This window comes from Pelmatolapia mariae, linkage group LG1 (genome assembly GCF_036321145.2).
Source record: "Pelmatolapia mariae isolate MD_Pm_ZW linkage group LG1, Pm_UMD_F_2, whole genome shotgun sequence".
Taxonomy (NCBI): Eukaryota; Metazoa; Chordata; class Actinopteri; order Cichliformes; family Cichlidae; genus Pelmatolapia; species Pelmatolapia mariae.
In genome coordinates this window covers 31012294-31300651 of record NC_086227.1, presented here as the reverse complement: position 1 = coordinate 31300651, position 288358 = coordinate 31012294, and the positions used below count along the sequence as shown (strand labels likewise).

General features: G+C 38.9%; 5 protein-coding genes across 21 annotated transcripts; 1 reads left to right on the top strand and 4 right to left on the bottom strand.

Moving 5' to 3' along the window:
• Window positions 1-2112: 2112 nt before the first annotated feature.
• Window positions 2113-20599, top strand: slc12a4 (solute carrier family 12 member 4). Of its 2 annotated transcripts, none has more exons than XM_063478816.1 (24): window positions 2113-2335; window positions 10057-10154; window positions 10244-10375; window positions 10725-10871; window positions 11247-11301; window positions 11632-11762; window positions 11923-12164; window positions 12427-12641; window positions 12907-13071; window positions 13432-13530; window positions 13653-13710; window positions 13843-14017; window positions 14343-14461; window positions 14675-14773; window positions 14923-15042; window positions 15231-15335; window positions 16293-16461; window positions 17094-17289; window positions 17562-17731; window positions 18000-18131; window positions 18468-18575; window positions 18700-18887; window positions 19063-19196; window positions 19302-20599. In XM_063478816.1, the coding sequence occupies exons 1-24, from the start codon at window positions 2200-2202 to the stop codon at window positions 19391-19393; spliced, it is 3285 nt and encodes a 1094-aa protein (XP_063334886.1). In that variant the 5' UTR covers window positions 2113-2199; the 3' UTR covers window positions 19394-20599. The 2 variants fall into 2 exon arrangements, with proteins under 2 accessions (XP_063334886.1, XP_063334897.1); XM_063478827.1 differs by lacking the exon at window positions 2113-2335 and adding an exon at window positions 8909-9012.
• Window positions 13976-28212, bottom strand: dpep2 (dipeptidase 2). 2 transcript variants are annotated; one of them, XM_063478850.1, is made up of 12 exons: window positions 28115-28212; window positions 27495-27642; window positions 27274-27400; window positions 27034-27163; window positions 25514-25664; window positions 24967-25036; window positions 24141-24317; window positions 23060-23144; window positions 22901-22976; window positions 21736-21871; window positions 21492-21627; window positions 13976-14037 (listed from the first exon to the last, which is right to left on the bottom strand). In XM_063478850.1, exons 2-12 carry the CDS (start codon window positions 27638-27640, stop codon window positions 13976-13978), a joined length of 1296 nt encoding a protein of 431 aa, XP_063334920.1. In that variant the 5' UTR covers window positions 27641-27642; window positions 28115-28212. The 2 variants fall into 2 exon arrangements, with proteins under 2 accessions (XP_063334920.1, XP_063334910.1); XM_063478840.1 differs by lacking the exon at window positions 13976-14037 and having other exon boundaries at window positions 20870-21627.
• Window positions 28213-37243: 9031 nt separating this feature from the next.
• Window positions 37244-38884, bottom strand: LOC134620178 (ribonuclease P protein subunit p25-like). Its single transcript, XM_063466240.1, has one exon. It carries the CDS (start codon window positions 38652-38654, stop codon window positions 37824-37826), a length of 831 nt encoding a protein of 276 aa, XP_063322310.1. The 5' UTR covers window positions 38655-38884; the 3' UTR covers window positions 37244-37823.
• Window positions 38885-83973: 45089 nt separating this feature from the next.
• celf6 (CUGBP Elav-like family member 6) lies at window positions 83974-233517 on the bottom strand. Of its 12 annotated transcripts, none has more exons than XR_010094323.1 (14): window positions 233224-233517; window positions 223272-223354; window positions 140916-140964; window positions 126400-126528; window positions 122520-122599; window positions 113349-113522; window positions 112302-112449; window positions 107530-107679; window positions 105983-106045; window positions 105335-105415; window positions 101393-101536; window positions 93798-93947; window positions 89579-89658; window positions 83974-87276 (listed from the first exon to the last, which is right to left on the bottom strand). XR_010094323.1 is itself a non-coding variant. In XM_063478766.1 (13 exons), exons 1-12 carry the CDS (start codon window positions 233471-233473, stop codon window positions 93820-93822), a joined length of 1479 nt encoding a protein of 492 aa, XP_063334836.1. In that variant the 5' UTR covers window positions 233474-233517; the 3' UTR covers window positions 83974-87276; window positions 93798-93819. The 12 variants fall into 12 exon arrangements, 1 of the variants encoding a protein (XP_063334836.1); XR_010094331.1 differs by having other exon boundaries at window positions 105335-105412; XR_010094332.1 differs by having other exon boundaries at window positions 112302-112446.
• A 35692-nt stretch (window positions 233518-269209) lies between these two features.
• LOC134630921 (protein mono-ADP-ribosyltransferase PARP6) lies at window positions 269210-287354 on the bottom strand. 4 transcript variants are annotated; one of them, XM_063478730.1, is made up of 23 exons: window positions 287063-287354; window positions 285659-285731; window positions 285123-285200; window positions 283367-283476; window positions 283063-283123; window positions 282806-282896; window positions 282557-282623; window positions 282205-282354; window positions 280926-281076; window positions 280341-280472; window positions 279850-279945; window positions 279475-279567; window positions 279110-279235; window positions 278776-278841; window positions 278306-278373; window positions 278019-278067; window positions 277769-277881; window positions 276154-276226; window positions 274398-274467; window positions 273500-273579; window positions 273147-273210; window positions 272583-272667; window positions 269210-271547 (listed from the first exon to the last, which is right to left on the bottom strand). In XM_063478730.1, exons 2-23 carry the CDS (start codon window positions 285659-285661, stop codon window positions 271445-271447), a joined length of 1929 nt encoding a protein of 642 aa, XP_063334800.1. In that variant the 5' UTR covers window positions 285662-285731; window positions 287063-287354; the 3' UTR covers window positions 269210-271444. The 4 variants fall into 4 exon arrangements, with proteins under 4 accessions (XP_063334800.1, XP_063334809.1, XP_063334816.1 ...); XM_063478739.1 differs by having other exon boundaries at window positions 278776-278838; XM_063478746.1 differs by having other exon boundaries at window positions 283367-283461.
• Window positions 287355-288358: the final 1004 nt, after the last annotated feature.

The following is a 288358-nucleotide window of genomic DNA, read 5'->3' as shown; positions in this document are numbered from 1 at the left end:
AGTTTTATCACTGTACTTTCAGTTGCAGTACCTCACAGTACCAATTCCCAAGTTATCTTCTATGCTGTAAACAAGCTGGCTCTCACGTTTCATGGAACCTAGCAATCCTGCTAAGACATCTTTCCACAAGAATGAGTAATCATTCTTGTGTCAGTGCCCATTGCTCACTGGCCTTTACTTGTACACAGCACTGCATGAGTTAGGAAATAACCTTATATGGACAAAATCTTATGTGTATTACTTTTTCAAGTCAGAAAACTGGTCAGGAAGAAGAAGAAGAAGAAGAAGAAGAAGAAGAAGAAGCTATAAATAATTTTTTTTTATAATTTCTACTATGGGCTGAGGAGAAATTTGATCTGTATTTGTCTGTATTTTTTAAATAATAATTTGGCTATACATGTGTGCAGGTTACAATTAACAGATTTACACATGCTTCAATGCATTTCTAGCTGCTTATCATTTTTAGAAGTAATGCCTGCATATATTTTGGGGGTTGATGATGTGCATAAGCTGACTAACAAACCTTCCTATAGGAGTATGATATTGATTGTAAAGTATTGCTTGCAAGATGAAGCACTATGTGTTCCCAGGGTGATTTTAATGTAAATCAGATATATTGAAAACATCTTTAAAGGAGGCCACCTTCAGTATTCTTATAATCATGACAGTTCCGTCATATGAGCTAAGAGGTAAAGATTCAGATTAGATTGTTTTTAATACACTTTTAAATTTTAAACCTTTATATTAATTGATTTGGAGTTACATTAATTGAGAAACAATGTAAGCCATTTGGGAACTGACTGCTCCTAATTAAACTCTAAACCTTTTTTAAAAAAGATTTTTTTGCAGTATACCATAAAGCATTATATTTACTGTATGCTTTATTTTTAGTTTCAAAAAATAGACAATATAGTCTTGACAAGGGTTAAGTAATGTACATTTTTTTGCACTGGATCAGATTTCTGTGATGTCAGAGCTCTCAGTTTGCCTTTTACGTCATATAAACAATGCCATTGAACAAAAACTTGTGTCTAACTGTACAGTACACAAATCCATAGATGCAATAAACATTTTCCCCTTTTGTATGAGGTATGTGATTGTCATTCCTGGTCATCAAAACTTTAGCTCATTTGCATAAAACTGTCTTATAATCTTTCATAGTTTTTATAACAAAGAAAACGAAAAGTATGAGAGAAAACAAATAACAAAGCTTCAGCAATCAAAGCCTGTGCTGCAGTAGCAGCAAGATGTGAAAAAAAAAGTCATCTTAAAAAGGAACTCTAATAACAGCCTTTCTAGAGTGTCTTTGATCTCTCGGTTTTTATGGTTTTATAGTTGCAGACTAGCTTCTATTCCTGGAAAGAGGAGGGTAAACTTTACTTCTCCTTCTGATGTTACTGCAGTTCACTGCAGGGGCTACTCTCGCAGCTTCAACAGCTGCAGACCATCATACTCCATTAACATACAATTAATTTTACTCAGTTAATAATTATTTCACTCAGTTAATTGGTTATTTTACAAATGTTAATTTTAAAAACATCTCCCTTAAAGGTTAAAAAAGCTCTAGCTTCAAATCCTAAAATGTCATCTAACTGTCCCCCTGTTTACCATGGGGCCCTAGAGTAAGTTTTTTTTTTCTTCCATCTTACACTGATAAATGCTTTTTCCCTCTCCTTCGTCTTTTTAGGCCTGTGGTTCCACTTCACCAACATTGATTATTTTCCAGACTGCCACGTTGCTGTCTGTGTGTTTTAGGAAAAGCTTGCTTACACAGAGGATTGCCTGTGTGAACCTTGAACAGACAAGGACCACTCTGTTAGATGTCATTATGATAGCTACACGGAGACCAGAAGGGGGGGACCCTGCACTCTCTCACCCTTTGTATGACTCGGTAACTCTTTCACAACAGCTGTGCCCAACAGATTATTACTTTTATTTGGAGTTTGGGCATAGGGGTGAGTGTCCCACCCCTTACAGTTGAACCTTACAGTTCACACCAAAACCAAAAAAGAAGAAGAAGAAGAAGAAAAAAATCAGGGAAGGCCGGCCTGTGGGCGGAGAGTATGATAATACCCTTCAGAGGAAGTGAGCGCAGTGTAGTGGAATGTAGCTGCCATTAGTGGGAGTTGAGCTGAAGCTGCCCAACTGCTAGCCCTCTAAGTTGTTTGAGCTAGAGACACCGAAAAGAGTGATGAAAACATGCCTCACTTCACAGTCGTACCAGTGAAAGATCAAGTTCAGGCCAGCTACGACAGCTTAGAGGGGATTAACTGGGTTGATTACAGGGATACTGGACAGGACTACCCTGATCATCAAGATACTGTCAGCTCTGATGGTAAGTCTAATAACTTTTACGCACTTCTCAACTTTTGAACAAAGGGACTTTTTAAGTTTTATAGTTCAAAGAAGTGTGTCCCTAAAGTGATAATTAATTAGCTGGACATATATTTGTTGAGATTTGTTTCCTCCCGAGAGAGCCTTCTGAACAGCTGGTTGAATGGTTACCATGGCAATTCTCCATTGCCAGGAAGCAGTAGTCTGTTTTTAATATTAGAGTATAATTAGAGAAACATTTATCAAATTGGAGCTGCTTTTTCCCTCCATGAGCAAGTCTTTTAACATAAACTCAGGGACAGATGAGTAACAAAGGGAAACAATGAAAGGGGTGAGAACTGCGGTGGGAAGAAACAAAGGGGATGGTGGTGTGTGAGTGGGGCCTGTACTCCGGCAACAAGAAAGGCCTCAAGTGCTTCCTCGCACAAAAGATGGAGCTCTTTTTGTACCACAGGAGTATTTTCTTTCATAGATCAGCTGCTAAACAAAACACAAGCAGATTCCTCCCTCCCCACTTTTCTGTCTAAGCTGTTTACTGCACTGGATCAGGGTAGAAAGAGTGGAACCATACTCTGAAAGAAAAGACAGAGAGAAGCTCTGAGTTTGTAGCCTTTGGGTAGGATTATGTGAGAGCATTGCCAGTTAAGAGCAGGAACTTATTTGTTTTAAATAAAAGAGACACATGGGGTGTGGCCTTCAAAGGGGCACCCTGCCTTTATTAAAGGCCCAGAAGGCTGCACAAACCACAAGCAGCACTGTACATTTCTTACCATGTGACTGTGTTAGTTTATTTATTCTAGTGCAGCCACTGTTTAGTTTTTAAAAATATGTTCTGCTGTGTTTGTCCAAAAATGTGGGAGTGCATGTGTGAGTAAAACATTTTCCATGATGCAGATGAGATTACACATGCTTCAGTGAGCCAAAGTCTCCAGTTGACTGATATTTGAAGCAAAACAAGAAGAAATTTCAGCACATGTTGATGCAGCTCCTGGCTTGTATACTTCTAGAACATATGGAAGCCACTTATTAGAGTTGAAAAAATGGCACAAGTTGTCTTGAAATAACTCTGAGGTTTTCTTGTGTTTCCCACAAGGCTTTTGCTGTTTAACCTTGTCTTCCTGCTGTCATAATTCTCTCTAACCCACAAAAGAAGCTTCCTGAAGTGCGAAAAAAAAAGCAACAACCATTAAAAATTTCAGAAGGCAGCATGGATGACTATGCCAAACATGATGAGAAGAAGGAGAAGGATGTGAAACTACTAAATGATTAGAACAGCAAAATGTCCTATTGTTTTTCAGTTAATCAGATGTAGAAATTAAACTCTCTTTAGCTACTCAAGTTGACTGAGGTTTTATAGCATTTCCTTTCTTTAACATGTATGTTTTTTAAAGCATCATACCATACTTAAGTATTTATGAAAATGGTAATCAAAAGAAATGTGTTTTAGTAATTAAGATTGGAATATGTATAATATGAAGTAATTCTAGCTACATACATATTCATTTCTTCTTCATATTATCTTTCCATTCATCCATATTTAGACAGAAGAAAAAACTGGAAAGTAGTCTGTGGTAAACAGTTTAAAAAATGGGTGCATGATCTGGATGATTTCATCCTGGGAGTGGTGTGCCTGGCAGTGTTACATGCTGTATATGTCTGCTACAGTATGACGAATGCAGCATGGAGGAAGTGACACAGTGCGAAGTCTGTTTAAGGCTCTGAATTCAGCTCTGTTCAGCTTACAGGACAGGACAAACTGTGCAGTCATTATGTTGCTGTAGTTGAGACCCTGAAATAGCAGAATTCTTCTGCTGTGGGTTTTACATTCTATGATTCTTTGCCCATTGTGCTTTAAAATATTGCTTTAGGTCATTGTAGTTTGTGTAAGTTTGTTTACGTACACCTCTCTTAAGGCCCAGTCACAGTATTGTAATCAAGCTGAAGTCTGGACTTTGACTGGGGGGCATTGCAACACCTAAATGCTTTTGTTTTTTCTAACAATTCTGTTGTCAATATGCTGATGTGCTTGAGATAATTGTCCTGCTGCATGATCTAATATGGACCAAAGTACTATACAAATACAGGCCATTTACCAAGCATTAGTCACTGGACTGTCCAAAGGAAAGTCTTATAGTTTTATTCAGATGAAGAAGAGCACCAAAACTGTGCTAACATGTACTTTTTTTGTTTTTGGAAACTATTCCAAACAAGTCTTTCAGTTCAGTCTTTTTCTGATTGCACTGCCTTGAACTGCCTTGAGCATGACAACTGAGGCCTGTAGCCTCTGAGATGTAGTCCCTGGATTTTTGGGGAATTGAGTATTCCATGGTTTGAACTTTGAGTGAGTTTAATAGGATACCCACTCCTGGGAAGATTGTGGTATTGTTAAGCCACACCTGAATGCTTCAGGTCAGCATACTGTCAAAATGTTGCTTTTTAAAGAGGTGCTCATGCTTGCTAATGATCATTTAATTAAGAACACCTGGCTGCTACTTACTCTCTATTTATGTCTGTCCTGTCTATGGAATCATTGAGGGTGTTAATGTTTCATAGAGAAATTGCATAGAATTCTCTGAAAGGTTTTCTTTTTCACGTGACTATATGTGGCACTCTGATACAAAAGATAAACATACTTGGATGGAGTGGAAATATAGAGCTAGTGACAGAGTTAAAACACAATATCACACACACACACACACACACACACACACCTTTCCAAGTATGCCATTATTCACAACCTTTAACATGTCTGAGTTCAAGTACTTGTAATACATTTTGTCACTGGTGACATAGACGATCATACCCTGATTAATGGATAATTTCATGCAATGCAGCTATCTTGCCATACAGTCGTCAGCCATCTTTGTTCTGTCTGCTGGTTTGCATGAAAGTGACAACAGTGCTGTCTAGCTTGAACCCCCACCTCCGAATGTTCCACCTCCCTAGCTTATGTTGAGGATCTCATAGGACTGAATGCAACTGTGTCCTGGGTTTACTAGTAGCTGTGTTGGGGTGGTTCATGAGGGTCCAAATGGCACGTCAGTACAGCACTGTTCAGATTAAAAACAAAAACAAAACCTTTTGTACTTGTTGTGCAAGTACTGAAGGTACTAAGAAATATATATTTTGTAGTTTGATCTTTTACCCCATTGCAGCATACTGTTTAGCATTCTAGGGAGATTGTGTGACCTTTCACACAAAACAAGCATTCACAAGTATTCACTCTACTTACAGAAAACACAACTTTAAACCACTTCGTAAAGACACAGCAGATGTTTTCCCTGTGCTGACTACATTTTACAGTTAATTTGTTTATCAAATACTTCAGACACACTGGCATACCCATTTATTTTATTGGTGTGTTTTTGGAAATCCATTGTATGATAAACCTTTTACGACCCCCTGAGGTAATCAGACTGAGCAACCACCCTTTTCTCATCATTAGCACACATCAGAGCTAATATGTTTGGCTGTAAGTCTCAGCAGGTTAACATTCCTCTGCTCTGGTCAGATTGTACTGGCCATGAAATACTGTCATTACAACAAATCTTGCTGTAATAGCATTGCTTGCTTACATGATTTCTTGCCAAAGGCTAAGACAATGAGGAGAGTGGAATTTTTGACACCGTGCAGTAGGGTCCTTGATACCAGAGGCTCAGTGATGCGCAAAAGGCTGGCCTGTGTCATTTGATTGCATAGAAGAACTACCGTTGCATAAATAAAAATGGTCTAGCTCTAGCTATTTGATCACAACCTGGTCAGAGTGCCTGTACCAGTTTAAAAACGACCTACAATGGGCACATTTGGACCAGAACTGGTTGGCTGAGTTGCCATATCTTTCAGACTCTCAGGGGAGCTTGCATTGCTTATTTTGGAAAATGATGGTAGCAAGACACTATAGCAAGAAGAGAGCTGACTAAAAATGTTCTGCTGAAAAGTCTTGTGTCCTTGAGTTTATGGTTGATATTACTTTGAGTTTAAGCATTTATGCAGGTTGTCAGGGAATCTCTAAAACTCTGCCAATTCAAACATGTGAATCTACCTGCTATGGGGACCTCTTGTGGCAAGGGAGCAGCCAAAAGTGACTTCTTGCACCAGTGTGGAAGACTTGTGCAGTACACATGCCATACGTGCCATCATGTGTAGTGAGAGCACATACTGAGTGCACAAGATAGAACAAGTTTGCCTTTTAACTATTTGTATTGCTGCCACGCAGCATTTGTATCCTCTTTGCCCAACCCTGTAGAAAAGACACATCAATATTTGCTTTGTATAAATTTGTTATATAAAAGCAAACACACACACACACGCACACACAGAGGGGGAAAGAGTGAGCTGTTTGCAGATGGTGTGTTCAGTTGTCATTAGTACAATATCATTGCCAACTTACTTCATGGACTAAGCTAGGACTTAAGTCTCCCGCCCAGTGTTAAGTCTTAAATATTTATTAAAGAGGGAGTTTAGCAAAGAGGCTTTTTCAAATCCTAAGAAGCTAATAGACCACAATATTGTTTTCCATGTCTAATCAGCTTTACAAAAGTAGATAAACGTTGCTAGACACACACACTCTCGCTCTCTCTCAACCCTCTTAACCCTTCACCCTGTATTTTAACTTGTCAATGTAAAACTAACCCTGAGGAATATTAGTAATGCCATACTCGTGTTTATTATTATTTATTTTGTTTTATAACAATATTTAATGGAATAAGTTCATTTTGTATATCACTATCACTATATCATAATAATAGTGTTAGTAAAAATAATAATAATAATAATATCATAATAACACTGATGGATTTCAATATTTTGTGAGATATCTCAAACATGTTTTGTGAGATTTGATGAGTGTATATTATACACTGTATAACATCATAAATAAACTTGAACTTTGGTTTTGTTTAGAACTTTGAAATGCTAATACACAATAGACAAATTTTATTGCATGTTGTGTTTGACGTGAGCTAAATTGTTAAAGTGGAAGTAGCCAGATAGTCTCTGTTGTTTTGGAAATCTCTACATGGATATTACCATTGTCAGTCATATAACATAGTATGATTTTCAAATGAATACAATTATACATTAGTCAAATGCTCCTAACTGGATGTTCTTAACATGCAAAACAAAATGATAAAGTAACACACCTTATGCTGACTTTTTCAAACATTAGAGCCACCATCCCTTTTAGTCGCCACAATTTTCATACAAAACTTGACCTGTTATCACTGAAATTATGAGTTAAAGTACTTAAGATTGTTTAAAACAATTTTGCAATGGGATCATATCAGCTGTGAAGCCTATAGCTAGTAGTATACTAATATCATACTGTACCAATGAGATGCACTACATCTATCTTGGAACTCAGCCTTCATTGTTGTCTGAACTACAGATGTCTAAAATTTTTGGAGTGGTTGTAACAGTGTTGTACTGACTGCCCCGTGATGGTTTTTCTATAGTGGAACTCAGAACGTCAAAACTGTATCAGCTTTGCTATCACTGCTGGTAAATAGATTTGTTGTTGTTTTTTTGTTTTTTATCTATTTACACATTTTTTCGTAGATGGATAGATAGATAGATAGATGGTTGACTTTTATAAATAGGTCTTTTCGTAGAGACACTCTTCTATAAACTGTGTTATTCCTGCAGTGAAGTTTTAAATCTTCTAGCTGTAGCTGTGAGCTGTTTTGCAGGGAACACAGATGACAAGTTAGCACATGCAGTAAAGCCTCTGCTGTTCTGTGCTCACAGCAGGACTACAGTTTGCCTTCATAACAGGCCAGTTAATCTTTAATCTTTTAGATTAGACATTTAATGTGAGGTTATTAACAAGAAACCCCTACTGTCTCCTTGGCTCATTGTTAAAGTCAGATTTATGTTGCCTGCCGAAAAAGGAAAGAGTTGCATGCTGAACTATTTGAAGTTTTAGCTCTTTGGTTATTATGTAGAGCATTCAGCATGACCGAGTCACAGTTCTTGCAAGGAAGCAACTGAACATCTCATGGCAAACCAAACATCAAGACAACACTAGATGGCAGTATTGAGATAGTTTTTTTTTTCCTCTTATTGCCCCCTAGTCATCCTTGCATTCCAGCTGTAGATATGGGTTTGACATGAATTTGGCCTTAAACTTTCACAGATCAAGGTTTCGTTTGTAAAGAGAAAGTTCACGTTTCATATTATATCTTGTTACTGATAATTTGCAATGGATGGTTTTGAATAACAGGTTTTTGCATGTATGCTTATCTTTTATATTGTGTTGCTGCAGCCCTGGAGCACTGACTTGGAGAAACAAATTCCCACCGAAATGTGATTTTTGCATACAGGTATATCCAAAATGATCATGAGCACAATTTAGAAATGCAGAAAATATAAGACTGCTCTTTAGGGTGATACCTTGAATCCAACCCAGCCTTTATATTCCTGTGAGAAGGCTTGTGTCTTACATATGTGTGTATGTGGTTTGTGTGAGTCAGTAAATTATCCCTGTTTTCTCCACTCCCCACCTCTTACCCCTCCTCACTGTACACCATGTGTTAGATTAGGCCCCTGAATGAGTATTCACCCTGGGTGACCGAGTGTCCTGGATAGCAGAACATAGCATACGCTGCTGCACACTGCACAAACAGTGCATAAGTATGCTCGCTGATAGCGCTGTTAGCAGCAGTGGGACGCAGAACACAGGTGAGTAAGGACCAGCATGGAAGTTCAGCCAACTCACTTGCAGGTATTTTCTGCACAGTTGAGAATACTTTTCTATTTCATGTCCACTTGGTACGTTGGCTGGGTTTTTGTTGCAGGATTCATTTGGGTTTTAAGATGCCGCTGTTAAAGTTTACATGCTCCAATAATCCAAGATTAGGTAATTTCTAGGTAATGAGATGTGTTTATGCCTATGGGTGTGAATGTGTGTGTGTGTGTGTGATAAAGTTAGCAGAGCTGCTTTGCGTGCAGTAATTGCCCCAGGCGCTGTGCTTGTCTCTGTTTGATTCTCTTCCTCAAACGCAAAAATTAATGAGAGTGAAATCTAATTATAATCCTATTTATCACCTGGACTTTGTCATTTTGTGCTGCTTTTGGCCTTTCATTGCAATTTTGCTGCATGAATTGTCTTTCTAAAGATTACTGCTACGTGAAGGTTGTTAAGATGTTTCAATTAAAATTAGCAGTGACAGTTAAATGCGAAGAAGAATTGCTATGGAATAAAAAATTTAATTACTATTTGTTTCTTTTTGTTTTCATTTTTTGCTCCTGTACAAGCAATAGTGTTGATAATGTTTTTCCTCTGTAATAATGTCACATATTTTATATAGTTCAGATAATTATTAATTTAAAAAAATCCATCAGTTGTTCTTTCTTTGAAGTGTTGATGTCTGTTTTGGTGTAAATCCATCAATGACTTTTTATGGTATTTGAGACTCACTGGGCCATTGTGTTTTGTCCATTTTATATATAGCTTTCATTTATTTTTTGTTAAAGAAGTGCTCGACTTTACCATCACAAGATGCTGTAATGATGCTACAATATTGTTTCAGCCTTTACAAACATTTTGGGAATCATACCTCATATTAGTGAATCAGTCATTAGCTTTGCTTATGTAAATGAGAATAATGTTTGCCATATTTACTGTCAAGAAAAACATTTGGTAGGCCTAAACTAAACTGCTGGTTTTCCACATCTTTGTTTTCATTCTATTTTTATTTACTTTTCTATCCCTTTCTCTAACAGGACATGGCAACCATAAAGAAGACAGTCCGTTCCTCAACAGTTCTGATGCTGCTAGCAAGAAGAATGACTTCTATGACAGGAACCTGGCATTGTTTGAGGTTTATTATTTTTACTTTGCAAAATTTCTGTCAGATTATATATTAAAATCAATCTGATGAGATTAACTTCATGTCCTATCTTCTTTCAGGAAGAGCTGGACATCCGGCCGAAGGTTTCCTCTCTGCTCAGTCGCTTGGTCAACTACACCAACATCACCCAGGGCGCCAAAGAGCATGAAGAGGAGGAGAGTGCTGAGGCGTCACGTAGGAAGACCCCCAAGGTCAGTAGTCGGGGCAGAGCAAGGGAACACTGTGCTTCACTGTTTTAAAAATCTGTACACTCTGTCTTTTGAGGTTTGGAAACATTATACTCCACTGGTGGCTCTCTCCCTGCCACTTTGTCCATGTTATTAAGGCTTGCTGATTGATTGCTAATGCCTTTCTACACTCTGCATTTAGACTGTGGCTGTGTAAGACCTGGATACATGCAACGAGCTGATAACATGATTGAATGACCTTTAAAAAGTACATCAATCAATACTAATGATCAATACACTTGTTTCCTGAAATGTCATGCTCAATACTCTTCTCTCTCTCTCTCTCTCTCTCTCTTTCTCCCCCCCCTCTCAGTCTCCCAACATGGGCACTCTGATGGGAGTCTACTTACCGTGTCTCCAGAACATCTTTGGCGTTATTCTCTTTCTCCGACTGACATGGATTGTCGGGATGGCTGGCATCGTACAGTCCCTCTTGATTGTCCTTATGTGCTGTTCATGTGTTAGTATGCACAAGCACACTATACCCAGATATACACACAAAATAAAACCTGCTTAGTTCTCCGACCGATGTGGGACATTAGCCAATGTTTTGTTGCTAAACCAGTCAATCAAATTCAAATGTTGGATTACGTAAAACTGCAGCAATTATTCAAAACTAAACTGTTTTTTTCTGCTCACCATGCCCCCACTGTCTTGTCTCAACAAATACTGTGCATGTTCTAAGTTACATATTCTGATCTTTGTAGGACTAGATGAATACCAAGACTTTTCTTTAGCTATCAGTTTGATCTGCAGATGTTAACATTATACCCAAGAAAGAGAAGTTGCCGTGGTGTCTGCATATGTTTATTTTCTTTTCTCTTTTGTTTTTTAGACTATGCTGACAGCCATATCTATGAGTGCCATTGCTACTAATGGAGTTGTTCCAGGTAACACTTAGAACTTCTTTATTCTCTTCAGTTCAGTGTAAAGGTTTCTTTAATTTTATTCTATATTATTTTTTTTATCCGTTTTAAATATGTGTAGACTATTTTGCCAGTTAATTAAAATTGCACATTGGCATTTGCTATATAATCTGCTGGGTGCTCTGAAGTGGCGAAGAGGAATTTTTCAGTGCGTATTCTTCCATTTGTGGCAGGAAGAAATGTCATGTGGTCTTGTGTAGTCTTCCCCCCCCCCCCCCCCCCCCCAAAAAAAAAAGAAAAAGAAAATGAGAGAAATTTCCAGTGAATTTTTGTGTTGATGTCTTTTGTGTATAGCTGGGGGAGCTTACTTCATGATCTCACGCTCACTTGGTCCTGAATTTGGAGGAGCTGTGGGGCTGTGTTTCTACTTGGGCACTACCTTTGCTTCTGCCATGTACATACTGGGGGCCATCGAAATCTTCTTGGTCAGTTTGCCAAAATGATATTCTCCTTTTGCATTCAAGCTCACATTTGTGTAATAAAATATAGTTCTAGATATGGTTTATTAGTTGCATAGCATGGGTTTTAAACTGTATAGGGTTTATATCCTGCTATGATTTTTATTGTATTTGTTTTCCTTTCTAGAAATATCTGGTTCCCCAGGCAGCCATCTTTCATGACACGGAGCCCCATAGGAGTGACAGTGCCATGCTGAACAACATGAGAGTTTATGGCTCTTTATGCCTCAGCCTGATGGCTGTGGTCGTTTTTGTAGGAGTCAAATATGTCAACAAGTTGGCCTCTCTTTTTCTGGCCTGTGTGATTATCTCAATTGTCGCGATTTATGCTGGGGCAATCAAATCTGTGACTCATCCACCCGAATTCCCGTAAGTCATAGTAAAATAAACATGTCTTAACAAAACATGGTGAGAAATATGGGGTTTTTTTTATGTTTTTTTTTTCTAAAATAGTAAAATTAGTTAAATGCCTAAACAGGCTTAGTGAAGTTAATTTGAGGTGATCATTCCTAAAAAAAAATAGTGACAAAATTAGTTTAATAGATGGTTATACTAATGCAGCTGATATGTTTTATGTTATACTGATGTATAACGTTGATATTTTCATCTTTTGTCCATGTTATTGTTGTAGTATCTGCATGTTGGGCAACAGGACTTTGGTCAGAGATCGCTTCGACGTCTGTGCTAAAACTATAATAAAGGGCAACATCACAGTGCCCAGTCAGCTGTGGGATAAGTTTTGCCTACCAGGGAACATGAGCAGTGCTCATTGTGATGACTACTTTATCCAGAACAATGTGACAGAGATACAGGGCATCCCTGGACTTGGCAGCGGAATTATTAGAGGTAAAAACTGACATGGTATTAGTATTTGGTATGCTGCGTTTTAAGAGTAGGCTGCCCTTGAGGTGGCATGAACTATACAAGTTAGTAGAAAATAAGCTGCCCTACTGTTTTCTTAATGTAATCTCATGTAGTCTTACGTTACAAAGAGATAAATGTGATATCAGGAAGTTTTCTTTTCAATGGCACTGAGGCGTTGAAGTTCATGAAAATCCAATTTTAAGTTCTGTCTAAACATCAAATCTATCTTTTTTTTTTCATGCTATAGACAACATGTGGGGAAACTACCTAGAGAAGGGAGAGCTCTTGGAGAAGGTGGGGCTACAGTCTGTGAATGCCCATGGGGCTCTGGAGAACTTTGGCATGTATGTGTCAGCAGATATTGCTACATCATTCACACTTCTGGTGGGGATCTTCTTTCCATCTGCCACAGGTAGGACAGTATGATAAAGCTGACAATCTAACTTTAAGAATAAGATGTACAGCTTTTATGACACTAACGTCAGCCTACTGGAAAAGTAAAAACCCATTTTTAAACATTACATTCATCAAACATGACATGGTTGTGACAATAGCTTGAGTGTGCGATTATATGAAAGTTCTTTAGAGTTTAAAGCATTAATATGCATTTAGTAATTTTATGCTACCTTTCATGTTCTCATTTCTAAAGTAAAAACACATGCATAGTCAAATTGTGTGGAGACGGTACAATGCTCCGTACAGACAGTAGGGGGCATTGTTTAACAGTTTTTAAATATGTGTTGTTTTTATCTGTGGTCCATTCTTATTGCAGGTATCATGGCAGGCTCCAACAGATCTGGTGATCTCAAAGATGCTCAGAAGTCTATCCCTGTGGGAACTATCTTAGCCATTACCACCACTTCACTTGTTTGTATCCTCACTTCTGGCGAATACGAACTCACAGTGTTTATTTTTGCAATTTAAAGATGACTGAAAAGCGGGTATGCAATGCACATTGGTTTTACTTTGAGATCCTTAACTTATGGTAATCAGATTTTAGTTCTGTGGTCCTGTTTGGCTCATGCATTGAAGGAGTAGTCCTTAGGGACAAGTACGTTTATTTTTGCAATTATAATCACTTTACTATTACAACGCTTACTGTAAATGGTAAGGTTTCACAATTGAAAATAAATAAATATACATATAATAGTTAGATATTTATTCAATCAGCTTGTACTTGCAGGTTTGGGGATGCAGTTAAAAAAAATTTGGTGGTGGGAACTCTTGCCTGGCCATCTCCATGGGTCATTGTTATTGGCTCCTTCTTCTCTACTGTTGGAGCAGGCCTGCAGTCTCTCACAGGAGCTCCACGACTTCTACAAGCCATTGCAAAGGACAACATCATTCCCTTCCTGAGGGTAGGACAGCACAGCTATTTCTGTAGGGGAAAAACATTAAAGTAACATTAAACATTAAAGTAACATTAAAGTAAAACAGAAATAGCTTCTGTACACATACAGTATAATAAGAAAATAGGTTAATCCAATTTTCATTTTTTTCCTTCTTTTGGCGTTTTTGTTTTGTTTTCCCCCTCAAATATTTGAATAATTGCGGTAACTTCCCAATACTTATTTGCATCAGGTAATATCTTATTTACAGGATTGTTTGAATATAAAACAGTATGAAGCAAGAAGACATTTGCATTGCTTTATGCGAATGATTTGAATTTTTTTTTTTTTTTAGGTGTTTGGTCATGGTAAGACAAATGGGGAGCCTACGTGGGCACTGCTGCTGACTGGGCTTATCGCTGAGCTGGGGATCCTTATTGCCTCTCTGGACATGGTGGCTCCTATTCTTTCCATGTAAGCTCACATATATGATTTTATGCTATTGTAAAATATTGAGCATATATTCCACAAACAGGCCTTTCTCTTTCATCAGAACCATCAAATATATCTTTTATCTTTTTGTTAAAATCTTTTATCACTTTACTTATCACAGGCATCAAATTTCCTCTCTGTGGTGCTCTACTATATTATCTACTTTACATGTTTTATTTTGTGTCCTTTTAACAGGTTCTTCTTGATGTGCTATCTCTTTGTGAACTTAGCCTGTGCAGTGCAAACTCTTTTACGCACACCAAACTGGAGGCCAAGGTTCAAATATTACCACTGGTAAGTAAATGTGTTGTATATTTATGTTTTATGATGACTTTTACTAGTTTTGCACCCTTTATAGTTTTATTGGTGACACATGAGAACCAGTGGCACCTACGTTATCATGCAAAAAAAATAATTTCAGCTTTTATGTATCGTACTAACAGGGCTCTGTCATTCTTGGGCATGAGTATGTGTCTTGCTCTGATGTTCATCTCCTCCTGGTACTATGCCATTGTGGCCATGGGCATTGCTGGGATGATCTATAAGTACATTGAGTACCAGGGGTACGTCTGGAATCCACTTTACACTGCTTTGATGTTGCTATCCTACAACTATAAATTCTCATGTGGTTTGTTGTGGTGGTTGTTTTTCCATGTGACCTTTGCATATAAGTAGTGAATATTGTTTGACAACTAATTATTTCATCTGTCTCGCATTACTATGACTTTTTTCCTCTCATAAACAAAAACAGAGCAGAGAAGGAGTGGGGAGATGGCATAAGAGGACTCTCTCTTAGCGCTGCACGCTATGCCCTACTAAGACTAGAGGCTGGACCACCACACACAAAGAACTGGAGGTATAGCTACACCTCAACACCAGCGTTGACTGTTTCTCTTTAGATACTAACATTTGGATCCCATTTTCGGGGAACATGCTGCATGCTGGGACATAAAAGTTTCCACATGTGTGTTTACTCATGAGAAGAATGTACACACAATAAACAAAGCAGCATCAAACATCCTGCAATCCACTGACCACAAACAAATAGCTGACATTGGTACTGGTTCCTCGTAACAGCACAACATATTCTGAATACAGCAACAACATAAAAAGTACGAGGTGAAATTTACTGCCAGATGTTCTACATGTTGAACACACTGTTATGTTTAAAATATATGCACAACCAATGTTATAGAAGTTTTAGTCAGAGTTTTTTTTTTTCCTTGTTTTTAGTTGATAGCGTGACTGCTTGGCAGTTTCAGTAAGTTAGCTTGCCACACTGATATTACCACACTAAGTCTGAACTTCCTGTCACACTGAAAGAAAAAAAAAAGTCACTATCTGCAGAAAACAATTCAATCAAGGCAATAGTTAGATTAAATGTAAAGATGATAGCCTAATAAGCAAAGTCAAAAATATCTAGGTAACTGGGCTAACTTTTGGTATTTACGTAATATTTCGAATAATTCTGGTCAATATGGAAATCAGTCCTAAGACTACAGTATTTCGATAGGACCTAATTCATACTGAAACAAATATGATATCGGTCTAAATATCTGGAACACTGGTGGTTCAGTAGTTAAACAACAATCCTACAGTTTGTAATTAACAAGTGCAAAGTCACAGCCCACTCTTTCATCATTCCTTGTTTATGGTGAGTCATAGTTCATAGTCATGAGCGTATTCGTGATGTCCTTATTTTGGTCAGAGTTGCAGCACTGAATTAGAATTTCTCCATTTGCTATTTACTACTTTGTACATTGCAAATGGAGAGGATGCATTCTCATATAATCTATGACTTTCCGCATTGCAGACCTCAACTGTTGGTGCTGTTGAAACTAGATGAGGACCTCCATGTAAAATATCCCCGACTGCTCACCTTTGCCTCGCAACTGAAAGCAGGAAAAGGCTTGACCATTGTGGGCTCTGTTATCCACGGTAACTTCCTGGACAGCTATGGAGAAATGCAGGCAGCTGAGCAGGTAGACGCGTGAAAGGGATGCATGGAGCACTCTATTGTTTTCTATTATGCTGTGCTGCTGAGAAAGCGGTTGATTGTTACAAATGAACACCCTTTGTAATTTGAAAAACACAATGAAGCATAGAAATGCTTCAGCGTGAATTGTGAAATTTATGTCACATTTCTTCTGCGGTGATTGCTTTATTATTATTTTTAATGCCTTTGTGATGTTATTCAAAGGGTATGGCAGCAAACTGCTTGTTGTTAGCGGTCTAACGACCAATGAGCCATTTCAGACAAAATAAGGGACAGTGCTGTAAGATTTTTCCTAATGTGATATGACTGGTATGACTCCCCCAGAGAATATAACAACAGAAACAAGTTTTCTGTTGGCTATGTTGCAAGAAAATACTGAAACAACTCATCTTCTGTTCACTAAATGCTGAGGTTATTCATATGTTTTTCATTAGGATGGATACTGTGGATACTGAGCAGGGAGGCAAACACATGCATTTAATTTATCTGATGAATAGCTTCATTATCATTCTCTGTGATTCCATTTCTATAACTAATTATCTATTTTCTTCAGTGATTATTATGTAGGTCTACTATGTGTAGTTTACCAATGTAAAACCTATATATAACCCCCCCCAGGCTATCAAGAATATGATGGAAATTGAGCGGGTCAAAGGCTTCTGCCAGGTTGTGGTTGCATCTAAGGTACGGGAGGGCATTGTCCATTTGATCCAGTCATGTGGTCTAGGTGGTATGAAGCACAACACTGTGGTGATGGGATGGCCATATGGCTGGAGACAGAGTGAGGACCCTCGAGCCTGGAAGACTTTTATAAGTAAGAATCTTAAGAAAATAAAACCTCACAAATTCAGTGGGGTCCCCAGTGATGGCTGCTTGCCCAGATTATGTTTTAGACAATCTACAAACCTCTATAATAAAGCTAGTCTAACTTGTAAATATACATTGTGGATGCTTAACCATGGGTTTCAGTTGGATCGATATATCTAGTTAGCCATTCATTTGTTTGCATTATCTGTATCCATTATACTTTTTACACTATGTGATTTGTGTAAATATCTTAGCCTGCACATTTTCATCCAAACCCAGACACGGTTCGCTGCACGACAGCTGCTCAGCTGGCCCTGATGGTGCCCAAAAATGTGTCCTTCTATCCAAGCAACCATGAACGTTTCACAGATGGCAACATTGATGTGTGGTGGATTGTCCATGATGGGGGGATGTTAATGCTGCTGCCTTTCTTGCTTAAACAGCATAAGGTGAGATAAAAGTATTACATATATGTGAGTTTGTTTGTTTTTTTAAATTCATGTTAATTCTGAGCTTAAATGTTTTACTTTTCATCAAAAACACGATTAAATAATAATCTGTTTAAATAATTCCTTTTTTTAACCCGCCTTTGTTAAGTTTGACTTTATATGCTGTTCTAGGAATTGCCTTTAAAACTGAGGTTTCTTTTTGTTAATGATTTATTTATTACACAGTGTATTATCGTTGTGATATCTCAAGACTTTATTTGTAATTTAGGTCTGGAGGAAGTGCAAGATGCGCATCTTTACTGTAGCCCAGATGGATGACAATAGCATCCAGATGAAGAAAGATCTGGCCACTTTTCTTTATCAGCTGAGAATAGAAGCTGAGGTGGAAGTGGTGGAGATGGTGAGTCCCACTTATACAACTAATTTTGAAAAAAAAAAGAAAAGGAATACTTATGCTTTGGATTAAAAAAAAACTGTTAGTGACTTGGTCATTTAACAAAAAATCTCAAACCAGTTGTGTATGACATCAGGTTAAACTGAAAACATCAAGTTCGTTGCTTACTATAAGGCTCCACCAACCTGTACGTGAAGAAAAATGAAAAGCTGGAACAAACTAGTGCTTAACTTAATATTTCAGATAACAGAACACCATGAATGAATTCATTTGCACTTCCAAACTCCCTATGTTTCATTTACTATATCCATTAACATTACTCCCCCCCAAATGTCATTTCAGCATGATAGTGACATTTCAGCATACACCTATGAACGAACATTAATGATGGAGCAGAGGTCCCAAATGCTGAGGCAAATGAGGCTTTCCAGTGCAGAAAGACAGAGAGAGGTAGGGTTGTTTTGAACCTTGTTAAACTCCGGAAAGTTATATTTGTGAAATATATGCATTTTTCAAGTTTAAGCTTAATAGAGTGACAAAATAAAACCTCATTTGACTCCTATGGAATCCCCAGGCTCAGCTTGTTAAGGACAGACACTCCTTGGTGCGTATGGGGAGTCTGTACTCAGATGAGGAAGAGGAGATTGTGGAAACTCCTCCAGAGAAGCTTCAGATGACATGGACTCGAGAGAAGTGTGAGGCTGAGAGGAGGAACAAAAACAATGCACCTGAGAACTTTAGAGAGCTCATAAGCCTTAAACCGTGAGTCCAGCTAAGTCAGATTAAGTTACCTTCAGCTTCTTCTAGAATGATTAAACCATTTTAGTTTTAACCAGTAAAAGCACGTACATTGAAACTTTATCTATTACTTCTCTGTGTGTCTGAGTGAAAACCTTTTAGAGGCACAAATCAAACTGTCTCCATTACTACATTCCAGGGATCAGTCCAATGTGCGGAGAATGCATACAGCTGTGAAGCTGAACGAAGTAATAGTAAACAGATCCCATGATGCTCGATTAGTACTGCTCAACATGCCAGGACCACCTCGAAACACAGACGGAGATGAGAACTGTATCCTTTGCCACTGAAATTAAAACTGCTGTTTTGGGTTGTAGTCTGCATACAGAATGTATAGGTTTTTGTCTAATTGGTCTAGTTTCTTTAACGGTACCTCAGACATGGAGTTTCTGGAGGTGCTGACTGAAGGTTTGGAAAGGGTGCTTCTGGTGAGAGGTGGAGGGCGGGAAGTTATTACTATCTACTCATGACTAAATAAGAGCTGCTATACGAGGGCATTGACCTCATCAGAATAAATTCCACCTCTGTTCAAAAGGTGGCAACCAATTTGCCTGCAGACAATTATGCGTAGATGCATAAATTTGATAATTTTTTTATGGACTTTTGATTATAAAAAGAGGTTCATTCTATTCTTGTAGAATATTGGGACACTTTTGAATACATATCATCCTGTTTGTTCATTCTTTTATAAATGAAAGCTGTCATTGATGTTCTTTTATTTCAAAACCTGTCAGAAACAAACTTTTGGGAATTTGTTATTATTTTTTAAGGTACTGATTCTGTACCTCTTGTACATGATATTAAAGCTATATTTGGCAATTTGATAGGCAGGAATGTACCGAGTATTACACATTTTGTTAGAACAGTATTAATAGGATGCCAGATTATTATTCTGAAACAGTTCTCTGATTATTTTAGGGGAACACAAATATTTATTTATTTATTTTCTAAACATTTCCCCGATGAGAATAAAGAAAATGTTACTGTGGGTATCGAACAAAGCGATGGATCTTTTGTGTATTGTACAGGTGGCTTACAATCTAGATTGTAAATCTGGATGATGGACGTTATAAAGCAAGATTTTAAAAAGAGTAAGAATTTGTATTTTTTTAAGATATGAGTCAAAGTGTTCATGAACATGACCTTTAAACTGTTGCATGTATACTGATCAGCTTACATGTTTATAAAAAAGATGCTTTAATTTAAAGTTGGAATCCTTATGGTTTATTTTTTTTTTTTAAATCTACTCATATTATTTACAGTTGACCTTTCTGTAATTGCCACTCTAAATCCATTCTATAAAATAATGGCTATATGTATGAAATCTATACCTATTAGTGTGGAACTTTTTTTGCAGACTACATATACACACACTATTTTGTAGCTTCTAATAGTTTATATTACCACAGGCATCACTAATTCAACTAGGACTGAAACTCTACAAGGATTACATCTTTAAATTAATCTAATCTAGAATCTGAATATGTTTTTAGACTTTGTTTTGTGTATGTTTTTCCTGAGAAACTGAAGATAATCAGTATTTTAGATCAGGGTGTAGTGTCTGGAACGACTATATTTTTTTGTGTTGACTAAATAGTTTTTTTTAAAGGCAAGGGTGTGTCTTATGGAAAGTATGACAAGTGTGCAATTATTAAACACTCAATGTCAGAACAGCATTCCTGGTTCAAATTTATTTATGCTATTTAAACCATTGTTAATTGCAGCAAACTAAATATGTATTTTTTGTTTTTGTTTCTCTTTTTTTTTTTGGTTACTGTATTTTTGGCATAGTCCACTACTTCAATAGGAACTTTAATAGAGTCGTATTTTATTTCATTCATAACTATAGGTTTTTAAGAAGCAATAAAACTACCAAGTCAAATCCTATGATTACACGAAGATCAACATCACCACCTCAAGTGAGCACACCAAAGCAGATACTTATCAAATTTATTGCCATTGGGTTGTAAGCAACAAGGCTACATGAATGACGTAAAACCATAATATTGTCTTATGGTGTAAGAGTAAATAGAACAAATATTTGCTTTGAAACTGATATTCTGTACAACTTTATTAAAGTGCTTGAAACATTATAAACTTAAGTAGACAACCTCAGCTTCTAAGCTGTTTCCTAGTCAATCCTAGATACAAAGTATAATCTCTAAAGTTATATTTATTAGTTTTATCATTCTATTATATTTTGTAATCTTCTATGGACATCATGAAAAAAATGTTCTGCAAACTAAATAACAAAATAAATAGTGAATTTAAAAAAAAAAGATAAAACCATGAGGTCTCTTTCAGACATCTTCTGAAATTTTAATTAATCGATTAACGTATGTACAGGAGTTTGCATTTTAATTATAGCAAAAATGAGGTTAGACATTAAAGTCATTAAATTCCTCCTAATCTCCTCTGACGTGCAGCACTGTGACAACGTACTCCTTCCTATACAACTTCAAAAGAATGATACGGCTGAACTGAGATTAATTGTTAATATTCATTCAATCAAAAATATTCTGGAAAGCACCAGAACTGTGGCAAGGATTAACAGACCAGGTAATCCACCTTCTGCTCCAGAGGACTGATCTGAGGGCAGGCTTCTTGGGTCTGGACGTCTAAGGACTAGCCTGCATGGGTTGTGTGCCTCTTCAAATGGAATCTGGACCTCACTTGGTAGGATTGAACTCAACTGATCACGGACCTTGGTGAAAATAAAGGAAGGAAAGGGAGTATGCCAACATATAAAATACTTAAACTCATGAATCTTTCACCACCTATTCTCATTATATAAATGTATTCTCTAGCTCACCCTCTCAACCTGTTCAAACACACGCAAGAAGTTATATCGAAGGACACCAGCCAGCTCATTCTCAGTCCAATTTCTTCTCAGCAGTTCCTGGATTAGGGCTGGGTATTTTGAGACATCCTCTAACCCATGAGGGAAGCTTTTGACCAAAATGAAAACAAAATTACTCTCAAATTATTATTTTTAGGTGAACCGTTGTAGAAACAAATACCTCATTCTGAAATTTATGGAGTTGCTAAATACATTTAGTTTCATACATTTGACACACATGGAATTACAAAAGTAAACACAGAAACATGATTTGTTTTATGCTCAGTTCTAATAAGATTTTGGGCTGAAGAATTCTGCAAGAAGACCCTTGGCATCGACTCTGCAAGTCAATGGGTCAGGAAGAATTTTAACCTTTATTATATTCCTTTATTTAAAGTTTGCTGTAACAGGCTGGAACAAAAGCTCCAAAAGGCAACGAAGAAATTTGGTCAATGTTAAAGACATGGGGTATGATTCATGGCATTTTTATATTAATTGCAGTATTCAATAATGAGGTTTGTTTTCTTTTTTCTTTTGTTTCATCACAAAACAACCTGATACTGACTGTTTAAGACAATTCCGTTTAAGAGGACAAGTGAAGCCAAACGTGTTAGCACTTTGCACCCAGCAGCACAACAGAGTCACTGCATCCTCTCACTGTAGGGGTTAAAAGTTCTGATTCGGATTTTCCTTAAATTTATCACCCCTCTGTATGCATAGCAATAACCTAATATCCACCATCTTGCAGAAAATCTACCGCAGCATAGCAGCCTTCCATTTATGCCTATTAGAGGTATAAAGTTATTGATTTTCAACCCACTTCAGTCTGTTGACAACTGGACAGCTAAATTGCTGATATCATGACAAGCAAACAAAAACCACACAATTGATTTGGCTCAACAACAGCCTTTGAAATAATCTGTCTGGAGAGTGCCTCAGACAAGCGTGTTGCCTATTAGTATTAGCTTTGTTTTGTCTCAAAAGCTTTTCATTCATCATGACTATAGAATATAAAGAAGATTTAAGGTAACTTGCATGGATTTTCTGTTTGCAACATTTACCACAACAATTACAAACAAACAATTACCTGTTTAGCTAATAATTTGTGTTATCTGGTTATTGCAAATTGATTTCTTACCTTGTAGCACCTTCATAATCCCCTCCAATTCCTATTGATTCAGCTCCAATCAATTTCCTAATGTAATCAAAATGGTCTGTAAAAATAAGTGGAATAATGTATAAACTGAGATATAAGAAATACAAACTCAAACACATCCATTCCAGATGGACAGCTCACCAGCCACATGAGAGATGTTAGCCTCATCTCTGCAGGAAACAAATGTGTTGTGGAGATTCACCATGATCAACCCTTGGTTCTTTTTCTGAAACAAAAACACACAGGGTCATTACCAGGAGTGGAGAAAAGGGTTAAATGCCACCAAACAGACTAAAATAATCTATGCATGTGTACACTCTACAGAAAAGTTATTGTTTAATCATTTCATCTGAATATAGTGTAAATTATTATGTCTGGCATATCAAGATGCCACTCAGATCCCAAAAAGAAAAACAATAAGACTAGAAGTCAAGAGGGTTTTAGAACTGTTTCATCTAGTTGTTCCTGTTCAAATGATGATTTACTGAGCTTATGTGTATGAGTAATCACACAGAAAAAAACGTGGAAATATCAAATTCGTGGCTATGATAAAATGTAAGTATTGATACTATTTATTTTTCAACTTGATTAATAAATAGAAAGAAGAAAAGAATATTCTCAGTTTAAAAAAAGAGCCTGAAATTACCCCGACACTGTTGACAGTAGGCTTACACACAGCTTGAATTCTTGATTATCAGCCTGTCATTAACCAGTATAAGCATTTTTTTGAAAGTAGAGGGGGGAAAATGACTATCATTGTTAGGGTAAACAATTTGATATTCTCATTAATAGGTCCTCACTATAGTACTTTTATTTCATCCTGTGAGATCACGTTCTGGTGCCTGTCTGTGTACGCAAGTAAAGGGGAAATGGCAAGAGCTAAAGATGGCTGAAGAAATCATGGAGAACACAGAACGACATAAAGACAGAAAAAATGCATTAAGTTGATTGTGCAAATAAAGCCTTAGGATTTAAATCAATAACTCTTAGTGGGTGAAAACTGAATAATTTCTAATGGTGGAAATCTGTTCATAAATGTTTTATGCTGTTGATACACAAAAAGCCTAACAATTACAAAAATTGTCTGACAGTTTTTCTTCTTTAGATATACACATAAAGAGACACAATTAAAATGAGCCAATCATCAATATGACTGATCAGACAGTTGTTTAATCAAGCGGTTAAGAAGGCAAGGAATTACTTTTAAGGTTGTATTTCTCACCAGTTCAAGTAGCAGATTGTCAGGAACATTGCGGCTGTGGTTACATATGGAGTATGAAGAGGAATGGCTAAAAATAACTGGAGCCTTAGAGTGACTCAGAACAGCAAAGGATGTGTTCCACGAGGTGTGGGAGAGGTCCACTATCATTCCAAGTCTGTTCATCTCCTCGACCACGGCCTCAAAAGCACAATTAAGAACATTTCGGTAGCATCAGGAAGGAAGTCATTTATTCAGAGGAGAGGATGTTGTTACATGTAAACTATTAGAAAACACTCATGCAGATAACAATCAAGAGTGTCCCTGCACTTTGCTGTTGAGAGGGACATCTGAATGGGAAAGGAGTAATAAAGATGTTTTCTATGTTTAAATAAGATGCCTATAATATATTACCATATTCCAGTAATACACAAGGAGTTATTAAATGAGAAAAGTCCAGTTTGGGTTAACAGAGATTCTCTTTCCACAGCCTCCTATCAGGAGAAGATTTAGTATGCACAGTATTCCCAAATTCTAATAGTAATGAGGTTCATTTTATTTAGAAGGTTCTCAAGTTACAATAACTATACAATCTCTATTAATGCAAACATAACAACAGCAATAATGCGTAGTAGTTTTATAATAGTTATAATAGTTACTTAGTTAATACAATTTTATGTCAACAACTGAATTCCTCTTATTTCTTCAACACAGTATGGAAGGACTGATATGTTTTTATGCTTTCTGAAAAAGGGTCAGGCAAAACTGGCATGCATACTGACATACTACTCCGTGGAATGTGAGATAATGAAACACGGCTGTGGCTAATGTTACTGAAACTAAGAATTACCTTCCCAAAGGATGTCAGGCTGTTATTCTCTCTCTTGTATACAGGGTAAAAAGTTGAGGATGATTCAGCCCTGCATATAAACAATATATGTATTTTAATGTCACAAGTGCTGCAAATTATTCTTCTCCTGTTTGTAATTACTTGAAATTACTTTGGGTATCTGAAGGGAACTGCTTCAGATACCCACAGCTATAGTCAATGTGAGATATCTGAGAGAGGACATATATAGGTTATTTGCATAAAAGAAAAGGATGTTGCAGTGAAAATGTAAATATGTTTCACCTTTCTATCTTTCCTATTCTATAAACAAATACTTCTTAGATTAAATGTATCTTAGTAGTTCCTGCTTTAAAGTTGCTATGTAGCAATAGACCATCACAGAGCCAATGCTACATATTTGATAAAATAGAATTTCTATTCAAAACCTAATTTATTGCCTAAATGATCATTTAAGAAAAGATCGAGATATGACTTTTTAAATACAAAGTACTAGATATACCGTAAAATATATGCTGTATAAAGTAATTCAAAAGTCTTTTCCTATTACCAGGGTGTATTACAAGAATGCGTGAGACCCATGGAGCGGACTCCAAGCTGGTAAAACATCCGCAGGGCAGGAAGGCTGCTGTCAATAGAGTGGCCTCCTTCGATACTTATTAAACAGGCTATCTTACCCTTGTCCTTAGACTCTTTTAGCTCTGCAATGACAGGCACACATACAAAGCACATAAACACATAATTGGACATCATTACCTTCAGTTATCAGTTCTACTTTTCATCTGATTAAAGAAATGGCTATGCAAGCTAACGTATCCATCATATTTTAGAAAAACAAACAAACAAACAAGATACATTTCAAAACAGTAATCTAGTAATCTAAAAACATTAAGGAAATGACTATCTCCAAATTACCTCTAGTTTCAAAATTTCTTGAGAAAGTAGTTAGTAGGAAGTTCTTATCTGATTTATTCCAATCTGGCTTTAGAAAAACATCACATTACAGAATTAACTTCACGACATTTTAATGAGTGTGGACCCTGGAAATTTTACAGTTCATATTACCTCATCCTTCTCTTCAACAGACTCAGAAATGAGCTTGGGCTAGGTGGAACTGCACCCAAATAGTTCTAATCCAATCAAACAGAGTATTTAGAATCACTGTGGTTAATTTTAGCTCATCGAGTTTCTCCCACGACTCAGTCCTAGGGCCTATTTTGTTTAGTTTACATTTGTTACCACTTGGCTATGTAATTTGTAATTATACACAAGCATCTGACCATTGTTATGGCAATGGCTGCCAGTTAGAATGAGTCATTTCATCCTGGAGAACACAAAAATTTAGACTTCATTCATTCCTATCTCACAGGCATTAAGGATGGGATAAAATTTAATTTCTTGTTCTTCTTATTGGTCCTGATCATTATTCTTATAGTCGCCCTGCTGACCTTGAACAATGAATCACTGACCTAAAATCATCTGCTGGAGGTTTAGGGGATTATTTCTGATCAACAACTTAATTTCAAACAGCATATCAAAAGTCCAGACTAGTCTTGTGTTGTGAAATATTTGTTGCATAATTCAGACCACTATGTATGAATAATATAACAGCATACCTTATATCCGCACCCTCATTTCCTCCTGATTAGATTACTGCAACTCACTATTTACATACCTAAAAGTTTGGAGGAGTGAACCATCTATAAAACACAGCAGCAGTACTGCTCACCAACACTTGGTGAGATGAACATGCCATTCCAGTCCTTGCAGATTTACACTAGCTTCCCATTCACTACAGAGTCCAATTTAAGATTTCCACTGATTATTTTTAAATCACTTCACGGTGAAGCTGCACTTTCTATTTTAGAAGTCCTAACGTCTAATAGATCAGAGAATCGATTACTTCTACATGTTCCACAGTCCAAGCTTAAAACCAAGGGGTTTTCATGCATTTTGAATAGTTTTTAAACCAATGTTTTGTGTAAATACTGCGAAACACCTTATAACTTTGGTTTAGAAATGTGCCATAGAAATATAGTTAATTATTATTATTAAGAAAGTGTACAATACCCTGGACAGATGTGACCAGTTCAAACTCCTGGTACTCAGTGCACATACGTCTCACCACATCTATTTGTTCCAGAGTAAGCCTCACAGCATCCTTCTGCTGAGCACCACACAGTACGTAGACAGCAAACATCTGATACAACATATCACAAAACATTAGACACATTTTACTAACCAATACATCTCAGATGTAGATGGATTTTTTTCCAAATTGCGCTGTGAACACTTGTGAAATTGTAATACCTGTGCCTGCACATGGCCTGCTTTGAAACGGGATATGTCTGTGGATACTTTGGAGAGGTTACGAAGGTCAACTTGGCTTAGGCAGTTGTTGTGACGAATCCTCAACTGGAGAGCAAGGTCATTGTGACTGACAGAGAGACGGGATAGTGGGTGATACAAAATGGAGGGGCATTTTAATTTATGATAATTTACGTATCTTGTATGTATGAAGCACACTTTACCCATCAATCAGTGGATATGTGGACATCAATTCATCTACGTCAGAGCATCCAGATATTTTGGCACACAGAGAGAAAACCACCAGAGCTTCGATAAACTGCATCCAGAAGCTGTGTGAAGCATGTTTTTCACTTTTCCAAGAAGGCATATCTGAACACAGAACACGCATCAACGCGTTACAGTTATCTGATAAGGCAAAGAAGAATAAAATGTGAATGATCAACACGTGCACACACAGAATATTTTGGATCTGTAATTTATTTTGAAAGGATCACAGCGCAGCTTGGAGTGTTACAGAAATATTATAGCGGCACCTTTAAATATCATCGTAATGAACTTCCTGCTTTTTATCGAATGCATGAGTTCTGGAATACATTAAACTGCAACTCTGATAACACTAATATAATAAGTATTTTGGGATCGTCTGTTTTGGCTTTTTTTTTTTTTTATTGAAACTTAAGTCTACATTAAAATAGCCAATAAAAACAACGTACCATTTAAGCGTGCTTGAAAGTGGAATAATGAAAAAGGTAATTGCTCGGGATAATTAGTGTATGCTCACAATGAAACATTTGTAACTATAGACAGCGCGGAACAGCAAAATTTTAAACAATATACTTACCAGCCAGGTCGCTGAAAAATGAGCTGTACGGCCACTTTGTTTAGCAACTGTACATACACTGTACCAACTTTCCAGCTCTCCGCCCCACACAAATGTAGAGCAAACCTTTACAAAACTGGTGGAGAGCTGCCTGTGTGTTGCATTCATGTGCTATCGGAAAATTGCTAATTGATATAAATTATTTATCGCTTGACGATGTAGAAGAACTGCATTTTGCAGGACTGGGTTCTACAAGGACCTTAATCATGCTTTTCTTCGTTCTGTCGCTCTTCTTTTGACTTATAGCAGCTTCCAAGTTTGGTAGTGGTATAGCCTGCTATCAAGGGGTAAGCAAAACAAACAAATAACTGAAGATGTGAGGAAAAACTACAAAAACTGTATTTCTCCTTTTTTAAGTATTCTATACTGTTGTATTTGTAGGTTCCATAACTAGTATGTGCGGTTTTAAGTATACATTTATTTGCTAAACTGCGTCGCCTTATTTGGAAATACAAATTTACGAATGCGAATTGAAAGCATAATAAAACCTGAAAATTTGAAGTTGCCATCTACTGGCCAGATAGTAAATCACATTGTTAATGACCCATGTGTTTGATTTGGCAAAGAATTTACGTTGGTTGGAGAGGGTAGTCGACTTTTTGACCAGATTGTTTAACACAATCCAGATCACTAAGAAACTTAAGGAAGGCAAAAGAAGTGTACAGTGTATGTGCAGAGCTGTAGTAACTACAGAGGGATAAAGTTGAATTAAGCTGCATTAAGAAGAGAGGTGACAATCAGCGAACAGTTTAGTTTCATGCCGAGAGACTGCCAGTTGCGATGATTGCTTTGAAGGTGTTGATGGAGAAGTATTGAGAAGGTCAGAAGGAGCTGCACTGTGTATTTTGAGGATGTGACGAAACAGATCATAGAGTGCCAAGAAACTAACGTGAGGGTGGTACAAGACATGCATGAGGACAGCGAGACAGTGGTGAGGTGTGCGCTAGGAGACTGATGGATTACAACGGGGATCGGCTCTGAATCCGTTGTTCTTTGCAATGGTGATAAGCAGGATGACAGATGATGAGGTCAGGCAGGAGTCTCTGTGGACTATGATGTTTGATCACAACATTGTGATCTGTAGTGAGATTAGGCAGCAGATGAAAGAGAACCTGGAGAGGTGGAGGTATACTCTTTAGAAAAGAAGAAAACAGTCAGTACAAGTAAAGCAACATACCACGTGTGCAAATGAAAGGGGAACAGGTGTAACAGTGAAGATACAAAGTGTAGAGATAGTGAATGTGGACAAGTTTAAATACCTGGGATCAACCAGCCAAAGCGATGGACAGTACACATGAGTGATGAAGAAGAGAGTGCACGCAGGTTGGAGCAGGTGAGTATCAGGGGTGAAAAGAATAGCACATAGTGGGGCCTGCTGTTATGTATGGTTTGGAGATGGTGGAACTGACGAAAAGAGTTGGAGGTTTGGAGAAGTTGAAGTTTAGGTTTTTGTTGGGGGTGACCAGGACGGACAGAATTAGAAATTAGTTTATCAGATGGACAACTCAGGCTGTTTAAGATGGTTTGAACATGTGCAGAGGAGGGATAGCAGATATACTGGACTAGAATATGTAGATGTCAGGCAAGAGGAAATGAGGAAGATCGCAGAGAAGATTCGTGGATATAGTGAAAGAGGACATGCAGACAGAGGAGGATGCTAGAGATGGGATGAGATGGAGACAAATGTGCTAAACCCTAATGGAAGCAGCCAGAAGAAGATCTGTTGGTGAGACAAGCCTGTTGCTAGGAGAGGGGAAAAGAACAAAAACCTGACTCCATGGTCACCATCGAGTTTAGCTAAGTTAAGGCAGTAGTGGTTAAAAGTTACATCGTTTCTGATCAGCCGATTTTAGTAAGTGAATTTAAAAGATTTGTAAAAAAGGGGGAAAGAAAGGTATATGTTTTGTTGAATAATTTTTCATCTGGATTTTTTTTGTGGTAAAAAAACCTAAAAGTACTTCCTTTGGTGACAAGAGGATATTAGTAACAGGCCTATTTCATAACAGACATCCTCAAGATTGTAGAAGGAAAATGACAACGTCTTTAATCACATTACCTGTGGTGAGTGAGGCATCATCAAGACTGAAAACTAAAACTTAAAACGCCAAGACTGAAATGAGTGATTATTCATTTTATTATTTGGGCCTACAGACGCTCACATTTTCTACTCTGGCTTGTGATCATAGGCTGTATCATATTTGTGAAGATGTATGTGCGTGATGTTTGGAAATTTGTAAGAAGTTTCAGGCTTTGTAGTGTTACGACAACTGATACCAATTTGTGCTTTCAGGAAGCTGGATGATTTTTCACGCTCAGAGAGTGACAGTGACTATTTGCAACACAAATTTGCAGTTTTGCATTAAAGCACCACCACAAAAACTCAAGGTAAGAACCCATTTATATAAAACAGTAATCATATATTTACTATTAATAAAATAATGAGGGTCCTGGGATGATATTCAGGGCCTGAACCGATTGTAGAAGTTTGGCTCTTTACTTTTGAGAGGAAAACTATTTTTAGAGTAGTCTAGTGGAGAAATTGTGATAGATTTTTTAGTTTGCTTTTTTTGCGTTAGCTGGGTTTACTCTGGAGATATGAAACCTCTTCCTGTTTTGTACCAGTGGTGTGCATACTTTGTGTGTTACTGATGATGCACCTAGAGAGCTATTAATGTAGATTGTGAGTTATGTGGCATAAGTATGTGTCACACACAGATAAATAGATAATGCTTGACATTTAATCTGTTTCTATGCAGTTGTTTTATTAAAATGGTCATTTCTGAATTGGTTCAACCAGAAATGAAAACACTAAAGTTAACTTTAAAGTTGCTCAAATTTGTGCAGTTGCAGTGAACTTACGACCTGAACTCAGTGGATGGCCTACTCTTCTTCACATTCGAATACGAAGATATCCAGGGGACATTTCTGTTTTGCTTTCATTATTATTATTACTATTATTATTGTTATTTTTTTATTCCTTCACTTATTTAACATATCCCAACATATATCTAATTGAAAAGCTCTCTGAGCTCTGCTTCATTATTGTTAACAGGAGCTAGAAGAAGGAAAAGGAAGGCAATGACACAAGGTGTGTGTGTGTGTGTGTGTGTGTGTTTGAAAACTTACATTATAATATCATCGTAACATGAAAAAACACTGGCCGCTTTTTTTGCATTTAGTGAAAATTTTAATGAAGCTGTTATGAAACCTCTTCCTGTTTTGTACCAGTGGTGTGCATACTTTGTGTGTGCATACTTTGTGTGCATTGTACCTTCATTTTCAGTAAGGTACAATGTCTCCTTTTGAAACTGTTCTACATACATGTACTTACATGTTTCTGTATGAAATGTCTGATTACTGAAGAAAGAAAAAGTAAAAACAGCCTGATCATCAAAACCAGCTGGCTGGGGACCACCAAACATTTGTGCCCAGGTCTGTCTTCATGGTATAAAAGGTGAGGTTCAGATTACAAGCCCTGCTTTGTAATGCTTTTTTACTTGGAATGTGCTTGCACTTAATGAACCTGAGTTGAATTGTGCAAATGTGAATTAGTCTGGTGTTGATGGGGAGCATCAGGGCGCCACAAATGAATTTCAATTAATTTCAGTGGGAACATGCAAAGCCTGATTTTGTGGTCCACCCACTGATATTTGGCCTTGTAGTCTGTAATGAGTAGAGTGATTCGGCTCTGATTGGAGCACCCCACTGTTGCAATGGAGTAATCACAACCGTGTTGATATTACTCTACCAATCCTCCCACTGCGCAGAGTGGACCCCCAACTGACACTGTTTGAATTCAAATAACCAAATCATTTAGTCATATTGTCAACCTTGCTGTGGAATGTGATTGGCAAAATAACTGATGAAATCCTGTTAAAACCTTATAGTGTGTGTTCACAGTTTGATGACGGAGCTTAAGCCAAATCCTTTTAATTAGCATGTCGGATTCCTGCATGTGTTTTAGTTTATGACATTGAAAGCATGAGTGCAAGGGTTGGGCTACATTTAGGTTAGTCATGTCAGAAAATAGATTTTCTGAATAATTATACTCATCTTCTGTGGAGATGGAGTCACAGAAAAACATTTTGATCTTGAGGGAAAAAATGAAGTATAGTGACAAAATGACAGTTAAGTAATTTGTCATTTGTATATTTATATATCTCTGATCACCACAAATATATTTTGTGAACCCTCTTTTGCTATTGATTTCTGACGTTTCTGAAAGGCAATTCTGTGTGTCAAATGCAATCTCAAAAAAAAAAAAGATTCAGAAAGTCATGTAACAAGGTGATCACTCTTTTAATTTATGTAGCAATGTATTGAAAATCATTATTGTGGCATTTAAAATGTTTTATTCCTGCATTATTCATTTGACTGGTTAGACATGAGTGTTATAGCAGGCATGTTAAATGTTTTTCTGGGTAACGGCAATTCACTTTAATTTAATTTAGGTTTATTTATATAGATCCAAATTACAACAACAGTTGCTTTTTTTATACAGTAAGGTAAAGGCCCTACTGTAATGTGGAGAAAATTCGTTAACCTCAATAATCAAATTATTTCCTATGAGAAAGACTTGACAAAGGTAGGAAAGAAGAAACCTTAGGCTGCCCCTCCCTGAACCATTCTCTGGGAATAACAGCCATCCGCCATGATGAGTAGAGGGTGATAGGAGCAGTTTCCATCAATTCCCAAGCAAAAATAAACTAAATAAAACAGAAAAATACAAAACAAAGAATACTAACTAAAATTGTGTGAAATGCAACGTATTATGTACTCAATAAGCTGTGCAGTCACTGTAATATCAATGCATGTTGTGATATTAGAAATCAATGGCAGTGCAAGTTAAATTGGTGTCAAACAGCGATACTAACAACCAAAGAAAATATTTTCAGCCAAACACAGAGGGAAAAAGCCATGTAAGGATTTGTGTTGAATTTCATTGTTCCTCTGTGAATTAAAAAAAAACATAAGATGGTGAAAAAGACACTGTAACAGTCTAATTATAGTTCATTTTCACTATATTTTGCGCCCGCATTATCCTGGTCTTTTCTTTTTCTTTTTTGGTCTTTTAAGAAAACCACCATGATTTCATTTTAGTACTTCTTTTCTCACACAGGAAATCAGGACTTAGTTTCACAGTTAAATGCAGTCAGAGAGTGCTAAGAATTATGAATTGTATGTTTTCGTCTCTAAACATAGTCAGTATTTTTGAGCAGTTCACTCACAATATTAACTGCAGTACTGCATCTTCAACAGATTGTACATGTGCACAGTCTAGGTCAAAAGGTGAAGCCTGGAAAAATTTAAAGGGTCTTACTGTTTCCAGCTTACCATTAGGGTTTATTTCCTTCTTCTATCTTCTTCTGAGCATTACTGGAAAAGTACAAAACTAATGTTGTTTGTTTTTTTCCCCCTGTAATTCACAGATATCGGTCCCTGAGCCTAGCCTCTTTGTTCCTCATCAAGGCCTTTCAGAAAAGATACGGGGCATAATGTGTTACCATGAAACCTCATTTATTCAAATTCTTTAATCTAATTGAGTCCTCTCATTATCGCATAGAGGAGGAAATGAGGATAAAAGGGTGAAATGTTGTTGTCTCTGAGAAAAGGCAAGACTTTAGCATACCAGCCTTGAGATTGCCATTAAATGATCCAAAAAATAGCATAGCCCAGAGCTCCCATTTGCTTGTTGTAAATGCTTTGTTATATTCTTAAAACTGTATTATAGATAATAAGCTCATCAGATAATGGTGTTGTATTCTGTGGACATTTAGCTTTGTTGTGGAAATCATCTAGTGCACTGGGCCATTTATGTCTGTCAGATACATCAATAATGGTGCTCTTGAGCAAGTTGTTTTTCTGCGGTTGACTTGAAACTTAATTCTCCACTAGAGGGCAGCAGCCATTAGTTGATTTTTTTTTTCATATTTCTAAACCTATCTCTCATATAGGAAAATTATTTGAATACCAGTGTAATGTATATCACTTACAGCTGCATGTTAGTTATGGAATACAGCAAAAAGAGCTCCAGAAAATCCTAAATTTTCCCAGATTTTCAAACTTAAAATCTTAGACTTTGTCAAATTTTCCTGTAACAAAGTCTAAAAGCAAACCCTGAGTGATTGTTTTAGTTTTCATGTATTTAAAAAAAAAATCAGTTTAAACACATTTAAATGCACCAAGCCTTCATCTTCAGTCGCAGCTTTTGAAAAAATGTTGAAGACGTTTTGGTCTTCAAACTTCTCATTTCTTTTGCCCTGGATTCTGGCAGCCCTGTAGTCAGTGTTCATTATCTGCTCTTACAGCTTTGACTTCAGCACAGCAATTACATCCTCAGCTGCACTGATTAATCCAACATGGAGGCATTTCACAAAATGGTTTTGAAAAGACATTTCCAGACACTTACCAGGGAGTAGCTGTGGCACAGCTTGTTTATGCAGATAGACCACAGCCAGTCAATTGGCAATAAGATGTTTTCAATGACTGCTTAAGTGTTCTCTTAACCTCTAGTGTACACTGTGCAGAAAACAATAGACTGTCTGGAAAATGATTAATTTAATCTACTTTAGCCCTGACATATAGTTGTGGTGCCTGATGTCATGTTTGGGTAATGTATGTTTCTCTATTGTTCAACATATTCCCTCTATGGCCATTCATTAATATGTCTCCAGCGCTCTCTGCTTAACTGCTTAACCTTCCATTCTTTCCTAGCAATCACATAATCAATCACTGGCCCATTACTTGACAAGGCAGACAAAGAGAGTGTATGAGTGAGAAAAACCTTTTGGCCTGTCTCAACAAGCAAGAGGAATGTCGACTTCAGAGGGCTAACACAAGCAGAAAACATAGGCCCAGTAAATATTCAATTTAAAGGATTCCCAGATAAGGCGAGTTGAAAAATTGAGGCAGCACCCATTCTTCTAGATAAGAGAAGACGGAGCCATCTGGAGGCTGGGAGATAGCGAACTCCCACGCCATCCCAGAGACCTCACTCTCATCTGCTGCAGCGGCAGAGAAGGGGAAAAAAATGGAGTGCCAACACTTTCATTATGTTAACTTCAAAATGAATTTATTCACATTCAGTGCATGTAGTCATTGGCTTTGGCAAAAAGGAGGTTACTGTTGTGTCCACCACAACAGAAAACTGTAATCAGCCTTAAAATAATGCTTTCCTTTGTCATTTATGATTGAAGTATGTAGTGAGTATTTAATGAATTGTTCACAGAAAAACATTCTGACCTTCAGAAAAAATGAGAATGCAATATATATAACAATATATATGTATGCGGTGCGTGTGCATCCGTGTATGATGTGTGTGTGGGGCGCATTAACTATACGAACAGAATTTAAGCCTAGGCCTGTATTTCCTCCAAATTCACCTTGACTGCATGCTTGAAAACCACCAGCTAAACATTACTGGCAAAACAGACTCTCAGCTTGTGAATAACCTTGTCTACATTCCTGTAATGCACTTTGTTGACTCCTTCACCATACTATTTCATGCCAGCCTCATTGGATTTAGCGCTGGGATGATGCTTTTGTCAGGATGTTTTATCTGTTCTCTCAGTCAGGTACGCTTTGCCATTATCCCTAATTACCCCCACTGCATTTCACACTTGGCCCAGAATTCTTAGTGCTTAATAACAGATGCGGGTCGATTTGAAATGTACTTATAGTGGCATTATCTGTTCAACCTGGATCGTAGACTGACTGTCCCATAGGCTCTTGGATGAAAGCAGTTAACTCTGTGATAACAATGACCTGGAATGATAACCTTCCTGCAGTCTTGAGGACACACAGTTTGCTACATATGTCCTGTATTGCAGTCACAGCATTTTGTATTCAACCTTGGGTGCTCTGCTGTGCTCTGATTCATTTAATGGGATCGAGAGGGAGGTTAATCACTATGTCCGTCATAGACTGTTAAAGTGCTGTATGACTGCTATATGAAATACTAGCATTTTTCTTTCTTTTTCCAGTGGGTTTGAAAGCAAATGCCATAGACCTGACTTTCCTTTTTTTCTCCTCTTTTAAAATCCACTAACAATGCCCCCCTCCAATTAGGAGTCACTTTGATTAATCTACTTTAGGGGGTCGACATTTGCATTTGCAGATTTTCATTAAGATCGGCATTAAGACAAGGTTCCACTTATCTAAGTTATTATGCGTGGAACATATGGGTGATTAAATGGAAAAGGTCTTAAGTATTTGGATTGATTAATTCACCGGAAGGTTTATTTTGTTTGTGTTGCTCAGAACAACTTTTAAAGAAATTTTTAATCCATAAAATTCATTACATATGCCCTCAGTTGTTGTTTTTTCCTACTGCTGTGGAGTCTGCAGAGGGTAGAATTTTGATCCAAGCACCAAAAGCGTCTGCAGCATCCAGTTAAGCTTCTGCAATTACTTAGAGGTACTGCTTTTGCAACTAAAATGGTATCTAAATGGCGTGAAAATGCAGGGAGGCAATGCATAAAAAAATGGAAAAAGTATACAGCCATTTTATTTGCTATGTCTGTCAACTCCAAGTGCATAGCGTTACTTTGAAAGCTTAGCTCCTTTTATACCATATTTTATAGCATATTATTTTGCTTATGAAATGTAAGAATATACCCAAAGAGCTAGACTACAATTGATATAGTGGGTGGCTAGGCCTATAGGCTGAAACAGGAAGGAGAGCAGCTAGTTGGTTTGATTTAATATTTTGCAGGAACAGTGTAGTGTGAAGCTCTGTCAAACCTAGTTTTAATCCTTTTCTCCACTGTGCTGTGTGATGTTATATTGCTATCTTAATGATAATCTGTGCCTGTATTTCTGCCCTAGGCATTTCTGTCAGGCTGGGTTGGTTTAGGACTGCGCCTTATCAACAGCTTTGTCATTAAATCAGCTTTTTCTACAGACAAATTTCACTGCTGTTATTCTTATCAAAAGAACAGCGCACTGTGATTTTCTGTTCAATCGCAGCTTTGCAAATTCAATGATGTTTGAGTAAGAAAGATGAAATACAAATGAAAAATCCCACTGAAAAAAAGCATTTATTTAATTTTGTTTTCATGAGAGTTAATACTCAGACAAATAAAATGTGTATGCTGTGCATTTGTCATGTCACCAGTGGCTTTGGTTGTGTGTGTGCGTGTATGTGTGTGTGCACATGTGCGTTTGCGTACGTGTGTGTGTGTCTACTCGGATCTACGTTTTATATTCCGAAAGGTTAAATTTAAAAGCATGGGGAAAATGGTTGCCGAGATGACTGTAGCATAAGGCAAACAAATGATTTTGTCCACAGGTTGTTAATAGTTTACTGAAAGCAGTAACCTAGAACCTATGAAATTCATGGCTTTTGTTAGTGTGAAATAGGATGTAATATTTTTTTCTAGATGTCATATATTAGCATGGTAGCACACATCATCAAAGTTTTCTGGATGTGAGAGACCATGTTGGACGTACCACAAAAGACGTCCTGTAAATGCTGTATGTCCAGAGGCAGCTTGTTAGGTCCCAGTCAAACTGACCTCTGGAGGATGGAATTGGTAGTCAGTTCTTCTGAAAAAGCACTGTTCTGTCTGAGTGGATGTTCTGATTGTCTCAGCATTGTGCTTGAGTGGAGTGCAGTGCCAAATGAACGCCTCTGATTCAATCCTCTCCACTGTGACACCAGTTGGGCCAGTCAGTGAGGAGGAAGGACTGAGGCTCCTTCCCCTAAACACACTCTCTTACAGTCAGGGAAACTGGTGTATGGCAAAGGTCCAAGGGATCTCTTGGATGCTGTTGCAGGTTCGGTACCCTCTCTTTCTTCCCACAATGCACCGAGAGTCTCTGGAGGCTGGTAGCCTGGTTCCTGGGGATCCAGAGGATCTTTGGAAAGAAGGATGCTGATGGAGGGCACAGTCCTGTGCACTGTCATCTCGGATGTCCCTCCTTCAGTACTCTCCCACACTTCTTTTACAACCTTATACCGGAGTTTGGTCAGCTGGTGCAAACAGCCCACTTTCCGTTTCATGATCTCGGCACAGGTGATGGTCTTTGTGACGGCACGACCTGACCCGGTAAAAACCACTTGTCTGAGCCCACCACCACTCACATTTACCCCACTTACTCCCTTCTCTCCTTGCATCCGTGCCATGGCAAATCCCATTAAATTGCGAATCTTGCTTCCTTCCTTAACGCGCATCTCCAACACCCCAGAAGCTAGCCCTGGGAAGGGACAGGGACTGTCCTCCTCAGTTCGGCACACTTTTTTGAATCCTTCTTGCCCTAATTTGAGTGCAGGAGGAGGGACTGGGAGTGGTGCTGGTTTCACTGGCCTAGAAACATTATTAACCCCACCTGGCTGTCCAGCATTGTTACAGGCTTGGCTTTGATAAACAGGGCACATGCTTGAAGTTACCCCATTCTCCATTTGGATTGGTCTGTTCAACTCCAGTCCTGGGTGGGGCTTCACGCCATCTCTGCTCAGGTACTGGTTCTGGCCACTGACCACTCCAAACGCTGTGAACATTTGTGCAGTCCTCAGTGATCCACCGTAATGTTAGTCCAGGCACACACTTTTCCCACAGCTTAACATAATTTTCTTATGCATGTGGCACTTCTCTTTCTCTCTCCAGTGAACAGCTGTAAAGTTTCAAGACTTCATATTACCTCCTCCTCAAAAGCGCTATCAAAAAATGATTTAATGCTCTCCAAGAAAGAGCTGCAGAAACAAGATAAATGTGTTGCTGGTAAATTAAGAGCAGTGCTGGGACCTTTAAAGATGTTCTTTAAAGAGCATCTAAATTTCATACCACAGACTGTTTGGAAAGTGTTCTGAAGATGAATAAAAAATCAATATATAAAGCTAAGTTATCCACTTTCTTTAATTTGTAAGTATTTTATACGGTGGGTTATTTTCTTCTTGAATAGCAGTAAAAAATAAAATAGAGTTCTCTGTTGATTCTTCAGCAAAACTTTTCTAAAGAGAACCTGAAAGCTCAAATTAGGACTCCACCTTTTCTTTAGCGATCCAATCCAGCGCTGTTGATTTTGATGTGCTGGTCGTGTCACGTTCAACTCAAAATTGACATCTGGGGATGTCCACCTCTTAAGTTCCACGTCCTGTTTTGGACCTCTGGATGTTTTACTCCAGCTTGAGTAGGTCTGTGTCTCCTCTCCGTGTTCTCATTTTGACATCCACTGTAGATGAGGCCAGGGTTACACAGATGTCTGCAACTGGGGTGTCGTCCCTAGAGTTCTGTCTTGTCTTCAGTGATGCTCTGGGAAGTGTGTTCTGTTCCCCACAAAGAGACATAAGGGACAGAAGCTGCCTCACAAATGCTCACAGGAGGAGTGTCTGTGTGGCTGAGGGGGAGCATGAGGGAAAGGGGAGACAGCCCTCTTAAAGGCACAGGTCTTTTCATCTTTTAGACGAACACCCTCCCCTCCACAACTGAAGCCTGCCATCTGAGGAAAAAGAGAAGGGAGACGGCTACTGTGTCCCTTTAAAACCTAGAATGCAGATCCCCGGCAACTTTGTCAATCTCTTTAGAGGACGTTCCAGTGTTCAATGTACATGACTGATTAAACCTGAGTTCTGAAATAGAGACTCAGTCAACCTTTAAAAATGCATTTTCAGCTTCGAAACAATGAATTAAATTAGCTCTGTAATAATTGAAAACATCCTTCAAAGAGCTACTGAAAGTCAGCAGCATTAAATTGCACTGTACTTAGCCTTTATCCTATTAGATGTTTGTGACCATTACTATTTACATAATGCACCATTAATGGCTTCATTGCCGAGGCAATCAGGTCGTGCGGTAAGAATGCCTGTCTCTTAACGCATGGATTGTTATATTGTCGCAACCCTGGATAATCCTTGCGATCAAGGACACAAAGATCGCAAAATGCATAGAAGCATGACTTTTATCTTCAGAGTGCTGTATTAATGATAACTGTCTTCATTACTCTCTACTATATGTAGAGGTGAGGTGATGGACCCGACAGGTGAGGAAATAAGCATCTTAATGGGCTTTTTATCACCAGTGGAGGGCGCTGGCCTGCTCGCTTCCACTAAGTCAAGCCCAGACATCTGTAGTATAGCCCTGTTCAGCCCAGTCTACCGGTCGACAGGTGGATTTGTTTTTGTGTGTGACTGACAGATGAAAAAATAGGTGAAGACAGCCCACTGAGGCTGAACCTATGAGGCAGAGAGAGAGCCAGACAAGTCCTAACTACTTTCAGCTCAGTGTATTCCATGGTGCACAGTAGTACACAGGCAGTATAAACTCACTGCGACTCACACAGGCTTTATGGTGAGGCTAATTCACAATGGCATGTGTATTATATTAGATCCCTATGGTAATCAAGGAAAAAATAAGGAACACCCAACCCCCACCCCCTCACCACCACCACCACCTCCACTACCACCACCACACCCCCCAATCCAACTTCAAAGTATCTTCTATTACATGGATATGAATCGTCACTGAAGTATCAATAGTTTGATTGTATCCATGGAATTAGATTATTGACTTAAAAAAAAATCCCATAAGGTGGTAGAGCTGTTTATCTTTGTAACCATTCCAGACAATGCAGGAGGCACGGTAGCAAATATCTTTCTTGCCTTTTTTGTAACCTAAAAAAAAAAAAGATGGGAGAGAGGGAAGACAGAGGGAGGAGGGTGGGTCTGTAGCGCTCACCACCAAAGTGATCATTCTGTTGTTTGGGAGAAATTACCCTCATCAGTCATACAGAGATGCACAGCTGCCTAAGGGGATCTGGTAATGTTACTGCATAATAAACTGTGTTTGTGTGTGTGCGCACATGTCCATGTTCAGTGAAAATGAGATGAGGCACGAAAGAAATGCAAGAGGGCATGGGGTAAAAGAAGTCTGATTTAACCACAGAGAGGTTAAAATTGATGATAAAAGCAGCTCTATAATCATCCCTCCTTACTACACGTTGTTGGCATATCATTTATTGCTTCTCAGTTTAGCTATAGGAACCCATTTTATGGTGGGAATGTGATAGATTAAGCAACTCAGCTTCTGAGTAAAAAGGCAGGGTTCTGAGTAGTGTCTTCAGACACATATTAAAAACATTTTCGTCTCCATCGAAGAAAAAAAAACCCTCTTCTCTGAATGCCTAAATAAAACCATCAGAGCTTTGCAAAAGAGTTGTGTATTGACCTTTTTGAGCAGAGCATTTTTCCTTTAAGTGGCTTCATTTAATGATGGGTAGAGGCGATGTTCATGCTTGGTCACTCACTCCTTCACACCTCCTCCACAGAGCTGGCCTCTGCCCCTGTAGCTCTCCAAGCACTTACTCCTCACTTTATGTGACCTTGGCTGGCATCTGTGACAGTCCAGGAATTCTCCCCTGCACTCTAGCCTCCCTGTCTTCGTTTGAACAACCACCCTCAGCTTCTTCTCCTGCCCAACTGAATTTAAGTAAAGATAAACAAAGACTGTGACAAATGGTAGCGATTCTCCCACTTTCTATGTACTTCAGGTGTCGAAGTCGGTTGCTGTTACAAATTGTAGGGCTGTCTCTTTGTTGTTTGTTACAGCACTGCAGAGTCTAGTTGTAGGGAAGCTTGTTGTGCTGTTGTCAGGGCTGCACATAAGCGCAGTGTCTCGCTGTGACAGCCGGTCGCTCACTTTACGTTAACCGCAAGTGTTTTCACGGTCATCAACCAATGGTGGCCTGGAGGCTGTCATTTCACTCTGTGTGGAGCTCGCCCGCGGCTTGGTTCTGCCCCACAAACTCACAGCCAGCCCTGGTGGGGGGACAGAGCAACACACACTCATGCATATGTACACACTTACAGACAGACACACACACACACACACACACATACACACATACAAAAACTATATGCTCAGCATAAGGCAGGCTGCTGGAGCAATTACAGAAACATGGCAGAACACGATGAAGCAGGCCCCACTATCAGAAGGGAAATAGAGTGAGTAGAGGAAAAATGATGATGCCATTAATAATAGGGAGGCACAGAGGCTCACAGGGAGGTGGGGGTGGATGACCCCGTCTGTGATTTCCCTATGACAGCACTTTGAGATGCAAATGGTTGTGTTTGTATTAGATTTTGGACGTTTAAATGGGCATGTTTTTGTGTCAAAGAAAAAAAAAGAAGAGAAAAAAGTAAACTGGGATACTAAATGATGTGTGAAGTGATATTTTCCTTTCACTCATGCATCCATTATTTTTGTAAATGACAGATCACACTTCCTTATTCTCTCTTTTTTCCTCTTCACACCTTGGTCTAAAGCTATTCATATGTACATTTCTTCTACTCCAGCCACCGCTTTCCCCTTGGTACTGCAATGCAGATGTGTCTCACACAGTGGCAGAAAACTTCCACTGAAGACAGTTATGAAAGAGGAACATGAGAGACTGGAGGGAAGACCATGAAAAAGATAGAAACAGCGGTGGAAGGAACAGAAGTTTACATATATATATATACTTATTGTCAAGTTTAGAAGCAAAGCATTAAAATATGAACAAACATATAACATATGTTAGGGAAAAAGCAGGCATGGCAACATTTGATTTATGAGGCCTGTCGACAAAAAAGGGGTGTCTTCAGCTTCATCAACTAAACAGCATTGCAAAGCTATCATGTCACCAAATAAATGTAATTTAGATGCTTTTGAAATACCACCATGATATAAACAGCTGCTTTTTTCCCAACATTTAATGGAACTGGGTGGAGCTGAACCCTATTGCTCTATGCTTTTAGGTGTACTGTTTCCCACAGTTTGATTAACAGCACTGTCTCCAATTTAAATTGGCAACAGCAGTTGAAAATAGCATTTGTGTTTGGTACTTCTGTTTTGTGTGGCCTCCGGGTAAAAGTTAATGGATTTCATGGAAAAAAAGATCAATTACATCAAGAATTAATTGGCCATGTTGAAACAAATGCAAAACCCAAATAGATGCCTCAGAGGAAGTAGATTTTAATTTAGGATTCTTGTGCTGCTTACTGTATATATGTATACAAAACATTTGGAATGGACGATGTATGAAGAATGGCACCTGAGTCGTCAACATCAGTACCAAAGATTGCCTGGGTTGATGATGAGTGGTGGTGTTTCTTTTTTGTCTAAAAATATGAACCAAAATGTTTCAACATGTGTACAAATTGTAATGTTTTCAGATTCATATAACCCCATATTAGTATCTATAGAATGTACAACAGTACAGCTGTAACTCAAGGTAAGTGAAAGATGCCTGTCCATGCCTGTATAACTCCTGTGCACGTATGTTAAAGTTTGTCTTTGAAAAGTAAAGTGAACATTTTCTAATCCTGATGGATTCAGTGAAAGAGCAGCCCAAAGAATTTAAGCCGACTGATGATAATTAATGGCCTGCTATAAGACCAAATGCTGCTTATCCATTAAAATCAAGACTCGCCAAATTTTATTTAATCAGTCGTATGTAGTATATTTATTGAAACTGCACTAGGATCTGTAAATGTAATTTATTTTATTAATTTACTCATTTTTATTATACAATTTTTTTGTGTTTCATGTTTTTTTAGTGGTTTAGTGTTGAAGATATATTAAAGTTGAAGAGGACAGGAATGAGTTGTTGAAATTATAATGGCAGTAGAAAGTGTCTGTGTGTCTTGCTAAAATGCAACCCCTATTATTTTTGAAAAGACCAAATTCCAGTGTTGGCTATCAAAAGCATCATATTTCAAACTGTTGTTGAAGGACACAATAGCTGCTGAAATTTAAATCTGCTGGCTAGTTTCATTTATTATCCATTTTGAATTTCTCTTAGTGTCTCTGGCTTCTTTTAGTTAAATACAACTCCAAAAAAAGAAACTATAATTCTAACCAATACATAACAGCACAGTGGTCTGTACAACAGTGTCATTGACAATCAAAGAACTGCAAAGTTCGGACATAACCTTGATTAAACAGTGTTACTGAATGGTATAAAAGATCTCCATGGGATGAATGTGTTGTGTTATTACCATTGATGACCAAGGTAGCCAAATTAAAATTACTTTTAAAGAGGACTTCATATTCTCATTTCTAGCTCTGTACCAGAATAGCGTTGTGAGATTCACAGAAAAAAGAAAAAAATAAACAGGCAAACAACAAAGCATGTTTTTCTTAAACTGGTCCTTAAGGCCCCCTCTCTAAAAACTTGCTTCCTTCTGACTGGCTGCCCCTCAGTTGGCTCAGTTGGGTTTTAAATAAGCACACCTAGCTTCTCTGTCAGAAGAGTCAAGCCAATGCCAAGTGCCTGAAAACCTACATTCTGCCTGAAGGCCACCAGATGGCAATGGCTATGGTTGCAAAAAATACTTGTATTTATGGTGTTATAGAAGTCTATAAGAGAAACGCTTACTGTCTTGGCCTGTGTAAACATTTTCCTGCTGAGTTTATGGGCTCCGTCATTCAGTTCTGGTCATATTGAATGAAAACTGAAGTTTAGTTTTTAAATGTTGGTCATACCAAGTTTCAAAATGGAGGTATAAAACTGTGCACTCATTGGCTAATAAGTTATCAGTAACTGGCCATGGAGTCACTGGCTAATAAGTGTGCAGTTGCACATTCAAACCCGCCCTTCCTCATCGCATTAAGGTTTTGCAACCAAGATGGCAATGGCAGAAAAGCACAACTGCCTTCAGAAATTTGACTTTAGGAACCACTGGGTGAGTTCACGATAGCACTGTCCAAGTTTTAAACATATTGGAAATAAGAATGTACATTTTATTCATTATTTCTGAATATTCACCCAGTCGTCTTTGGAAATCAGTTTTATTTGTTGTAAAAACTCCCTGAAAGGCCTTCAGTTGATCCAAAATGGTGCAGCACGAGTACTGACCGGGCCTAGAAAGAGAGAGCATATTTCTCCTATACTGGCTGCTCTTCATTGGTTCCCTGTTAAATCCTGTTTCTCACATACAATTTCTTGAATAATCAGGCTAATCTTAAAGACCTTATAGTACCATATCACCCCATTAGGGCTCTTTGCTGTCACGCTGCAGGCTTACTTGTTGTTCCTAGAGTATTTAAAAGTAGAATGGGAGGGCGAGCCTTCAGTTTTCAGGCCACTCTTCTGTGGAACCAGCTTCCAGTTTGGATTCGGGAGACAGACACTGTCTCTACTTTTAAGATTAGGCTTAAAACTGGGCTGGATCACATGACCCTGAATCCTCCCTTAGTTACGATGCAATACGTCTTGGCTGCTGTGGGAATCCTGTGATGCATTGAGTGCTTCTTCTCCAGTCACCTTTTTCACTCATTATGTGTTTGTACACCTCTCTGCATTTAATTATTTGTTGTTATTAATATCTGTCTCTTCCACATTATGTCTTTGTCCTGTCTTCATCCACTCACCCCCAACTGGTCACAGTAGATGGGCAAGCCTCCCTGAGACTTGTTCTTTCGGAGATTTCTTCCTGTTAAAAGGGAAGTTTTCCTTCCCACTGTTGGCGAAGTTCTTGCTCATAAGGGGTCATATGATTGTTAGGGTTTTCTCTGTTTTCTTTGTATTATAGTAAGGTCTTTACCTGACAATATAAAGCACTTTGAGGCAACTGTTGTTGTGATTTGGCACCACATAAATAAGACTGAATTGAATTGACTATAATTTTGTGCTGTCTTGCATGTAGATCACATTTACGATCTCCCGGAGATTTTTAAAGCTGTTCAATTTAGGGAAGCGTTGAACTTATTATTTGTAATTCTTGAAGTATTTCATGATGTGTTATTGCCAGTAGCAACAGTAATCATGTTTTCATGTATTCCTGGACACATCTAATGTGGTTGGAAATACCACAAAGGCAGATTTAAGTACCTTGGCAGGTGTGCATATGTCTACTTGTCTATGGCAACACTGTACTAGTGAACTAGCATAATAACAAAATGCACTCAGTAGACATCAAAATGAAGGTAGTGTTTGATTTTGGTTGCGGTCTGAAGTGTCTTTAGTGTTGAGGCTGGTGTGAGATATGCTCCACCATGGTTGAGTAGGTGTTCTTTCCTTATTCCTGCTTCTCATATTTGGTAATTATGACAAATATTAATTTAAAAAAATCAAGACTTTTATCATTTGCAGTCTGTAGATAATGATTTTTGTGATGAAGTTCTGAAAGGGAATCACTTTTTCAGCTGCTTTGGAATCATATGGATTTTCAATTTTTGCAGAAGACTGAGTGAAATGGGAGAAATAAGACAAAATGTTTGGGTTTTAATGTGCATGTTAAAATTTGATGTATCAAAAGGGGTATGCATCAGATTAAATGGAATGGTTTCCCCACTATTATGGGACTTGAGTACAGTCCTTAAGATGATTTTCAAATCTCATGAGAAAAATAAATGATGATAAGCTATGATAAAGTTTAAAGATAAAGATAAAACTCTACAGATAATTTTAATGACAACTTCTTATGGAAGTTGAAAACTATGCTTATTACTTTAAGTGCAGCCAAACCCTTTTGAAGCAAAAATCTCATAAAAGTCCTATAACAAATGATCAACAAGTCATTTCTTCAGCTACTCCTAACCACCACTGGTATGATTTATAGAACCACAAATAGGCTACTGCCACAGTTCTTAAGCATATAAATTAAGAATGGGCTGAAATGAAAGCTGTCTGTATGTCATGCTAGCTTAACATGCGTTCTGTCTTCAGACTTGCATGACTCTTGTAAACTTAGCACTTGTAATCTACCTGAGATTGAAACCACCCACTCTCTCTCTGGCAGCAATACCTTAGCAAAACTGAGCTGTAAATCCACATCAGCAGCAGAGGTAGTGGAGTGTAGGATGAGATAGCTGATAGCGAGTGATGTCTGTGTTCATCGTTCTTCTTAAACTTCACTCAGTTGTTTCATGCCAGCACAAAATCCTGGATTCAGATATATTGTTAATATTTAAACTTCAGATTTGTTTCATCATTAAGATCATATTATTATTACTTAAACAGTGTTTTTGCACATTGCAGACTTTTGTCATTTCACACACATTCAATTTTAACTAAAAAATTTTCTTGGTGATGCAGATCTTCTGTTAATTTTCTAGAATTGTTTTTAACTGCCATCACCAAAAGACATTTTAGATTACAGAAACTGTAATCAGGTTTCTATTATACGTGTATTTTCTTCTTTTCTTTTTCAAAACTTTTTGATTTAATCAGATGTACAAAATAACCTAATGTGCCACAGGTTTTTATGTTTAAATTAATTTTCTGTTTACATGTAATCTGAGAAGTGCTGCTTGGAAACTGTTTAGAAAATTGCAGGAAAACAAAAAGTCAGCTTATCAAATCAAACAAATCATCTGTCTGTTGCAGCTCAACTTTAAGTACTCATATCATAGTACAGCAACATTTTAAGTGCCGAAGAGGGAAAACAAGCTCTGAAAGTGCACAACCAATGTAGCTAGCTAGGTACATGGAATTTCAATAGATGATTATTATACTTTTTAAAAGTTGCCTGTAGTCACTTTCAAACAATACTTGGCAGCAACTGGATGAGTCAATCATAGTATTTGGTATTGATTTTAACTTACCTGTACACTCTCTTGGTCATTGCATTAAAAACGAGGAATTAAAACTATGGGAGGGATTTGAATTCTGGGATCATAATAGTATGAAGGTTTAAAAAAATGATTTGAAGTGAGGTGAGAATCTTTTTTGACAGATTTTTGTGGACAAACCAGCTATGACTTTATAACTGAATGGCCCAAACTGAAAGTGACACAGCTTCAAGCCTGGCAAGATGGATTTTTTCATGATCACAATCGTGTAAATACTGTTTCACAAGAATCCAGAGGCCTTGTGAGTGTTTGATAATTATCAAACACTTGTATATAAATGTAGCTCCGTGAAGGTTATAATGGTCTGTGTTCTAGAGGAAAACCGTACATAAATCACTTAAAGAGAATTAGTCTTCAGTGGTGTTGATGTGTTGTATGGAGGGCTGCTTTTGTTTTTTCCTGCGCTGACATCCTAGTATTTACAGCTTTGCCTATTTCTTAAATGACACTAACCATTTTATTGAAGAGTTTTATATTGTCTTCTTTAGAGTCCCAAGCCAGCCTTTAAACAACCCTCCAGTGGCTCAGTGGCATCTGTACAACAAAATGAGACAAAGTAGACTGTGGATCCTTGTTCCCCCTAGTCTCTCATAAACACCTTCCTGTCACTGAGTTTCCAGATGGCCACGCTTTTTTGTATCTCACAGTTCATAGCGCTAAACTTCCTAGTGCAGACATTTGCATCGGGTCACTGCTCACTCCGACACACTAGAGGAAGAAAAGCACTATTCCTACCAGCATGCCTCCCTGGAAATGCCTTCATAGCACATGGTTGTTTTTTGTTATTTTTATTTTTAATGTGACATTGGCTTGTTGCAACCATGTGCATTCCTTAAGGGTATTATTACACATATGGGGTTGCTGATCAAGAGGTATAGCTTTTTGGACAAGTGACCTCCTTAACAGACTTGGTTTAGATTTCGTGGCTGGTGGCTGGCTGTTAGGAAACAGAGCAGTGAACTTTAAAAAATCTGTTCACAGGTCCACACCAGCTTTATTCTGTATTTAATTGCGTCGCAGAGCAATCACTCTCTGCCCTACAAATCCTTGGTAAAGCTGTGCTTTACAATAGAGCCATAATTGCAGGAGTTTAATTGCCTGCCAATGTTCTGCTCCCACTGCCTGCTTACATTGAAGAGCCCAATAATTAGAAACAGGGAGAAATTAGGTGGCAATTTTGTCTTGGCAATTATCATAATGCAAAAGAAGTGCCATTAGTATTGTTAGCCCCACAGTACATAATCCTTTGACACTGTCAAGTCCCTCTCTTAGCTGCTGGGTACAACAACTCTTGATTTCCCTGTAGCCTTTGCACTCCCTCAGTCACTACTTTAGTCATCAGCTATCCAGGCCAGGCAGTCAGTCTAGCAGACTGAACACATCCACGCCTGGAGTGCTGGGGGGATTAGAAGCTACGGCATTAGCAGTCTGTTTCCTTTAAAGGTATATAAATTGGATGTTAATCCTCTTCCACCATGTCAACCATAAAATTGTGTTTTATGTAACAGAAAAATTAACACAGTTGACATTTGTACCAAACTGACATTTCGTTTTGTTTCACTTGATTTTTTTCTAGTATGACATACAATATGCTGAAGTTCTGCACCTGATAGTTTTAGCAAACGGGCAATAGCAAGGGAATATAAGATGTGAATAATAGCTCCTCTAAAATCAAAACTCAGATTATTTTTTAAGATTTGCATAAGAACTATGATTTTATGTTTCTTTGAAATTTATTTGAACAACTGACTATAATATAGTAAAATAGAACACATTTCAAAATAAAGGTGGACTAATAACATTTAGTTTAGTTTAGTCCCCCCATGAATTTTCAAAAGTCATTTTGAAAATTTTACTTGATATTGTAATGCCAAAGAAGTAAAAAAAGAAAAGAAAAAGAACTTACTCTAATGCAATTACTTTCTTTTCTTAATTGTGTGGCATGCACTAGAATTTGATTAAGACATTGGCCCGAAGCCCCAAGTATGTTGTACTAAATGAAAGAGGGGTTTATTAGTGTCATGGAAAGGACAGTACACCTGCACAGATGAAGGAAGAATGGAGGTACTGATCTCTTTGCCAGCAATTATATATAAAAGCAAATGCAGCTTTGGAACACCCTTGTACTACTTCTACATGTCTGGTACTGAAAGAACTTTGTTTCAAAAGTTATTCCTTGTTTGTTGTTGTAATGATGGTGGTAGAGAGCATTATCCAACACATGGGTCCAAATTCTGTTGGTGTTTTCACACTCACTTCAAGTGATCTTTCCAACTAAAGAGCAAGTCAGTTGAATTATTGTTTATTTTATTTACTTTGCACATTTAATGAGTCAATTTCGTTACATCAAGGCTTACTTTTCCACATCATGAGTTTTATTTTTTCTACTATGGAAGTAACAAATTAAAATCATCCTCAAAATCATTCTTAAATTATATTTGCTTAATTGGATCCTTGTTGGTGTTGAATATATATTTGGCGTCACAAAGAAGCAAGCAGCAAGGCAAGGTGGAGAGGATCGTCACAACAGTGGAGAAAGACGTGAGCCAAATCTACAGTGACTCTAGTAAAATAGTACTTTAAATACCACTTGACGTGTATTGGAGTCAGTGGAGGTATAAATAAATAAATAAATAAAAATAGTGTCTCATGATTTCTTTTAAAAATCATGATAGCTCTCTATAAACTGGATCGGGTAAAACACACAAGAAGCCTTTGGCTCATTTACAGTAACCACTATGTTTGTAATTGAGTAGGCAACACACTGAAACATGTAATAATTAGAATCAGTGTTCATAATGCAATAGCAGCAATAAAATGTGCCAGAGATGCAAAATTAGGGCTTTTAAGGCAAACTGTTTCCCTGTGGTGACTGGATATATTTGGCTAGCTTCTCCTGTCTAGCAATAGCATCTGTGTACTAAGATGTACAGTCTTATTGAAACTTTTTTTTTTTAAATCTATCCTTTCCCTAGGCCAGAAAATGATTTTCGGAAATCAAATAAAATAATGTCAAATATTGACAAAGTGAATAATTAAACTTCATCTTTTGTTATATAAAAAATATGTGATAACAACAAGAACCTTCCATTAAATTTTGACATAAAAATTCAGCCTAAATTTGAACCCAACATTATATTTGTGTCGTTGGGTGTCTTCTGCGATAACTGTGTTGTATGAGGCAGTTTAGTAGCAGGGTGTTATCGCTGCGTGGAAAACAAGAGGTACTAATACACGCCTGAATAATGAAGAGAAAATTACTTTGGGAATCAGGAAGTCCTTCACCATTAATGTTGAACAACTCTCAGTGGCTCTCAAGCAATCAAGCAATGGGATTTACAAAAGATTTTAATTTGGATGCATTATCCAAACTCCTTACAGACCAAAAGGCAGGCAATTGCTTTGACAAAAGATATGCATTGATAAGTTTGAAGGTCAACAAGCTGCTGCAGTTGAGATATCAGCAGCTGGTCTGTACAACTCGCAGTCAGTTGCTGTAAAATGCAATACACACTTAACGTATATGCACACATTAGAGGGTGACCAGGTGGTTAAACACCACTAAAGAGTATACAATTAGCCTTCTTCAGTTCTCATCAAAGTTTATGATGAGTGAAATGCTGCTTTTTCATCACATATCTGAAACTCACATGAAGCACAGCTTACAATATCCAAATGCTGGAAAGGAGAGCAGCTAATGAGTCCCCATGTAGAGAATAAAAGGGGGATTAATGAACAACGCAGTTTGGTTTGAAGAGACTAGGCACCCCTCACCCAAACCCTTTACAGTGTATGCATATACTAGGTGAGAATATTCCGAGGCTTTCACACGTTGCTTCAGTATTGAATGGTCTGTGCCTCGCTTGGAGGAGCATTCTGCTGATGGAATCAAAACCCCTTTCACAGATTCAAATGAGGTGCACTCAGCTGTGATTGGTATTGGAAAAGCATTTGTCGGAACAGAGGCTCACAGAAGGCTTCTTAAATACAAGGCAATCACAGTGTCTAACGCAGAGACGAGGCGAGAGGTGTGCCCGGACTGCAGAGTGGAAAACAGGACAAAGGATTATGATGGTAATAAGCAGTAAACCAAAACAAAGTCATCCCCTGATCCCTAATTCTCTCTCTCCCTCTCTCTCCCTGTCTGTCTATCTCCCTCACACCTAAATCCGCTAACATACTCTCTCCCTTCTTCTTTCCCTGCCTCGCACTCACCACATATTGACAAGGCCCATTTTTTTCACTGTGTCTGAGCTACAATTTAAAACTCATTTCTCATTATTTGCGATGAATCCCTACACACACACAATTTCTAATCTGTCGAGGCCGTGATGGCTGTGCGCAGAAGCAGAGGCTCTTTTGCAGATGCCTGACTGTACACCTATACGCAATGTCAACTCTTGCACACCCGGCTGGCCTTATTTCATTACAGGCGTCAGCAAATCTGCATGCTGTCAACTGTGAACTTTTGTGCTAATGTCTTTTTTTGCCCTGCTTTAGCTGAGCTCGTGGTGTACACATTGAAGGCATCTTTAAATCCCAGTGACAATGTGCAAGTGCAAATTAGAAACTATTTCTTGCTCGTAAGTTTTAAAAGATGTGACAAAGCAGTGATCTAGAATCTGAAAGCCTGGGACACAAAGGATAAAAAAGAGGTGGATGAGTTCGGGTAGCTGGGTTGGGAGAGGTTTTACAAACCTCTAATTTGGCCTTGTTAATGAAAGGTTGTCAGGGCTATACTGTATCCCAAAGTGGCTCCCCTCCTACTTTTCTTCATACCTTTGACGGACATTGGAAGGTTGTGTGTGTGTGTGTGTGTGTGTGTACGTGCATGAAGACGAAACTGAGAGAGGCAGGGGATAGAAGGAGCCATTATTATGCCTGCAACAACAGGGGTTGGCAGCAGAGAAAAGAGAAGAAAAGAGAGGAGAAGATTGTGTTTGGAATTGTCCAAGTGTGGCAGTAGTGGTCCTCAGTCACTTTATCAGTGCCACAGCAGCACGTTTTCCTCCCATCTCTCTGCTCAGCGACTACTCTTCCACCCTCTTAGAGCAGGAAAAACACTCGCTCTCTCACCACGGATAGTGCAGCACAATAACCAACCTTTTCTTCCCCCACCTACCCTGCTCACGCTATCTCTTCACTCAACATCGCTCTTTGTCTAAATGCTTTTTTTTCTTTTTCCATTGCTCAGCCCCATCATATTTGTAGAAGTGCAGAGTACTGAAAAATTGCCACACTTCACTTCGTCTGCACATTCTATTTCTATCTGTTCACTTAACATCAGGGTTAGGGTGTAAATACCGCACCATGTCTGGTTACTTGGAGGATTTCTTAGAAAGGGTTTAGGGATTTTACACACAATATAAAATTCTAGAATTTTATCTGGAAAACAGATTACGGTTTTGGGATGCTGCATTTGTCAAAAACTAAATTGTCTGACCAGCAGCGTTCTTCATCGTAACACGTCTTGATGCATGCTCAATCATCCAGGTAAGTAAATCTCCAAAAGTTGATTCTGTTCATCTGGACGCAGCATTTTCAGTGGGAGAAACGTTTTGTCACTCATCCAAGTGACTTCTTCAGTCTCAGCTGACTGCAGGTTTCCCCAATCTTATAAACAGTACATTTGCATAAAGACTGAAACCAGCCCACTGAAGGAACTGGCCTGGGAGGTTCATCGTAACACGTTTGACTAATTGCTTTGTTTAAGAAGTTGTTGTTTTCTGTCAGTCTTTTCCTATCTGGACCTACTTGCCAACAAACAAGACAGCAACTGCAAACCAACTTCCTTCAGCACGGTGCCTTTTCTGTATTAGTTCTATATTTATTGAATTCGTTTAGTTGTTAATGATCATTTAAGTCACCACTGGCATGTGCTAATGTTTTTGATAAATTCAGAAAACCGCAATATCAACACCAGCTTTGTAGGGCAAAGTCAGTAAAGAATGAAATCCTAGTTTCTAATGTGTAGAAAATATGCTTAGCTTATCCACAAAAGAACAGAAGTGTAATGCTTGGGAATGCACATCAAATTATTAGAAAAAAGAAAATTCTAAAGGGGCTCACTTTTGATGTTCGCTCTTCAATTAAGTGTTTTACTGTTAGATCAAATGAACCTTATAATCATATCAACACTGCATGTCTTAGGCATCTTTTAATTCAGACACCTCATTGTCACTTCAAGTTTCTATGCTGTAGCAGTGCTTGCATTATTATATACTGTGAGTAAATACTACTTACAGATATCAACATGCATATATAAATAAATGAATAAAGACCTCTGTATACACAGAACTTAAGAAGCTAAAGAGATTTTCAGTGCCAATCAGCATTCAACAGTTCAGTCATAAATTATTGAATTTGTAGTACTATTTTTTTTAGTACTATTAAGACTAAATACTAAATATCAAACAATTTTAACCAAGAAGCAGCCTGGTGGAGTCCATAATCACTATGATGCACCAATCCCACACTTAAATAGGATTTTAGTCCTGTGATTCTTCATTGCTTTGAAATTCTTTTATAATATTACAGCCTTTGTGCTGGAATAAAACAGCAGAACAATCTGCAGTTTTTGAGGGTTAAAGTTATACATCTTGCAGGGGATGCGAATGTAACGGTTCAAATATCTTGGATATTTGTGCTGACGTGTGGGTACGTGTAAGGTTTATAAGGTTGTGACTGTTTCCACAATCAAGTCTTCATTTTCCTGGGAGGTTTCATAACCCCAGGAAAATGAAGACTTGATTGAATGGTGTTGATGGTGTCATTATTCTATAGCCACTACACTGTGAAGTCAGCGTTTTCTTCATCATAAATTCAAGTGAGAAAAAAAATGCATGTTGGCAGAAACAAGTGAGAAATATTATTTTTAAAACTTGTATTTATGATTAAATTGCAGTTATTGGCATAATGATTATGTTTAGAGGTGTACTTTGCCTAGTCAAAGACCTATTTTGGCAAGATAAGAAACAAACAACCTGGTATGAGGAAAAAAAAAAGGAAGTGACAGGTTTTTTTTCCCAACATGCCATAGATGTTTGGACAAACACAAAAAAATTATTCTCTAATCTCTGGATCACACATGAAAAGATGGGTGCTCTTTCTTTGTACTTTCTGAACACTGAAATACTCAAGAAACTTCAGAGTCTGAAGAATGATTTTATGGCTGTCATCAAAAGGTCACTTTAGAAAAAGAGAGACCAGCATACAGAACAGATAGGTGTGCTCATGTTATGGGAAAACGAGACCAAAGTCATTGCTGGCCAGAGAAAATATTCATCTTTGTTGGTTAGTATTGTGGTGCTGCTACTGCAGACATCTGCTAGTTTAGGTCATATAGAAATGTATAGGTAGTGTATTTGTTAGCTTCAGATTTTTCTCCAAACAGTTTCCAATGATATTTGCTCATTAGCCAATCACCAATTCATATGAATTCACAAAGCAGAATGACTTTGAAAAGTGTGCAGTTTGACACATTATCCCAAATTTGACCCCAGAGATGTGTTGTTGGCCTAAAAGTGAGATTTGATCCCACCATATCTATTTGTTTAGTATGAAGTAGCAGCTATAGGAGTAGGCGATAGCAGCTGATTTGTATTGATAGTGCGATAAGCTATGTACCTTTTGGTATGGAATGAAATTTCTTTGTATATTTGTTTTTGTATGAAACAATTAAATCTAAAATAGCTGTTATCCTCTGTTTCCAGTGTCCCTGCTAAGCTAACCTGCTAGTCACTGTAGCTTTGTATTGAAACAACAGCAATGAGAATGTAGTCAATTATATTAAAAGACCAGTTTAGTTAAAAATTTTCACAATAGGTATCCTTCGGGTTGTTTCTGCAAACATGTAGCACTTTTAACACTGCAAACGCTTAAATGCAAATGCAGGTAAGTTGCGGGTTTTAAAGTGTAAACATGCAGAACTGTTTGTAAAAATCTACCAAGCCACAGTAACTAGTTTGTCATTATTGCACACAGAGGCACACCAAAACAAACTAAACTGAGAGTGTGATAAGCTTCAGTGGATAATTGATCAGGTTGAAATTACTAATGGATTTCTGCAGAACTTTCTCCAGAAAATCTATTGTGCTTCAGGTCATCTATTGGGAATCATAGAGGTATGTAATACAGTGAAATGGCCACAGAACACAGCGCTAATAATTTGTTTACACTTCAACCCCATTCTTTCGATTTTCATTCACGGCACGGACCACCTGACAAGTACCACCTCCCTGAAGGACTTTAGTTAGTTTAAAAAGCAGCACAGACACTACAAACGAAACAATAAAACAAAACTTGTTATACTATTATATATTATACTTTATGTTAATGTGTACTGCATTTATTGTTGGTTGGTTGTCTTATTGTTAGTATATAGTTTAAATGTAAATCTGAAATTTACTGTGCATGCACATACATATACCTTTACATCTGTTTTAGGGTCTACATATATCCACGATTTCATGTTTTTTGCATGAGTATCAGTAGTTGCAGTAGTAATGGAATGCTAATAATAAAAGTAGCAAGATAAAATAAGTATTCTTTATTTATCCCAGCCTGGCAAGGAAGGGTTAGCAGGAGTGTGTGCGTGTTTGGATGCATAACTATCATATAATGATGTCACAAAAAAATGCTATTTTTCAAATTAATACTTTGATTTAAATTTCATTTTTGTCATCTAATTAAATAACAGGTCTGCATACATATAGTTTTCTTAGCACTGAGCAATGTATATTTGTAACATAGCACTGGTTATGAAAAGTATATCCTCTTTATAACAGAAAATAATGATTTGTGTATTTGTATTTGTTTTTAAACCAGTGAGGTGCACAAAAAATGTTTTAGTAAGAAACAAACAAAGCATTAGTTTTGAAAGCAGCAAAATACACACACACACACACACATATATATATGTGTGTATATATATATATATATATATATGTATTTTATAAAAACATGAAGATACAGTCATCTGCTAATTTTTCAAATTATACACAGTAGTCAATCTTTTTTTTTTTTGTTGATAAAACCATCCCACCAATCAAAATTAATTCACGATAAACTTGAAGTTGAACTGTGTGTGTGTTTGTGTCTGTCACAGGCAAATTTTATATCTCTGCACACTTTACCTTCTTAGGTTCACCTGCACCTTCTTTCATCCACGAGCAAGCCGGTGTGTATTTGTGTGCTTGTGCGTGTGTGTGTGTATCTCAATGCAGCTCTGTCTGTCTGCCTTTAAAGAGGCTGTGAATGATCTTATTTAGTGTGTGCTGATTGCTGCTTTAACCTGGCGGCCACGCTGGCTGCTGCTGCATTAATAATCACGGGGAGCCAGGAGAGCTGGCGAGGCCCGCACCTTGTTCACCGCTCGCTCTCTTGCTATCTCCACGGTACCAAGGAAAAAGCCAGCAAACAGCAGGGGAAGTGTGGCGGAAAATTACAGTCTTCACATGCCAGCCAGGAAGGCTGCTGCTACTGCTCGGTGGGGGCCAGTGCTGTGTGAAGAAGACAGAGGAATTGGGAGGACGTTTTAGTCTATAATGCCTGTGTGGAGGCAGAGGGTTGGTTTGTGTGTCTGTGTGTGTGATTGTGTGTTCTTCTACTTTTGTCTGCGCTTGAAGAACTTTTAGCATCTCATCTTGAGGGGACTGGTTTAGAATCATGTCTTTTCTTTCTGGTTTGAATTAAAATATGGATTCAAAATTTAGCAAGTGCATATGAGCATATGCATTTTCCAGCATATTATCATGTCTCTTCCATATTTATAAATTGATTTTATATGCTCTACTTTCTTCCAGCAATACAGAGATGTGCATGTTAGATGAACTGAAAACTGAAAGTTGGCTGATGAATGTGAGCATTTCTCAAAGACAGGTCCAGGGTTGCTTATTCATGTACTGGGACGAGCTCCAAATGACACAACCCTGTCCAGGGTAAACTCGGGAAAAGCACAGGTGAATGTTTTAATTGTTGGTTTGTGTTTGTGCTATTTAATATGTGGTGTTTGAAAGTGAGCAAGCAGGAAAGAAACACAGAAAAGCAGAGCATGGGAACACAAGGGTCGACCAACAGATCTCCTTTATGTCAATATTAACTGAATGGGTTGAAACTGCTGCCCTTTTTATGTGTGGCCAACAAATTTCTCTTTCAGTCCAGTCCAGACGACATTTTGATTGGTTGTGTGAAGATTAAAGCTTCGCACTCTCTGCCAGGGAGAACAGTATAATTGATATTTCAGCTCTGGGCAAACTTGCTCTCGCAGGCCAGTGGCTGTTTCAGCAGAAAATTAATGTTAGCACAGCTCGGCGGCAGAACCGTCGGCATGTTTCAGGAAATATACTCTGAGTTGGGTCTCTCTGGTCCACTGGTTTCTGCTGCAAGTCTCAGTGCAAGTGTGTAAAATGAACATCCTGTGCTAGGAAAGTGGGTGTTGGCTTTGCACACACCGACACATACACTCGCACACATAGACACACACAAGATTATTGCAAACTAAAGATTTGTGCTAATGATAACACTATGGGGGTTGGATACTATATTTCTTGTAGTGTGCAAGTAATTTTTTTATAATGACAGTTAAACATGTAGAAATGCTTCTTTCATGAGACTCACTTTTGCCCTTGATATTATGATGCCAAAATGTTGCCATAAATTTCAAGAAGTCAAGCACACTTCAGAAAAAAATGCTGCCAGAGCGTGAGTACAGTTTGATCGGTCCTAGTGCTTCTCAATGCTATCAACATGCTCAACAATGAGGAGAATCTCTTGTCTACTTCATTAGCACATGTATCATTCCGCTGGTGTGAAGAACATAAAAATTGACCTAGCATGAAACAACGCTGGAGTCATTGTACCGATAGCACCCGCATGGTGCACTTGTCCTGAATGGGCCATTTAAGTGGACACAGGGGATTAGGCAGATGATGGCAGCCAAGGTCCTCATACTGGTGCAGTGTGACTCGGACCACATTAGCACAACATTAGTCTCATTTCCATTCTGATGGCGTGTGCTTCCACACAACAGTGGAGAGTGCGACCAAAATCATTGTGACCCTCACGCTCCAGCCTTTCATTTCCTGTCGCCATTCAAACCATCCTTATCTCTCTCTCTCTCTCTCTGTTCTCTCGCTTTCATTTTTGCCCTTTCTTTGCTGTTTCCTTTTTTTCTGTCCTTGCCCCTGCACACCCCAGTCTCTCCCCTCCATTTCCTCTTTTTCTTTCTTTCCTTCTTGTTCCACATCAGCGCCTGGGTGAAGCTTCTCCTCGTCACGCTTGGCCGCACTCCCCTTAATTACCATGTATTCTTCTTTAGCTAATAAAAAACGCTGATGAAACTGATTACATGGCAGCAGGGCTTTGTATGGTGTTGGATTTAGTCACGAATGGAGAGTGAGAGGAAGAATAGAGCAGGAAAAATATATTAAAGGACAGAAACACAAGGGTAAAGAAAATTCTAGACAAAGGAGTTTAGTGAGATGGGGAGAGAAGGATGACTAAAGAAGGAGAAATAGGACTGGCGGATGAAAACAAGAAAAAAAAATAGCAACGGTTTGGGCAGTAACCCGTTTGTTGTCTTTGTTGTTGTTTGGGTCAGAGATGCTTTAAGCCCTAAGGGAACTTCCTCATCTTATCACAGAGAGCAGACGGCTGGCACATCTTTCTCATTACTAGCCTCTCAGTTATAGATTACTCCTGCCTTACTCCTCTCCCCAGCCACAGGCAGTCTCTGTTACAGTCTACAGAGCCACGCTTGCACCAAGCGTAGTTTGAACTCCTGAATATAGACTTTGCCTTTTTCATTTCCCTTTCATGAGAATTAAGTCACTCTCTCTGTCCATGTAATTGTAGTTTGAACTGAAACCAACTGTGGCATGGAGAAGAAAATGAATTAGGGATTCTTGTTTGATTGAAAAGCCTTCTAAGAGGAGTTGAGTAGCTGGGATGCGATACACTCTTTCTGTTTGCTTTATATTGCATTCCTGCTCAGCTGGATGGAGTAGTGCTTGTTGAGTTTCACACTCAGTGTGTTAACACTTGATTGTAAGACTTTTAGTTATAGAAGTAAAACTGATGTGAACACTTTGTTTGCCATGTCACTTAAGATACCGAGAATTTGGTAGATATAATTTATGAGCATGAAAACCTTTGTTTTACACATTTAAAGAGTTGTGTTTCAATATTGTGAGGCTGACTGTTACAGTAAAATTATCTCTTATGTTAAAAATGAATGCAAACATATAGACACTTCCTGGGAAACTTCTGGAAAGTACATTATTCTGAGTGAATGGTAATAGGTGACTTTTTGTAATTATCCTTGTGAGAGAGAAAAACTCAGATTTTCCTAGTCAACAAGTTAGAACGTAAACTAAGACCTTTGTGCCTACCAAAAGTGCAATTTTCTGTATTACTATCTAGGCCCATTAGCAGCAGAATAGTGCTACACAACAGCCGTTGATGCACACAGATGCTTCGGAACAAGCTGTGCCATTACTGGTTTGTTGTCCTATTTCATGACCCCTTTTCAATAAATACGGAAGCCTGGTGAGCCATTCTCCACATTTACATGTTAATGTTTGCAATTTGTAAACATAAATTGAAAATGTCAGAAGCTCAATAGCTAAATGGAGATAAGTAAACACATTATTTAAACACTGTGGCCACTTAAAGTCGGACACCCATTCCATACAAAAGGCAAAAAAATTATCGGGAGGAGAGGGATGAAGAGGAGGAGGTGGAAGAAGACAAAGAGGAATAAGAAAGCGAAAAAGAGGGCAGGGGTGCTTTAATTCGCACAGCACGTACTTGCCGAGGGGGTGAGACGATTAGGTTTGTGATGAGAGGCAGCAGTGTGACGGAGAGGGCATGGGGGGTGTCAGGATGAGCGAGGATGAGGGAGATGAGAAAGAGAGAACTACTATCTCGCCGTGCTTTTAAAATCCCACACACACATGTACACAAGTACACATTTATATGTAATAAGTGATACGTACACCGGCAGTTACATCTACTTCTGCACTTATAATGTACCCATATGCACATAATGTCAGCCCTGTTTATCAGTTTCTGTGTCTCCCTTTCACAAACACACATACATGCACAAAGACAGTGGAGTGAGAGAGTCAGTGCAGTCAGCCCTGGTTCTCCTCACTGCACACACATTCATCACTCAGTCGCAGTCCTGACAGAACCCTCTGCCCCACAGGCCACGGGTCCACACATACACACAAGCATACACACACCTTTACACCTACATACAATCACAGACAAAAGAGGTAGAATGAAGAGACACTAGTGGTACCATGAAGACCTAAAACTGCCCACAGGCTTGACTTGCTTATAAACATGCTTACTGTGTTCTGCTCCTTTGGTACAGTGCAGTAGTGTTGTCACCTCGGTGAATGTACGGTATGGCAAACTTTTGTAACTATCAAATAGAAGTGCTGAAAAGTTTGTGCTTATTGACATTTTGCTGAAAGTTAGGTTAGGCACATAATTACACTAAGGTATAGTGGGTGCAGTATAGTATTTAGAGGTATGGTTCTGTTCATTTGATTAGTGTGATTGCTCTGGGTGGGACTGAGCGAACTGTGCCCAGACTCACTTTCCTCATTTGGAATTTTACTTTTAATGACATCCACAATTTCCCAAACAAAATGTGCAAAAAGAGCACCTGTTTTCCAGTTTGTCTACAGCTGCCCATTCATAACTGTATCACCTTGAGGGGGTGTCATTTTTAGTAATAAAGCTTATGGATGTGAAATATGGTCTATTAAAAGGGGCTGATCTGTGTTTGTTATTGTATGTTCCGATAATAGTTGTGTTCTGTTAACCTTAATCTTTAGTGAAGCTGTGATGTGAGAAATATGGATTGCTATCTCTCATACAATTCTGAATGGATTAAAAAATGTGAATAATATATATATATATATATATATATATATATATATATATATTTTTTTTTTTTTTTTTTTTTTTTTTTGTAAATTTTGTTGTTATGTTACGCAAACAAAAAACACGCAAAAAATTAACATTAACAGCATTAACAGCAATAACTGGCTGACAAAAAAAGGACACTTTGCAAAACCGCTAGTGCATTCCATTTGTTGAAGAAAATAACTACGTCCACAATCTACTTCATTACAGTGGCTTTCATTGGTAACATTAAAGAAGAGAGACTGTTCTCTGCTACAACATTAGTAATAACACAGGAGTGTCATTTCCATATAGACAATGGACTGTAACATGATTTTGACTTAATGCTTTCGCAATTTTCCTTTTTGGTTAGAGTCACTAGGAAACTTTGTGGCCTTTGGTTTATTCAACTGAGAATAGATTCTGATTTAATAATTAGTTTTCTCATCTCCTCTTAGCAAGGAAAGGAGAAAAGGTAATTTCTAAATTTTTAAATTACTCTTTTAGCTAGGATGTAAAGACTCGGATATAAAGGCAGAATACATGAATGCTCTAAACTAAGCAATTAGCAATAAAACAAAAAAGAAGAGTCTCAGCATTGTAGCAATGCACAAAAGTTTGGTTTTCAATATACGTGAAAATGGCAGTGACCAGAGAATAACCATGACAGCAGATGTAATGTCTTTATTGTGCTGCACCAAACAACTAGGCACAGAGGTTTTTTGTGTGAAAGTGGCTGCAGACACTCAGCAGTCATCACAGGAGGCAAATGTCATTTCACAACAGAGAAAAGACAAGTTGTTATTACTCTGAAGACTGGAAGATTGTCTTATAGAGAAAAACTGTCAAAAAACAATATCGCTGTGCCTTGCACCATCAAAGGCCATACAGAAAAAGGCAAGAAGTTTTACTTGAAAACATATTTTTCGTTAAAGATATTATTATCTAATATTAATAATATTAATATAAATATATGACAAAGTGCATATTTTGAGTAATTGCAAAAACTAAATTGCAGTCATGGTAAAAAAAAGTGCACCATGTTTTCAATACTCAGGTTTTACATAGACATAATTAAATCCTTGCTAGGTCTTCAACTTGGCAAATATAACCTTAAATTAACAGATGACCTATTACGCTATGTCAGTGTGGAGTAATTTTGGCCCATTCTTATTTACAGTGTTACAGTTGAGGACTCGATTGAAAGACTTTGATTGTGCCATTTCAGCATCTTGATTCCCTTCTCTTTTTCACTTATTCTGTTACAAATTTGCTGGTGTGCAGATGGCTTCACATTTAACTCTAGAATATCTTTGTAAACAGAGAATTTCATGGTCAATTCAGTCCAAGGTGCAAGGTGTCAAGCTTTCATGGCTGCAAAACAAGCCCTAAACAAGGCATATTTGTTCAGTCTTTTTTTCTATTTGTACTATCACCCCTAGTGGGGGACTATAGCAAAACATACAGAAATATCTGATATCTGAAGAGGTGGAATGCATTCATGAACCTAAAGAAGAAGTTCAGCTGCTTTCAACTCAAGTGCTAAAGACAGCCATGACTGAGACATGACTGCATGACTGAGAAGCTGCACAGACGTTAGCAAACCTGGAGGGGCATAAGTAAGAGGAATGGCTTATCTAATTTGAATTCAAGTGGTGATTGCTTATTGGACTTCTGTTTGAGTGTGTATGTCACCTGGGTGAAAAGATGATCTTACCTGTCCACAACTTCATCAGCTCACAGAAGAGGATGCTGGTTAGCTCTGGTGCACCCCAAACTCATGGAGAATCTTGAGGAGGTACAACACATCTTCAGCTATCTGACAGAACTTGAGGGAAGCTAGGCAAATTGAGTTCCATCAGTCCTTGTCCCATACCACTATTGCAGAAGTGGCTCTATTCTGGAAGTCTACAGCTGCTGCCATAAGGTTGTTGGTGAAACATCCAACTGTGGCTTGGAGGAAAAATGTGGTTTTCATTCTAGTTTTGATCCTAGTTCTCGGACAGCTGATCTTGTCCTTTACACTCTTGATGACACTTGAGGGAGCGTAGGAGTCTACATTTGCTGTGGGTTATGAACTATTCCAACACAACCCTATCTATCTATCTATCTATCTATCTATCTATCTATCTATCTATCTATCTATCTATCTATCTATCTATCTATCTATCTATCTATCTATCTATCTATCTATCTATCTATCTATCTATCTATCTATCTATTTATTAATATTTACAGATTCATCAGTCAGTCTTTCTTGATTTATTGTTTTACAAGTGTAATTGATTTTCACTGATCAATCATTGTGGTTCTGGGGAAAAATTAAAGTCCGCAGTAAACTGTAAATTATTCATAGTGTGATAGGTGCAGTGTACAAGCAAATTCCTATTATTACACACTGCATTAGAATTGTTTACTATAAGGACATTTCTATGTAGAACAAATTCAAACTGTGTCACACTCTTATTATGCAGTATGTGCTAAAAGAAAATGAGTCTCCTTTTCATCATATTTTAGACCTTTTCTCAAAGAGCAACTTCAGAAAATTGGAAAATATATGTACAGAAAGCTTCGCCTAGAGAAATGCATACGCGTGTCTTTGAATGGGCCCATTTGAACGTGAGCTTGTGTGTGTGGATTGCAGTATTAATGGACGTTCCAGTACATTTGGTCTGACGCCAATGGGCCCAATTGCTTAGCATGCCTGCAGGACATTAATTGATGGCCGGGTTACGCTTCCTAATAAGTGTCATAAATAACGGTTTAGCAGGACGAGGGGAAAATCTCAAAAACATTAAACACTGCGTTGACATCTTAATGGAGATTCAACTGAGATGTGATCAAGTAGAATCCGTCAAGTAGGAATCCATTAATGTGGGGCCAAACCCTCCACTCTGGCAAACTTGTGACAGCAATGACAGGGATGGAACAGACCAGCTTTACTGCTGCTCATGTGTCACTTGCAGCTTTAATGGACAGTCTTGTCAACATCCTCATCCCCACTCACACATGGCCCTCCACCAACACAGCTGTTGAAGATCTGTCAAACCTCCGTGTCAGAGAGCCACACACACACACAAGCACACTTTCCAAAGTCACTGATGGAGCCAGTAAAAACCACAGGCCGTTCAATGGCAGCATCATTGATTTTATCCTCGAATTATTGTTGAGGACGCACCATGCCTTGCATACCAATGGCAGGCCTTTCACAGGCAGACAGGCAGGAGGGTCAAATTAGCCCCAGATTGTCACAATTTTTGTTGAAGGAAGGAAGGTTGGAGAAAAGTACTGGCAGCTCTTTTTGGCGATTTGTTCTTGAGCTCATGTGCACACACACATACATAGATGCACATACAGAAAATATATTCATAAAAATTCACCCAGATGCATTTTGCCAGGTTTACCCCCATTTTCGGTATGTAGCCAGGAAGCTCATCAGTGGAATTGCAGGTTTAGCCAAGTGAAGGTTTTTCTGTGTAACTAAGCCTCAAATGAATGGGATGAAATCCCTCTGAGCTCTCACAATATACTGTAAGTGAAACTGTAGAGGTAAAAGTATTAGTCCATTGCTAGGGCTATGTTAGGAAGCAGTGTGTTTATTCGAGTGCATGTGTGGGAGAGAGAATGTGCATATACACTGGGGAATGCTCTTTTGTGGGGGTGTTTAAACATGTGTGAATGAGATTCTAAATGTATGCAAATACAAGCTTATTTGAAAATACAAGGTTAGCATGTGTGTATGCCTGTCGACAAAAGCTCCATAGGCGTCTTTTCCAAAAATGTCAAATTTATATATTTATTCTTTTTTTCAGTTTTCAGTGCAAAAGAGGACTAGCACTCAAACCAGTTGTACCTTAACAGAGAGTGTTTTAAATTAGATATCTGAGAAAATTAGGTACTTTATTTAAAAAGGATTTTTACATTATACCTAATTACCATGTATAAGATTACTCAAAGTGACAATGAGTTTACCTTAGTAAAATATTTTATTATCCTTGCTGTCAATCTGATTGACTAGAAACAAATGTACAATAGTACTGCATATGAAGTGCCATGCTCAGCTCTTCCAACAGAGTAGTGGATGTGGTCTATCATTAGCCTACATACTGTCTTGACAGTTGCTTTTGTTAAAGGAATCCCCTCAAGTGTATCAACTAGGTTCTCTGAAGTTTCTATTGTGAATGTGCCAGTTTTTCTGAGGTAAGTAGAACTGCTGCAGTGACAGCCACTGTGTGTAAATGTGTGCCTGATGGTGTGCATGTTTCTGTATGTGTGCTCGCATGTGCATGGAAATGTCTGTTGGGGCCTGTGGGGTGACAGTTCTGCTCTCGGCAAGTAGGTAATTAGCATGCATTATTCAAATGAAAGACGGAGGGAATGAGGGTGGGGACCTGTCCACCTGGTTGTCAGCATTGGAGCCTGTCTCGTTCAGCGCCACTTACTCCACACATTTAGAACATCAGAATGTCTCTTGTCAATATATTACCCTCTTCCCTAGCTTGGATATAATACACTTTTACAAGGTCCCATTAAGAGTGAAGATGTGATAGAAGTAAAGCCAAAATTAAACAACATTTAATCTTTCGACTAAAGCAGAAATGCCCATGTTAGACATTTGTATTTAAATCATATTACATCTATTACATTAGTACAGAAATGTCAGCAATTGTCAGCAAATTTCAGCAAAAAAAGACAATGTGACCCACTGTAGTTCCATTCAAAAGTGTAGCATATGAAAAGGTCATAATTGCCTGAAATCAAGCAATTATGATCAATCCATCAAAAATAATATTTATGTTGTTTATATATAATGACCTTGAAATCAGTTACTTTGACTTTAATATACAAAGTCAGCTATTGAATTTTTTCCCTCTTGCCCCGGGCTACTGTGGTGGTCTCACAAGGTATGCTACTTCACTTTCTTCAGGCCTGTCTGAACCTGCAGACATCCTATATCAATCCTATATATATGTATATATATATATATACTGATCTTAAGAAGATGGAAGGAAATATTTAATCACATGAAGTAAGTCAATATGAAGATAGACACAGTGTAACAAATGCTTTAACTGTGAGGTTTAGATTGTGTCTGTCAGTTCAGCTGCATGAGGTGCTCCTGGCTGTTTCACTCTGTGTCATGAGTGATTATTAAAGTTGCAGCTATTTTTGCCACATACTTAATTTTATCTAACATGACTTTAAAGCTTATGTTAAGTGTCTGTGGGAGCATTACACTTACATTACACAGCATTACATTACAGCATTACACAACATTACTAGCTATGTTTTCCTTTTTTTGTTTTTTGTTTTGTTTTTTTTAAGGGAGACATAGTGGAAAAAATATGAATAGGCTTGAAAGCAACATACACATTTTTAGTGATACGTTTGAAGGCATGTTATAATAAGCTACTCTATCATCTTGCTATTGCAATGTTAATTTTGTTGTTAGAATATAATGGAAAAGATTTGAAGACTTATTGGACCGAGCCATCAAAATTATGACACCAGTGTGTCAATATTGTATTCTAGTTGTTGACTGATGAAGGAGGATGCCATCCTTTGGACTGACATTTCGTATATTCCTGGCTAAATACAGGTCAGAATTAATTAACAAACAAACAAATAAACAGAAGTGGTTTAAATTTATATAGGAGTTTCCACTGCAGTTCAGTCTTTTGTAAAGGATAAAGCATTTGTATCAAAAAAAAAAAATGTTTCTCTTTGTTAGCATGAATGAGCCAAATTACATTTCTGCAGGAAGTAAACTGGCAGTAATACAAGTTGAAACGATATGCCTTTGTGAAAACATAAGATGTAAAAACAAATCTATGGAATAAAAATCATAAAGCATCTCATATCTGCACCTAAGTCATGGACCAGTGCAGCATTTATACTCACATATGCAACATATCATGACTTTCAGCTTTGTTTCCTACATATTATACCAGTCACCAGGTGTTTCTGTCTTACCACCGCTGTTTCTGTTGCATTATCATCTTCAAGCTGATATTTTAGGCACAGATGAGTCATTAGCACCTTATCATGCACCTATTCTCCAACCCTACCACACCACCCCTCCAGGAGTGGACTGTGTTTACTTAATTGATCAATTAGCTGCTTGAGAAGGCTTCTACTCCTCCACACGTCCCATTTAGCCAGCATTTACATGTGCCAGTTTAATTGTGTCCCTATCTCCTCTCCCAAATTATTTACCTACTCACTCACCCACACTGCAAAACTCCCATTGTCCCCTGGTGACTGATAGTCTGACTGGAATGGCAATGTGCTTCCTTCATCATAATTTTACCCTCTCACTGGAAAATGATAAACAAGGCAAGAAGTTAACTAGATACAAGTTTAACCTACACTACAACAATAGGTTTTGTGCTAAGTACACAGCACACAATTTTTATCTGTAAATGGCAGTGTGTTGTACAGTTGAAATGTTTAACACAATACTGCAGTAAAATGAAAAGTCAGTAATAACCATCAGCAGACATAGAGCAAGAGTCCAATGAGACACTAAAATGAAACCTGAAGTGACAAAACATTTTGCAGGAACAGTGACTTTGTGTTGGTGGTTGACTTTTTACAAAGGATTTGCCCCCCATAACAGTTCAGACATGGGGTCTGCTGGCCTGAGAACCATTTCCAGTGGGTTGACTGGGCATGAAATCAAACTGGCATAACCCTCCTCTTCCATAGTGGATTTGCACGATTTACATACGGCAGTCTTTTGATTGTGCTGGACCACCAACTAATCCTTTGTTCCCAGGAGGGCTTCAACCTAACATCGCCCAATTTGGGTCTGTTATAGACTTGTACTGTCCTCCAGTGGCGGAAAGGCAAATTACATCTTGGTATAGAAAGTACACTATTCGTTGTGGCTGATTCACATTTATGTCAACTGTGCAAATCATTTTTATTGCAGACTACATAAAACAGCATACAGGACAGACAAATTATTATTATTATTAAGATAATAATCATGCATGTATGCTATGTATGATACAAAAACATGTGAATTGCAAGATTTTTTTCTTGTCCTATGGAATGCCCTCTATTTCTATGAAACATGCATGGCAACATTTAGTTAGCATATTATCACTTTGAAACAGCATATTTGTTTAATAGGTATATGCATCTTTAGGTGTTTTTATGACAGTAAAATATATCTTAAGTTCTACCTCCAGTAACCACAAGGTGGTGATAAATCACTGACACCGATGTGCCTATTTCTTCTTTACAAAATAAGAATTCTGAAACATGTATTTTTTTATTGAAATTGATTTTTTTTTAAAGCAACATTAAAATTTTCAGTCCACATGCACTATTTTATTTTTAGTGCTTCATCCTAATTTTAACTTGTCATTTGGGCTCTGTCTTCTCGATCAGCTTAACAGACGGGGGAGAAAAGATGAGTTACTGTTATATTTTCTGGTAAAACAAAAAGCAAGCAAGTAAGAAAGAAACATTTAAAGAATTATTTTAAAAGCAAAATAAACAAAATGGTAAATACCATTTTTATTGTATTTATATCCAATGAACAACAAAAACCAATAAGACTATATATTTAGGCTTCAGTGTTAGGCATTGTGCACTAACACTAACAGCTTAAACAAAAACACTTCTTTTCAATTTGTGCTATGCTAAGAACAGTTTATCCTTTAAAATTGAGGAAATATGAATCTCTTGAATTGCACTGGCAAATAAAAAATAATGAAGAGCTATGAAATTTACTTTTTTATAAGCTTCGAAATCAAAAGAGTAAAGTGAACAACCAGTAAAACAGACCACTAAAATAAATTAAAACTAATTAAAGGAAAGTGTATTATAAATAAATAAATAAATAAAAGATTAATAACAGTGTTAAAATAGTATGCATTTTTCTTTTTACTATACAATGTGATTGAAATTTATATAGTTATAGAAAGTCATATAGTGAAAAGTTTATTTTCACTCTGTATTGTTAACATATATACAGTTCATCATTAATAATAGACGGTGTACAAAATAAGTACAACGAATAGTATGATTTGTATATGGGTTAGAATTTACTATGTGTCTGATGTGTGTAGATCTCTGTGTGCGTAAACAATTTACATAACATTCCCTCATATAGCTTTGGGAGATCAGTAATGACTATGACTAAGAAAAGGGCATAAAACTTTACCTGCTTGGTATGCACTCAAGGCAGCAGTATGGCAAAATTTAGTGTGTGTGTGTGTGTGTGTGTGTGTGTGTGTGTGTGTGTGTGTGTGTGTGTGTGTGTGCATACATGCTCATACATGTGTTCATCAGTACTCTCTCTATCGAGAACACTGGTGAGCTAATGGTACAGACCTCTGTCAGATTCAGGACCCCATCACAAGCATCCAGCCATCAGGGTTCAACCTATCTGCCCATTAACACAGAGGCCTGAGGATGCTGACTAACCACACCAAAAGAGAGAGTGAGCCTGACATAGATCAGGCCTCTCTCCCACAGCGTGCTCACCAGCTTGCACTTTCCAAGGACATTACTGCTCCATTCCACCGGCTCTCCGGTGGCAGGCTATCATTAGTGCACTTGCGAGTGCCCAGAGAGGTGATAGCAGGGGAATTGTGGGCTTTCATATCCACAAGCTGGTCCACGGGATGCCAAGGAGAGTGTGGTAATTTAGCTCAGAGGTGATGGAAAATAGTGGGTTAGTTTAATGACAAGTTTGTGTGGCCATGTAAAAGCACTCATCAGAGAGTGGGTGATGGAGAGAATGGTTGAGAAGCACCAAAATGAAGAGGGAAAAGCGAAACTTTTCACAGAGTCACTGTGTTTGTGTGCTCATTTCTTATTAGAGCATTGGTTTCTTTTTTCTTTACTAATAATGTGTCAACTTACATTTGCATGCAAACATTGGGGCAAACCTGGGAAAATGGTATATTTTGACATTTTAGGTGATAAGAACCAAATTATGTCCTAAATTGTCAATACATTGCTGTGCTAATATGGGACAAAACACTTTAACATTGCACAATGTACATTTATTTAATTTACTTGTTGTCTATGTCTTGCACAGTCAAAGGAGCAGTTCAGGACACATTTCACTGTGTGTTGTACTCGTATGACTATGCATGTGACAAATAAAAAATCTTAATTCTTGAATCTTGAAACAAATAGACATTAAAAACAGCCTGTCTTTGTGTTAATACACCGTAACTTTAAAAGTAGAAAAAACTAAAACTTGAATTGTAGCATAATTGAAAGAACCTTTCATCTTGTTCAGTCATGTAAATGCATTTTGCTTTACTGACCTGCTAAATTTCTATGGCAAATTCTATGGTTTTTACTCTAATATTTTATTAGTTTGCAGATTCATCTAAACCTAAATCGCATGTATTCATTATAAAAACGGTTGACTAATAGTTTAATTTATGCCTGTATTTAATTCTAGTCAAATTATCTTAAATACATGTATTGCCACCTTTAAATATACACAGTACATTAAATTGTCATTTGATGATTAAATAATTTTATGGTCAACAAAGCTCCATAATTTATCTATATTGTTATAAAATGAATAAATGAATGATGTTAATAGATAGTACTGACAGCATAGTCCATAAACAATTAGTGCAAGAGATCTGCCAAAAAGAATTTTACATGATAAAAATGTATTTGTTGCTCATCTGTAACTAATCTTTATTGATCTATATCAAGGTAAAGCTCAAGGATTAAACTGTAAATGAATAATGTCACCATTCATAAATGTTAGTGTGCCTTGTCTGATGCATTTTTTATTCATGTATCTAATTCACTTTGAATTTTATCCCTTAAAAAAAGAAAAAAGGAAAACAAAATCAATCCTCCATCTCTGTCTCCCTTGGCAACAGGTTATAATCCATAGTTACGAGGAGCTGTTGCTAGGTGCGTTGCTGAGATACAGACCCTTCTCTCCACTGGCACTACGTAGGAGGCCACCGGGTCCTTGATGATGGCGGATAGATGAGGGACGGGTGAAAGGATGACAAGAGACAGGACAATGAGGATAGGAAATAGACGTACACACCTGACAGAGCCACAAAGAGAGCACAGAAGAAAGGCTGAAAATGGGAGCAGAGAATAGAAAGTAAACACAAAAAAGATAATATAACAGTCTAAGTGGGCAATCTGCACACCTCCATTTGCCGCAGCTGCATTTTTGTCTCCATGTGTGTCTCTGTCTCCATGTGTGTGTTTGCATCTGCTTCAGAGTGATCCGGGAAAAAAAGGGAATTTGAGGAATGTATTTATATACATATACGGAACAAAAAAAAGAAAAAAAAGGAAGACAGAAAAACCCCCGAAACTTAAATATAAAACCTGATAGACGTGTTACACATCCTCTCATTTTCCCACAGATGTTGCATATGGATATGGAAACAGTTCTGTTTATTAGCGCTCACGGCCATATAACAACCTAAGTTAGCCAAGCTGTCATTTTTTCCTAAGGCTGATTCGATTAGTGTGGTGATGATAGAAACCCAGGGGAGTACTTCCTCCTCATGAGTTTCCTTGTTGGTGGATAGAAAGAGTGCTCTTTGGTGCTGAAGCTGCATGAGCCATCTGCCGCTCCCAGCTCTGATTATCCCTAGCTTCTCCCCCAGGGGGCAGTAGCACCGTGCACACAAACACTTGGTAGACTTAACGCTGCTCTTTCCCCGAGATCAAAGGCACAGCGCTTCTGCAAGCCAGAAGCAGCCACCACCATCCCGTCTGCTTTCTATTGTTTCGGAACAAGTTTTGATATACATATTTAAATTTATTTATTTATTTTTAAGGATTTTAACATGATGTAATGGTATTAGAAAGCAACCTCAAATTCTAGGCTTCTTTTGAATAGGTATTGAGTGTTTACAAGTCTGCCAAGCGAAAAAACACATTGCTTAACACTCCTGACTTTTGGTTTCAGGTTGGGTTACTTGGTGTGTTTTATTAATATTGTCTCATCTCCTGAGGGAGCAAATATCGGGGTTAGCTGGTTGTTAGGTCTTTGGTATATTTTGTGAATATTACAGAAACTTTATATATATATGTATACTACTATATCACTAGTTGAAACATCAACAGTCTTCAGTTATTGACTCATAGTGCTTTGCAAGAAACAAAACACCCCCCCCCAAACTATTATATTTTTACTTCACAATGACCTAACAAACATCTTTTTTTATAGTTTGTGAATTTCCTATCTGCACCCTCACGTCTGTGTTTTACCTAATTTTTTCCATGGCTTAAGTTCTTGGAAATCATAATAAAAGACTTGTAAGAAGTCCTTAAAATGCTCGGCAATTTATAATTAATGAAAATTAATAAATTTGAAATCTCAGTAGTTGGCTGCCTTGTGCGATTACTTTGATGTCTTAATGTACCCAAACAAAATCCAAACAAAAGAAAAATAAAAAGGAAAAATTAATTAAGTGCCTATTAGTTTTTATTTGTACCAAAATGATGAAGAAAATGTATACAAAAATACAAAGGTGTCAGAAGACTGTGTCAATAAACTGATTTTACTTTATATTCCTGTGTTACAATGCATCATATTGGTTTGGATTGGATTAAACAATAGATGGGCCTCTGGCACAGTGGCTGTCCTTCAGTTTAGCAGCCTCTTCAGGCTTTGCGTTGAGGAGGGACTCCTGTTTGTTGATTGGAATGACTTTCCTAATTGGATTCAATTCCTAATTGAAATGTAATAAAAATGCATCAGTAGACGTGGCGCCAACAATTACCTCATGCAAATCTCTTGATGAATTGACGTGAGGGGCGTAATTGCAGCTGTAAAAAAAAAAACACCAAGAAAAAAACGCATTGATTTCTCCTGGAATAACATCAATTCAAATCAGTTCACACATGCTTCAACCTGTGTGAGGAAAACATTTGTCATCGCTCAGTGCTCCTCTTTGCAGGTATACAGGAAAAATGGAAACATCTGTATCCCTTCACAAAGGTATGTCAGTTTGATTGGGCTTGCGAGACATATCCTGTGGAATACATCTATGCATATTCAATTAAGTATTCTCCACACTTCAAGGAGGAAAACAAAAGAAAAATAACTTTGCTATTGTTTTCATGGAGGTGGTGCATTGATTATTTGACTTCTTTTGGTTTGTAGAGCAAAAATATTCTGCTAGGGATATAGCAAAGAAAAACACAAGATCTCTTCTCCACACACATGCGCATGCAAAAGTGTATACTTAGAAAAGCAATATGAATCCTCTGATTCTTAAATTCACCAAATGTTCTGAATATTATCTGCCTGTTGATTTGGCGTAGCAGTGTAGAGTGAAAGGGTTAAGGCATCTTCTGAGTTATTGCCTACTGCTGTAGTCATAGCAACAGGTTAATAAGTAGCTTCTGGATCGTCCTCTGTTGCTGCACAGGTTGCTAAGATACAAATAGCATTCTGGACTCAGTGGGCTGAACTACAAACATCTTTGATAAGAAAGAACTTTAAACATTTAAACGTAATATGTACGGTAAATAGTCATATATGCGCTCAGGGTTGTAAGAAAAGGTGTAAGACTCCAGGATTTCACCTACAACCCCAGTGATTGCATCTACTTGATTTGACCTACCCATGCCAAAAAAAAGGAACACAGCAAAACAAAATTGAACACTTGCTAAATCCAGCTACCTCATACCTTGGAGGCGAGTGGTTGGCCCATGTCTAAAGGTAAACGGGCCAATCAGCTTTGGAACAGAGTGGCTGTTCCTAGACGCGTGTGCGAAACCAAGGGCAAATTAAAGCATTGCCTCCGAGTTGCATCATTCTCCCCTCACAGCTCTATTAGTAGGCTAGCCACAGTGTCTCTTTACGAGAGCTACTCTCAGAACAGAATTAGGCACACTTCCCTGCAGTGATATGTCTTTTTATGAACCACATTGGCATCATGTGTAACAGTCCTTACAGGAACAAACCAGTGTTGAATTAATGGGAGAAATACATGTCTGGATGCCTTTATTTCCAGAGAAGATGACATAACATGACATGACATTTTCTGACTTCTTTAGATTTAATTAATGTTTTGGATATTTTGGCCATCTGAATAGTGATTTAAAAAAATGACAAATAGGCAGTGTCCTCACCTCCTATTATTATCTTAACTTTTCCATCCTTGGCTCATCTCGTCTCCTTTTAATGGAAGCTGAAATAGCATTGATTGAAGAAGATGGACTATCCACACAAACACAATAAACAAACAACAACTTGACTGGAGGAAGCTGTGAGGCCACAGTAGGGAGTAGTGGAGTCATTTTTGATAATAATGCTTGATCCTTCTGATCTCTCTGTCACCAGGCTTCATTCTTTCACTTTAGCTCAGCTATCATTCAGCAATAGCTACTCACTCAAGTGGTTTAGCACACATGTACCCTAGTACACACACACACACACACACACACACACACACACACACACACACACACACACACACACACACACACACACACACACACACACACACTATACAAAGTTGCAGGCTTGTGTGCAGGCTTTGCATAATTATTCAAAAGACTAAGTGATAATTGTGTATCTGTGTGATTAAAATAATTATCAGAAAGTAATAATATATGTGTTATTTATGAGAAATTATGAAATTTCATATACTGAAAGGTGGCAGGTTGACCAACACTGAACTGTGAAAAACCAAGTAAGATTTAAACAAGTTCCAAAGTTAATGCTATGCAGAAACAAAGAGGCTGTATGTTGCACACCCACAGGGTTTTTTGGATAGCATAAGAGACCTGGGGGTCATAAAACTTTAACAAAGGGAAATTCACTTACTGTTAATAGGTAGGAAAAAAAAGTACCCATCACAAGAACCTCTTGGTTTATTAAGATTTTACACTAGATTTTTTCACAGATTTTGACCTCACAAGGCTCATGAATAAATTTTCATTTCAAAGTGAGAAAAGCATCATCAAGTTTTCCATTGCGTGGTTTCAGCCACAGCAGTTTTATTCTGTGTACATCTACAGATGAAAGCAACACTCACTCCAATACTGATTAAAGGCTGATCTCTCCCACTGGGCTCCATGCTGGTTTTGGTTCATTCAATCTAGGCCTTGATTACTCGATTGGACTCATTGATTGAAGGGGAACTTTAATGACCTATTATCTCAAGTGTTAATCAGATGTTGACGGACAGCTCTCTGTGGGACTGGGCATAGCTGAGGACGAGAATGGACGGAACTTGCTGGACTGCTGCTGCTCAGACAAGTTAAGGGTCGAGCAGTAGACATGGTGCAGGCACAGCGCTTGACAAGCTTTCCTCTGGAGCACAAGCTGTGCAGTGCAGTGACATCATCTTCACTTTGCCCGGGTCAGCCATGACTCAGATGTTTTGATGCCTTCTTTAGGCGTACTTTTTTCTTCCCTTAGAGTTACAGTTACAGTTTTACCACCCTATGAACCACGATGAAATGAGAGAGAAAGGGATATGGTATATAAAAGTGAAGGCCTAAGACTGTAATGGTGGTGTTCTGATTTCATTTTGTATTTACAGAATATGCAGTTAGTAAAGTTCCATGAATTCAAGAACTGTTAACCTGAAATGATGGAAAAGCCTGATGTTTGAACAAGATTTAGGTCTTTACTGAGTTACTGATTTAGCTTAGTTTGAAGCTACTTTCCAAATGTGCATAATCCAGGAACGCCTCCAGAATTTTTTCATGGGGGTGGCCAGCAGGTTTTGGGGGATGTGTTTCTCTACAGTGGCTTTATTAAGAAATACAATTAGATTTTAATTAATAATGAGGAATCTTGTGAAAAAAGCATTGATGAACCTTTAGGTGCTCTATTGAGCAAGCGAGGTGTGTTCATTTGTCTCCCTTACTTCCTCACATTACTTACATTTATCTCCCAAACATAAATTTTGAACTTTGTATGTTAACTAGTATTTTCCAGGACTTTTTCTGGACATTTAACAAACAGACTTAGCTGTTGTTGTTGGCCTTCTCAGGCTGCTCTCGGAAAATAAACTGAGAAAAATTGAACTGTTAAAATAATCAATGTAACCAATGTTACTACCAACCTATTAATATAAAAGAAAACTGCAAAAGTATAGATACGAATACATTACTCTTGGTTTAAAAGCTTCCTTTGATTCAGGAGAGATCACATGGACATGTGAGTAAATTATTTTAATGCTGTTTTGGTGGAAAGCATTGTAGACAGAAGACTACATACCCAAGTTTCCACCTTATATCTCCAACTTAAATCTCTTTTGTCTCCACCTTCGCCATGTCTCCCACTGCAGCTCTCTCTTTAATTATCTCCCTTTTCAATCCCAGCATCTTCAAGTCTCATCAATGCTTCTTAATTTCCATCAATAACGCTGCAGCCTTAGCTCTTCACACCTGTCCAGTCGCCATGGCAACCTCACCTCTAACAACAAAGAGCTCTGTAAGACATGGCATGCTGTATTCCCCTTGATTAGATATTGATTACGCTTTTGTAATACATAATAGGATCAAAGGGATTGTGCAGCTTTGCTTGCCCAGGTCTTCTTCACACTTTCAGTTAGTTATAATCTTTTGTTATTTAAGAATCTGCATGTTAAGAGGGATGCAGCTGAAACTTGCCACACTTAGTCATAGCCAATGAGAGCCTCATTCAGAGACTTGTAGATGCATGAAGAAAAAGAGGGAGAACAAATGTAAAACTACAATTTAAAAAGTGTTGACAACAGATTCAGCTTTCTGGGTGGCATAACTTGTGCTTAGTGTTTGCAGCATGTCTCCCATTAAGGGACATGCTAATAGGCCCATTGGAGTGTGCAGAGGCTCCCGGATGGTTGAGTGTCCCTAATGGATGCATTGATAGATTAATGGACGATAAAAGTCAGATGCTAAATGCATGGTAAGTGACAAGAGATAAGTCAATATGGTAAATATTTGTGTAGGGCATAGTTAAGACGTTGAAAGGCTGTTATTCACAATTACCTGCATATAAGCCTTTCCTTGGTATAATGTGGCACATGACATAGATTTAAAAGCTTTTGAAAGTAATGGTCTGGAGTGCTTTTCTGTAAATTACATATTAGTGTCAGCTGCAAAATACACATGATGAAATTGGTTCAATTTATCATAAATCCATTAAAATTGTGTTTTAATGACATGTCCCACATGAGGAAAAAAGGCAGTCTTTTTTTATCTTAAGCTTTAACCGTAGTTTAAGGTGCATTTTGAAAAAAATTAATAAAAAGAAAAACACAAACAAAAAATAAGCTTTATATATGCAATAGAATTTTGACTGTAATATCTGAAGCTTTGTTGTCATTCTTTGGTAAACTGCAAGAAAAAAAAATACCAAACTGCATGTGCTGTCTGAAATAGCCAATTCAGTTCACAAACTGCACTTCTCACTTATAGTGCATTTATTGATGTGAATGATGTGATACTCAAATCCTGAAGACACTTGCTTGAGGACACTAGAAGGATCGAGGCTAATCTTTTTAGCACCAGTTTTTTTCTTATCTGTGCTTTTGCTGTCAGCTACGATATTTGAGCTTCATAAGACCACCCCATCTCAATCAGAATCACCAATAAAGTAAATACACAGAAGAAACACTCCAGCCAGACAGGAGGAGGTTGTGTGTTTGTCAAATTTACACTGAAGATTTAGAAGGATACAAGGCTGAGAGAAGTGCAAAAAACGATTTTTCTCTTTCCGTACTGAGAGAGAAGGGCAGTCAGAATTGAGGATAAACCAAGGAACTGCAAAGAGCCATGTTTGGAACAATCTGACCTTTTTTTTTTACAACTCAAACAAGGATAAAGACAACAAAACGTAATAACTTTCCCCTATCCAATCCATACTTCATGATTATCCCTCACTCCAAAACATTGGGGAAAAAAATGGAACTGTCAAAAGAGTCTTGTTGTTCCATTTTCTTTCCCTTGGCCCCCCTCCTGGAGACAAACAAACAAACCCCTGTTAGCACATTTCATCAGCTTTAGGGGTTACAGAACAGATTGAGTATCGACAACGGTGGCTGTCGAGGCTTATGGCTCAAAGGCAACAGTGGAGGAAAATCTCAGGGGTAGGAGATGCAATCGAAAGGACCAAAATAATTCAGCAGGACTCACTCAAGGAACAATCCAGTTTGTCATGTGGAATCATGGAGTGTCTGCTGCACAATGAGTGCGAGTCCCTGGAGAATCAGCACGGGAGTCAGCATGTGAAAAGCCAAGAGTTAGTGCCCCAACTGGCCACTCTTTGCCTTTTTATCACCTACAAATTTAGCAACCATAAATCTGTTTCCACATGAATGCTACTGCACAGACACAGCAAAGAGACCTATAAACAAGAAATGATGTTCGGTGTCATGGGATGGTTTGGTCATTGATGGCCCCTTGGGTGTCGTACTCTTTTCTAGGAACAATTACTGTCACAGAGTTTTGACGTTTTCCTTCTGCTGTGATGGACAGTTGTGGCTGCTGGAAATTGCTGAACCATGTTGATCTGCAAAGATCTATAGTCCACTGGGGGGTTCAAGTTAGTTGCAATATTGTGTGGTATTTTCATTTCATTGTTATAGGTTCTGAGGCACCTGGTGACTGCTGGGTAACTCTGACAGAGGAGGGGCCTCTGAGCCATAGAATGGACCCTGGCCATATTCTTTGTCAATAAAAAAAATAGCATGAGAAAACTCTCTGATTAATGGAATGACCACCTGCTTCTTATTCACAGATGATAACTGGTACCACAAATTGCACCTGATTTTGTTTCTACTGTAACACCTCCATAAGACAAGGACTGAATATCCATTTCCTTTTAATCAATTCACAATTTATTCCTCTCCCTATTCCAATCTCCCTTTCATTTATTATGCATTATTCGCCCTTTTTAAAACGATTTTCTACTAACCGTCTCATCTAATTTGGTATTCGGATATGGTTAGTGCTGTTAGCTCAATTAATACAATGACATGTCCTAAATGCATTCTCTCCACAATCCAAGTGACAAGACGACACCGAACACTTCACATCTTTGCAAACGGGGTCATGCATTCACATCATGCTAGATCCAAACATTTAGGAGTTATTTAATCGGGCTATGTATATGGATAAAAAAGACAAAGGAGCCTCAGTCTTCTACAGGACTGTGCTTTATTTTAGTCTAAGCAGAATATAATGAACTAGAGAACTACAGAGTTCAGGAGCACTATGGGAAATATCATCCTGAATCAGGGAAACGGACCAGAGCCAATGCTAATTCAAATTACATCTCTGTTTCAAACGAAAAGAAAGAAAACAGTAACTCAGATTGTTCAAGACAAAAAACAAAACAAAATAAATGAGTTTTTTTTTCATTCACTGTAAATTTAAATACCTAAATAGATTGTGAGTTTTATGGCAATGAATAACAACAGTGAAATTAGACTGTGAAGCTGGGAATGCAATGATTCATGGTAAAAATCTTCATGGTGCAAAATTGCCTATGACTAAATACGAACACTTTAAAGGCTCTCATTTGAATGCTTGATTGGAGCAAACTTCTCAGTTATCTGAGTTTGTTTACATTTTGGTCCTTGTAACCAATGGAAATGGTAGTGGATGACCGCATCCTTATTTGTGTCAGAATGAGCTTGAGGCAAAACTGATTCTGGCAGAGTGTTTGTTTCGAAGAACATTTGGCATCCCCAGAATACAGCGTGTCTGACCACTGTTCACAGGTAGTACTGTCAGAGAGAACAGGCTGGGTTTAAGGCAGAATTTCCTCCTCACATAACAAACCAACAAACTGGAGAAAAGCAGTGTGATCTACTTTTGGCACAATGTCTTCAGTGGATGGTGTCACATCAGATAACAACCTGTGGAAGAACTGTCCCATGAACAAAAAAAGATATGAAAATCAGGTCAATAAATACAATTAACCCTTCAAAAGATAAGGCAAAAAAAGGACATAGAGAGAACTTCATTACAGGAAAGCAACAATGGCTTAAACATAATGATATATGGCAGCATAGGTCCCCAAAACAATCTGATGGCAAAGTTTGATTTTTTTTTTCTTAAAACAACAAAAGGCCCCAAAAATAAAATTGCGTTTGAACATGCAATTCTGATCCTTTTAACCTCAGTTGTGCAAAGGACCCTTTTTTCTGAATCCACAAAACCAGTACCATCAATCATCCTTTTACAGTGCAGTTTGCTAATTCTTGTATTGATGTAAGAGCTTTCATTGAGCAAAATCTCTTTGAACTTTCCAATCCACAAGGGATTTTACACAGGGATTGTGCAGCCAAAAAAATTTAATGAAAAAAAAGAACAATGATCAAAGCACATCTGAATAAACCTCATGACAATGGGTCTATCCCAGCTTCAACCGATAATAACAAAACAAAAGAGAGAAAATAAAGACGTATTTTCGAACATGAGTATAAAATCCCATTTCTGAACATCCGTGCTTCACTCTACAAGAAATAAAATCATTTTATCTTCTGTTTTTGATAAATTATTTCATAGGTTCCTTTTCTTAGTTTCACTGAAATATATTAACTATTCTTTATTTTTTTCTGTTTGAACATGATCTATTGTACGGCCTATAAAGAATGTTTAACAGAATTGAAAAATAAGCTATATTGTATGTACAGGTGTAATGCAGCTGTGTGGTCAGGAGAGCAGTGTCAGACTGGGTCAAGCAAGCAGGGGGTTCTGCTGGGATCAACATAGTTCTCTTGTTTGTCCCCTTCCTCTAAACTCAACCTAACCGTGTTCGTATATTTTAAACCATGTGTATTAAATGTTTGATTCCAAAATGGTTTATGTACATGTTGAACACACTGTAACCTGGAGTTTTATTTTCTAAAACTAGCGTCTTAAATGCTGTAAAGCCTCAACTTTTACTTCCAAAGAATTTAAAAAAGAGTGGTGCTGGCTGATGGTTTTTTTCACACTGTCAAGCGGAAAGCATGCAGATGGATGAACTCTACTGTCAGTGTCATATCTGTTCATCAGCCCCAACTGGACTAATCCAATTACGGCACAGGCGATCTTTCTTCTGTCAGAAAAATCATGACATGTCGGTGTACACAGAATCTTAATTACCGGATCACTTCAGGGCCATGGCTTAGGTTTGACACTAAGTCAAATACTCTCTAAGCCTTGGCCAGACACTTAGAGTTGTAGGATGCATGTTCACAGCCCAAACCGAAGGGGCTTATAAGGACTAAAACTCTCCTAAATCCCTGCACTGCTGTGGATACATTTTATATTGACATCATTGTCCCACAGAGTTGGGCTTCTCAACACAAGTTGCTGTACAACCTTCCTCTGTTTTTTTTGTATTTTATAGTCTATTTACATTAAGAAATTAAAAAAGTCTTTGTCTTCATTTCTTTCAGACATGTTTCTGAACATAATTTCATACTTTCAGCAAATCACTGTGCAGTGTTGGGTTGATAATGGCATCTTTTGTGTTTCTTTGTTTCTCTTTGAATGGGATGGTAATACTATAAATCCAAAGCACAATATTAGGTGGTTCATCAGCCCTTCTGCTGGCTCAGGACACCCCACAGTGACATGTGATCGTACAGCTTCTGCTGTCCTCATATTTATCTACTCAAATGCCTTCAGGATAAGGGGTAAGGCAAGGCTCTGAACCTCTCCACTAATCATGACATCATAGTCCCTGATGCCCTGAGTATTGGGAGTGATTTTGTGGAGTTTCAGTTAAGCACACAGCACCCCCACCACCCAGTGCCTGCTTCCACTATTTCCATTGCTACCTTTTTCAATACAAAATCTCATTTCCACAGCAAACCCTCGCTGCGTTAAACCAAGATGCTGAAAAAGCTTTCTCCCAAAGCAGCTATTAAATGAGAAGCATTAATTTCTTCCCTCCTGTCCAACAGGTTCCTTTAATTATCGCTCCACTTTCAGTCAATTACATTTCACTTCCTTTCCTTGACAATCACTGCTATTTTAGGGTGAGTGTTATGCACCCAGGGGTGGGAGATTCATTCTCAAACAGACTTGTGCTCTGCCCTGCCATTGGCTGGGAACCTCTAAGGATACATGCTCCTTAAGCAGACAGATCTTGTGAAAAGTGGTGTAGTGGCAACTGAGGAAAGGGGCATACTTCATACTATAGAACCTCCAAATTTCTAGGTGCATAAGCCAGAGGCAAATGGTTTAAATGCTCACAAAGAACTGACTATACCTAAGTATTACTTTTGCTCATCACTGATTGAAAAATGGCAAATAAAGGCAGTACAGTATGAGAAGATAGAGAAGATAAGCTTTACCTCTTTGGGGATATTTATACTTTTTCATGTTCACATATATATTTTTTCTTTTGCCTAGCATGCTAAATATTATATTCTAAGAACTTATTCAAATCCTATGTATTTCTTTTGGCAAAAATGCTTAGTTACATTTTCTGTTTGTAAGCTGGACGGCAAATATCAAATCACAGTTTGGCAACAGCTTGGTAGTGTGCCTGCTGGGTTGACATTTGTCTGTGATTTTAGAGGTGAAACATAGCCTCAGTCTGCTCTTGTCTCCAGTCCAGGCTAAGGGCAAATCAGGCAAGAGCCTCTTTAATAAATGGGTAATGAGAAGATCTATTTTCTTTCTATTTTTTTCCTCATTTTGGTAGTTTCAGTGCAGTTCTAGTGTTTCACAGCTATTTCTGCTTTTAATGCACAACACTTCAGCAACATTCTCCCTGGAGTGTAAATGTAATAGGAGCACCCGTTTTAAAAATGTTGAAGTACTGATTTCACATTGCCTAATTTAGCCCTGGCATAGCAGATATGCTACATGATCGCTGCACTGTTAGCCAAGCAGACAGCAGGATACTAGGCTAGGCTGAGTTTTGGCTCACTGGGGACTCAACCTGCCATTAGTAGTGGGAACTAGTACAGCATCTGGTATAAGACAGAAAAGATTACAGGATCAACCATGCAAGGTTCGTGTTGGAAATGTATTCTAGAGATGGCCAAGACAAGCAGAGGATATTGCATTGCTCATGGAACATTAGATTTCCCATTGATTAGTTCAGCTTCACTTAAATAATGAGCATAAATGGTTTGTAGAACATGGCTTTGTTTTTACCTACTTCACATTAATTCACGAAGCTCCTTCTATCAGTAACACATGTCAAATGAAATGACAGAGGGAGGGCTGGGTTTTACCTTACAGTATTTAAAGGCAATCCTTAAGAAGTCCTTAAGAGCTGATATATATTCAACCATACTCATTCAACCATATATGTATGTATGTATGTATATATATATATATATATATATATATATATATATATATATATATATATATATATATATATATATATATATATATATATATATGGTTGAATGAGGTATGGTTGAATATATATCAGCTCTTAAGGACTTCTTAAGATATATATATATATATGAATGAGGCTATAACTTGCAGGCATCATCTTCTGAGATGCAGTGTTGCTGCTGAAAGAAAATTCACATCAACAGGCCTCACAGCAGCTAAACAGTAACAGAATTGAGGATTTCTAGTAAAAAATGTTGGATTTGACCCAGTTTTAAGCAACTATTGCTGCAATGTTTGTGATAGAAAACAAAAACTAAATCAATTTTGCTACCTGCCCTTCTCTTTTAGTTTTTGGTCAAATTACTCTGCAACATTAAAACCTTGCTATGATATGGAAGGTTTTATCCCTCATCCTGCATTGCCTCTTCGGTAAATTCGGCTACATTATTGGTGCCAGGTCAGCTGTCACCAGCCTTGCCAGGGAGTAGGCGCAAACATAATTCTCCCTAATCTTCCTTCTGTCATCCATGTGCATGCAGGGGACCATCTCTCCCGTCATTTGGTCCAAGTGATTATCCCAGTGATTTTTCACTTGGTTGCTGCTAATGTATAGAGGCTGATGATTACAGTGTGATTAGGGAGAAAGGTGAAATAGCATGTCTAATGTGGTGCGAGAGATAATTGAAGGGTAGTGAGCACAGGCATTAGGTAGGTTCGAAAATGCTGCTCCAACGGGAGAGCCGCTAAACAATTGTGCCGTGATTTAGAAAGGCATGGCTGCTCTTAGGGCGGGAGAAAAGGAAGTGCTACGTGGAATGTTAATATCAAGGGCTGAAATTAGTACCTTCAGCTTTTTCTTTAAGTGGCAAAGGCAGTATATTAAAAACTATGAAATCTGCTGGCACATTTAATCAGTCCCTTCTTTAGTGATTTGGACCAATTCTGGTCTGATTTTCTATTTCAACAAAAAAGAGGGAGAAGAAGACTCTCATTACTTAACATGAACTCGTTGGACTGGTGCCTAAAGTATTAACTTGAGGTCCTACTTGACTGTTTAATCTGTTTTTGAAAGCATATAACACAGATTATGATTAGATTATGTATATTGTTTGCCACCAGAGCTTGATTAGGGTTTCTAATTGTTTTGGTTAAATCATCTTAAATCACCTACCAGCATCAGCTTAAAGGATCTCGGTGTGATGAGTTCTTGACTTCCCCTCTTCTCCCCACTCTCTCCCTGCTCTTGTCTAGCCTTGCCAGCTGTCAGTGCTTAGAGGGCTGGTATATGGATTTGAGCTGGTGTTCGGCGGAGAAAATTGGGAAGTGCTCGTGGTGACTGAAACAGCATCGCTCCTCCCCCTAGACTCACTCGAAACATATTGATCTGGTTTTAGAGAGGAGCCTGCTTCCAGAGCTGTAAATTGGTAAAAAACAGAGGCTACAGGACTCTGAATCAAGACACGACACTACTGGAGTGCCTGGCATCAGTGTCAGTGTAGCTAAAGATGAGTTGAATGATTTTAAGAGTGACTGTTAGAATTATCTTAGATCGAGGCCATTAAGCCCTCCTTTTTACCATGGACTTTATGAATAATGTGTACATTACGCAGGTCAGGGAGCATGTTAACAGTGGAATTAACATTACACAGGTAAATGTGCTCTAAAAACCGGCACTCCTTTCCTGCAATACAGAAGTAAATTGAATTCATCTTTAGAGAAATTTGCCAACAGACAAGAATTAATTTTTCTCAGTCTAGAGTTTTGCAGCAGCTTCAGTGGACACACACATATCCTTGACATGTCACTCAAAATTTGTGGCTGCTTATGATGGGCATACTTTGTTTTTTTGAGAGAATGCTGATACCACAAGAGCCAATTCATTACTAAACCAAGTACATTCTGCTGGCAGTTACAATAGCTATCACTTTTTTCTCCTTCCCTCTTTACTCTTTCGGTCATGACCATCCATTTGTCCATCTCACTTTTAATCATCTCCTTTTAGAAGTTTGTGGCTTCATATTTCACACTTCATGTAGCAATACAAAAAGGCCAACAACAAAAAAAAAGACACCCCATGTCCATTTTACTTGGTCTTTACAGTGGATTGTCGCTTGAACACAAAGGCCAGTGAAGCCTTAAACATCTGCACCCTGTCCAGCACAGACATCAGTAAAGTCAGTCTTTTTTTTCTTCTTATTCTTTTGTTTTCTTCCAGAAGATCATCTCCATATCTGTCAGAGAGTGCGGTGACTTGTACATCATGATGAGCGCGATATCCAGTGGCTGATACGTTAACATCCAAGAGAAAGAGAGTTGTTGCGTACAGGGGCAGATGAATGTTTCCCCCCACACCATCCCACGCCTCTTTTGCCCCATTTTCATTACAACTTCAAGTATTTTTTTAAACAACAGCAAAAGTTAGCAAATCTACACTTTTTTTTTCTAGTCTACTCTACTATTCTACAACCTGGTGCTAAAGCAGCATCCAGAGCAAAAGATCAGCCCCTATACTACGTTTCCATGTCTTTTTTATACATTATTTCCATGTTCTTTTATTCATACTTACAGTAGGCCACTGGATATTGATTTAATGTTTTTTTTTTTTTTTTTACTACGAGTAAATTGTAATACTTGCAGCTACAAGGTATGAGTTTTTAAATATATATTTATATATTTATATATTTATATTCTTTTAAAAAGCGTTTAGTCCTTTGGTCCCTATTTCCTAAGGAATGATGCATGTAAATTATCCTGGATTCTCCACTTTTCTCCTTTTCTTCTTGTTTTCTTCTTCGATCCAGAGCTTGCCCTGTCACAGAGCACAACACCTGTGTAGGCACAAAAACCAAAATGGCAGCAGGCTGGTGTGTGTGTTTGTGTGTTATTTGTGTGTGTGTGCGCACACGCATGAGTTTGCTTCAGTTCTTGTGTTGGCATTTGCACTTATTTATACATGTACAAAGTTTTTTTTTCCTTTTTTTTTCTTTAAGTGTAGCATTTTTGAAATGTGTATGTTTGGTTTGTTTTCTGTGTGTTTATCTATATCCTGTGTCAGTATGCATGCTTTGAGCATAATGAGTCTATAAAGGTTTTTTTTTTCTCCATCATGTCTAAAAAACAGCAGCAAAAAGTTGGTCTCTGCAAAAAATCTTCTTCCACAGACGCCAAAGCAAAAGAGGAAAAAAAGAGGCATTTGCGAAGAAAAACTAAAATAAATAAACAAACAAAAAAACCCGACAACTCTGGGATCCTTCTCTCAGTCACCCAATCTTTCAGCGGCTTTCCAGGAGGATCAAGGGACCACCCTTCCTTCATGATATGTAGCAGAGCAAGAAGTCTTTGTACTTTTACTGCACTTGTGGAAATAAGGTGTTGTGGCCCTTCATCCTATGACACACAGAGAGAGAAAGGAAGAGAAAAAGACAGGAGAGAATAAGGAGAGTGGATTCAGTGGGGCTGTGGCAAACATGCTCAGGGTTGCTGGCTCCTGGTTATCACACAGACTGACAGGCACAGCCAACAGCATGAGAAACAGACGGGGAAGAGAAAAAAAAAGAGGAGCGTGTCAATCACAACCAGAAATAAGTGGGCTAGAGGTGGGGTGGGAAATTTGTGTTTTAACCATATGGAACAGACATCTACACTGTGACAGCACTAATCCAGCGAAGGCCTAATTTAAACTGACTGCATCTCCCTGATTGGAAAAAAAAAAGTTGCCCGAGATGTTGCTGCCATTCATCTTTTTGTTAATTCATTACAAACAGGCTACAAAGGAACAAGAAGGAAACATAAAGAAAACGAGACAAGTGTGTGTGCAAGTTCTAATATTGCAATAATTAGAATCACGTAATAACTGACAGTTGTCCATTATGAAAAAGATACATATTTCAAGAACTAACCTCTAATTAGGATAGCATGAAAAACAACTCCCTTGCCTTTGTGCTGGATTGATATGCTGCACTGTTACTAAATGTGTCTGTGCTGTCGAGCTTTGGGTTGATAAAAGATCTAGTTTACAGCCTATCATCCCTAATATGTTGTGAGCTATGATGTGGGTGAAGAAAGGCTATGAAATCACAGCAAATCACTCTCTGAGAGTGAACATGAAAGGGTCTGACTTTGTGACGAGAACATGCGCCCAGACGCTCTTTGTTCTACCTTTCCATTCCTGTAAATGAGCTTGTTACCATTTCATAATAGATCTGCTTTTTAGATGGGGGAGCAGCGATTCAAACTTATTTCTTATGTGTGCCAAAGCGAGCCCGGCCATTAGCAACATAAAGCACTAACAGTCCCAATTACAGATGCCCTATTTTATAAGCCATTCGCAATTCTCCCTATACATGTAGCTGAGTAGAAACACACAGTGGCTTTCAAATTGATCATTTTTCCCCCAAGTAAACAGCTTCTTTGAAAACATCACAACTGTTTCATGCAGTAACTTTGTCCAGTAACAAAGAATTTCTTTCTTTCTTTTTCCTTCACAAGCTTTTAGTCCTAATATTATGCCTCCGCACAACACCACCTACTTGGATGGCTCCATAAATGACACCTGGCAGTTAGGAGGCATAGCTGATGCCAGAAAAACCTTATGCCCCCTGGCGTGCCTGGCTAGACACCCCCTGAGTTCACTGGATAGACTAAGGTTGGGAGAGTCGCCTGCAGGGCTTCTGAAATAATAGGGTAGAATGTGCTCAATGAAAACTACTAACGCTTATCAGTCTTGGCCTTGAAGGTTGGAAACAAACTCACTTGCAAAGAAAGGACCTTTTCACTATTAATTTGTATGCTGCTTTTTTGTACACATAGAGCAAAAATTGTACTACATACAAGCAGCAAAACCGAATACCTAAATTATGCGACGCTAGAATCACACTAAAAATATAACAAGCAACAGGCAGCCACAAATAATCATTCCAGGTATTTGTATTTCATTCTATCTTTTGTACCCTACTTACACCTCTCTGTACAGTATGGTGTATGGTGGACGGATTTTGGGTACGCGGGTCTGTAGTGCCGCCAGCAGCTTTTCTATCACTGTGTAATTGGTTTGCACCCTCATAAATAAATAAATGGGAAGTGATTCTCGTGTTAGGCAAACAAAACAATCTTGCTGAAGTACTCCCTGTGCAGATGGAAGTAGACTGTCAACATTTGCCTGTGCTCTCTGTGTGAACGTTAGAGATTTAATTGGCTTCACAAACATAGGGTCATCTTGGCCATCTCTCAACTAAACAGCTGTCGAACAGAGAGAGAAATAGGTCCTTTTTGAAAATAAGTAGACTTAAAGAATAAAAGTTTTCTGGAAGAAAAAACGCTTCGTGATGTGAATGTGAAGAGATAGAGAAATCGAAAATACAGTACATCCATACACATGAACCCCACAAGAGAAAGTAAAACATCACAAGGGCACACATTACAATAGCACATAGGGTTAAAGGCCACTTCCAATTATAATCAACCAACAAGTCAGCACGTCAGTTACAGGTACCAGCCATGAAAGGCATCGATTACTGCACTCCACAAACTGCCAATATACAATATACAGTATATATAAATATATATAAAAGTAGGGCAGAATATAAAGAGAGAGTTTAGAGATATCAATCAACGCCACGTCATGCAACGCAGTCACAGGCCCACCACATGACGTCATCCAAAAGAAAATGACACCATGGGTTCAACTTACAGCTGAGGGAACTTGGCCCCATGACAGGTGTGGGGGTGTGTGGCTATAGCGGAGAAAGGCCACCTCACACTGTGATTGGCCTTGTCAGGTTGCCAGGTTGGTAAGGGTGCAAAAGAAGGAAAGAAACAATGGGATTTTCTTTTCCTCAAGTCAGAATTCAAAGCACCCCATCTATTTGTTCCATACTCACTTATTCTGCCTGACAAATCAAATGAGGTCATTATAGTTATTACCATAAAACTGAAAAAAAAGACAAGTAAAACAGAAATAACAGAGCAAATAATCTTCAGTGCAGCACAGAAAAAAGCCTCTTTGTACTTTAGTGTGGTGGTGAAATATTATTGGGTTGACAACATCTGCAGGTTAAAGGTTTGAATTGATGTTTTTATATTCACAAAGATAACCCTTACGGCAGAAATGCATATTTCAGAAACTTGTCCTGTCTACAGTAATTGGATTTGCCTTGCATTGTTTGCTATGAGGGTGGCTGTACAGTGAGTGCTTCAGGTTTTTTGCATTAAGTTTATCTTTAAGACACAGAACGCAATTTCAGAGTAGCAGGGCTCCTGAGACCAGAAAAGGAGAATGCTGTCTGATCGTGTTTTTAATTCAACTTCAAAGCAAAAATTTTCAGTGTTACAGAAAAAAGGCCTTCTGAAGTTATCTACATATTGAAGTTTTTACCTATAAGGAACACACACATGCACACACAGAAAATCATCATTCAAGTTTCATCAAAGTTTTTCATCATAATAATGCATTAGGGTTGGAATTTAGAAAATTAAACAGTTGAACTTTACTTACTTTAAGCCCAACAAGCCAATGTACTCTCTCCTGCTATAAATAAATGCCTGTGCAATAATTTAAAAGAAAATACCTAGAAAATATACACTTTGTTTTTATCGGCCATGATTTTTAGGAATCTATTAACCTAATAGCTCAAATTGACTTCAAAAAGCTAATGCATTTATTTCTTTAATATTTCAATGGATCACTTATTATTGGTCTGTCTATTAGTTTAAAACAACCAAAGTGGTGTAATTACATAAGCAAAACACAAAGATGGCACAATGACAGAGGGATACATTGAAAAAACACGTACGCACACATACTGAGTAAGTGACAGAATGTCATTATGGGAAACGTGTTTGCTTGGAGCCATTCTGAAAATATTTCAATGACTGTCATGTCATTCAGTGCTGTTGTATTTTCCATTTGCTCCTAAATCAAATTCACTCACTCCTTTTCTCTTCTTATGGTATCTTCTTAATTAGCGAGGATAGCTCTATTCAAATTATATCAGAGAACTGATAAAGGGAGCTGTATCAGTATAGGATACCACCTTCTATGAATGCTTTTTAGTAGAACAGAATAGAATACCAGAATAGAATACATGCCTGTGTAATTGTAATACAAAAGTTTCCAGGCAATTGGTTTACGATGTATTTATATTGTCTTTTCACTGACAACTGTAGTTTGTATTAGATAGGCAATAATTAAATGAATTATTTGAGACTAGATGCACCAATCTAACTTTTTCCAGGTACAATAGGCATCACCCAATACAGCACTCCTATCTGATAGCAGTGTTAAAATAAAGAACTTTATTCCACCTAATTTTTTTTAATTAAAATGTAACAAATAAATGCATGTCATTTTACTGACTTTATGACCATGGATTAATTTGCACTAGTCTAGTTTCAGCTCAATATAAGAGTTATTAGACTGTTGCACGCTAGTTTCTCCTAATCTCAGGACAGTACATTACACCTCTGTAAATGCAATAAAAGTTTTCCAATAAGTGTAAAATCAAATATAATGAGACAGAGAGAGACTGAAAAGCTTAAAGCATTGTTATTAAGGATTGGCAGTCATTTAAACACATTTGACTACAGTTTACATTGAAGTAAAAGCCAACCTTCAAACTTCAAACCTTTGGTTGTTAGGTTCCTCAATGTTATATAAGCTCCCATGTTAGTAACTATTGCCATTCTGCTGAAAAGGGGAATAATGAACACAGGCTAATAGAGGACTGAACTGAATAGATGAGCCTCACAGATCTGCTTGTTGTGACTAATACCTGATCCAGACTTTCAGTCAGGATTGGCCCAGTACCCAATTTAAATATCAGATCGATGCATCCCTATATGTTACAATGGAGAATTATTCTATTGAGGCCTTAAGCAATCTGTATTTTTATTGATTTTTTTTGAAGCTCTCACATTTTAAGGTACCTAATAGGGAGCTGTTGACAGAAGATTTCTTGCAGCAGATACACTAAGGTCCATAAGTGTGAAGACAGTGGCACAATTTTTTTTTTTAAAATTTTGCCTCTATACACAAACACAGTGGACCTAAAATCAAACAATGAGGTGTGTTTTCAAAACAAACTAACATATACTTTAATAAAAGTGTTGTTTGTAATACTTGGATGACTGGCTGAATTCTAAAACCTGGACATTATCAAATTCTGTGTTTCCTTCCTTGAGATGCTCTGCAGGCCTTTATTAATTTTAATGGCCTCTTTCACTTCCAGTGACAATGACGCTCTAGACCTTTTATTGGGAGTTCAAGTTACCAAGTGGAATTTCAGTACTTATAATCACCTACACAAATACTTAATTTTTCATGCAATAGCAGGAGAATAGGCCTCATCTGGCCAAGTGTTTGTCAATCAGCTGTCTTTTGGGCCTTTGAAATTGGGGGACTATGTAAAAGAATGTCATAACAGTGTTACTATGCATGCCACTATGCATCCGTGTTGTTGTGGAAGCATTAAAAATGACATTTCCATGTATGTTAATTTCATAATAAAATATACAACACTATTTTCACTTCATAAAACATCTCTATAACCCTTGGTTACAACTAAATAGTTACAATAGAGCAGGATTAAGCTAAAAACACAAAAACAATATCTTAGATTAATAATTGTTTATAAGTACAAGTCTTTGAGTGAACAAAGGCTTTTACATTATGGTTGTCCCATACATGCTGATTGTATGAATCACTGATATCTATGGATATATAGAAAGGCCAGTTTTCTGTATCCTTTAACACTGAACACAGTGTTGCATTCTAGTGCACCAAATGCAGAATGCCAGAGGAAGCCACAATGGGACTGACAAATACTGATAAATATAGAGCACAAACATTTAAACATGCTGCACTTACTCTTAATACTCATTAGATGTCTGAATTGACTGTATAATTGGTGATCTTCTAATTTTTTTTCTTTGATAAAGGATCAGCTTGTATATTGCCAAACAGCTGACATAAGTCTAATGCTATTTGAGATAAATTATTGCTTTTGGAAATTTGTTGCTAAACAACTTGTATCGATTTCCAGTGGAGTATCCAGTAGACAGGTAATTATGCACAGCTAGGTATTGATGATGTCATTTACTTGCCCTAAAGCATCCTGCAGGTCCAAGTTAGACTAGACTAGACTAGACTCCCAGAAGTAGACATAAAATAAATCTGTGCAGCAGGGAAACCTGGCAGAAATCACCAGAGGTTTTTGTGAAAAGGTCGTGTAAAATCTAGAAACATTGACACTTCTTGATTATCTTGATTATAGAACTATGTTTTTCTGACTGTAAGTAGTTGACACATTTTGTGGACTAATTTCTCTGGCATATAGATGACTCTGTAAATTTCAGTATTTTATTCAATGATGGGATTTTATTTGGTGGAATAACGGAAGGTTGAGAGTTTATTTTCTTTTTGTGCATCTCAGTACAATAACCCCCCTGTAAAAAGCATCCCACACTTTCACATTTTTTAAAATTTGAAATGAGCAGAGAAATTCATAAAAGCAAGCTTGGGAAATGTTATTGTGTAGCTCATTTCATTACATTCTCAGTTAATACTCAAATGCAGTTCTTTATTTACACAATTTTTTTAAATTCATTTCTGCATTTCTGCATTGAAAGTATACAGTATTACTTTATAGTTGCTCAGATAATAAGTTTGAATTTTGGGAGCAATCAACATTTTCATTAGAAGTTACAATGACATTTGCGGGAGTAAGTTCACAAACATTCTAGTCTTCTGTATTGTGTCCTATGTACTGCACTGATAATATTGTAAATTCAATTCAATTTTGTATAGCGCCAAATCACAACAGGAGTTACCTCAAGGCGCATCCATACCTTTTTCAAGTGAAGTAAAACGCTTTAGAATGGGATGGGGCATTATAGCATGGGTGTTACTGTACCTGGGTATGGATAGCAGACGAGTCAGTAAGGTCGGTTGGCATCTTTTGGCCGCTTTAGCTGCACCTTCAGCCTCTTCATGCCTATCTGAAAGCCATTCATGGCCTGGATAGCGGCTTGAGCACTGGATGGGTTATCAAAACTCACAAAGCCTGGGACAAGTACACAGAACAGGAGAGAGACGGGGGCAGAAAATGGGAAAATGAAAAAAGAAGGAAGGAAGAAAGAAGAATAGGGAATATGAGAGAGACATGAAAAAGAGAAAGGGATCGGTTAAGGAACAAAGAGGAAGACAGGTGAGATGAAAGAAGCAAGAGAAGGAAAAAATACCCTTTTTAACTCCCAACAATGGCAAAACAATAGGTCTTTGTTTTCGCTTTTCAGGCGATTAATTGAAAATCTCCGAATTAAAAAAAAGATTAAACAAAATACCAGAAAGGCTAATAACATAATAACACAGATATAAAAAAAAAGCAAAGGAGTACTATTAGAAACTGGGTGTTCAACCTGAACAGAGAACAAAAAAAGAAAAAAAAAGGTGTTCAGAGATATGAAAGAGAGAAAAGGAGTCTAGTATTATGTGTAGCGCAAATGTTGCGCCTGTAAAAGTAAACTGTGTGTTGAGCCATACAACTACACCAGTGGTGTGTGTGTCTCTGTGTGCGTGTGTATACATATTTTCATGTATGTGACTGCATCTAAGTAAGGAGCAAAGGGCATCGGGGACGTGACGAGATGCTAGGAGCAAGGTGTATAGGACGGAGGTGCCTGCTGCTCTGAGTTATCACCTGGGTGTCGAGGCGGAATGAGCCCACAGCTTTCCACACTGGGACTCCTTGCCTGGTCTTATCAGACACCTATGTGATTGACGGCCGGAATTTTCCGCCTGCCAACTGATTTGATCACACCGCTATGGGTCCAATTTAATTTGGGGGGAGAGGGCAGGCTTTTGTCAGTACGGGTGAGATAAGGCTGCTGCTTTTACAAACCCTTTAAACAAACTGAGCAGGGAAGGGCCTGTCAGTTGGTAGTGATCCCCCCTCCCAATCCTACAAACACATCCATGCCTACACTATCCCTGGCTTTAATGAATCTCCATACCTCACATTTACATCCACATGCCAAATAGGTGATAGGATTCTAGGGGTCAAAGTAAAGTATAAAAGGACAAAGACTACCCTGCAAACTCTTGAATTCAGGCACATAAAATAAACAAGGAGAATACAATATTTGAGTGTGCTCCTGATTTAAACTGTTTTCTTGAGGTTGATGTTTCATTCCTGTGATGTGGCATGGAGTGTGTGTTGCTGTACAACTCAATACCCCAAACACTTCTACCGCTTGAAGTACAGCTCTTCCCACAACCATCCATATAAGCAGAATGCTGCAAGCTTTGTATTGTTATACATTTCTAATAAAAACACACACTGAGGAGCAACAGGGAAAATCTAAGTCGAGGGGCCAGGTTGAACAGATTAGATTACTGCAGGAGTGATTACCCCCCTAACCCCCACCCACTCACCCAAAATACTGAGATGACCAGAAGACTCACACACAGTAGTGGCGTGCAGTATGCAGTAATGATTTTTTGTACAATGACTTTATTTGCTTATTTGCTGTGATGATTAGTTTATGTTCTTAAGTACTGACAAACTATCTATATGTCCTTTTGTTGAACATATAACATAGCTGTTTATGGATGTAAATGTACTATATGTGCACTTTCGAAGCAAACAACAAACATGCAGAGGCAACTCGTCTTGATTTAAAAATAGAAAAGAGGTACTAAAAGGCAAAATAAAATGGCAAAAAACAAACATGTAGAAAGGGTAAGACGTTTCAGGTGTTCCCTAGGTTAGCTGCATCTTCTTGTTTTCATTTTTGCACCGTATTTAACGTGCTTCCTGTGCGTATGTGTTACGCCATTCTGAGAAGACCTTTTGAAATGTATTTTTGAGCTAATTCCACCTAATTCCACTTAACAAGGTAAGCTTTGATCACTTTTTAAATGTCAATAGCAAGTGACTGAATGCAGAGGATTAAGACTAATTTTGTATCAGAGCCCAGGGTTAAACCAAACATAATAATAACCATAATAATAATATAGCTCTTCATCAGTGAATATCTATGGAGTTTACAGATTAACCTTAATATATGTTTTATTAATTTCTGAGACTCAATAATTCATTAATGATTAAAAAAAAGCTTTGTAAAATTATGTATTTTATAGTTTACAATTATACCAAAGTACATTACAAAAGACTGCACATGCAACTGTAGCATGCATCTTTTGCGATTTCTTGCCATCTTATTTTTTTAATTGTTTTGAGGTGAAATATTCCATCTCACCTGCACAAGTGTTTAATATCACTCCACATCACATATTGATATCCATTTTTCATACTGCAAATAAATGCACTAAACTAAATAGACTAAATTTACAGTTATAAATCCCTTACGAGTATACTGTTCAAGGTTACATCCTTTAGAAGTAAGCATATTCTTTGAGTGTGCCTCCAGTGACCTCCTTTTTTATCACATTCAAATTCTCAAGCTTCTCTGTAAACACTTGGGTAAGAGAACGATCTGTGATTATCTTCTCACAATATGCCAAAACAAAAAAATGAGGTAACACATGCATACATATGGTATTTCTGTTCATTTGCTTACAAATAGCCTTCTGCCCTGACGAGCACTTGGAGAGAAAAAAAAAAAACAGAAAAAAATCTTGGCTAACTAAATGTCATCTTACAGACTGCTTTATTTAAATGTTACATATATAAATAATTAGCCTGCCAAAATTTGAATACACACCACAGTGCTTTGGACATTTTCTGTTTAATTAACAGTAAGGTCACCTAGTTTAGATGAGCGCTTCTTATTTGGTAGCCACTGTAATTGTGCTTTGCATAATTAGATAGCTAAGTATATTTTCTTCTTCATTCAATAGACACTTTATCAGACAATCCACCTATTCACTGTGATACAGCTGTGTACAGTGCGTAGATGCACATATAATGTATTTACACATGTCTGCATTTCCAACCATTAACCACACTATCGAGACTAAACTCACACATTTTTAAGATGAAGTGTTCCAAGTTCTTAGATGCATAATAACTTATCTCCCCTAATGCACAGCATTCTGCCTAATTTGTTAATGTCCTACGAAAGAGCCTTGGGGCTCCTGCTATAAAAAGGAGGGAGAAATTACTTTTTTTAAAAAGCCACAAAAGAATCATGGGTTGAATTGATATTTTTCAGCTAAAATCTTAATTACTTGCTATGAAAAATAAGCTGGGGAGGCTGATGAAGTTGCCGCCCCTTTGTCCTTCTCCCTTGTTGACTGACAGATAGTGATAGTGAGAGGCATATGTTTATAGGAGAAGACACACAGGGAGCTAGCCTAACAAAGAGGGAGAGATGAGAGAAGAGAGGAAAGAGGAGGAAGCCTCACAGACATGCCATGGTGAAGTGAAACTGAAAGAAAGCCAATGCTGGAAATCTCTCTCTCTCTGTCTCTCTTGCTCTCTTTCTCTCTCTCTCTTTCCCTGTCTCCTGAGTGCTGCTGTCCAACTGAATCAACAGCAAGGCCCACACCAGTCTATTATTATCTCTTTAAGCCCATGGATTCCACCTGCACCGCCTCCACCCTGATGAACTGGTTTGCTGTGTGGGAGGCGAGAGAGGCAAGGGAGGGGTGGCGTGATGCTGCTGGGTTGCCCGGCTGGAGGATTGTGGGAGTCTGGGAAAATGCTTTTCTCTTGGGTAAAGGAGGCTTGGAATTGTAGAAAGGGGAAATAGATACTAATTGTCTCAGTAATGGTGTGATAGAGAGGGTGATGAGCAATGTTGGGCAAGTTACTTTGAAAAAGTAATTAATTATAGTTACTAGTTACTTCTTCCAAAAAGTAACTGAGTTAGTAACTGAGTTACAAGATTCTAAAAGTAATTAGTTACTTGAAAAGTAACTATTGCGTTACTTAAAAAAAATGTTTAACCCTCTGGGGTCCAGGGTATAATTGGCCATTTTTAACTACTTTTGATGTTTCCTCTACATTTCACCTTTAAAAACTATTTACTTTGCCTTGTTTGGTATCATCAGCACAACCTCATGTGTCTGAATTTACAGCTATGTTTTCATTTTTACATACTGTATTAACACAATTGATCTAAAACATAAAATCAGTGTAGAAAAAATTAAAATTTTACTGTAACAACCACAAACATGTTTAATGAATCATATTTCACAACTTTAAATGCAAATATAAATTGACAATTTTAAAATCATATGCACAAGTTTTGCAAACAATACAGTTATTTGCAGCCATTTACCTTTTACCCCTTTTTTTAATAACCATTTCAAGCTATTTACATAACAATCAGGTGTTCTGCAATAAATAAGATGCCACACAAATTATTTGTGCCACTCCAAAAATATCTGTCCACTATAAAGGAAAACATCACAGCCTGACCTGCACAGCCTGCAGGTCTGACAGCAGCAGGTGTATCACTCCTGTTTCTACCTGGAGACAGTCGCCTCATTGTTCTGACACACAACACAAAACTATCCACAACACTACACACTAACTACCAGTGTTGGGACTAACACGTTATTAAGTAACGCGTTATTAAGTAACGCGTTACAGTAACTACGTTATTATTGTGGTAACGAGCACGGTAACTAGTTATTATGCCAAAATCAGGAACTTAATAATCGTTACTGGGATTTAGATAGAGTCGTTACTCGTTACTTCGTGTGGTGGCTATTGCGGAGCTTCCACAGATTCAGTAACATTAGCAAGTGGTGGAGGCCAGCAGGTGGATGAGAGAAAGCCTTCTCGGCCGCTGGTCCGAGTGTGAACTGAACTTCAGGTAAGAAGTTATGACCTGCAGTCTATCTGGGTCAGATATAAACCAAGTTTAGATGGAGTTTATTTTCGTTGTGCTGACTTTTTCTGTACTGCGTACTAGCTAGCATGACGGAGTTTCTATACAGCTGGGTGGGTGCTATGATGTTACTGATGAACTGTTGAACTTTATTTTGTTCATAAGGTTAATTATTAGAGTTGCCAACCGTCCTGTAAAAAACAGAATCGTCTCCTATTCAGAGAAAATATCACGCCTTTCGTATTGAGGTGAAAAGGAACACAGTTTGTCCGGTACTTCAGCTACAATGAAAAAGACACAAAGCTGGAGCTGCACAGCTGCCTCTTCTTCTCTCATTCTCTCCCCTCCCTCTCCTGTTTCTACTTCAATCATGAAAACTGATCAATGATCAGCTGATCGGCTTTTCTCTCTTGTTTGTTTATCGCCCACTTTGCGCCAGAAAGAGGAAACCAGCGGATGTTGTGCTAAACAACAGCAGCACGTTTAAGCTTGATCAGCTGTTGTTAGAATTTATTTAATATTAATTTCTAATATCAGCTGATGTTTGCTGGAGCCACAGCTGTAAAAGCTGCTGGTCATGATATCGGTTTGGTTATCTGGTGAGAGGGAAACATGAAGATGAAACCAGGAGATGTCCTTACTAAATCATCAGAGCTGAACAGGTGATGGAGAAACAGGTTGAAGGGAAGTTATGAACTGTTTCTGAGAGACAAATAACACCAGGATCCTTTTTTAAGTAGCTGACAGCTGGTAACTGTGCAGGGGCGGATCTAGCAAAGTTTTGCCAGGGGGGCCAGGTAGGGCATTAACAGGGAGAGGGGGGCACAAGGAAATACTTTTCTTTCTTGTTCTCATTTAAAATGTCTAGCTTTTAAAAAAATATTATCTGAATCTTACAACAAACGATTGATAGATTGATACATATATACCATCAAAACAGTGTACATCACTGTCACAACAGCGTTTGTTTTCATTCAAAGGCTTTATGATTTTTCCTATAATGGTCAAACTGCCCGGGCCGATTTTTTGTCCCAGTCCAGCCCTGTATGCAGCTCATCTGCAGTCTGGTGTTGCCTACATCTTCCTATTCGGAAGGCAGAATTTCCGAGTTCTGAGTACAATCGAAAGCACCACGACTGCAGTTTTTGTGTTGGATGTAAAAAGCGCACATGACGCTGTGACGTAGGCTAGAATCATGGCAGCGGTCAATGACGGTCCAGGCGTGGGATTTCTCTCGTGGAAATATGCACATTATTTTTTTCTTTCTATTGGTAGGTGGGACAGTGCACTTGTGGCAAGTAAGCAAGCTAGAAGACTGGCAAAGTTATGGAAGCAACACATTAACAAGAGAATTCTGAGTAAAACCAAAGTTACTTTCCCTAGTAACTAGTTACTTTGAAAGTAACGAGTAACTTGAAGTAACTGAGTTACTTTTGATAGAAGTAACTAGTAATGTAACTAAGTTACTAATTTAAAGTAACTTACCCAACACTGCTAACTACACAAGACAACACATTAACTACACACTCCAAACACGCTAAACATCACAAATCTCTCACATCTCAAAACTCTCTCTCTCTCTCTCTGTTGTCTTTCTTTCTCTCTCTCTCTCTCTCTCTCTCTCGCCATCACTCCTAAAACTTCCCCCTCTTCCTAAACAACCAAATGTCATGTTGCCATATTATTTTTTGATTGGACGACATGGTGCATTTTTCCACCAACACTAACGGGCTGTGTTTTGTTTTGGTTTTTTTTTTTGTTTTTTTGGTCATAAGCAGAGAGTGCTTGCTAGCGCTATCCTTAGACAATAAACGTGATGAAAGTATTCAGGAAAAAACACCGCGTATATATTTTATCATGACTCTGGTTTTAGTTGCCCTCTTAGCACAATTTAAAAACTGGTATATATCACCTTATTACTTTGTCATCTTGAAGTGGTCATGTGATTGGCTTACCACAACTACTATATTCTTCCTCAGCCAAACAGCAGCACTCATGCGATTGTTTTTCCCCCTTAGCTCCAGGTGTTGTGCCAAAAAGTCATTGTTTGCCAGAAAGTGATTGCCGTCCGCGGGAGCGCGTGCAGCTGCTTAAAGCTGTAGCGCCCAGATTACTTACAGCTACTTCCGTGCAACTGATATAAGATGCGGTAAGCTGAACACAGCTTCAACCATCTGTTTGTTGAAAAAAAGTAACGCGACTGCACCGCATTTTCTTGTTAGTAACGGCGTTGTAACGATAGAAATAGTAATTAGTTAGATTACTCGTTACTCGTTAGTAACGCCGTTATTCCCATCACTGGTGATGCGTAATGTTGTGATCAACAGTGTGATGGATGCATGTGTGAATGACATGCCAGCTGTGGAGAGACACTTGGGTCAGTGGCTAGCTCACCAATTCTAGTGAGCTTTTGGCTTTTCCATTACTAAGACCACTATCTTTTTGTGTGTGTGGTAGACTCAGGGAGCACTGTTCCTTGATCTCCCTCTCTGCTCCCCTGTGCAGTGGCATGTAACGACACTTTTAAAAAATGTTAATTGCAGCTTGATTAGTTCAGACAGTGGGAATAAAAGCAAAAGCAAACACTAATTGCAGGGAAGCAACAAGAGAAATGAGAATATTACCAAACACAGCCACCTTGCAACATTCATTTCATTAGATCATTGGATTTCTTTTTCCTTCTCTTCATAGATGATTTTTGACTCACCGAAACATTTGCTCTGATTAGTCGCTCGGTCCACAAACACTTTGGCGGAGATGACGTTGCCAAAAGGTAGGAACATTTGCATGAGCTCAGCGTCTCCAAACTCCTGGGGCAGGTGATAAATAAACAGGTTGCAACCTTCTGGCCCTGGTGATGAGAGAAAGACAACAGAAGGGTTATGTGGGAGTGTAATGTGCCCGGTGAGAGAAAGACTGACCATAATAACATGGGTGGAAAAAAATAACTATAAGGCAGTCTTGACAATAATCCAGTAATGCAGGAACCTTGGAAGCACTGCACTCTGTTTATTTTATCGGTGGCACAAATATTGGCTTTGTTAAACCTGGTTATTGTGGCATTTGCGGCGTACACAAAGCCTAATCCCATTTTTTCTAGTGTTATAAGGTCAGACTGTATGTTCAGGTTGTTTTTGTGGTTTCCATTTGAATCTTTCTAAGAGCCCCATTTCATACAATAACTGCATAAAGAGGGGACACTTCACTAAATCAGATTATAACGGTTAAATCTGACTTTTGTGTGAGTACATGTGCTGACAATAGCAACACACAGACAGGTAGAAGCAGAAATAGGAGAATGAAAAGAAAAGAAAATAGCCAGATTTAACAACATAACCCAAAAAGAAGTTGAATGAAAGTAAAAGACTGAGACAGCTATACTGGGAAAAGTGAAGCACTGAGACACAGAAAAACAGAGAAGAGACAGAGCACACATTAAGACATAAGCCAAGTTTTTGCCCCAATTACTGTGTGACAGTAGGACTGTCTTCCAATCTCTCTCCATCCTTCACACTCATCCAACCAGCTGCCACATATTGTACAGGCCAATCTGGATAAAGGAAGGAATGAACTGGAAAGAGAGTGAGCCATGGACACATAGAAAGAAAGAGAAATGTGATGGACTCAGGGACAGTAAGCTTGCAGCTGGCTGCCTGGCTAGGTTTCTTCCCTGTCTCATTGCTCAGGGTGATAGCATGACGAGATGAGACTTGGTCTGGTGAGAAGGCTGATAAGAGGGCTGCAGTGGTGGCTGGCTGCAGTGCTACTATGCCTCGTTGAGATAGAGAACACACACACACATATTGGTTGACAGAGTGAATTTTTTTAAGCAGTTATACACTGTATCTCAGTTCTCTCTGTACAGATTTAGGTGCTTCACATAATGTTCACATTAAATTCTTGCTTGCTTGAAAAGCTTTTTGTTTGAAAGAATAAAATACTGGTGCATGAGGACTTTTTTCACATTTGCCTTACAAATATAATCCCCCGTTGTTTTTTGTTATAATCAACTTCAGTATGCATGAGCATGTAACTAATGAATCTTTATGTTATAAAGAATACACTTCAACATTAAGGACTTTTTTTATGCTTTAGCACTACGAAGTGAAGATTAATTGCACAATGCACCGACTAGAGAATAATGGCACCATCAGGATTTACACTTGTTTCATACGAGCCTGGCTCTTACTCTGCCATTCTTTCTAGCACTAGGTACAAAATCTCCTCTGAAAGTAAAGGTTAACTGTGCACAAAACAGGAAGGTGATAGCACATTTATTTTACCCAGAACAATTGAAGTACCTCTACCTGGCAACAGAAAAACAGCCAAGTTGTCTGGAGGTGGCAAAGTAGGTATATAGAGAGGGATATAGGAAGCGTAAACTTCACATTCACTTCATAGAGAGAGCTATGGGACTTCATTTGGTAATATTTCGGCTAGATCAGTGGGTAACAAAACATGCCAGATTATTAGCTTAAGAAAAATGAGTGTTTTAAAATAGAGAGCAAATATTTGTGACAGCAGCACACGGTGTAGGAGAACTTCAGTAGGTGGCGGTGTGTCTGTGCCTTGGTGTCTATGTTGTTCTTCATGTCCAAAGTATAAGATGATGATAAAAAGGAACATGCCAGTCTCCTGTGGTGATCTAATACTCCTTAGTACTGTCTCATACACAGTTTCTAAAGGTTCACATTCCAAGGATGCCTAATAAAGTACTCCATGATCCAAGACACCAGAGTAACATTAGAATGTGTGGCAATCACCTAGGTGTTTGAATGGTGGATTAGGTATATGATGGAGAAGTTGGGGGTGTCCAGTAAAGACCTAACTAGTACCTACATGATGCTATATAAATAAAATGCTATGACCTGTAGCCACTGACATCCAAGGGCCCTAAATTTGAGGTGTGGTTGCTTCTGGGTTACTGGCCATCAGTGTTTTCATTTTGAAACTATTGGGAAAACAACTGGGACATGGAGTCATGGACATGTTGATGTTCCCATCTACTGTTTGATGGCTAGGCATGTAACCAGTCACTTTCCTCATGCCTCTCCAGACCTCCCTGGTGTCAGTCTGCTTGTCCCTCTTCAGGTTCAGGGGAGTAGTGTTGTAAAATAAGCAACGGCTTCAATTGACGTTACTTAAAGCATTATTGTTTAGGCTGAACAATAGGAGTTAGTCGTCATTTCACACAGATGTTTTGCACACCATTGGTAGTTAAAGATGCATTAAGTGTTATGTAGGTACCGGGTGTTTGGATAAATATGTGGAACTAATCAATATCATGTTGGTAATACTGAAAATCAATGATATTTCCAGAGAAACATATACCAGAAAAATAAACAACTTTAACATTCTAATTTTGTCAGATTGATGCACCAAACTCTGGAAAATAAAACAAACCAACAACAACAACAAATCTCTTTTTTGACATAATAGAGAATTAGTTGTATAATGTGGTTAAAATTTGAGGCATTTTTATTTATCCTTGTGGTTGATTTAACAGCAGTGTAACAGTGTATTGACATGACATATATTACTGTCAGTGTGTTTTGCAATACTGAATTAAAATACAATACTGGGGTGCCTAACAGGCTAGTGTTGATATTGCTGGATAAAATTATAATTTTGAATTTTGAAGGACTATTACTGTTGACATACCACACACAGCTAGACTGAAGCCAAATTGCTAGCCTTCAGTGGAAGGTTGAAGCTGAAGTTTGAGTGTGCCTGTGTATTCAGGTTTAAATGTATCTTGTTAAATGGAAGGGCTGCAGACTGTGGCAGTGGCCTGAGACAGGCTGGGACACCAGCCAAAACCCACAGGAGACCAGAACTCAGACAGGCCACTGGCTAAACCAAGAAGAGCTGTGTGATAGTGTGCCTATGAGTCTGGCTGTCTGTATTTGCATTAATGTGACTTCTATGATTCTTGCTAATTATTAAAATGTTCAAATGCATCACTGGGAGATGTTAAGTAATTGCCTTAACGATTCTATGTTTCTTCTATACTGTGGAATTATGCCAGCATGCAACTTGTGTGGATAAGTATGCGTGCATTCATTTTCATTTGTACAGTTCTCCACAGTGACCCTGTCATGCGCACACACTAGTGACAAAATATGAACATAAACTAACTTTTCCTCCAGGCAATGCTGGAAACACTCAGTTTCACGTCCATATATTGATTATTCATACCACTCTACGCTGTCTCATATAATCATATAGATGAATAATTGAGACTGACAAATGGTGCCAAAAAGAGTGATTTACCGCCACAGTATATCCTATACTTTATTATATCTGATGCTGTGCCATAAGAACGAACACTACACTAGGAATGGTAATAAATGATTATGCATGCAGCTAATTAATCTGATGAATATTTATAACCACTTAAACACATTGTAATGGACTGATTAAGCAGTCCAGCACTGCGAGTTTGAATTAGTGCAGTTTTTGAATAATGACAGAGTAACTTTCCATCTCACTGCTAATGTTCTTCTCTTTAAATGGGGAGCCTTTTTCTCATATTTTCCCCAGCCAGCTTTTTCCCTCCCTCGCTAATTCAAAGCAGCGCAGCTACATTAGAATGGAACATGGCAATTATCACCTTTTATCTTGGGTGGGCGCGCTTGCTCGCTCTTACCTTCCCTCTGTTGCTGGGGAATGATGGTTGGTTGCTGGGGGAACGCTTGGCTGATTGGCGCATAGGCGGCAGGGTAGGCTGCTGTTGCAAAGGGAGAACCAGAGTGGAGTTTTTCACATCTCCATTTTCATATTTGACACAACAAAACTCAAATCATTATTCCATTGTTCATTTGTGTCCTCTAGACATTGCATAAATAAATTGCATGATGACTGGGAGCCTGGGCTCATTTGGCTGGCAGATCACTTCACAAAGAGAATGGTAAAAGGGGAAGTTCAACTAAGCAGACGCATAAAGAAAGGGAGTAAGACTAACACCATGTTAATGAGAGCTGATGTCATGCACAAAGCAGTGCTCACGACAGGTCTGTGTCATCTCTCATCCAGGAGGCTTATGGTAGGTTAAAAATCTCAGCTCTTGGTGTACTTTTAGAATTAGGGTTTTTTGTGTGGGTGTATATCAAGTCAATTAAAAATCTTTTTGCAGTTCTAATGTAATGTAGCCTAATCCAAGAGGAAACTGGCAAGTCATCTGGCAATCGCTACCTGTCATGTGCCTGCTGATGTGACAAACCGAATGGGAGAGGGAAGAGGCAAAGGGACAGATGGAGGAAGTGAGGGAGTAGTGAAGGTAGGAGAGACAGCTCACCTGCGTAGTGCTGGACGCCAGCATAAGCCTGTTGGAGAGGGTCGGTCACTGTTGGACTCTGTGCTGCACAGAGACGAAAAGAAAGACAGACAACAAAGAGCAAAATTAAAGTAAATGAGACAAAGAGAGGATAGATAGCGGTCAAGACGGACACACAGGCAAAGAGAAATAGAGAGAATGTTAAACAGCACGACAGAAATTGTGGTTAGTTGTAGAGAAACATCGGGGGGTAAGATCACACAGGGAGTGAGAGAAATTTGGGTTGTCATGTCTTTCAGTTCTTCAAAATGCCTGTTCGTCCCAGATGTTTGCATCAAATATTAACTACATGCCAAACAAACCACTTTGTAGTTCATTACAATTGCAGCTGCCTTTGCATAATGCAAAAGTGGAGAGTGAATGTCTGTCAATTTTTCAGGAATCAGTCCAAGGCAACATTAAGAAGCTGAGAACAGACTGAGACATATCAAATTAGCCATAATTGACTGATGGATGAACTGATGGATTCATCATGATACTGGGCTGGCTTCTCAGAAATCTGTCAAAGCTACTGTTGATTGACCCTCAAGCCTTAAATGCTTCAATTCAGTTGAAAAAAATATGATCAGAAAGTGAAGTTTAAAAGAGCCTTTTGAACTTTTAGTTTTACATGAACTAATATAAGTTGTTACAACTGACAACTTGCATTGTAGCTCTAGTATCCACCAACATGAATATTGTTTTCTGTGGTAAATCTGGTGAGCTGGCCAAGGACTTTAAGAAAATTCCAAAATTGTGGCTAACCACAATTTTGAGCAAAATTGAATGCTCAAAACTTATAACAAAATTTGGTTGATGAGTGAAAGGTAGAGAATTTCAGGACATTGGCAAGGCTAAAGAAGACAACATCTGGTTAAAAAGAGTATATATAAGTGGATATATCTATTAATAGATATCTGTTTAAGAGATATTTCTGTTTATTTCAAAAATGCAAATACACACACAGAAGGTGCTTGGTTTGAATTTTATCTGAGGTGTGTCCTTTTACTTTTCAACCAATCTTCAACCAGTAATTGTGTACATTGTTTAGATGTCTTGATGCATTCTCAATCATCCAGGAAAGTAAATCTCCAAAAGTTGATTCTGTTCATCTGGACGTGGTCTTTGATCAGTGGGTTTTGGTCAGTGGTTGTTGATCAATGGTCATGAGAATTTGCATAATTATGATTAAGGAACTGACCTCCCAGCCCATTGTTCCTTCAGTGGACTGGTTTCAGTCATTATGCAAATATACTGTTTATAAGATTGGGGAAACCTGCAGTCAGCTGAGACTGAAGAAGTCACTTGGATGAGTGACGAAACGTTTCTCCCACAAAACGCTACGTCCAGCTGAACAGAATCAACTTTTGGAGACATTGTTTAGATGTTTAGGCAAATTTTTTTACAGCTGTTGCTGGGTGAATGTACAACAGAAGCATAATAAAAAATAACACACTGTCAGTGCTAACAGCTAACAGTGTCCAGGCCCAGAACAGACTCAAGACTCAGCTAAACCTAGATATTCTCACCTGGGTAAGGGTGAATACCATTGGTGTAAATGGGCTCGGATGTGGGCTGCCCATTGCTTTGAGGTGGGAGGGCACTGAATCCATTGACCCCAATAGGAGTAGCTATGCTGGGCACGGCTGTGGCAGAGATGCCTGGGGGTGTGCTGGTGCCTGCAAATAGATACAGAGTCATTATGAAAACTGCAGGGTGTAGGCTTCACATGCTACAAGCTGAAAATTTGGTTCAAGAAAAGTATATTCTTGTAGTGAAAAATACATGTTCTCACCTGTACTACAATATAACATGCATCTAATGGGCACAGATGTGTACATTTTGACTAGGGCTGGGTATCGTCACTGACTTCTAGAATCGACTCGATTTCGATTCACAAGGTCCCGAATCGATTTGATCCACCATTCGCTTCAATCCGATTCGATTCAATTTGAATCGGGTAAATTTTGCCTCAGACAGTCAGAAATATTATAATTCTGATCACGTATCAGTACATTTCCATATTTTTATTTCTATAAAAAGAAAGCTGACACTTGCGAGACTTTATCAAAGGTCTAAGCATCACAGCAGATGCCTTTGTGTCAAAGTAACTGAGGATAAAACACAGAAAAACATGAAGGCGACTTTCCTGGCCTGGGATTTTATAGCAGATGACCTTAAAAATATTCTGCAGTAGATCAAAAACGAAAGAAAACCATTAATCAACACATGAACATTACCTAATGCTGCTGAAGTGAAGCAGAGCAAAGTTACAGAGGTTTTATTAGAGACACAGCTAAGCCTTTTGCAATTTTGCATAATTTTAAAAACTTTAAATTTGTTCAGTAGCCTATTGAACAGCAGAAATGAGGCTTTCTTTTCGGAAGTAAGTAAAAGGAAAAAAACAGCGGCCGACAGCGCTGTAAACAACGGTAGACTTGTGCTTAATAAGCAAGTGAATAATGCAGAAAACAGATTTTTAGACGGGAAACTGTTCTTGAAGTACACTGAGAGAGAGAGAGAGAGACAGCGAGCTCTGCATGAAGTGTGATTTTATCGTGGTGGAAGCAAAACAGGAAAAGTAAGAGGGAATTCATGACGATGTCTATGTGAAGCGAAGTTTGGATCTTCTTTTGCATCTGGTTCAGTCAATATTGTTTGGAGAGAGATAAAAACCCGCAGCTTCAGAATCTAGCACAAAAAGGGCGTAAGCACAAAGCGTGGACCCGCCGAAACATCAGAATCAGCGAGCTGTCGGCTTTCAGCCCCGACCGTGTCCGTGCCGTCGGGTGAGAAAGGCGACATCTCACTGATTCTAATGCGTCGGCGGGTCCACGCTTTGTGTTTACGTCTTTGTGCAGAATCCGTGTACCTGCTCTCATTTACTGTTTTAGCTGTTTGGTGGTTGTTGAAATTTTGTGAGGTTTAACCTGAGATTCTGGCATTTCGGGCAAAGTACATTTATATTTAAAAATCGATTCAGGATTTGAATGAATCGATATCACGTTATCCAAGCCAGAATTGATTTTAATCGACAAATTGATAATCAAAACCCACCCCTAATTTTGACCCATCATACAGGTGTACTTTAATGTTGTATAAATGGCTACTTATTTAGCATGAACTAAAGACATAGCTACCAAAGTCAGTCAAAGTAGCAAATTAATTAAAGCTGGTTCTTTCACTTACCACTGCAATACAATAAAAATAACATAAAAACATTTAGATTGTAGAATGTTAAATGTTGTTCTTCTGTTTCTGAAACTGATTCACTCACAAAACAAGGTACAGTAATGTGCAGTTTAGTCCACAAGTATTTGGAGAATTAAACAATTTTTGCCCTTTGGCCTCAGTGGAGGAACAAGCAAGATATGATTGAAGATATTATTGCACACTTTCACCTTTTGGTAAAGCAAGGGTTTAACAAAAGTACTGAATTTACAGTTTGGGAATTAAAGATTTATTTATCTTTTTATAAATTACATTTCTTCTTTTAAGGTGTTCTGCCAGACCTTTACTACCACTGCCTTCAGCTACTGCTTGTTTTGTGTCTCTCTGCCTTCAGTGTTTTTCAGTTTTGTCTTCAATAACTGAAAACATTCCCTTACTCAGTTTACTCAGGTGAGTGTCTTTACTAGTAAAGAATATGCAATTTTTTTGTTGCCTTGAGAAACTCTTTTCTTATTCCTACAAGAATGCTCAAAGACATCATACCTTAATTAATGCTTCAGTTTTAAATATGATCAATCTATCTCTATTAACAGGCTATGTACCACAGATCATTAATGTGGTGGTGATTAAACCGCTACTTCAAAAGTCGTGACTTGACTTAGATGTCTTAGCAAATTATAGAAACTTCCTTTTATTTCAAAAAATCTTGAAAGCTGTAAAACAGCTAACTGATCACATGCCAAGAAATTGTTTATTTGAAGCGAGCACTAGTGAAGGCGACAAATAATCTTTCCATGGTCTCTGACAGTGAACTCATCTCTATACTTTTCCTACTAGACCTGAGTGAAGTTTTGATACCATGGAACACAATATTTTACAACAAAGATTAGAACATGCTGAAGGTATTAAAGGTAGTAGTTTGGTGGTTTGAATCATAGAGGAGTCTTCCTTAAACACTAAGGTTAATATAGAGTTCCACAGGGTTCTGTGTTGGGACCAGTTCTATTTATACTATACATGATTCCTGTTGGGAATTTTATTTGAAGGTATAGCATATGTTTTTGCTGCTCTGCAGATGATACTCAACTTTGCCATTCGATGAAGCCGCATAAGTCCTGGATGACCTCTAATTTGCTGCTTCAAATTCAGATAAATCTGAAGTTGTTGTACTTGGCCCTAAAAGAAAAATGGTGTCTAACCAGGTATTTACTCTGAATGGCATTATCTTGGTCTACAATAACACTGTGAGGACTCTTGGAGTCTTTATGTCCTTCAAACAACATATTAAAAAATATATATGACTGCTTTCTTGCATTTGTACAGTATATCTAAAATTAGAACCATCCTGGGATCAGATGCTTGTTCTCTTCACACACAAGCCCTGTACAGTTCAGAATTCATTCTGCTACTTGTGTCAGCCAGTACCATAACATGACTCCGCCATGCTCAACAGATGATGTAGTATGATTTAGCTGTAATTTCCTTCCTGGCACTTTTCTCTTTCCATCATTCTGGAAAGTGGTTGATAAAGGTGTCTCTTTATTGTAGACTTAATTATATGGCTCCTTCTTTAAGAGTGTTCCTGACTTTACAAGATGTTGTGAGTGTTTTCCTTCATCAAGGAAGGTTTGGCTTGGTTTGAGTGAACATTCAGTTTTTAATTTTAAAAAAGCAGTTATGTCTAGATGCACGCTCAATCATCCAGGTAAGGAAATCCCAGAAAGCTGTTTCTGTTTATGTGGACTTTGTGTTTCAGTGGGAGAAAATGCATCATTTGCCACTGAAAAAACAATGTCCAGATGAATCACCCTTCTGGGAATGACTGTTGATTTGGCCACTCCTAAAGTTTTGCTGTCTCTATCAGTTGGTTTTGCGAGTTTTTCAGATTAGTGAGTTTTCCTTCGATTGCAATGTCCCTTTGGACCTTATTTTTGGATTTCTAGTAAACAGTTGCCAAAGGCAACTTTAAAACTTGGACTCAATCACAGATCTTTCATCTGTGTAATTTGTCATAGAAAAACAAGGAAATATTCTCACCTGGCCACAAAACTGCTTGTTAGTCAATTATCCACTTACATTTGAGCCTTTGGAAATGGGGGGCTTTGTATACAGAATGGCTGTAATTCATAAACAGTCATTTAACAATATTTTAATACAAATTCAAATTTGTATCAAAGCTGAAATTCTGTATTTCACTCACATCTTGTTTTTTTTTATTTGTGTACAGATGCAAAATGACAAAAACTGTTATTGTCCAGATACATATAAACCTGACAGTCTACTGGATGTAGAGACCTGTGTCTTTTTTTCATACCAACTTTCCTTCTTGCGATGATATTCCAAGTTTGTCACCTTGTCGGTGCATTTTTATGCTGATGGATTTTTATTATTTTTCTTATCTAGGTGAAGGGCATTTAAGTCATGTAGGATTATGTTTTATAGGCATTACCTGGAATATGTAGGCCTTGTGGATTACAAATGCCAGGTACAGTGTCAAGCCACTTTATTTAATACATTTGCAATGACCCTGTCTTCAGGCGGCCTGCCTACTTAGTGTCGAGCCATCAAAGCTCCTCATGACAAGGGCCAAAATGATAGTTCAGACTGGGGTCCAGGATTATCTCACACAAATCTTTGCTCTTATATTGTATAAGCCAAGGACTCTGCATCCAAAGTCATCGGATTGGCTGAGTTCCCAGAAAACACTGTCATAGAGACACAGAAGGAAGGAGTGACAGACAGAAAGAGAATGAAAGAGAGATAATGTGAGAGAAGAGGAGAGAGAGACTCTATAATGTGGCTGCCAATGAGTGTAAAGGAATGCTGTACATCTTCTCCCATCATGCCTCACTCAGTACAAGGCTCTTCTTCCTTTAATTCAACAATGACAGTGTCTGCCTTAACCCAGAAAATGGGACCTACATCTTAAAAAATGTAACAAGGGCAAAACTAGAAAGGCCTTGAATGAATATATTACTACTGCTTCTATAATTCTTGCTAATGATGAAAATGTTCCAGGGCAGGAGTGAAAAATGAAAAGAGAAGTCCTGAATGGCTGTATACGTGTGCTTTTGCACATGCCTCTGCTCTTGTACCCTTACCAGCTAATAGTGTGTGTGTTAATGTATACCTGAGGAAGGTGTCATGGGAGTAGCCACCAGGCCGTTGACATTGAAAGCTGCCATTTGCTGCATTTGTGCGGCAGCGATGGCTGCCATAGGGTTCAGGTAGGACCCTTGTGTTGCTGCCATCAGGGCTGCTTGCTGTTGCATCATCTGCTGTAGGATTAAAGAGCAGTGGGGAGAGGGCGAATGGTGGGAGGGATGGAAGGAAGGACAGAAAAGGAAAGTAGGGTGAAATAGCCGCAGGATCAGAGCATGTTTACTCTCACATCTCTGTTTGCTTGGCCAATGCCTTGTTCTTGAACAGAGTGGTTTGTGTTGCCCTGCAGCTTTGCTTCCCAGCTCCTGTAAAACTGCATTGGCCTTGTGCTTATTATACAGAAACAAAAGGGTATGTGGTGAAATGAGTTTGAGAATATGTATTTGTATATGTACTGTATATGTATAAGTGTGTGAGAGGAAAAGAGGGACAACAGTGGCAGAGTTAGAGGAAAGATAGTGAGTGGGCGATTCTCACCTGTCAGGGTGAGCTGTTAGCTACTGTGTGAGTGTAAAATCTCACAGACTCCTAACTCAGGCTGTGACTTTCATGTGTGAATATGAAATGGGGATGGGAAGGGCTGACAGAGAAAGGGGTGGGTGGGGGGAATCGATGTGGGATGTTAGTAATAACGTGCACCTCTGTCTGGGTAAAAAGAAATGTGTAAGAAGATGAAAATGTTAAAAAGGCAGGCTTGCATTTGCAGTCTAGATTCACAGGCCGAGTCAGGAAATGCGGGAATGAAAAATGAATATGTATGCAAGTAAAACAGAGTAGTGCTGGGCATATGTGATTAACAGCTTCCCTGGACAAATAAAGGGATAAAAAGACACAATTTAAAAAGCAGCGCTGGATTTTTTCTTAAGCCATTTTAATTTGGGATTCTTAACAGCTATTTGATAGTGTAAATCACTTAAGGAACCATTCACTGGGAGTGCCACATGCCTAGTGGGAGAGAGTGTGAGTTCAAACCTCAAATCACAACAGTTTTTGTTTTCTTTTTTTTAAAGCTCACCGTCTCCTCCCCCGCCGGGCTGAGACTTACAGCATGAGAGTAGGCGCCATAGGCCCCAAACTGGATGGTCATGGGACTGAAGATGCCGAGCTGGCCTGCCATCTGGTGCATTCTGCGCAGGGTTCTCTCCTTATCAGTGTCAGCAAATTTGACCACCAGGCTCGACGAGGCACCCTAAAGGGGAAATTTACAAGGTTGATTAAATAGTCAACTTTGAAATTAAAAATACTTTTGTAGCTATGCTTTGATTTTTTTTACATTTTATTTTGGTATGCACCCTATTGTTAGCCAAAACTCGCTGTATAGATGTTATAAATTCATGATAAACTTGAAAAGACAAAAAGAACTGCATATTTTATATAACTACAGCAGTTCAAGAAGTCGTTGAACTGCTGTTGTTTTTAACCTGGAACAGTTTAAATATGATCTGGGAACATCTGGCAACCCTTAAAAACAAAGTTTTCAATCCCATATATTGCATTTTCATATTTCATGATACTTTTTTAACAGTATTTGTTTCCCATGGGGAAATACCTAAAAATAAAAAGTACATTTTAATGAATGTCCAAACCTTTTTTTAATTAAAACACGAGTGTGGATTCCCTGTGTGAAACAAGAGAACCGGTGTTAATCGTTAATGTCCAGTGCACATCATACTCAAGCCTTTAAGAACTCATATCTCTCAACCAAGGAGGCCACTGGAATTAAAAATTCCCGTCCTATGACTGCAGTCATTTAGCTGTCAGCATTAAATGGAAAAGAATAGTGAGTGATATTTGCTTTTGTGAACTTTCTAACTCTGCTGTATACACTGAAAGTGAACTGTGATCCTAACCAGATCCCACAGGAGTCCCAGTCCCACACTGGTGAAGCTCCACTGAATACAGCACCGGGTAATTAGGTCTGACAAAAGCCTTCGGCGTGTGGAGGGCGAAGTATTGACTAATGGCTCTGCCTTATGGCAGATATAGTTCTGTATTGATGTCCGCGCTCCTGAGTTTGCATCCAATTAAATCATTTGAGAAACAGAGACCAGAGTCAGTTCCTCATGCGACACTCAGGCAAGAAGAGAGAGAGAGAGAGACTGGGGAGGGGGGGTATGTCAGGCAAAGAAAACAGCCACACACACTGTCAAGAGGACTAGTCTCCTATTTAATTACAGGCAGTGCATGCTGGGAAAGAGCACGGAGCACCACCAGGACAGAAGGACAGAGACAGCCAGGGGGCAGTCAGGATATGATTAGTAAGATCATAAAAGCAAAGACACGGCGAGAAAAGGACTCCATAATCACAACTTGGATTCATCTTTCACAAAATGTCTCATCCTGACAGGGTCAGTACAAATTCGGGCTTTGATTTAAATTTCCATATTTTCTTGAGTTATAGAAATCAAAAATGTGAGCTGCATAGGACACACAAAGATAAGGGTGATCAGGGTGAGTGATGCTGCATACACCCGTTTCTTGTAAATGATTTTATGGGACTTTTTGTATCATATACTGAAGTTGACAAAGGTAGACCAAACTGTTCTAAAGATTCAAATTTAAGCTTAAGGTACCATTTACAAAAGGAATGTTTCCAAAGCAGAGCTATACCAACAGATAATCATAGAAATAAGCAAAATTCCATCTCGTGTAGGTGAATTTTGCAACTATATAGTACAAAAGTGTTTATCTTGCTGTAGTTGAGCTTTACTCCATGCTATCTCAAAGCAATTCATACAAAAAGTGTGTCCTATTTTTGTAAGTGCCTCATGAAATTTTAAACAGTAACAGATAAGCGATAGTGCCATTGAGAGGGCAGTTTGCCAGGGTTTTCACATGCTTTCTTTGGTCAGTTATGACTGCTGAAATAAATCTTGCATAATGCGAAGTTCATATATTTATTCAGCCTACACGCAACATTTATTATTGATTTTGTGCAATTCCCTAAAGTCAGTCACCGTTTTCTTAAACGCTATCCTCCCTTCGGCACTATTTCTTGCCTTTGTAAGTCTATAATTTTCTGTATAAAATATAACTAATATGTACTGTAAATATCTATTTAGGAAATGCAAAATGAAATAAGTTCTTTTTTTGTTTGTTTTCTTTGCAAACTATTTGAGGATGTTAACATTTTCCTATAAACATTGTACAAACACATCCAGGAGAAAATGTTGGCTCCTGCTAACTGTGAGAAAGAGGCTGGAATGGTGGAAGGAATCAGCATGGACCCCAGGGACAGTACATCTCAGATGGGATCCTATCAGAGCCAGCCAGCACCCTACCTCAGGCCAGAGGAGACCCATCTGGTGTTTCTCCCTCGATGCCATTTCAATTAGTTAAATCAATACGCCGACATGGCGGCGTTAACGGCACAGTTTTTCCCTTTCTAATTGCATTTCATTCCACCTTCTGACCTTTTTCTGTTCTTTCTCAACTTTGTGGGCCAATTGAAGGGACTGGGCTGTTGGATTTAATGAGGCTGGCACTAAGCAAACATCTTCCTCGAGCGTTGTTGCTCAAGTTTGCCTACAGCACAGGGGCTTGGCATTTAGATTACATTCATTTTCTGCTTTGTGTAGCTGTGTATTCTTATATTCATTTAATACCTCATGAAGAATGCATTGTGATCATCGGGACTGTGAAAGCCCGAGGCTCCCTGTACTCACTGCGCCGTGACTCGAGATGAGGCGAGTTTGGCCTGGTCTCGTTTCACCCAGCACAGTGTTTTGTTATAGACGACAGCACGGGAGGAGAACCACTCTGCAACGTCTGCATAGTCTTGGCACTGGCGTTAAAGCAGTACAACAGCCTCTGCAGGTGTTTTCATTTCTGCCTCTCATGTCAGAGCCAAGCATTTCCGACTTTCATAATATAAAAGCCAAGGAAAAAAAAAAAATCTTACCCTCACCTCTGAACAGGAGAATTACATATCCTCACATCTCAAGGAGACTAGATCCAAGATCTAATCAGAAAGGCAGATTTCAGTGTGATCCCTCTAACAGATTAAGAGTGTCTGTCTACATGAAGAAAGAATAGTATCTGGCCAGGTAATGAAGGAACAGGTGGTGGCAAGCAACAAGCACTGGATGCAAAGCAGCTACTCCTCACTGGTTGCAGAAAATCACAAGCTGACAAACAAACAGAATAATAACCTCGACCAGCATGACTCCTTTACCTGGAGAGAAAATGAATTTTCCGAATTTGATAAGGGCCAACAGGGAGCCTTCACTTTTGACAGGTACAACTAAGGAATTTGTCACAGGTTCAAAAACTAATCTAATTTCTTGAACAATGCACTTGACTTCTGAAAATCTCCTATATTGGATTTTGTATAGGCCACAAAATGTGTAGATGGAAAAATACACAATGGTAATTGAGGGATTAGAATACAACTACACCGGTGAAATCGCATTATGCTTTTATCTCTGCATTATTGTGATACAAAGACACCAGTGTTAAGTGTCTACAAAAAGGGGAAAAGACACATATCGTCAATCCTTTACAGACACTTGAAAACAACAATAATAACATTTATAACATGAAATTATACTGTTTTTATAACAGTATAAAAACATTTTCAATAAAGGGAAAACTGGAATTGTAATGATTGGCCACTAACTCACTAAGAACCATTTTTTCTTCACGTTATTCACTAATTTTGAATAATAAGTAAGACTTTCACAGTTGTCTCAGCTTTCTAAACTTGTAACTGACTCAAAATTATGAATTGTGTAAAAAAATAAGAATAAAAATAAGTAAAAACGCTAAAAGAAGTTTGTTTGGTAATTGGATGAACCTCTGTGGGCTTTATTTTCCACTCTCTGAACCCTACTGCATATGATGGGAAGACTGTCACTTATCTCCAGTGGATGATGGTGTGTTGGTCTTCCCTACATTTCTACTGTATATGGCTGGATCAGTATGCACATTTTGTCCATAAATAACAAGTTTTACCTTTCATTTGTAAGGAGCACAAAATAAAACTGCACCAAATGTGGTACAGTATGTCAGTTACAAGGGTTTTTGCCATGGATTTATGTTTCAAGCTTTCTGTGTTGCAGTGACAGTGTTTTCTGGCTTGGTCTTATCTCTCATTAATCCAGAACTACATTATATTATCATACACATGCACACTCTTGTTTCTGCCAAAAGCACCGAGCTCCACAGGTTCTGTCAGCCACACTGTGATACCAAACATGACAATGTCTGCAATTTGCTGGGTGTTGTTTGCCTGCCCCTGGCTTTGCCATTTGAAGTTTTGCCACCTGTGTCTCTGCAGCCTTATAGTAATTCAACAGCTGAACCGACGAGAATGCCAGTTCTGTGCTCAGTCATATTTTAACTTAATTTTGAAAGCACCTGCAATCTGCAATGAACATCAATTAAAGCTATGATCCGATCTATCGGCAGATGCCCTTAGGTGACATCCCTTACCCTTAAGCTTCATTAAAGCCATTTGTTTTGGGCCAGTGTTTTTTGGTATTATTTATAGCACGTGTGTGTGTGCCAGGTAACACAGATGCTGTAGTGAGAACATTAAGAGGAAAAGAGAGACAGAGTGAGAGAAAAATCTTTGTTCAAGGTTCATCCAGACCTCACAGCTGGCAGGAGGCAGTGAGCAGAGCAACCCACTCTCTGAATCCTACCTCCTGTTAGTTAGTTGTTGACGACATGTGGCAGTAATATTATCCAAATTAACTGCATCCCCTATTGGTACCAAAGCCTTAGTTGGATACTAATGGCCACCTTGCCTATTAATCTGAGAGGAAGCTGGATTTGGGCAGAGGCGGACAACAGGTGCAGGGATAGAGGGAGAAAGATATGGATAATATAGATTATTAATGAACAATTGGATCTCTTGATCTGCCCCAGGTTTATTTGGGGCTCCATATGTTGCCTTGGACAGTTCATCTGCAACAGAGCTCAGGTAAGTTATTGACATGGTCTAATGCGACTGCATTTGTGAAACAAAGTAGACAACATACACAAACTGTGCAAAGGTAGCCAGCATGAGTTAAACTTGTTGAAAAAGAAAGAAAAAAAAACATCCTTGTGCCTCAGTCAATTATGTAAACTTTCTAGTTTCTCTACAAGATATTTTAAGTAAAGACAAACATTTTGATTATAATCAAATTTCAAAAACAGTCCCAATATAAGTGCACATGATCAATGCACAACATGACTTTTTTTTGGCTCTCAGCCCGCTACCCAGTGAATTTTGACACTCGATATATATATGCCACAATGTTGGTTGCACACTATATTCTCACGCAAAGTTAAAACATCTCGTCCACTTATTTCCCTTTTTCACTACTTCAATGTAATGCAAAATGAGGATGCATCAAAAAGATGTGTAAATTAAATCTGGCTTCCAAGACACTATCTGGCTGCCAGGAAGCATCCGTAAATATTTATGGCGGAACATCAGTGAAGTGTGTGAAGGTGCGGATGTCTGCCAGAAAGTGTGTGCATGCTCATGTGTGTGTCCAGCTGTGTAGTACCCAACACACACAGCACTGGCATGGAGGTGCTTCGTAATTCATCATTTCTTTTACTTAAGCGCTTTTTGGTAACGTTGTTCAACCCTAACAGAAGCGTATCCAATTCATAATGAACTGCTGTTTGACAAGAGTTACAGGTTTAGTGGTCTCATTCTTCAGCTAAAGAAATAAACACCAACTAATGCTATTTCAGACATTCATCAAACCAGTCTCCCACATTTTACCCAGTATTTACAATTCCTTGCATAGTTACATACGTGGTAATCTATATTCCAGATTACTTTCTATCCGAAGGATGCAAGGTCTTGCATTTGATGTCAGCAACTGTTGTTCTTTGTAATGAGTCAACGGGCGTATTGAGTGTTATACTTATGTAGTTTTCCTATTTCTGTATAATTTTCAACATCAAGGTTTTTTTTGATGGTTTGATATAAATGAGCTTTTATAAACCTACACAAAAAATAATCTCTCTCTATCCTCATTTGTGACCCACAAGACGTTTAGGCAGTTTAGTCTGAAACTGTAGTTAGCCAGCAGTGCATAAAGTGTGATTGCAGGAGTCTATAAAAGCATAGACACCAGTTATAATGCTGTCTCTTATTATATGTCATGTTAAGCCAATGCAATTCAGTTTTGTTTTTATAGCAGTACCTCACAACAACAGTTGCCTCAAGGCACTTCATACTGCAAGGTAAAGACCCTACAATATTAGACAGAAAATCCCAGCAATGAGGTGTTCCTCTATGAGCACTGAGCAACAGTGGGAAGGAAAAACTCCCTTTTAAAAGGAAAAAGGCATCCCTTAAAAAAAAAATTAATTCTAAGAACCACAAGACTGCACCCTGAGAGCAAAATGCTCTGTTAGTATAATATAATACTGTGAGGTCTTTAAGATATGATGGGGCCTGATTATACAAGACTTTGGATGTGAGGATTAACTTCTGGATTTAACAGGGAGACAGTGAATATGAGAGAAATATGATGCCTCTTTCTAGTCCCTGTTAGTACTCTAGCTCCAATATTTTGGATCAACTCAAGCCTTTTCAGGGATAAGGAATTACAAAAGTTTAACAAATGCATGGGCTAGTTTTTTGGAATCACTCTGACACATAGTGTTTAGAATTCTAATAATAATGTCTAGATGAAAGAAAGCAGTGCCACATATTTGTTTAATGTGCATGTTGAATGGTTGATGGTCAAAAGTTACTCTAAGATGACTTACAGTGAAACTTACAGTTTCTTGGTATATTTGGTGATTTGTGCCATGTGACTTTATATATAAATATAAATGGATATCATCTGTATAGCTAAGGAAATGTATACAAAGTTTTCTAGTACTATTACCATAGGGAAGCATATATAACATAAAAAGGTTTCAGTCCCAGCACAAAACCCTGTGGAACTCCATGTCATTTTATGTGTGAGAAAACACTCCTCATAGCACATTTCTTTTAATGCCAACAGTGTATTGTAGTCAATGTAGAAAAATAATGCGAACACCAGTACTGAATACTGCACTGAGATCTAGCAGGACAAGCACAGAGACAAACTCTAAATCCTTACTGAAGCTCTTCAGATAAACTGTTACTCTGCAAATGATCACTTAGTTAATTTAAAACAAATCTTTTGAGAGCTTTCAAAATGAAAGAAAGACTGGAAATCAGCCCATAATTAGCTAATTCAGCAGGATCAAGTAAGTTAAAAAAAAAAAATTTATTAAATTACAGCAACCTCAAAAGCCTGTGATGCATAGCCTGTTAATAAAGATAAATTGATCATATGTAAAATCAAAGTACTAATTAATAGCCAGCAATTGTCAGCTGAGGATTGGACCGCCAGGGCTCCGTCCCAATCACTACTGGGATCATCTGGACATATAAACCCCTCCACAATGATAAGGTGGTGATTTAGAGAGATTGGGTGAAGGGCTTAGCCATTTCAGAGGGCTCATCCAAATCGAACGGAGCCATTTAAGGTGGTTTAGGAATCTGACTGAAACTATTAATACTAAGAACTAAAGGAATACAAGGCTCAACATGAAAAGACACTAAAAAGACACAGTACAGAAAAGCAGAATGGCTCCTGCTTTCTTGAATGACAAATAGAAAGATTTCCTGCCTTTATGGAAGTAGCAGTCTATTTTTGCAGGCAATATAAATTAGTGGAATGTCATTTCCTCTTTAACATATGTGTTGTCTCCTTTAAGGAACAGGTTTTCTAAATAATAATAATAATAATAATAATAATATTAACTTTATATATTTATTAACAATATGTTTTATTTATTTTAGCTTTTGCAGATAAGCATGGCTACATAATTGTACCTTAAAATGTAATGCTGCTTCCGTTACTCTCTAGATCTCACAGCCACTGCTGCTCCTCTTTGTCTCATGCTGGTTGAGAGAGGAGGGACCAAATTTGAGTATTATTTTACAAAAAGTAACCAAATATATTTCTGCTTTTTACATCTTTAGGCAATTTGATCTATAAATAAGCTTGGAAGGTGTATTATTATTGACAATGTAACGTGTCCGCAACCCTTGTACTTTGATAGATAATACCCGGGGTTTGATGAGGAAATGTAAAGCCAAAAGTTAATGGAGGGGTGATAAACTGTAAGTGTCTCACAATATTATAAAGGACTTAATGCTGAAATGTCAGGAAGCAGTTAAGGAAGCAAAAGCAGCTTATTAATCTGACCTCATTTTGAAGATCCATCCTAACTCTAGGGTGCTTTTCAATATTATTGACTTACTTGTTAACCTCCCTTCTAGTCTCTGTAATGAGGCTTTCCATGATAAGTGTTTTCAAGTGTTTTAAATATTTAATATTCTTTAACAAAAAGTAGTCCCATGACAGGGACCAAGCTATCACTGTTAATAATTTGAGTTTGATGAGATGTTTTCAAGACATTTCTCCAACACCGCTTAAAGAAACTGACTTTCATCTATCCTCTTCATATTACAAATGATTCAGTAATCGGTGCATGCGTTACATTTTTGCGGGCAGTTTAACTTGTGTAGTTTTTTTCCCCTTTGACTACAAAATGTTCACCTTGTCGTTTGTAGGAATATGATTGTGGATTCAGTTTTCAGTCCAGCATATTTTTTCCTGCTATATAATACTAAAGAAAAGATTAATTTCAATGTAGATACTAACTATGGGAATCATTTGTCTGTCAATTAGATTTCCAGAGACTTGCAGAATCATTGTGAAAAGTGCATTAAACGTACTCTGCACTGCACATGGTGGCCTTACTTACTAGCACCTTAATAAGGCAATTCATGTAGGTGGTGCGTGTTTTTTGAATGCATGATATAGTTTACTACGATATAAAAAAAGAAAAAAGAAATATGCTCAGAATTGAGTTTCAAAAGAGGTGCACATTATGCAGTGGGAGTAGTCATGTGGAAAAGAAAAAAAAAGACAGTGGCTGCCTCTTGGCAGGGTAGAAGGTGTCAACAAGTTTACCAATGTTGTTGTTTTAGACTAGTCTGCCTCAGTGATTTTATAGAACTCAGACCATAGGCAAAACAGAAAACAGTAAATATGAGCAACCTTTGGAAAACTTTCACAGAAAACTGCTCACATCAAGTGTAAAACACAATTGCTTGCAACTGTAGTAAATGAACATGACAACTCATGGCAGCAATTATGACAGTACTTGTTATGAGCTTGTTACTCACAGGCATAGTCTGACCACCATGCAAGCTGTTGATGGCGGCCTGTGCTTCTGCATGGCTGGAGAACTTGACAAAGGCACAGCCTGCACAGATAGAAAGAGAGAAAGAGAGGAGAGGCGGGGAGATCAGCAGGATGGCCTTGAATACCATTGTTTTCATGTTATCTGGTTTGTAAATATATTCTGCCACTTGTGTGTTGAGTGCATAACTGAATAAATCAAGCTAATTGTACTAAAGGCATTAGCTGCTTGGAACACCCTGTCTCTTGCCCATTTCTAATTTGACCCCCACCACTTTAGAGCATGGAGCCAAGGCATTTACTATCATGACTTGTTTGTGATTATTAATCTGTTTAATATTTACACATTGTGATTTGTGTGCAGTCACTCATAAAAGAGATTATGATGACAAAGGCATAGCATTATAATCTGCCTATCTAACCGAATCTTTCCTCGAATATAATTTCAGATGAGGGGGTGCTTTGCTCAAGGGACATTCAAATCATCTTAAATCTATTTTGTAGTTAATACACAAAAGAAAAGTCAACAAAAAAGCTGGCCAGAAGACAAGGAAGCAGGCTTTGGTAGCATTACTCTGGAGCCACATTGCATTAAAAATTCAAATAATATTAAAAATAATTTAAGTAGATAATATTGCAATAGTATTACAACGTGAGTTTTGGAATGCTGCACGACTAAAGCGTATCTGTTAGTATAGTCTCAGTAAGGACAAGCATTATATTAATATCATAAAGGGAAAGCTGGTGAACTGAAATGCAGTGGAACTGAAATGTGGTAATTTTGCAGAAAGCCATTAAATGAAACAAGAGCTATTTCTCTAAGCTTTATGGTTGTCATAGACTGCACAGGGTATTCTGTTATGTCCTATTCTTATCCTTGCCTTCAGGTAGCTCATGTGTTAAGTCAAGAGATACCTAATTAACAAACTCATGGATTAATTCTCCCCATTTTTTATTAATTGAGTAGCAGCAGTGTCAAAGAACCAGACAGGCTTTTCCTGGGTTCAATCCCTGGTTTCTTGCGAACTGCAGATATCGGTTTTAAAATAGTTACACACATTCATTCTACATGACCAAAGGAGTGATGATTCTTTTAAACTACAAACACTAATAGGTAGGCTCAGGAGCTTTTTTGTGTCTGGCAGCAATCCATTCACTTCTACCTCTCAGGAGTCAGCTTTGCTTTCCCAACAAACAAATTAATAATTTACTGACAAAATCAAATAGATAGAACTGTGGCAGGACAATTTCCACGTTTACCTCAGGCTTTGCACACACTTTCAAGCCATACAATAAATTGTTAGCAAGTGAAACTGTTATGTGTGAAAATGTGGTGAGTAGTAAAGGCCATGCGTTCTGTACTGTCAGTGTCCTCAAAGCTGTATAGATCTACAGAGGCAAAGTGATAAGTCAAACAAGCCCTTGATTCTGTCATAGCATTCTAGCACCCTTTTATTTCACTTGAACCCCCCTCCGGGAAGTGGCAGGCAAGGTCTTCATTTGTCCAGCTGAAATACATCAACTTACTGTGTACCATTTGACTGTAGCTCTGTCTTTTGGAAGAATAAACACATTTAACCTTTGTAGCTTAAATAAAAAGGGATCCGTTTTTTCTCGAAAAAGCCTTCTAGTTTTCTAAGGCAAGATAACTCGCTGCTTGTTCCCTAACAAGGCCATCATATATTGTGCCAGGGTCACCGTGATCCCAGCAACGTAGCCCAGACAGACCAGACTCTTAACTGCGGGGCTTGCATACACCATCACCAAAGTCATGCTGAACATACAATGTTGTCAAAATTTCTCATCAAAAAATAGTCTGTAGCTTTGCTTTTGCTGACCTAAAAAAAAGTAAAGGGACACGGAGCACAACAACTCGAAAGAACTGGGAAGTGCTACAGCCTCATAAATTATAGTGCACTGTTGGGTTTTTGAATTTGATGGCTCAGAATGAGTTGGAGAAAAAGGAAAAAGAGAGATTGTATTGCTTTCAAGCGAGAGGATCTGCACTGCCTTTTGAATTCCCGGGGTAATAATATGTATGCATGAATTCCATCCCTCTGGATGGGTGACATTTATAACACAACTTAATTATAGACCTAAAAGCCATCTCTCTATTATTCCTGACAATTCGGGGCTCTATTCAACTCTGGCAGCAAGTGTTGCACTTTGAAAGTACTTTGAGGAGCAGCGCCATAGAGAGATGGATGTTAAACTTCTCGGCCTTTTTATTGGGTGAAGAGGGGTGCTGAAAAGCCTCTGAGTAGCATAAATTTACATCAACAGGGGACAAAGCCTCTACCATGGAACAGATAGCACTGTCAATTTCAAGGTCTGTCTCATTCAAATTATGGGAACCTCATCCCGAGCGAGGCGGCTGGCAAAATAATTTGCCGTAACATCCCGTAATGATTGCATAGGACTGTTGCACGGTGACTGATAGGCCCAGATACCTATATATGAGACCTTTGTCTGGTGGTGGCATTCATAGTTAACATTACTTTACAGTTTCCATTTCATAGCAGTGAAACTTGAAGAGAAATGAATGATCAAGTCTGTGATAATAGAGACAAATAACAAAGCGGGAAAGTATGGCATGTGAAGAGAGACAAAGAAAGAGTTGAGGTGTGGGGTGCAGGAGGGTGAAAAGAAGTGAAAGCACGAATGAGGGAGAAAACTAGCTCCTGTCTGACACAGCAGCACCGGCCTTATTTCATTTTATGTGCTGTCAATCAGCTTGAGGCATCTGAGCAGACAGAAAGAGAGGGAGTCAGATAAGAAGGAAGAGACAGCAAAAGAGGAAACAAGGCAGGGAGAAGGAAAGGTACTGGGCTGCTGGGGCAATGCAGAGCAATAGACCCGGGATTAACAGTGAGGGGAACAGATGTAGACACAGATAGGTGTGTGGTTCAGTATAGCCAGGCTTTCTCTTTGATATACTCAGAAGGCTTTGCAAGATTATCATCCTCTCTCTTTTGCCTTCCCACACATCTCTCACACACATTCAGAAGCTTCATGTAGAAGAATAAATCACAGTCAACAAAAAGAAAAGATGGTAGAGGTTCAGCGCAATATCGTGGGCTTTATTGCTCCAAATTTGGCTGTGAGAGCGAGAGAGACCCATCAAAATTTGATTAGGAGCCTTTTGCACTCTGTGAACAATCACACCTTCATCACATATTTTACATCCATCTTTAATTTGAACATGCTCTGCTAACCAAATATCATATAAGCAACGGACAAGAATGCATAAGCTGTTCCCGAATACAGGCAAATCTGCCGCACAGTGAGTGACGGCAGCAAAACCCAGAGCCTGGCTGCTTTATTTACAGTAGGGCATTATTGTCCAATGGTGTCTCTGGGGAGGGATGATGGGAATGTGGGAAACAAACATGATTACACCCCTCTGCTTTTCAGATAACAGGAAGAAGGGGAGAAGGAGAGGGGTGAGCAGAAAGACGAGGTGTTGTGTGATGTATTTGTTGAGTACAAGCACAGGGTGGAGGGGAGCTGCCGTGATGAAGAGACAACATGAGAAGAAGTTCGGGGAGGAAAGAAAAAAGAAGCGAAAGGTGGCATGAGGACAAAAGAAAACAAAATACAAAACGTAGTGAGAAAAAGAACGTGGGAGGAAGGATGTGTTGAGGCACAGTGACAATGATGTATGAAAGGTACGCTTGCGCGACATATAAGAGAGTGAAAAAAAACAAAAAGGGAGGATTACAGACAATGTCAATGAGTGCACCATGGGTGAAGCATGGTGCTAAAAATGTAAAGAGTAGAAAGTGAAATAGAACACAAAGACAGAAGGACTAAGAAAAACGGAAGAAGGGGGTAAAAAAGAGTTGGAGGTGTGTGGGCTCTGACCCTTACTGGCCCCATCAGGCCCTCGGAGGACGGTGCACTCCTCAATCTGGCCGAAGGTCTCGAACAGCCGCCGGACATCATCCTCACTTTGCTGCTTGCCGAGCATCCCAACAAACAGCTTCCTGTCTTCTAGATAGGAAGAGAGAAAAGGGAAGGAAGAGGGTCGAGGGAGGGTGGAGTAGAGGAGAGAAGAGAGAAATGGTACAGCTGATGGCACCGTTCTGCAGAGCTGAAAGGAACTTGTGCAACTCAAACCCCCCTTTTATCAGCAGTCTGCTGTGTTGTTGTGGCTGCTGCTGCTGTTGTTATTGTTGTTGATCTTATTGTTCTGTGGTGTGCCACCCCACCCTGGTATGAGGGAGATATATTCTTGTTTCCAGTGAGCTATTCAAGTCTGCCACAGTGATGCTTGATACAGATGCCGCTTGGAGCGGTGTGGGTTTCAGGTAGAGGTAGAAAGAGAGCAGGAATGTTTTGCTCAGCTAGAGAAACTGTCAGATCGCCTGGTTGCAAACTTGAAAGGGAACACGGAGCAAGAACATGTTACTACATTTTCTCATCACCAAAGCCATAAGAATTATGTTACACATGAGTAAACTCTATGTCAAGGGTCAAGGTATGAAAAATAATTTTTTATTTTAAAGGTCTTTCTTGAAATCCAGTGTATTAAAAAAGAGTGTTTTTCATTGTGCACTATTCATTGTTTTCTCTACCAGTTCCTGTTTATTTGTACTATACTTAAAAGAAAAAAAATGACAATTCAGCTCATGATATTTTTTCACCATGAACGATTCTTAAGTTTGGGAAGCTAAAGCTATGAGACATTAAGAATTAAAAAGAATTATAAATAATAAATAATATCACATTCAGTGATAGCGCCCATTAAAACAATGGCAGATGTGATTTAGTATGATTTTATTGTGAATAATTTGAATCATAGGTTCCTATATTTGCCATTTTTTAATTTAATTTAATTTCCCACAAATAAGAACTGGTACAAGATAAATTAATATAGCACAATATATAGACAGAATTGGTCTCCTTAAAATGAATGAACACAGTACTAAACACAGCAGAAAGTACTGAAAAATATTTCTGTTGGTGCTGTTGTGGTGCAATTAGATAGTCTCTTTCATATTACTGCCCAGAGTCAGCTGGGATAGACTCCAGCCCCCCACGATCCTGAACTGGATAAATGGTTGAGAAAATGGATGGATGAATGGAAAATTAGGAAATTCAAAAGACCTATGCCAACTGCAGAAAAAAATGAAGCTATCATATCAGCACTAGACATGAATCATGGAAAGATCAGGGCATCAGATCTATCAAACTGTTTGTACAAAGTAAGAAAAAAGTCCTGTGTGAATGATAATAATAATAATAATGTGAAACAATCCTGACTGTACAGTCAAAACCTTAAATCAAGCACGATTTAACATCTTTATCATCAAGCATTTCCTCAGCAAATTTATTGGATTCTCCTTATTACATTTGAAGGGCAACTTCACCTAGCAGTCTCACACTGCCCTAGCTGATATCCAGAAGGAGGCACTCACATTCACATGTATAGGCTCTATACCACTAAACTTTAGCCAGTCAGAAAGCTGGATTTTTATAATTAATCTTCCTGGTGCCCTGGCATTAGACAGAGCATTCATCTTCTTTACATCTTTTACATTATGCATCTCCTATTCCACCGTGTTGTGGAATGAAATGGCTACTAGCAAGAACCTATCGCCAGAACTGATGGAAAGTGGCAGGAAGAGGAAAACGAGTTTATTGGAAATGACACTGTTGATCTTCAACGTGAGTCATTTGACTGGTAGGGGGTGGGTGAGGAGCGAGGAGGAGTGGAGGGTGGGAGCATCACCTGGGCCTCAACAGATGTGACGCCTCCTGTACCTGCCAGGCCCCATTAGACGCAGCTGTTCTAAAAATAAAGCACCAGGGCTTCCTTTTTGCAGCGGGGAAATCGGATCCTGTTCCATTCCTGTAAAGTTCAAATGAGACACATGCCTGCTAGCCGCTTGGCCACACAAATGAGCACCTGCATAATCAATAAGGCCACGGTAGCTGGTCTCCACTGCTGGTGTTGTAGCAGTGGTGCCAGTTCATGTTCCTATAGTCACGCCTTGCACAGTAGGATTTCTTAAACCCACCAGCTGAGTCTGATTTTTTTACTGCTTATTAATGTCTCTCCCCTGTTGGACCTCTAGGATTGGAAATGAGAGACAGCCCTGAGGAGATCACCACAACGACTTACATCAACTGAAATTTAGCAATGACCAAAAGGCGTAAAGACGTCTAGGATGGTTCTGGGAATCAGTCAGTCATTGTTGAACAGGTGGTAGAGAGTGAAATAGGGTCGACCCCTGTCAATGGCACCAAAGGTGAAAGTGGTACACGTCCAAGAGACTTTGCCATGTGTGTCCCCTCCATCTTTCAGGTTTTTACTGAGGTGTCACTGTTACAACTTAAATGGGCAGAGTGCAGTTTTACAGGCCTCCTGCAGTGTGTTAATGTTTTGGGACAAAAGTCTCATCTCGGCCCTGGCCCGAGGAGATCTAATGGCGGCTTTACAAGGCTAATTAACAAGCCATGAGCGAGGTAATGAACTTTCCAAATGTGCTGGCAAACGCAAAAATAAATTACACCCCAGTGAAGGCATTAAAGGAAGTGTGAGTGTACTTCTGAGCCTTCCTTTGGGAGAGCCACAGTGAGAAAATGAATTTGGAGCTGCTATCTTTTCATTGCCTGACCTAAGTGTGTCTCAGTCGGCCCACTGCATGCCCTGGCCAGTGTATAGATTGCTATTAATTAGTCCACTTTGCACCTGTCTCCAAAGCAGCTCTTATTGGATTTTGCAAGTTCCCACTCATCTCCTATGGCCACTCGCAAGCCTTAAATTGGCATTTTATGAATATGAATAAATATCCCGTAATGCACCCTCTGCACAAGGAGATGATTCCATGACTCTAAATGAGTCCAATGAGTTATCTGTTAAAAGTGGCAAGCGGAGGAAAAAAAAATACTCCTGTCTAGTAGTCATGTATTTGCATTAACAGGGTCAAGGACTTTCCTATGGAATTGACTGAGATGACAAAAGTAGGGGGAAAAAAATCATTACACTGACTGACCTCTTTGTACTTATCTCTCATTGAGAGTGGCTCATCTTATCCTTCTAACGGAGATGAGCCACACAGCTGGAGAACATTTGTGCTCTACAACACTTCTCTGCTCTTCTATGAAGAGACCTTTGTAATCTGTTCTTTAAACAACTACTTTAATATCTTGTACAAATGCATGCATTGTTATTAAGACATGTATTTACATAATTTAAATCACATTTAAATAATATTAAAACACGTCTTAAATGGAAGAAAACTAGATTCACAGATACATATTTAGCACTTTTCCACATGCTTGTTAGCATTCGTGCCCTTTTGGCGTATGTGTATACTTGTTGTCATGTGATCAGAGATAAATTGAGGTCCTCTAACACACACTGTCATTCCATACATTTTTGTTTTCCTTTTTCACCCCAACACTTGACTGGAAGTGGGAGCAATTGTGTGGAAAATGGCTCCATGTCAGTCTCCAGCCATGTCCACAGTAAGGTGGCATGTGGACAGCTCCATTTCATGAATGCAAATAAAAAGGGAGATCAAAAAAAGTTATCAAAACACTACTGACATCTGACAATTGCTTGTCTCAGGAAGCCTTTTCATTTCAGCACCCGGTATATTAAAAATTAATGGATTTTGCACAGATGCCATATGCTGTCAGGACTGATGCTTCTCTCTCAGGAATAAAGTGCTACTTGTGTTGTAGGCTGCAGTATATGCATATAGATTTTGTCTTTTCCCCCTTTGTCTCTGTTGCTCTCCGTATATATTTCTCTTTACCCTTTATTGTCATCCCTCACCCTTGCCTGTCTCCCCAGGCAAAGAATCAGTTGCTCTGAAGTCTACTTTTCAAAAGTTTCTGCTTTTGTTTGCCAATAACGTGAATATTCTCTTTAAAGAATTACTCTCTTGCTCCTGTGTAGTGGTAAATATTTTTTTTTTCCACAGTTCTATCACTTATTGCCTGTTGGCAGTATAGTCAGGGAAGCTTGCTAGTTGTAAGTGTTCAGAAAGCACGGACAGCTGCATCCAACGATAAAAGATGCATGCTAGTCCGCTGGGTGCATTTCAAATGCAGAGTAATGTTCCAGGCAGCACAACAAAGAAGTTGTGCTTCTTATGGACTCATTAGAAAAGCCTGATGCTGGTACGCTGCTGCCTGGGAGGCCTGCCACCAGACATGCTCGCATATGTAGGCGTGCAGACTGGGTGCACAAAATGTTGGGAACTGCTGCTTAATATAGAGTTAGACTTGGTTTGTAATCATCTGTGTATTTCCCTGTTGTGTAAATGCTACAGGGGCATGCCTGAAATCAAAAGTGGCCATTTGCTTTCAGAATAAGCATTTTAGATTATTAACATTAAATATTTATAGAACATGGAGGGAAAAAAATCCTAAATAGTGACTTGTTAGATACATTCACTGTTGTTAAAGGTACCATTTTCTCATGTAGCGGTGTTTTAACTCTCTAATAATACTTTTACACCCTTAAAAGACTGAATTTCCCTTATGAAGTTACATAAGGGACTAATTCAAATTCACCTTCTACAACTTTTCTAGTTACTTTCTCAGTGCTACTTTTTAGAAGTTAATTAAGTACATAGTAGACCTGTTATTAAAGAAAAATGTATTACTTGCAATCTTATAGAAATAAATCAACGTAAGTAAATAGGCATGAATTAAAAAAAAATACAGGCGAAGTTGCTACACATCTTAGAGATACATCTAGATCTTCCTATACCATGGTGCCAGGCGATATAAGGCAATGTAACTCCCCCACCCAAGATTACAATTACTAGTCTTGCTGACATTCCAAATGTATTTCAGTGTTATGGATATACTTGCATTTTAATAACTTCCTATTTTTTAGATGTCACATACTTTGCCTTGCCCTCTTCTGGATTTCTTTGTTTTTTTACACACTTGTTACATTTAAATATTTCAGATCAAATACAAATCCAGAAATGACATTTTATTTATTTATTTTTCTTTAGCCATTTAGAGTTGAACTTGCTGGGGTGTTTCAGATCATTGTCCTGCTGTGCTTCAGAGTGTGAGTGTGCTTCAGCTTTGGGGCAAGAACCGATGATCAGGTATTCTCCCTCAGGATTTTCGGGTGTAGAGAATTAATGATTCCTTCAATTATGGCCGATCATCCAGGTCCCGAAGCAGCAAAGAAGCCCCAGACCATCTTATTACCGCCACAATGTTTGAGTTGGTTTGGTGTTCTTTTTATGAAACCCTGGGTTAGTTTTATGCCAGACGTACTGTAACCAGACACAAACCTTACAAAAAGTTCAGCTTTTGTTTCATTAGTCGTCAGAAGATTTTTCCAAAACTCTTCAAGCTCATGAAGATCATGACGTGTTTTGGCAATTGTGACAAACTTTTGTGTTTTTTGTCAATTTTTTAGATGTTGTTATGGGTTCTTTTGTGACCTCCTAGGTGGGCCGTCAGTGCAGTCTTGGAGTAATTCCTGGGAAGGTTCACCACTGTTCTGAGTTTTCTCTATTTGTTCATAATGGCTCTCACCATGGTTCACTGGAGCCCCAAAGCCTTAGAAATGGCTTTGTGACCCCAGATATCAATGACTTTCTTTCTCAGCTTTTTGTTTTAGATTGTGGCTTGATGTGTTTTTTGGGGTTTTTTTTTAGATCTTTTAACCTACTTCAATTTGTCAGACGGGTTTTATTTAAGTGCCTTTTTGATTCAAGAGATCTGGCAGTAAATGGGCCTAAGAGTAACTGGGGAAAATGAACTCAGCCATGATTAAAATATGGTTAATTGCAGTTAATTCATGATTTAACAAGGGGGGCAATTACTTTTTCACATAGGTCACTTAGCGATGGTGGTGACTCTCAATGTGGACCCAGTGAAAACCTAGTGAGAATCAATAAGTAATCAAATCAATAAGTGAAATCAATGATAGAATCAGAATTGCTAAATTCTGATCAGTTCTCATCCCTATTGTATATATTACATTGTCGCTGTTCAAAGTGCCACATAATATCATTAAGGAATTACATAAGGTACTTTGCATTTAGAGGAACAAATTCAATTAGTTAAAAAAATTATATACAAAATTAAAATTAATTTAGAAAAAAAGAATGTTTTGTAATACCATAAAACATGGAGGTCTGGAAATTTTAGATTTTAGCTGCTAAATAACTTATTTTAAATTAAAAGGATTAATGAGTACCCAAAAAACAAGCAAAGTATTGAGTATTTTCTCCTGTTTAATGTGGTTGAAGGTATTAGATACTTCTAAAATGTTATTTCTCTGTTGTTAAGAGTCAAACTAGGTTGGCAAGGTTGCATAAACAAACACTAAAAACTTGGTTATTTTGCTTACAAGCATAACTTCTCCCTACACAGGTACTTAATATGTAGTTATGACAAAACAGAAAACTACATGCTGTATATCATAAAATCTAATATGTGTTAAAGTTGACTTTTTAACTCCTGCAGGTACCTGATTTATCTCTGTAGATAGGAAAACTTTAGGCTAGTAATTGATTTTCTCTAATAATGTTGCTTTTGTTAAAACAGGTTTCTGATGTCAATACCTGGGTTTTTTCAGACTGTTCCACAAAATCACCTAGTAGTGCTTTGTATTCCTCCAAATGTCACTTATATGTCCAGTCATTGCAGAAGAATCAGATTATTTATGTAGGTGGCATAACCCAGAGTTGCACTGAAAGTCTGAGGTGTATAACAGGAACAGCACAGTCCCTTGTGGAGCTGCTGTACTACACATCACTAAATCAGACAAAACACTGGCCAGTCTCACATACTGGGGCCTGTCTGTCAGGTAGTCAGTAATCCACAAGATGTTGGGAAGGTTGCTTGACATTTCATGTAGCTTCTCCCTCAGTAGCTGCTACTGTAGGAGAAGATACATAAGCTACATAAAATGTGATAGTGTTGAACACACTTGAGAAATCAGAGAAGATAATTCTATTTTATTCTATCATATATATATATGCACATATACACATACACATATATCTATATATACATATATCTATATATATCTATATATATATATCTATATATATCTATATCTATATATATATATATATATATATATATCTATATATATATATATATATATATATATATATATATATATATATATATATATATATATTAGTGCTGTCCGTTAATCTCGTTAAGATGACGTTAACGCTATAACCGCATTAACGCGGCAAACCTCCATTAGCGAGTTAGCGCAGATCACCCCGTGCGTGGGGCTGCACGGCGCTAAACCGTTAATGAGCTAACCGTGCTAACACGTTGACGCCATGCAGCCCCATGCATGGGGTGATCCGCGCTAACTCGCTAATGGAGGTTTGCCGCGTTAATGTGGTTATGGCGTTAACGTCATTTTAACGAGATTAACGCGGACAGCACTAATATATATATATATATATATATATATATATATATATATATATACATATACATATATATATATATATATATATATATATATATATATATATATATATATATATATATAAAAATAATGTGTGTGTGTGTGTGTGTATGTGTGTGTGTATTACCTTGCCTGTGACATAGATCCAGTAATGTTGCTACCCAAGCCTTCCTCTTAATGTGAGTGAGAGATACATAACTGAAGCCCATGTTGACGTGGATGTTTGGGCCATTAAGGAACCAAGATATACTGATAAAAAGTAGACTACTGGAAGAACGCAAACATGTACAAGGACTGTCAATATGGACTTGATAGAATGCTAGCATGCCAGGTGATCCAATGAAACAGGTTATAAGGAACACATGTGGGAACAACGAATGAGCAGAGAATAAACACTGACACTTAAAATACCAAGAAACACTTGGAAGCTCAGTGTAACAATATCATTCGATGAATGTTAATATCAGAGCTGGAGATCCAGAGGCTACAATGCAGTGGGAACAACAGACAGCTTAGTAGAAGAGAGCAGTGGAAGTGAACTAGATGATGCCCAGCCCCTTGCAATGACAGATGCATCTACTGAGCTGAGGATGAAGATCATTGCAGAATTCAAAGCTATCAACTCAACCTCAAATTATCCACCCAACTAAGAGTACAACACCCCTGTCTCACTAACAAAGTCCCATCAGAGGAGATGCTTGCAGATGTGAATACTGCCCTATGTACCATCTCCACTACCAGTATCAATGAAACCAATGGAGCTCATATATTCCTCTCCCACGGTAATCCTAGGAGCACTTGGAGCACTTACATCAAGGATGTATGTAGGAGAAAGCAACCATAGAGAAATAAAAAAAAGGCTGCATGCCAAAATCAGGAAAGGCTGGAAGAATGTTAGAGGGTTAACTGAGGTGCAGAAAGCCACCATGAGTGACAGATCCTTAATGAAAAAAGAGGTACCACACGATTCTATAACGGAGGCTCTAGAAACTACCAAACAAAGGCTCAAAGTCCACTAGACGGAAGAGATTCACCAGAAAAGAAGAGGCCAAGAGAATAAATGACCTGTTCTCCAAAGAGCCATCCAGGGTGTATTCTCAGCTATAAGGGAATAACATAACAAGTGTAGACCCACCCACCAGTACTGTTGAAACTGTATAAGCAATACAGAAAGAAAATCTGTGTGAAAGAGATGGCACACAACACTAACACCAAGTGGCTGGTGGATCTAAGAGCAGACTTAAGAGCACACCACAACAACCTGCCAGAACAAGAGCCAGTCCACATAACAAAGAATCCTGATCCAAATGATCCCAACAAGGGCATGATACCATCAAACTGGCCATTTAATTGTCTCTGTACAATTTGGAAGCTCCGCATTGACCAGGCTGAGTTGGCACATGAGTCAACTGGCCACCCACCAAAGTTTGCTGCCCCCCACGTCCACGGATAAAACTGTTTTGAATAAATGTGATGGCGAATGATTATTTTTGTTTTGTACCTGTAAATAGTTGGTTTTGAAAAAAATGAAGGTATCTGTGTGGTATTTGAAATTTCAAAAATCTTATTTCCAGTGAAAGGACTACTGACCTAACTGCTTGATAATATTTGTTTACCATATTATTTACAAGTATTTGATCCATATCAGGTTGCAGAATTGGGCTGGTGCCAATCCCTGGACAGATCACTGGTGCATCTCATGGGCAACATAGAGACAGGCAACAGTTCACAATCTTACAATATATAATTGTTACTTGTCTTTCCTGATTAAGTTTGCTGTTAAAGTTAACTCCATTCTAGGAAAGTGAATCTTAAGCTACTTTTGCTCAGCTCTGCTGAGAATCATTACAGCGATGGTTGGGACTTCCAGTCAAGGAAATTAACTACGTACATAATTAACTATGTACATAATTATCTTCTTTCTGTCTCTTTGCCATATTCTTCAAGTAACCTATATTTGACAACAGCATAATAAAACTGGAAATTCTGTTTTTGGTGTGCCACCCCAATGTTTTTGGGGACCCCTATAAGGCCACCCGTATGAAAGGAATTCTGGAGGAGCTCCTGCCTGGATTGACTACAGGAAAGCCTACGACACAATCCCCATACATGGATACTTTAGAGCTTGGGACTGTACAAGGCTAATGCACTAATAACATTCATCAGGACCTTAATGGAACTGTGGAAGACAATACTGGAGGCTAACACTAGAGCAATTGCACAAGTTATCATTAAGTATGAATACAGATATAGATTCAGGAGTGGAGTAAACATAACCCAAATCCGGTACATGACCCATGCTTTACACCAGAAGTGAGACAGTCATCAACTCACTGATGCACCTCACCAGGCAGGATCAGTGATATATGGACACACCTGAAGCCCATACATTTCTCTTAAATAACTTTAGGACATAATAATCTTTAAGGTAAGGTTATGTTAGACTAGATGTAATTTCCTGTATTATTATATTGCAAGAAATGTAAATATTTAATGTGTGAATATCAATATGTGAATAATATTCTGATTGTACATTAAGATTTTTGTCAGACTTCTAATCAGCAGAAAAATTTGGGGTTTGGGGATTTTGCATAAAGGGATATACATAAAGTATTAATATATAGAATGTAAACAACCTGAAAATGCTTCATTTCACCTTTCACATTTCAATGTTGATAATGTGTATGGAAAAAATGTCTTTCTGAGGTTTTGTTTGATGGGATTTGATCATATTTCCATGTCAGCATTAGGGCTAAATGTATTTAGTTGTTTTTTGTTTTGTTTTGGTTTGTTTTTTTTTTAAACATGCCTATCTTAAGATTAACTTGGACCAAATCTAACAGCCTAAGCACAGCCCAATTTTCAGAAACCATAAAAACATCCATGGATATCTGGTACTTAATGGGAAAAACTCAAAAATAAATTGAACAGCCAAAAATAGCAATCCCACATGAGGCTTGAATTTCTCCTCTTTGGGCATATTTCTTTATTTAACAACATAATATTCTGAAATGGTACTCTCCACATTGGAAAACGATGCTAAATGGATACCCGGTATGTCACAAATGTCATAACAAACATTTCTAACCAAGCATCAGTGTCTGTTGAGATAGGGAATATGCATGCGTTTACTTCAAAGGCCTCATTCTATTTCTGACACGTTTCATTCCTACCCGGTTACCAGACATAGTTAGACTCCATTCCAGAGCAAAATAATGTGGAACCACACACTAAACCTCTCTGCTGTTGGTCCCTATTTGATGTGTACAAGTGGATTATCCAGTATAGTGAGGTACTAAATGGAATAATCAGGGGAGAACAAACATCTAAATTGTCAGCATATCAGGCATGATGGTACATGATACAGGCTTTGTATTTCTGAACACATTACTTATGCCACTGGAGCTGTCACATCTATTTAACTGATGGGGGTAGGGGGGGTAGCTTTAAACGCCGTTATGCATGATCAAAAAATAACACAGAACAATCAAGAAAACCTGAGAGAAATTAACTGTATACAGTATCCTAAAAGCTAGGCCATTCAGTCGGTGCCTTGAAACCTTAAATTAAAACAGAATAACTGACTTTGATGGAAATCCCACATATTAACTGCTAACAGGAATCTTTTTTTTTGGCACAGTTCTTTCCAGAGGCACAGGGGGATCTTTTGGGTTCATTTGCATGTAAAGTGGTGCATGTTCCGTCTGTGGGTATGAGGTGCCTCCAGACACCCCCTCCCTTGTAGCCCGCCCGACTGAGTCAGTGAGCAGCCCTCACTCTTCCCTACCTGCTGGGCTGGGGCACGACAGCGCAGCACAAAACATCTTAAGGTCCTGTCAATCTCTCCACTGGCCAACTGAGGACAGCCTTCTGAAGAGCAGCAGGTTGGCAAGGACAAACACAACCCATTCACAAAGACTCCCCTCAGCCAGACAGACAAAAGGCATGGACAAGATATTAAAAAGGTTCACATAGGGTTGCTGAGTATTAAGTGCAGGGGTGGAAATTATTCTGACACTGTATAAGTTTCCAATATGAGAAAAGTATGGAGAGCTAAGATGTGTAGACAAATGTACTGAGTGGCACATTGTGAAAAAGTCGATGTTGATGGATGTTGATGGAGGTTGCTGGGCATTTCAAGAGAGTGTTGAAACCATCTTATCAGAGTTAATAAAAGGAGAGGGTGTCGCTGGATGACCCATCATCTTTCTTCTCATCAGTGTGGTCTCCAGTCTCACAGCAGTGGCTAGAGGAGTGGGACCTGGCTCGAAGATTGTGTTTAGATAATGGCCATCTCCAATCATAGATAATCTGGCCCCATCTTTTCTTCACAGACACAGCAGCAGACAAGGTCAGGGGGAAAAAGATTCCTGGCGAGGCAAGGCGGAGATAGGGATGGGGCGGCTCTGAGATGATTTACTGCTGAGATTCACTCAGCTGCCTCCATCACCCTCCGTTAACTTTCTCATCCTGTCGTCTCTTCCCCTCTTGCTCTTTTTGTCTTCCATCTCTCACTCTCTTGCATTTCTCTGTGGGCCTTGTACTGAATCCCCATTTCTGTATCACTTGCTTCTTCTCCTACTTTGCTCTGTTTTGCCAATGGTAGGTGGACAAAGAAAGGGTAAAGTGGTTATACGGAAAGATCTATTGTAGAGATGCATTTTTCATTTTGGATTTTAAGTAAATTTTCTTGGGTTTCAAGTGCCTTTTCCTCCAATGACCACAGACCAATTGACAAAAAAACAAATAAACAAAAAAACAGGGTGCCGAGTACATTCAAAGTACACTGAGTAAATTTTAAATTTGTGGAGACATAGTTGTCATAAGAGACAGATTAAAAGGCAGCTAAGCTCCCCTACAATGCTAAGTTCTTTCTTGAAAATCTAAGGAAAATATAAAGTAAGGCATGAGCCATTGTAATAGACAGCCAGAGAATGTGCTCTGTGATCCACAGCGGTAGCCTATTGGCACTATGGTGTGGTGCTGTGGCCCCCTACCAGCCATTTTTTGAGCACTGATTTTTATTTCTCCTCCTGACACTCCCATATCCCCAGGGAGAGGACGTCTCTCAGGGACACTGTGCACAAAAGAAGTGCTACCAGAGTCTCCAAATGGAGTAATGGGCCCTAATGTCTGCACAGGCACGTAATCGAGACCCTTCCACAAGTTCCCATGACAGATAATTGCTGATGTCTTGGTAGTGATAAATGTGACTCCATTCTAGAGGTGCAAATGTCCTGGTTCAGCCCTGGATTTGACAGTCTAAAGGCCCCACTGGGATTGGTGTACCTGACTGGTCCTGAGCCTTCCACAGATGACTCCCTCGCTACTTTCTCACTTTTAGTCAGCCCTAGCAGGGCTGTCTATTTTCCTTTAACCACAAGCCTTCATAGTAAATCTCATTTCATTGTCAGCCATGACTGTGGTTTACTTCCCTGGCCTGTCTGCTGACTTCCTGTTGCCATTAACGCTCAATATCTCTGTTGGGGCCTGTCTGCTCAGTCTTATTTCATTCTGTGCTGTGTCCTATCCTGTCCTCCTATATAGAAAGTTCATCTGACAGACTAGCAGGGGCAGCGTAAAAGCCCTCTGTATTTCATTCAGACTACCTGTTCATCTCCCTTCTCTTTCTGCAGAGAAAAGGGTAGTAATTGATATTGGGACCCATCCATCTTCCCCTCTTAAGCCGAGAGATCCAATTTATCTTGGTAAGAATGCCGATTGGCTCTCTCCCAGGCCTTGTCGGTCAGACTTTTCCTGTTTTTAGATGGCCGTTAATTAAAGTGCTGCCATGACAAAAATAAGATCTGCATTGGGGGGGGGGGGGGGGGGGGGGGGTGTATGGCAATTGAAATAGCCCATCAGACTAACACTTGACCACATAAATCAGCAAAGTGACTCAGTCTAATCTGACCTAGGCAGTCTAAATCACCACTCTGAAATGAAAGCACAGGGCTGACACAGACCTGTTCGGTTAGATCAAATTCAGCCCACATAAATCTTTTTTTTAACTTAATCTGCATTATTCTCAGTGATGTTAGTCAAAAGTGACTTTAGAATGATCTAGTCAATCACCATGAAAGTAAAATTAGCGATGATAGGAAGCTGTGCAAAAGAATCTGCACAATGTTAAAGCAGAATGTGATGTTCTGATATCACAATTCGTTAATTCATACCACAATTCATACCTTTTTGTACTAAGCAAAAGACATATCCATTGAGTTCTACTGAAATGCTCACATCACATAATGGAAATCATTGAAAATTACTTAATTTAACTTTACATGGTTCCATTTATCAGTGCTATTATATGCTATTAACGAGGCAGATAAATTGATAGGAATATAGACAAGTAAAAAGACAGGTTAGTGAATAGGTAGGTAGATAAGTCTATCTGAGGTAATGCAGAGTTTTCATAGAGTGATAGAAGGTGTTACTATCAACTACTTTAGTCACGCTCTTATTTTAGGATAAAACACATTATGGTTATACCACAAATGTTCCAAACGTCTTAGATCATGATACCTCAAAATGTTATTCGGTCGTAGTGCTGAGCCAGTTGACATGTTTTTAAGTTCTGACTCATCTATGTATGTTTGGATGATATTTTCCTCTTAATATTGACTTTAAAATCAGGAATAAAGATTATTCCCTCCCTATTCTTTTCTATTTTCTCAATATTTTATTTCGTTCCATGTCTTTCTATCTTGTCTTTGAACTGCTCCCAGTGACTATAAACATGAGAAAGCCCCTCTGCTGGCACAGACGGGAAGTCAATAGAAGCAAGTGACCTATATTACAGGCTAGTCTACTAACTCCTGGTATTTTCTCAAGTGAGAGCAGACTATTAGGGATTACATGAGTGCTATTTCAGTGTATTTGTGTTTTTACATGTGTGTGTTTTCTAATGGGGGGGTGGGGGTGCAACAGAGACCAAGAGAAGGTTAATTACCTCCTCGTCCTTCGCTGTCAGCAGGTTTCACCTGGATGGGCCGGTTCATCTGGAGAGAAAGGGAAAGAAGTAGATGGAGAGAAAGAAAGAGTGAGAAGAAAAGGGAAATCCCACGTTAGCTGGAAACCATATAAGGTGCAAGATGTTGCAATGTTCCTGGTGTTAATGTCCTGAGTTTGTCCTCCTCTGTTAGATAAACACAAAAATCAAATGGTGAAGATGGCATAAAAAGAGATAAATCTGTCCAGTACTCCATGCCAGCATGTTTAATTAATCCAGGGCACTGCCTCTGGAGATGCCTGAATTCCCCTCACAGTTCAGCAGAATTAGCACTTTTCAATGACGGAGCCACACTGGGTGTCAGATGGCACTTGGAGATTAATGCCATTACATCAGCCACTCCCAGCCCCACCGGGAGAGGTCCTTTCTGGCTGGCCCTTGCTCTTCCTGTCCCCTCCTGGCTCCAGACTCCCAGTCACCAGCTATATCCTGCTCATTCCTGACCCTCAGCAATCCCTCTTTTCTGCCTTCATCCCCTCCTCCCCTTTCGCATCTCTACCCAGGAGGCCTTTTGTGACTTACAACCAATATGCTACTGGTCTGGTCAGCCAACTCCACCCTTCCCAAGCACCCTCCTTGTGCTAGAGCCTCTGAACGGCATAGCTATGAGCTTCTGAAAGGTTAACAGTAAGGAATTCATTTCATAGTGTGGTGAAAGTAAACATTGCCAAGCTAACAAGGGAAAAAAAAAAATATATATATATATATATATATATATATATATATACATATTAAAAGCTGCCTGCCATGAATAAAAACTCCCCAGGTTTTTTTCTCCCTGGAGTTTGAATACTAATACAGAAAAGCACTTGATCTAGTTTTACAGATCTCTAAAATACAAATAACATCCCCCTATTCCTCTGTAAAAAAGGTGAGTGGTTTTAAGCCCTTGAAGACCCTTATTTATTGAGGCTACCTACGCACATAATATTTGGCATTGTATTGTATTTTTATTTTTATTTTTGGTGTTGGGTTTTCAGTTTTTTTTTTTGTTTGTTTTTTGTTTTTTTCCAGAATTCAGTTGGCAGTTAGCCCATCTTTCTAACTAGGCCATGCAGACAGGTCCAACATGAGAGTGCCAGTGAATGGCACAGAGTACTGCCCACTCAGATCAGTCAGCTAGGGCAGGATAGTGGGTGTTGTGGCCCTCAGGCAACACAGCACTTGACAGCAGTTGACATGAGCTCAGACCTTGGTTGAATATAGACTTGGTGGACATGTATAGACAACTGTATACATGGTGACACTCCTGGGACGTAATGTGCTCTCGAAGCAATATGTTGCGACACTGGAACAAAGCTTTGTAAAATGACAGAGGCATCACAAGGCTTGCCCATGGAGCTGTTCACAGATGCACACACAGAGAAAAAAAGAGTGAGGAAAAGACAGAGACCAGAGCAACCAAATAAATATGTTAAGTTGTTGCTAATTGGAGTAACAAAATTTCATATTATATATTCATGGAATATGCGTTCCTCCTGGAGCATAGCCATCCAGCAGATGGCCAGAAATGCAAAGATCAGTTTTTACTCACTGCCCTTATGCTTTGTACTCACTTTTTTCAAGTGTTGGTGTGAGATAATTTGATAAATCACTAAGATAATTTGCACTGCATTTGCAATCTCTTCTGTTGACAAACTCAGTCCCTCAGCATAAATGTTCTCAATACAAAAAACATTATTTTCTTCTTCTTCTAGGCTACATCCATTGTTCTGTGGGAGCCTGGTTCACTGAGACTCTTCAGTGAAGGAATAAATTTGGAATCCTGCAATTTTGTGTGATAGGAGCCCATGTGAGTCCCCGTGATTACATTCACATGTAAATCTTACATAAAGTTCAGGAGAGGTAAAGTATTGATATGCGAGTCTGCTATTGCCAGAAAGTTATTTAGAGTTAAGCTAAGGTGTGGTGTGTACATTTGTAAGTTGTTGGAGGTGAGGTTTTGGGGTTTTTTGAGGGCAGAAATGGTCTCACATAAGAGATTTAGGGTAGCCTGAATTCCCAAGATCTACGCCCAGTGATCAGTCAGCTTCCAGGTCTTAAATGGAAGCGACTGGTCAGGAGGCTTCATTAGTAGCCCCTGAGCCACTGCAGCAACAAGAGTCATTAAGCAGCCCAAAGTACACTTGGGGTTGCTAGGAAACCAAGTGGAGGTGGCCAGAAGGCAGGCAAGGCAAGCTGGCTGTTGGTCTGTAGGCATTTAGCCAACCAATTGGCACGCTTTTCTTTCTTATTATTATTTTTTTTTACTTCATCCAAGGAGGTCACAGTAAGAAAGGAGGGAAAAAAAGAGATTTCTCAACCCCCACCTTCAAGCATGCCCCACTTTCATGTCCCTTTTTAGTGACTGTGACAATGAGTTTTCGAGGGAGTCTGTTGCAACTTCTGCTCCAGCTCCCTGCCAAATTATGGAATTCATTTTTTTTTTTGCCAAACTTTGGGGTTGTGAGTGGTGCTCACTTGCATATGGCTGGAGTTAAGATGTTTGCTTCTCTGAGCTACTTTATAGTGTCCTCTGCATACATTTTCTTGAGGAAAAACAGAATGTTTCCAGCTTGCTACACAGAAATTGTAAAATTCAACTTTACTTTTATCTTCACTCTCTTTCTCTCACATACTGTGACACACATACAGGAGCACAAAAGTCTTGGGGCTCAATAACAGCAGGTGGCTTAGGTGACATTTTAATCCCTTATTACTGAGTGCAGGATTAGCCAACAGATCAAGGCAGAGTTAATTATATGAATTCATCAGAGGCTGGGCGAAGAGGCTGCCTGCTTTCCCCTTGGGCCAAGACCCACCCCCACCCCACCACCCACCTTTTGCGTGCACACACACACACGCGCACACAGACACACTGAGAAAGATGACAAGTGACGTTCTGTATGTCTGAGAAGCTAGCTAGTTCCTTATTAGCATTGCAGTGGCAGGAAGCTAAGATAACACATACAGTGAAGCCTCCAGAGATGCTGTAAGACAAATGATATCTACTACCTTCCCATTGGGCCCTGTGAAATGAACTGCGTAGACTTTCGAGAGGAAGACTACAAGCTTTCATCCTGCAGACATGTGGCTGCTGAGGCTGAAAGGAGTTCAACCACCCCCCGTCTTGCTTTATCTTTGTCTCTCCCTGCCCCTTTGGCCTCCAAAACCAATATGCTTCCCACCACAGCCCCTTAATGGGTTGATCAATGCTGACAAATAGGCAGCTCATGCTGACTTGCCTGGGAACTCACAGCTATGTGCCTGTGTGCTACTGCACTTAGAGAACCCATCTCTCTTTCTCCTCATCTCTCTTTTTTTGTCTTTTTCTGTTACTAACTTTTTTTTCTGTCCATATTTTCCCATTTGTCCATATTTCCTTTCTGTTCATATTTTCTTTATGCATAGAGATTCATTCTTTAAGTTCTAATCTCCAGGAGTGAGTCATACTGTTATGATGAGTAAAAGTCATCTGAAATCGCAAAGGGTTGGACCAAGTATGGAAGAGAGAAACTTGCTTACATTTTTTAACTAAAGGACAGTATATTTCAGAGTGTACACTTGTGTATTTGTGTGTACATTCACTTAAGAATATCTGTCTTTGGCCGGTGTGTCTGATTGATAACAGTGCAGTGGGGGAAAAGACAGACAAGGACACCACTGGCATTTGACCATGTTTCACTATGGTATGTGAATACCACAGCTCACAAAGCAGCCAAGAATAAATTCTATCTATCAGATGCTCTACATACAAATATTGCTCTCTTGTAATAAGTGCTCACACTTGGAATAAGTGCTCACACTTGGAATAGTGTGAACACTTAAACACTTCAGCCATTCTTGAGTCCCCTTGACTGATTCTTTAACTTCTTTCCTGGTTTTTCGTTAACTAACATTACCAAATATTAAGAGGACGTCTGATGAACATCTCATCTGTAAGCTGAAATACTTTATATCAGTTGTTACCTACAACTTAGGCTACTAAACAGCTGGGAAGTATCCAAATGATTAATCGTCCAACTTTGATAAAGACATTCTAATCAGCTACGAAAACTTGACAAACTTAAACATCAACATGATGTAAAACTTTGCGCACCAGACAGAATTAACTACTCAAGTCACAAATTTAATCAATTCCAATTCTTTCTGATGCAGAATGAGTGTTAGTGTTGGCTTAAACTCCCAAAAAACGTCCTTATAATGCAGCTGGTGTAATAAACAAAAAGTTGCTAAACAAAAGGCACTTTGCTGAATCCATAAAATGAAAGGTAATTCCAAACTATAGTTTCATAATGCTGCAATGAAATATTTCCATATTGGGCTTAATTTTAATGATACATTTACAACACCCAGTGGAATCATTGCGTCATATACACATGATGCAAAATGAAACCAGATCCAGGCACACCTGCTCGTTTCGTTCTTCAGTAAGCATCCACGCTTGACAGTTGCTTTGGGTGAATTGGGATATTTATAGGAGAAGGTGTGGTGATGAATCATTACCTCTTCAGTCAGTTACATTACTCATCTCATAACTTTTAAACAGCTGTGCCAATCACGGTGGCACTGATGAAAGTGGCTCACCAAATGAAAGGAAGAGTCCAGACCGAAAAAGAAAAATCTTCTTGTCCAGAAGGTGCAGAGTGGCAACCTTATAATAAATGCAATTCATCTTCATATTCAGGGTGCAAAGCCCAGATGATAAACCTCTATCTGATTTTTTTTTTACCCTTTATAGAGATATCAAATGACGGTTCATTATTTTTTCAATCTGTCATAAAAGCACAGTTGTATTGTAAAAGAGACACTGATCCGTTTTATAACCAACCTGTATATGCAGTGTAAAATGACTTGCATTGTCATTCTGGTTCTTTTCACTTTGTTTGATTTAGAAAATTAACAAAGTTAGACTCATTTAGTTTTGGCTGCTTCTGAATGTTCTAAAAAGCCCACAACTGCCAAAAGTGTGATTGAGCATTGCCCCTTTTAAGCCGTACATAAACGAACAATTTTCCACAAACTCCTGTTTGCATGACTTCTACTAGAAAATTGTGCAAATGTTTTCCTGTCTAAAACAAATAAATTACTTTGTTAACTAAAACAACAATTACACCCATATTTCTGTTCTACTACATTACATTGTTCATCACATCTACAAATCAAGCTCGATTGCGTTTTTAATGTGTTGTAAGTGCGTTAAACAAAAAGAAAAAACTGTAATACACACTGACCTGTTGAAACTGGAATAACTGCATCATTCAGGTATTGTCTCACTGTGACACCGTGGATTTAAAGGAAGGTCTTTAAAGAGGATCAGTGAGAACTTAATGTAGTGTCTTATGACACTTAAGACTGAATGAAGTGTCTTAGTAAGATGTTGGCCAACATGTGCTGCCAAAAAAGATTCACTGTCTTGTCATTGATTCTGCATGTATATGAAAGTCTAATAGAGGGATGGAGCACCTTTATTCCAAAAGATAATTCCTCGTTTGGTTTGTTGATGAGTGCTGTCTGACACGTCAGTCCAAAAAGTAGTTTAATTAGAGATCTGTTGATTGGCAAAGACACAGCACATGATTCATAGATTTTTCATTTTTATCCACCCATTCAGTGAGGTCTCTTTGCCTATTAAAGAAGGTTATGCAAACCTGCAAGGGACCACTTCCATTAGGACAAAATATTTTGTGGTTGGCTTTTTTGGTCTTTTTTTCAGAGGACAAAGACATTCACTCAGAACAGCTTTGTATTGATTTCTAAGCAGGAAATGAGCATAAACCATGCAAGCTAAAAGCTCCACATAGTATAACAGAGGCTGTACCAAGGTTTCAGGGTTTTCCTTAAATATGTCCCCAACATAGTGATTTTTTTGTTCTTGTTTTTGTTTTTACTATTGTTCATGCAACAACTGCATAATGTCAAACCTCACCACACTCAAATGTTACAAATGAATAACAAAATAGAAAAAAATAATATTGACACCGGTTAATTAATTCGTCCTTGCTGTTATTTCATCTCCATTCAAGTCATCAGGGATCATTATCTTGATAAGCCATCCATTGTTTGATGCCTCTCATTATCATTCAGCAGTTTCGCCGTCAGTGAATTCATTGGAGCTGTTGATGCCGTTTACAGCCTTTTAAGCTCAATTAAAGATGCTTAATGCAGACTGACTTTTCTTACAGAACCCACAAAGAGCCATAGGCACTGGTTGAGACAGAGGCTCTTGATTACAAAATGAAATGTACAGATGCTTAGGCCCTGACTTTTGACCATTATTAAGCCGATATATATGACCTGTCTTCTGTCATTAATATTAGTGCCTTTTGAGGTTCAGAGAATTATGGTTAAGTAATCTGTTTCAGTGAGTGGAACTGACATCTCTGTCAACAGTGTGGTTTTGTTTGTTTGTATGTTTTCTGATTGTTTTCAATAGATAATTTTTTCTTCCAATATGTGCTCTGTGGAAGCCCTAATGAAAACTGAAATTACACACAAGACAAAGTGTCTAGCTAAAATTAAATGTCTACATATTTAATAGTTTTTACATTCTCAGTATGCATTATACTAACATTCAAAGTCCTCTTCTTCACCTTGGATTACAAACATTATGTCACTGTAGGCCTCATTTTCAAACCAGATCTTGCACTGGCTGCACTATACCTGCCCAAATTACTGTTTCCATCATGCATCACTCACACGTCAGGACATTCTGTCTGTGTGGAGGGAAAACAGGCCCAGCACAGCAGGAATGATTCCTCTCTTAAATTGGAGTTCACAGTGACCTCCCTGTGAGGCCAGTGAGCCAAGAGAGGTTGGTTCTTCCTTGTGGGTTGGAGGGAGATGGGCTAGAGCTAAAGTGATCACACCCTGCCTGTCTCCCTTGAAAACACATGAAGGAGGGCTGTGTCTGCCTCACTGTGAGGACGAGGGAGAAAGGGTGCTGACAGCTGAGCAGAGGGTTGCTGGCGGTGAAATGTGGCCTATTTTTAGCTTTGAGTCTGAGCTCCTATTTAAAGACTAGGTACTGAGGGTCAGTTTGGGAAGAAAAGGGGGCATCAACGGCAAAAAAGTTTCTTCAATCTAGCTAACACAGTAATCCCTGGTGTTATGCTGCAGTATCTTAGGAAAACATCTTTGTATTTGTGTTTTGTCTCTGTAATCTCTCTCTAGTTCTCCATAATTACCTGGCAATTGATTCTCTCCTGGAGCGAGGTTTTTGCTTTTAATTTATCTCTATGAATCCGGTATTGGCTCTTTGGTCCTGTGAGAGGCCCGGCTGAACATCTGAACCAATCTATACCACACTGCCCTGCTTTGCCTGGTCCAACCCAATCTAGTCTTGGGGACTGTAGCCCAGACAGCATTCATAATAGATCTATTCTCCTTTTCTGTTTTTATGTTTTACCGTATCAAAAGGCCTCCTCTGGAGCAGGGACAGAGGTAGACACAGACAGAAAGTGGATGAGAAATCGAGCTATCACACCATCCTCTGCTCCATAAAGCCACTGTTCTTCCTCTGACTGTAGATGGATTGCTGTGTAGATCACTCCAACCAATGGCCAGTACACTATATTACATTTATTCCTCCACCTTTTTTCCTCTGCCCGTGGATTTAGGGGGGTGGAAAGAAGGACAGGGGGAGTTGGCTAGAGGTGCATCAGAAGGTGGGGAGTGGGGGGAGTGGGGGGTGACAATTCGACACAGTGAGACAAGACTAACAAATTAGTCAAAGTGACAGGGAGTTTTATGAGGTCTGCTCTTGTGAGGCGACTGCTGCTCTCTCCCCTCTCTTTCCCTCTCTCTTTCACTGGGCTGCAGGGACATTACCGGGGCCATATGTGTGTGTGTGTGTGTGTGTGTGTGTGTGTGTGTGTGTGTGTGTGTGTGTGTGTGTGTGTGTGTGTGTGTGTGGTACATACTGGAGCATTTCAAAAGGAAAACAGTAATGAAAAAAAAAATGGTGAATGAGGAGAAACTAGAAACAACAAAGTGTAAGAAAAAGAAAAAGTCAGAAATAACAGACTTCTAAAATACAAAAAAAAATACTTTCTTGCATAAATAAGTAATTGTTAGGCTTTAGAAATGTGACCATTTAAAGTCAAAACTGCAATTTTGCCAGCACATAAAACTAATGTGGTGTCAACATGAGGGAATTTTAATATGTTGGGCTTTTAATCTGTTATTTATAACAAAGAGGGAACTTGTGTTTGTCGAAAATGTAAGAAAAATTGTTCAACTTGTTATTACTGTATCCTTTGCATTGTAAAAATCTCATCAATTATTTTTTTTAATTAACTCAGTGTAATTAGAGAAGTTTGTCAGGTAACTAAATATCCAATGAATTACTTAAGTCATAATTAGGCTATTTAGAGACACTGTTTAATACTGTGTTTCTAAACACTGATTAATTGCTTATACTTCCCAATACGCATTGCATTAATGTGAAACTAACAATATACACAGAAGAGTAAGATAGTGTTTTCTCTGACAAAAATGAAAACAATAACAACCATAATTTTAGCCATAATTATGTAAAGTGCCTTCATTTTCTAGAAATTATAATGATAAATATTTTTTCATAGCTTATTGTGACTTTGAGTTTTAAAAGCCCTGCCAATAAGGTTTGACACAGTTAATAGCATGATTAAAATAAACATAAATCTAAACATTTCTGGATAAAGCTTGTAAATGTCTTCTCTCAGAAATTAGGAACAAGAAGGAGAAGTTTGGTTTCACTCTATGCTTTGCCCATCTTTTAGCGTCTCTTAATTTACCTGAGACTCTAAATTTACCTGACACTGTGACACTACTGATAACAAGATGCTGAGTTATTTTTTCAACAGAAAGACCTATTTGGAACTCCTAATTCAGTCAACATTTGTCTATGCACATGCACAATTGCAAAGCAATACAATCTGATAACAGCACACATACTGCTGCCAGTACAGACTCCAAAGCACGGAAGGTTAAATGCCCTGATTCAAGCACGCAGAGCCAAGGCAAGAATCACAACAATAACCTGGTAGCTTCCCAGGAGCATCTGTCACTCTGCAAGGCCACAGCACAAATGTTTGTGAGCCAGCCTGGGAAAACAGCTAAAGTAGTTCACGGTATAAAGAGGAGCAAGAGAATAATAATAAGTGGAAGGTAATGACACACAATGCATCTGTCAGATTTATGAGTGTATATCCTACTCTGCTCCTCTCGTATACCTGCCGGTTGGCTCTGCACTTGAGGCAACACAGTCCACAATGCTGTTGAAAGAGTCGGCAGTGAGAAATCACAGAGCAGCAGGGAGAATAGTGCCGGACTCTTGCTCTGCTACAACATCCAACAATCAAGCCCCAGAGTGTGCATGGACACAAACATTTCAAAATGGTCTGTGAATTCTTTCAAAATAAAACAAAGGTTTCAACAAACAGGGAGTATCTCCAAAATGTTTGTTTATAGGGAATCCAAAGTTGAGCCAGAGGAGATGTTTCTCTTGTTCTTCATTCAGTCATGCTGAATTTCCAGGTTAGCTTTTGTTTTACTAGTGTGCAGTAAAAAGTTGAACAAGAAAACAGCAATATGAATGATGAGAAGTTCTAAATGATTTGCAGATGTGTGAGAAAGGTTATTGTGAACAAAACTCTCATATTTGTATAGTTATGGTTGTTTTGTGATTTACATGTTAAAAACCTTTTGTTTCTTTTGTGCAGTATGTTTTTAGATAGTTATTTATAGATATAGATATAAACCTAATATGAAGCACATATGTCAATCAAACACGTAAATATGAAAGTAAATATATGTTTTAAATAAATAAAGCATGTTTAAATAAACAAAGCATGACATCTCAGCTACCGATATCTTCTAGGAGAGGTATTTCCAAATGGTGTTCCTTGAGGCAAGTCCAGGGGTGCCTTGGGATTTTGAGTTAATTATACAGTGCAAATGCACATTAAGTAATGAATAAGATTTAAATTTCCTATATTAGTTCACAATGAAATATATAATTGATGATTGACTGCTTTGTTGTGTAGTACAACTAATTAAATTGTAGGATACATGCTAGGTCTAAATGCTTCAGATGATAAATAGGCTATTTTCTGCAAATATGGATATAGGTATGAAGAAAAAAAACTGATCCAACAGATTCACATCAACAGTGACAGTCAGAGCAGACAGACTCTGCTGATATTAACATAAGAAAAGGGTCAACCATGTATCATGTAAAAATATAACAAAAAAAACAAACAAAAAAAAACAATATAGTGCATACAAGGAAATTATTTGGATTTATGATTTATAAAAACTACAAACACTATAACCCAAAATATGTATTTATTTTAGGCTAATAATATATATGTAAACATGTGTTTACCTGAAAAGGATATCAGGTTTTGTATTTTGTGCACATTGAATATGGAAGAATAAAGTAGATTGAGTAGAACAGAACAGAACCGGACAATAATGCTATCATCAGTCTTAAAAGCAGAGTAATATCACCAATGAACACATTTATTTGTCTTCTTATTTTCACTATGTGGATACGGTGATGCATTGAGCTTAAAAGTCACAAGAAGCTTCCTTTGATTGTTTTGCTTTTAAGGATTTTTTTTCAATCAAATTTACACAAAATGACAAATTATTGAATGCAGCAGGGCTTTTAGCATTTTAAGATAAAATCCTATGCCATGCTTACACACAAGCTGCTTATGATGCATGCTTTACATTCAACCTATTCTCTGGTCAACACACAAAAAGGCACTGTGTATTCATGAAAATCCACTCACACTCACAGGCTGTGCATAATAATAGAAGACAAAAGCATGAGGTTGCCCATTATGCAGACACCCATATTTAAATGGTCTCATACACACAGAACAGAACAAACACAGAAAAAATAATACTAATAACGGAACAGAAGACCTATTGTTTTAATAATAAAGAGGAGTGTTATTACACAAACAAATGCATGCATGTGGATATCCATTTACATAGAAACACAGACACCAATATCTCCTTGTTCATTGCACACATTCATTTACACACGCTTATGCTAGCGGACTTCTTTAGAGATGCCTTTAGACACAGACTAGCGCACACACATAAGCACACAACCCTGTAAGTGTGTTTCAAGATGCCGTTAGGACAGAAGGTTGTTTGTGAAAATGATCACATCAATCGAAGTGATAGATAAAAGACTGGGAGCAATTGATAAAGTGCCACAATTATTTGGAAGATGAATGGCTGAATTTGCTTTTGAAATTGGACTGGATCTCAGTGCAATGGAACAGAACTCATCATCATCAATGAGCCTGCCGTTAGATTGCATTCTGTCACAACCCAATATCAGCCCGGACAATTGGATCCATCTGCCAAATGGGATCAAATAGACCTACTCACACAATATCAAAAGTGATGTATAGTGACCATGTGCAAACCATATTAGAGTGAAAATGCACAATGCATCACTGTGTATGCTGTTGCATGTGTTCACATATTACATTTGATATCACCACATGTGAGTATGCTCAATAGAAATTATTAGGAGAACACATGTATGACACGGAAGGAAATGATACAACCAGCAGTAAGGGGACGCTTGATGCTTAAATGCTCCAAACGAACCCATCAATTCATATAAAATGTGTGAGATGGTTATAAAGACAAGGTATAGAGTGAATAGCTTGAAAGTGATGTGCAGTTACAGGCAGCCTTTAACAGTCGGATGAAGTAGAAATCACTTTCTTTCATCTTCTAACACCCCAGTTCCTGTTTTTTTTCTTTTATTGTTATTATTTAAAAGAATATTTGCAAAGTTGCAACTCATAAAACTTGCACTATCGGATCACATAATTTATTTAAGCCTATAAATCCTTTGGCTTTTGCAGTTATACGCCTCATAATGATGCATTGGTTAACACGGCCTGAATATTTGAGCCACATAAAAAAGGTAATAGATTAAACCAGGGGAGTGTGTAGAGCCGCAGCGTGTGTGTGACTCCGTGCGTGTGTGAGCAGAGCTATCGGTAAAGAAGTATTACTGCAGCTTACACAGGCCTTTGCATACAGAAAGGAACATCAGAATGCACTGTATCGCCACTGCATGGACACACACAAAGCAAAAGAAGAGGGACAAACCAAAAGGGGCTGGAGGGAAACACACTAAGTAATGTATTGTGCTAGGATGATAGGTGACAGGGTCTGATGATAAAGAGGAAGCGTGTAAATGGGCCTCTATTAAGGGAGAGGAAGGTTGAAGGATTGTTTACAGCCACAAATCTGCCCAAAGAAAACATCTTACACCTGAAATTAGTTCTTTAATTTTTCAGTCTGCGGTGTCTTCAGAGATATCTATAGCATCTAGTATGTCTAATTCGCAGGGACTATAAATCACATACACATCTGCTTCTGTCAGGTATAATGACATTGTAATTTTGTCTTTATTTGTTGTATTATTTAGTTCTTGGCTTATTTTTCTTCTTATTTTTATTGTTTTCTATTCTGTTGAAGTCCAGTCTCTGGGGAAAGTAAAATATTGCTGTCTAGAGCACTTGCAGGCAAAAGTTAACTGAAAGGTAATTAAACTTTTCCAGAGACACACTCATACACAAATCTACACTGCACCTACGTTTGCAATAAAATGATCTTCTTTCTGGTTGTATGTGAAGGAGTATGTGTACACTGCATCCTGACATAGTCTTCACCATTCCATCTTGTCTTTTTTCCTTTACCCTCAAGCACACAAAATACCCCCATGGAGTCAAAGAGAAAAGTACGCATACACCGTCATGTGCACTCATAGTCCCCCACACACACATTATTCCTGTGCGGTCAGTGTCTGGGGGAGCTGTGCTGTCAGAGAGCAGACCGTAGTGTTCCTGGTCCCTGCTCCACCTGCTGTGACAGCTAATTAGGCCTGGCCAAAAAGCCAAGTCTGTCTGGGTGCTGAAGTGGGTGTCATAGCATGGCAATGCTATGGCAGGGCAGGGCAGGGCATGGCATGGGATGGCACAAGGATAGTGTGGCCAGCTGATAAGATGCCCTGATGTCCAGGGACACACCTTACCTGGGAACACCCACGACCACAGTGATGTGTCCTCGTCTTCGTTAGTCTCCCCTTCAGTCATTAATTACAGTCACGCACTTATATTAGTCCTCCATTTAGGCTAATCAACAAGCAGGGTCTCCACTGACATCATTAGCTCTCATAACAAGCAGCATCACACTGGGAGGGGCATTCCAGAGCCTTTTGTGAGCATTAACCCTTCCTTGACAGTAATGAGCCTTCCTTATTTTGTGGGTACATCAGGGCCGTTTGTCCTCCTCCAGTTGTCCAACACCCCCGAGCCTGTTTCTCTCATACTACCCTGTCATTAGGAGACAGCAGAAGCTAGCACCAAAGCTGTGGATGCTCCAAGCAGACAAGGAAGCTTAAATAGCATGGCAGGATGTTACCACTGCAAGGGGTGTGTGTGCAATGTATTTTTGGGAGGGTTAGGGATCAAAGGCACTGAGGAAATGGGATGAGACAGGACAGCCTAAGCCTCTTGGGTAAGTGTGTTTCTTTGAGTGTGTATGTAACTCATATTAGATATGAGGAAGAGAAGGAAACACAGGTTAGAGACGATGACAGGGAGCTCAGACATTCCCCTGGACCAGCAGGGGAGCATGGAAATAGAAAACAGTCCCCTGAGCGACAGCGTAGCCTCCTGAGATTTGAGCCATTTGGACATAATATTAAAAGCACAATACAGACATACGCATAATTCTAAATGCACAAACTGAGCATTAAATCCTGCTAGTTATACAAAAGAAAAAGACACACCAAACTTATTACTACCTTTTACTATATTACTATTTACTTTTTACTTGTCATGCATATGTGAACAACTGTGCAGCAGATGGTGTTAATTGTCCTCCATATAGTCAGATTTCTCAAATGAATTAATATGTAAAAAGAAATAACATCAGTTAGATGTGTCATGCAAGCCATGTGTGTGAGGTGTGGCTTGATGGAGCCAAACAATTCATCTTAATTCCTCAAAGTTTTTTAGAGCATGTAGTTGGTGAGGAGCTTTCAATGGGTAAATGCAGAACGTATGTTTTAATACGTCATCCATTGCTTTAATATATCCATGGTAACTGATTGTCTGCAGGGTAAACATCAGAGCAAAGGACTTAGCAATCACAGTCAGCTTTGCAAACCCAAGAACACATTCAATAATGTACTAGATGAGAACACTTGAAACATACTGAAAATAAGTACAAAGGGTGAGAAAAGTACAACAAAGTTAGAGAAACCTTCATTATGCTCATGTGCACAGCTTCACGTTGACTCCAAAGGCACAATCCTAGCCAATTACCGCATTCCAAAACTTGCGCTGAGGGCAATGGGTAGGTCTTTCTGTTCTTTACTTATTAATCTCCACCAGACTGTCTGCATGGTGGTTTGACAGACTGTTCGCTGTGAAAATTCATGTTATCTCATCCTCTTCTTCTGTCTCATTCACCTTAGTTTCAACCATCACTGACCAGTAACTGAATTTTATTATTGGAATTTTCTAAGCTGTACTTTATAAAGGCATGCATGCCCTTCTTCCCACTGTGTGTTAATGAGCCTGAACCATGTGAAAAAAGAATTTAAAGTTGTTTTTTGAATACTGTAGCCATACTGGTAAATCTTATAACAGAACGATTGGAATAAAAAAGTGTGGAGAAGGAAAAGAACAGCTAATGATCCAAAGCATGCCACTATATCCATCAAAAATGGTGGAGGCAAAGTTCGCATATTTGGCCGCCAATGGATATGAGTCACTTGTGTTTACTGACAATGCGACAGAATGAATTCTGAGGTGTATAGAACTATGCTCAGACTGAGGTATATTTTGCAAAACTGATTGGTTCCAAGGGCAAATGTAGATACTGCAAAAGCAATAGTAGCAATAGTAACAAAACCAATAGCTTCTCAAAGCAAAGAAATGTCATATTCTTCAATGGCCAAGTCAGTCACCCTGTCTCAGTCCAATTGAGCAGCCTTTTAAGTTGACAGTTAGGACAAAACTGAATGCAGAAAGTCCCAAAAACAAGCACTAACTGAAGGTGGCTGCAGTAAAAGCCTGTTGAAGTATCTCAAGGGAGGAAACACAGCATTTGGTGATGTCTATAAGTTTTAGATGTCAGACAATCACTGGCTGACACAGATTTTGATCCGAGTTTTGAAAGCAAACCGTATTTCAAACATTATGTTAGTTTGTCAAATTGCCCTTTTGAAAATGGGGAACTATATGTTTTTATACTAATGTTTGTAATACCTAAACTCTTCAAGGAATACTTTTCTTAAAACCCTTAAATTAAAACTGACATAGTCAATTACATCATGATTGCTTGATTTAAAATCCAACATGACTGCACATGGCCCATAAAATGTGGTGCAACTGTTAAGGGGTAAAAACATTTTAAAGTTGCTGGGAACAGAACAGTTATTCTACCATTATTCTCAAAATGTGACGCAGAATAGCAGAACACAGATGCCATAGTTAAATACATTAGTGCACCCCTATTTGTTTGTTTTCAAATTATTTTGTTGGTTAAATTTTCTCATTTGCAAACCAACAACAAACAAGCACATGCACATGTAATTTATGTCAAGAGGGGTTTGGCATGAAAAGGGTTAACACACTATTTTCTAGCTCTTATCGGTGCTTGTAAAAGGATAAGGAGAGGAAAAGTGAGAGATAGAGGGAGGGGGAGCGAGAAAATGCCATTTGGGGGGAGAGCCAAGTGGGTCTGCTAAACGAGTGGATTCTTATGCAAATACATGCTAATTTATGCGCACAAGGCAGTGGCAGCGCCCGAGGCTGCTTTGATTGGCAGTTGCAGGTCTGTGTGTGCTGAGGAGGGACGCTTGGCTCCGGGTGCTTCTGTAAAGTTGGGCACGGCTGCCTCTCCATGTTCTACATGCTCTGGATCCACCGACTGCACACGGCTGTAGCCTAGCCTCTCCACCGGACTAGTCCCAGAGACCAGCAGGGCTCCCATCCAAAAAACTCTCTGCACACCAACAGCTCAGCTCAGCCAGCTCCAATTCCTCCATGGCTGGAAGCAGCCAGGGCATCATTATAAAATCAATGCCCCAGCTTCATCTTGCCTGTCTCTGTGTGTATGTGGGCAGGAGGGGTAGGATTGTTTGTGTTGATTCTAGGGGGTGTTTGTGAGTGGCAGAACAGCAGAGGTGCCGATGCAATGCTCTCCACACTCTCTAATGGGCTGACAGAGAGGCTCTAGGTCAGGGCCTCCCATTACTTCAGGAGGGAAACTGGCAAAATAAATAGGAACCTGCACCTAGCTACCACCCAGAGGAAATGTAAATGCCATTTGTTTCTGTGGCAGGGTGTTGTCATGCAGAGCAGTGGTACATCTTGATAATGTAAACATAAATTCCTGAATACAGTGATGCCAGAGTAATTGGGTAGCTGCTATTTATCATTTTTTTGGCAGTTTTTTTTTCTGTTTTTGTATTTGCAAGACACAAGGAAGAAAAACACATTTAGCCAGGCGACGATGAAGCCATTACTCTGTCTATTACTCATTCACACAGGCCCCCAAGCCAATAGAAAAACACTTGGAAATCACCAACATAAAATAGAATATGTGCCCAAAAAATATAGTGCATTTTATGCTACCTCATAAATATACTCTGTTGTGATGAGGTTTCTTGGAATGAAACAATGGAAACATGTTTTTCATTACTGTTCCTCCACATTAATATATATGTATTGTAGTATTCATGCTACTGTGTTATGAGCTCTCTCATTCTGTTCAACCATGCTTGTCTCACACACGTAAACACATGCAAGCCACATGTTTGCATACCCCCGTGACTGGTAATTTTTACCCTCCCCCTTAAGCTTTTCACACATGCCAAAGCAGAATGGGTATTTTAAGGTCTGCAATTATACCCTCTGCAGAGAGCAGACAGTGAAATTACTCAGTTGGCACCCCCAGCACCCCAATCCCACACTCCCTGTGCACCCCATCTCAATGGGAAATAAAGCAAAACCAGTTAGACAGATCTGGAACAAAACATCCAAACCTTTTGTTTGTCACACCTGGGGACCGCAAATGGATTCTCATCATACAGTAGATTGAAAATGTATGCTTATTTACACCACCATTCCTCTCTTTCTAAGTATTACACTCATTTTCCCAGCAGCAAAGTGGCCCCCAAACTGCCCATGCTTTCCTCTCTCAACTAATCTCCCACTGCCAGCTTTTGATGACACAAGAGTCACGATGTGACGTTCACTCATCACCCGTCAAACGTCGACCAACATTGGCTTTTTGAAATAGCACACGCGCCCTATGCATATTTCATCCACCCCTCCGAAACTGTAGATCCAATGAATAATACATCTTTTATTATATTATTGCAAGAGATTTGTAACACTTGAAACAGAATGCAATATGCAGTTTATCTCTATGCATGGCGAACACAAGGTGCTTCCGTAGCGTCTGTATGTGTCACAAGGCAAGAGGGGAAGAAAAGAGAACAGAGGAAACAAGCTCATGTGACTCCTGACAGTCCATCAATGTCCCAGAACAATTATTCTCCCAGCTGAGGAGTTGGATGTTGAAGCTGGTGACGTCCTTTGTGTGCGTCTACACAGAAAGTGTGAAGAATGTCTCATTTTTAAACATGCCTTTGTGCTTTATGTTACCTTTCAGCACAGCATACTGTATGCTGTTATGAGCTCAAGGTTGCACAGATGCAATATTAAAATCAGTGGCCAAAAGCCTAATAAGCTTATGTTACAGTCATATCGCCATAACAGTATCTTGTGTGTTCTCATACACAACAACAAAGCATCAAAAGACATTGCATGATGGTAGCTTTAATAAAACACCAGATAGCATCAGTGAAAAAGTTTATGCTCCATACTTTTTGGGGCTTTTTGTTCAATTCTCTAACCTTTCGAGACCTGGATATTATTACATTCATTTCCCATATACTCCAGACCTGCGTAGAAAATCTGGCATTATTAAAATCCACCCTTAATCATCAAGCGCCTTTGTTTTGCTGCCGTAACCACGGTCCATTTTGAAATTTAATTTCCTGAAGTAGAGGGTCGAGAGTTGATGCCATTTTATATGGAATAATTGAAGTGTTTTTTCCCCTGCATGTGTGAGCAGTGATGTTTGTCATCAGCCTGCCTTGTCCTCTTACAGATGGAAGGGTGAAAGCATGCTGAAGGCTCGCAGAAAGCCCTCCAGTCTCTATCGTTTAATTTGACGAGGAGGCGTTAGGTGAGCTGGAAGAGGAAATACGTCTCGCTGATGCTGTTTGCCACTCGAGAGCTCATTCACTGCCTGGGGCTGTTGACCACACCATGTCAGGTTCTATGCTAGAAACACGTCCCCACACAACACTTAAATTACATTCGGACCTTGGCTGGGGTGAGCAAATGCCTGGCCGGAAATCAATGGGAGGATACAAGCCTCAGTGGACATGGCAGGGCGTTAGCTTTCATTTCAACTATTGATCAGTGCCAGGTACATTTCATCAAACTACTGTAGCTGACTGAGTTTTGTACACATGCAGAATTTGAGCTAGAGTAGTTGCTTTGAGAGATGATAAGTATTCATAAAGATAGACATTTATTGTCAACACACAGGTTGTGACTTCAGTGTTCTTCTTTCAGTAGCCAAGCACTCATCAGTCTAAGAAGAAACTTGAAGGAGACCGGGTAAATGTTATAAAAGAATAAGTAGATGGATAAATAAATATTGTGTCCCAGTTTTGCTTCGTTGATCTGTGACTAACTGGATAGCCATTAAGGTTTAAAAATCTCACAGTGTGAAACAGACTGGAACACATTGAGCTTCGGCTCAGCAGAATAGATTTTCATTTCCTTAATCAACTTCCTTATTCATCCTTTTTTCCAAGGAATTAATATAGATCAGTGTTAATGGGAGCCAAATACGTGAGTGGCAGCATGTGGGGAGCAGGCTCAGTGGAGGAGAGCAGGCTTTTCTCCTTCACCAGGAGCAGCATCTGTTGCTCCTCTGCTCCAATGCTATTTACAGATAGCTGCCATTATTTATGCCTGATGAGATTCTATCCAGTTTGTCAATCCATACAGTTCATAAACACATGGACAACATAAGCACTTAAAAAGGAAGTAGAAGAAGTGAGGCTGTGTATGTGGCTTCCAAATCAGCATATATTGTCGCCATTAGTCACCATTACCATTCAGGAGAGGCAAGCTAACATATACACTCGGGTAAAGATACAATATGTATACTGAGATAAGGATTACACAAAGCCCTTAGGATGAAATTCTCTTCTCAGGATATAACAGCCCCCCTTTACAGAGCATATTATAAAGCCCTAAATACTGTGCCTAAACCTCAGATGAATCCTTGGAAAGTTTGATTTGCCAGATTTCAGCTTTAGGTTAGGTTAGACTGTTATTTTTCAACTAAAATAATGTGAAAATCTGTTCAAGTCAGTTTTTTTTGTGGATTTTGAAAATCATATTCTCCCTGACTTTAGGGACTTCACAAGGAAGATTTATTTATGTCTGTGTTTGTGTGTGCTTGTGAATTTAGGTGTGTGTGTGTGTGTGTGTGTGTGTGTGTGTGTGTGTGTGTGTGTGTGTGTGTGTGTGTGTGTGTGTGTGTGTGTGTGTGTGTGTGTATGACGGTGTGCAAAAGACAGGAACCGCGAGAGAAATGACAAAACATGCTGCTGAGAGAGGAAGTGACAACGAGACGGAAGAACAAGGAAAGACTCAGCCAGAGAAGGAGAAAGTGACAAAAGCAGTGAGAAAATGAGCCAAAGGAGAGAAATGACATAAAAAATAAAGGCATTTTGAAAGTAAAATAATAGAAGAAGAGAAAGAAGAAAACAAGTATGGAGGACACACAGTATCAGACAGAGAGACAGAGAAACTTTAAGGGGATTGGCTGTGGCAACAAAAATGATCTCTCTATGATTGCTGTTCGCTCTGCAAATAACATATAGTGTCAGTTTTAGTCCGCTCCAAGCACCAGATGGATGGGTTTTCCACATAAGGACAATTCAGATGCCAGAAGAAGGAAAAAAGATACTAAATTGTCAAGTGTAAAGAAATAAGTTGACTTTTCAAACGCTCTAAACTGTCATATGTCAACCCATCAGACTGCAAAGAGATTAAAACAAAACAAATATTTGGCTTTTAGAGTCATATATATGGGTGCATATTGCAGCAGTGTCATCCATCAGTGTTGCCTGAAGAAATGTCAACAAAGTCTTCCACTAAGATCACACCAACAGTCCCTCACAACTTTTGTTTAAATGTCTAATACAGCTGCCCTTTAAGAACACAGCCGATAGAGTTAACTACGAGTAAGTTTGAAACCTAACTTTGATCATGTCAATCTTTGACCACTGTTGAAATAGCATGATGGTTAAGGTTTTTGGTTTGCACTAAAATATTTGCATTCTCACAAGTAATTCATCCCTACGTCCACAGACACACAAATGAAAATAACTACTAAGGAAACTTGAGGATATTATAGAAAAAAACCTGTTGTATTTGCTGTCTTTGCCTTTGCCCTTGTACTATATCTGACAATGTCCACTCCACATTGTGTCACTGAAATAAGAACCAAAAGGCAAACATGCACATAAATGCACAAAATACATCCGTCTCTTGTTGCTAGTTGATAACATGGTGGTGTTACACCTTTGCAGGGACTATACGACTACACAGCTTCTTTTTGGTCTGTTAAAGAAAAGCATTCCAGTTTGGTAGATTACAGTCAGGTGTGATTAAGATCTTTGCCCTAGTAAAGCAACGGCCATGCTTTGCTTAACTTAAAAATAATTGACTGATAAACGGACAGTAAATGGACTAGCCTTGTATATCGTTTTTCTACTCAGCTTGAGAATTCAAAGAGCTTTATCCATCAAGCCTCATTCACCCATTCACACACCTTTATATAAGCACTTTTTTCTGTGCTTAAGTGCTTTCTAACTAGCATTCACACACATTTAAACTCCAATGGAGACATTGGAGAGCAACTTGGGGTTCAGTATGTTGGCCAAGGATTTTTTTTGAAATGCAGACTACAGCAGCCATGGATCAAACCACCAACTTTTTGATTAGTAGATGACCTGCTCAGTCAGTCAGCGTGTTTTTTGTAACCATCTCCCTCACCTTACTGCTTTTATCTCTTGTGTGTTTGTCCTTCACTCTGCTATTTTTACAGTCAAGGCATTATCAATAAACTGTTAAACCAAATGTTGATTCTCATGCTATATGACGCTTGAATAGTTTATTTATGTATGTATATATTTATTAGCACTACAATGGGAGCTCTGATGCTGTTGTACTTGTTCTAAGTCAGCCTTTGTGAATGCCTAAAATATCAATTTGTGAATTTCCTTTCTCCACGGATTTTATTAAAGAGTGCCATTAACATCTCATTTTTTATCATTTTCATTTAAGTATAATATAGAATATACAAGCTAGTTTATGGTCTACACGACAAATAATAAAGTAAGTATTCCATCAGAATCACAGAACCTGATTATTTTAACCTTTTTATTCTCTACACAGTATAATGTTGTAATGTGTTATAAATTGTAAATGTAACCAGTGTGTACAAAACATACTGTGGTTACACTGGAAAGGTATATAAAGTAATACAAATCACAGAGCTTGTTTGTGATTATTGAAAAATATATTTTTAATGAAATCACAATCAAGTGGTAAAAAAACAGAGTCAATAAATGTGGACTGCAGGACAGGGACCAGCCTGCACATTTTGTAAGCTAAGCTACACACTAAAGTAAAGAGCTCAAGTTTCCCAAATGTCCCTGCTGATTTTACTGATCCAGAACTGTTTAGACCCCTGCTGCAGCTGCAGTGGCTAATTTAAGTTATGCAACTGAGTCTTGAGTTGTGAGAATCATGTTGGAAGTGTTGGAATCAAGCACTTTGCTGTCACAGCAAATTCTTTCCCAACATCAACAGTCCTTTAAAAACCACATAGTCTGACTGGGGATGCTGAAATATTCAAATCAAGAGGCAGAGTACTCAAGTCCCTTGATATCTTAGTCCCTACCCTGTATTTATATTTTACCAAGATATTTAAATAATAAAATATATAACAAAAAAATAAAAGACAAAAGTGTAATAAATGCATCGTCCAACACAAGCAACTGAAATTGGTGCTTTACTCTGCTTTTTGTGTTCAACATGATGATTGTAAGCCAAAGCAATTTTAACCTAAGGTGCCTAATGTCATGAGGTGATTATTGTGCTCTTCTGAAATGTCACTGATGAACCAGTGGATGCTTCAAATCACAAGTGCTACTGAATGATGTTCATAAGTTGCACTAACAGAGGCTATTGTCTCTTGAACTCACAATGCCGACTAGCTGTTGTGTGGCTCCATCCGTCTGCTTTCTTCTTGTGCCCACAAAACACAAATAATCACCTTAACAATTCAAATTGACTGGTGTTCAGTGTTAAAAAAATGAACAAACAAACAACAAAAAAACACCACAACAAGAAGCTGGTTATTAACTCGTGGCTTTTAGTTAAATAAGATTCTCAGTGCACTGGAAAATTAAATGACTTGCAAAAAATATCAACAACGAAAAAATATTTCCACAGTGCTTTCTCTGTTTGTCTCTAGTGCCAGCACCCCCTTTGCTCATTTCTCTCAACTAGAGCAGGGAATCAGCCATATGGCAAAGCATTCCCTTATTCCTGCTTGCTTTCCATCCCACCTCCCATCTCCACTGTTTTCAGTACACACTCAGCCATACAGGAAAAGAGTAGAGTAAACTACAGGGATGCTATGGCTTCTGGTACAATAGGGCATTGCAGGGTGGGTGACCATAGCAGATGTCTCTCCCTTTTCCTTTGTTGCTCTCTCACCCAGTCCTCCCGGCGGTGTATGGTGTCAACCCATGCCAGGGCATTACTCTGGGCTCTGTGGTGATCCACACTGACTAAAATGTATTCATACAGAAGTTGTCTGTGGAGATTAAGCATCTCTGTGGTTTCGGCAGGACGGGGTCAGAGTTGGCTGGTAACGAGGAGCGGCAGCACCAGCACAGGGCAGACAATAAATCTTTCTTGTGTGCCAGCAGACTCGTGGACCTACAGCTCACTGAATGCTTTGTTTTTTAAATGAGCTGAGTTGACCTTAGTGGTGCAGTAATGCGCATTTCAGATGCAAAGACTTTCTCTTACAGCAGAAAGATGGAAACGAAGACACAAAACAACAACAACAAAAAAACAGGACAGGACAGAGAGAAGATCGAGAGTGTTTACTGTTATGACTGTTACGACTGTTCACCTTTTTACCCTGGCTGCAGAATTAATTTCAGATTTATATGGTAACACTGATGTTCGGCTGAAAGATACAGACAGTGCAGTGATCTCCCATAAAGAGCTATGAGTACTTAACATGGGAAGAAACATTGCCATTTGCTGTAGGAGGCCCATTGGGTAACTAGCTTAGGGCTTGAAAAAAAAACAAACAGTGGGGATTGCATAAGAAGATGACAGAATAGCATTAATTCATAAAAGATCTGCTGTACTCAGAGCGAAATGATGAGTTGTTTATGCTCCACCTTGAGTTCAAATGATATCCTCTCTTGACAAAATAAAAAGAGACACGGAGATGAAGGTGGGAGAGTTGACATAGTGGCTGCAATGTCACATTTTACATGTGTACATATACAAGAATATATATATATATATATATATATATATATATATATATATATATATATATATATATATACATATATATATATATATATATATATATACATATATATGTATATATGTGTGTGTGTGTATGTATCCTCGTAGGACCTGGCGTCCACATATATGGACATCACATTTTGGGTTGTCTAGACCAAATACAACATTTTGCTCTACACGGGCCTGGTATCCACTTACGAAAACGTTATACTGCCACTGTTCTATCAGAAAACAAAAATCAGGTATAATAATAAAATCACGTAATTCTTTGTTTTTACATTCATCAGGTCCCAATCAGCCCAAAAAGCAAAGAGAAATTAAAAATGCATGCCATGAAAGAGTTCGGGTCTTAGGAGGATATATATATATATATATATATATATATATATATATATATATATATATACATATATATATATATACATATATATATATATATATATATATATATATATATATATATATATATATATACATATATATATATATATATATATACATATATATATATATATATATATAAAACCACTCATTGACAAATGTCCATCCTCCATTCCATCAACCATGCTTACATAGCCCCATCAAGACTTCCTTGAAAGGCTGGGAGCTCATAAAGTTGGGCAAAACAGAATGACAAGATGAAATAAGGGATGAAGGGGACACCAAAGGAGCACTAGCCGGGGCCATAATATCCTTTATTTGCCACACAAACTCTCATGATGCGAGGCCAAGGTCAGACAAGTAGGCAAGCACAGCTTGGCGCAAAGACCAAGGCATCCCAGCAGCAAATAGCCAGCCTTTGATCAAGCGTGTCATTTCTGTCAGGAAGGTGACCCAGACACTCACTCCACTTCGACTAGCCAGTCTCTGTGTCCGTGGCAACGAATGATGGCTAACAGTCATTCTCCCTCCCTCCCTCTCAAGTAAAACTAGAAAGAAAGAAAAATAAACAAACACAAAAGCAACTTCATTTTGTGGTTATGTCGGCCTAATAACATGAGGTCATGCTCTAACCCAGATCTGCCCTTCTTCTATACCCCAATATCTACTTTCTGAAGGCTCCTGACAAAGACAGAAAATCAGTAACAGACTACGCTCACAGGGGGTAAATGCTCAGTGGGCAAAGAAAAACAGCAGTTTCACCCACAATATTGGTGCCCACCACAGTAGATTTGGGTACATCTCATGATCCCATGTACCACATTCCCTTACCCTCCTCCACCTCCCTTTCTTTCCCTTTTCAACTATAGGAAGACAGGCTGACACTCAAGTTAATTAAGATTTTAATCCAGGGTGAGAGTGTCAGTGGAATACCACACAACAAAAGAAAACTCAGGCCTATCAAGACAGCACAGAAAAAGGGAAAAGAGATTGGGATGTCCGCTACACAACGTGCACTGACAATATTCACCCATCCTCCCAGAGGTCAGATGGAGTCAGTCACTTTGTAGAATGATAAAAAGTACTTGACATCTAGGTCCATTTTGCCACGCTAAGGGCTCAAGTCAGTGCTATCTACAACTGAATTGATGAGTTCATTTCCAAACACAAAATACATAATCAAAAGCCATGTCTGATGTTGTAAACATGAGGAAACAAATTACTCACGGTGGTAGGGGAGCGACAATCCATGAATGACTAGAGGAAAAGAAGGATGAAATTGACTTGGAGACATTTAAATGCCTCTCTTTCTTAAAAAATAAATTCTCTCACAACTCAACTTCAAAATAGGACAGCTTGCTACAGTTGATGTGTTTGGAGATGAAATATGAGCTTGCACAAAGGCTGATTCATTCTTCATGTATTTCCACTTAGTTCTGAATCTGATTTGAGGACCTTTTGCTATCAATGTGCCCCTGAGTTCAGTATAGCCAAGAATAAGATGCTCTGGGAAATGAAGTTGGAGTGAAAATGTAAGCAAACCTTCCCACTGGCCTGATATCAGATCAGGCAGCAGACTGCAGGAGAAGCAGGGCCTATCCCATATTAGGAGGGTTCAACTACGTGGCAGGGTGTGTATGGTGGAATAAGTGGGACAACTCCCAGCAGGCTGTGAGAACACTGGCCAATAAATGATAAAAGAGCAGGACTAGTCCCCATGCTGCCTTATTGAAGTTTACCTTTGTACATTTTCACCGAATCCCAATTTACCATCCCTGTCCCCCCACCCCCAGCCCCTTTCTCTTTTTTTTTTAATCATACTATCTTGCCTCTGGAGGGGACCATCAGACACATCTAGAACACTTCTGTCTGACTGGCCTTTGTCAGTGAAGACAAATAAGATCAAACTGGTGCAGGATAACTACAATATCCAGAAGCTGCTGCTGATAAAAATAAATAAATAATGAACCTTGAAATATTTGTTTTTAGGCAAAAGATTAAGTCTGTAAAAGTTATTTACCAGACAATAACATCCTGGTAAATTCTTGAAGGCAAAATGAACACTGAAACAACTTAGTCAAAGTCAATACATGAGCCAGGCACACATTTTCAAAAAGTCTGGAAAGAAAACCTGCCTCCTTAGTATAAACCACTGAGGTACCTTAGAGGCCTTGACCCCTACAAGCACCAATGGGTCTAAGTCTAAGATTAAAAGAAAAAGACTCAGTTTAATCACAGTAGATCAACTAATGTGACATAGCTTTCACCTGCTAATAACATTCTCATTTAGCACTGATGAGCAAAAGTTTAATTATACTCTTATAAAGGTATTCACAATCTCTTCCACATCACCTACATGTACAATAGTGGTTGCAATTGGAACAAAATAATTTGTGTGTTTTAAACATTCAGTGTGGACAAGTGCTAATGTATAGAAAATGAATTTAAAGTAATTGCAATTATTTGCAATGGAAACAAACAATGCAGAGGCACAAACTATTTCTCTGATTTTGTCTCAAGTAGTTTGGTGTTTTCAGAAAGTCATTTATAATTATACGATAGCAGATGACTTTTGTCGGTGCATTCAGAATTTTCTGTAGGTCACAGAACAACACTGAATATTTATACCGTCATAAAGACTGATAAAGAACAGAGCAAGACAAATATATATTTATTCATCCATTTATTGAAGAAAATGACCAAATATTAAATTTCTGAGACTGGAAAAAGTATGAGAATATTTGTTTTCAGTATGTAGTGTAAAGACCCAGTGTGCAGCAATATCTGCAACTAAATGTTTCAGGGAACGATTGATCAACTTTTCACATCAACTCAATTCCTCTGTACAAAACAGGTTCAGCGGGGGACGTTAGCTGCTAGCTTTACCCCCTTCTATAATTATTCCATTGGATTACATCAGGACTCTAAGATTATTCAAATAATCCAAAAACATTACATTTATTCATCTTTTATAATTCTTTAATAGAATGAATTGTACATTGATTCTCATAATATGTGACAGAGTTTCCCTTATCATTCAGTTCACAGACTTTATTACATTTTGCTTACAGCCTTGCTGTTGTAATTTAGAATTCACTGCTCATCAATGATGCTTGGTTCCCTGTCCTATATACATAAAAATGATGTTACTCAGACCACATATCACAAGTGAGATAGGCTTCTTTTACTGGAATGTAGTGCCTTCCTTTCTCTAATCATAGCATTTTTAATTTCAACTAGAAAATTATATTTTGGTTTTTGTAGAGATTATAGCAGTTTTCCATCTATGGGAGTTGATGATCTCATTGGCACCCAGCCATGCCTACCATTGCCTTTTGGTATTCTTATAATGGAATCATGTAAGCTGACTTAAGCCAATCTGACACAGGCATTTAGATGCTTAGAAGTTACTCTGGGTTCCTTTGTAACCTCTCATGCCCTCACATGCTCTCACGTGCCCTAGTCTTTGTTGGTTAATTCTGGAGGGCATAGAGTCAGTCTATCGGATTGTGATACAGTGGTGCCATACATATTCTATGAGTAGTTTTTTTTTAAAAGTCAATAGCATGATTGGTCATTTGTTTACTTCTATGCCTCTGAACGAATTCAGAGGCATAAAAGCTGGCACGTGTGTCCAAGCCGTTGCTGCAGCCTTGCATGTTCATGACAGCAGATTGTTTTAGGTGAAAATCTGACTGTACAGAGGTACTGAGATGAGATACTAAAACCTGTATTTCTGTGATTCTTGTGAATAATTTCTCCTTGATAAATAAATTGCTAAGTATACAATGCTTGTCTCATTGTTTAATTAGTCTTTCTGTATCTACTTGTAGAACTTGTGTGAAAATCTGATGATGCTTTAGCAGGGCCTTTGCAAACCTTTAAGGACCACCGTACATCCATTGTGAATGAGAAATGCAGGAGATTCTTAAATAAGCTGTAGATCACTGAAAAACATGGGCAAACGTGGAACTTGGCCAAATGGAACAACTCAGTGCTAGTTAAGTACATGTTCCTCTGCTTCATTAGACCTGAACAGACGTAAGCCTGATAATACTCTGACCCACTCAGCTGACCTGAAAAACTCTAATCATATTTGCACTGATTCCCAGACATAAGCACTTTAACTTTACTCAGATATGCAAATATGCCTTCATAACAGCGTCTACAAGACAAACTCTCAGTGATGTGTTTTTTGCTGTTCCATCCAGCTCAATACCTTTCCACTTAATGTGCTGCCAAGTTAATCAACGTTGGTTGAAATCCGAGAGATCACAGGCACTTTAGCTGCTGATGTGCCTGGTGTTCCTCAAAGGCAATGGCTGATGGATCTCCTGTGTTCATTATGGAGAGAAAGAGTTCTCTTTAATCAGCCTGGGAGTCACTTATCATAAGGACGCTCTACTACACATGCATGCATAAGCTCATACACGTGCACACACAGTGATCCGTGCACACTTACATATAGACAAGCCTTCATGTATAAAAGATGACAGTTATGCAGACACTGAGGTACCTCATCACATGGAGGTGGGTTATCCACACCAAGCTTACAAACGAGGAAGACTGGCCCTGGGTGATCACAGTGAATACATGTACAGATACAGGGTATATGTATCACACGCTATCAGACAAGTGTGTCTTTTAGAGCCAATCCAGCAATACAGAGCAATTTAGAGAAATAGATACATCAATAGCTCTTATAAGACTTTATGTTTAATTACACACAAACACAGGTAGCAGTGCATACAGCAGCTTCGACCAGTTTTAAATGCGACACGCAGAGAGAACGTGATCTTGTGGCAGACCATGTTTAAGACTGAATAAATATTTGAGAATTTGTGTTCAAATGCTTGTCAGAGATGTAGGTAAATATAAGCGTCTGGATATTTGGGCCTGTACTGTGTTACTGTGTGTGTCTGTTCAAGTGACTGCATGGTTGTTTTGTGTGTGTACGTGTTAGTGTGTGTGTGTGTGTGTGTGTATGTCAATCTCGTTGGATTGTGGACAGGCATACACTGATTTAATCACTCCCCAGGCAGAGTGTGGGGGAGGCAGCGGAGGCTGTGAGGCAGATAGGAACAGACAAACGCGACAAGGCGGAAGAAGGAGAGAGCATGCTTGCCCGGCGGGCCAACTCTGCTGCACAATAAATACCGACTTGTAGATATTCTGCAATAAAGGTAAACTTACATGGAAACATAAATACAGTGCATGTGTGGATTTACTTACTTACTAATAATCTTTCAGATATTCTATAGATAATCAGTTGCCTTTGTATATTTGATTGCATGTATTTTGTGTTTAAGTGCATCTCTGTGTGATTTATCACATGCAACCTTGCCTTTGTGTGGATTCATGTCTTTGTGTCAGCCAAATGCACGTACTGTATACATTTAGTCCAGACAGAGGTCGCTAATGGAGAACGGGGTGGTAATGGGCCCAGAGTTCCAGGTTGTTCTGTAATCTCATCACAATTAACTCAATAAGGTAAAGGTCAGTCTGCCCCCAGTAAACTCCCTGTCCCTGCTTTGACCTGCTAAGAGACGGGCACTGCACTACAACTTCAGGGCCTATGATTGAGACTGCATCAAGACTCATTTAGTTGCAAACTGTCTTTGAAGCTTTATCTCATTCTCCTGGTTTTAAAGCTGCAAAAGGCAATTTAAAGCCCAGAATACAGCAACAGGTACACACATGCAATTTTATCAAAAAGGATTTCATCCCAGAGAATAATAACACAAGCAAACAAACAAACAAAAAAGACTCTGGTGAGTTTAGTTTTCTTTATTTGCTGCATTTTAAGAAATGGCTTTGTATTCACTTGCTGTGCAGAGAAATTTCACTTGGGCATCAGCCCTAATTTCAGGGTGATGTTATCTATTTAAGTTATACTTTGTTATTTGAACTAATGAACTAGTATTATCTTTGCATTAAACTTATTCAATCTACAGCATCTATACAATTAAATTGTCAGTTAAGAGATGTGGGCAGTTTATTTGTTCTGAGAACCCATCCCTTTCTCTCATGTATACCTCTCACACATGTCAAATTAACTTTGCTCTCTCACTTTGTTTTCTTCTTTTATACCATAGGCTTGATTAAACTGTCTGAAACATTTCAAAACTTTTTTAAAAATTCTCCTAAACAAAAGACCATATTTGAATAATTTTCAAAATAACTATGATCTACGGTTAACAGTGAAATAAAAGAAAAAGGTATAAAATCAATAGGGAATTGTTCTCCTTTTGACTGTCTGCATTTGTCCCTCACACCCATGAGCAGGTTGGTACCAGTATTTGACAGAATCAGACCATGTGATCAATCAGAGTACAGCTGTGGCAATGAGGACCAAAGGGTGAAAAATTACATACACACACACATTGGAAAGCTGAGACTAACAGCAGTAATTAATCCAGAACTTTCCACAGCATGCGCACACACACACATGCACACATACACACACACGCACACACACACCACAAAATGGATAAAAACTTCAGCAATTGAAAGGTAAACTGCTATAAAATAAGAAAAATGAAAAAATAAATTCAAATTAAAAAAAATAATAATTTTCATCAGGAGTCATGTCCCAGAGTTTTCTAACATGGCAGACTTCCAAAAAGAAGAAGGAGCATGAAGAGTGACCCGGCAGTCTCCCAGGGAAATGCCTCTAATCAGCCTCAGAGGGTTTAACATCCTCTCTGGGCTCTGGCTGAATAGGAGCCGGGGGCAGGCAAATGGCAACTCTGACTCTCTTTCCAGAGATCAATATCCAGACTTCTTTTACAAATGTGACATGTTGAGAGGCAGACAAGGAATTCTGCTACTGAATTTCCAGGGAAGAGAGGTTTTTTTTTTCCTTTCTTTCTTTCCTTTAAATGTGATTTTCTGGTGAAATTGCCTGACATAGTAAGTGTTGAACATCAGTATATGGTTTTGGATGTTGTGTTGCTTAGGATTACATCAGCCTTATCTTCATCAGGGAGTGCGAAAGGGATGGAATGTGCATGTTCAATATGTGCACAAATAATGTGACCCGTGTGTCGACTAGAGTCAAATGCTCAATAAACCAATGAAACAGTGTTTTAAAAAGGCAGGAATTTTATATTTTTCTGTAAAAGAGGCCTTTTCAAGTTTTCTGTAGAGACTTAATGCAAATTCAAACACGTTTACCTGTTTAATAAATGTCCAATACCATACATCCTCTCTCCCAAAACACAATATACCGATGCTACCCTGTGGAGTGTCTGCCTGTTGGCAAAAATAACTCTAAAGGGGTACCAAGTGTGTCAAAATGTGACAGCAAGGGGTCCTGACCAAACATCAGTATGTTTGCTGGAAGACCTCCCTGCAGTAGTGAAAAAGCCAATGTTGACTGCAGCTACACAAACAAACAACAAAAATGATTTAACACTGTAATCCTTTCTGTTCTATTATAACTTTGAATGGGTGTAATGTTTATGTTTTGTATTTTTCATTAAATATTATTTGTTTTTCTGTATATATTGTAGCTCATATGCCAAATTTGGCATTGTAACTATTGCTTCTCATGCAAGCTACTCAACCTTTTTCTTGTTTATTTCAACTGAGGCATTCTTGCTGCTTCAATAGCTGTGAAACAGATCGCCTGTTACAGGGGATGTATTCTTGTGTGTTAAATCTACACTTTAAGTATCTTGTAATTTCAAACTCTAACTTTACCCAGTGACATAACCTGCACTGTAAACTAATGTGCACCTATCTGGAGATGTAACTGCACATCGCGTCGATCTAGCCCACAACTACTGTGATTGGCCTGTAGATTGCTCTTTACCATTTAAGATGATGCTTTTGCTTTAGTTTTTGAATTTATCAGTAAGGTAGTAATAATAATAAGTGCCTCAATGTAAGGACCCACAGATGTCAGAAAATTCCTGGAAGAAGACATTAGGGACAAATATGTATACCTCTAAAAATTAAAAAAAGACACAAAAAAGTGGGAACCTTGAACAGAAAAACTCCCAGCATTTTCTTTGTGTCTATCATGGCTGGAATATAAAATGCTGAGACATAACCAAAAGGTAATTAACACATAAAACATTACACAAAAACATGAATGTTTTTAATTATGCCAGCCACTTACATAATTTACAAACTTGGCTCTGCACAGGTTCACCACAGAAGTCTAAGGAAAAGTATGCATTCCACAACAGGTTGGCAAATGGTTGCTAGCATTTGCTGGCATGAAATTGACTGCAAACAGGTATACAGTGCTGCATCAGAAATCTCCTTGCAATTGTTTTAGTCATTAGCTGCTTGCTATAATTGCCAGTAGTCACCATGGAAGATGCTGACATATCTGCAAACACTCGCAAAATACTTATCAAAGATTAAAAGAAACTGTGAACAGCTGGATGCAAACCAGAAATTGAGAACATTTATGTTCAACATAAAAACTGTGCCTTACTGCTCCGACCAACACATTTTAAAAGCTGCAAGTTTTACTTTGAAGGTGAATACACATTTTTCCCTAGTGACCGGTGGTTGCCAGATGGTCACTGACCAGTCTCTAGGTTTTTTATGACTGATGCCTTAAGTGGCAGAAAGTTTTTGACTCTAGACATGAGTGCTAGATTAAGCTTTCATATACTTATTATATATATTGCAGTTGATCTTTACATCTTTAAATGTGCAACTTTTATTCATAATATTTGAAAAGTGTTTTTTAAAGCCCTGTGAGAAAATATAGTGTGCCGTGATTCATTAGCCAATCAGCAGGTGTTTCAAAATTCTGACAGTTTCCTTTTTTTGTTGTTGTTTTTTTCATTTATGTGGCAAACAAGCAATACCACTTCACTTTCCCAGTTGGCAAATTTTTGAAAATCCTTTGCCAGTACCACCTGATCCAGACCAGCATGTTCCCCTGCATAACTATCTCTGCCATCCATCCCATCTGACATCTGGCACCGGCTGACTGGTCACAGCTCAGTCCAGCTCGGTTCCATAGCTTTAGGGGAGGTCAGCAACTAGGGGCTGAGCATTGGGGCCGTCAGAGAGGTTGTTCTGCATACTGAGCAGCCTGATTAGGCAGAGGAGCACAGAGGGGCTCCAGCCCAAGAGGGCCAATAGAGAGACAGGCGTGACGGCACACAGCTCTGTAGCTTCTTGCCACCAATGACCAGGTAACCAGTGCCAACTCATAGACCATCTTCCCTGATAGGTGAATCAGGAAAAAACTGCACCTCTCCTCCTGTAGCGGGTTACTGCCAGTATCATTAAGAAAAAAATATACACTTAATACTCAGTAAGAACAACATTGATGGTATTAAGTTATAAGAAAAACAACTTTCGGGTTTGTATCATATTGGTCACTGTGGCAAATCACAGATAAATAGATCTCTTATCGCCGCATGAGGCGAAATTGCAAAAAGCAAGAAAATGACCGTCTATTAACGCACATATTTGCATACTAATAGAGGACATGGTGTACTTTGCCTGTGAGTTATTCGTCTTCTAAATCACTGTCTACTCACAACTGTCTCTATAAGAAGAGAAAATTGATAATGATAATGAGCCTATGACAAGGCTGGCTCACATTGAGCCCAGCCCAACACAGCTGACTGCCCAGAGCAATGCATCCTCTGCTTTGCCTCCATGGCCTGCACCAGTGTGACAGATAATTTGTGCAATACCGCTCCATTCCATCTCACCCTACTACTCCATCTAATCGCACCAACCTGCACCAAAAATCATCAGCGTTCACATGGAACATGCCCAGGTGCATTATGGTAACTGATGAGTGTTATCATGGTAAAAAATAAAATCAGAGGGACGTAAATCAGCTGATGATTGGGGAAATCATTGCTGCAACACGGGCATAGGGTTTATGAAGCATCCCTGACGCACACTGATTACTTTTGATTCTCTCCACTGTGTCCTCTTTTCCCAATGAGGTGAACAGCGGAGGTGGGGGATGAGGACTTGTATATAATGTCTGATGTGAAAAATAGGTGGGCAAGGGACGACTCAGTGGCTTTCTCATATGATTCCCCATGGCTCATTGTTTGTGCTTTGTTAGATTGGCCTGTCATGCACAAGCGTGTGCACAAACATGCTCACATAAACAAACGTCTATGTTTACATGCTTTTCTTTAGGTATACTCCTTAACACACACATTAGAGGAAAAAGGAGCCTTGAACTCCCAAGAGCAAGAGAAAAAGAGAAAGAGCAAGAGAGGTAGAGGGGTCAGCCATCCGCTGAGATGATAATGAAAGAATAATAATAGAGTACAGGATGAAATTACTGAGCTTTACCCACAATATCTTCTCTCATTAGTGCCAGCACTAATGTTGCCGTTTATGCTTGTGTTCTACACCAGCTCCCCCTAATTAGGCGTGGGCTTCTAAAAATAAACGGCAAACTAAATAGTGGCGTGAAAGTACATGCAAATCTGTTGATGTACAGGAATAATGGTGGCAGGGTGGGGGGGAGGATTAGTGGTGCGCTGCAGACTGAAGTAATTGAGTTGGGTAGTGTTGACACCCAGGCACAGTCAATGCCCATGTTGTGGAACGTGCTGTGAGCGTGTGTGCTACACGGCTCAGCCGGCATTTGTTTTGTGTGGTTGGTGTCATGGTAAAGGTTTTAGCTCTGGATAAAGGCTGGGATAAATGCAGAGATACTAATCCTTGCGTTACTTTAAAAAAAAAAAAAAAAGAGCATGGTGGAATCTTCCTCCTGTGAAACAGCACGGACAATCTGTTGCAACACCTGAGCAGGGTACAGCACAGGCAGAACTAGGGCACAGGCCTGAGCACTGCAAGGGCAAGGAATTGTCAGGCATCACTCAGAGTGAAGGCGGGACAAGCATTGTATGATCTCTGTTTTAAAACAAGATGAAATTGAAGATAACTTCAGTCGCAGGGTATACACAATAAAATATTCACAAAGGCATGTTAATATTTCTTCACCGTATCTATATTTGCACTCCATTGGCCTGTTGGAAGTCAAATCACCCTGAGATTTCATTGCAAACACAGTTAGAACTTTACAAGTACTGCACAGAAAGGACGAGGGCATCATCTTTTAACATGGGGGACCATGCTTACCACTGAGCCACTGTGCTGCCCTCCTGTGTAATTTTAGTGAGATGAATTTACCATAACAAAGACTTTGAACCCTTACAGAAAAAAAAGAAATTAAATTCAGTGGTTTTCAAATAAAATCCTGTATAAATGAGAATAGGAGAGAAAGTTGATACTTTTATTTTTGTTATTTATGTCAGAGACAGGTTAGAAAATACAGTGACTTAGAGCATTTTTCACAGCAAAATGGCAGGGGCAAAGTAGGGCCAGGTTCATCTTGATCATTTTTTTCTTAGCGTTGTCATTCCAGCTTTTCAATTTAAAGAAAAACCTTGACATTCTTCTTTTGACATTGACTTGCTTATGTTTTTCTTTTTTTTGGCATCCATCATACTTTATTCACCTTCACTCTAAGCAACATTCAGAATAGTATGTTTTCATGAACATTTCTGGTACCTGGGGAGTGTGTTTTTGATTATCATGCACGGGTTTCTGAAACATATGACAGTGACATCAAGACCAGTAATGTGCTACTTTTACCAAATGCTGTTACTGTGAAGAACTTTTACTGTGTACTATTTTAATTATGTAGTTTGCCATGATCATAAAAATCAACATGAACATATTTCTTCATTAGATAAACTATAAGTAGATATAAATTTAGGTTGGCCTTAAAAATGCAATATTTAATATCTTCCTACCTTCAAAGCAGTTTAGTAAGCGACAATGATAAAATTCATGTAGTATGAGCAAAAATCTTAAGCCACTTCTTATTTCTTTATTTCGCCATGAGTACCTTTCAGGTACTGTTCATCTGCCATAGACCCACCACATTTTTTTTTGTCTTACACTTTCCTTAGTTTTATTAAGGACACACTACACACCATGCTGAGACATATGACGTGTTTTTCTAATAGATCTTTGGAAATCATATTTTTGGTGCAAAAATACAATTTTGTGCCTGTCAAAATGTGTTATATTTGGCCTTTTTCATAGATTCAACAAAAGAAATGGGAACAAATTATATGTTTTTATGTGACAGGCTGCTAGTAACAAAGATACAATTTAAAATTGCTTGTTTGTCATGTGTAGAGACATGTTAGGTGCCTTTTTGTGCTTGAAGGATTTATAGATCAGTGTGGCTTAACAAACAGACAAAAATAAAGCAGTTCTCTAAATATAGTCAAGAAAAAAAAGCAGTCAATGTCCAAAGAAAACCTTTGAAAGACCTTCAGAGAACCTGTAGAACTATTGCCCAAGGCCACTTTTACATTTACAAAATTTTTTTAAGTCTGGCTACTTGGAAACAGAATATAAAGAAATGAAGGGTGGCTCCAGAATTTTGCACAATGCTTTAGATATCCATTTAAAAGAAACTATCTAAAACCTAACAAGGGGTTAAATTCTATAATGCTCAAAATATACCTTTGAAGATTGGAAGGAAAAAAGAAAAATCAATATGGACGTTTTTACTCATAAATAAAAAGCTATTTCACTTCAGCAAACTAAAAGTTGCAAGACCTGTTAAAATGAGACAGGCTAACTGGAATTACAGTGTGACGTTGAGACTGTCACTACTCTGGTTCTCGAGAACTTTAAGAGGCACGTTGCTGTAAAAATAGTTCTAATCCAGTATGTTTTCCACCTTATCTACTGCATATCATAAAGCTGTCAACATCCCAGCCAGTTCTCATTTATGTTAGCTGTTATTTGAGAGCTATTGAGTTTGAATTTGTTCTCTGAGCAATGTCACTGGAGGACACCAAATCATTGTTATGGTAATTACAGTGCAGTGAAATTATGTAGATGAAACAAATGAATGGGCCAAAGTTTCAGCAAGCAATGCACTTGGGGAAATGTTGTATTTTTCAGTAAGTAATCTTAGAGGAGGGAGTACAACTTGATCAGAATTCAAATCAACGCAAAACATTATGATAAAAAAATTAATTCAACTAAAACTGTTTTGAAAATCCTCCAAGGAAAATGTGTGACATCCCAAATGTAAAAGAACTGAGAAACTAACACACGTGTCGCTTGATAGACTATATGTCCTTTCACCTAGAGGAAAATATTTTATGGTCCCAAAGTATTCTATCTAACAAAATAATAAAAAAAAAACATATTTTGGTTCAAAAGGTAGTGGAACCCTAAATTCTGGAACTGTAGTTTGTAGATTTATCACTAGCATTACTCATTTCTGTGTGTGAAAGTAGTAGCACTATTGCGGTGTGTTCAAAGAGAGAAGTGTGGTGACTAATTTCTGCCTTGAATGCAGTCCATTTGGCCTTGTTTCCTCAGTCCATTACTGCAGCTCTGAGTCACAAACCTCCAGACCTGAGGCTGTCAGCAAGAGTCACTCTAGCTGAGGGGGTGGGGAGATTTTTTTTTTTTTTTTTTTGAGGGGAGGGGTCAAACACACAGACAAATGAGCACACATGTACTTGTGTGCAAACACGTTCTGTCTCCTTCCCACACCATCACACCTATGCATAGATTACATCTTTTTCCCTTTCTTTTAGCCTGTCTGATTCTATCTCGTACATCTACACAACACAGCCTCACTTCCCCAGAAATCTGATCTTTTTATAGAGCATCTGTGTGATGGCGTGGGCAGTGGTATGGCCGTGCTGTTTCACCCAGCTCAGACTGGATCTCAGATCAATATCCTGTCCCCTGCCGGCCAGCTAGTTCAGGCCAGGCAGACCGCTTCTGAAAACCTGTCCTTGTGGTTTAACAGCTGCTGTCTCTTATAAAAGTAAAAGAAAAAAGTCTCATTATTTCCTTAGTCCTTAAAAATAGCAATCATACCTAATATTGTGTATATTTCTTTAAAACGGAAAAATTTTGGTGGGCATGCTTATGCACATGGAGCTGTGATATTAAACCACTTTCAGAACAGCAAAATGTTGTGCTCTTGTGCATACTTACGTAAACATCCAAGTAACAAAAAAAAGTTCTGAATGAAGAACACAAAAAGCAGTGGGCTTATTTAGCTTGTTATGTTTGCCAATCTGGCACTTGGTTTTGTTTTCTTTGCCTTGGTGCTGTTATCGTAAATGTGGAAGTGATCCATTATTCTGTCTGCCCTGTGATGTGTGGTAAATTATGTTTTGCTTTTTTGCCCCTTCTTCCCATAAATTATATTATAACATGAACATGAAACCTTACTGGGAAATTTTGGACATTGTTTCAATAATCATGATCTCTTTAGTCGCACTAAAAAATGATCAGATATGACATCACAGTCATGCTGGGGGGTTTTTTGTTTTGGTTTTTTTTTATCTTTATTTCAAGAGCCAAATCTGTCTTGGCTCTAAGTTCTGTGTAAAGAGATAACATCACTGGGAGAGCTATGCTATTCCACTAAGATAAAGCTGGGGATGAACCAGGTTTTATTCATTGTCATATAATGCAGGTGCAAATGCAGTGTAACTATGATAACCATGATTACTTGAGAAGGAAACCACTCATAAACTGTTCTTGAAATTTTCATTATACACTACACTTGAAATGCCAGCCATAATGTTCTCCCTATGTAGACCATATATCGATCATTCATTGGCTTGGATTGTTTTGATTCTTTTGACTAGAAAAAAGTATTCACAGGAAGAAGAAGATATGGATTATGCCCAATCTATCACCACTTTAGAACCATCACAGTAACAACACAATGTGACTAGTGTTGCCTTGACCAATCAACCGGCCATGCACAGTAAACTTTGCAGAAAAGTGTCCTTTTTCACAAAACATGTTGAGCCAGTTTAGCACATTAACTGGATGTAGGACAACAAAACTAAGCCTTTCCATCCATCTTCTTCCACTTATGTGGTTCAGGGGACTGGAGACTATCCCAGCTGCAATTAGGCAAAAGGTGGGGTACACTCTGGACAGATCACTGGTCTGTTGCAGGGCTAACACAAAGAGACTATTTTTTTTGGACTATGGAAGGAAAAACGTACACATAAGCATGAGGAGAACAGGGTAACTAGGGCCACAGGTGGATTTTAACCCAGGACCTTCTTTCTGTGTGACCTTCTTAATGAATTTGGCACAGATACTGATTTCAGGTACTGATTACCTCTTTAGTGAAAATACATTTTCCAAGATGTTTCACGACTCATATAGTCAATAATAAATTGGCAGTTAATCCAAATTAAACCCAGTAGCTCAAAAACCAAATAACTTTAGTACAGATCATACAGTTGGATTATTCTACATACCAAAAGAACAATTAACAATTTTTTAAAATATATTTTCTGGCCTTTTACTGGCTTTATTAGACAGATACAGTGAAGACTAACAGGAAAGCAGAGGGAAAGACAGGTGGCAAAGGGCTGCAGGTCAGACTCAAACCCGGGCCCACTGCTCTCAGCCGTGCGGCCTGCTCATCCAACTCAGCTAAACCGGTGCAAACATTTACTAATTACTTTTTTACAATTTCTAAAGTGCATTTCTCCAAAGCATTTAAGATTGTCAACACAGCATCTAAGTATAAAACTAAAATCTCACATTCTACAGTTTGAGATGGGCTAGGTAGCTTGTGCAACTCAGCTAGGTTCAGTGATCTCCAAGACTGGTTGGGCCCTTTCGCATCCCTGTCAATCCCGACTGTGCTTCATGATCAAGGTGACTTATGGGGGAGCATTTGGCACTATGATGCTCTGGTCTGGATCTCATTCCCTGACAGATTACAGTGTTGGACAAGCTGCCACTCGCAGCAGTGTGGCTATGATGGCTCTGATAATTGAAGTGCTCAAAGGTGGATGGCTTGGACAGATGAAGCCCGTCCAGTCAATGGATCAATAGTGTAATCGTGAGCTCCAGTTGCTGGAGCTAAATGGGCAAGGTAGACTGAGTCCAAACAGAAGCAAATAAAAAAAAGAAAGGTCATGATGCCTTTTATGCCCAAATTTTGTCTTCTTTATTATATATGTGTTTCTCAAATTCTCACCCTAAAAATGTTTACCATTATGAGAGTTAACACTTCAGTGCTAAAGAATCCCATTTAGACATACATGCCCAGGGCATTTTATGTGATGTACAGAATACTGACAGCAGAAAATATATACCTTTACAAATTATATGACAGCCAATATCTTCTAACTATTTATAAGAGCATTGGTAGGGGTTTAGCCTTAAGATTCAGCTGTTATTGTTTTATATCCCCAGTCCCATTTCACTGATATAACCATCTATTTGCCTGTCTTCTTCCTAGCAAATAGACAAACAGACTGCTCTGCATTCACTCTGTGGCAGCGAACAAATTTCATAATCGTCACTTGCTTTGCTCACAAGTCAATAGCTATGACTTATCACCAGGAAAACACACAGATGATTTGTTCATGGACTTAATTGAATAGGAATAGCTGAGTCCCAGCATCATGCACGCAAAGTCATTTTCATATCGCTCAAATGTCACCAGCAGAGAGGGTGACAGGATCATCTGGCCACCTGTCAAGCCTCCCTATGACAAGTACCACCGAGGAAAACACCATGAGCCCAACATTAAAAACAGACTCAGGCACAAAAATGAGCATCAAATGTATTCTTTTTATAAAAGCATGTGTGTTTTTCTATATATGCGTATGGCATTGACAAAGCACCATCAACTCCCATAAGAAGACAATGGCAAGATATTACAAACGGAAGATTAATTTATTGAAGCAAACAGTGCAGGACATCCACAACATTACACATATAAACTTTACATTGCAAACTTGTCTTTCAGTCAGTAGGTACAATCAGGCATAACACAGAGAAAGATGAGAAATCTATGACCAAGACTCTGTCACGTCTTATGACCAAGACATGACAGAGATGATTTCTAATCTATCAAGGTCTTTTGAAAATGAGTGGAGCAGTCACCAGTAGGAGATGTGCCTAATCAACTACCCATAGCCCTAACATACATCCCCCTGGCAATTTACACTTAGCCGTGCCATGACTGAGCTTGTATGAAGGTGAGATGCACTACTCCTTTTATAAGAAGCAGATTTATCTCTGTCTTTAGTTATAAAGAAGACACTTAGGTGGAAGGACAAAGGGATACATTTAACCTTTTACTTTTACCCGATGTTCCTAGCCAGGACCACATATCAGAAATGGCTTAATTTGTTATATCACTAATATGACAAGCAACTGATAATGAGTGCAGTACATCTGAGGGTCAGAAGTATTGTGGCGGGGCTACAGTATGACAATATAAAAGAGATGTGCTAGAAAATTAAATAAAGAGGTAGAGGAAAAGAGAACTGACAGGGTTAGATGAAGATAAATGTCAGATGCTGGAAGCCAGAGATGTTTTTAAGCTCTACAAGAAGAAGCCCAAAAAGTAGGGAGGAAGGAGTTAAAAAAAAAAAAGAGAGAACGATAGTCTGTGTGAGTGAGAAACCATATCCATGGTGGATGGGGAGCAATTCAGAGGCAGACAAAGAAAGGCAATTCATGGAGGGGGTAAAAAGTTAAAGCAGAAACAGGGAAGTAGCGAGAAAGAGAAATAGCCAATTAGCAGGAAGCCAGCAGGTGTGCTTTCTCTCTGGAGCCCCCCTTTCCTTACCCCCCATCCTTGGTATGGGGTAGAGGGGTGGGCTGATGCTGTGCGGGCCTTAAAGAGCAGGAAGTTGCTATGGCAACCGCCTGGCACGCTCTATCTCCAGGGAAACGGAAATGTCACAGCTTAAGAGGTCTCAGAGAAAGCAAGTGAGGAAGAGAGAAGCAAAGAGAAAGGCAGAAAAAAAAAGGTACAGGTAAGTATGAGGAAATGTATCAGCAAGATTGATTCATTACTCCTTATCTTTTTTACAAGGCCGTCATATTTTCCTTGGAGTTTATTTACAATCAAATGAATGATCTGGCTTCACCCTGCGATCCACCTGCTAACCCCTTAACTTAGTTTACAGCATAGATGTTAATTCTGAGACTGTCCCTTAGTAGGAAGCTGAAACCTGAGTCACCACCTGAGCACAATGCAGTCTACTGCAAGGCTTCTGAGAGCTAATCAACCTTCATTTATTTAATCAAATATTTACTGTCATAAGCAGCCGAGGGGCCCGAGGGTGTGGTAGGAAAACTCGAGCCTGCATTGGCAGCGTGTGGTGAGGGTGAATGTGACCGGTGCTTGCTGCTGAGCTATGGGCTGACCCTCCAAATCACACATTAGCCAGGGCTGACTAGCTGAAAGCTCATTAACCTGAATGGCCACTGATTGCTCCACTATTAACACAGTCTGACTCCTCTCCTCCAGGGCTGTGCCCACTTATACAGGTGCTTCAGTACCCCTCAAGGTCTTGGCTTAATCAGGGTAAACAAATGTTGTTTCTTTGTCATGGTTGTGCCACTTTGTTTGATGTATGCCACACACTGCAGCTATGGTTGTTCCCACTTTTCTTCCCCAGTTTTTTAATTAGTTTAGTAATTGTACCCATCTGGCATAATTGACCTTTAGTCTGCATCCTGTAATAATTTAGAAAGGTTGTTTCACCTGTACTGGAAAGTCACAGAAGAACCGAAATGTATGCGTCGGTTTGTGTCATCATAAGGACAGTAGGTTCTTGAGGAAAGGAGGTGGCCAGCTAAATGGAGCATTTCTCCAGCATTCTGCTGCATGCCTGAGAGTGTGGCCTGGCCATGCCTAATTTATTTCCTCTTTTGTCGTTGTTGTCTCCATTCCTCGGTTGATTAAACCAACCTCATGCAGCTATGCTCAACAAATAGCCTAATTGAGTACGACCTTGGCAAATGATATATCAGCCCTATCCTCCAAAAACACCACCTGCACCAGACGCCCATCTCCCCAGCCCATCGCTCTGCGGGCCGCCGCACCAAGCACAACAAACATAAACAGGGGATTCGCCTCCTCAGCCAAAGTCATTTCTTGCACGACCTTTCCCACAAATCACAGCGATGACACAGGGCTGGATGGATCACTGAAATGGGACACATTTGTATCACTTAGACCTTTCATCAGATGCAAGCAGATATTCATCTATTATTCCCCCTTCCATTTGCAACTTTCACCCCACAGCCAGCACATGGAGGGTAAAATAAGTGAACATAACATTCCTATCTGTGCTTCATGCAGCAGCTGCAGCAGGCTTAAGCAGCACAGAATTCTCATTAAATTTCCATCCTGTTTCTGTGTTTAAATGGGAGCTGGAATGAGGGAACGAAGGGGGGCTAGTAGTTTGTGTTCAAAGGGGCCTGCTGTAGAAGATCTGATGGCTCTCTCAGTGCAGTCTCTGGTGGGATCTCTCACAGGATACAGATGCCTGCTCTGAGATGGCTTCATACCTAATGAGTCTGAGCTCCAGCAGTGCTGCACACAAAGCAGCGCTGCCCTCAATTCTCTGTTTGTTTGCCACCCCCAGCCCCACCCTCACTGTCTAGCTCACTCAGCACTGAGCGATGTGCCTGCCCACAGCCAGTGTGTGACACTGATGTGTTTCTCAGGAGGGATGCGTATCCTGCAGGTAAACACCTGGAGGCTGAAAAATCACCCTCCAAAAGCAGGCGACACGGGCTGTTCTGTACCCAGGGACTGTTAACAAAGTGAGACTCATCCCTCTGCCTGTCTCCATGCCTGCACCGGTCTCTGCACCGAGGTACTGGACCACAGGTTCTGAGTGGTGTGCCATTGCTGGTGCTCAGATTTGGAGTGTCTTCAAGATTTATTTCAGTTTCTTGTCAAGACTATATAAACTTGTTGCAAGACCATGTAAAGAAAGGACAACTTTGATTCTTTAGCTAACTTTTTTACAGCTTTTTATTCAATATTATTTTAATTTGTATTATGTGTAAATGTCTATGTATATGTGTGCATATATGTATATATAATAGATACATTTTCCAACAATTATTTTATGTTGTATAAAAGCAACAGAGCACAATTTTAAATTGATTTTCTATCCATCTGCCTATCTATCTTACACCTTGACTGTAAACTCTCCACAGCTACTTCCAAGAAAATCCTAAATGTAACAAAAGGATGCAGGGACAAAGAATAATAATCTGCTTGTCAACCAAACAGAAGTGCATCTAAAACAATTTGTGTTGAATTCTCATACATGTCGAGAAGCCATGCGTGTTATATGTATCTATAAAAGTATTCTTGTGTCTGTGTGTGTGTATGACAGAACCCATGCTGTAGTGACCTCTACTAGAGACATGGAGGGGACAGCAGACTGGTAAACAGCAGATCTTTCTTCCCTGTCCCTCAAAGGGGTGCTGTATCTGGCCTAGAGGTGGGATAGGGAAGTGTTGATAAAAATAGGTCAGACTGCCAATATACCCCCTGAGGATGGCAGAGAGGTTACCACAGCAAGGAGAGAAGGGAGTGGACAGATATATCTGTCTGTCCATCCCTCTTGGCCTGCGAGAAGATTAGAAGACAGTTTTTGGGAACAATAAAGAAACAAGAGAATTTTGTTCTGCTCTGGTACAGAGGTCAGATGTTGTTTTGAACTCTGCACTGTCGATAATTTTGGTGACAGCATCCAGAGGCATCCACTTTTAAAATCAAGTGGAAAAAATCACACTGGGGGGTTATGCACACTGTAGCTCATTAAATTTTCTTAACAGATCTTTGACGAGCTTCAAGCTCCAAGACAGCATGCCGTTGAGGACTTGTGAGAATAAGTCCCTTAAGGCCACTTACGTAAGACAAATTGCAGGCAGTGTCTATGTTCTCTGCCATCCAGGTGATTAATGCATACGTCACTGAGGGCTCCATACAGTCCACAGTCCTCATGGCATTATAAGTCTGCCTGGAATGAGCCGTCACCTTATAGACGTTTGCTGTCCCAAGGCAGAATGGCTTTAATCAAAGCCTGTGAGGAGCCAACAGTCACTGGGGACAAGTTTCATTGGGAGTTAAGTTATAAGAATGAAGGCGCCGCGCAATCTCAACTCCTTTTTAGATGGGATGAAGGGATTAAACAGTGAAGAAGTGGCAAAGATAAATAGAGAGAAAAGGACATTTCTACATGCCTCTGCCCGTCTTTACTTCAGAGAGCTGTCACGATAGTCAGCCTGACCTGCTTATTTATTGAGAGCTTTCATTCACACCTGGGCTTCTACCCCTTGGCAAGTCTTGATTAAGCAGGCCCTCTTTCATATCCATAAATCAGTTAATTTTATCAGACATCTCGTGCCAGTGACAGTTCACACCAGCAAGCTTTTGCCAAGAGAAGGCCCTAAAATATATGTTCCTTTCACTACAGCCTGGCAAATATGCTAGGGGATTTATTTAAAAAAAAAAAAAAGTCTCATGGTTAACAATTTACATGTGGCCAATATCACAAGACTTCATTAAATAAATAATCTGGGATCACATCTCTTCTCAGATGTTTGTAAATCCAATTACTGCTTTATCAAATTGGATTCAACGGTGATTATTTTTATTTTTTCAGGGTGTTGTGCCAGGCAGTAGGATGATGAAACTGGTGCAGTTTAATATCAGCACTGCTGATAAATGTGTTTGGTTTCATCACTGCAGCTGTAGACAGTCCAAAGGGCAGGCACAGTGCTCTGGAGCATGGGCCACTGCTGGGACGACTTCTGCGTTAATCATATTACAGCACAGCTTCAAGGTGTGCAGAGGACATTTGCACACAAGGAAATGTGTGTAGGACAAAACTGGCAAGGCAGCACCCCAAGTCATCGTAGAGATGCTAGCTTACAGTGTTGCACAGACAGAATAGTTGTGTTTACTGTTTGAAGATGCAGAGAAGCAGTAACTTTCTATGGGGAGCGTAATTAGCTGTGAAGCGTCAAATAGACAACAAAGAGCACAACATGAAACTGTCTCTGATGCATATCCCTGAACTCTCTGAGAGGAGATGGCATCTTTACAGAACAAAAAGATCCCACTTCGTTGCCTCTCATGTCCTCTGATCACTTCTTTTTACAGCACCTTCTGCGTGTTTTCAAAATAAAAACAAAGACATTGGAAGAGCAAGGATTCTCTATGGGGCCACTCTGATAAAATATTTCCTTGTGAGTTTTCCCAAGAAGTAGAAAGAGAGTGGCAGTCCCCAGAGTTCCTGTGTCCACTCAGAATGACACTCCAATGGCCACGCTCTCTAGGGGAACACCATTTTACGAGGCACAGGAAAAGCCAAGATGAAAAATCATAAGAAAAGTAAAAACACTCTCCTGCTTTGTTCTCTTCTCTCATCTTTGATGCAAACCTCGAGTTACATTTTTGCTTTTAACAACAAGCAAATGAAAACATGTGAGGGAAAGCAAAGGAAAAATTAGGCACCCTAAGGTGGAAAGAGAGAGGCTAGAGACTGAACAGGGAGCTGTTTTTATAAAAACAGCTAAGCCCGGAAAGTGGAACATTGTGATAATGTGCTGCCTACAATACAACCTTGTCCTAATATCTACTATTCCCCAAAGATTGTGATTGTGTGCTTGGTCTTGCATACACGAAGTGCATTAGAAGAAGCTACTTAATGACCCATTCTGACCTATGAATGAAAAACTGTTAGAACAATTGAACTAGAGACAGTAAATGGAAATTAATCTTATACAGTGGACAAAAGGAAACAAGGTAAATAGACACGAGACTTGGTTGACTCTTGAAGACTAGTTAGCTAGAAATTGCTATGACTCCAGGCATTTGATTCTTATGTTCTTTTCCTTAACTGCCCGAAAAGTTTAGCCTATGAAATAAAATAGTAAATGGCAGAGATGGTATAATTCAGTTAAGAATGCAACCATAGCCCTCTAGGTCCTTTTTTTCCATTTGATCACTGTTTATTTGCTTACACCTCTTGTTAACGGTTGTACTATTTACCCAAAGCACAAAAACTGGATTCTGCTAATGCAGAAAATCTTTTAACAACTCCAAAATAGTGAAGAGGCAGGCTAGTTAGCCAAAACAATATCAGCAAATCCTTATTTGGATTAAACAGGACCACAAAAATGATTGAACAGGAAGCAAGTAAGTAAAGTAAAGTACATTTTTATTTGTATAGCACCTTTCAAGATAAAAATCACAAAGTACTTCACAGAAAAGCTAAAACATAAAAACAGAAATCAACCAAAAGCAAATTTAAAAAGATGAGTTTTAAGCAGTAGAAGAAATTCTCAAGAAAGAGACTGTATCTACTTCTGTAGAAGAATCTATCCTATTTGTCACCTACTTGTGGTTTTTGACATCTAGCGCTGCTGCCAATATTGCAGTCGGGAGTTTCACATCCACTGGTAAATGTGACACTCCCACAAATATTCAGAGAATAACATCAGTATGAATACAGTCTGTGGTCTCAGACAAAGAGGGACTGATTGGGGCGTAAAAGTTTGTATATTTTGTGTGCAAAGTTACAGCAAATGACCAAGATATTGCACAGGTTCTCCTATTTTCCAAAGTACTGGTATATATTAAAATGGCTTGCATTTCTGGTAGATTCCATAATAAAGCACAAAAGTTAAACTAAAAATATTACCATGTACAAAATATGCCAGAACTACAACCTGTTAAGAATTACTCATGCTATGATGGTGACATTCATAAATATAGACTTGTTTTTCCATCTCCAGAGACTTCAGGGTGTTTATAATACAGGCACTCTAATCTATATGTGTCGTCTCCTGCCTTTGAAATGCGAGTTGTAAAGAACAAGGTAGAAATCCGCTGTGTGCCCAGTAGATGCCCCTATATTCAACCCCTTCTCCTTGTCCTCCTCCTGCCATGCTGTCGACGCCCATACTTCTTTTGGGCCGCACAAAACATTATCTATGTTCCTGCTGTTTCTGTGCCCAGTCCACTACCATTATATATTTATTCTGATACTGAAAAATAAAGAGAAATAAAAAACACACATTTTTCATTATTTTTCTTCATTCAAGTGCTTTCCAGCTGACTAAAATTCATATTTATGCTAATATGTGGCACCTCTTTCCGCCTCAGCCTCACATGGGAGATGGGAGCCAGGCTAGAATTAATGACATTGCATCGGCGGTAATGTTTGCCGCGTTTCATTAGTTGGTATATCTTTAATTTCCAATAAACACGGTAATTAGGGGAGGTATCCACGGAGACAGGCCCTGGCAGGCTGCTGCTGTGGTAACAGCTGTAACTGAATCTGCACAGAGGTAACAGCAGTCAAGGAGGACTTTCAGCTTAACCAAATCCTGCCTCGCAGTGGGAAGGGCCTCGATTCAATTATATGAAAATGAAGCCCACCACAGATATCGTTCACAGAAAAAGTCAGAGGAAGGGAAAAAACATGGAAGAGCACCCGCACATGGGTATATACAGATAGATAAATGGAGCTATGAATTTGAATACATGAATATACGAAGAAGTATTATATGCATAAATGCAGCTATATATCGCTTATCATCATGTCACTTCTTTTTGCTTAAAAATCAAACGCAGACATTAATAAAGACATTTAACATTTTTTCTTCAAAACTTTCAAAGCAATATCTTCCTTTAGTTCATATTTCAAGAGCCTACTCATTCAAAGACTACTTAGGAGGGAGGGGAAAACATTGACAGAATGTTCTAAAAAATCAGCCCCTAACATATTACACAGTCTCTTGCTCAATGTGAGCACAAAGGGCAGGAGAATGTATTAATCCTACACATTATAGTCAAAGGACTAGTGAGACTCATGTACAGAGAGGCAATTTACCATCCTGACCTTTCAATCTTTAAAACGCTCTGCATATCCCTCCCCTTCCCCTTCACACATACTTTTGAATTTTCTCCTCCAACGCAAGTGCCGCGATCATCTGAGGATTTCTTCATCTCAACATGTCTTGATGAACACAGTGAGATAAAAATGGTGGAAGAAGGACAGACTAAAAGGATTGGCTGGATAGGAGAGAGATATAATGACGGAGACAAAGAAGTGAGAATTTCTCCTCAAGAAAGAATACAGGCAGGTAACTGAGTGGCTGCGCTGTAAAGCAGAGTGGAACTATAATGAAAGCTGACACTGCTGCATTTCCAGTTCTGACCTCCCAGTCAGAGTGTCCTGTTTATTTAGAGACAAACAAATACTGAACCACAATGAGGTAATAGGCTCTACTTGGTACTCAAACTCAGTCACCCACAGTAAGGCAAGGATTCTCAAAACAAATTGAATGGCACCACACATTTGATTTATTACCTAACTATATACCACATTCTTAGAATGAATCCTTTAAAGAATGTAGGGTATCCGGTGACTTAATGATGAAGCCACATGCTCCATAACCATGATATAACCACCACTACCACCTCATTTCCACTGTGTTTCTCTATACTTTAAAATGCAGGCAAAACAACAAACAAACAAATAGACCTTTAAAATGAAATGAAGAAATTAGTATATTTTATGTTTTCTTACATATTTATATTTAAATGATATGCCCAACACAGACTTTAATTTAATAATTTTGTTATTTTGCATAATTTTTTCATTATTGAAAATACACCAGTGAGGATGAAACCTTCATTAATGTCAGTAAACTTGGACCGTACAGTTTGTTTGGAGCTGATCCCAAATTTATTTTTCACTGAGAGAGAAACTAACTAAAGCCCTGAATGTCTACTCATGCATGGCAAAAAATAAGTCACCAACAAATCCAGTTTGCTCCTCAAGGGAAAATTTGTCCAAAACCACAGTGTTTAGATTTTTCAGAAAATTACTAAGAATAATTTTGTAGGTTTTTTCATGAGATTTGCTTGTAGTTTTGTTGACTGCTTTTTCTTTGTCACCTCCAGGCTACACAGTTCTTTTTTCTCCTCCTTTGTTTCACATCTTATTGTCAGTTCTAGCACTATAATTCTTTTTTTCTTTCTTTCTCAGTGCTGCCCCTGTTCTGCTCCCCCTCCAAGAACTATAGCCCTTACTAGCTTACCAGAAAATGCAAAGGACAAAGAAAGGTCCTTGGAAGCTAGCCTTTCCCACTACTCTACTCAAGGACCAGGTTATGTGTGGCGCAGAGCACTCTTGCTTCCTAGTGGGTTTTCTGAAGCACCAAACCCAGTTTGATGCCTCAGCATGCATTATCCATTATGTCAGACATCTCCATATCCCCTGTAATAACTAGAATAGACTGGGACTGTGTGCTGGCCATGATTAGCGACAGTGGTTTACCAGTCCTGTTAAGGCTTCGCACAGGAGAACAATAAGAGTTGACATCTCCATCTGCTGCCATGAATTACTGCTGCTGCCTTCCTTCACTCTCTTCACTGAGAGAAATTCACAAAGATGGGAAGAGGGGCTAACTCACTTTGGAAAAGCTTGCACCCCAGGTCAGAAAGCAGTGGGCTCAAGCTGTGCCTCTTCACCCTCCCATCTCAGTTGATCTTTGGGTGAGCATATGGCCTGAGAGTCGACAAAGTGCAGCGTCTCGGCAGGCTGGATTAGGGATGGAGTAACAGGCTGCGAGGGAGTGGTGATGGGTACTTTGGCGGGAGCACGCCGTAATCTACCCAGCAAGGCAGAGCACAGATGCTGGGCCAGGCAGGGAGGCTCACTCCTCGTTAAGGGTCCATTATAGAAAAGTCCTCGTTAAAGAAATACCACTGCGAGGAGAGACTGACCGATAGATGAGCAGGAATGGAGAGTAAAAGATTTAATTAAATAATTGATTAATGGCCCCACCATTTTCAGTGCGATCATGTCTCCATTTTCCTCATTAAAGATACAGAAACGAGGTTTGGAGGACCAGCTTAAATTCAAACTCGTATAGATTTTCCCAAAAATATGTTAGATATGCTTCTGTTGTGATTTTTTCACCTTATATTTAACTGCATTTTATCCATATATATGAATTTATTTCCTGACGATCACCTCTGAAATGCCGATTTAAGAAAACAACATAACATTTGGTTAGCCAAGTAAAGAGATGAGATGAGGTAAGAGACAGCGAGAGGAATTCTGCTCAATTGAGCACTGGGGAGGTTAACATGGAGCCCTGGAACCTCTGCCAAAATTAGTTAGCCTTACTTGATATTTCAATGCTGATTAAGAGACAGAGACGGGAATAGGTTTCAGCTCTGTTTACAATGTGAGCAGCAGGTGCACACTGGGACAAGACAGCTTGACAGTGTTGACTAATATCAGTCCATACGCTAAAATATATCTCTACCATGCCTGTATACAGCTTGTTTCAATGCAAGGTTTCTTATTTTGGGCATTCTGCATTTCTCAGTCAATTGAGTCCTTTGATTCTGACAGTCTTAACAATGTAAGGCACCATATGACTGGATATGTATGTATCTGTACTGGTAAATAATAAAAATGATATTTATATGAAAACCAGCTTATCACAGAGATTTTCTTTTGACATTTAGAAAAGGATTATCCATGCAAACAAAGTCTATGCCTGTATATGCATCTATGTAAACACATTGCAGTATTAACTAACAACCCAAACAATCTAATTTTGTCACTCTTGTCTAAAGATGAATGTGGTCATGCCCTATGTCAGCTCACTATGAGATTTTGTTTGTGAAAAAAACAATAACTCTACAAAGCCTTTTCAATGGCAGCTGGACTTTTTTGCAATATAATAATCAGTGTGTCAGCTTTTCACAGAATAAAAATCCTGAACCAACTGAAACGATTGCATTAGAAGTTTAAAATTATGTCACTCTGCAATCCAGTTGGTTCACAACAATAAGATTTAATGATCAAGTGCGATTCAATAACATCTCATACAGATATTTTCACATTGTGGAAGCTGAAAGAAATTCTCTAGAGAAGCACGTAGGCTGAACTGATGTAAGGAAGATTTTTCCTCTCGCTTTTTTCACTGTAACAACCTCCCTGAGCATTTCATAGCTGCATATGCTGCTGCTTAAAGCACCACTGAGATTTATGCCGTTGTCAGCTCACAAGGGTGCAATCAGGAATAAAGATCCCATAAACCCCTCTGATGTGTCCACAGGTACAGCAGTACTAGGTTATTGCTCATGGTGGATAAAAACCACGTAACTCTAGGTTTCTTTTTTCTTTTTTTTTTTCCGATCTTATTTGAGCTGTGAGCTTACATAGTTTTGAGAGATTTTGTGTGAATTTCATGACCCGTTGACATTTGCAATGGGAATAAACCCCATGGGACAAATTTTACAAATACAATGATGTCAACAAGAAAGTTTTGCATTCCCCTTCTTCATCCAACAACAGGTCTGTGCCAGTTAAAAAAGAAAGAATCCATAAAGATTTTAGAGTGCCAGAGAAAGGAAAAGAGATTAGGATGGATGGAAAAACATGCACGTCTCGTCAAAGCTTTAGGCCCTTTTGTTTTAATCCTAAGTAATGCTGATTTCCTCTGGGTTGCTGAGGTTGCCAAGATTGCTTGTGTGTGTCTGTGTGTACGCATCTGTGTCAGTGAATGCATATGTATGTTTATTTAGATTGTTTGTCCACTTGTGAAGTCAAGCCAGGTTGGCATCTGCTGCATTGTGAGCTTGCATGAATGTGGTGAGTAACGCTTGAACCCTACAGATTATCCACTATGTCCCCTGTCTGTGATTTTGTGTGTGTGTGTGTGTGTGTGTGTGTGTGTGTGTGTGTGTGTGTGTGTGTGTGTGTGTGTGTGTGTGTGTGTGTGTGCACGCACGCCCTCTTGGCTATCTCTCAATGGGTTATATAAGTATGTGCGAACCCTTCAGGGGACTCCCTAGCTCTCAGTCCAGCTGGCACAATGCTCTAAATTTGCCTTTCAAATCCATCAAACAGCTTACTTCATTTATCTTTCACCTGTACAAAAATGTTTTCTTTACTTTACCAGTATTATTTGTTCCTCAGAAAATCTTCACTAGGGTGACTAACAGGCCTTAGCTGATGTAAGCCCATACTACTGCTGAGACAATTCACTTTTTTCATTCTGTATTTTCATGGTGAGATTATCTGTTGTCTAATGACTTGCTAGATAGTATCTGCAGAATCCTATCTGGCACAAATATGTGGTCAAAACTACACTGTCAAAGGAAAACAATATCCTTAACTGTCTCCACACCTGTGCAACTTGATGACTGCTGGGAAGAGTATTTGCGTGAAAGCTGAAGTGTGAGAGCTGTCTCAGAACTGTCTGTATGAGATTGCAGAGTAATAATCAAAGAGGTGGCACAGTGTCATAGTCATCCCCAGGCAGTTTTTTTTTACCCAGGGGCAGACAACACCAGTTGGGCAATGCTTGGACATCTCGGGCTGAGTTGAGGTATGCAGCCACGGCCCCCCTCCAAACTCCCTCTGGGCTTCTCAAGGGCCGTCTATCCCACTCCATCGCATTTCCATAGCGACAGCTCTCACTCGCCTCCCTATCAATCCCCTGGCCAGTAGCAGCTTCCCAATCTCACTGCCAGCTCTTCAGCCAGTCAGCAGCTGCCCAACAACACCAGGCCTGACAATCGCTTACCCTGCCGCCTTCAAGGCTGTCAACCCCGCACCTGTCAAATTACTGTCAGCGTAAACAGCGGGGCATGGAGGGAAGGAGAGAAATAAAAAAGAAAGAGGAAAAGTGGGAGGGAAAAGAGTGGCAAGAGAAGTGTGGGGTAAGTTGGGTGTGATGAGACTGTCACATAGGACACACAGACACACACGCACACGAAACGTGGTGAGGTGCATGTATATATGTATATATATATATGTGCACCTCACCACATTTTTTTCTGATACTCATTCCCATCAGTGTCCCCCTCCTCCTTCTTGCAGGTAATTCCCTCAGTCACATCAGTCCTACTCATCTCACCCTGCTTTTACTCCCCCCATTTTTCCCTCTACCACACATCTCTTTTCCCCACACTCAAAGCACCCGCTCAACATTGCTTTGATTCAAAAATGGTGAAAAAAAAAAAAAGACGAAGAAGGAAAAAGTAATGGGCAGAAAAATGAAATGACTTTCTGGGCCCTCACGTAAAAGCATGGCTCGTTCTTCGAGACAGGCAATATTCCCTCAATTATTGCCACTCACAGAGCCCTCTTTGCCAGTGGATGAAGTTTTAATTCCAAGCCTCCAATAAAATGGATGCCCTAGATATAATGTGGAAATAACTTCTCAATGTTTCAGGATCAGCGTGATAGTGCACTCCACATGTGAGTACTACACACATGCCTTCCACATATAAGTGCGTGTGTTCTCACATAAATGAGCAGGAGATGATTTGGAAGCCTCATATTGATCTGACACTAGCCGTGGGCTGTGAGTTGGGAACTTCAACCTCTTTTTTTCCTTTTTTTCCTTCATAAATAGAGTCTTTCAACTCTCATTAATTTACATATTCAACACCACCTCTGTATAACAATGTGGCCTGAATAATCAATAATAGATTGATCAGTCTCAATTCGTGCAGCAAAGGAAAAAATTCATGAACTAAATATTTAAACAATACATAAAATCTTTCCTTTTATCTTGGCTAACCATGTGCAAGGTTACAGAAAACAAGAAATCTATAGATCAGGAAATTCTAAGAATTATAGACACAAGGACTGCAAACACAAGGGAACTCAAATATAGGATACATCGTGAGATGGATGACACAACAAAGGAGAAGGGGAGACTGAGACAATAGGAACAACGGAAGAGGAAACAAGTGGAGAACACAGCAGAAGCTAATCACGAAAGACAAATGAGAGACAAAAGACTACCAGAAAATCTTAACATACAAACTTGACACAGAAGGATGCAGGAGAAAGCTAAGAAAATAGCAATAGACTATACAAAATAACCATTAAAAAACATTAGTTTGGACAAAGAAGTGAGATTAAAAATATAAAGATGCTACTAATCAAACTGAGAACCAAATGGACATCACAACAATAAACAATACAAAAAAATTCAAAGTACACTACTAAAAATTCTGGGTCCATAATCTAGGACCATTGCTGAGAGCAGTGAGTCATGATAATTCTTATTCAGATACAGATTTAATAATTTAATTTACCATAATCTATGAATAAAAGGTACAGGGTCATTTAACTGTATAAAAACTGTTAAAGGAACAGTATCTGGTTTAATAATTTTGTTTCAAAAAAGCATAAAGTACAAATGTTTAGATGAGACACAGTTATGGGCCTTATATTTATTGGCAATATATTCATATTTTCTAGTAGTTTGAGCAGTGCATTCTCATATTCAGTTTTGTTAATATTTTACTGCTGCCAGACTAGTAAATTATTAAGCTATCAAGTTCTAGTATTATTACAGGCTCTAGCAGTACTTATATTTAAGTTTTTTTGAATTATATTTCTAATAGAAGTTGTATTTTTTGTGCTACAGACCCTACAGTAATGTATCCATCTCTCGTGGTAAGTGACTTCCTGTGTAACATTTTTTTATATTCTAACTTCCATATCATGTCCTAGTTATTCTTTCATTTACAGTTTCTGCTATCTGGTTGTAATAATTCTTGTTAAAGTCTTACTTCTGTTTATAATTGTAGTTCCAGTTGTAGCACTGCATTGTAGATCGTAGCCTGTGATACGGTGCTAATTACATGTGCTGGTACATGAGTTTTGCTGTAGTTGCCATTTCTTTTTTAGCTCACATAGTAATTATAATTCTTGTTCTCTTTTTTTAATAGCTATTGCTCTCTGATGGGTTTTAGATAAAGTATTTCAAGCTCGTCTTTATTCAAGTTCATATTTTATTCATCCTTCTATTATTTCTAGCTTTATATTTTAAGTTGTAATTTTTGGCAATTACTCTGTTACTTGCTAACATTGCCTTCAACACATTGTCACATAATTAACATTTAACAATATAAACCCTGGGCTACACTTTCACACCAACATGAATTTATGCATTGCTTACCTTAAGTACAAACACAAAAAACAGCCTCACCAATCCCCATTCATTCATTCTATTATAAAATGTGGAAGAGGTGAAATTTGAGGCTACAGTGCCAAAAGCTTGCTTTCTTATTTGTTACCTGCTGAGGACCAGGCTATAACTGCTTAGCTGCAGCAGAGTATTTCACTGCTAGCTTTGCGTTAGCGTCTTGTCTTCGCAGATGTTTAAAAAGAGTTGATGTCCTGTTAGCAGTTGTTTCTGCCCTGAGCACACTTTGCACTTTACCATCACTTTGCTGTCCATTTGTGAAAAAAAGAAAAGAAAAAAAGAAGGAATGTCCATATCACATGTCTCAAAAGTTGTAGACCCCCTATGCACACAAGCTGTCTGTAGCAAGTGCTGGAAAAACAAGCACTTTTCACAAGTGTTTTTCCATCAACCCATCACACAGATCACTGCAGAACCACAGATCACTGACAACTGTAACTGTAATGTGATTACTGAGTTTAGTACAGTAATGCATCACATTACCACATTACAGAAAAAAATAATGTGATTACCCACCCAGCAATGGAACTAACAATGCTAAAAATGGGAATTGCAGTGTGGCAAAAGGTATATGTCGAATTCTCGATGTAGCTCAAGCTGCAATAATGTTCATCCACTTTCCCAAACTGCTTTTGATTTTGTTTTGAGATGCTGGACTAATATGCCATGGTAACTAACCTAAGGCAGTCAAATATCTGATTGGTCAAGGGAGGGGAGTGGTCCCGCTGTGTATAGATGAGTGCTCAGATAATTGGTTGAGAGAATTGGGAGTCGTCAGTGGCCACTCTAACAGAAATGGGTCTAGCCAGCTGAGCTCCCAGCTCCTTAAGTGCCATTTTAACACAGTCCTTCCCCATGCCTTTTAATTGCAATCAGACTTGGAGGGCATAGACATGGCCCTGGCCGTCCATCATAAACACATCTCGTATGCTCGTCAAAGTGAGAAAACATGCGCATTCAGTAAAAAATATGTTAGACCTATGCCAATGGTCTAGAGAAGACACACACATATTCACGTTGACAACAGAACAGACATCTTTCAGATCCACACTGCTGACACACCAGAGGGAATAAACCTGGCAGAGAATTCAGCTTTTACTCTGACTCACTCAGAGAGAACAGGGAAGACAGAAGCTTTGTCTTGGGTGTAGCTGTGTGGCTGTGAGGATCGATAGATTTAACCAGCAGGGGCTTGGGTCTGTGGAGCCAGAAGAGACACAGGCAGGAGGTTAGGGCTGGGCTGAACAGCCTGGAAATGTTTTATCACCACTACCGGCAAGGCACTGTCTCCCATCAGGGGCACAAGAAGCTTAGGGACTTGAGAGCCTGTGTGCATGTTTGTGAAACTGTGTGCTGTGCTGGGATATGTCAGTGTGAATGCATAAACTGTGTGTGACAAATATTACATTATTGTCCTGGGTGTTTCACTTGCATGCTGATATTGTTTGATTCAATTTGGCATCTGTATAAGACCTCAGTAAAGCCCACTGCTATTGTTTCTGTTTTGTTTGTTTTCTGTTTTTGTTTATTTGTTTTTTGTTTGAAGAGAAGAGAAGAGAAGAGAAGAGAAGAGAAGAGAAGAGAAGAGAAGAAATATGATGACCTGTCACACTACTGCTGACAATGGCTTCACCCAAGTCAGAGCAATAGTTTGCAGCTTGGTACAAATTTACTATTAGTATCTCAGGCGTATCACAGACATATCAGTTTCCAATGTCTCATCAGTGTCTTCTGCATATTTTTGTTGTGGAACACAACTGTGTATTGCTGAGTTTTAGATAGGCGAGAAGATAAGAGGATGTTAAAGAAACTCAGAATGACAAATGAATGCTATGTGTGTTATTCATCTCAAACACCGACAATTTTGGTCTCTGACAATTTCATTCATTAAGCTAGACAAGTCATACAGTAATTGAGCTGAATATGTTGGCCTAATGTCTTAGCCCTCCAAACAAACAGTGCTGTCATAATTTGTTTTTAATCAGATTGCTTTGTTTTGGCTGATAAAATATGCTAACTTGCATTATTATGAGTAATGAGAGAAGCAGAACTTACTGAGCAGCAGTACTTCCCACAGACACCAGAAAAAAAAGACACCAATTGTGTTTGTACAGTAGATGCAAATCAGGCTGTCTTGCTGCTGTTAGTTGATTTAAAAGACACCATCTGATATGAATGTTGTTGTCTTTCGGTGTGGTTTTTACCTTTCACCCGAATCAGACCAGATCTGTGCTGTGATCCCAGGACTTTAATTAAAATGCACTTCTCAGCTCAATATTCGGATTAGCTGAGGTTTAAGCGCAGACTGTGAAATTTAATTTGGTGTTATTTTCTGGTACAACAAATGAGCAGGTAAACAACTACAGACCTTTAATATAATCCTCTCTATTGCCAAGTGGCATTTGGGTTGTTAAAGATACCTTCAAAGAAGTATTTATTGTATATGTGCAGTGCTGTGTATATTGTGACGGGCCACATATCTCAGTGCACAACACTTGTGTTGTTGTTTACAGGGTACTCATATGTAATCTGAAAACTTGTGCTGTCTTGTAATTATAATGATTCTAACATTTGTTTGGTTAAATAACCCAATAACTTTGTCACACTGTGTTTCCATGTATCCTTCTAAATGCTCCTTATTTATTTGTACACCATTTAAAAAAAAAGTGCTTTATTGATTTCAAAATTTTACTATTATTATTGTTATTATTATACTTAAAGTTAACCATACACAAAGCGACATTTTAGGTGTACCTTTTCAACCACTCGTTAATGTGAATATCTAATCAGCCAATAATATGACAGCAACTCAATGCATTTAGGCATGTAGGCACAGTGAAGACAACATGCTGAAGTTCAAACTGAGCGTCAGATTGGGGGAAAAAAGATTGTTTACATGACTTTGAACATGGCATGTTTGTTGGTGTCTGAGTATTTTAGAAACGACTGATCTCCTTGGATTTTGCAACTTAACCATATCAGGGCTTTGCAAAGAATGGTCTGAAAAAGAGAAAATACCCTGCAGGCAACAGTTCTCTGGAATAAAATGCCTCGTTGACGTCAGAGGTCAGAGGAGAATGGGCAAACTGCTTTGAGCTGATAGGAAGGCAACAGTAAATAACCACTTGTTACAATTTAGGTATGCAGAAGAGCATCTCTCACTCACAGGATGAACTTTGAAACAGAGGAGCTACAGCAGTTACTAGGTGAAGACCGCACCAGGTGCCACTAATATCAGATAAGAACCTTAACTGAGGTTACAGTTCACTCAAGCTCATCAAAATTGGACTGATGACTGATGACTGGAAAAATGTTGCCTGATCTGATGAGTCTCGATATCTGCTGTAACATTCGGATGGTAGTGGTTCAGGCTGGTAGTGGTGGTGTGCGGGATACTTAATAGGTAAAATGGCCTGTATTTGTATAGCGCTTTACTAGTCCCTAAGGACCCCAAAGCGCTTTACACAACCAGTCATCCACCCATTCACACACACATTCACACACTGGTGATGGCAAGCTACATTGTAGCCACAGCCACCCTGGGGCGCACTGACAGAGGTAAACTCATAGCTGGACTGGCCATCGGGCATACCGGGCATTTGCCCGATGGGGATTTTTCGTTTTTATGGGCCGATGATTTTTTTTTTTTTTTTGTAGTAACGGTATAAACAATGAAAGATGGTGGATTGGCCAGATGCTGGCAGATGTGTAAAAATAACTCAGTTGTTTGGTGGTGGCTGTGGCGCAGCTTCCACAGAGGCCAGCAGGTGGATGAGGGAAAGGGGAGGCAGGAGAAGGAGAGACCCAAGGCGGCCGCCAGTCTGAGTGTCAGGTGAACTGAACTTCAGGTAAGAACTTATGACCTGCAGTCTATCTGGGTCAGATATAAACCAAGTTTAGGTGGAGTTTATTTTCGTTGTGCTGACTTTTTACAGTCAGTTACAATAACTCGTACTGCGTACTAGCTAGCATGACGGAGTTTCTGGGCGGGTGCTATGATGTTACTGATAGTGAGCTTTATTTTATTTGTAAGGTTAGTTAGTAGAGTTGCCAACCGCCCCTTAAAAAATGGAATCGTCCTGTATTCAGAGAAAATATTACGCGTTTCGTATTGAGCTGAGAAGGAACACAGTTTGTCCCATACTAGGATGGAAAAAGACACAAAGCTGGAGTTATTCTGTGTCTTTGCTGCACAGCTGCCTTTTGTTCTCTCATTCTCTCCCCCTCCCTCTCCTGTTGCTACTTCAATCATGAAACTGATCAATGATCAGCTGATTGGCTTTTCTGTTGCAAGTTCCGTCTCTCTTGGTCGTTTATCACCCACTTTGCGCCAGAAAGAGGAAACCAGTGAATGCCGCGCTAAACAACAGCAGCACGTTTAAGCTTGATCAGCTGTTGTTAGAATTTATTTAATATTAATTTCTAGTATCAGCTGATGTTTGCTGGAGCCACAGCTGTAAAATTTGCTGGTCATGATATCGATTTGGTTATCTGGTGAGAGGGAAACATGCATATGAAACCAGGAGATGTCCTTACTGAATCATCAGACCTGAACAGGTGATGGAGAAACAGGTTTACCTTTTAGGTGGCATGAATGAGTTGAAGGGAAGTTATAAACTGTTTCTGAGAGACAAATAACACCAGCATCCTTTTCTAAGTAGCTGACAGCTGGTAACTGTGCAGGGGCGGGTCTAGCAAAGTTTTGCCAGGGGGGCCAGGTAGGGCATTAACAGGGAAAAGGGGGGTACAAAGAAATACTTTTCTTTCTTATTCTCATTTAAAATGTCTAGCTTTTAAATAATTATCTGAATCTTACAACCAAAGTTTTTATCTGACGTAAAATGTATAGAAATCATACATATACCAACAAGACAGTGTACATCACTGTCACAACAGCGTTTGTTTTCATTCAAAGGCTTTATGGCTTTTCCTATAATACCTGGTGGGCCGGTCTCTAGTCAAAATGCCCGGGCCGATTTTTTGTCCCAGTCTAGCCCTGGGTACACTATGTGCCCACTAGTACAGGCTGAGTATTATTTAAAGTGGACATGAAACACAACATCTACAAAGGTTAATTTACACCATGGAGCCCTACTCTAACAAACTGTTATAGAGTTAACACTGTCTGTGAAACTGGATTTAAGAAATAAGTGTACTGGCAGCATCCTGTGCCAGTACAGAACATGATGGGTTTGTTGACTGGTTGCTGCTAAACAGACTTATATTACTTAGTTAGCTAACTAGAATAAGAATAGTTAACTCAGTGAAAAACAAGTACACTAAAACTATAAAGCATTTCAAGGAGGCCAGTTCTGCAGCAATGAGTTTTATGTTAAAAACCCTTAGCCATAAGTGGTTCTCGATTGTTGGCTAGCTTAATATGCCAGCCTGTTTGGAGGAAAACACTTATTTCTTAAATCCACAGACAGTGTCAAATGTATGACAGTTTTTTTTTTAAAAAATAGGGCTGGTAGGTGATCAACGGCATTTTATGTAATAAAATAGTCTTTTTCCCCCAAGAACACCTCAACAGTTTACAGTGTAACAGATTATTACATGTCCATCACACCACAAATATAGGATTTTTTACCAAAGCACCATCGGGAATCCTGACATCCATCAGCATTTCCACAGGGGAAACAGATTGATGTGTGCCATGAAAAAAAAAGGAGACTATTTTATTGCATGAAATAGTGCTGATCGCATTTTGCCAGCATATTGTGGGACGGCAGTACTGGCCTGATGAGAAAAAATCTGAGTGTCTGACTCCAGCTTGTTGGTCTGGTGAACCACCGGTGCACCTAACTCAGACAAGCTCTCCACACAGTCCTCATTCAAAAGTGCTCTACAAACACTAACATTAAGGATAATAGGTGGATTTCCCGTTTCAGTTCAGCTAGCCAAGTGAAAAACCACTTACTGCAAAAGAGACAGAGAGTACATGCGTGTTTTTTTAACAACTCTTTTTTTTTTTAACTCATTGTTGCATCCAGGGGCAGTGGAAAAATGACTCATGTTAACTGTTTTGGAGTACTTGAATAGGGCTTTATAAATGTAGTTTTTTATGTATACCTGCCTGCATACCATGTTCCATCAGGACAACACGTCACAGATCTCACATAATCTCGAACTGGTTTCTTGAAAACGACAATGAGTTGACTCACTCACTCCAACAGAGAACTATTGGGATGTGGTGGAATGGGAGAATAGCTTCATGAATGTGCAATCAACAAATGTACAGCAACTGTGCTATGCTAATATATCAATATGGACCAAAATCTCTGAGGAATGTGTTCAGTACTGTATTGAATCTATGCCACAAAAAAGGAAGTTAGTTCTGAAGGCAAAAGTGGGTCCAACCTAATACTAGCATGATGCCTGTAATAAAGTGTCCAGAAAGCTTGTTTTGCTTAAGTTATGAAACACACGTATTGCCACAAACATGAACCACAATTTATTTTTTGTTAGTGTTTGTCTCTTTGTTTGTGTGTTTTTAAAACCTCTAAAAGTGTAACTGGGTGGAAATGGTATCTCTAAAGCTGGGTCGAGCAAACACTTCATCCAATTTGCCATCTGTGTAATTTCTATTTACATGGTAATAGTCTGTCAGTTTGTGTTTGCATTGGTTCTCAGGGTGGGAATATGAAGGTGCATAAAAACAGCTTATCCTGAATAAAAACAAAATCAGGAAATGAGCTTTACTTAACTATAACACTCCAAAACATAAATTGCATGTAAGTACACTTATGAAATTCAATCCCTTTCCCAATCTTTTTTTAAAATCAGTCCATGCTGTAAAGGAAATGACTAAATTAGTGCAAATCAACAGGTGTCTTTACTGTCAAACCTGCCTCAAAACACCAGGAACCTACTCAAACACTGACATGAATGACTTAAACAGTTTGTACTCTGCTCTAATTTTCTTATTTAAATCTGTGGATAAAATAAAAGGATCAACTACCAAGAATTGTTCCTGTCCATTTTAAATAGGCTATTTGTGAACATGGCTATTATAAAAAGGCGTGAAGATCTGAATCCAATCAAATCATTTTGGAAATTGTGTAAAAAATATGTACAGATGCTCCAACGAATTAATCACGCTTCAGAATCACAAAAAAGCAACACAAAAGTGTGTGTGTGTGTGTGTGTGTGTGTGTGTGTGTGTGTGTGTGTGTGTGTGTGTGTGTATGTGTGTACGGGTTCGTACTATCCTGGTGGGGACCAAAATCTGACTTTTACTATCCTGGTGGGGACTTTCTGCACCGTGGGGACCAAAATCCAGGTCCCCTCGGGGTTGAAAGCAATTTTCACACTCAAAATGCGGTTTTACTGTCAGGGTTACAATTAGGTTATGGTTAGGTTTAGGGTAAGGGTTAGGGTTAGGCATTCATTTTTAATGGTTAGGGTTAGGGTAAGGGGCTAGGGAAAGCATTATGTCAATGGGATGTCCCCACGAAGATAGCAAACCAGACATGTGTGTGTGTGTGTGTGTGTGTGTGTGTTATTTCATTTCATATCACTCTTATTTACAATAAGAAGGCATATGGTCTGTTTAAAACTCCATGTCAGTTTTCCAGCATGGTGCAACCTGGTGTCTTAAGATCTGCTTCGGAGATATAATAACCCAACACTTGGTGCTGGTATAAGTACTCAAAGCTATACCTAAGCACTCAGGTCAAACTTCACATTTTTTTACATAAAAATTAAACTCAGCTAATTAACAAGCTCAATGAAGAAATTGGATGATAATTGGACCTTTTTTTTATGCTTGAATACTTGAAACCAAACTAAATCCAGATCTAAATAACCCACAGGCAAGGCAGAGTTGGGACACCAACTGCTTAAAAGACCAACAGTTTTTACCTCTTTTGTAAGGGCAAATGCAGCTTTGGATTCCAAGCACACCTCTGATATGTCAACTCTGGGAGAATGCTATAATACTGGACATAATGGCATAAGGAGGATTGCTGTTGGAGTGTATGTGTGTGGAGAGGTGGATGTGGTGTGTTGCTGGTAGACAGAAGGAGTGAATGACGGTAGAAAAATGTCTGCAGATGGATGCTGAAACAGCCATACATCCTCGTTAGATCCCCTGTCTCCCAGCGGCCGGAGCAGTCCCCTCATCTTACACACACACACAGACACACACACACACACACACATGTCTGGTTTGCTATCTTCGTGGGGACATCCCATTGACATAATGCTTTCCCTAGCCCCTTACCCTAACCCTAACCATTAAAAATGAATGCCTAACCCTAACCCTTACCCTAAACCTAACCATAACCTAATTGTAACCCTGACAGTAAAACCGCATTTTGAGTGTGAAAATTGCTTTCAACCCCGAGGGGACCTGGATTTTGGTCCCCACGGTGTAGAAAGTCCCCACCAGGATAGTAAAAGTCAGATTTTGGTCCCCACCAGGATAGTACGAACCCGTACACACACACACACACGTCTGGTTTGCTATCCTCGTGGGGACATCCCATTGACATAATGCTTTCCCTAGCCCCTTACCCTAACCCTAACCATTAAAAATGAATGCCTAACCCTAACCCTTACCCTAAACCTAACCATAACCTAATTGTAACCCTGACAGTAAAACCGCATTTTGAGTGTGAAAATTGCTTTCAACCCCGAGGGGACCTGGATTTTGGTCCCCACGGTGCAGAAAGTCCCCACCAGGATAGTAAAAGTCAGATTTTGGTCCCCACCAGGATAGTACGAACCCGTACACACACACACACACACACACACACACACACACACACAGATTCATGCTCACACAGGCATACAAACACAAACATCCACATACTATAGTCCAAGGATTAACTACACATACTGGATTGTTGTCAAAATTGCAGCCATTGCAATAGAGAATTCATGCTCAAACGTAAGTTGAAACAACAGATACAAACACTGGGATGAAACTAGTTTTTGTCTTAACAGTGGCATTGCTGCTAAAACATGATAATCTTAGCTTCTCTTCTCTTTAATTTGATATATCTAACTATAACTGTCTTCTATCCAGACAAAGTTATTACACAGCTGCTTTGTGATTTTTTAAAAATTCTTTTAAGACTTTCACTTATTTTCTCAAAGAGGACTGAATAGATACGGCAAAGTGGTGTTTTGTGACAAATACCAATACTTCTCACATAAGCCCAGTGACAATGGGACGATTGTCACTGGTGATTACTAGATACAATGTTTAGCCTGTGCACCATCATACTCAAGCATGTTGGGTGAGAAAGTATTTTGATATGTCAATAATGCTAAACACTGACGAGCTGTTCAAGGTGTACCCTGACTCTCACCCAGTGTCAGCTGGGATAGGCGCCAGCTCTCATGTGACCCTGAAATATACATGTATTTAAGAAAATGAATAAATGAAACACAGTCCTAGATGAAAAAGTATTTCATTTTAATGCATTCCAAAAATGATGACCTTTGCAAAAGTTGGCAATACATCTGACAGTAGTTGAGATATCCTAGTCTGGACCAAAGTGGATTACTAATCTTAAGAGGAAACAAACGTAGAGAACAATACCTTCTTTTCATTCTTAGTGAGTCCAAAGTTATTAGTGGCAAATCTTTATCAGCACCACATGAAAACTGCTACAAATGCTAAAAGATTTTATTCACTACCATCCCTGCTCTTGCCCTCAAGGATACCAGTTCTGAAATCCTGAAGAGAGCTGGCAGATCTACAATACAAGTAAAAATGAGGCAAACAAAGAAAGAAACAAACAAATGGCTGCTTGCGTCTATATCCACTACCTCTCATTTTTGTAAGCTTCACTGTGCCATCACACCGGCCTTCAGGGCTCACGGCTTCCACAGTTGAGGCAGTCAGAGGTCAATAATGAATAAACATGTGTGGTCTGCAGCGTGGATACTGGGATAAATAGAGCGAGGGAGGAAGATGAATATTGAGTTAACGTGCTGAGCACGGTAGGGCTACATTCCCAGTTCCCAAGTCACAATGTCCTCTGCTGTTAGTCTCAGTCTGGCTTGTGAACATAAATATTTACATGGCTGTCACGATCAGGATTTATAGGCTATCTCTCTCCTCTCCCCGTAAGAAAATATAAAGTATACTCTATTCACTCTTTTCTTTCGCAAAGGTAAGCTTCCTTTTGCACAATGGCAATGAAATTCCTGTTTGCTCTGGGATGTCTGTGCAGCCCTGTGTTCACTGTATTGTCTACTGAGTGCATGAGGTGTGAATATTGTCTCATTATATTGACAGTTCTCGTCCTTGCCAGTTTCAATAACCAACATTCAGCAAAAGAAGTGCTGTAATATAAACAGCGGATATTTCCAACTGGTGGGGTGGTGAAGTCAGAGAAAGGGAACAAAAGCAATAAAACATAGACACTATACTTATTGTCTTTCTTTGTAATACTGGATGCAATAACAACACTGCAGGCTAATCTGTCTGATATGCTTGATGCTTATTTGTGGAAGTTTCTCCATGCAAACTAAATGTTTGTTATCATTACTAGAAATTTCTCAGTTGTTGCAGCACCAATGCAAACACCCCTATTTTTTTTTTATTATTATTATTTTTTATCAATGCTTCTTTTCCTACTGATTCCATCTTTGGCTGCCAGTGCCAAATCTATTTTGTCATGTAACTCTTGTGATAGGTTGGCATGTAATTAACTCTTTGGCATATGCTGTGGGTTGTCATTTGCTAGGCAATAAATCTCTGCTCCTTACTGTAGGTGGGGAAGCCATTCAATACTGTGTGCTCAGCTTCAGCAAATATCTTTCTCTAACACCTAATCACCTCCCTTGTCCCCAACCTGTTTGGTCCAAGAGGCCTAATTGGCCTTCTCATATGGGAGCAAATGTTGACTAAATGTGTTTAGTTTTTATAAACACATTTAAAAGACTGCTGTAGCAAATGCAGCTTTCGGATAACTGACTACTGTTAATCTGATTGTGTATTTTGAAGCCTTGTTTTTTTTTTACTTATTCTCACAAGCTCTCAGTTATCCATTTCAGTCATTTCCTTTCAACCACTTTATGAGTTATGAGGCTCATCTTTCCTAAAGATCACTGGTGTTCACCCAACTATTGCTTATATACAGCGTGTCTGCCAAAACCAGAAGTTAGATAACAAGTAAGAATGTGGTTGTCCCTGAGTGCACATGCGAAGTGAAGAAATGAGGGGTTCGGGGCAAGGTAGGGCTGGGCGAGTGGGATGGGGTGGGGTGGAGCGGACTGGGCGGGTGAGGTGATTATATGTGTGTGTTTTTAGAGATGGATGAACAGAGTAAAGATTGCACTCATCTGTCGTGGTACAGTGCTCCCATCAAGTCTAATGAGTGTGCCGGGGTGACCTCAGTCTCATAGGTTCACTGGCCTGATTAAACATCGTCTCAGACTCGGCTCAGGGGATGCTAGGCAGACCAGCGCCGTCTCTCCTCTTCTCGCTCCCCTTTCTTGCTACCCTCCGTCGTTCTAATGGCTCCTTCTGATCTAACCCCATTTATCTCTATCACCCCCCACCACCCACCCACATACATACACACCCTCACCGTCCATGTTACTCTAACAGTGATCCTACCTTTGTTTGACTGCCATCTATCTTTATCAATATTTGTTCTCTTGGCATGGGTTCGTAGCTCATAAGTCTGACAGCTGTAGGTTTTGACTGTCATCGGTGTACATGCTACTCATGAACACCCTAATCCCAACCCTCACATTTACTTTAACTACCATCTTTCTATGTTTATTCAGAGCAAGTAAGCCATAATGAGGCTGAGGCTGAAGGATGATGATTAACTGCAACAGGATCCGGAACTGGCATAACTCATGATAAGACAGCTTTCTGTGGAGACTTTGATTTATTTGGCTGTAAGGTGAGGAATATCAGCCGTTTCTCTGAGCTAGAGGCCATGTGGGGTCACAAGTCGGAGACATGCGGTTAAGACGCAGCCAGCCAGTGCGTTTTAATCTTTTTCTCTTCACTTTGATCTCAGTAACTTCAGTCGAAGCCTGTTCAAATCATCACCAAGACATTTTAAAGGGTTGCAATTAGGGCCAAATAGCCTGCCATTTATCAAGCTCCTTTCATGTCCACCATTTTATTTTATGAAAGCAATCGATTGTCTCTGTGGCATGGAGGCGCAGCCCAACCTCTGTTTGTGCTCCTAGGTGAAAGCGATGAGCACAGCCAGGCCATTGCTCCAGGAGTGAGTGATAGAGGGGATGGAGTAATTTGGCTGGCTAGAACACCACGACCAACACCTTTTTCACATTAACAGCAGAGTAATCAGACAGCTTGGTGTGGTAAAAATATAGCAGCTAGTCAAAATGCCAGAGGCGCCAAGCATCTGTGTTTGTGCTTAGGGTGGGGCTTGATAGTTTGGAGGGGTGCTGAAGAAGAGCTGGAGAAAAACAGACAGAGGTCAACAGAAGGAGAGAGAGCGACAGAGAAAGTAATGGCATTACAGGGGCAAACAAAGCTTGAGAGCGTGTGGGTTGTGTGTTGTTTGTTTACAGTTTTGTGTCATTTACATCGGTGTTCGAGAGCATTGCTCAGCTCCTTTCCAGACAGACGGTGGGGGAAAGACATGTGGCTTAGGCTTAGACAAAGAAAGAAGGAGAGTGCCCACATACACCAATACAAAGACAACCTAGATTTAGCAAAAGGTTACTCAGTACAATGTAAGCAACATTCATCAATATTGAAATGGTCAAATTATTAAATTAAACATATTATAATGATCAAATTGTATCAATTCCTGAAAGATTTTCTTGACAGAAGAAAATGCATTTTTACGTTGCACCGTAATACAACAGTCCTTGGATGCATATTTATTAGCAGTCCCTATTAAGGGATCGTTGAGAACAATTTGCACAACCAAAGCAAACTACAAAATTATCTTATATCCATATAGTGTGTTCTTCCATGCACACACACAAACACACACTCACTAAGACATACAGAAGCAGAGCAGAGCTCCAACCGTGCAGGGCAGGAGAGGAGGCTGCAGGGCGCTGACCACATAATCATCTCCTAGAGAGTGATCATCAAGGCCTCCAACATCACTGCACAAATACACCAACCCTGGACCCCCTGGCATGAGCGAAGGAAGGAGGGGTGAAGACAAAGAGAGTATACAGGAAAAAGGGAGGGAGAGAGAAAATATAAAACAGGAGAAAGGCGGGGGAGAAAAGGAAATTAAAAAGTAGAAAGCAGAACAAGAAAGGAGAGATGGAGTCTTGTGTTTACGCAAGGAAAATAGGAGGCGAATAAACAGTTAAGGAGATAGAAGGAAACATGTAAAAGACAGAAATGTAAAAAAGAGAGTGAAAGACAAAAAGGCTGAAGAAAGAATAGCTAGACAGGGGAAATAATTTGCATTATGTGGGTTTAGGGACAAAGGAGGAAAAAAAATTGTGAAGGTTAAAAATTGCAGGGAAAGTCAAAGATGCAGGATAGGTGTTTACAACAGAGGAAAAAATGATAGAAAAGAAAATAGCAAGAGAGAGACATGAACAAAGACAGGGTGCGTAAAGAATTAGAGGTGAAAAAGGACTTTATTGACAGTTCAGAGAAAGAAGAAAAGAACAGGTCATAAAGAGGTAAAAAGAAGCATGAAGAGAAAGCCAGACATAAGGGAGACACTGTATGTTTGCCACGCATGAATGTACAGCTGTGTTGCCCTGGAAACGGTTGCCGCTTGGATTATGAGCTGATTAGTTGCCCTCCTCTTTAAAGCCCCCAACATGACTACCTCAACTCAGGAGGGTGCATGCATGCTACCTGGGACACGGTCTAGTGAACAATTGCGCGCACGCACACACACACACACCGTCTTTCAGACACATATACATACAATAAACTCAGCCTTTACTCTTGGTTGCCCATTGTATTCACTGTAGCCAATACCTTTCCGCGTCAACATCTCAATCTTTCACCCTCCGCTGGAGTCGGCCTCTCTGCCTCTCTGTCTCACTGTGTGTGACGTGGCAGGGTGCTAATCTTGGCCCTTATCTTTGCCTGCAGCTCTGCTCACATTCCCTTCTCCGCAAGCACCTTATCTCCCATCACTGTCAATCAGAGCAGATCAGGCTACCTACAACTGAATCCGCTCAACCCCCCTCCTCACTTGGCCCCCACCAGCCAGTCTCCTTACACGTCCATTACCAACACTCACACCATGCATCCCCTGGCCTTGAGTATCTTACACACCACATACACAAGCAAGTAGACATGCAAACTTGAAAAACATCTTTTGTGTAAGTATCTCTGAGTGTAGCTTCTGGCAGCTGTCTTACACAATTACCAGCAATGATCTCTTCCTTTGTCAGAACGGGATTAGCATATTTGACCATTAAACTCATTTGTACAAGCAAATTATCAGATATGTTCTTAAACATTCTCATAGCACTGATTGAAACTTCCCTATGGGGAAAGAAATGATAAGTGCTATAGTAATTCAGTGAGAGCAATGCACTAAAGGGAAACCTTTGCAATTTGCAGTGTACATTATTATTATTGTCTCTTTTAGATATATGAATTGGAAGAATATTTTATATTTTAAGTATATTTGTTTTGTTTGTTTTATAGCAATGGCCCAGATGAGAATGAGAAAACTTTTAAATTCATATTGTTTGTTCATGAAACATTTTTTTAAAAAGGAAGCTGGTTGAATAAATAAGTAGAATACATACTACTTTTGTCATAGGTGTGCAGTCATTGCATATGTACACAGTCAGTCAAATAAATATGCAAATGAACACATACACACACAAACACACTCCAGCCTATTGGCATAATAATACAGAGCCACTGACCCCTCTCCTGTGATCCCACTGGGAAACTCACCCATCTAAATACTGTGCACACAGCTCACATTCACAGACCCGCTCACTAATCACAAGCATTAATCCAGACTGTTGGCATTTTGGTTCGCAATCCTCACTGTGAGGGCAACTGCACTGCAGGTACAACAAAAGGAGAAAAAAAATAATAAAATCGCACAAATCCCTTTTGGGCAGGTTTAATATTTTTAGGTGAGGGCACTTTTATGTAGGGGCAGGTGTGCTGTGGCTCCCTAATGCTGAAGTAATTGTAGATAATGGAGTTTTAAGGACAGCTGCTGATGCAGGTTTAAGTAGGATTTGTGTAGAGATTTATGATGGAGTGAAAATAGGTGGACGGCTGGCAAAGTTGGAGAGGTGCAAGTGCAATGGAGTGACGGAGGAGGTGAGAAAGGAGACGTAGAGGTGAGCGGAGAGGGTTGTCTGCCTTAGCTTATCATAGTACAAGAGAGAGGAAAGTGAGTGAAAGAGAGAAAAAAGAATATGGTCCATATCTTCTTGTAGAAAAAGCTCTGGGACTAAGAGGGTAAGAAAAAAATTAACTCATCCATAGTATAGTGCAAAACGAGAGCCCGTCTGGCCTGGTGCTTCTTGAGAATAGAGGGTTATAGAGGGCACAAGCTGGATGACTAATTGGGGAGGATATGAAATGAGGCTTGACTCAATCTACACCCTTGAATCAACTCTGCCCTACAGTATGCATCAAATGGGCTCCCTAAGTGGTGCTTTTCCATTGATTATACCCTTTCAATGTTACGCTCCAACTCCTTGTTGGAGAAATTTGACAGAAAAAAAGGGGGAGCGGGAATTGAGGGGGGGGTGGGGGGCAGTTGAAATACCGGTCAATACTTAGCAGGGGCAAACTAGAAAAAATAGGAAAGCAGAAAGTGAGTAATACCATATAAACAGATAGCCATGAAAGCGATTCAAGAGAAAGAGAGGGAGAGGGCAAAGTGTGTAAAAAGTGTGCTTGGCTCACCGTAAACGCAGCGGTGCGTGGCACTTCGCCTGGCATAGCACTCACACTTTATGAGGTATGGAGAGGTCGTCTCCCTCGCCTCTCTACCCGTTTTAATGATACAGTTTAAATGGAAAAGCTGGAGCTTCAGTCAGCATCAAGGACTCCACTCCTTCTGGTCCACACACACACTAACCTGAATAGCATGCATAAAGATATGCTCACACACATGATCTGAGCACACACATAAGCTTAAATGGGGGGTTTTTGAGTGTGAGCATGTGTTTATTGATATAAGTAATCTAATATCTCACCAAATATATTTAAAAGTCTATTAGTTGTAAAATAAGCAAAACCATGACCTAAACATTACTTTACACTAAAATAAAGAGACTTTAATGTGTACATGTAGTGGCTGTTGCATGTCTTCAAGTATTACCAGAAAATTATAATTCGTGGACATCTAATAATCAAAAGGGCAGATGTTTTCATACGAAGAATACAAAACTTTGTAGGACATTTACAAATTGACCATAAATCAATATTGCTCACTGTGTAACAAGCAAGCATGCTTGAACACACAGACACGCACTCTATATACCATACACATGCTCTATAAATGATCATAGGCTGTATCCAGAACCCTTGGATGAGACAGGAGAGCGACAGCGATGAAGCTGGTAGGTGAAACTCGCTGTCAGAGCTGTGAAGTCTCCTCAGATCTGCCCCATGTGCCTGGCCACTGTACAGACAGAAGAGACGGTTTCTACCCACACCCTTCACCTATCACAGTAACCTCTCAGAGGAGAACATACTGCAGTAATGCAATATTGATCTGAAAATGTAGTGTGTGTGTGTGTGTGTGAGAGAGAGAGAGAGAGAGAGAGAGAGAGAGAGGAGAGAGAGAGGGTGTTGCAGCACAGGTGTCTTTGTATTTTGATGAGCTGTATGCTCACCAGCCTTGTGTAGTTTCTTGATAAGTGATGCATTGTTTGTGCAACTGTAGAGTTTGTGTGTCTGTGTGAGTTATAGGGAGGTGACTATGGGAGTCGTGTATTAATAAGAAAAAGGTGAGGTGTTAGCGTTGGTGCTATTTCTGACACCTCACAGAGTTTTCCCAGTTTTTCAGTGGTGGGGCTGACTGAATGGAAAATAGCAGGAGCCTGCAAACCCTCATTTTACCTTGCACCTATCCTTTTTTTCATTATTTTGCCTGGCTATGTAGTCTAGTCTGATGAGAAAATATTATATGAGTGGTACTTCCAGTTACAATTACACCAGAAACTTGCAAAGTATGGGAACGCTATCAGGAGTGATTTTCATTTGCTGACTTCCAATTGTTGTTCTAATTGTTAGCAGAATGTAGTTGCTAACTCTTTCATTTGAAGCAAATCTATTTCATTCTCTAAAATAATTTACCACCATTGAAATTTAGCATTTATTTTACTGAGGATTTATTTTTATTTTGCTTGTTTATTGCTATTCATGTACTTTACAATTTAAAAAAGCATTTAATCCCTAGTCATTAGCACCATTTCCACCAAAGTGGTTACTGAATCAAGGTAGCAAAAGAACAAAATCGTTACTTGTCCAGTCTACCCTCCATTACACAAAGCTCAAATAGTGTGTATTTTTATATATAAGATAGAGAACATAGGTATCATTAAATGGTAGAAGAGAAAAATTGTATCACTCACTGAAAACTGACTGAAAGTGTCTCTTGTCTTGTAAGAACTATTTTTGCAAAAGGGTTGGAGTCTTCCCTTCAGCTGAGACAAACACTCATAACTACAGCCAATTTAAAAATCACCAATTCACCTGACATATACTTCGGACTCTATGAAGTGAGCAGAGTTTCTGCATCAGAAGCACCCCAGGCACAGGGAGCAACATTCAAACATCCACAAAGAAACTGTGACCCACAGGTTGAACCCAGAATCTTGATGCACCCTCCATCTGGATATTTCTACTGTTTTCAGGTTATTAAGCATAGTTGTAGAAATTCTCTTTTTCTGGCTGTGGAGGAAAATTTTAATTTCAAACTAAAAGGGTGTGTCCTATCCTGGGTGTGTCTACAAGTTTGATACTATATGATACACAGGTAGGTACAGATGTTACATTTAACAGCCTTTAATCTGTATTATACACTGAATCTCACCAGCTCACCAGATTGTGTCTAGTGAATTCAGCTTCACTAGAATTTTATCACACAGAGAGTTGGAGCTATTTGTGATGAAATAAAAGAAACTGCTCCCCTACAGTGATGCAAAAGCAATAATAATTTTAGGGGAAAAAAAGACAAAGTGAAAGGACTTATGAGAAACGTGGCTTTCATGTTGAGAAACTATCCACAATAGAACCGGTGGTTTATGATAGTTTAGAGTTCCACTGACAAGAATACATGAAATACTTCCAAATATAACTCCCTTCATTCCAAACCAAAAAAGAAGAACATTAAATTTCCCCCGTAAATAAGCCAAAATACCTCTACATAAATGCCTTTACTTCTAAGGTCTAAAATTCAGACGAGTTCTTGCCGAAAAGGAAATATAAGAACCCTCACATGCACATCAAACAGATACAGAGAAAGTATAGTACATGGACTGAATCACAGGGGCCCACAAACAGCAGTTATTCCCAGTGCAATAAAACAGGCAGACTAACTAATGGAACCACCCACACACCAAACATACTTTTTATCACACACCACTTTCACAAATAAGCATACACGCGCGCGCACACACACACACACACACACACACAATCTTTTTTGTCCCAGCCCACTCATTGCTCGTTAGCTGCATCAGGGTGGTTGTTTTTGCATTGCTGCCGTGACACAGCCTGGCTGCAGCTCGCCGTATCTGCTGAGAGTGCACCACTAAAAATACTCCACTTAACAAACTCTACTGATTACAGTTTGACTTTCTAACTGTCTCCTTCTCTCTCTCCTGCCTTTAATCAGCATGTAAACAAGCACAAGGTCATTTTCTTTCTTAAACGAAATAGGGGAGATAAGAGGAGCGTGGCGTAGTTAATCCTTTGGACACGCTGATGGAGGAGTTTGTCCTGGTGATGGTCGGGTGTTAATTATGCAAGAATGATTCTCTTCTAGTGGTTGTTCTCTCTCATGATGACTCATCAGTTTATCTGTTTCGTCTTTTGCTTTATTTTATATGTTTATTTTCCATGTTCCTTGGCTGTCTTTCATCTGCTCCTCCAACAATTCCCTCCTGGAAATGTCAGTCGTTCAGTCCCCTAAGTCCTAAGGGCTGCTTCCAGATCGCCTATGTTTGAGTGTGTGTTTGTGTGTGCATGTGTGTGCGCGCGTGCGTGTGTGTGTGTCACTGTGTAAAGAGCCTTTTAAAATCAGTACAAGGCTTATACTTGTCCACGTGTGATTAACTGCAGTGTTTGATTACTCTGCCAGAGTGATTTGCTGAACTCAGCAACATCATGTTTTCTTTACTCCTTGTTTTGTCTTTGAACAAATGCATGTAGATTGCCTGCCTGGTTTTGGCACATAAGGAGAAATTAAGGACAAGGCAGGAAAACCAGGGAAAGCAAAGGAGAAAAGAAAGGATTTAACGTAAAAGGCAGTTTGCTCCAACTCTAACTCCAAAAAGATTTTCAGCAAGATGAAACATCACGTTGTCTGAAACTAGAGTGAAATCTCTCAATGAACTTCTCAAACTAAAGACATGAGTTAATTAACTTTATCCACAGAATTTCTATTGACTTTTCAGTAAAATACATAAATAAAGAATCAGGCTCACATATTAATTTTTAGTTTGTTTTTGATTTCTTTCTTTCTAGCTGTTATTGCCAAACAGTCAGATCTTGATGCAACACAAACTTTGATGTTTAATTGGTTTAGAAGATGTCATATTCTAGTTTGCAGCTTAAGTAAGAGGCAGCGATCCAGTCTAAGTAAAAGACTAAAAGCATCATTTTTTGAGGTATGACAGCACCCAGGCCTCATTTCCATCCTTCTCCACTATTTGTCAGACTTCTCCTCTTCCCCAGTGAAGCAGCAATGTTAACAATGCTGTCCCCACATTTACCAGTTCTGCCTCATTACAGCTAAAGAAGCGGATAAATTAGTGCAGGAGAGCATGCACGGCCGAGTCCAACTCCACCTGTCAGAGAGGGAAAGATAGTGAATGTGTCGAAATGGAGGAAGGGTGTGAAAAAACTGCTCAGCCTTCAGCACGTATTAAAACAAAATCTTCCCATTAAGGAAGACTCATCGCTCCAGAACCATTACCTGAGGTCTATGATTCAGTATTTTAGAAACTATAGGGGAATCATATTTATGTCAATCATAGATTTCTATTACTAGATCTGTAATTTTCAGTCTGTCTATATACAGTATAACATGAGTTCTATAACCTGTTTAATTTTAATCTACTGTTTTATTATATGCATTTGTTAATAATACATTTATCTCATGGATAATCGTGTTTCCACTCTGATTTAGAAGAATAGAATTATATTTCACAAATCTTGCTTTATTTTGGAGGAAACTTGTGAACTGCTTTCTTTCTGACTGCTACTTTATACATAGACTCCTCTTTTGATGCAAGAAGAACAAGAAGTTGCATTTTTTTCAAGCTGAACAACCTGCGCCCTGACCTGTACTGCAATATACTGCGTGTTCAAGATCAAAGGGACAAATGGAGCTGGTTGTCACCATCCTCTGAACACCAAACTCTCCTGCCCAGCAGCTTTTAAAAATCACTATCTCTCCTGCTCATCTGTCCAGTGCCTCTGGCTTACCATCTTTATGGGCTGGTTAAGGGCGCTCTTACAATCACCTATGTTTGTGCCCTGTCCACATTTGCCTGTAAAATAGCCAGGCATTCCACAATGTCCACCCGCTTGCCTGCCAGGATTAACATTTTGCACTCTCCAAGGTTGAAAATCCCATCAGATGAAACCAAATTAATTTTGCACAATATTCAGGGCCACCGGCCACATAATAGGTAACAATACCAAGTGCATCCCTCGATTGTGATTCTATTCACTCCCTAATCAGCAGGATGGCTGCGTATGGTGCAGCAGCGTAGTAAATGCTTTCATCCCAGGGGGATAAGAAAAACAATGGCCCTTTTTAATTTCTTTTCTAAAGCGGGCAGCAGAAAGAAAATGATATAGACGTAATTGATGATGAGGAGAGTAAGGGGAGCCTTAGCAGAAGACTCATGCAGAAGACTCACGTCCAGTGGCCAGGCCTTTTTTTTTTTAGTTTGTGCTTTATAATGGTAACTGCTCAGGGGCACTGGAGGTTGACAAATCTGGCACAGAGGACAAATTGATCGGCAACAGAACACAATTTGTCCCTATAAAAGAATGGGTAAAGCCCTATGTGGCCTGAGTAATTAGTTTAAACTGTAACATTTCTGTCCAGGAGTGGACCTGTTGGAAAGGGGCTCAGCGCGTCTGCTGATAAGACACTTTAACACTCCAAATATACATGCAACACACTACTGGAATATTCAACATAAATCTATTACTACTGAATAATTTTTTTTGTTTTGATAAATGACAGTATGAGTATCCACATATGTGTATAACTTGTGTCTCTTGCTAAATTTCCTACTAACTTTCCAGTAAAAAGAAAAAAAAAGTAGTAATGACAAAATTACAGGAAACGCATCTCTTTTTTTTGTTATATTCAAACTCACTGCCCATGTAAGGTATGTGTGATTTTGGTAGGATGAAAAAACATCCGGTTGCTCATTCTCAGCATGCACTGAGACTCAGACAGAGACATACGGCTAGTGTATGGTGGGCACTTCTGTGGTGTGACGTGGGGAGAGAGTGTGTCAAAAACACGGATGCGCTGATCCATGGCCCCATGGCGGTGTGCTTAGTGACACATAATACTGGTATTGCACAATCTGCTCCTGACCCATTTTTGTGTGACACATACTGAAGTCAATTTTCTACACTTTTCATGCACAGAAGGAGAAAGAAATACAAGAAAATCAAGCATCTTTCGATCCACTTTGGCGGAAGTTGATACCTTAAAGCTTACCCTTTCATATTTGAAGTGAAACACTTCTGAATGAGTTTGTAACTGTTTTCATATCTTCTTCACTGTTGTGCTTGGTTGCCTTGTCAATACAGGAGGCTGATACTGCTGGTACTTTCACTCAGAAACCAAGAAATGAGGATTCTTCAGCTGAAAATTCTAAGCAAATAACAAGTGCTATGTAGGGGCCCGACCCCACCGTCCCATAGTTAATACATATATATTCTACAAGTTCACATACAGTAAAGGGAAAACAGCAGTGAGTGTATGCATAGTGCATAGTGAAATGAACAAGAAACAGAGATATTTTTTTTGCCTAGAAGTTTTTAATTGGCATTTGGGCTTCAGCCGCACCCAATTAGCAGGCTTGTTACATGTGAACACTAAGAGCTAATTGGCCTTATAGGTGAAAGGAGCACTGCCCTGAAAGGAGAGCACAAGACGCACTTGAAAATTCATAGCTCCAGTAGGACTATGTTGGAAGGCTATTTGGCAAAAAGTTGTAAATAACACTCTGCTCCTGCAAGTATTATTTATGCTTCCTTGCAGCCTTTATTGCCAGATGCATAACAAAGACAGAATCATGGCCGCTATAAGCTTTATGGGCAATCAGAGAAAAGTATTTGGTCATCAGCATTTTTTTCTGTAATCAACAATTTACCTGTCTACAAAAATTGCATTGATTAAAAAAAAAGAAAGTCTTGAACTATATTTTAGCAGTGTATAAATCTTCTAGGAGTCAATCAGATCTGAAGGGAAATATCCCAAATTTTGTTACCCTATTAAATGGCCGTTCTCAGTTGCATTAACTTCAATAGATATGACTAAGAGAAAGATGTCCAAATTACAAAGTTGACCACTGGCTTTCTTTGTATAACTGCATGTAAAATTTACACAGGCATTGCCTACCCAAAGCCTCTAAAAGACTCACTAATAATCTGTTGTCCTAACTTACTGCCTCAAGTAGACGTGAAGAGAAAGGTTTTGTGTGACAAATTAAACTTAAACTGCTACCTTTTCCAAAGACTAACTGGACGGTTTTGGTGACCAAACAAACCAAAGAAATAAAAACTGTAAAGCACTACAATTTGGCATCACCACCATAAGGTAATAACAGCCTGTTGAGACTGATGGTGGTGTAGGTGATCTCGTATAATTCATTGGCATAATAACAACTGGTAACAAAGAATTAATGGGATAATAACACTGGACTTATGTAAACATAATCATTCACAGGAATAGCCTAACCTGTCTACATTCAGTACTATCCTGCCTTATACTGAGGAATATGCCGCATGTAAATGTAAATGCAACAGCACAATGAGCTCACCAAGGGCAAGAGACTCAATCTCTGATTACATTTACTATACAAACTGTAACAGCAGGATCTGTTGCACAGGACATCAAGAGCTCATTATGCTCTTTACATGCAATTAGTCAAACAATATAAACAAAGATCCCTTTAGCCATAGATGACAGCGCCCGATTCCCCAGTGGCAACTGATGTACAGTGAACACTACAAAACTTTTTTTTGAAAAATGTAAAAGTCATCGTTAATCTTAATGTGATAGTGGTGATAGTGCTGATACTATGCAATATAATCTGTTCCTCCTGCCTGTTCACACTGTTACCTATAATCTTCTCATGCTGAAAAATGCAAAGAATGCAGTGGCATGAAACTATCTGGACTTTTCTTGTAAAATAAAAGAAATATGTTGTGTGGTAAGATAATAGCGCATTTAGGACAAGCATGCATTTTGTTATCTTTGTAAATATCCATTACCCCTTTAAATTAATAAACGGGCTTTTAAGTTTACAACACGTGTTGGGAAAGCCAGCCAAGTCTATAGTGTCCACTGCAGCAATCAGCTATAATAAAACAGTTATTGATAATATTTACTCAATCTTCTTCATGAATTATGCCTGAGACATTACCTAGTCAATGTTGTCTTTCTTTTTTCTTTTTCTTTCAGCTAATCATCCTTGAGCAAATCATAATGTAGCCAATAAAAGCAATAAAAGGAGAACTCAAGGACTCATTAAGAACTGGGAAGCTCTTGTGACCTGTGCGCTCTGTTCACTTGGGACTATTCACAGGTTCACAGATGCAGATGCCTAAAAGACTCAAATTATGCTCACAATGTTCTGGCTTCATTTTTTAATATTGTTTTTTAGTTTGCTTGCTGATTTTGTTTGTTGTGTGGTTTTTTTTAATCATGCAGAATTTTACAGAGAAGTATATTCACTTTTAGATCTAAATAAGGAAGCCAACCAAAGACTTGGCAATGCAGACTATACACTGCAAACTATACACATCTATAAAAATAGATTAACATAATTCATTAGATTCATGGCTGTCAGGTCACATTTCAAAATAACAATGCAGTGGTTCCTGTTGCAAGTGTCATTTAACTAAATTATAAGCTTCAATATCTATATTATTTGTCCCATATCCATCCCTGTGAGATAGAGAGTAAATTGACTGGTTCTTATATAGTGCTTTTCTACTCTATTAGAGCACTCAAAGTGCTTTACAACTACAACAGCCATTCACCCATTCATTCAAGTGCTTTTTTTTTTTGCCCAAGCACTGTTAATATAACATCCACAGTCACATTCTAATGGATTCGGGGTAACTCAGGGTTCAGTATTTTACTCAAAGACACTTTAACATGACATGCTGAGTAGACCATCAAGCCTCCGATCAGCAGATGACCCTGAGTCACAGCTACCCTAGAGCTTTTTTAAGCCACATGTCTCATATGAACAAATTTACATTTGGTTACCTGACAGTAACATAGCCACTACTGAAATGAACAATCATGTCTGTAGCACTGTGGTGAGACGCCACTAAAATGGCAGCATTATAGAACTGGGCATCTCAAACCATCAGGCCATGACAGTGACAATGAGGCTTGTCCAGAAGTGTCACCTCTCCCAGCCTCTGTCTGTCTTTGTTTCTCTTGCATTATTATTTCCACCATTGTCTCTTTCCCTATATCTCTCTCATTTTATGTGTCTCATACACACATGGGCACACACACACACACACATGCACAGAGAGAGAGGCAAAGACAGGGAGAAAGAGAGCGAGAGAGAGGAAAAGACAGAACGTCTTTATTAGTCCTCTGTATGCAGTCTGTGCTCAGCCTGAGATTGCAGGACTGACCCCTCACTGTGAGCTGCACAGGGGAAATGTTTACTCAAACCCCAAAGAACATGCCATTAACCTCTTTCTAGATAGAAGACAAACAATAATGTCCCTCCATGAGGGCAATAAAGACAGAACACCTATCCAGGACCATCATGACAATCATCTCATTATGAAGCTGCGGGAGGTGGTAAGGAGCCAGGGAGCCCGGTCTCCCAGGGATACTTTCTCTACAGTATACCAGTGTGTCTAACATTCAGTAAGGTATTTATGATATGCAGTCAAGCGCAAACAAATTGTTAACCCAACAGAGTTAAACCATTGCAAGCCTGACCCAAATGCTACAACTACCGCTTCCCCCTACTTGATAAACCATTCATTTTGCTTACTTTCTTCCACCTTTCCTTTTTGTGTCATCTCCTATAGTGTCTCTTTACCTCTTTATCTCCCTGGAGATTGAGAAGACAATCCGTGGGCTCTGATTAAAGCCCCAACCTGGGAGGACATTTTAGTGTTGAAAGTAAATGAGGGGGGGAGTCTTCTTCTTAGGAATACGCAAGCATAATTCAATCACACCTTGATAATTCCCCTGATGTGTGAGTCCAAGTCCCCTTGCACGCATCAAATAAAGAAAGACACCACAAGCTCACACTCATCCCAGATTGAGGGTCTCCTCCTGGGTAGGCTTAAGAGCCCACTACTGGGTACCGTTTACCTGTGTCGTTTGAAGAGCCCATTATTTTAATTGAAAAAGTTACCTGCCCGCCAAAGGCAAACAGTGAAAAAAAAATGTGAGGAGAATTAAAACAAAAACACCAGATGGTGATATACATGATAAAAATGATTGTTTATACTTACTGTTTGATTATATGTGATAATGAGAGTGGGATTCCTCAAGGCAATTATTGTCTGTGGCAGCCATATTGTGAGAGGACAAGAGAAGGACGGCACGGGCTGGTATGAAGAAGCGCTTATCAAATATCTCTGGCGGGGTGATTAGTGTAATAAGACACTGCAAGGTGAGATAGGCCACTCACACTCTTTTAGTATGTCTGTGCAAGTTTGTGTGTGTAAATAAGTGAAAGAGAATGGGTGTTAGAATGAGCAAGAAACAGAGCCTAAGAGGGAGTCTGAGAAAGTATGAGCGACTCCCTTCATCTGTTTTCCATATCTGTGTGTGTCTCTGTGTCTTAATGTATACTGTGTCCCCATGTGCCTTACTCTGGTGGTGTGTGTGTGTGATATAATTCCTATGTTAATGCAGGTTCCCATGCCAGGCTGGCTGCCCCAAGGGCTTTAGCCTATGACAGAGGGCAGATTGGGGGCACTTACCCCTGGCAGAGTCTTCTGTTCATGGAGGGCGCTCTGGGCCTTCAGTGCTGACTCTCTGGCACAGTATGTTAGAAAGGCACATCCTGCAGTATCAGGAGACAGGAGAAAGAAAAGCTTATTGCACACCACTGTTAATGTTTAATGAAAGGAAGGGGGGAATTAAGGTAACAGAGAATTTTCAGATTTAAAGTGCACATGTAATTGCAAGTCATGTTTTTTATTGTACTTAACTGTCTTAAGAGATCAAAACACAAACTAAAAGCTAAAATCATATGTCACTGTGGTGATTTAAACTTTTTCTGCATGTCAAACATTTAATTATATTGCTATATATTACATTAAATAATATTCATCTATGATTAAATGCATAAATTACAAAAGAAATCCATCTCATTCATCACTTAAAACACCCTAGAAGAGTTTGGTAGCGTATTTGTCTGTAGAGACCCAGTTTCATTCTTTTGCCCTTTTACAAATGTGCTGGTTCAGTACCCAACCACTAACAGCTTCCAGAGTGTGAGGGTTCAACTGAAAATAACATAGTGACCAGGTTATATCACCGACTTTGTCACTCTCGTCTCTCTCTTTGTCTGTGATATGGATGAACCAAAGCTGGAGTTCGATGAGTTTGTTTCACTAAGGGTGGAGTTGAGGTAGACACACAAGTACAGCAGAGAGCCAAGAGAGGACAAAATGGAGCGATCACTTCAGCTGTATGCAAACAAAATCTGGAGAGTCACCTTTCCTTGATTCTCTTCTTTGTTCTTGTGAATACTTTTCAGAGTTTTCAGTGTCGACTTTACAAATAGGAATGACAATTGTTTCATAGTACAGTACACCTCTGAAAGGAGAACACTTGACTTATATAAAGTCATTCAAGGTGAGCAGAAAAAATGGTTTGCACACAAAAAGTGAACAGAGATTTGTTACAAAAGGTAACTTAAATACAGAACAGCTTTTAATTGGATAAATCAACTGTAGTCGTGTTGTGAACAGGTGACACCAGCGTAGCGCCTAAGTTTCATTGTGTAAATGTTACAAATAATTAAAAAATTCGCAGGAGTAGTTTCATTGAATATATGGCAAAAATATGACACCTAATATAAGACTTACTGTGTTATTATATTAAAATAGAATTCATATATCCTGACAGTTAAAATGTAGCACTCTAAATTAAGCAGTTCTATATCCTTGGACTCATTAAATGCTGAGAAGATTAAAATGTTACTTTTTTATGTGACAACACCTTTAGATTAGATTTAGTGAACTTATGTCATCAATGTTTATGTCAATAGAATGTCTGCCACGTGGCTTGTGTTTTTTAGTGTTTTCATCTAATTCATCCATTATTGCCCCATTTTAATAATGACAAAGTACACTGGACTAAGCAAAACAAAACGGCAACATCGTTAATGTGCATGTGTAATGTGCAAAGTAAAAAAAACCAAATGCATAGAAGTAATGCTTTCTAATAATACATGACCACTTTCATAGCTACTGAAGCCCACAACAGTGTCCGTACATTTAAGGTGACAAGTGATTATAAAACTCTGACAATGAGCTGGAACTGTAACACATATTTGTGGATACTTTTGAGTCAGAAAATTCAGGAAAACAGAATATAAATAAATAGTAACTAGTAAGTAAGTCTCCTAAAAAATGTGACAGCTTTCATTAAAGGGTAAGTTGTTGCTCTGTTACGCGCTTGGCAGAGCTGACAATGGGTGACCCCCGTTCAGAAGAGGTTTTGCACTGTGCAGCATAATTTCTCATTACTACATGTCACACCTACTGCCAAGGATCCCCATGGGAGAAGACACACACATACACTCACACACACACACACCTACACATACAGATGATACCCGGCATGCCTAGCACCCATCATCCCCAAAAGCCAGAAACACACTCTGGCACCCAGCCAAGAGAGCTCCTTTTCACGACAACCTTCACCCACCTCCACAACTAGGTGGTTACTCAAGAGGAAAAATCACCTAAACGACACTGATGAAACAGCATGCCACACAGCAAAGCAGAAAAGTTTGGCAGCCTGGGGAAACACTCTTCATCCTTTATGACATTACAAAACTGTGGAACATGAGTTGAGGACTCCTGGGGGGAACGTCCTGGCAAAGGCTTATGGGACTTGCGGGCTCATGGTGATATTCTTCTATCGGTGCCATGCCATCTTTGACGTAGTTTTTAGTGCACATTTTTTCTGGAGAATGGCATAATTTTTATCTTGATGTTATATCCCCACAAATCAGTGAATCAGTGATGCAGCTGTAAAAATGTAAAACTAAAGTCTTTTAATGTCAACATTTTAACAGACATTTAATTTACTTATTGTTTAGCTTTGTGTGAAATAGTTTAACTCCACACTTTAGCATATGTTAATAACTAAGTAAATGTATACACGTGCTGTTATTAAATGCAATTTAATAGAAATGACTTTGTTATACTTTGGTTCCCAAAAAGTTGATTCTGTTCATCTGGAAGTAGCGTTTTTAGTGAGAGGAACATTTTGTCACTCATCCAAGTGGCTTCTTCAGTTTTGTACTTTGGCTGTTTTTTGTTATAAGATAGTATAAAAATCATTACAGTTTCTGGAAAATGTTTTTGGTTTACTTCACAACATTTATTTTGCAAAATATCTTTATAACACAGCATTGTTCACTTTATGTCTTTATTATCTTTCATAATGGTTATAATAAATTCATATATTAATTAAGGTGCAATATCAGAATGCTAAGACTGATTACATTAATATTAAATGTCTACACATTAATGCATCAGTGCATTAATATTGATCATATATTACTGAGTATCATTTGAGGCTTTCCCGCAGTATTAATACTTAATAAATATTACATAATATATATAGCAAAATAATGCATTTAAATCTAAATAACAATCGTATTAATGCTATTGTTTAAGTAATTGTGTAGTTATATTATATTGTTGTTGCTTTACTGAAATAAAATTTAAAATGTGGAACTTTACTAGTACACCTGTAGTAATGCTACTTTGTCATGCAGGTACCTTTAGAAAAAAATGCATTTGATACTGTTAGTTTAAATAACATATTAAAGTGGGCTTCTTATGCAGTGTAGCCTTTAATATCCATTCAAAATATGTATCTGTCTCAGCTTCCTGACAGCTGTTGAATATCTGCAAGACTTTGGGAAAGCTTTATACCCAACAATGTTGGCTCAGGGAACATCTGTAGCCCAAAGGATTCAGTGAGAGGGAAATCCAGTTGTGGAACAGATGAGCATTCTGCTTGGAGAACATGAATGATGGCATTTGAGAGGAGGTAACAATGATGCAACAGCTGGTAGCAGGTTAGGCCTGTCATCTTAAAAATCTAAAGTAGGTAATTGGCATGGGATTACATATAAATATCACCGCCCGTTGGTATTATATTCAATGATGTATAATGACTTGAAAAACAAACCACTTTTACTGAACATGCAGCAGAAGGCGCAAATTTATTACATATATGCAAAATATTACAAAAAACATCACATTTACACCAAATGAATACATGTTTAAGGTTTAAGGATTTGGCAGTAATGTATACTACATGTTATTAAAAAACAGATAAAGCACAATTGCTCTGTGCATCATGTTGGGGTATTTTTTGTCATGTTTAAGATGTTTCTGTTTTATCAAATACATCCACTAACATTTAAATTAACACATTAGAAGTTTGACTTAACTAAATAATGACCAGTGATTGGGAAAATACAGTAACTTACTGGGATTTAATGTGAAAAAGAAGATGAGAACATGTACAATGTTCAAAGATTAAGGGTACGAACTGGCGATAGTTCAGCAAAAGAACTTGTGACTTTCTGTGATGAGCAGGTTAAGTGGGGTGAAAATAATAGTTGGGTAATCAAACACAATTTACCACACTACATTTTCAGTTAGGGACAAAAGTTCAACCGATTGTATTTAAGGCAAATGGAAAAGTAAACCCTGAAAAGTGGTTCAAAGAGAAAGCAGAGAATATGAAATGAGTCTTTTCTTTTGCAAGGCACGTTTTGGGTAATTACTTAAAGAACTTTTCCCCCTGTAATGCTTTTTTCTAACAATTTGTTTTAAAATGGAAATTAGTATGTGTGAACAACTGCATGCATTGAGGCATAAGAGTGAATTGTGATTTTTTTTTTAAGGCATCAGGTACCTGTAATTGAAATAACTCCAGAACAAATTTGTATAAATTTTCAATTCATTAGCTGTGAATTTATGAATCATCAGCAATTTGCTCCTCACATATGTCTCATCCAGCAATGTTCATTAAACTGGAAAAAGAATGCAAATTAATTCCCAACAAGATCTCGGTGCAAAAAAATAAAATAAAATAATATAGTGAAACAACTGAATGCTGCCGAATGTGACAGCCTGACCCTCTGGTGAGTACTGAGACAAATATGATGTGAGGATTCATCCACTTCCTGTGTCTGTGTTAAACATACTGTTACCTGGAGAGCATTTTTCCATCTTTCCGTTGTTCCATCCATCTACATTCAGAGCTGGCTCTTCAGAGCCGTTAGCTGTCTGGTTCACACACAGCCCCTTTTCTAATGATCAAAGAGGTCATCTGTAGACTTAAGCTTTACCTGTCACTCAGCTTACACAAACTGTCTATCACTGTCCAACACTTGCTCTACAACACTCCTACTGTAGATAAAATCCCATACGTATATGGCTCTGTAACTCAGTGGCCATTACTAGAAGTCTGAAGGACTTAATTCACACAAAGCCACAAAACTGTCTCTGAGCTGAAAAGGATTTCTTGAACTCTAGGAGTATTGTGCAATTAGACATTACTGCCCCACTGTAGTTTACTTTTGGCATTTCAACGCCTAAAAAGCTTTTTTATGTCAATTTGGCAGGCTATTTATAGCCAATTTCACTGCATGGACCTACCGAGGAGAGGAAAATGGATGAGGATATTTAACAACTCTTTGTATCTCTTCTTCCTGGCTGTGTGGTGCACCTCAGAGTCTCTCCTCTCAGCATCAGAGACGGATTGATAAATAACGCTACTCAAGCAAAAGATTTGCCCCCCACTAACATTCAGCATGTCTGAACAATGCATGCATTCTGGCACTGACACTAAGTATTATGATAATGTAGTGCTCAGCGAAATGATGGATGTTAAACAGCACGACCTGGCTGCACTACACACTGGCGATCACCATGCCCGCAAATAGTGTCAAGTCATCCCACGCACTGTATACAGCTCCCTGACGACACACAAACTATCAAATCGGCATTAAAGGCAACAGTCTCTAGCAGCTATAAGGCTGGATATAATTATCTGTTAAGAGATGAAAAAAAAATGTTCTCTGAACAGACTAACCATTCGGTTACACTCTACCCAACTGTACAGGAAATCACAAAACAGAAAATTACCAGGATATTTAAGTCCCTGGAGATACCCTAAACGCTCAAAGTAAGAAAGCACATACCATCTGTTCAAATTGTTGCAGTGCAATCCACATGAATTAGTCATGAGCTAATCTGACATATTTTGATCAGTTCTTAAATCCATAATTATGGTGCAATTTTTTTGTCATGGGCCTCGAGCTGTGAAAAAAGGCAGTGCTGCAAATCATCCATTAGGCATGTTTTACTGATTGACGCCAACAGTTATATGCATCATATATCTGTAACAAGTCAAATCTTTCTCACCCACGAATTAGACATGAAGAGGAATTTCAAACTAAAAGTCAAATTAAATGTATTGCATATTGCAAAAATAATAATAATGTTTTCAGGTATCATGGAGGCAGAGTTTTTATAACATCCTCTGGTTCTCTGATACCGTGCTGTGAAAAATGTTTATCTTGTGGGAAAAAAAGAAAGTTGATTGAATTTCTGATGATGTTACAATATTGAGAGCCTTCCAGGCCTCTGACATAAAAGACTGCCAATATACATTGGCATGTTGTGCATTGTTGTGAACCAAACCTGTAAGCTGCTTATAAACCCCTGTGTAATATGCACGCAGCTGCCTTATTAGGCACAAGTAGGTGTTGCTTCAGCTTTGTAATACTTCTTGCAGTTTAAGTTTGTTGTTGTTAAACTGTATTTAATTCAATAAAAAAGGTGTTTGTTTGTTTTAATTTAGCTTAGCTGCACAGATTGGAACAGGGTGGTCACAATAATATCAACATGTCTCCACATTAAATAAATAAAGGAATTGTTGAATTATTAAATTAAATTCAATGCCCCAACTGCAGTCTTCAAAATGAACACAAAACAAAAATTGAATATTAAAACTATGCAGATAAAACTGTTGCATGAGTATTGTATTATGCCACATTAGCCTAAGCTCGATGTTCTCTAAAGTGGTAACTGAGTGCACATACTGTGCACTAAAGATTACAGCAAAATATTATATTGTATAGAGCCAAGTAAACGACTCAAGCTACAGTGTTGACAATGGTTACACAGCAACAACACTTATCTATATTGATTAATACCATCTATATCAGCAGACTATCAACAGGCATAAATAAAACTATCTATTGTGGACTGTAGTAGATAAAGATTACCTCAGGGATTTCTACTGGATAGCAGTGAGTCTGGGATTCATGTGAGTCTAACATCTACCAATTATTTCTCAAATGACATCCCAGATGAGTCCATACTTATAAACCTTACATACTAGACGTATTTTGGCCAGTCAGTGTTTTGGACAAATACATTATATTACAGAATTTGCACTGCTAGACCACCAAACTGCATTGCACTGTTTAGAGACCCTCGTTAAACCTGCATTCATTTATTTAGTTACTTATTTATCCGACACTGTCAGCAGTGAAAAACAAACCTGTGAACAGGATAAGACATATTATTTGACTTTAAGTTGATTTGAGACTCTTGGTATCACTTGATAACAGTTTTGTTGGTTTGTTTGTTTTGTTTTGTTTATAGATCTATGTAGCAGACTAAGAGCATTAGCTTTCATTTGATCTTATTTTTCTCTGAGCCTGATAAATGGGAACTTATTAGCGTTGCATTTTCAAAATGATTCTACTTAAAAAAAAAAAAACTTAAAAAAACAAAACAAAACTGCCCACTTCAGTCAAAATCAACATGAGGACAACAGCAACAGTGAAGCAAAACAGTAAATTTGAAACCCCCCCAAAAATAAAAGAGTCAATCATAAAATCTTTTACAGGGATCCACAGAGCTTACCGGAGCTGTAGAATAAGGTGATTATTCTTTGTGCATGTATTACTCCTTGCATGACTCCTAACTTGTTTTAAATGTTTTAAATACAGAAAAGATCAACTGGACATACTGTACAACAGTACATATAAAATATATAATAACAATGTGATGGTGTTTGGATCAATCGCATGTCACCTTTTATTTTGGCAGGTAAAAAATGGAATAATTGCAGTAAGACTGTCTTTCTTTCTTTCTTTCTATAATTTTAATTTCAAATGGTTGTTGTTGTTTTGGTTTTTTACCTATTTTTTATTTGATACATAACAATTAATTTATAATTCAATTCATTTAAAACATGTAACTTAATTTATGACAGACTTAAGTTAAACATGTCTTGTTCACTGTGTTGTTTATAGGACACTTTGTCTTGGAAAACTTGTAGCCCTTCTTTCAAAGTTAAGTAATTAATTTTACCTTCAGTTCTCCTACAAAAGCTTCCAGTGTCAGAATGATCAGTCTGTTTGTAGTTTACTCTTTTCTCCTTGAGTGACACAGCTGATTTTACACTATATCTACTTTGTTTTGTTAATGTCACTAATCCCATTTTCTCACTCTTGTACTTTCTTGCTTCAGTCTAGAGATGTCACACATTGGCACAGCAGGGCACATGAGCATGGTTTAGATGAGTGGCCAATAAGAAAAACTCATCCATATAATGCATTGGTAAAATCTTATTAAAAGTGCACGCCTGTGCTCCCAAAGTGACTTTGAATGTCACGCGGGATGAAGTGGGCATAATGCGAACATCAGAGTGGCCTTGGTGGAGGATGATTTGAACAGGCATACAGCTTTGGAACAGGATTATCCTTCCCGAGGCAACTATCCTCCAGAGTGTTGACATTCAGGGATGGTTGAGGACAGGCGTAAACAACACGGATATCAGAAATATTGTTTTAATCGATCATCAGGCTTCAAAGAGGAAAAACAGAAAGACAAGAAGCAGGTTGACCACCAGCAGCTGATGGCTGGAGAAACAGGTGGTGCATGGAGATCCTCAGGGCTGCACACACAAGAAAGTAATGGTGAGCCTTCGCTCATTTCTCCCACTAGAGCGCCTGACTAGTCTAATCAATAAGATCATGAACTACTGCCACTGAATTACATATCATACATAATTTGCCCGCCTGGTGAATTTTTTTTTTGAGAGTGAATTGCATGTGAATTCAGCACCAGTGGTGAATATGTGAATGTGTGTTATTTGCCTGTGTGCTGTCTCAGTGCAAGTGTCTGTCTGTGTGCACACGTGCATGTGTGTGCGTGTGTGTGTATGAGAAAGAGAGCAAAAGAAATAATTAAAGCAGAATCCAAAACTATATTATATATATATATATATATATATATATATATATATATATATATATACATATATATATATATATATATATGTATAAATTGTTTCTCAATACAGCGCTCTTTAACTTAAAGATAAACTGATTTCTGGTTATATTTATATAAGTAATACTAATCTGAAATACTACCAAATAAACTTAATAGTACGTAATATGAATAAAAATAACAATAATAGTAATAGTAGTAGCAGTAGTGCAAGTAGTCTCACAATAAAGATAAAAAGTTATATTTTTTTTTATTGTAGCTTCTTAAATAGATTACTAATTGAGAAAATAATGTATAATCAAAGACTTTAAATATGATAAAATTAAAATATATAATAATGATCAAAATTGAAATTTAAATAAAATGTTTTGAAATTGTTACAATCACATTAAGTTAATGACAGAATTTTATAGCAACAGTACAGGAAGGAATAAGTTGAACAAGACTTAAACTTTGAATTGTGGACTTAAAAAAGAAAAAAAAATCATTTAAGCTTGTCTAGAAATACAAAGCCGAATTGCACACTGGCATTCATTACTATCACTATAATTAGAACCGATCGATCCGTGATTATCCGTTACGTGTCTGACTAATTACTAAGTGTACACAGATCCCGCTCGTTTTGGACAATAAGGGTTCGGGGGTGAAAAGAGCAAGCGAGAATGCAATGTGTGCTGGAGCTGAGCCTCTACTATCATCCTGCTTTGTACTTCCTGACTGCAACCCGCCCACGGAGCCCCGTTACAATACAGCTGCCATGTAAGTAGTATTTTCCACAGCTAATGACGTCCGAAAAGTAGAAAACATATCAGCCCGCTGAAAGGTCAAAGCAGCTTGTCAGCACCACGTTAATCGCCGATTTTGATTGTCTGATAATGGCTTACATTTTCAGCTTCCCAGAAAGTATTTACTTCTCGCTGATAAAATACAGCAAATGTGATGGATTTTTTTAAAATGGAATTTATGCGGCTGCACAGCTGCCTGTCCCGTGTCCCGCCCCCTTAACTGGCCTTAACGGGGATGCTGAGCACATGATAGTAAATGTAAACACACAAAGGCATTTTCAGCTGTAGTATTCACGTGGATTGTCTGGTAGCGGTAACAATTAACCCTGCACTTCCAAGCCGTTCACTTCCACGTGTTCCCCCTCTCACGCCTCATACGTATTTGTGTGTGTGCCTCTGTGTGTGCGTGTGTGCTTGCGAAGCCACTACGGGGCTCCCACACTGTCCCAAACATCTGCAAATTAACACACTTTTCATGCCCTGTGCCCCAGAACTGAGCCGGGACGTTCTTTGTCACTACTTTGCGTAAGCCTTTTCTCAATCCCTAAAGCATCATAAAAGTAGTCAAAACAACCAACCTTTATGCATTCCCGTAAACCTGTCTTTCAGAACAGTGAGTTCGTATATCTTTCCGAATTCCTCAAACAGGGGTTTCAGGTCTTTTTCCTCCAGGTTTCTGGGAATCTGCCCGATGAAAAGCTTGATGGCGTCGTGGTCCTTCATTGGAATGGTGTTCTGGCCGATGGTAAGCCCGTTCATCCTGCCGGCGCTGTTCGTGGTGCTGAATCCATTCTCTTGCTGCACTCCGTTTGCAGTGACTGTAGCCATCTTTCCTCAATGGGCCGGCGGGCTGCTCTCTCTCTCTCTCTCTCTCTCGCTCTCTCTCTCTCTCTCTCTCTCTCGCCTTCTCCCTCTCTCTGTGTAGTCAACTGCACATTGCACACTCCCCCCCTCCGTTATATCTTCCTGTCTCCCCACTCCTCCTCCGGTTCTCCCTCCCTACCCTCTCCTGTCCTTCCTTTACAGGCTAAGCCGCTTTGTTTGGAATCAGTATTATTTATTTTTATTATTCTTTATGTGTTTTTATTTTTTCCAGCCCCCCCCCACACACACACACACACTCCATCACCACCGCCACCCCCAAGCTGCCACTCTGTCCCGTGACGTCAGCTCGTACTCTTATGAATACACCACGCCCACCATCTGATTTGCATAATGAGTTCGACCAAGGCGAATGGGAGAGCAGGCTGACTAAGGACCCCACAGGGCAGAGTAAGAACTCAAACATTTGGGTAGAGTGTAAAGGTTGGGACATTTAAATGATGCAAATTCAACATTAGTGCTTCTTCCCCAGCTTATCTGCGGTGGTTTAAGTTTGCCTCAGAGAGCAAAATTTGATGCTCCTTTTGGTGGAAAAATATTGACCTGATTTTCAACTAGTTTTAGTTCATCTCTAGTTCGTAATTTATTAATAATAGAAATCAATCAAAATCTAAATTGCTTTTAATGACTTAAATGTTAAGAGAACCAACCCTGCATTTTTGTATTTTGTATAAATGAAGATTCACGATAGGTAGGCGGTGTTACTAAAAATGCTGTCCTCATAACCCTTCTTTGGTGTGGTGAACATATTTGCCCATGTTATCTATCCCCTGAGGTAAATAATGTGATTTACCTGGTATACTGGGGTAAAAAAAAAAGTCTCTATGAAATGTATAGAAAGGAAAGCAGGAGAGTTGTATGTCTTAGGACCAGTATTGAAAAACAGTCTTATGAACCCTTGTAGAAATGATCTTTACACCAGCAGTTCTCACTCCTGGACCTCAGGAGACAGGTCCCTGTTGATTTTCATTCTAACCATCTAACAAGGACTATTGTATGCCTGGGACACCCGGTGAATTCTACTGGTGGAGCAGAAAACCAACACAGGTGGGATACATAAAAGCGCATATCTATGCTTTGGTCTACTAGTCTACTGATCAATATGTATTGGTAGAGTTCTTTAAATAGAAGTACCAATGACTGCATGTTTTAATACGCAATACAGTCATAAGTCTACAATCATGCAGAAATCTGAAAAACTTAGTGCAAGGTCATCTAACTTAGAATGACCCTGGAGGCTTTGAGATTTTATCCAGATGAAGAATTACATTTAGTATAGTGTTCAAGGACACTTCAGTATTTTTTTTCTAAGACAAATTCTGTCAAGATATCACTCTCTTAATTAAAAAAAAGGACCTATAAAATATTGAAAATTTAGATTACTATTCCAATTCTGGCATCGCAAATTATGCTCCAAGTCTTCATATGCGTTTTGACATTTTGGCTTGTTTGTTTGTTTTTGTTTTTTTAAACTGTTTTCTTCAAAATAGCAGTAGATACTCTGCAAGCTCACTAGATAATTTCAGATTCTTGGCATATTTATCTTTGATTTGAAACTATAGCTGATTTAATAAAAAGGTGATTCTGAAAGAAACTAGTAGCTTTCCAGGTGTTAGAATCATCTGCAATGTCTGTGGCAAACTAAAAAGTTTGCCACAACCTTCGTGGTACAACAGTTTTAATAAAATAAAACACATTTTTCTTTCTCACTGAGATAAAGGCAAGGGGGTAGCGAGAAAAAGGTGAAGAGAATAAAATAGTGTTTGAAATAATGTTAGCTGAAACCTCTGGATTTAGAGCCGCTGTCTGTCACTGTCCATGGTGCTGAGCCAGTGCTGCCATTCATAGACCGTGAAATAGATTGGAGCTACAGTTTTAACAGTACGTTTGCACTACAAATTCTCCATACATTCTATCTAAGTCCTATGAACCTTTACGAACCTTTCAGGCCTTTTCACGATGCAGAGAATGATGCAGGGAATGATGCATTCAGCGCCACTATCCATACAAGAGCCTTCCTCTTCATGCAAATAAGCATGTGCACGAGCAGTGTTTCATAACTTGCCATGTATTTTGTACAGTGAAACCTATAATTGATGCACATGTGAATATGAAATTCACGCAAGGCCAGTCAAGACCATACTGATATAGATAATTATGCTTAATTATGCAAACTGGCATTTATGTAGATCGTGCCATGCATCAATCGTTGACTGTATCTGATAAGTTCAAGAGGTGAAGTTCTATACGTGACCCTGGCCTCTGTTCCTTTTGTTAAATTCTGGGAAGAAAAAAACAGTCATTTGGGACCAATATAAAATCTCTGAAAACTGCATGTTTACTGAAGTGTATTCACCAGACATGCTTAACCTCTGTAAGGTCAGAATTAATTGGGTACTAAAAATATGTCGTTAAATAATAAAGATTTCTTTGTACTGCTGCTTCTGCTAATTAGTACAATAAAGGATCTTCACAAAATTTAACATTTACATTGCCGTATCTATCTATCTATCTATCTATCTATCTATCTATCTATCTATCTATCTTTACATAGATTAAAAACAATATTGTAGAGAAAATGAAGAAAAATCTCCCATGACTCAGCAAATGAACTGACCAGTTACTTTCTCTCTGATACTGATGCAAATTTGACATTTAAATGCCTTTTCAGTGAGTTGCTTAGTGTTTGTGGTACTAGAGGAACAGTGTTATCTATCAAAAATAGAAAACAAGGTGGTCACCCCTTTAAATAAGTCATATTACAGCATGATAAGAGCATATATTTGCAGGGGGTCATCCCAGTGGGAAGTGCCACAACGTAGCCAGTGAACTTTTTTGGTCACTAGGTGGTAGAGAAGTCAGCTTTGATGGATTATGTGCTGTTTTTTTGTGTGTGTGTGTTTGTTCAGCCCTGATGTCTGTCAGAGTGAGTGGTCTTTAGGGATAGTGGTATTCCGAGAGCAACACTAACATCTGGTACTGCATTGTCTTTGTTATGGATACTTATTTATTTTCTATTTAATTGCATCTTTTTAGACAATCTAAAAAATCATGCAGTTTTTCTCTCTTTTTTTTCTGCTGTGAATGGGGATCAAAACACAATGGGTCTCCCTTGTCAGTACCATCAGGACCATTGTTTCCCAGAAAGACAGAGCTAATTTAGCTTCAGTGCTTCTTATTGGCTTTGTGATTTTTGTTTCCTTGTTTTTGTCATTTCTCTGCGGGATAGTTTGCCTGCACAGCTGTGGAGACTTGGAAACTGCCTGGCAGGAGGAAATGCAGGTACTGTATGATCTCTTCAATTATGCCTGTGTGTAAGCATCCTCTTTGTTTGACGACAGGCAAGCATATCAGAAAGGTTGACAGGGTTCTTCTTCTTGTCTGTGCCAAGCTCAGCACCTGGATGGTTGCACAGGGCACCTCTCTCGATTGCTCTTCTTTCAGACAAAAGAGCAGTCAGAATAGTTCCAGCTGTGTTTGTGAAGTGGGGATGAACGACGCAGACACAAAGTAATCCCTCAAGGATCTTGCACTCCAAGAAACACTTTTCACTCAAATTATTTTCTTATTATTCCTGGATGGAAACTGCATTTTCCATTAAAAATGAGCGAGGATTTTTTTCCCCCTCACCAGGCTAGCAAGAATTGGAATCAAGGGGGGTGTGAACATTGCAAACGTGTCAGCAAAATCATTTCCAGACTAATGCAAAAAATATTTACCCAGAGTATTTCACACAGTACAACTGCTATTTTCCAGACAAGAGTGAATGCCATTTCTTTTTATTACCCAAATTATTCACACCACTGTCAAGGTGACTTGTTGGAATGTCACTGGCACACCACTTGAAACAGCTACCAAAAATATAGTCCCTTGAAGGAGCCAAATCAGTGACATAAGTCATGCATTGTATATAACAGCTTGGTGTCATGCAATATTCCTTTATACTGCGTGTTCATTATCCCATTAAACTGGATATATGGAGTGGCCCAGGTGGAACGTAGTCATGCATGAACATTTTTCACTGTCTGTTTTGTAGAGTGAGTCCAAAAGGAGAGCAACCATTGATATTCATGGCACAGCCAGTATGAGGTGTGGCAGTATTTTTTTGTGTGTGTGAATCTGTGAGTGTATATGGTAATACCAGAGCAGCCTCAAACCTCAACTGCAGTCGGGGTGGTGGGTGGGTGGGGGGGATTCACTGTTCCCCCCACACAGGCTCTGCAAGATAAAGAACCACTCACTCAGAAGCCATAATTTTCTCTTAAAACACAATTTCTTGCCAGTTCATTTGCTTCTGTGCTGCAGGGAAAATGCCGAAGTGATTGTTGGTCTAGCCTGAACAATGTTTTTGCTAAATTAAGTTTTGCCCATTTTTATTTTGAAAAGGTGAATTACATGTCTATTTTCCATTTATGGGTGGTGTTTCATCTGTGCTGCTGTTGATGTAGTGTGGAATGATAAGCAGGCATCTTGCTGCATGTTTAAGTTCACTAGTGACGCAAGGTAGGAAATAAATGAGAGAAAAACAAGAAAGAGGTCAGGGAGACCACTGTGAGTCATCTTCTTTCTGGCAGCTAATGAATCCACAATGCTGTGTGCAGGCCTCCCCTGAGTACAGTCACATGGATTTCACTTCCATTGCTATTGCATGTAAATGCAGCATTTTGCTTTTTGTTAGGCATTCACAGTGAATCACTATGTATGTTATGTGTGGATCGTGAGTTTACCTGTTCTCCCAGACTAGATGAAAAGTTTTGCCAGATACAGACTTGAGGTCATTGAGGTCATCTTACAATCTTTAACTATGTTTGATTTGCCAGTCTGTCCTAAAACTGTGATTCAACTATGCAACTCCATCCATCCATCCATCCATCTTCTTCCGCTTTATCCGGGGCCGGGTCGCGGGGACAGCAGCCTAAGCAGAGAAGCCCAGATCTCCCTCTCCCCTGCCACCTCCTCCAACTTATCCGGGGGAACACCAAGGTGTTCCCAGGCCAGCCGAGAGATATAATCTCTCCAGTGTGTCCTGGGTCTGCCGCGGGGCCTCCTCCCAGTGGGACATGCCCGGAACACCTCACCCAGGAGGCGCCCAGGAGGCATCCTCGTCAGATGCCCGAACCATCTCAGCTGGCTCCTTTCGATGTGAAGGAGCAGCGGCTCTACTCTGAGCCCCTCCCGGATGGCTGAACTTCTCACCCTATCTCTAAGGGAGAGGCCAGCCACCCTTCAGAGGAAGCTCATTTCCACCGCTTGTATCCGCGATCTCGTTCTTTCGGTCACTACCCAGGAGCTCATGGCCATAGGTGAGGGTAGGGACGTAGATCGACCAGTAAATTGAGAGCTATGCAACTCAGTGGTGTTAATATGCTGGCAGTGTGGTTTGTGAGACTGTGCCTACATGCACACTCACCCTCTCCTCTCACTCCCCTTCCCTCAGGCTGTTGTTGCAAAACTGATGTCACTTATCTGTCAAGCTAGATATTCCTGATATGGATTTTAAAAAAAAAGTACCTAAGGCTGTTTGAGCACAATATCTGTAACAGAAGTTCATACAACTTTCAGAGTTAGTGTGTTTATAATGGCATTTAAACAAAAAAATGTTTTTTTCATTCATCTCTAAAAGAAAACTTCAGTGGAAATTGTGATAATGTGTTAGATGTTTATTATATCATTGTAGTCTGTCTTTTTGATGTAAAATGTATCAAAGCCATTTTCAAAGCCATGCAGAGCTGGGACTGTTTCATGGCCTTACTTGGTAAGTTGACTCAGTTGTTTTATCTTTAAAAAAAATTAAACACAGTGCACCAAAAAAGAAAGAAAGAAAAAAAAATTGCTTGCGACTACAGAAAGGAATACATGTTTCAGTATCCAGGAGACAGTTGTAGTACCATTACATTGCACTTACCAGACAAAGGCTGTACTTTAGCAGAATTAGAGTGGAGGAGATGATATTAGGTAATGATGGAATCTGTTTGACACAAGACTCCAGATATCGCTAAGATTTCAGTTTTTGGTATTCAAGCTACCCCCATGGTCCCTCAGCAGAGAAGACTTTTAAACAAGACAATAAACAATAATAGTTAGAACCTGGAAAATCAAAAAGAACTTGTTTTAAATTATAACCAACGTTATAAAAGAGAACAGTGTCGTAGATAGCTCTGTCGTGAGACCAACACCGCTCCTGTGGAATAGCACGAGACAGCTACCCTGGCTCTCACCAAAGGTAACAAAATCTGCTCACTAATTAAAACAGTATATCTCATTTGCTTAATGCTTAATCGGCACAGAAATCAGAAAGTGTAAACACAACATGTTGTGGTTTTACAGGGGCTATGCATCAGGCTATTTTTTCCCAACTACGATTTGTCATGTTTTCCATTAACAAACGAGTAACTGCATGTTAATTAGCAAGTTTTATAAGGCTTGCTGAGAGAGTTTACCTTCAGAAAGAGCCAGGCTATTTTTTTTTCCCTTAGTAGTCTTTGTGCAAACTTAAGGAAAGAGGGTGCCAGCTCCAGCTACATATACAAACATTAAAGTGGTCTTCTCTATTAAGTCTCAGCAAGTAAGAAATGAACATGTACTCAGAAATGTTGCTTTCCTTGTCTAGTGTTTCATGAATGTGGACATGTGCTTGTTAATAATTCATAGACTAGAATAATTCCAAATATATTGAGTGGTCCCGGTAATCATGCTAAGAATGACCTTTACTTGACTAAGTAGACACCTGAAGATTAAAAATGTCTCTCTCTTATTGACAAGGCAAAGACAACATAATGACTACAGACTATAAAAGTTATTGTTATTTCACCAGCTTGCAAAGAGAAGACTTTTCAAAGCTGTAGTCATAAGTGCCTTTAAAATAAACACCCCTCTGTGCTTGTCATTACCAACAATAACATCAGCACAATGTCATCAGTGTCTGAAAACATCAGAGCGAAATTGCTGTTTCAATTTGCAGTAGGATGCATTGACAGATGTTTTTGTATATATAAAATAAGAGTGTTGATGTGCTGCAGTGTCCTTGGATTTCGAATCAACTTTTTCTTTAATACCTAGCTCGGGAAGGGCCACTTGGAGCATGGACGCCATTAACATTATGGAAATTACTGGTAGTCATCTGTTCATAATCATCATGACACAATAAAAATAATAATAATTGTGAGAAAGCACAACTGAATGATTAGTTTAGTAAAATGCCATTAAAGGGCCTGTCCTCACACTTCAATGGCAAAAATATACAATTCGCACTAACAATAATATTATTATTAATAAATGTAGACTGCAAGCAAATGCAATTTAGTATGAAGTTCCATTGGAGGTTCGTTGCAGAGACATCTATAAGTCACAGAGATTAACACATCATACTTTATGTATAACTGAAAGAAAGAAAGAAAGAAAGAAAGAAAGAAAGAAAGAAAGAAAGAAAGAAAGAAAGAGAAAAAAATCTGTTTTAGAGAACAGAATGCAAAATTCTCAAAATATTTGTTTGCCAAGAAATAAATAAGATTACGCTAAATACCGGACAGAAATGACAGAGGTATACTCTCCCTTACAGCTGGGTGAGGTACTCGCTCCTCTGAGGTCACCCACATTTGTTAGGTAGTTTTGCTATCAGTGATGATGAGACCAGTGTGCAGCTGGTAAGTTGGACTATTGTGCTTAGTCAGTGGTTGTGCACATAACAAAGTCAGTACAAAGTCATCATAAAAGTAAAGCCGCACATACTTTATTACATGCTGGTATACACGTATACCAGCATGTAATAAGGTAGAAATACAACAGTTATTCATATTTAAATTTTGATGTTTTCCATAAAAAAGTGAAAAAACAACCACATATTTTAATTGAAACTACATCAAAGTTACATAACACATAACCCACATCTGTGGACAGACTATGCAATAACACAACATGTCTATATGTGTATTTTTTGTTGTCATCTTATATAACAAAGTTATTTTTTAATTAGTTTGTAGTCTTTTTTCTTTATGGTTGACCGGCATCTCTTTGGTTTCATCTTGTATATCTGCACCTCTGCTCTTACCACCCCCATTCACCTCTCTGGCTCTACCCGAGTCTCAGTACCTCTAATACATTTGCAACCAACCCTCACTGCATGGCATCATGCCCTTTAATTCCCACAGAGTTACCCATGCAGACATGCAAATTCAAGTCAACCCTACATTTCTTGGACTCAGACGAGGACCTTCACATTGTGTGACTCGACAGAAAGAGCACAGGGGAGTTTACACAGCAGTCATCCATTCTCAAGTTCATTTCTGCACCTTGCACCAATAGTCTGCACTCCTTTTCCATCACATGTGGCAGATGTGGAAACTTGTTAGCTGTTTTAGCTTATATTAGCAAAAATAATTGTATTCCTGTTATATGCAGTATCGAGAGTTTGATCAAAGTGGTTAGCTGTTTTTTTTCTGCTGTAGGCTTTTTCAACAGCTTGAGGTGAGCTGGAGCGCCCTTGGCAGCACGAGAAACACACATTTTTAATGGGCGTCTTTATGTCACCGCAGAGCTGCCATCACAGTCTATTTTTATTTTGGTTGAGGCCCGGCAGGATCAACGGTGTGGCATTTGAAGCTCTTGCCGCTGACTCACAAACAGTGTTGCTTCAGAGAGCCTACACAACTAGTTCACAAGCTGTTATGTCGCACATGTTGCCTTCCATCATGCTGCTTTGGAGAGACTGAAATAAAGTAACACTTTCCCTACTAAATCTATTTTTCATTAGCTTTTAGCACTGTGTTGTGCAAGCTGTTTGATTTCGGCAGCACTGCCTTTAGAGCTTTGGCTCAACACATCAAAACTCCTACATCTCCTCACAACTCCTAAAACCGTCGGAGGTTCCTTTCTGGTATTTTAGTCCAGAAATGGGAAACATAGTGTATACACAAGCAAGCACATATGCCAAAGAGACAGTTTGATAAGGAATGTGCATTTTTTAGTTTACAGTTTAAAAAAGAATAGACAAAATTTTGCGCTGTGTTTTCTGTAAAAGGTAGAGAGACATTAGAAAATGATTAATAGTAATAACATAAAGGAAAACAATATTCTTTCAGTATTTTCTGCACCTGTAACTGTCCTTGCTCCTTTGCTTGTGCTGAATCCCTTTCAATGCGGTACATATATTGGAGGCACAGTTTTCATTTGAGTGTGTGTCCATACATGTGTGAGTCTCTATATGATTCACACAGCAGCTTGAGTATGTGGCAGAACAGAAGCCCTCCTCTCTTAAGATGTCTGAGGACCTCAGGGGCTCAATATAATATTGTTGTTTTCTACTTATTTTCTAAGAATGTTTCATTCCCAGTAGTATGTTTCCATCCAATATAATGCTGTTTATTGTGCTGGGAGGACAGGATATGTTTGTTTTGCCATCTAAAGGATGTTTTTTTGTGTCTCCAAGCACTCAAGGTTGTACATTGAACAACTCATAAGTGCGCTGGCAAAGAGTACAAATAATGGTCCAACTGCGAGATGTTTCAGCTAGTAAACTTTTTATATATGTTGCTCTTTATGAAACATTTTCATAAATGTTTTCTTTAATATGCTGCAACCCAGATGAAGACTGCCCTGGAGAATTATAGTGGTTTATTATATAACTCTATTTGCTATACTGTGTTTCTGAATTACTTATTGTTTTTTTTGTTTTTTTTACTTCTCATCTTGAAGCAATTTGCTTCAGCGGAATATTAGAGACAAATTGTTCCATGGAGTGCTCCATAAACGAATCAGTTAATGTTAACCTTAGGCTAAAACTACATTACAAATAACATTTATTTACAATTATGTTTCTTGAATGGATACAGTTAACAGCTGATATTCATTAATCTGTAAACAAGTTGATTTGTACTCTGTAATCTGTAGTAGTTTGCATTTGCAATTCATTTTGAATAGATATATTTTTTCCTTAATTTATGTCATCCATTCATACGGGAGTTTTCCCTTTTCTTTGCCTGCATTTCTGAGCCTATGAAACTGCAATAATGTTCAGTAAATATCCAAACCAAAATGGGTGCAGGTAAGGACGGTGGTTGTGGATCATTCGTGGTTTGTGCAATATGTAGAAGATAGAAGTATCAGTGTGATTTGTAATGCTCTATGCTATGAAAAATACTATTACAGCATCATAATAATGAAATCTATGGGATGGAGTTGTATTAGATAACTTAAGAAAAAGAAAATGTTTCAGGTAACCCTTTTTATTTTTTATTGCTATTTAGTTAAGTTTTTGCATAGTGATTTCAAAGGTATTAGGTAACTCCGTCAGCCAGAGAACAAGATTGAATCCATTGTTCTCCTCTGATGGATCATTTGCAACAATCCAGAGATAAATCTGCTTTCTATTTTTGGGCTCTGACAGCCTCTACCTGTATCCAGCCGCCTGCTAGCCCCCACCCAGACAGTGACTGGCCTAATGTCTGGTCGCAGTGGCTTCCTTGAAGCGCTCCTGCAAGTTAATAAATTCTGGGCCATCTGTTTCCATACAGCCCCTTTCCATTACCAGGTCCCCCCCTCCTTGGACTTCTATCTAATTAACTTTCCTCTCTCTGCTTCTCTTTGTGCCCACATTCGAACTGGGGAAAGAGAAGCAAGGAGAGCGAGGACAGCGAGAGCAAAAGAGGGGAAAGGTAAATTTGTTTAACCTGATGTTTTCAGGCAAAGTAAACAGTGTGGTAACCTAGTTAGCTGCAGTGCTTTTTTGTATGATTTAACAATGATGTTATTAATAACCATGTGAGTCTGAAGGGTACTTAACCATGCAATAAAGAGATGGGGCACTGAGTGCCACTGTTCTGCCTTCGCTTTGGAGAGGAACACTAATTGCTAGTCGGGGAATCTAATGAAAACCCTCCAAACAAATAACAAAGCAGACAGTGAAGAGTGTATGAAGTAGAACAAAGGGAGGAGAGCAATGCAAGAGAGAATATATGAAATAATTATAATAATAATAAAAACTATTGCTATAGCTATTAAAAGCAGTAAATGCGTGTCTGTGAAGAAATAATAATTCAAAGTCACAAGGAGAAACAATAAATATGCCAGTTGCAGATTGCAAAAAGGTATTAGAAATCAGGAAAATACATATTTATAGTAAGAATAAGGCAGGTACAAACAAATTAAATAAAAAGCCGTTTTTGAAACATGTTTTAGGAAGAGATTTAAAAGCTGACACAAAGGTCATTATCATTTGGATGGGTTTTTCTTTATCAGATAGAAATGAGCAACATGGTTTGTTCACAGATTTTGTGTCCCTTCTTTTGGATCAGTGCTGTTCTTGAGAACTGAAATGGCTGCAGAAAGAAAAACAGCTCTCTGACACTGAAAAGACTAGCAATGCCCACAGCATATAACGCTTTTAACTACTTTTTGCTCTCACAATCTAACTGAAAGCATCAACCATCAAAGCCATTAGGGTGCCAGAGTGCCCCTGTGGTTTTGCCATTAGCCCATAATATATTGGCAACAACATGCCACAATGGCACTACAGTATCATCATACATGCACTGAGGAAAAATATGGCACATAAATTGCATAGCCAAAAGAGCACAATGCTCCACACAAGGATAGGAATTCCTATTGTGGAGGAAATGTAAGTTATGTGTCTACATTAGGCTGTAATGTTTTTGGAAAAGATGATGCTACTTTTTTATGGTGAGGCTGTTGACTATTCATGAAAATCATGAAGGTGGCTGTAGGAGATTAGATGCCTGCTGTTGCAAGAAACCCACCAACCCACCAACTAGTAATTTTCAGATTTCTACCTGAGCTGTCGGTTTATATTGTTCTTTATAGGAGGTGCCAGCTGTGTGACCCCAAGGCTCACACTATCTATTCAGACTACAATAAGGATGCATGATTGCTAGCATGAAAATAAGGCTGCTTTTTAAAGATACAAGGTTGTTACCCACTGGCAGCGATATTTCTGACATGTGTTTCAGGCATTTCTTCATTTGCATGAATCCTATGCATATTGCATCACTCGACCTGTTGGCTATGGGAACTGTCATCATTGGTTGCAGGCAATAAGAGTAAGTTACTGCTGCATGTAACCACCATGCCACCCTGCTTTGGCCATAATTCATTGGCCTATGATGGCTGTCTTCTCACATGGGAGTCATTATGATCCAAGGATCAGATAACCTCTACCAATGCAATGTGAACTAAAACCTGGCATATGCCAATAATTTCCTTTTCAAATGGTAATTTCAGGGGAATTTCTTATATGCAGAGGGAAACATGTGGACTTCCTACTTATAAAATGTGAGTAAGAGGAGGCTCCATAGGAAATTTGCATGAGAGTGACCTGGATGGTTTACACCTCTAAGGAGCTTGTCCAGAGGGCATGTCCCTCATTACAGCTGTTTGAGGAGAGGTCTCGTTTTGCCAGCACGCACTCCTCTGCATGCTCTACCTACAGCAGGTCAGGGAGGGAGGGAGAAGTCTCTGACATGACCTCCAGTGAAGTGAGCATGTCGGGGACCGCTGGAGATTGGGGGTGGAACCAATGCTAGAGAGGGAGAAACACATGCCTCTCAATCAGCCATGAAATGCAACCTGGCACCAACTGGACTGGGCCTGCAGGGAGTCTCAACAGACCCAAGCCTGCTGAACAACAGGGGAAAAGAAACGGGTAGAGGCTGAGGATTGCAAGGGAGGGGGTGCTGTTGGGTGCGAGGTCATTGTACCTCATAGGGTGTTTTATTAATGTAATTAAACACGGCCGAGCTCTCTGGCCCTGCATCATAGCTGACCTCCAGAGAAGAAGAAGAGAGGGAGGATTGACAGGAAAGGGAGGGTGGAGGAGGAAGCCGAATAGAAAGGGAGTTTGCAGGAGAGAGAGGGGGGATAACAAGGACATGAGATTGGCAAGATAAGGCAAGATGAAACAAGAGAGGACAGAGCTAAGCAATAGGGATAAAAAGAGATAGATGCAACATGATGCATGAGTGGGAGGGGAAAATGTGAATTTAGTTGGAGAATTAGTACATGGGACAAGGCAACTGAGCCATGGAAGAGTCACAGCCAGGGCATGTGAGGAAAGGGAGGTCAACATCAGGGCAAACAAAGGCCTCTGGGCCCAGTACGAAATGTGAGGAATGTCATGTAATCATATTAGACACACTTCACCGCTCTGTCTAAACACAGAGCTGTGCTCTCTCATAGGATAATGATAATGTTTTACACAATATTATTTCACCACACACACATTCTCTCACACACGTGCACAGACGCACACACACAGACTCTCACACACACGCACAGACACACACGCACAGACACACACACATACAGTTTCATTTATCAATTTCAGAAAAAATTGTTTTATTTTTCTTCTTCCACAACAATAATAAATAGAATCTTTCAGTACTCATTCGATTTGTCTCTAAAAACATTCAAAGAGGTCAAAAGCAGAACCGGGCGCAGACAAAGTAATAAATTCATAATGGAGCCTCTGTCACATCTTTCAGTCAAGATGGTTTTCAGAATATCTTGCAGGATATTTGAAAAAGAAATACCTTACATAAATTCCCTTAATCAGGAGTTGCATCTTGTTGTTTAGTGCGCTGTATAGACAGACTTGTGGATGGGTCTAAAACTTGTGTTATGAGCAACGAAATGTGTGCACAAGCTGTGCTGTGAAGAGGAGCCAAGACACTTATGGGATATAGCCACAGACACCACAATGATCCCTGCACCAAAGTGGAGATAAACAGGAAAGAGCTTACAGCACAGTAACATTGTTAAGAAACAACAGACTCCCAGACAAAGGCAAAACAGAGCTAATGAGTATATTCCAGGGCTAGTGTTAGAAAATATCTTCTTCTTTCACTTCTTTAGAGGTCACCACAGCAAATTATCTGTCTTCTTTTCACCCTATTCCTAACATCCTCTTCTGTCACACCAGAATTCCGAATATCCTCCATGACTACATCCATAAACCTCCTCTGAGTTCTTCCTCTTTTCCTCCTACTTGACAGCTAGATCTTCAACATCCTTTGTCCAGTTTATCCACCATCCCTTCTCTGCACATGTCCAGATCATCTCAGCCTCGCCTATCTAACTTTGTCTCCAAACTGCTTAATCTGAGCTGTCCTTATGATGTGCTAATTTATAATCCTTTCCTTCCTGGTGAAAATCTTTACATCTTTAATTCTGTCACCTTCAGTTCCAATTTCTGCCTTTTTGTCAGTGCCACTGTCTCCAAACCATACATCAAAATAGGTCTCACTGCCATCTTGTAAACCTCCCCTTTCACGCCTGCTATCATTCTGTCACAAATCACCCCTGACAGTCATCTCCACCCACTCCTCCGGGTATTTAAATTAATTTACCTTCAATATCACTACTCCTTATATGTATTTTGCACATGTATTTTGTCTTGGTTCTACTGATTTTCATTTTTCTTCTCTCCAGAGCATACCTCCACCTTGTCAGGCTCTCTTCCGCTTAATATCTATACCCTCACTACAGATCACGATGTCATCAGCAAACATCGAAGGCCATAGAGACTTCTGCCTGAACTCATCTGTCTACCTGTCCATCATTACTGCAAGCAAGAAAGGGCTCAGAGCCAATCCCTGATGTAATCCATCCCCACCTTGAACCCATCTGTCATGTCGCACCTTGCCACTGTCTCACTATCCTCATACATGTCCTCTGCCAGCCTCAGATATTTCTCTGCCACTCCTGACTTCCTCATACAGTACCAAAGCTCCTCTCTTGGCACCCCATATGCTTGCGCTAGATTCACAAAAACACAGTGCAACTCCTTTTGACCTTCATAATACTTCTCCATTAACACTCAAAGCAAATGTCTCTCTTATGTTTAACAATCACCACCTCCTCAAAGTAGGAGGTGGTGATGGTTATCACTTGTTAGCTCCTTTCTCTCCTTTTACCAATCATAGTCTTTACATTTAAAGTGCCTCGTCTCACCACCGCTCTCCTCCCTTTCCTCCTCTCGCACCATTTTCCACCAACAGCACCATTGGTGATCATTGTCAACCCTGACTAACCAGGTATCTCATTCACGTTTGTTTGGCAAAGATTTCATGCCAGATGCCCATCCTGATGCTACATTCCATACATTTATCCAGTCTTCAATTAAGAGTATAGCGGTACACTAGCTTGTGCTCAAACTCCACCCATGATTGGAGGATTGGTTGTTGTTAGGTGATTTTATATAAACATTGTCAACAAATGTAGCATCAGTATTTTAGGACCCTATTTAGTGTAAAGAACCTTTTTTTTTTACATGCATTGGAAATAAAAAATGTACTTACACCAAAAAAAAATTTGATGTAAGGCATAGCTCTTGACATTATATCCATTGGCACTATATGAACAATGAAAATAACACTTCAACGAAATGCTTTTTAAAATAAGAGTGCAAAGAAAAGTCATGACAATAAGAGTTTGGTGGCTTTTTTTGTCATATGAAATATAAGGGTGTTGAAACAACACAAGTCTTGAAAGTCTTGAAACAACAAATGCATAAAGTCTCTGTTTGTTTTCTATCCTCCATTTTGCCACTTTAACTTTTCTTATACCGATGTAATACAATACTAATACTAAATATTTATATTAAATAATATAGAAAAGCTATAAATTGTTCCCATGTTTACACATAAAATAACAGACTAAATCAGCGTTTTTTTCTTTTTCGCCACTGAAGATGAACTTGGTGACACAGAGCAGCTGCTATATGAACATATGTTTTGGAATACAAACTACAAAGCCATGCACTGGGTCAGGGCTTTTGAGGGGGGGCTTTAAGGAAAGGCCGGTGAGAATTCACCACTGCATGTGACAGCTTGAAGCACACCCCGTCACAATTCATTTTTCATCTCCATGGCCTGCGTTAGACACCTTGTCACAATAATTAGATTTCTCTTTATTAATTGATGACTTATAATGAAAATAAGAGCTGTCAGCAAATGTATCAAACCACAGCAACAATAACAGCAAAGGCAATAAGCAAACAAATATCAAATGTACAAATGAGAGCAAGTATCAGATGTGATTGATGAGGGGACCAAACCCAACCACATGCATGCACACTCACACACTGCGCATGTGGTAAGAGACTGTGGTGTACATTTGACAGGTTTTACGGTGACTGTGTAAGTACAGTATTAAACAGAGAATGTAAGAATTTGGGTGTATTTTATTTTGGTGTGGGTCTTTACGAGCATCTAGTTTTCACTTTTAGTAGGGACTAGAGACTCTGCTTGGAGGAAATTATAACAACTAATAGAGCAGGAATGAGAAATTTGTAATCCGTGTCAGAATTGAATTACTATCCAATAATGCTTATTCCAGTACACAAAAAGACATAATCCCATTCATCTGTAAGCTTTCCTTTTGTCAGCAGTGTTAACACAGCAGAATATCAATGCAGAAACCCACAATCATTACATTATTGATATGAAAACTCATTCGTCCTTTGCCCTCTAAGTTCAGCATAGCTTAATGAGGTATATCTGTCTTTTTCAGGTATAAATATTTACAACTGCTGCATAATGGCTATGCGCATATCATTAGAATGTATGCTGTGCACAGGAGTAATGAACTGAGAAACCATCAAACACAGTTAACAATACAAGCACAAAGTGTGTCCATGTATGCAATTAGTGAAGCTACAGTCCACTGTAACTGTCTGCTTTGACATGTTTTTTTTCTGTTTTTCTTGGAAAAGCTTTCCAGCTGACATGAAAAGTCAGTCCAGAGGTTTGAAGGATAAACAAACACTTGCACGTATCATTCAAGAGGAACCTTGACCTTTTGCCACCCACTTAAACACACACAAGCCGAAAAAGTCATGCATCAATGACTTTAGAGGACATTACAATGACATTATATAGGCACACATTTATTTCCTAGAGTCTAACTCTAACCTTAACCATCACTTATACGTGACATTATTATGGGGACTGGCTTTAGGTTCCCATATGGAGGACACACCCTCATATTTAGGTCTGCAAAACATGGGTAATAACTGGGCCATAAACACACACATACAAGCCAGCCTCTCATTTTCAACTTCATGTTTCATGTTACATTTAACTTGCTTTAACTAAATGTCTTTGTGACAAGGCTTTGATATATGGGCGGAAATGGCATATCATATTTTCAGTGTTCACTAAAGTCTGCACCAGTGTTTCTGTTTCATGCTAAAAACTTGTTTTTCTCAACTGATATACTAAAAGGAGAACGTATAAGGTGACATTTACAATCATATAGTTACTCTGTGCTCGTAAGTGCCATAACTAGGACATATTAATATATTTACAAATTGAGCGTTCCTAAAATTGTGTCAGTTATTATCCATGAAATTGTACTCTAAATTAAATTAGGACATCTATTGATTATAACCTTGACTCAGGAACAGCTAAATTACTTAAACTTAGAGAGCTAAGTGTCCTCTGAGGACAACAAAGGTGGATATATGCTCCTATTTTATAACAGGGAAATAACTAAGGTAGAGCCAATATTTTTCATATATAATAATTTCTGTTATCAGAACTTATTATTTTGAGTAATAGCCTTATAGTGTTGGTGAAGAAAACAATGCCAATTTAGCGATATCACAAGCTGCATGATAAATTAAACACTCTTTTGTAACATGTGCAAGAATGTATCCACTATTGCCTTGCTATATTTCCTCATCTGCTTATTCTACAAAATGAAAAATTTCAACTATTTTTAGGACTAGTCTGTCAATAGGCCAACAGTGCCCTTCAGACCAGATCACAGTCTACTGTGGATGCCATATGTAGAAACAGCACAGCTTCACTGCTGGGTCTCGCTGTGTGTTGATGCAGCAAGATACAATATTGTGAAACCACTGTTAGTGTAGATGATTTCTAGCTTGATGGACCAAAATAGACCAAAAATCTGGCATTTAACAAAGTCAGCCACAAACTATAAATAAATAGTTCCCTGGCAGTGGCTTTCACTTGGAGAAAGAAGTAAATCATCCAGGATTCTAGGATTGTCCAATAGATGTGAAGGTATTGTTATGACTGTGATTATGTTGACTGCAGATTGTTTTAATGATCCATCCCTACTGTCACAGAAGCTAAGTAACTGAAGTAAGCCTTTTTTTTGACAGCTGGGCCATGAACGGGTAAATTGTACCCACCTCTAAGGTCAAGACCAATTTGATGACCTTCCATGAATTGGCAACCATCAACAAAGGGTCAAACAAAACAAAAGAACAGCTCGAGTATAAACAAAAATGAGAGACTGAAACCTTTCATAATGCAACAATAATTTAGTTCCATTTGATTTTTAAAATTCTTTTTCACTAATAGAATTATCAAGACTCGACCATTTTTGCATCCTCTGAGCCCAAGCCCTCCCAAAATATCTGGAACACATCTAGATGAAAGAAATATGTTTTGAATAAAAAGCAAATTGGGCCCACACTAGTCATAACTTCGCTGAATAAATTTGTGGGAATATTATCAACGGGACTAGAGGAAAGGCTCACATGTGACACAATCTCTGTGAGAGTAGAAATCGGCCCAAAGCGATTCAGCAAATTAGGGAATGGGCAAGGGAGGTGTGCAGCAGAAATGAAGGGAGTTGGAGGAGTGATATTAGCCCTTCTTCAGTCTAAGCAAACCCAGGGAAATATTTCAAGTCTCTTTTCATGTCTATCAGATAATGCAAACATTTTGAAGCAATTTTGGGGTCTCAGTGATATCACAAGTAATCTGCACTCTGCCTTCTTGGAAATTCAACTCCATGTGTCATACTGTATATTAATGACAGGGAACTATAGCTTCCTTATGGTAAGTTACTGCCTCGGGTCAAGCTTAAAGGGGTAGTTGTTGTTCTGAGAGAAGATAACAAATACAAGCTGCAAATATGTGATGATTCCCAGGCAAATCATAATGGTTTATGCTAAAAAATATGTGGGGAAAATGTATTTTTTTCAGTTAAACTTCAAAACAGCACCCAAGAAGTTTAAATACTATCATTAGCTCTGCTGCAATAGGAGTGTTTTACATCAGCATCTGAAATGGTTGCAGTGCTTTGTTTGAAATCGAGACCACGTCATCTCTCTGCTGCTATTTATGAAATAGCCTATCCAGATGATTCACTGTATCTTTGTGTTGAGTGAATCTGTATTACATGATTTGCATCTGTTTACAGAATTCAGTTCCAATGTATACAGGTATTTACATCAGTTTTTGCCTGCGGTTGTCTGTGTTCCTTCCACTCTCTTCTCACGTCAGACCCTGCGACTCCTACCTGACAGTTTTCTGACTAGTTAATCATGTGAGTTGACTTTTCTCCATTCACCTGCATCTGCTTCCCAATTCAACCCTTCAGTACTGCTAGAGGACTGTGGCACTGCTTTTCAGCATTCTTTTTACATACTTGTACTCTGCCTGACTCTTGTGCCTGTCTGTAATCCTGGAAGCTCCCTCTGTCTACCTTGGTTTTGCACCCTTTCAAGCAACCTATTCGATCCAAGTAAACTTGTATTACCTTTATCTGCTTATTTATTGTGCTGAGCTTTTTGGTCCTTTAATCTGAGCCCTGACAGGTACTCTACCTCAAAACCACCTACTTCTGACTCGGATAAAACACAGTGTAGTTTCACTCATTGCATCTTTGTGAGTCAGCAAAATTTCAGAAATACTCTTATGTTTACCACCAGAGTAGAGCTAACATTATTGATATTAGGATAAGGTTTGCATAAACACAAACTCAGAATGTATTGAACTGAAAGCAATATTTTGCTGTGAATTGGATTTTTCCTCTCATACACTGAAAAATGCAAGTCTTAGAGAGAGGGAAGGTGAAGCTCTTGGGGCAGTACAGGTCACTGACCATGCAGCGATTTAGGTCAAGACGCACAAGGTTTGTATATTGTATAAAGCAATATATACGTTCACTGAATACCAAGCACTGTCTTAGGGAGTTCAGACATATCGCTGCACTGTTAACATATTTAAACTTGATAATGGGTCATTTGTCATTGCTAATTTGATATGCATTTTTTTCCATCAAGCTTTGTAACAAGATTAGCTTGCTTGAAGCCAAGCAAAGGCCATAAAGAACTATAATTTATTCTTTGGCTCCTTTTGTTATTGAACATGGTCAATACCAGCTAGTTCGCAAATAGAAGATACTCATGTATCCAATTATTCATTTTCTTAACTTGCAGTAACATTGTAATTAATTGTTAAAGTCACAATTTGTGAAACACAATTCGAAGATTTTAGGATGTCCATGGCATCCCACTCTTCATCTAGTAGGTGATGGACCACATTATGACAAAACAAATTTTTATCCCATCGGTAGATGAATGATAAACAAATGCTCTTTGCTTTTAGCACTGTTTCAGATACCTGAAACTATCACCTGAAAATTCAAGTAGCACTATTCCCGAAACCCTGCCATACAATTGGGAGACTGCAGGAATCAATATTTACATGACGAAAATCCATTTAAAAAGAAAGATCTTAGCAGGGAACACACAAAACATGTAGATGGAGTTGGCTTTTATTACAGTACAGGAGGTTCACCACAATAAAAAACAACAACATTTATTTATTATTACACCATTAGCGCTGCATGTTTGCCTCTAGTGTTAGCGCTGGTTATGTTTTGTGTTTACAGTTGCATCTGTGCATTGCTTTCATTTAAATTACTTATTGCTGGAGGGAATAGCAGTTCAAAATATGTTAAGAAAATAACACATTTGCATGGGGTGCATATATTTTCTCTATAGGCCTTTACTCCACAAAAGAATGGGAGATGACAAGTTAGTGAGCATCTGGAAGGACGAAGGCAGCAAGGAGACAAGTTAGGAATTATGAGGGCATCTGTTTGGCTCTCCTTGCTTCCCAACTCTCTATTGGAGCACAGTCTCTCCTTCTTCCTTGTTTCTGGCATCTTTATCCAAGAAAGACAGATGGATTCAATTCTCGCTGGATACACAGTAAATCAAACACACACACACACACGCACACACACACACACACACACACACACACACACACACACACACACACACACACACAGTAGGCCCATAGATGCATGTATGCAAACACACTTATAGAGTAACTCAAAACCAAAGGCACAAATAACTTACAGATCGCAGCCATAGTGACTTTGACAAACAAATAGTCTCCAGCGGGCCCACACTCATGCACTCGGCGCTTGGGAAATGGACAGCTGCGCAAATATGCCTGGCCCTCATTCTTGGGATCTGAGTGGCACTCCAACCGCAACAGCAAATATTTCCCCTGCTGTCATCTTCTCTATTTTCTCTCCCTTATTCATCAGAAGCGTGCCCAGGAAGTGGCAGGAGAGGTTCAGCGGCTTCACTGTACAGCCAGGAACGATCACATCTCTCTTTTTCCCCATTTCCATCTTCTTCCTCCAGGAACCAGATGCTGATTGGGGAGAAAAGTAGTGGTGAGGTGGGACCCAACCTGTCCCCTGGGGAAGACGAAATGTAAATTTTGCGACGTGGGCTCATTTGCTACAGTCTGGAGCTGTCTGATAGGACATGACTGGAGGCTTATTTGATTAGCTTAATTCCATCGTAGTGTGGTCCACCGCAGCAATGTTCCTGGGACATTTGTTAGAGCATTAGGCCCACAGTTAATGAACAATTTGTTCCGTTGAGCAACGAACCACATGAGCAATCGTGAGCTGTCCACATATTCTCTGAAAAGGTTTTCATAGTTGTGACACCTGCCCAAGAAATTACACTGGAGAACCTGCGATTGTAAAAGGTACAGGCCTATTAATTTTTCTGTGCTCAGATGATGGAAAAAACAGCCTTGTTAATTTCTCTGTGCCTGGATGATGCTTTAATTTGATGACTTGCGCAGGTTTTGGCTCTACTGTGGATGTTGTTACTTGTGTATGTATCACATGGTGTCCATTGCTGTGCATGTAAACTGAATTTCCTCCTGGGAGAGTAAACAGTACTTTATCTTACTATATATATCTCCCATAAAAAAAGGTTTGTTGGAGGGTTGAGGCCGCAAAACCTTCTCAGCATGAGCTTAGCCATTACTTCTCACGAACTCAATACACATTCACCTTACATGGGGCATCTTTCATATCCTCTCCACAAGCTACATTTCAGATTACATCTTCATGTGAGGAATAGTATGTCATAACATTATATGAGCAAGAATGTTCAAACATGACTGAGGGAACAAAACACAATGACAGTCTCACAAACAGTGTCAATAAGTACAGGAAAAATGAATAATATTGACAAATATTCAATAAGATTGCTGTAACTACATATGTATGTGTATCAGTATTTGTAAAAATACTGTATTTGTATGGTGACATTGTATGGACTGTGCAATCTCCCACTGACAATGCCAATACTGTTAAAATTCCTGTCAGCAAATAACATTTATTGATAAGTCATTATGCAATGCCAATTGTTTTTGTTATCTAATTATCCTTTCTACTTTCACCAGCCTCTTTTTCTAAAATTATTAGAAAAACCACCCATTTGAGTTTAGAAGTTGCTGATGATTTGGACTGACAAGTCCACATATTTAATTGGATTTCTTTAAGTCCAGTTACTTTTCTTTCCAAGCTCCATGACCTGGATGACTGAGAACCTTCACAGACACTAGGTTACACATGTTAATATGTATATATATATATATATATATATATATGTTTTTTATTGTTTTGTTTTGTTTTGTTTCCCTTTCCTGTTTGGTTTTTTAGCTGTCAGAATTGACAGAATTGAGGTCTGAAAGCCAACAAAGATACCCAACGGATTTACTTTGCCAAGTGGATCATCACGACCTTGCCATTTTAGTCACATGTCATTATAAAAGGTGTTCTTTTTTTTTCCACTACAACAGCAAAACTGTAAGTGAGTCGTCAATATTCCAACTACAGAGAGAGCAAAAGAAACGACGCAAACTACCTGTGTCTATGAAGTGCCGCATTACTTTTAAGAAAAGTGGTCCGTGTAATATGTCTAGGACATTACTTTTTGAGTAATGACCCAAACACTGCTTACAACAAAGAGGTGAAATACCTCCAACATGCACAAATATTTGACCTCACAACATGCAATTAATTTGCATGTATGTAATGTCTTTGATGTGCTGCTTAGAGATGGTGGTGACTCTCAAAGCGGAGCAAGTGAGATACTGATAATGGAACCTGAATCGTTAAAGTCTTATCAATTCCCATCGCTAACACAGAACCAGCAAATGTATTTCTGGGGTAACAGCTCAATCCAGATGGCTAACATGATCAATGCGCCTTTTTTTAGTGGAATACTTGAAAAGAATGCCACGATAGTTTATATTATGGATACACAAACCAAGAAAAATGTTAAGTGCAGACATTATTTCTAAATTTGAGACTAATGGACTAAAGCTTCACTGTATTTTAACAATATTTAGCTGAAACATCTTCTACTAATGAATTATTTAATCATGAAATTGTATTAATGGTTAAATTTGCACCCAACTGTTCAGATCATTAATGAAATGCGACTCAGAAAGTCACGTATCACACATCATAATGAGCATGATATAAAGAGAAGAATTACTTGTCTGACATTTACCTCTTTTCAACTGACATGCTCTCAATCTTGCCTTGCTTTAACATAAAATAAAGACCCTATTTTTTATGCCATTTCCCTGAGTCAACATCCATAATAGCAGATCCTTGGTCACAGGGGCATAATTAACATTCTAAATTACACCTGAGTTTATCCTGTAGTGATTGCTGTTGCTGTCTCTATGTCCTCAAACACCACTCTGCATTTAATCATTAGTTATTATTTATCTCTGACACTCTTACACATTGTGTTTTGTCTTGTCTCTGTCCCATCATGGTTCTGCCAGAGTTTTTCTTCCTGTTAAAAAGGAGTTTTTCTTTCCCCCTGTTGCCAAATGCTTGATCAAAAGGGGTTGTTGGGGGTTTTTTTGTATTATTGTAGGGTCTTTACCTTACAATATATACTGCCTTGCAGCAAATGTTGTTGTGATTTAGTGCTATATTAGTTAAAATGTAACTTAATTGAAATAAATTGAATTGAATTGAATTATAAGAGTGCATTTTCATGAGTTGAAAACCATGACTGACAGAATCTGTGTGCTGCATCTTTAGATCATCCATGGATTTCTTGCAGTAGGCTTTCAAACAAACAGTAATGTCACCTGTTCCAAACTGGAAATTTGTGCTAATGCCAGCTTTTTGGCACAGGCTGTGATCTGTTTTCAGGGAAAACTGTGCTAGATTAGGCACGGACTCGCACCACAGCAGAGGAAAAGAGACAATTATGCATGATAACTAAACATACGTTTCATAATCTGTTTAGAAATTTCACTGGCAAAATTATTATTTACATTGTGTGGAAGAGCTGCGCTTTCTGATACTTTTCACTGTCATAGACAACAGGATGATTCTGCATATAGAAAGTAATTGAAATTGTCATAGGCCACAAAATGTACAACAAAACTACAGGTTAGTGTGCAGTTTTATTGTGCACACTTGTGGAACAAAACAATTTGAGTCAATTCTAGAATGTAAGCCTCTAAAAGTAAGCACAGTATGTCAGCTGCCACCCAGATGCTGCTTGATTAAACAAGCATTCAATCATATTTATCTGCCTATAACACAGTGGGAAACAGCTGTAGCAATAACTAAAAATAAACCTCTCTTTCTTATTCCTAACTCTATTATGCTTTTTCCTCATGTAACTCTTCATCTTTTTCTTATGCTTTGGTGTCTATCTCTCTCTCTTTTTGTCTGTCTCATTCTCTTACTCTCTCTGCCCTTTCTCCTCTGGCCTACCACGCTTTCATTTGTCACATTTACAATGGAAACATCCAAATTTACAGATGCTATCAATTAATCACCTCTGCTCTAATTACAATCCAATTAACCTCTGTTTCCACGCGCCATGCTGCAGGACGGCCAGCGCTCTCCCTACTCAATCACACAGCTCAGATAGAGATAGGCAGCGAGACAGAGAAGGGGGCTGACCAAAAAGTAAAGTGAGATTTAATAGAAGAAAAAATATGCATGAAGGGCAAAGATCTTGTAGATAGACAGATAGATATGCTGTCGGCCTAAAGGTGTGCAGAAACGCAGACCTGCACTGTCCAAAAAATGATGGAAAACCATGCACTTTCTATTCAGCAACAATAGTTCCCATATGGAAAAGAAATAGGAAAAACTTATAAAAGACTTGCATCAGCTTTAGCTTGCTTCATATAGTGAATCATATAAGGCTTATATGATTTACTCATGAAAGTGGCCACTTTCTCATTACTTTCATATATTGTTTTAGGAAGTATCAAAAACATACAAGTTTAATTTATATAATTTTTCAAGGGATCTTATATCTACTTTCACTCTTGTATGCTTTTCATACAAGTTTCACACAAGACAGATACAAACCTTATAAGATTTATATATATTTTTTCCATATGGGTTTGGGGAAGCAGGTTTCCTGATTCCTGCTGTATAAAGTAAGATCTGTGAAGCTATACTGTTTGGTGTCAGAGCAGCTGACTGACCTAAACAGGGAAATGGTCTCAGCTCCATCACACAAATTTGGGATGTACTGGAACACCAACTGTGAACTTGCCACACACACACACACACACACACACACACACACACACACACACACACACGCGCGCACACACACACAAACAGGTATAAACACACACACAAAGGCAGTTATGGAAAAAAATGAGAAAGACAGAAATGCTTAGAAAAAATGACGCTCAGCTCAAGAGCCGATGTCTCAGTGAAGGATCACAGGTGTGACTTGTGCAGAGACAAAGACAGAAGAGAAACCTAGACGATGGGAGAGAAAGAGAGACCGAGGAAGAGGAAGGGAGGGAGAGATGCTTCTGTTTGCTTCTGTTGTCAGGAGGATTGAAGAAAGAGGAAGGATGTGTCCATTACAGGCAAGACTGTCCTCCTGGTGCTATGGGAAACCAGGCTGTTACCATGAACCACCTGTGCATAATATGCCAATGTTACCACTCAAACATGCACACACATTTTAATGTATGTGCTAACACAAACACGTGTACAGTAGTATATACTTGCACATGCACTTACAAATAGGAACTAGCTAAGATGTTTACACACATACCACACATCCATTAATATGTGTCTACTTAGTTTAGAAGAGCACAAAGACACACACACACACACACACACACTCATACAGCTCTAACACAGATGGATATACGCTATGACTATTAGCAGCTCTGGATTTACAGTGGCCCGTCAGCCTTCAGTTTTTAATGCCACGTGGGGCCTGTTTTACAGCTCTGCCCCAGGGCCCCAATCGGCTTTCAATTAGCAGGTGAGCTGCAGCCCTATTCCCAATCAATAGTCCAGCACAGGAAGGCTGGAGGCACCCTGGGGCCCCCAGCTTGCAGAGAAGAGAGGGAGGGTTGGAAAGGAGGGGAGCTGGCAAGAAAGACTTAGATGGAATCATGCCATGCTACTGGGCAGGAGGGCTTTTTGAGAGGTGCCTGTCACTTCCTGTCTTCCTCTCTCATATAAATACACATAGCCAGACATGCATCAAGACACAATTTCTCTGGAAATTCAGTGGTCAAATCATACTTTCTTGCACATGAAATGGTGGCAAATAAAACAGATACACTCTAAGTGTTAATACATCGTTGGCAACTGTGAAAGAGGAAGCTTTCTATCAGTCCAATCTAAGAAATTAAAAGTGTGTTTAGATGTGTCTAAAGAAGGAAATCTGAATAAAGAAATACTCTGAATCTACAGTTAAATTCTAAATTGGATTTAATTGGATTCATTTGTATAACAATTGCACTTCTACCCGACACATACATGCAATTTATTGAAAATTATTTGCAATGAATCACAACAGGGAACAAAGGGACAGACCACAGGAAAGTGGCAGGTCTATAAGGGCTGGAAAACTTTAAACTACAGCAGTGGCAATGTGCAAAGTTTGCTGAAGGAAAGACCTGACCTTACTAAGAGGGCCCGACGTGACTTCACTCACTCCCCTGGAAAGTGGTATGCATGATTCCATTTCAACAAACCAAATGACAACAGCAGAGCCCCTCAACAAAAATGAAGAGGAATTGGAGAAGAGGAGAAAAAATTAGATGATGGTGAGTAACTAGTATAACCCCAATTCCCCAAAAAGTTGGTACACTCTGTAAAATGCAAATGGAAACAGAATGCAGTGATTTGGAAATCTCATAAACAGATGTTATTCACAATAGAAAAAAAACATAGAAAAGAAAACGTATCAAATATTTAGACTGAGATATTTCACTGTTTCACGACAAATATTAGCTCATTTTGAATTTGATGGCAGCATCGGGTCTCAAAAAAGTTAGGACAGGGGTAACAGAAGGCCGGAAAAGTAAGTGGTACTAAAAAGAAACAGTTTCGCAACTAATTAGGTTTATCTGCAACTGGTCAGTAATATGATTGGGTATAAAAAAAGAGCATCTAAGAGAGGCAGAGTTTCTCAAAAGTAAAGATGCGTAGAGGGCAGAGGGCATGCTGGGAAAAATATTACTTGTACTTCCTGACCTTGTTCTCTGTCATTTGTGGAAAATGCACATGAACCTGTTAGCATCAGCTATGTAACAATTTATTTTTCGGCAAGTGTTTGCAGATTAGTCATCAGCGTTGTAAATTACATTTAGTAAGCCAAAGCAAAAAAGTGGTCCTCAAAAGACAAAGGGCATGACTTTCTACTTGAACAGTGTTTTCAGTAACATTGTTGAGCTCAAGTCCTGGAAGATTAAGTTCTGATGAGTGAGTAGTTTGTGTTTTTGTGAAGTATTTAGTGTGTTTCACCCTAGATGTCAAAGGGTTGGAGACTGCAGTCAACTGAATTGTTTCTTTATCCTTCCTGCAAGCATGTTTCTAAAACCGCTTGTGTAAAGAAACATTTTTGTATACAATATATTTTAACATATTAGAATAATATCAACACTTAGCAATAAATTCTGGGATAAAAACAGATATGTGTATGTAAATATTTTGGAGTATTCTACCCCAGAGTTTCCTCAAAAACTCTGGCCACCATTCATCTGTAGTGAGAGTACCCAGAGAGCAAACTGACTCTGGACCAGAGTCTTGGTAGGCTGTCAGTTCACTTTTACTTCACATTCCAATGTCGTGTGAGAAGCGTCCACCTCTATTTAGTCTGGAGGAAGTTGTAAGACTGTGTGAAAGCAGTCTGATACAAGTCGATGAGTCAGTGACCTCAGTGTTGTCATCAAATAGGAGTTAGCTCTGTTAGCTGCTGTTAACTAGTGTTAGTGAAAGTTTTTTTTGAAGTGGACACTTAGCAAATAAACTGTCATACGATGTGAGAATGCAATCAAACCATTTATCAGAGGAAAATGTGACTTTTAGGACACTCAAGCCTAATATTAGCTGGCATAATATTAGCTTATAACCAGCTGTTGTTGTCGATTAGCTGGCTCATTGTCAGCTGTCCAGATACAGAAGGGTTGCACGTCTAATCTGCTGACAATAAGTAATATCAGGAATAAATAAGCATGCTTCTACACGTTTGCGTACGTTAGTGCTATGATTTCAGCTTAGGAGATGATATTTAACCTGAGGAGGACCTTTACGTTGTTTTGTAAGACTGTTGCTGGTGGTGTCAGATCATTTAACATAATGGTGATTAATACTGGAGGGGTCCTAGTATTCCAGTGCCCTGACAGACACTAGAATAGCCACAGCCTTAGAACAATCTTTCTTTAATGTGTTCCTCAAAACAAGAGACAGTCTTCAAAGAAAGCAATTACTCTGCTTTTTTCAAAGAAAACATCAGTTAATACAAGAAAGCACTTGAAAGTGAGTCTGTTGCATTAGACACAAGTGAATTAGTGTCACATGCTGTTTTAGTGTGTAAGATGACTGATTTAAGCAAAGATAATAGAATAAAATAATACAAGATGGACATTTTGGCAGCATATCTCTTATCACAGGATCTAAAAAATCGTACTTCTTTCCAGGAACGTCAATAAGACCAAAATGACGTCAAGTCAAACTTAGCTGATAAACTGCCTGACAAGAGCACTGCAATCTGCACACTTTGTGGTCTGGTCATTTAATGCTCCTGCACTGCAAGTTAAATTATTTATGACTATAGGACTGAATACAAATTAAGTGACTTATTAAAATGGGCATTTTTACAGTGTGCACGCACACATAAACACATCCACAAATATGCATCAGCATGCATCCACAGCTGTCAAATCCACAGTCTCATCAAGACTTGGTTCAGTCCAACTCCACAGAGAAGTGGAACCAAGTGAAACAAAATTGAGGGTTTCAATTCTCACCCACCTCTCTTTGAAAGACCCAATGCATGGCAAAATAGCCAAGTCATTTTAATTAGACTCAAAGTGCACCACATGCTTTGGTCCCTAACTCCAACACATTAAAAAGAAAAATCCCACTCCCTGTAGTGACAGTAGAGAGATGGGAGTATCTGCCAAAGCAACAAACATGGCAAAACACTGGCATTCACTGTATCACTACAGAATTACATTTTTTACATCATGCTGCACTGATTGTCAGAAGAGGAACACCCACCAACTGATTTTCTGTCTGTATTCCTCTATTTATTTATTCATTCAGTCATTTATTTATTTCTCCTGTGTTTTTGGTAACCTTGTGGAAAAACTGGTAATAAAGGGAACGTGATGCAGGGCGGAGCGGCTAGAAGACTGGAAGGCACAACAGATGCAGAAGAAGAGGAGAACAAGTGGAGATGCTACAGCATTACTAGAGTGACATGGGTGTCTTTGAAGGGGGCAGGGTGCTCAGCAGAAAGAGGAGAGGTGGGAGCGATAACCAGGTCCCATCCAACAACCTGCTCTTCTGTCTCTCTACCCGTGCCAATTTTATCCCAGGGGCGCGATGAGGGTCTTTGAAGGCATCCCAGCAGGAGCTATGTGATTGTGTGTGAGCATGTGTGGTTGTGCATTTCATATGCGAATAACATCATCAGTACAGATATATATGAATGCTAGAGCACAGGTGTGTGTACTCGGTGTATGTATGTATGCACAGTCCTGTTCCTGTATATGTTTGTGCTTGTGTCCCGGCATGTGCAATGGTAGAGCAATCTGCTACAGTACATCTCACTCTGAGTAGTGGAGAGGCAGAGCTAGAGCTGCTGGAAGGCGGAGAGACAGGCAGCTCTTCCCTCCACACATCTCTGTTCAAAGGCGCCATCAAAGTCTGGCAGAAATGTCAGTGCTGCAGGCAGGGGACCGGCCTCTGAATGTCAGTCCTTCTCAGGTCAACACCGAGAGCCAGCCTTCCTCACACAGACGTGGTGGGGTGGGAGGGGGTAAGAGCAGATGAAGATGAAAAGGAAAAAGCATGAGGACATTGATTACGGGAACATGATAAAATGAAGACGAAAAACAGAGGGAAGAAAGTGATAAGAGACGAGACAGAGATTGGAGGACAAGACAATAATGGAAAGGATAAGAGAACAAAATGTTGGGTTTGGTCATTTGTGGCAAGACTGAGTCTCTTCTGATCTATCAGTGTGTGTTTTTTTCTAGGTGCAGCAGGATGTCAAGTGACTTTAGGCCTGAGATTTAAGGGAGGCATTGAATGGGAGAAGTAATAGGGAAAGAAACAAAAAAGCAGGGCATACAACACAAAAACCATCCTTGCTTCTGCATGCATCCGAAATGCAGGAATGCCCTCAAAGAGACAGACATAATAGCAGACACACACACACACGTGCACACACACACACACCAAATACAATAGAGGGAGAGAGAAAGAGAGAGAGAGAAGTGCACTTATATAAAAGACATGCACAGTCATACACGCACACACTAGTGATTGTCCCAGTGCAGGCCATGAGGAGCCTGTCAGATTACAGGAGGGTAATTGAATGGTAACGGAGCAGACAACACATCTAGCACAGCCGGACTCCAGAGGCAGCCGCCACCATACCAGAGCTCAGGGGAAATTCAGGGCCCACTTAATAGTGAATTGGAGATGGGGCATTGTGTGTGTGTGTGTGTGTGTGTGAGAGAGAGAGAGAGAGAGAGTGAGCGAGAGTGAATGAGAGGGCGTGCTTAGTAGATGTGGCATAAAGGGAAAACACCCATGGCAGTGGTGGAAATGGTCAAAGAAAATCTGTAGAAGGCAGATTGAAGAAATTATACATGACATGCAAAAAAAAAAAAAAAAAATCAAGCCAAAGAAAGAAAGAAAGAACAAAAACCTGAGTACCCTCTTGCCATTGACCATTTCAAAAAGAAAAGAAATCGACAAGTGAGCGTTGTGAGCGAATCAAAGAGGAGCACATGCAGCACGAAGGTGTATACGTGTGTGTGTGTGTGTGTGTGTGTGTGTGTGTGTGTGTGTGTGTGTGTGTGTACGGGTTCGTACTATCCTGGTGGGGACCAAAATCTGACTTTTACTATCCTGGTGGGGACTTTCTGCACCGTGGGGACCAAAATCCAGGTCCCCTCGGGGTTGAAAGCAATTTTCACACTCAAAATGCGGTTTTACTGTCAGGGTTACAATTAGGTTATGGTTAGGTTTAGGGTAAGGGTTAGGGTTAGGCATTCATTTTTAATGGTTAGGGTTAGGGTAAGGGGCTAGGGAAAGCATTATGTCAATGGGATGTCCCCACGAGGATAGCAAACCAGACATGTGTGTGTGTGTGTGTGTGTGTGTGAAAGAGCGAGACAAGCAGGTGACTTCTGTTGGTTGCCTCTCTCTATAGAGCCAGCCGCTGAGTAGAAACTAACAAGTAACTTCACTCTAGTGAGAAACACCGTACAGGGAAGGACACGGAGAAGCAGACAGAAAGAATCAAAATGAAGAGCGAGATGCGTATGAACAAAAGGTAGAGAGAGAGAAAATTAAAGCATGGTGGAAGTGAGAAAGTAGACAGGAAAAGAGGAGAGAAAACAAGAAGGTCTGCTGGGTGTAAAGTTTCCCCTGGATATGATATGTGGATATGGGGATGTCATCAAGCCTGTGAAGTGGAAATAATAAAAAATTAGGATTGTCTCTGAAGACAGGGGAATTAATCCAAAATGAATTATGAAGGGGTGTTGGGGGGCAGGGGGAAAAAATCAACATCAGCTATTTCCTTTTCCTCTGCTTCGAGGCAGATAGGGGGCGGTTTGCGCAAGTACTGTGAATCCCATAAAAATTAAATTAATAACAAAGGGAAAAAACACACATACACACACACAAATAGAGGCGGAAAAATTAGTAGTACGGGGGTGGAGAGAGATAGTCGTACAGAGAGCAAGGGTACAGATGGAAAAAAAAAGACGAGAGAGATTTGAGGGAACTGAGGGTGGGCACTGTTGCTGCCAGATTGCACTGCTCTTTTGTTCCCCCCCCCCTCCATCTTTCTGGAAAGGGCTGCCAGTGTTAAAGAGGAGATGCTGCAGAGGCCATTGTAATAAATGCCACTTGTAAATTGCGGAGTGGAATTATACAGCGTGCAGATGGATCCATACGCCTGAACAAAACGTGGCCAAAAAACCGGGAGCGATAATTAAGACTTAGGGGGTGAATGACAGAGCCATTTGTGACGACGGAATATGGCGTCTCCTAGCTCTCTGGGAAACAGAAGGGCTCGGAGAGGCTTGGTGTCACAAAACATTACCCACACAGCTGTTGGCTTTATGAGCAGCAATGGTGTGCTCCCTTCCTCCCTCCCTCTCCCTCTCCCACTCATCCTCATCTACACTCTATCTCTTTCTACTGCCACCCTCCCACCCACCCAACATGCTCGCACACCCGTCTCCCATTGGTGACCACACAGTGGTGCTAGTCTTTTACATTTTGTGATCTAAATCCCCCCCCCCCCCCCCCCCCCCACCACCAAAAAAGGGGAAAAGACAGGGACAACCACCATGCCATCAGCTTTTCATCCATTGTCACTCTGTTCTTCTTCTTCACCTCACACCACCATACTTGCATCTGTGTGAGACCAGACTTGTACCCCATCATTCATACCCAGGCAAGAAGTAGAGAAGGCACTCCACAATGCACACAAATATAGAGTAACACCCAGGCTGAAAATTCGATAAAAAGCACTGACACTGACAGTGCTTGGTACTCTTTTGAATGGGAGTTTGGGTTTACTGGGGCTCTGGGCTGACTGTAAAGTAGGAAAATCGAATTCTGTTGTTTTTCTTCTTTCTCTTTGTGTTTTAAAAAAAAGTGTTTGTATGCAATCCCTGCATTCACAGCATCCACACAAGTCCGTGCATGCTGCGCTGCTTGTAATGTACAAGAATCATATCCAGGCTTTGTTCATACTGTGGCTGATGCAATTCTCTTCAAAATCATTAAATACTGACTCTCTTGCAGTTCTGGGAATTCTCCACACCTGCTCAACAAGTGCAACCACACTGTCATGTGCTCAAATACCTCTTTTGCTTTGTGTCACTGCAAAAAAATGTTCCCATGTCTCTGCAAGAACACGACCAAGAGAAATTCCTGCACATTTATCCTACTTGGCCAATAAAGCGATTCTGATTCTGATGTGTCCCCCAAACTCTGCCCTCTAGTCTCTCTCTCCCTCGATCTTAAGTCTATCTATCTCTCTGCCTGGCTGGCCAACCTGTCTTCTGGTCTAGTCTACCTCTTTGTCTCTGTCCCAGGGGCCTCCACAGCGTGCAAAGTAGCCTGCGAAGTCTTAACTCAAACAAGACCCCTTCGCGCCCCGTTAAACCACTGACCTTCTCTGTCACTCCTGTCGCCCGCTGCTGCCGACGACGGGAGCCTGAGCTGCAAGCTAAGAGACCCCGAGCTCAATAAAAGTGTGGGTGATTAAACAACTCCCTTTAATTGCTCCTTTTGTGCAGGAATCAAACGGTCACACTTATTACTGAGGCAAGAGAAAGGGAGGCTGGGAGCAGTCGTTTCCACTGAGGGCCAGACACCCTCAGTGACCCGCTGCCCTCCCGTCATTACTCCTTTATCTGACCAAACAACCACTGTGTAGTGTGTGTTTACCTATGTGTACATGTGTGTGTGTGTGTGTGTGTGCGTGTGTGTGTGTGTGTGTGTGTGTGTGTGTGTGTGTGTGTGTGTGTGTGCGTGCGTGTGCTAATGCCCTATGTGTATTTACCCGTGTGTAAATTAAGTATGCAAAGAAACCTGAAACAAAGGGAGAGCAGAATAGCACCAGAGCTCCCCTCAGTGGTCAAAGCTTAAACTACACACCAAATCCCCTCGGTTGGATCGAAGGGATTTGGAGTTGTGTGCCATCAGCCAGCTGGCTTTGGTAATGGGGGAGAAAGCCAAACCAGAGGACCATGTCCAACATGAGGGCCGGGTTTCAGAGATCATAGTAACACATGAACCATACACATCATCTGCTAGTCACACACATATATACAAATATCAGTACAAGGGCCCAACCACAGGCCCTGTCAAATGGGTCAGCTTACCAAGGGGAGGGGCCCAATTACCTTAGCCACAAATACACACATAAAGTGCCTTTCAAGGGTCCATGAGTGCTTCAGCTTCCCTATGATTATACCCACTTTCTACACACCCAGCACTTGTTGTACACATACAGCACATCCAGAGCCAAAACAGCCATCAGACTGGACTTTTGCAGCAAAGTAGCAATGTGCTGTTTTCAACTGGTTTGAAAGTAAAGAGCTTTCTGTGGTCAGAGAGAGCAAGCGAGACAGAGAGAGGGAGAACAGAGTGAGCATTTGACCGATCAACAAATATTAGTGTTCCTCTCTGAGAGGGAGGCATACCCTGCAATATTTCGAGGAGGAGAGATTAAATTTAAAAGAAATCAATAACAACTTGAATGAATTTCTGATGCCCTGAATTGTAAACATTTAGATGTTGTAAGTACTTTTGCACAGGCATGTCTGTATACTGGTATATTGCACTACTATTTAAAAAAAATTAAATCCATTGTTTTTAAGAAGCAAAGTTAGTTTTAATGGTGATGTTTAAGGTCAAAGACTTTGTTTCTAACGAAAAAGAAACATAACGCGAAATTTAAGGAACGGGATCGCACCGGTAGGCCTATGGCGTGAGATTCTGCAAAATATATGCCACTCAAGTGCCTATTCACTTCTGTTGTTTTTATATCAGCATAGCGCTGTGTGATGTAGTTTGCAACTGTATGCTAATTCATCACCTATATTTTTATTTATTTGCAATTGTCGAGTTTGGTCTTCCTGTGACTGCATAAAAACGCTAATACCGAAAGTTAATTTCATACAAACATCTCTTTTGTGTTTCTTTAGGTACAGTTTAGTATATGTTGATTCGATGGCTTCAAGCTTCTCTTTTTCTGCAGCACTCTTGCTTTTTACACGATAATCATCAAAGACTGACACATTAATGACTCGGTTTTCTCAAATGCGAAACCTAATTTCTCTATGACATGCCATTTTTTTTATATTTAGCATACTGCCTTACCTTTATATACACGTGAGCGCGAATACACAGGAAAACATGTTGATCACCAACACAGGATTCAAACAGAACAGAGGACTCGAGCAGTCTAAGCGGTGGTGGAGTAATAGTGCCCCCTTCTGCTTAAAATGCCGCACAAAAGCTCAGCAACAATAGACATTTCCACACATATAATAAACAAAACGACGCCGAGAATAAGACTGTGCAAAACCAGGCTTTATTCTTGTTTTTTTGTCTGCATCGCCCCCTTTCATCTCGATCATAATCACCATCACTGTCATAACATCATCGTCAAAAACATTACTCACCAGTTACAGTCAGCGAGAGAAACGACTCTCAAAGACACTCAGTGTCTTGGCAAAAACAGGCATCAGCTGTTAGAAGAGTCCCAAGTCCCACAGTGGGTCAGCTGTACGTGTCCATCTTTTTCTGGGCAATACATTTCAACAAGCTCTCCAGTGTCCTTATGTACAATCTGTTTTGTTTTTGTGCCCCACAAGTCCATTCAGTGGTCAGTTTCAGAAGACAAAATCCATCTTAGTACAAACACAGTTAAGATGTTGGATATTTTAGTCTTGCTGATTCCATTAACATTTATTTTATCATGTCTTTTTCACCACTTCCCATCTACTGCAGGCCCAAGGACAGTCAAATTGTCCAGTTTAGGCGAACGCTGAGTAAGTGCAATGTCTATTATAATGTCAAGAAAATACAAAGCCACACATACATACATACAGTACATGACTAACTGATAAACTTGTTTAGCTATACAACATTGCCATTCTCCAACGTGAAACCAAAGAGTTGCACATTCATGCACCTCTATATAATATCCAGTCTCAGTTGCATTAGGGGTGAGAAGGATGTGAGCTCACCTGGACTAGATAATGTTTGTAGTTAGAAAACTGTCCATGATTTTCTGTACAGGTGATTTTGTTTGTGGATCCACTGGTCAGTGTAGTTCATACACAAAAATATTCATTTTAAATTGAGATATTCATTGGATGTTTAAGTAGTAAAGACTACTTAAAAAAGGGGTATATGACAGACTGTGGTAGTTTTTAAACAGAAAACAAACTTCAAGTAGTTGATGTAACATGTTATATGAAATCTGATCAACATTTTTTTCCATCAAGTGAGACAAGAGTAATGTGTATAATTTCACCTATATATTTTGCTGCATATTGCTGTTTTTGAAGGTCACACCTGACAACCAAAGTCACCCCAACTGGGTTTTTAAATGCCTGAAATAACTGTTTGTGTTGAAGAACTACAAATCCCATTATTCTTCAAAACAGGAACAAAGACAAAACCTTGATGGAGCGGTAAGTCATCACAACAAAACACTGTGCACTTTATCATAATTGTGGAATGAAAGGAAGAGAAACAGATCTTTACCAAAACAATAAACTGAATTCATTTAAAATTAGCAAAAACAGTGCCAATGTCTTAATTTCATAAAAATATCAACAGCAAATTTTTCAATATATGAATCCTTAAGGAAATGTTATTACATTTGTTCTTTTTGTCAAAAATTTGTCCAGAGAGAACAAAGCTTTTTTTTTTTTTTGCTTTTTTTTTAGAGCTCTGACATTTGGGGGTTCTAAAGATTTAAACTGCATCCTTAATCAAAACTGTCTTAATCGTTCTGTGAAAAATTCTAATCATGGTAAACCCCCACTTCAAAAGCAAAGTGCTTAATGTGTATGTGATCTGAGTCTAAACCACACCAACACCTCGTGTTTTGGATTCTGGGAAATTCATTGAGTATGCAGGGATGAAACGACAGAGCACTACTTGCTGCTCAGGGGCTAAACATATCACAAACATTAATTCATATCATTACTGAAAGAACACTGAATAATAGGAAAAGGGATAAAGACTTTGCAAACACAAAAATAAAAAAATAAAAAATTCCATGTGTATGTAAATCCATCACTTACTCGTTTGCCACAAAGGGAACAATTATCATTTGGAATGGTTATTTGTTTTACTATATATTCACAGAGAGAAATAAATAAATAAATGGAGATGAAGGGTTCAAAGGATCAGTAAAAATGCAGCAAAAAAGAAATAAGCCCAGTCAAACCAAGGTCAGAAGAGTGTGTGTTGATAATATATCCGATGACTACTGCCATTTTTCTTCACTTGTTTTAATGATATGAACTGAGAAAAGAAGACATTACCCCAATTAAGCCTAACTGTAGGTTAAATGACAATGTAAGGTGTAACAATTTGGAAAAAGGAGAAAAAAGAAAACAAGGAGACCAGAACAAAGCAACTTCTGAAATAATGTGCTTAAGAGCTCCCTCATCCTTCATTATCAGGCCTGAGGACAGCCCAGCTGAAAACATTCGCTAAAACTGTCTGCCTGCCTGTGTGCCTCCCACAGAGAAACGTATGGATCCAAACACTGCTGGTGAACCTCCATTAGCTCGAGTAGATCTGGGTCCCAATCACACGCATGATCTCCTTCTGCACCTTAGGCTCTTGGGTGTTGATGTTAGCATCTCCTACTTGGCCATCCTCATATCTGCGCATAGAGAGAACACTTTATATTTCTGCTTAACACCTGGTCTTGATAACGTCCCTGCCCTTTCTACTGCACTTTATTTTAGATATAACTGCCCAAATTAATGGTGCTTAAGCACAGCTTTAATAAGGAAGATCTGTATTCATTCTTCTGCCTGCATTCCTGGGCTGCTCGTCTATTTACATCACTTCCGCATTCCCACGCTGTCAAATTAAATTCTGTTGTCATCAATCAGGCCTAATATTTTTCTTACCCTCCTTCTGCAAGCCGCTTTTACACATACTTCAAATCTTAGTGGGTTTCTGTCATTCTGCCTTTCAGACTTAGATTCATGCAACCCACTTCCTCTTCATCTTCACCTGGCCAGAGCTGCTTATCCAAGTCTCCACCTGCTTCATCTCTACCATCACTAGTGTCTAGACTCCGGGGGGTGTCCTGTCCTACCAGACTCTAATTCCCAAGTAGTTTAAAACTAAAACTCTGTATTTCATTAATTCATGTTCAGTTTTTCCAAATATAGTTTACCTTATTTCATTTTAAGATTAAGATTTAATCGAGGTGTTAAGAAAATAGGCCTTTAAAAAGAACAACTGAGGTTTGGCTTGATGCTCCTGTCTGGGGAGCAAAAAAAAATTTAGGAGTTGTGTTCTGACATCTTTCTGTTTTTATTCTAACCACACTCTCCATTCTGAAAATAAGAAAAAGTACACACATAGCACAAGAGTTCATTTATACTTAGCTGTCATTTGAGTTAGACTGCAAGCAATCTAAAAAATATTTTCTAACTCAGAAAACAGAGAACACATTGATAAAATCTGCTATTTGGTGGGAAAAAATCCCGATCTTTAAATCACCTGCATCTTTACGCAGTGTAGCAGATTAAAAAATGAGAAAAAACAAAACAACATAAAAACACCAACTATGCATTCAAGAGTGACAGTGACAAAATTAGATGGGTATGCCAACTTAATTTTGTAATAATTCCAAGAATTCAGTTGAAATTATCAAGGCGCTGAAAGTTACTGAAATACTTACACAAAAAAGAAGCGAGTACAGACATGGTCAGAAACCGGACACACCCAGATGTTTCCATGCTTCTGCAGATCCTTTGATGTGATAACTGTTAAAATCAGAGAACTGTGTTTTATCAAAGGAACGTTATTAGAAATTGTAAACTGTAACAACAGTGCTTCTTGTTCTGCTTTGATTGTAGTGTTGCTGTTGTTCAGGAATTATCTGATACAGCATAAAATGTATTATAGCCTAAGTGCTAAATGGCCTTATTATTCTAAGTGATGCACTCTAGCTTTATTTTTATTGTCTCCTTCAATAATAGCAGTGATCATATTGCCATGACTTCATAGCAAGAGCAATTGCATTATAATATCTTTTAGTCCGTAATAGGACTCTATTTGTATTTTACTTTATCAAGGTTTGTCAAGTTTAAAAAGGGTCGAGTAGAAAATATCAAAAATGTGTGTATTAGTTGTTACATCATGTCACATTTAGTCAGTAGTTAATTTATTTCTAAAAAGCTATAATGATGTGACTCAGTTTAACCCATCTACCAATAATATTACACCTCCTATATAATATTACCTTCACAAAGAGCAATACAGTTCAAGTTTCGACTCTGAAGAAACCTTGACTGGATAGGACGGCTCTGTTGAAAAGCAAACATCACTCAATTAGTTGTTACAGAAAAGGCGATGATGTAACTGAAGCATCCAAAAGACAAATAATTAATGTTTAGAAATACTGAAATTATATGGTTCGCCACAGTCAGGTTCAAGGTGAAGATACAAGTGTTTAAAGCATGAAAAACATCAAAAAATGCAAACTGCCTTTTGGAAACCAACTCTCATCTAACCATCAATGTTATTTTAAAAAGAAATCAGAGAGCTTTTTAAGAGATCGGTATAATAAAACTGTGACTCTTCACTGTCCCTCACCTGTGGTATAGTGTTCATGCGGTTGTAACGCTGCACTAGTTCATCTTTGGTGGGCATGCGGTGCTGTCCTTTCCCCATTCCTGCAAGAAGCAGCAAACAACAAATAAAAACAGTCAGAACAACTTTACCTCAACACAACCAATATGTGGGAAAAAAAGAAACAAAAAACTTTCTCTGGTGAACTTTTTGATGTCCTTGTCAACAGGTCCAACTTTAATATAAAATTCACTGCCCTAAATGGTACCAAATACATGCTACATGGAAAACAAGCAAAAAACCAAACATTCAGCGTAAGACATTTTCAGTATTGATAAACAGTTCAAATGGTACTTGTTTTAGACTGTGAATATAATTTTAAAAAATTTAGTACTTAGAAAAGTAGCTGGGAAGATAAATCCAAGTAGACGTAATGTCAAAAACTGTACCATCTGTTAAGTATTTTGCTTTGTTTTAAGAATTCCACATCCATTCTTCAAGTTAACATATGTTAATAGCTGGCCCCCACTAGGAACACACTGTGCTGACGTCCTTATTATCGCCAGCAAACCATATAAGCCTTGAAACATCTTTGCAACCCTCAACTGACAAAGCCAAAGCCAGATTAAAACCAAAAATGTGAAAACACACAAATCCAATGACAAACCTATTTTTATACAGCCACAACATGAAGCATGGCATGGCAGGTGGCACAGAAGCTCAGAGGCCCGAGACCCAGCACCCAAAAATGGAAACACAGTACAGCACAACAGGATAACATGGCAGGCACCCACAAGTGAAAATGGAGTGTTCCAGGATGTCAATTAGGCCATGTAGCAAACACAAAGGATACTCGGTGAACATGGTGGAAAAGGCGAGAGGGGGGGGCACAGAGGTCTGAATGGTGATGAACCGTTCCTACCTGAGTATCCAAAAGATATGCTGGAGATGGGGCTCAGATAGATGCCCTTTCCATACGCTGCCCCATGCAGCTTGGGTTTGAAAAGAGCAGGAAGGAAGGGTCACTGAGCATGTGCACAGGACAGCCTTACACACACATATGTACACTTGGAAATGCTAACACATACAGTGAAATTCATCTCAGATCAACTGTACTTAAATTAGCCTGTGAATGTCAATGATTTTAATATGTATGTGACAGTTCCCCTCAACAACCAAGCATACTAAATACACCCACACATGCAAAGTGCAAATCTAAATTCTGCAAAGTGGAAAGCGTCAAAGAGAGAAATTGTTCCAGGAATCTGAAGCAATTCATATACAGTTACACCTGCTAACTTCTTTCAACATTATGCATTAGAGATGAAGTGATACTCTTGATTTTTGTGCTTTGAATTTTTGCATAAATGTCCAGGTATTCAAATAATACTTGCATGAAACTTGAAATGTAGACATAAATGGAAAGATGGCAAAGTACAAAGATAACTGATTATAAGGTGAGCCTTCTCTCTGCAATGTCTGCAGGGAGGAAAACAGAAGGGCCACACATGTAACGACCAAGAGTCAAATTAAGAGGAAGAACAAAGAGCCACTTGACTGGGAATGCATGAGGGAGACAGCAGTCAGGACATTGCACATCTGGAAGAAATGAAAAGGAACAAGAGACAAGAGATTCTGTGTGATGGCTGGAGCTAAAGGCAGATTCAGTCATCCTCCTCCTCCTGCTGTGAAACACAATGACAGAGGAACAGTGTCAATGCTCAAGGTGAAATAGAGAGAAGGGGGAGGCAGACGAGCACCGAAGCAAGATCAAAGATGAAGACTTCAAAAAGTTGGAGAATAAAGAAGGCATAAATGAAACACATCAGCACGATAGAACAATCATGGCTGAAAGATCCTTGAGGTTTCAGATTTAATTGTGTTTAATCTATTTTCAGGACAAGCCTGAGTCTCTCCCGAGCAGCAGTCTTTATCAGCTGTATTATGCAAATGAAACAGTCTGTGCTCTCTGAAGATCAAATCTTTTCCCTTGTTTTTTTAAGAATTATCTTTTAAAGACCAGATTGATTACAACTACAACAAAATAAAAGTGAGAACAAATGCGGAAATTAATAAGAATTAAAAAAATAAAAATCACAAATATAATTGGGATAGGTGGTATGCCCTTCTTTCCTGGAAAACTCTACAGTTCTTATATGGTCATTTGTTCCACTTTGGTATTAACAAGTTTTATATAAACATTTGAATGATTTATATAAAATATTTGTCCTAACTTTGAGTATACAAAGAGTAGTGACAGTTACTAACCTTTCAATAGCGATCCCTATTCACTCTGTTGAAGGCTGTACTCACTGCCACAGAACTTGTCCTCTGCGTCCTTTAAATACAGATCTAACCTACTCAGTGCTCTAGATGGTTGACCCCAACAGGGCACACAGGCTCTCAGCTGACACCACAGTCCACTTCCTTTGTCCCACAACAGGAAGGGACATGCTGTCTGCTGTTGCCAGCAGAGAAGGCAGAAAGAGGCTGACGCTGGCAAGGAAAATCTCCTAGTGTGCCCTGCTTGCTAAAATGCCAATTGCAAAGCTCATGAAAAGGAAGCTGGCATCCATTAACTGTGAAAATGAATCAGCCGGACAGCGAGCCTGCTTTGTGCAAGGGCAGGTTTGCTGTCCGATAGGAGATGCATCCAGCTAACTGCCAGGGTTACATACCTGCAGTTTGGTATAAGAGGCATTGACTAGTCCATTTCTCAGAACAGAGTGCCAGTTCTCTATATGGGAACCACTAGAGCAAGTGTAGAGAGGGAGAGATAAGAAGATAAAACAAATGCCATGTGAATATAACAGTGTAATAGCGTGGAATCACTTTTTCGTATTGGCTCGATCTCTGCTGTTTAACACTGGAAAAAAATTAACAAAAACAAATATTTTGTTCTCTTTTCATAAAGATCTTTGTAAAATATGTTATCACAAAATATTTAATCTTATAGTTTTTCTATTTTAAAATTCATCATTTTTCATGAACTGGGTAATTGAAGCTTATTACTGGCAAGAGAGAGCAGCAACAGGGATGAGCAACTGGATCCTGAATATACTTGCATTTATCAGCATGTAAATTACTGCATAAGAGGATTTTTTTTTTAAATTTAATTTTAAAAAGAAAGGGTTAAAAAAGCTATAAATCTTTTGGTTTTTAATAATTTAACATTCTACAAAATCTACAACTTAATTCATTAAAAGAGAAGATAACATCACAATCTTCCAGATTTATATTGGTTAACTAAGCCTTAAAACACGGGCAAGTAGTTTTTTTAATATTTTTAACTAATCAGCCTTTGAGCGTAATTAAAGGAACAGTTCACCCCCAAATCAAATTTCTGTGTTTTTGAGCTGACTAGTGGTGCTGTTTATCCATCTGGATTGTTTTGGTGTTAGTTGATAAGTTTTGCAAATATCAGCTGTACGGATTTCACTTGAATATGATGAAGCTAGATTCTGCTGCTCAAAACACCAAAATACACGAATCTCAGCAACAACATCTATTTTCAGTAATCATGACCCAGTATAAGGTTACTTTTCTACTGATTTTTTTCAAATATATTATTTGGTGATTTGAGAACCATTAGGCAAGTGCCATTTAATTCCTTTATATGTGAGATGGTCTCTCTTTTTTTCAAAAAGTCATGTTTCTATTTATATCGATATAAAAAAAAATTGCAGTCAGGCTAAATTAAGCATTTGGCATTTTCTGTTATCTGATTATTAAATTTGTAGTAGGAACCATCATGCAGAGAGACTGTAAGCCCTGTTGGTGAATTAGTTGTACCCTGCACGTGCCCAGATGGGTTGTGAGTATCTAAAATATTCAGCACAGCCCCATCTGCTACAGTACAAATCTGTATCTCACAGATATTGCTGGCTCCATGTGCTGGCTAAGAAAGGTGGTTTCTCAGTCCAGGAGAATGACCATTGCTCTGTGCTGTTATTTGTTATGGTTCCATAAAAATCTGCTAAAGTGGCCCCTTTCAGCAAATGCATAATGACCAGGTGTTACACTGAGACATGTACATGTTTGCAAAGTATAGCGCTCCAAAGCTAAATTATGCATTCATTTTAGCAGCTATGCTTGATTTGACATCAATTATTAAAAGAATTTGATTCCTCAGAAAATATTTCCCACCAGCCACACGCTTATAAATATAATAACCACTAAGTGTTTTCTGATACTTCAGCACTGCCTAAATGGTTTTACTTCTTAAGCATTAAAGGCTTTAAAATTTTAAATTCATTTACTGACAACATGTTAAATAATGGAAATGTAACTCACTGGAAGGCAAAAGTGCTGCCGTATAACTTCTTGGCAGTGCGAAAACGAGCTTCCTTGGCTGGGGGGCTGCTGAGCAGGAGGAACTGGTGGGAGGTGTGCATGAATTTCAGTTGCTGTTACGGTGAGATCATTGAGATGAGAGAATATCAGAGACAAGTGGACAGGGAACGAGTACGTATCAAATTACACAATATAGCATTCAAAAATGTTTATAGAAGGGACATAAGGCAATATTGTTCTGGTTTCCTACCCTACTGAGAGGCAGCTTGACGATATGAGATCTGTTACTGGAAATAATCCTGTAGAAACATAGAGAAGAGATTCAAATATGTATATAAACTATATTGTATCATAATAGCATCGTGTTAATACTACTCACAGCAGACATCTTGACTTGTCAAAGTAAAAACAACACATCACTGAAGATGTTTCCTTTTTTTTCAAGTGTCCAAGTATCCCATGGCAATATGACAGTGAGGTGATGTAGATAATACCAGAAGGTGAAAACACACAGCACAACGGATTCTCTTTACTCACCACTGTAGCAGGGGATGGGCCAAAGGGTCTAGTTTGTCCATCTGTTTCTTAATCTCCAGATATGAACCCTGGAAAAAACATGCAAATGTGATTTTCTTTTTTTTTTTTTGTCCTTCCCAAAAACAAATGAGTAAGCTTTTACTTGTGATGTGAATATTATATAATGATATCATCTTATAGATGCAGTCCAACCACAGTAGGTAACAAGTGGGTAAACACATGTAGCATGGAGAAGATACCACTTTGATTAACAAAACTGCATCCATGAAGATTAAACAGCACCGTTCCTTAAATTAAAAAAAAAAAAAATGTGAACGGACATTGTCAGTAATCTCGATACACATAAAAGCCTACTTCCAAAGACATTGGGATGCTATTTTTATCTGCATTTTACATGCCTTTCAACCCATTTTAAAAAGAAGCTACTCTACTATTATGGCCTTTCTTTCCCTCCCACCTCCTTCTTGTACCTGGGTCATTTCCCGAATGGACATTACACTATCCAGTGCTTTTTGTAGTCTTTCATAATTCTTCTTCTGTGTTCACCGGTTGAGCCAAACATCCATTGTATGCAGTAAAAGAGAGAACAACATACAGAAATCTAAAATCACTGGAGACATACAGGTCTTAGGTTTAATCATTAGTTTGAAATATATAAAATAGAAAAATAAATTTTAACAATAATTTTAGTTTTTTCTGATGGCAGAAGTGTTTTTTTTTTTAAAGTATGCAGTATGTCTTTTTCAAATTAAATGTCATGATGGAATTAAATATGATCTTTAGAAATGCAGTGAGGATGCTGACCTTTGGATTAAAGGCAAGAGTCTTGGGGTCATTGGGATCAACAACTGAAGGGTAAGGCTCAAATATGATGCTCTTACGAGGAGACTCCAGGGCAGCTCGACACATAGCTACAAGAAGGTCCACGACCTGGGAAGAGAGGGGTTATATATTTATATTTTGTGCCTTCAGTTTATGCTGATGACTGAAATTGTGTTTTTTCCAATAACACATATTAGCTACAGTTAATCAGAATTGGATCAAAATGTTGACATTGGTATTTTTGTTCTTATCTATAGTTCAGCATTTTTATCTAATATCTAAAGGAATGGACTATAAAATCCAAATAATGTGCATTATTTGATATACTGTCGAAGTGTTGTGGTCACCTCTGCTCCGGTGGCCACTTCCTCTGCAGCTCCAGACATTACACCCAGAGTGTAGAAAGAGAACACACACAGCTCCCTTGTGCACACAGCAGGCTGCATGAACAAACAAAGTTTAATCTACACCTATTTCGAAATCTACTACCCATACACAAAAAGGTACATTAAGTCACACAATCTTCCCATTTGCTTACTCTAGTATTAAGTAAGCAAGAAAATCTTCAACCAGAAATATGTATATGTATATTACTGACAGAAAAAAAAAATCATAGATCATGTTTCAAGTTTTACTGATATGTTTTCCACTTATATAAGGGGTTCATATTTCTGCATCTCATACTTATACATCTATGTGTTTCTCTTATTTGCCACTGGTACCTTCAGCATGGATCCATTCTGAAAGACATGCTGTTCGTCACAAACCACGCAGTACTCATTAAGTGTGGGGATCCTCTGTTCTGAGTACTTCATTATCTGTTTGGGGGGAAAGCAGAGTAGTGTTCTGAATTAATTGTCATCTTCAGCACTGCCATTCAAAGGAATTCTGACTATTTTGGCAAAGTTGTTACAATGCCATGGTTTTGGGTCCTAGAATAACAATACATTTTAGAGCTCAACAATCAGTTACACAATACTAGGAGCTAATAGAATCTACAGACTGTATGGCGTGGGTTCACACCTAACAATGATGAAATCCCCAGGAGCCATTTATAAATTACTCACCAGGTATTATTTTTTATTTTTAAGTCATTCAAACAACGTGTGGTATTTTAATGCTCAGGTAATTAGTTTACTTTCTTCTTAGCCATGACTGAGACAAAATGTAGAAGTGGCTTTGTAAGTGGACTGACATCTTTTTGAGATCTAACCTGCACTAAGAAGCCATACTCCAAGGTAGGAATGTTCTTGCAGTGGCCGCCCGCCTGGGATGAGAAAAACAATTCAATCAGCTGCCTCGTGGTAATCTGCGCTGGGGCCCTGGCCGCCGGGACAGCCACAGTCTGATGAGTCAAGTGAAGACAAAGCATTATGGGAAAGGGCGCACCAGCCATGTTACGGTAAGGGTAGGGAAAGACTCAGGTGGGTACAGTGCAGGTGGCGGGTGACTGAGAAGGGGGTCAGAGTGAATCACAGCGGATTAAGACATAAAAACAAAAAAATACTTAAGTTTCTTAATAACAGCATTTCACCACATACAATTTCCAGAATTACAGTACTTAAAATATTAACTTCTAACATTACGGGTTTCTACAACAGAACTTTTATGAGTGGAAAGAAAGTAAAGTTAACAGCCTCAGAGTTGTGGTGTAAACACTGCGACCAAAACTTGACATGTGACAGTTAAAATATATATTTATTGAGAAAGAGGGAAAGGAGTAAAATTTACACAAGTCAGCATTTTAACTGAAAGGTATTTCACATTTGGGTGTTGATTTGTCAAGACTTGCTCTGACCTGGCTATTTGGTGGATAGCTGAATAGCTCTCCTTTAGGGTTCTTCATGGTACAGGAGATCGAGCGGTTCATTAAGCGCGTCACCCTCAGCTCAGGGACACTTAGCTTCCCTTTTAAAACTGTGTCTTGAATCAGAGGAAAACTTGGAGACCTGACAGAGACCAAAATACAAAGAAAGCTGTCATTCAGAGTTTCAAAGGGGATATGATTCAGAGCACAAAGGATTTAGATTTTAAGGTTAAAGAACACATTTTGGTATCACTATGATGCTGCTAACAACAAAATCTTAATTGTGAGCAATCTCATTTTAAAAATCATATTATTTATAATAATATATGATCTAGACTGTAATATATTTGTCGACTATAGGCTTAGACAATTTTATAGTGACATCTTCTAAAGAAGTACACACTCTGCTCTAGTGATTCATACTGTACTAACAGGTAATACTAGCTCTGACAACTGGAATCTGACAGCAGCTCAAGTCACTAACTGTTACCTGCAAGAGCCAGTGTTGACTTCTACCATTGCTCTCAGTATATAATCAATGTACCACCTTGACGTGAGACTTGTCAAGTTTTGAGAATGTCAAGACAGGCTAGTAGTTAGAGGAGCTGACCTCCACTGAGTGGGCTGGGATTTAATCCCTATGCACCGATAACTGTCAAAGAATGTCTGAGGAAGTCAGAAGCCAAAAATTGTAGTTACCCAAAGGGGAATTTGGTTGTGCTTGTCAAAGCTTGAATTTCAGTCAGTCTTCACAATGCTGAGTCAGAGCTACCATTCCTGTTTGTCTTTTTTGCTATAGTTCACCTAATAGTTTGTAGTATTTATATGGTGTATTTATCCTGTTTATGAACGTAGGTAGAGAATGAATCATTAAACTTTAGGTGCGCACAGTATTGTGTATCATGAAACCTTAAGTTCCATATGATTTATGATTTGTGCTTTCAGCTTTGTTTTTATTTTGGCAGATATGCTTATTTCCTACTGCCTAAGACTGATAACTAACTTTGATAATTAACTGGAGAAACATAGCATATTAGCACTTGCCACTACAGTCTGAATCAGCTATGAGATGTTCTCAAAAAAGTCAATGTCTTCCATCACTATGCCTATATTATGTCAGTAAATAACAAAAGTACAAACAGACTACACAGAAAGCAAACATGCATTTGTGATGAATGAAAAAAAAAGACAGAAATCAGAAATTAAATCTTACTCGGGATTCCAGTGTCATTTACCAATTGTGAAGCTAAAGTGTGAGAGAGATACCTACTTTGGGATGGGGGAGAAGATGCTGAGCCCGGCACGGAACTTCTTGATGGTCCCTCCGGCTTTGAACCAGCTGTGCCTCTTCTCCTGCTGGGCCTTGAGAAACTCATTGCTGAGGTGCTTCCACTGCTGTGAGGTGAATGTGCTCAGGATCCTGTGATAACATGACAGTGAGGAAGGAAGACGCTAATTTTCTCTTTCAATCGGCACCAAATAAACCTTCTCATAAACTAAATATTACTATTACGTTAAACTAAGCTACTGAAACTAACTGAAATTTTTCTGCAGCTCTTGCTCACAATGGTACAGGTATAGAGTTTTTTTAGGTCCCAAATTTAAGAGATTACATCACTTACTTTTTAAGTTGCAGGCCCAAGCTGAAACCTTCTTTATTTGATGGCTGGAACACTTCTACTGACGGCTCTAAATAAAGATGACTAATATTATTACACATAGTGTACAGATAGACACAAACTGTGTTTGTTTTTTTCCCCCATTCTCCCTCTTGTACAGCGCACAATGTACTCATCTCTCACACTCATTGAGTAGCACAAATACAAAGTCCCTTCCAGAAAACCAACATCCACAGTGACATCTTTACTCACCGGGTCCATCGAGATACTGAGAAAGAGAAAAGCGAAGTCTCAGAATAATTGGTTCTGTTCTGATAACTTTCCATGCCGTCGCAACTTCCTCCTGAGTCGGACACAGACACACAAATATGCAGAGTTAGCATCCTAATTAAAGACATTTCTTGTAATATAAAGAGATTATAATTTTATGATGCATTTTACTTTGCAAACTGTCAATATTAGAATAGTAATAGGCAAAATTGGAGGAGGTGTTTCCAGTGAAGACTCACATCTAAGAAACTGATGTTAATATGAAGATCGATGTCTACATCATCAATGGTTCCATACTCCCTGTTCATAAACACAACAACATGTAGAGTTAGTTTATCATGAGTAATCAAAGTTATACTCAAACCAGTTCACGTGGTTATACCCTGAGGGTGGTTGTTTTTTTCTCTTTTGGCCCAACTAGTTATAACAGAGTGCAAGCATGTTTAATCTTATCTCTACTTAGTTATTTCTTTCAAAACTAGTCAAAATTTAAACAGCTTGATTGCATATGTGTGTGTGTGTGTCTTACTATCTATGCTGTACCTGACAGAGATAGCACTGTCAGTGTAGATGTCTTTTACAGCCTCAATGTCTGCATCCAGTTGAGGGTGTCGATACAGGTCAGCAGCACAACTCCCCTGCAATAAGCAGCACTGGTCACAGTTATAGCAGGGAATGAATTCTCAGTGGTTCCTAATCTTATTTTCTTTTTTAATCAAACATATCCCCACACACCCCACAGTCCCATCAGATAAAATCCAAGCACTCGTTACAGTTGTGTTTCAAAACAGTTTAAGTTTTCAAGTTAAGCCTTAAATTAGAGATTGCTTATCAAAATGAATTATCTAACATTTGATATTGCTACAGTTTGCACACAATTGTTCATTCACTGTTTGTGTTAGTTTGCATTTGTACCAGCTTAAGGTTTCAACTAGCTGCTCATTACTTTCACACACTTATTTTAACTAATCATCCACAGTATGCTTTACTATGACCTTGCAAAGCTCTGACTCAAAAACAAAATCTTTATAACAAAGCAATATTTTTATATGAAACTATAGTTAATAACTTAAATGGGATATCTGAACAATATGATATGGAGTGGTATTTAATCTTTATATTACAAAAATTAAAAAGCCTAAATAAAATGTACTATGTCTGTCATATATGTTCCTGATATCTAGAGTTGATATCTCTTCCCTTCAGCTGAGTGTGTAGAACAGATCACACAGTTTTGTTCTTATCTTCACTACACTGCTTTCAAGTTCTCTGACTGCACTGAAACGAGCGTTAAGTCCCAGACTGGATTTACATTTCAATCAAAAGACTTCCAAGATAACCACAAAAAGGATAACTAACAGATTAAGGTCTTATATGTGAGTGAAGCAATGAACTTTGTGAGATGAGATGATACATTAAATATTTGCATCAGAAATGAATTTGACTGAGGTACTTGGGATTACTTGGGCTATTTGGGGTTATGTAAGGTGTAAATAGTAAATGAAAATACTATGATCCTAATTTGAATAAAAACACAACATTCCCAGATCGTCACATATGGTAATATAAACACTTACACAACTTCACAAAACACAGCATCACATTCTGTAATTAATTAAAAATACATTGGGCCTTTTTCCAGCACAGCATTAGAATGCAAATGTCAGTCATTTGGCCCATCGGAGAGAAACATGTCAAAAATTATTTACCACAATGCCGTGACATTTGGTCTGAATATTTACAGTTCCCAAGAGAATCATCCCAAATGATTCTGCTGACCTCTGACTTATTGTCTGCAGTTACTATTGGGTCAAAAAATCCTCCTGACATAAACTTGTGTCTGTAGCAGTATATGAAAAGTAGAGATCTCTGCTCATGCATGTTAAATTGCTAAAAGATTACCTTTGTACCAACTGGGCTATAATATCACAAAAAAGCACTGTACCAAAGATATGAGGCTTACTTTTTCCTTCATAACACTCTCAGTTATTACTGCTGAGGATTTAATAATGACAGAAGGCCTAAAATAAACACCATACATGTTTTTGACTTACCAACATTATCCTAACGTGAGGTGAAATTAACAATACAAGTAATATGTATTTCAAAACCTGTAAACTAACTGTGGTTTTGTTTGTGTCAATGTATTATAACATTGGGAAAAACTATTTTTTTAAAAACACATAATTTTAAATAACTAGAAATAACCACAAATAAGCACAAGTAGTAAAAACACAATGCCAATATCCTGACAACAGATTCAACAGAGATTTTGCGATGGTAATAGTGTTTGCTGTACCTGAATGCCATATAGGAATTGTTCTGATTCGTTCTCCCCATCTGACTCCTCGTCTGTCCAACACTGTCCTTTGATGTCCTGTGGGCCCACACATTGTGAAAAAGCTATTATAGTGCAGTGGGACGAAAAAGCAACCTCTTTCTATCATCCTTTCATCTCCCACTTCTCTATTTAGACTTCCTTCATGTGCTTCAAAATACTGCTTAAATAGCATCGCAAAGAGAGAGATGAAGGGACACGATTTATTTCCGACAGGATATTCTCTCAGTTCAACCCTTTTTAAACGAATCCTCAAATGACAATGAAAAAGGATGACTTTACAAAAATAGGATTTTATAAATAAAATGAACTCTGTTTCTTATCGTTTCCAGCAAAGCCTGAAACCCAGAGGTCCAACAGAATAAACCAAATTATTTATTTTGCCACGTCAATATAATTTAATTTAAAGCTTTTTATATCATTAACAAAGACAAAAAAATTTTACACCATTGTAATGATAAGTAATGATTACGCCAATAGGTTCTCAGTTGTCTTACCATTGGGTCTGCTGTTATGGCTCTCTCAGACAGGTTTGGGCCTTTGATTAGTGCCAACCATGTCAGCCTGTTTCTAGGTGGAAGGAGTGAGAACACAAAAGTGCAGAGCTTTGATTGACAGTCTCACATGACTCCTCAGTATCATAACCTCGAAAAATACAAATATAAAATTAAAAACAAACAAAACAAAACAAAAAAATAATAAAACAAGAAACAAAGAGGCCACTGCAAGTGACGCCATGCTTTGTAAACGGTGCCCTCCTCCTCTTTTCTTTAAATCTTCTGCACTTCACCTTGCCATGTATCCTAGCAACAGCCATCTCTGCCTTCTTTCAGAGTGGCATTAATCACTGCAGAGAGAATGTGTGGGAGATATGTGCAGTACGTTCAGTTCCAAGGATGTTTCCATTTTTTTGTTTGTTTTTTTTTCCAGGAATTTAACCTAAAAATATCAAAGCAGCAGAGGTTTTTATAGGCCTTACCTGTTGTAGACACAAGGCTAAAGCAGCACATTTACTTATCTCACTGCACTGTTAGACTGCGATTTATTGTTATGAGAGTGAGGAACAAATGTGAAAAAATATATATTTTCTGAGCTAATTTCCCCCGAGTTAGCCTAAAAAGAGCACTAGAGTTTTAAGTAATTTTTAACGCAAGAAAACAATAGCTGCCTCAAATGAAACAACAGTCACAATGATTGCCAAAAAATATCTAAATGATCCAGCCGCTCCCTTCTGTTAGATATGTAAACAATGCACTGCTGAAAATTACAATTTACATAGTCCAGCCCACATCAAACAATAAAATGAATGAAAAATTAACAAAATAGGAAATGATCTAGGAGGGGTGAATGCCTTGAAAAAGACAAAGACAAAAAAGAACAGACATACACAAAGCCATTCATGGGATATATAGGTCAGTATAGTAAAAAGGATACCAATTTTTCATGTCTTCTTTGACTAGGCCTGTTTCAGTACGTCTACATGAAAATTATGGGTATCTGTTTTTGTGAGTCTGTCATGATCATGCTCTTCTCATTGTTGTAAAACACCCTTTCTTACAACAATAGCACACAAGTAAATTCTCATTAAACACTGCTGCTCTCAAAACCATATCTTCTTCTTTAGCTTCTTCTCTTTTCTCTATATGCCTGCTGCCTTGCTGTTCTCAACCGTGCTAGCATCTACATCCTCCCAGCTCCCTAACCCGCCATTCCTGGAGCCTCTGTCGTCTCACATGCCAATAGTTACTGACACAGTGCCCACCCCCACACAAACACACATTTAGCCGTCCCCATTCCTCCTTTTGATAACTATTTAGCTTAAACACAGAGGCAGTCAGGCGTATTTTCCCCTCCCCCCATGCTCTGGAACCCCCCCACCTACCCCATCCATCCACACTTACCTCCACAGAGGATGGAGACTGGGATGCTGTCCTTGCCTCAGCTTTTCTCCCTCTTAAAGGGCACACCTGCCTCTCTCTCGGCGGCTGCTTTCCACTGAAATGATAGATGACAATAAGTCCTTTCAAATAAAACCAAACCAGAGCCACAATCCTAAATTCTAAAGTGTCTATTTCTCAATGCTTGTGGTGTGCGTCTGTGGGCAAGCCAGCTAGTGTGTGTGAGTAAGAGCCTATGTGTTTATCTATTACAGATCTCTGCTCTTACTGCTCTCTTATATTTTGCCTGACAACACTGAGGTGTCTGAGCATGCTCAGTGAGACTAGGCAAGCCAGTCATGTGACCTGCAGCTGACTGCACTGCTGCTGAGAAATAAGGGGGAAAATGGCTCTGCATGTGTATGCATCTGCCTGTGTGTTTGCGTGTGGTGTGCGGTTGCATAAGTCAGTGTCCATTAGTGTGCTCTTTTACTTTGGAGGTAGCTTTTGGTTGATATTTTAGTGCTTCACGTCTTCTTTAAATTTATTTAAGATAAAAATAGTATAATTATACCACAAGCTACATTTGCACTGTATACTACATAGCATGCAGTTACATGCAATAAATATTTCATGCAACATAATATACTAACACTCCAATTATGTTTTAAAAAGTGACTTCTATTATATTAACATTATAAGAAAATAATCGTTCCCATCTCCAAAATAGACTCACTTGCATGTGTGAGACAATGGCCTTTCAGCTAATCAGTCTTTACCCTCTTTATCTCCAGGTATCTATTTAAGAACTGGCCTGAAGAATGGGAAGATTAATGGACAGGTGTCCATCCACTTGCCTGTTGTGAGGCTGTAGTCTGGACAGACATGCTTGGGACAGCCCCTTACCCACCCAATTGCTAGGTATTGGATAAGATAAAGGCAGATGCACAGATGATCTACTGAAAGAGTGTGATTGTTTACACCCGAGTTTGCTGAGTGTCTTGGAAAGCTGCTTTTTGATTGTTATTTATCCTCATTTTAGGTTTTTTTTATTAGTGTATTCTTATTTTTTCCTGATTATTGCACTATAGCGGCTGGTGAAAAACAATATTTTGTTTCAACCTGTGCATTTCTGTAAATACCATGTGAAATGACAATAAACTTGAATCTTGATCTGCTGTGGCGACCTCTAAAGGAACCAGCTGCCAGAAGAAGAAAATAAGACATTTATTTGTCCCACAATAATGCAAACTAAAGGGTACTGACTCCAATGAAACACTATAAATATGGGGTTTAACGTCATTCACAGTGATTTCATCA

Bases quoted from the DNA above. Each gene is read 5' to 3' on its own strand.
- slc12a4 (XM_063478816.1), top strand. From the start codon at position 2,200: ATGCCTCACTTCACAGTCGTACCAGTGAAAGATCAAGTTCAGGCCAGC. The intron at 15,336-16,292 runs GTATAGCTACAC...TCCGCATTGCAG, and splicing joins CCACACACAAAGAACTGGAG to ACCTCAACTGTTGGTGCTGT. The intron at 16,462-17,093 runs GTAGACGCGTGA...AACCCCCCCCAG, and splicing joins AAATGCAGGCAGCTGAGCAG to GCTATCAAGAATATGATGGA.
- dpep2 (XM_063478840.1), bottom strand. From the start codon at position 27,640: ATGCCTTCTTGGAAAAGTGAAAAACATGCTTCACACAGCTTCTGGATG. The intron at 27,164-27,273 runs GTATTACAATTT...ATGTTGTATCAG, and splicing joins CAGGCCATGTGCAGGCACAG to ATGTTTGCTGTCTACGTACT. The intron at 22,977-23,059 runs GTGAGCTGTCCA...TTATTTTTACAG, and splicing joins TAACATCTCTCATGTGGCTG to ACCATTTTGATTACATTAGG.
- LOC134620178 (XM_063466240.1), bottom strand. From the start codon at position 38,654: ATGTTCACAGCGTTTGGAGTGGTCAGTGGCCAGAACCAGTACCTGAGC.
- celf6 (XM_063478766.1), bottom strand. From the start codon at position 233,473: ATGGCTACAGTCACTGCAAACGGAGTGCAGCAAGAGAATGGATTCAGC. The intron at 122,600-126,399 runs GTCAGAGCCCAC...CTATCTGTGCAG, and splicing joins GCCTGATGGGGCCAGTAAGG to GCTGTGCCTTTGTCAAGTTC. The intron at 107,680-112,301 runs GTATACATTAAC...ATCTATTTGCAG, and splicing joins TCCCATGACACCTTCCTCAG to GCACCAGCACACCCCCAGGC.
- LOC134630921 (XM_063478730.1), bottom strand. The intron at 283,124-283,366 runs GTACAGCATAGA...GTTTATGAACAG, and splicing joins GACAGTGCTATCTCTGTCAG to GGAGTATGGAACCATTGATG. The intron at 272,668-273,146 runs GTAATATTATAT...TGATTTTAACAG, and splicing joins CTGTATTGCTCTTTGTGAAG to TTATCACATCAAAGGATCTG.